The sequence below is a fragment of the Mytilus californianus genome, unplaced genomic scaffold, assembly GCF_021869535.1.
Source record: "Mytilus californianus isolate M0D057914Y unplaced genomic scaffold, xbMytCali1.0.p SCAF_5, whole genome shotgun sequence".
In the NCBI taxonomy this organism is placed as follows: Eukaryota; Metazoa; Mollusca; class Bivalvia; order Mytilida; family Mytilidae; genus Mytilus; species Mytilus californianus.
The window spans coordinates 68283476-68517349 of NW_026262701.1; the positions used below are offsets into that span (position 1 = coordinate 68283476).

Sequence of the window (233874 nt, forward strand, 5' to 3'; positions counted from 1 at the left end):
ACATTTATTCTTTTTTATTATTATTATTTCAAAAGGATCGTATTGAAGCTTACAGATTATTTATTTTGTTGTTTATTAAATACATCGGACAAGTCCCCGAGTTTATCCTCAGCTAAGTAGTCAGTACTTCGGTATTGACACGATTTATAACAAACCTTTCTAAATCTATTTACCTCCAAGGAGGACAGGGGAATAGAAATATGGTCACTTAAGTCTTCTTCCGACCGACCCTTGTCAAAGTGGGACGTCCGTTTGTTTGTGTGTGATGTTCAAGTCCTTTTGGTCATATAGCATAAAATTATAAAGTGTTGTTTTCATTTTTTATTAATATTCCATTCAACTCAAATGTTATTGTATTTTTTTATTGGGGGGGGGGGGGGGAGGGGCTCTGATTGTTTACTCCTTTTCCTTAGTTTTCTTGCTCCTTTGTTTTTTCGTCAGTCACTGTAATTTATATAGAATATAGTAATCTGTTTTTGTGGCTTATTAAGAATATATAATATTGTTCTTCGCTAAATTACAGTTACAAACTAGAAAAAGTCAGTTTTTAAGCCAAAAAATGTCTTCTTTCTTATTCACATTCTTAAAAAAAAAACCGGACTATCTGTTGAAAAACCCGGACGTTTTAAATGTTGCTCTCGAAAAAACACGGACAATATAAAACACTAGATTGTAAGTGAACTAAAAGGAAATTCTGCGTTGTTTGTGTTCAAAACATGTATAGCATTCAGAATAAGATGAACAGTCACGAATAAAACTATTATACTCGCGAAATAGCAGTAAATCGATTGATTGATCGCATGTAAATTCACTCGGAAAAGGTCGATTATAAATTTAAAAATTAAAGTTAAAGAAAACATTTTCATGACAATTTGCTGTGATGCATTTATCTTTATTCTACCTTCTTTCGATTCAAAAACTTAACAAATGACATAACTATAGTTAAATTGGTCTACGGCCTTAAAAGATAAAATTAATCCTTTTCCATTTTCCAACATATACTGTATATTCATTTGTTTGTTTTGAGAAATCACCCAGCATATACATTTTTATAATCAAGCTAAATAAGTTATCTACATAAGATACATATCTAGAATTCTATTAAAAAATGCTTTATACTAGTAATTACATAAACCAAATGTTTCTTATCTAAATATTGGCATCAATATTTTTGAATTGAAAAATGATGTAACAAATTATTTTCGCTTATATAAGATATTAGTTAAGATAAGTTTCAATAATCTGAATGAGCTTTTAATCGATTTTTATTACATACATGAATAAGAAAAAAGGACAACAACTGATAGAATAAAATACAACTTGATAATGAAAAAAAGACATAATTGCTTAAAATAAGGCAAAAAAAAAAGTACTTACTGGCTAATGACAACGAGTTTCTTTTAACTACAATTTCGTCCCCTTTCCCCCGAATGTGACCTACCGAATAAGACATATCATCGGGTTTGTACTTAAATGAGCAACACGACGGGTGCCACATGTGGAGTAGGATCTGCTTACCCTTCAAGAGCACCTGAGATCAACCCCAGTATTTGGTGGGGTTCGTGTTGCTCAGTCTTTGGTTTTCAATGTTGTTTTGTGTACTGTTGTTTGTCTGTTTTCTTTTTTAGCCATGGCGTTGTCAGTTTATTTTCGACTTATGAATTTGAGTGTCCCTTTGGTATCCTTCGCCTATCTTTTAAAAATACTATGCCATAACCAATTTTATTTGCTAATTGAAAATTAAGCTGAATAAAATCATTTAAGACAACAGGGAAGATAATTCTGTATTAATTGTTTATTACTGAGACTTAAATAAAGAGTGAGCTATTTATACTGTAAATTTATGATGTCTCTATACTGGTCAATGTGCCAGATTTGTCATACTTAATCAAACGATAAATTGTTGAAATTAGATAACATGTTTTCACGTGTAGAGAAATTTCACTAATGACCAGTGCATGATTGGATTACATCTTTCTTATTGGTCAATGATCTTGCGGGGTCAGCACGAGTTCACGTGTATGTGCGTTGTAGGCACTTCCTTTTATCATCAGCTCTTGACTTGTTAACTTGTAATTCTTATCAAACAATTTGTGAAAAATTCCCACCCGCATACCTCCCTTAAATTTATATTAGCAGTAGATATGTATATATGTTTATTAGTGGGGCAGATTTTTCTCCCCACCTTTGCTATTCTTTGTAATTTATTCAACTGATATTATTTTAGTTGATGTAATTTCGTATTAATTATGTATTATAATTTCATATTAATTATGAACTTTTATGTATTATAATTTCATATTAATTATGAACTTTTATGTATTATAATTTCATATTAATTATGAACTTTTATGTCAAATGTTTTATTTGCAAAATATATTTTTAGCATTTTATGATTTTGAATAAATGACCTTTTTTCGTCAATTTAGTTTTTATATCATATAGCAAAACAAGCTCAGACTCTGGCCTGTGTATACATTAGTATGTTTATGGTATCTAACTGTCTGTCTTAAAATGTTTTTTTTATAATGTTTCCTTTCTACCTCATAAAGTATTTGCTTTCGTATTTATTTTCTTGTTTCATATTAAGCTGTCCGATTTTGCGAAATCTGGTTTTTGATCTAGTGTTATAATCCCTTTATGATAATAATATGTTAACACGGTTGCTATTGTACTGTTAATGAGTTTCGTTAACTGCAGTTGAATTAGTTTGGACACTCTTACATTGTATTTGATAAATCATCCGCCAAATATATATGAACGGGATTATGATGTTGCAAAAATACAATTCGTCATTTTGAATCTTTACAATTCTTTTGAATTACATCTAAATAGTCCACCAATACATTGTCATTGATTCATAAAGTCCCATGCAACATAAATATAATAAATGACGACATTTGATTTTCATTTTCATTGATGTACGAGCGATGAAATCATCTATCATCATAAAGTCAAAGTATTTTTCTCCATACTTAGTAAAAAAAAAGTTTGACAAATATATGTTTAACCATTACGTCACACCGTAGTTCACATTTTGCCCTAGTTCATATCCATTCTGATGTCACTAATTCTTAAAACATGAAGATTTTTTATGAATAAATATTTTATATATAAACATATTTATCAATTCAAGTTTACCAGGTTATAATTTTCATTTATGAAATGAAAAAAAAAGTTACGTTGTGCATGGACGGAATATCTTTGGGACTTTTTAAACGAATCATTTAACAATCTATATTTTATCCTTATCCTGGTCTTCTTCCCCATCTTTGAACAGGCCTATGTATGTTTCTGGCATGATTGTGGCTATGTTGATGTCTTGGACCACCTATAAAAGAAAATAATCTGTAATCCACTTGTTTCTTTGAAATTTAATCATAAAAAAATTTGTTCATAAAAATTTCGTCATTTTATACGACAGTCAAAAACCACGTGGCGTTTTAAAGTAAAGTGTTATTTCCCAATAGAGAAAAGCTGCTTTATACTTGAAATTATTCTGGCCAACAGTATAGGCGCTCAGGGAATGAACCCCTTTTTCTATAATTTTTGTTTGTTTTTTGTTGTTTATTTTCTTAGTAATTTTTTTAGCTTATTTTTACTTATTTCATGCGTTCTTACTCTTATCCATACCATATAGGAATAACCTTACTTTATATAGGATGCCCCTCTATTATTTAAAATAGACGGATATTACATATAAACTACTGTTATTGTAATATTGCATGGACGCATTAAATTAGTGAATATAAGTCAAAATATCAAAGAATGTTTTACAAAAAAAAATATATATATATATATATATAAGAAATATATAGATAAAGGGGGTCCATTAAGAATTATATAGATATATAGATTCTAAAATATCAACCCGATATTTTATCCTCTTGAGATAGTTTAAAATGCGAGGTTTATCGGGAATTTTAAAATTTGAACTCAACTATCGTAGGTGGAAAAATATTTCACTCAACAGGGAAGAGTGGTAGGATAACATGTTTCTCTAGTGATTAAATATCGAATTGTAAGTTCCGCATTGCGGTTAATCAAATGAGACAAACTATATCAATGTGTGGGTTATATAATGAATATACCATAATGCCTCCCCAACCACCACCTCCACCACAAACACCACCACCAACTACGTTGATATTTATCCATATCGAGATTTTCAAACTTTAAAATGCGAATATTGTCGAGTATATAAAAATAACATATTTAACTATCAAGATGGATACATATTGTAGTCAACGCGGGAAAACTCATCAAAGATATATTAAATATATATTTTATTTTATTTTCAACTTATCCAAAGGCTTTTCTAATCTCTATACAGACGGAAAACGAAAAAATTGCTTGATAAATTAGATCATATATTTCAATTTGAGTTAAGCAGGTACTTTTAACTACATGTACTTAATACATTTAAATTTTTAATGTATTAGACGAATTGCAAAATAAAACGCATAATGTTTTCATAAATCATGTCGTACGATCCTGACAAGGACATTTTTTTTTTCACTCTGTTTCTTTTAAATGATAAATAAATCACATTAAATATCCACTACAAACGTAGTCAAAACGAAAATACGTTTCTATATTAATTGAAAGGAAAATACCGAGTGCAATGTTCCGAATGGATATGGAGGCAAATTAAAAGAGAAAAATTTAAACAACAAGTGGTTTCTAAAAAATTTTGAACTAGTCAGAACCGTAAATTCATACAGAATTACAGAACAAATATTTTCCAACGTCGATGAACCGCTTCAAATGCATACAGAATATGATAAATGTTTTAAACATATGGAAAAGAAATGGTCAGCTAGAAATCATTTTGTTCTCAAATGGAATGTTGAATATTATTTTAAATTTCAAACGAGTAGTATCTTAAATCGGTAAAATATTGAAAAATGAGTAGAAGGGATACTAAAATTCCAAATATTCCTGATATTTTGTTCTATTGACGAATAAAGTGTAATTTGTTCACCTTGATGTGTGGTAATCATGATAATCGTTGGAACCATAAATTTTAAAACGATTCTTACGGCACTATTCATTGAAAAAATATCATAAAAAACAATTTATTATGACAGTGAAAATCAAAAATTTCAACATCTCAAGATTATAGCTATTGTAGCCTGTCAAGTAATTTTATCTAATCTTTTTTTAACTTATTGACAAAATATCTTCTGTGAATAAAAATTACAACTTCGAGTTCATGAGTTCTAAGCGGATTTTGTCAATAACAATATAAATGCCTCATGATGAATTATATATAGTCACTTTCGGATTTTATCATCGGATAATTAAATTGTTGTTACACTTTCTATATCGTGATTCTCGCCTTGTTAAATATATTTCTTTTTAAGGTGAACAACGAATAAAAACGTGTGGTAAAGGTTCATTTAATGTCGTAGCTTGTTGTGACGTTAGTACAGTGAAAAAGACAATAGTTTATTGAACTTTGTACAATAAGCCAGAGGACATCAGGCATCCTTGTTGAAAACCTTCTTGCATTGAGTGACGTCAATAGTGATTTATGACGATATTTCCTTGTTATCATTCAACGGCTCCCGCTATGTGGTATTGACCACGCCATATGCATTTTACATTCTATTTTCATATTTGACATTTATATCACTATTATAAGTATATTTGAAATTTTAATAGAGACAGTACAATAAAAAAAGCATACGTATTAATCATTTACTGTCTTGATGTCTAGCTTATGTTTCAAGAATCATATTGAAGACAGATTGTAATAACCTTTTTTTAACTGTAAATCATTTTGTAGCAGACTACAGCCTTTGTTAGTTTAAAATGATTAACAACCTATTCTACATTTAGAACAAAGTGTCAAGAGATATAGGTAAAAACAACCAGAACTAATTACTTGTAATTTATAGTGTAAAAACAAAAACAAAAAATAGAAGAGTACCGAGGCGACCGCGCTACAAAAATGTAAAAAAACATGAGGACAATACAAGACTATTATTAAGTGCACAATATTTGAACATTTATTGAAATGTTGGAATGATTCGTTTTACACGTAACAAATTATTAAGCAAAGAGAAAAAATTGCCTTTAAAATAATTAAGATATGTCTGCAAAACAACAAGTTTAGTTTAAGTTGTACAAATTGAGTTAAATCAGCTGGGAACAATTTCGTACAGTCAAAGGTTAAAAGTGTGTCACCAGTCGAGAACTCCGCTGTATATTTCACATAAAAACACATCTTTTAATAAAAGTGTCAAAAACTTACTTCAGGCCTATTTTGGTGAAATTTTTATTGTTAAACTCATCAACATGTTGTGATTTTTTAAACATTTTAATGCCGTGTCATTACTGAGAAATGATTATTCAAATACAAATATTGAAATTCAGGTGGTATGGGAGTATAAACATTAAATGTAAATATAAAATTTAGCTGACTTAATTGAAAATCTAAACCAATTGCTATTTCACAATCCAAGATGGCGGAAGACTCCCGTACTTCCTTATGTGTAATGATTATCAACATTACCATATATTATTTATCGTGCAGAAATTCAGATTTGTCATTACAGTTATTTTCTTAAAGCTATAAATAAAACAAATATTTCTAAAGTATTGCACACATTGCAAATCGGACAAGGGATAACTTAAGAAGAATTTTTTTTTCACTTCATTTTAAGAAATGAATGCTTCTTTTTGTAATTTCATTGGGGTGTAAAGGTGTTGACCGAAGCACATTTTGTATGAAGCGCCTAAAAATGTGTGCACGATCAACACTTTTACACCCCAATAAAATTACAAAAAGAAGCATTCATTTCTTATAATTACATTTTTGTGCTAATAAGACCATGAAAAAAAGTTTTATCAAGTTTTCTTTTATTTACCTGTGCACTTTTTTTGTGAAAGCACGTGTCATCACGAATGTAACATTTCATTTTGATATGAAGGTTAGTTTTTGAATGACGCGCGATTGTTGTTAACCAATCAAACTAACGGATTCTCGTGAAACATACATGTTATGTAATTATATGAATACGTAACGGAAAATTCAAGTGATGAAACACTTTTGACCTCCGACTGTAGTTGATATTAAATGTGATGTATATCATTTTTAAAGAAACAGAGTTGAAACATAAAAATAACGCCTAAAGTCAGGATTATTGTACGATATGATTAATTACATTTTTTAAAGTTTTATTTTGCAATTCATCTTATAAAGTCATAATACACTATTATAAGGTACATGTAGTTAAATGCACATGTTTAACCCACATATAGATATATGGTCTAATTTCCGAAGTAATCTTTTCATTTTCCGTATGTTTAAGGGACTAAAAATTCTTTGGAGAATAAGTTGAAAATGAAATCAAACCTATCAGATTTAAAGTTCATGAAGAGTTTTTTTCTGCTTGAATCATCGCGTATAATTGTTTGAAATTTAAGAATATATTGTCATGAAGAGAAATGTGGTTAACGTGATAAAAAGAAATTGTAGGAACCCGTCATTGAGAATCCATTACAAAGGCTCTTTTAAACCCAGAAATAAACTCATCATAAATACCAGGATCAAAACTTAGTACGCGTCTGCGCTTTTTGTCTACAAAAGACTCATCAGTGATGACCGAATTAAAAAATTTAAAAAGGCCAAATAAAGTACGAAGTTGAAGAGCTTTGAGGACCTAAAATTCCGATAGGTTTTGCCAAATACATATAAGGAAATCTATTCCTAGGGTAGAAAATCGATAGTATTTCGAAAATACATCTATATGTCGCAAATACTTTGTGTTCAGTAAAGTTGGCTATGTATTAAGATTTCTTTGTTGGATATCATCGTAAATTAATATGTTAATAGATATAAGAAGATGTGGTATGAGTGCCAATGAGTCAACCCTCCATCCAAGTCAAAATTTATAAAGGTAAACCATTATAGGTCAAAGTACGTGTCTTAAGTCTATATTTACTGTTTCTCTATTCAAAGAACCTATTCTATCCCATTCATCTATATATCTTAAAAAGCATTTCAAATTCAAGGTCATACATTTTATTGAGAATTAACAATATAAAACTTGTAAAAACATTTATTATATAAAACACATTAAAATAAATAAGTATTTACATTATTGCACATTGTCCAAAGAGACATTTTATTTGTATAGTTTTTGTGGTTTACAGAACTACCATTTACATATAACGTCTAATACATTGAGAACTGACATACCACTGAAAAGTTTGGGTAGAGAAAATATTCTCTGGATGCCAGACAACACCTCGATATTATTACGTAGCATGTTCCTCGCTTGACAATTGCTTTGCCTTGTTAATTGCCCTTCCGGAGCACCTGAGATCACCCCCAGTTTTGGTGGGGTTCGTGTTGCTTATTCTTTAGTTTTCTGTGTTGTGTCATCTGTGCTATTATTTGTCTGTTTGTCTTTTTATTTTTGGCCATGGCGTTGTCAGTTTGTTTTCGATCTATGAGTATGACTGTCCCTCTGGTATCTTTCGTCCCTCTCTTTTGCAATACATGCGTAGCAAAAAAATCAAAAACCGATCTCTTTTTTGTTGTTGAGCACATGGGTTTATGAAATAACTTTGGTGTACTACATTCATATTAGGACTATTTTTGTACTTTTCATAATCATTCACATATAAAATAAAAAAATCATGATGAAACTAACAGAAGATTTGAGGTGCAAGATATTTATAAATGCTTAAAACGCTAACAGTATACTTTTTTTATCTTTTGTATCCGAGTAAAATGCATAACTACATTGTTTCGAACACTATACAAACATCATAACCATGCGTTTAAAACAAACATTTTCAAAAAGGGTTATCCTCATTACGACATTCGACTTAAGGATTTCTCTTGATATTTTGTTACATTGAATCAACATTTTAAGTAGCTGGATAACCCTTTTTGCATTATCACAAATAAAATAAAAACAAGTTAATAAATACACATGCAAACAATCAGCATTCCAATTTGTTAGCTTTGTCACATAAGGATTTGCTAAAAGATAGAATATATTTGATCATAAAAACTTTTTTGATTTGTGCAAACTACTGACAATTTGATCAAAATTTCAAATCATGGTTCAATCCATTTCTATTAAAACAAAATTTACACCACTTTGTGAGATAAGAGGTCGATCGCCAAATTAGCCTTGCAAAACTCATATATGAAAAATGCAAAATGTAACTGAAAATGTTGTTCACATTTGTGATAAATTCTAGACATTTTTTAAATATTGATCAAATAACTGGAACAACGTTATTCTAATGGCTAAGTTTGCATTCTTGCTCTTGTAGTGGACCTGAGATGATAAAAACAACGCAAAAAATGTATTCTCAAAGACTCTCTTGGATTTTATACCAAATTAGTAATGATTTTGCTTTATATGATCATATATATCATTCATGTGTGTTAATTCTCCAAACTACCCTGAAAATCTGCCTCTATTACCCCTATTATATTCTTCGTCTGTACAGTGGCCTTTTCCACGTTGACATTTTCCATTTGTAATATCATAATGTCCATAACTACAAGTCTGTATATAATATTTCTTGTAAAAACATCGTGCAAATGTGTTGCATTTGTTAACACATGGATAATTGACCAAATTTTCACATGGTGCTCTACAATCATCACGTTCGATCATACATCCTCTTATTGCACATTCTGAAACAAAAACAAAATACCGATTAAAAACAATTTAAGAGTATGTGTAAATTTAGAAAGTTATATAAATATATTAAAATGCACGCCATGTGTTTTAGAAATAACTTTCTGCCGCTTGATAAACTTTGAGAAGGGGCGATTATATAAAATGTAGAGAACATCAGAACTCAAAGAAGTTAAAAAGAATAGATATTTCTGCATTGTATCGATCGGATGAGTTAATCCCTTTTCAACTGATTTTTATAGTTTGTTCTAATGTTGTACTGTTACACCACTGTCCTATGTTAGGGGGAGGGTTGGCGCGCCTTCGTATAAGTTTAACCCCGCCACATTCTGTATGTGCTTGCCCCAAGTCAGGAGCCTGTAATTCAGTGGTTGTCGTTTGTTGCCGTATATCATATTTGCTTTCCGTTCATTATTTTGTACATAAAGTTTTCTTGTTTGAATTGTTTTACATTTGTCATTTCAGGGCCTTTTATAGCTGACTATGCGGTATGGGTTTTACTCATTGTTGAAGGCCGTACGGTGACCTATAGCTGCTAATTTCTGTGTCATTTCGTATCTTGTGGAGAGTTGTCTCACTGGCAATCATATCACATCTTCTTATTTTTATAGATACAATGATATAAGGTTGACTGAAGCAGGGCTTATAAACTGAAAGTTTTGAATCGAACGAACCACATCAATACCGAGACAAAATAGTTTTAAAGTTTTCCGAGCGACATTACTGCTTAAAGTGATAAGATATTGTAAAAGTTTTGACCAATTAGTGATATCTTTATCTCTGCTGTTTTCAGTACTGAAAATATTATGTAATTGCAAATATTGCAAACAGTTGCATATCGAACCAACTTAGAAATGTACGTTACATAAGACGGAGCCAACGAAAACCATCATTAAGAAAAGAAAACTTATGGAAACAAAATTTATCCTGCATATTAATGGTATGCAGGAATTCCTTTATCATGGTCTTTAAACGAACTTCTGTCACTTTTAAATTTGGTTTAGTAAGCATGAGTTGAGGTGGATAAATCTTATTTGTTAATTTAGAAAAAAAATGTACTGTTTACAAAGAATGTATCGTCTAAATCTATGCAGGTATAGTAAGGTTTTATTTCACGTTTTCGCAGTTTCCATTGTACAAGAACTTGCGATTGCATTTTTTGTTCTTCTTTTTCACTACAGAAGGACTACACAGAGGTGTTCGATGATATTACTTGTCAATATAAATAGCGAAGTACTTACTTTGTTTTTGAGATGTTGGAGGCATTGTCAAGCTTGGTTCAGTTTGTTTATTTGCTATTCGTGGTCCATTTGGTTGATTGTTTACTGAGGGTCTTCTTTTTGGAGGAGGTGGAGGGAGGTTCTGTTTACGGGCATGTTCCCACGGCCACCTGTTACTGTAATCACAGAAAAAGGAGACATATATTTGATCAATGTTAAATTGTGGACATGCCGATGATGTGTAATTCCAAACGTTCAAAACAGAATTTCCAAAATTTCCACCATACATTTTTGGAAAACGTGGAATATCGGAAACTCTTAATGCACCAGAACACGGCCTGTAGTAATCAGTGCCAGGAATTAAACACGTAGCATGACAAACTCTTCCACATGAATCAAACGCCGAAATTACTACATCAGATGGGTCGTTGATTTCTGGCTTCTTCACTGCAACATATGCAACTGACATGGATATAGCTAAACGATGATCAATTACTGCATATTCTCTATATGTACCATCATAATTTAGTCCATCAGATTGTATGTACATTTCACCTGCACCGCTAGTAGAACTTTTACAATTCCCATAGTTTTCTGGTCGACCTGGTCTTATGTATTTGTTCATAGATGAATATCCAGATGGAGCATAAATATCTGATTTTGATGCCTGCTTTCCATTTCGAATAGGGTAAGATCCGTAATTCGTGAAATCTGGTGGCCGTTGATACGTTACTCTAATTGGTAAATATACCCATTCTCTTGTGTCACTTTTACCATTTACACAAAAGTTGTTTTGAACAGGTTTATGCAATGTAGGTTTTACTTTCGGTGGAACTGGTGGCTTTGGAGTTGGACAGCTTCCGCCTCCGGTGTTTCCTCCTCCGGTGTTTCCTCCTCCAGTATTTCCTCCACCAGTGTTTCCTCCTCCAGTATTTCCTCCACCAGTGTTTCCTCCTCCAGTATTTCCTCCACCAGTGTTTCCTCCTCCAGTATTTCCTCCACCTGTTGCCATGTCAGCCTCATATTCATCTAGTGTTTTTGACACACACCTAAATGCACCAGATACATCAACACACTTTAAATATTTAGAGCCACAGTTCTGATTATTTCTGCTACAAGTTGGTCGAGGAGCATACTCATATATGTCTCTTGTAAATTTGTCGTCCAGACCATCTTTCATTGTCATACTACCGATACCCATGGCCTCCTCTGGTGCGTGAAATATATCTCCAAAGAATTCAGCAGGATAATCTACTTGAGGGTCTACTCCATTCCGTCTTTGGTTGTCTCTAAATTTTTCCCATATAAGATCCACAAAGGAATGGTGCATAAAAAAGATAGGATCATGGGCTGCTGTCTCAATTATTCCCATCTGACCATCAATCCAAACATGAGGAGGTCCGTGTAAAAACTCCATGTCATGTTCTGGTAATGCTTCATCACCACAAATTTCTCCATATCTTGTCCTTGACGTCACATTTAAAAAGTCATCTTCGCTGTAAAGTTTTCCAGAAACTCCGATATTTCTTGTTAAAGGCCCAACAGCAGTATCCCAGTTTTTGAATGGACCTGTAGTAACTAATCCGTCTCCATTTCCCATAAATTTGTCAGTCCATAAGATAGATTGTGTAGCGTCTTCCATATAAAAGTCGAGAGTTGAATCCCAATAAGGAAGTGTAACTGTATCATCAACTTGCATCAAAGCCTGTTCATACCTAATAAACATCAGTAAGAAATATTTTATTTTTTACTTCAAATCAACATATAAACTGTCTTTTCAATCAGGGTAGTTATCACTTGAGGAGTTAGTATAGTTATATGTTATAAATATGAGCTTTATCACATTGATTGTTCAGTTGTCTGTAGTCATCGGCTTTTTTAGTTTTGGACAAATACTTGTACATCAAAATACTTTTACGTTTAAATTCTGTGATCTGAAGTATCTATTCATATGAGCTCAACTATGCATTTCAATTGAACAAATTTTTTTTCACGCCGTACTCATCGTACACTTCAAAACAATTATATTTCAAATCAATCGCCATACTTTCATATTAAATTGTACCAAGCTGAGTGTATCATAGTATTCAGTAAAGATTATTATACGTACATTATTAGATACGCTCTGTGCCACGGGCCAAATCCACATCCACCATGAGCACCTAACTGTTCACCAGAATGAAAAGCTGCTAACAAACCGAAACGACTGATTGATTCATTTCCGACTTGTTCCTAGAAAGATAATATAATGTTTTATCTTAAATTTAATTATATTCATATTATTTATATATATATATATTGTATGCGAATGATAAACCTAAACGTTTTAACAAACGATTTTTAAAGATAGAATGAGGGAAACAAGAATAATTCGATATACACTGTATAAAAAGAGGTGTGTTCACGCATCGTTGTCAATATAATGGAATTTGATGCGACTGTCATACAAGTGAGAGGTTCAGCTAGCTATAAAACTAGGTTCAATCCACCATTTTCTACATAAGAAAATGCCCGTACCAAGTCAGGAATATGACAGTTGTTATCCAGTCGTTTGATGTGTTTGAGCTTTTGATTTTGCCATTAGATTGGGGACTTTCCTTTTTGAATTTTCCTCGGAGTTCAGTATTTTGTGATTTTACTTTTTACATTTACTGGAGTTATTTAGTCGCCCAAACCGAACTGTGTTTGTCCAGATTCTTCTTTATTTTTTTATTATGGTTATTCTTAACCCTTATATTTTCCTACGGAATTCCTTGAAGCATTAAAGGATGAAAACTTTGAAATAGAAAAACAAAAGATATGGGATACTATCCATGACACAAAATCAGTACATGCATGGTATGATTCCTATGTGTGCATTTTGGTAATCATATCATATTTCCTTATTTTCATACGCTATGAGGATTATGAGATGTTTGTTTCAGATATTTTTTTTTATTTAGATAAAGGTTCCAGCTTCCTTTTTGACATTTGGGTTCGCATCCTAGCTCAGTATCGAAGAAAATGATGTTGATGCTGTTAGCTGAGTTCTAATTTTCTTTTTCTTAAGCACGCCATTGACTTTTAATCGCGTATAATTCTTTCGTTTTTCAGCATTTTCTTTGTTATGAACAGTCCATTAGTTCGCAAGGAAATGCGTTCATTGGTGACTAGATAAATCATAGTTTTATGCAAATAAAATTAAGCGTGACATTGTAAGGCAGTTGAGTCATGTGATAATAGTAGTTCTCATATCCTGAAGACGTGAGTTCTTAAAACAAAGTAAAATCCTTCAACTTTATAAATCATGACTACTTACTTCTGTGGTTTTCAATGTTGTAATTGCAGCTAAGTATTTTTCTCGTTCTTCATCTGTCATCATTCTTATTTCTTTTCTCTGTCTTCTGGGTTTCGGTGTTCCCTGACCTCCAGCTTGTCGCTTTGCTCTAATGTTAGATTCTACACTTTTCATATTTCCCTTAATATAAGCGTTATCCTTAAGACCAAGCAATTTTCCTTTGTATTTTCTCTCCGTTGATGTTTTAAGTCTGTATTCATGATAACAAGAAAAGTGGATACTGTATCCTACACTCCTGGATACCGAAGTTTTATTGTAGAAACCATTATAACAACGTGCTAATTTAACCGGATAGTCAATTTGTTCTACTTTAGAAAAAGCATATGGCAGCCATAAACATATACAAACACAGATTTCCTGTATATAGAATCGCATCTGAAATTGAATCAGGTTATATATTAGATGGTGTTTGGTGCTTTACATTACTTGTGTTAAATTCTCATTTTTATTTCTTTTTTATTTTATTCTATTTTCAATTCTATTTGTAGTTCATTTGTATTTTTATTTACTTTGAAAGGAGAAATGGTCAATAATTCCGTTTGAAAAATAGCTATATGGTCAATAATTTTCGTCTGAAAAACAGCTATATGTCTTTAGACAAAATAAAATCCCAAAACCACAATTTAATTTTCATTAGTCAAATAAATTATGAATTAAAATAATATAAAACTATACCTTTCGTTGGTTAATCCCGTTTTCTAAAATAATGCACACATTTGAACCTTTAAATATTTAAATGCAGAAGTATATATTATTATCAATTTCAACATATGGAAATATTCACAGACTGCTAGTATTTATTAAATGTGTCCTGTACAGGGAAATAACATCGGTCCAATGAAAAGTCTTATACCAATTACATAAAATGACAATCGTATTGTAACATATCTACGTAGATGTGACAAAATCTGACAATGAAAACTACAAACTTTTGATTGATGGACCCACGTTGTACATCCGTCTATTGTTTAATACACAAAAAAATCGTTCGTTTCAGTAAGATTTAAATCATTTCAGAACATCTGAGTTCTCCCCGCCCCTCCCGGATTTTTGATAGGGTTTGTGCTGTTCCATCTTAAGTTTTCTTTGTAGCGTTTTCTTATTATTGTTTGTCTTTTTGGCGTTTTCTATTCATTTATATTCTTGTCTGTTTTTTTTTTGCGCTTGAGTTTTTTTTATTGCAGCGTGGTATCTCCTCTTTCTATCTCCTTTTTTTATTATATATAAACGTTTATACTTTTATTTGATAATTAGAAATCAATATACAAGTTTGTACGTGAACTTTATTGCCGTTTTATTAAAGTTACAAATCACTACTTAGCGAATACCAGAGACATGTAAAGTAACTTTGTAAATTGATTATACAAAAAGATTTTCACAAAATTTTGTAGGTTTTTTAACTACTGTAAACTTGAATTGCTAGGGTTTCTTCACTTGCCTAAGGCAAATAAAATTTAATTAGGAACAGGAACATATAAATGTATTAAGCATCATTTTATGCGTTTGTGTTATTTGTTTTGTTAATATGTCATCAACCTCTCGGCGTACAAATGTGTAATAGGAATAAATTATTCTTGCATATAAGTTTTTTTAATAGTAATTTTTGTGTTTAGATGTGAAGTAATATCTTAGCATTATTTAAGCGAAAAATTAAAAAAAAATACATGGTGGGACAAACCTCCATATTGTCAATCCAATTTAAGAGGGTCTGGATTGGGGTTCTTCATTTCTTTATTCTTTACTGTTTAGACCATTATTCTCTAATCTTTAAATTGTTGGCCCATTATCCTCTATTCTTTATATTTTATCACCCCATTATTCTCTATTCTGTTAATTCTTTTTGTCCTTTTTTCTCTATTCTTTATTTTTTGGCCCTTCATTCTGCACTTTTTGCCCATTATTCTCTGTTCTGTAAACTTTATCCAGACCCTCTTTCAAACATGACTTGCCATGTCTATAGATTTCAATTTTCCCTGTTTTAAATCGCCCATTTTCACGAGTTGAGTATCAAATTTCAAGTATCATTTTACTTTACATACATATACAAAGGCCATATTTTGATCCCGTAGAAATCTGTGTTTATCTATATATTTTTAAATTGTTTGGAATTTTATCGTATGGTTAAATAGTAAATGTTATTGTCGGGTATATCATGAAACTGTAATTGAATCCTAAACCCAATCTGCTCTTCATTCATCAATCATTTTTACATCATGGTAATAAAGGTTATTTTTATATAAAGTTATAGAAATAGATATGTCAATCCATGTCATTGGCCCACAGTTTATTCAATATTTTTCTTCATTATTATTCAAAAGCGTTCTTGTCAATGCAAACTGAGTGTAGATAAAAAGTCATGTGTAAATTAAACAGCACATTGGACTTCCTTGTCGAATTGCATTGAATAATAATTAGTAGAGAAAAAATAAGTGCTCATTACCGAAAAATGTGCATGCAAAATTTTACATATTCGTGATGTGATCAGTTGATGGATGGCTGTCTACTAAATCTTAGTATTTAAAATAAAATTTCCTCAATATACGTGTTTCGCGATTTAAAGATAATAATAGATATAAGAAGATGTGGTATGAGTGCCAATGAGACAACTCTCCATCCAAGTCACAATTTGTAAAAGCCATGCAGGACTAGTTTACGGCGATTTAGAAATAGTTATGTGGCAGGTATGTAAATACTGAATTACAGTAATAAATCCGGATAATAGAATGAACTTTTTCTTCTATTTCTAAAATATATCTTCAATCTCCAGATCTATCTACTATTTAATATCATAATCTAGTTTCCCTATCAAAATCATGTATTGATCTTTTCAGTCCCATTAGAAAACCGACAAGCACTAAATCTAAATTTAGATTATATTTACGACCACAAAATAATCGTAAATGGGTTGAATATATATTTGTCCCTCTCTTACGTTTAAATTGACATATGACAGATACATGTTATTGAACAGGGTTATTTTGCTTGAGTTAAGTATGCATAAAAGGTCACGTATTCGTTTTTTAATCATTTAATCTTGTTTAGTTAAAAGTCTAAGTGAAAATTACACAGTTGTTACTGACTGTCGTGTAAGGTTCAATATTTACAGTAGATGTTTAATTCATACAAGTTAACTCCTGCGTCATTTGGTCTGTGGTGGAGAGTTGTCTCATTGGCAAGCATACCACGTCTTCTTATTTGTATAAATAAATATCTTTTATTGGATCAGAGACGAATATTTGGTTCCGTGATATGCTTTCATTTTGTATGAAAACAACACATGCTGTATAAAAGCAACACAAGATTATAGAATCAATAGCGCCACCAATCTAATAAATCAACACTATTTTCACATTGTTCGTGTACTTCATGCCTTTGAACATAAATGACAATACATCTTAAAATATGGATAATTGGTAAAAGTACATGTATATTACAATAAATTATCATCATATGATATACATGTACAATTATGATTGAAATTTGCCAAAAAATTTACGAGCTATCTAGTTGGAAATCGACATCTTCATATGACATGTGGTACTGTCTTCATCTCACAAGACAATTTCAGTCGAAGTTTTGTGTTTAGAGTTTTACTTTCAGACCCAAAAGAATACTAGTAACATGTATCTTTTTATCTAAATATTTGTAAATATATAATGAATGCTACGCTTTTTCTGTTTTTCTTGCTAAAAAAAATGTGATGTTCATGGTCACTTCCTTTCATTTCGTATAAATTTAAAAAAAAAACCAACAACATTCAATTCTATAATAATCTAGCGATGATTTAATGAAACTTTAAGATTTAGTTTTTTACTTTTGGGCAACTTTTCATACATTTTTGTTCAAGCTTATTATACCTTCCATTTTGATAGGGCTCTACGGTCATCATAGAATTAAAAAAAAAGTATGAAAATACTAAGGGAGCAATAATTTTAAACAGAAGTATTTGTCGTATTTTTTAAATTTACTTTATCACTCGATGATCAAGCAAACCTATTTAAAGAACCTATTTCTAAGCATATAAGTTTAAATGCTTAATAATAGGTTTCGAAATCATTAATATTAATTTGCATCGCCATTTCACGCCTTGCTTTTAAACAATAAATAATCATGATTGTGCAAAAATTAATTCCGGTTTATAAGAATAAGCAATGGGAAACGAGTGCAAGTGCACTTATTTTATATGGACCATCTTTTTTGACGTATTTGACGGTTTTTATTTATTTATTTATTTATTTATTTATTTATTTATTTATTTATTTATTTTAATGGGTGCGCGGGCAGAGTTTGTCCTTTTTTGTGGAGAAGTCTACATATTCTACCATCGTTTCAATGCTCCTTCTTCTTAAAAAAATCTGTAATATGAGAAGTTAATTCCCTTGAAAAATTATGAATCTTTTTATCAGAACTTTGTCACTTTTAGACGAAAGTGAGATTTTTGTTTAAATTAAATAGTAAGTCTCGGATTTTTTAAGTAGTTGCCTCACAAATGCGGTAAAAGACAGTTGCCTACACTTGAACATTTCTTTATGTTTGATTATGTGACTTCCTCAGCTAGAGAAGTTTTTTTTTCTGTTTAGATATAAGCTGCTTTTGCTTGAGAAGGTTCTTCGATATCTGTAACAAAAACTTACGTGTACAAAATCTGTTTACTCAATTTTTTATTCTATTGACTGATACCAATCTTTGAAGTAGCTTTATACTTACAATGCTTGGTTGCATTTTCAGTTTGTTATATAAAAATAAGGAAATGCGGTATATGTTTTCTTCTACACCTTAAGACTTCCAAGCTCCAATGTATTCATTCCTTATACATATTCAGACTACTTTTTTAAATTTCACTTTGATTTTTAACATAATTTTGTAGTTTTTAAACAATCCTTTGAAATAAAATTGAGAATGGAAATGGGGAATGTGTCAAAGAGACAACAACCCGACCATAGAACACACAACAGCAGAAGGTCACCAACAGGTCTTCAATGCAGCGAGAAATTCCCGCACCCGGAGGCGTCCTTCAGCTGGCCCCTAAACAAATATATATACTAGTTCAGTGATAATGAACGCCATACTAAACTCCAAATTGTACACAAGAAACTAAAATTAAAAATAATACAAGACTAACAAAGGCTAGAGGCTCCTGACTTGGGACAGGCGCAAAAATGCGGCGGGGTTAAACATGTTTATGAGATCTCAACCCTCCCCCTATACCTCTAGCCAATGTAGAAAAGTAAACGCATAACAATACGCACATTAAAATTCAGTTCAAGAGAAGTCCGAGTCTGATGTCAGAAGATGTAACCAAAGAAAATAAACAAAATGACAATAATACATAAATAACAACAGACTACTAGCAGTTAACTGACATGCCAGCTCCAGACTTCAATTAAACTGATTGAAAGATTATGTCTTCATCATATGAATATCAGGCACAATCCTTCCCGTTAGGGGTTTAGTATCATACCATCATAACATATATGAGAAGAACATAACCCGTGTCATGCCAACAACTGGTTTTTAAATAAATGTGTTTAGTTCCGATGCAAAGACCCTATAAGTGAATCAATATTAACGCCAAAATATGCAATCTTTAATGACCTGACAACAGTATCGTAACTATATCCCTTCTTAATAAGTCTATTTAAAGGTTTTGTTAGCTTCAGAGGTGAATACTGACATTTTTGTGCTTTATAAAGAATATTTCCATAAAAAATTGGATGTGAAATACCTGAACGTATAAGAAGTCTGCATGTTGAGCTATATTTACGAATGATGTCCTTATACCGATGATAAAATTTAGTAAATGTTTTGACTAGTTTGTGATATCGAAAACCCTGGTGTAATAATTTTTCAGTAATACATAAATTTCTCTCGTTAAAATCTAAAACATTGTTACATACACGAGCGAATCGAACAAGTTGAGATATATAAACACCGTAAGATGGTGACAAGGGAACGTCAGCATTTAAAAATGGATAATTTACAATAGGAAATGAAAAATCATCTCTTTTATCATATATTTTAGTATTAAGCTTTCCATTAATGATATAGATATCAAGATCAAGGAAAGGGCAGTGGTCATTGTTAGTATTAGCTTTATTTAAAGTAAGTTCAACAGGATAAATTTCTTTAGTATACATACTGAAGTCGTCATTATTGAGAGCCAAAATATCATCCAAATATCTAAAAGTATTATTGAATTTGTGTATCAGATGTTGTTTCGATGGGTCTTTGCTGATTTTTGTCATAAATTGTAACTCATAGCAATACAAAAAAAGGTCCGCAATAAGTGGTGCACAGTTAGTCCCCATTGGAATTCCGATAACCTGACGATATACGGAATCTCCAAAGCGAACAAAAATGTTATCTAGTAAAATTTCAAGGGCATATATAGTATCAAAGCATGTCCAATTGACATAGTTTTTTTGATTATTGCTACTAAAAAATGACCTAAAAGAGTTTGAACATATATATTCACATTCTGACTTTTTAAATGCCCATTTAATTAGGTGTGTGAATTTTTTCTTAATGAGAATGTGAGGCAATGTGGTATATAGGGTAGAAAAATCAAAACTTTGAACAGATTCAAAATCACCAATATATGCATGCAATTTATCAAGTACTTCCAACGAGTTCTTGACACTCCAAAAGTAATTAATTCCACTATTTTCGAAGGCCTTATTTGAACAATTTATTATCAGGTTTTTGATTGTACCAAGTGTACTGGTAAGAAGAATAGACAATTTAGTAGTGGAACAATGGCTTGAAGACGAAATGAATCTATATTTGTAAGGTGTTTTGTGTAGCTTCGGAAGCCAATACAAAGTTGGGACAAAGTTCGTTTTTAAACAGTAGAAAATGAATGCATATTCAAATACGTTATATGCAATTGATAGCACAGTCGGGAATAACGTAGTCTAAATTTGGTAAGTCCCAAGTACAAAAGGACTATAAAAGACTTTTTATAGTTCTTTGAAAAAAGCAAGCCGATATGCTAAAAATATTTCAAGCAAATCGACTCATCTCTTTTAGTTATTTATACAGGGGGATTGCTGTCTCTTTGAATTTCAACCCACCATTTTTTGTTATACTTTCCCTTTATCAAAACTTTAATTAAAATAACAAAAAATGTCTTGGTATTTTGAATTATATGAATTCTTTCTTTTATTAATATTTTGTAGAATAATGTTGAATATACCTGAGACTGGTAAATTTTCGACCACGTAATTCCCAAAAGTAAATGAAATTTAAAGTTTTTCAGATATTTTTTTTTATATATTTTTACAGAAACGAGACTATAACCTTATCCTCTTTCATAATTGATATGCTGTTGGTCTGTTTAGGTTCCCTCCATACAGACGATACAATATACCGTTCATGTAAATATGTGTATATCAAACCGCGGGTTTGCTCATTCACGATAGACAAAAGATTGACCATTTTAAAGGGGTTTTGTGATCCTTTACGACCTAGAATTTATCCTCTTTTTTTATTTTAACAATGTAAGGTTGATTAAAACCTTTTTAACAAACGTTGCTTAATTCTATGCATCTTCTGCATTTACGTCCGTCAGATTTTAGCGAATCTTATGATAAATAGAACAAAATATGGGTTAAACGCAAATCAAAATATTATCGTTAATTTACATAACAAGTATTTCCTTCTTCTCCTTAGAAATATTTAATACCTGTGTCATACAAAACTAACTTTTTTATTTATGACTTATGTAATTGGTGTTGAAGTATCACAAACAAATATAAGATAGTTTGTTTGCGTGGGGTTTTACATTTCCCTCCTGTTTAAAGACAAATGCAGTAAACAGCCTTTTCTCATTTGTGAATTAGTAAGATGCGTCAAATATACAAACATTGATATGTTTGAATACTAGTATACAAAAATACAAGAAACAAGCTTTGCAGCAAGTAATACACTAAGGTAGAAATAACACTTATACAATACAAACTTGCCTAGTTAACTGTTTTGTTCATTGCCAAGTAGTACGTAAGATAAGATCGGAGTTTCACAATAAAACAAAAAGTCCGATAGGAAATGGAAGATCATGGTGTACGAGTGTTGTTTAATACCTTTTGGATGATTTTAATACTGCACATGTCAATGACCCCCCCCCCCCCCTTCCCCCCCCCCCCCCCCCCCAAATAAAAAAAAAAACGCTAACCTACGGTCTTCAACACTAGACAAATGTAAACACAATTCATCAAGCTTTAATTAGCCTGATTTTTAGAAAAGTAAGGTTTTAAATTAGGCAGTGACTTTTAAAATTCTGCTATCAACAACAGCTTCACTTAGTGATAAAACACAAGCACTGACGGACGAGGTTCCTGACTTGAGACTGGTAAATGGCAGGTTTTTTTTAGGTAACAACCTAATTCAATGGAATAATAAAAGCTACATGACAGAGCGTACAGTAAAAGAAGTAAAAAGAAGCGCAAACAAACAAGTTCAAGCTCTTGTAATAATAATAAAAAATAACGTATATTAAACAAGATTTCATTGTCAATGGACATTTTCTCAATTTCATGAACTACAGGCATTTATTGTCTGTTTCCACTATAGATATATACCTATACAGACCACGTGATTTTTACTTTGACGTGAAAATACGTAAATCTTGTAACTTTGAAATATGTATCCAATTTCAACAAATTAATGAATAAATCTGATGATTAATACTCGCTACAAAGTTTCAATTTTAAACAGTATGATTGATTCATTTGAAATTGTGTCTCAAAAATTGCGGGACGTAGATACAGCATTAAAATTAATAATTCGATATCAGTAGAAAACCATTCACCAGATACGCTCAAGACCAAAAGATTGTAAGCATCAACACCGAATGACCCTAAATAGTACATTTTTAGACTTTCTAACGTCAACTTTACTTGAAAAAGATGCAACCTTAGTTTCAGTTCAACTACTTAATAGTTTAAATAATCTTTTTTATTACCAAGTCATCAAAGAAAGATAAAAGATACCAAAGGCACATCAAAACCCATTAGTCGAATTCTGCTCCACATGTGACACCCGTATATAATATACAATAATTTTGTAACAATGTATCGAAAAAAGCCTTCTTAATCATCTTTCTAAGGTAAAGTTTGAATCATTTTTTGCAAGGTGCCATGTGCAATATTTTGCCTATCCTGTTGCGATTTCCTTTGGCTATTAATTAAAGGTGAAGAAAAATTTTAACTTGTTTTTTTCATGAATAATACAGTGGTTTTTAATGTGGTTTTTAAGGAAATTTCTATGTATTTTCTTTCCGTGAATGTTGGGTCACCAAAACTGTGCAATATACAAGTAACTAATACACACCGACTTGATTGATCTATAACTGTTTTAACACATGACGTCAATTTACATGAAAATTTGCAGAGAATTTTTTCAAGCAAACATAATTTTATATGCAGAAGAAATGGTCAATCAACTTTACTGGGAAAGTTCTCTTGATTATAGAAAGGAAAATAAGTCTTTATGTAAAATGGTCTGCGTCATTTTTACAGTGTTTTTTGTGAATTTGGGCATAGTTGTAAATTGATCAGTTATATCGTAATATTATAAGGCAAGAGTCATTTGAAATGTGCAGTATACCTGAGGTATTTGAGAAGAGTTAATTCAAGATAACAAAGGAAAAAACTGAAAATAATTGCATGAACACCAAACTGGGTGCGTCGACAGGATGGACTTCACTTTCTATGCATGCATCACCCGCCATGCAACTATACACCCAGTCACAATCGGTAAAATTACAGATCAGTTATAAAGATCAAAGAACGCGAAAACAATTCGCTAAAATGTTCAGACACAGAAACATCGTATCGGTCAACCAATTCGTTATGGTGACAGTAAAACTTAAGTATGGTCAATTTAGTCGTTTTTCCTCATATATAACTCGGTTACCAGAATGTAAGTCGAAGAAACCATCCTTCATATTCAATTATTTTTTTTCTTTTTCTAATTTTTTTAAAACATTTTAGCCTAGGTTTCTTGCTCAACTTGTCAGTATAATTAACACAACATCAAATACTTTCCTTACGTACTGTTTAACCTTTATCATTATGTATTCTGTAACAGGAACGTACGTTTACGATTACAAAGAAAATGTGGTAACTTGAAAGACAATTAAAAAAAAAATTCAAATGAGGAGACATTGTATATATACATTCGTAGTTGTTAAATGTTTCGTTCCAAAAATTAATGAATTGAAAAGCAAGCAAAGTCAACTGTATGATGAAGTTTTCAATCGCGACTGAGTTACGAATTTAGAATGTCACAGTAAAAGTACTTCAAGTCTGGAAAGTCTTCAATTTTTCTGGTTTATGGTCTAGGTGTATCCACAGATATGACGAAAATAAGGTAGCGCTACCAAGCTGAAAGAATCATGGTTGTCAATATTTGATCCTGCCCATATGCAAGCACTTGGTACAATGTCCTATCTTTATCCATGTTTTAATATGCAAATAAAAGAAATGAGAAAGGTGTTATGTAAATAATAGCAAAAATCTATGGTGGCCGGAAGCGGCCATTTCACCTTTTCGCGTTTTCGCGTTTTCTCCTTTCACTTTGCAAACGCGAAATCGGGAAATCGGGAAATCGGGAAATCGGGAAATCGGGAAATCGGGAAATCGGGAAATTGAGAAAGCGAAATCGAGAAATTGAGAAATCGGGAAATCGGGAAATCGAGAAATCGAGAAAGCGAAAACGCGAAATCGAGAAATCAAGAAAGCAAAAACGCGAAAACGCGAAAGAAAGGAAAAAGATTTCTCGATTTCGCGTTTTCGCTTTTTCGATTTCCCGATTTCTAGATTTCTCGATTTCGCGTGAAAGTAAAATGAGAAAACGCGAAAACGCGAAAACGCGAAATGGCCGCATCCGGCCACCATAAAAATCACACGCCCTTGTAATTTTTCGAAAGACTAAGAATTTTATACTCTCAGGAATAGATAACCTTAGCTGTATTTGGCAACTTTGGGTCCCCAATGCTCTTCAAATTCGTACTTTATTTGGGCTTTTTGACTTTTTTTATTCGAGCATCACTGATGAGTCTTTTGAAGACAAAACGGGCGTCTGGCGTACAAAATTTTAATCCTGGTATCTATAATGAGTTTATTGTAAATGTTTTGATAATCTTAATAACATAAACGGTACAATTTTTTCTGCATCAGATGTGCATTTTGACAATCAATATCTCTTCAGTGATGCTCTGGTCAAAATATTTGAAAATCCAAAGCTTATTTATAAAAGATGAAGAGCTATAAACCAAAAACTTGAATGATGTCATCTTTTGTTGAAATAGAACTAGCGATATCAATAAATCAATACTAATACAGTGTAGTTTACCAGATCATTTTAGTAGTATAACATTTTACTCGATATTTGTTTCGTTCATTTATTAGAAATGTCTATCCTAAGTGTCCCTGATTTTCAGGTTACTAACCATTAAATCCACTGATTGTCAGGTTACTGATCATTGAGTCAAGTGATTGTCAGGTTACTGATCATTGAATCCACTGATTGTCAGGTTACTGGCCATTGAATCCACTGATTGTCAGGTTACTGACCATTTAAACCAAATTAAGTGGAAATAGTCAGATACATTTTTATACATTAATGACAATGAAAATATAAGATTGGTTAAACCCTTTATATTGTAATTTGCCATGTTTAAGTTCTGTCCTCTTAAAGTTGGTGTCTATGCTGGTACTTTTGAGTAGTATAGTATATGTTCCGTACTGTATAGTTATGTTTTTAAAGTTTGTATGCACTAGATATATTTATGACTTTGTATAAAATGGCCAATCATAAAAGTGACCAAATATAGTTATCTTTGTCTATCCTGTTACCTATAAGTAGTATAAAAAAATCACCAAATTTACGAGGCTAATAATTTTGTACGTAAGCCAAAACTACAAAAGAATCATTGTTGACAAAAAAGTTAAAAGGCCAAATAAAGTACGAAGTTGGAAAGCATTGAGGATTCAAAATTCCGAAAAGTTTTGCCAAATACAGTATATTACATATTGTGTGTGTTGCTGTAACCTTAAAATGAGTTCAAATAATGATTTTTTTTTCAATTTGAAGAAGTTTCAGACAAATATAGTATATCCTGTTACTTGGTATATATATTACTTTTTATATTTTAGTAACAGGATAGACGGTAATAGGATATACAATTACTATATCTAACGCTGGTGTTAAATAAAAAATCGTTTTTTGTCAGATGTTTTTCTTTTGTGATCTGAAAACGTTTTACACAATTTTACATTTATAATATTGTTTTCATTAATTAATGTTTAGGTAGCATCATAGACATGATAGATTGTTACGCGCTTATTTTTTCTGTTTTTTTTCCCTTATTAATCAATGTAATTTTCTTGGATTTACTTTTTCTACACCTTATGCAAGAAACTTGCCGTCTGCATTGTTCAAGATGTTGTTTTTTTTTTTTTTATATCATCAAAGAATAGTTCCATATCAATAGGGAGAGATAAATTCACGGTTGATCTAGTATCAGTAACAGGGTGGACATTTTATGTACTCCAATTCAATTTAAATTGTAGAGAAATATAACAAAGAATACTAACGAAATTGTGTTTTTTTTATGTAGAATTTGTAATTAACACATCGAAATAAAACCCTTTGCAGTAAAACGCATTTTGAAAGCAGAAAAACATAATATTAAAAACGACATTTTTCATTATTAGTAAAAAAAAAAAGGCATAGTTGTATCAAAATTTAGATTTTATTTAAATTACACACACACATATATATAAATATATCATCTTTTGTTAAAAGAGAACTAGCGATGTCAGTAAATCAATGCTAATACAGTGTAGTTTACCCGATCATATTATATATATATACATACTGAAAATTAAGAATATTATAATAATCAAATTATAGCAATACCAAAATACTACCTAGTGATGGACTGACAATCCATCACCAGTGGAACCGATACAGTAGTAGCAATACAAACTTTTAGTATATACTTAGTAGTAAATACAAGTAAATTGTATGTGTAATATACAGCTCAATGGCAATCGTTCTGTATCAACAAACTGTGATGATATCGATGTCAGTCGTTTTGCACGCGCTTTATCTTCGTTATATCGGTGCTTTTTGTTATTGCTTTTATGTTAGTTGTTTTTGTGCTTCATACCGATCTATCGACTTTAGCCTTTTACAACTGATTTGTACAGTTTGTTCTTATGTTGTGCAGTTATACCCCTGTCCCAGGTTAGGGGGAGGGTTGAGCTCTCACAAACATTTTTAACCCCTCTCATCCGTCATGTGCATGTCCCAAGTCTGGAGCCTGTAATTCAATGGTTGTCGTTAGTTCATGTCTGTCATATTTGTTTTTCGTAATTTGCATTGTTATAAAATAGGCCGTTAGTTTTCTCGTTTGAATTGTGTCACATTTTTCATGTCGGGGCCCTTTAAGGGTCACTATATGGTGTGGGTTTTTCAATTGACAATCATTCAAAATCTCCTAAATTTCATATATATCAAACCTCACCGAAAACCACGGGGATGATATCGATATTAGTTACGGATTGGTAACATCATATATAATGAAGTGAATATCATATGGGGGTTTCAATTTCACACACCGTATCAACCCTCAAACAATATATCTCTTCAATCAGAGCTCTCGGTTTATATTGGGTTGATACGGTTGTGATATTGAAACAGTCATTTAATATTATATGACTGTATATATATATATATATATATAATTATACGTTGGCTTTTCAGACTCGTATACAACCTTGTTCGTGACGTTGATAATGTGCTTTCGAATAGGTTTCGTGCTTTCACGTGTACAATTCTTGCCAGATCTTCATGATATTTATAAATAAGTTGTGTTACCGGTCTGCTTGCTGCGAACATGGACTCCAAAATTAGAGAATTATAGTCGTTCTATTTCATACATATTGTACTGCTCATAAACAGTTTAACTTTTCTATATGATCTATATGATGCACGTTAAGAACCCTTGCATCAACTCTTTGAGGGGTCTGTAGGTGGCTTGTTGCAAGGCAAACTTTATGTCCTTATCCTATATACCCTCATTTCCCGGTGAAAGTCCAAATTTCCCGACCTTCATCAAGGACGGCATCTATCACAGGGCCTACCAATTGTGTTTATTGTTCTCGTCCTGAACATGCATGAAATATTTGCCACTGGACACTAAGAAAAAAACCATCATTCAATCTATATCTTTAAGTCTTATTCGTCATCTGTTTACCTGTACAATTCTATTATTATATGCTTTAGCTTGGTTCTTAATCTTTTGTTACAGGTGCATTCGGGAGCGATACAATTTAATGGAATGTGTGTGTGTTCTATGGATCCGCAAAGGTATTTTCCAAACTAATGATAACAAAGTTTTAAGAAATATTAGGATTAACGCTTTTCCCTAAGTTATTGATGTTTAAGTAAGACCAATTTACTAACAAACTTTTCTTTAGAATCTTAAAGTCCTTCGGACTTTGGACATTTGATCATGTAAATGAATTAGTCTAGTCATTTTGAACTTTAGTTCTTTGATCAGTTTGTCGGACATGTCCTCGTTTGTGAGTGAATGGGTCTAGTTTACACAGCAATAATTTTCAAAATAATATTTCTTTTAACATTTAATTATTTTTATTGAAAAGATGAACAGAAAAATGTAACATTCTCTAGACACTTTGCTTCTTTTGATTATGAGCGAACGGTTCGTACCTACGGATGTTCCCGGTTTTGGAAGATAAATGAATTGGCTCATGTTTTATAATGCTTTTCTTGGGCAGTATTCAATCAACTGTACTCTTTATGAACGAAAGTTCTTTAAAACTGATTAGAGGGGAATGGCTAAAGCTTGTATAAATTCATACTTTCATATAACAGACTTATATTGTATATATCTTTGCAGACCAAAGAATAATGAGTATTCCCATTTTTTTTATTTGGAGTTTCTGTTCAAAAATCTGTATACTGCAGTCCCTGCTCAACGGTCAAAAGATAGAAAAACATGACATCCTCGTATCTATTATTTCCGTATCTTTTCATGCTAAAGTTTATCTAAGTTGTTTTCAGTATTTTTAACTAATCATTTGTGCACGTTTTTAATTTTATCATCGGAGGACTGAAGACTTTATCATAATACTATCAGTTTGACACACGGTATAACTTTCCACCTGTCAGACTATTGATGAGCACTTGTGAACAAAGATCATCCAAGTCGAGCTGGAAGAATAAAGATCATGATCTGTACATATTTGCCTGTATTCTTGCGTCTTTTGATATTGTCTGGTGAGTAATTTTTTGTCAAATATTCAAATATAACATTTCTTATTAAGTTTAAATAGAACTTTATCCTATGTTTTATAAATATAATTTAGATTAAAAAAATAACAAAAAAATATACAATTTAAATTGCACCCATAGTATTTTTGTTGGACTAAAATTAGATTAAGAAATTGTAATTACAAAAACGTGTGTCGTGGTTATAGTGTGCCTTCTTCGGCATTCAATTAAAAAAATATCACAACAACAAAACAAAACAAAACAAAACAAAAAAACCTGCAAAACAATAAACGAAACAAAAAGAAATGAAGAGAAAAGGGACATATAGAGGTCAACATACGATTTAAGCCAATGTACAAATGTCCATACCATCAGTGAAGCTCTAAATCGCCCACCGCTTTACAAATTACGAAAATATATTATTCTACCAAAGGTTAACAAAGATCTGCAAGCAACACACATTCCTAGAAGGAAAACACCATGATGAGAAAAAGACAATCAATAAGGTTCGTGACTTAAGAAACGGTCTTTTTGTGAGACAAAACCACAATGAAACAACACTAAAGTTCAACAGTTCGACAGGTGTTTGATGTTACTACAAACATGCACAACTTTACGTTAAACCTTAGAAATACAAACTACCACAAAGACACAAAACGGAAAAAGTCGTGTGTAACGGTTAACAGATCTAATTCAAATTACATTGTCACGTTTGCCTATAGATAAAAGCCAGAAATGAGTCATTCTCGTAAAGGGCGTTGGACGATTGAAGAATAGCTTGTAGGCACCCATTTTATATCGATCGACCAATTCAGGCTCAATATTGAGAGTTTCAGTAACATCAACAAAAAATGCGATGACCGTTTTCTGTAATAACGCTTGGTAAACTTGCTTTTAATTAAAAAGAAAAGGCTCATGTAATTGTTTATAGAAATTAAAGATGTTCTGTTGAGACCCTTGTTCGCAAATGATAGGATACACATTCAACAATTCAAACACATAATAGTGACCGAACAAAACATATAACAATGGTTGAATGTTTGAATCAACGAACCCCCTGATAACTGTCTTTCCTTTCCTATAACCAAATATATCAAACTTACTGATCCCATCATTGTTGCCTGAAGGTGTCACACCACCAATTCAAAATCCCATTATATTCAACCAAATGTTTTATTTTCACAGCTCACTAAATATTTTACCCTAGTTTAACTTCATAAAAATTATGCATATCCCGTATTATACGTGTTTGAACTTTCTACATGCCAATTTTCAACCTATGTTGAAACATGACATTCCGGAAATCGCATACAACAAAATATAGCACCCTGGTCTTTTTTGTAAATCTGAATTAGCATACTATTCAACACATATAAAAGTTAATTTGGGCTCAGAATGGTCAAAATATTTTTAGTCATGAAAATGTATTTACCAGTTTTAAAAAACCACAACAGCATAAAACACGATGTAAGGGTAGGGCTACTCTTACATATGTTTTAAATGTGATTGAGTGAAGTGGTGGTGTGACACCGAAAATTGAATGGAAGGGTTGAGAAGTCAAACATTTCGATAATACTTCAAATGGCACGATGTTTTAAAGCCTTTGTCGTTGTTTTACCTGATTTATGTTCATGCATTTTTTCTCTCAATACAATGCCATTATTACTGTGTATTTATTTTATCCATTCTTTTAGATGCATACCAATCAAAAAGATATTATGACCCCGACATACTTATGCATAACATGATGACAGGCCGATCTGGAGGCGATAAATATCAACGTCCAAGTGTGTTTGGAGCTCAGTGGGGATTTTTAATTCATAATCCTAATTCATATTCACAACAGTATGGAGAACACAATTATGAAAACAGTGGTGGCAGTTTAGTTAATAATCAAGCAACTACTGCCATAAAAATGAATACAATAAATGCAGATAACCTGAAAACAAACACAATGAAAAATTATAACATGTATGGAATCTCTTCGGTGGACGAGAATTCTGCAGCAAACACAAATAAGTATGTTTTCAACCCAAATACTCTTAATCAGCAGCTGATGCATATTCCACAGCATAATAATTATGATAGGTTAAAAGATTACATGCAAACAAATGTGGTCCATCAAACAAACCAAGCACCTAAGGAGGAAATCAAACAAAAAAATAACACTGAGCATACAGAGCCTTCCCGGCAAGGTACACCAGCTAGGAACAAAGGCATTTCAAATATTAATAGTATGTCAAAGGATAAGACTGAAAAGCAAATAGATAATGCATCTGGTGAAAATTCTAAAACTACATATAAAGCTATTAACAGGTTCGATGCAGACCAGCTAAACAAACATATGATGACAAATATGTTTTCTCCAAATAGTTTGAATGGGAATATGAATGGATTTCCCAAACATGGATCAGTTAATAGATTAGCGGACAAATCAAAACAATCAGCAAGACATGAAACATTCCATTTCGATGCCACAAATCTGAATTCCAAAATGTTTCATAACGTCGGGTATAATCCAGTATATGTAAATTCTGCCACAGGTTTGAATAGAAAACATAAAAGAAGTAGTAGCGATTTTAACCCAAACACCATTATGAGTAAATATATGGAGCTCAGAACAAATAGTAATTCGTTTGGATCTTATCACCCGAACGACTTGATAAACGAAATTACTTCATTGTCAACAGATAATGAGAACAGTCAGACACCATTAGAATTTGATCCAAATGGTCACAGCATGTTTCCTTCAACTCAGCATACTGATTGGGGATTCTCGATTTATAATCCTTTGCATTCATTGGAACAGTACAGTGGTAGCAATAACGGCAAGGGATCAGCAGGACCTAGTCAAAATACCGATTCAGAAGGATTCAACCCAAACAAACTAAACGACCACTTAATGGAAATTCTTAAACAAAAAATGACAGAGATTTCAAAACCACAAGATGCACACGTTGTTAATGGTTTTGATCCTGATACATTAAATAGTAAACTTTTCCAGAGTCTTGGATATAACCCTGGTACGGTTTCTATGAAAGCAAGTTTGCCAATGTTTCATGGGAATGTACCACTGCCCGTCACAACTAATTCAGAAAATGCAACTCATCGAAATGGGCTTCCTGGTATAGGCACTTCCGAAGTGTTTGTTGGAATAAAATCCTCTACTCAGTCACAAAATGGGTATGTTAAAAATACACATTCTCGTTATGAAAACGCAGGAACTATAAATCTAAGTGGAGTTCAACCAGAACAGGTTACTCCTAGTACATCTACAAGTCTCCAAAATAACCAAGGACAAACACAGATAACAAATAGCGTTGCTGGCATCAAAAATCATAATCTTAATTTTGGAGTCACAAACCAAAACAGTGCACAAGGAGTAAATACAATTTTCAATGGAAATATTATTTCACAAACTGGGGCTACTAATACAGCCAATGTGCAAGCAACTGGGGTAGGGTCCTTAAGTGGATCCGTCGAGACCAAGGGGAATGGCTACCACCAATCTATGTATCAACAAGGACCAACACAAGGCATGATAAACAATACCTCCGTGTTGACAGGAACAGGTGGTCTATTTAGTCAGACCCAGGCAGGGGGTCTGGGTAGCACGACTGTTCAACAAACTGGACTAGCCTCAGGTAATGGAAAAGGGCCAGGAACTGGAAATCAAAATGCTAACAACGTACAAACTGCTGCAGGTGGTTTAGGATCAACAACAATTCAGCAAATAGGTACAGGTAGTCTTGGGACACAGGGTACAATAACTGGAAACGGAAATGTTGTATCAACGCAAAATTCTCAGACGGCGGGAGGAAGTCTTGGTTCTACCAGTGTTATTCAGACAGGAGCTGGTTCCCTTGGAACAAATACCATTACACAGACCGCCAATGGAAACATTGGCGGAAATACAGCTACCCAAACAAATACTGGTGTTCTAGGGTCAAACACAGTATCACAGACAGCTGCTGGTTCTCTCGGCTCTTTAACGGGTATTGGGTCTTTGGGATCGAATACAGTATCACAAACTGCAACAGGTGGTCTTGGATCTACCAGTGTTGGTCAGACAGGTAGTGGATCCACTGGTTCAAATGTTATTGCGCAGACAAATGCTGGAGGCCTTGGATCTAATACTGTAGCACAATCAGCGGCAGGCAGTCTCGGATCTACAAGTGTTGGCAAAATTGGAAGCGGATCCTTAGGTTCAAATACAGTAGCTCAAACAAATAGCGGAGGTCTAGGTTCTAATACGGTATCTCAGACTGCAACAGGTAGCCTTGGATCCAATTCCGCTACACAAACTAATGCTGGAGGATTAGGATCTAAAACGGTGCAGCAAACAAATACTGGAGCCCTTGGATATACTTCTGTTTCTCAAACTAGCAATGGATCATTAGGATCCAATTCCGTAGCACAAACAGGTGTAGGAAGCTTAGGGACAAAAATTATTCAGCAAACTAATGGAGGGTCGATTGGGTCAAATACAGTTACTCAGACCGGAGTCGGAAGTCTTGGAAATAGTGGTTCTGTTGCTCAGACAGCAGCTGGATCCTTAGGTTCAAACAGTGTTAAACAGACATCAACTGGAAGTTTGGGAGTAAATAATGGATAAATAAATATAATCTTTTCTGATATTATTCGTGTTTATCACAGTTTTCATAAAAATGAAAATGAAAATAAGCCTGAAATATTTTTTTTTTAAATATACAGAGGTCTGGTTTGATTAATGTTTGATAATTTTTTTTATCATTTTGAAATATTGAAATTCGTGTTGCCCAGTCTTTAGTTTTCTAAGTTTTTTTTTGTGTACTGTTGTTTGTCTGTTGATATTTTTCTTTTTTAGACATGGCGTTGTCAGTTTATTTTCGACTTATGAGTTTGAATGTCCCTTTGGTATCTTTCGCCTCTCCTTTAGAAAGAGCACCAAATATATATATATATATATATATAAATGCGTTTTAGTATTACGATATTAAGATAAACATATTGCCTGCAAGATGCTAAAAGCAGATAAGTATTACTCAGATCAGTTGGTTTATTCATGGGACATGCGAAACACCAAGGTAACCCTTATCTCTGTGAGTTTGACTGTCCCTCTGGTATCTTTCGTCCCTCTTTTAAAGTATGTAATATGATGATCTCAAATGTATCGATCTATCGATGGCGTATCTACGTAAGACTAACTAATCGGACAATTTGAAAACTTAAAAAAAAGGAACGAAAGACTACAGTATTGCTTACGAAAATAACCTTCACGGTTCCATTTTAGGTGAAGATATTTTTTGGTTTTCTAGCAAAACCAAATAAGTGGTTGCCTTCAGATAGGTCAGCAACTCCCGATTCTTACCCCTTTCGATTTGTAAACTGTTAAACTTAAAAAATGGAAATGCAGTGGCTTACTTTTAATCACTGTGAGTTGCTCCCGGTGCCTTACCTTATTATAGATATTGACAACATTTTGTGAGATTTGATATTTCACCATGAAAGGCTAACTGTAGATATGTGCATTAGTACATCTGTATAAAGCTAAAGATTAAAATATCTGCATATATAGATCTCTAAGTAGTTAGTGTCGAATATTCAATTATGCAGTCGCTTCCAATGAGATTGGAGACTCTATATTTTTTCTTAAGCAGTGCATGGCTATTTTGCCTGCGCCAGCAAAATAGAAAATACGCTTTCTTGCCGACTCTAATAAAAATTGATGAATCCTAAATTTGTCTTTTTGGATACTGTAAAATGGTGTGCATTATCAATATATTTTATCATTTCAATTTGATAAACATAACATACACAATAAATAAAATACATAAAACATTTTAAAAACATTGCGGTGTCAAGCAAAAAACATATTGAAACTGAAAAGAAGTCACAATAAAAATGCTGAATTCGTAAAACAGGAATTTAAATTCACTTTAGAAACTTCAGTATGTGTGCTTTCGATTGTTGTGTTTTATTTCATTTTATTCTGTAAAAGTCACTTAAACTTGTTTTGAAAAAGATAAATATAGCATATAGTTGCTACTTTTACACCACTCAAAGATGGAAATCTGAAATAGCCTCACTATTTTGTTCTCTCTCACTTCTCAATGAGTCTTAACCTATAAGAGCAAATTCTGGTTATGTGGAATGATGATGCATCACAGACTTCACTTTATCATTGATACTTTAATTCTGTTGTGGGTTCGAATACCTAGATTTATTCCTTCCTTAAGTCCATCTACCCACCTACCCACTCATGTCTAATGGTGTGCCAGTTTTTTTTATTTTTTTTTTATCAAAGTATGAAATAACTGACTTTGGGGATTCTGTACACAACCTGACATACAAATTTTGATACTACTTTCCGGTTTTGCAGTAATCTATTTTCTGTAGCACTCCCAAAGTTTTTGTTTGTTTTCTCACCAATAGTTATCCCAAGTTTTTCAATTGATATTTCTCGTATGAAGACGTGAAACAGACACACTTGCTTTCCATTAAAAATCCAAACTTTTCTGATTTAGTTCCATTGATATATCCCCCAGAACTAGAAATCAAAGAAAAAACAGACACGGCTTCATCCGCCTCATAACTCGAATTTGATAACAGCGGTCATCTCAGTACTAGAATCTACGACAAACAAGACGATTTTAATTTTGAAATTATCAATTTCCCCTACCTTAGGATATACATTTCCCAACTCATTCGGTATTCAAGAGCTTGCAGCTACTACTCAGACTTTTTATAAAACGTCACCAGTGTCTGAACAGAAAGTTGATGAACCAGGAATTTGTCAAAAAACGTCTCGTCCTTTTTTCTGAAAAAGTTCATCGGAAGATACCAAGACCTTTTTGATAAATATTCCGTATCAACTTCACAAATAATACATGATGGTCTTTAAGTTTACTAGATTCTAGGTACTGACGTTGTTTATCATCTTAATTACGTGTTATAGTGTTCTTTTTATTTTTCTTTGTATATTGTTAACCTTTACGGTTTAGTCCATTTTTGGTAATATACTTTTGGCGTGGCTCGGTATTTATACATCCCGCCATTGTGTTATTGTGCTATGGTCATTTTTGTATTCTTGTCTTTCATTTTTGCTTATGTACTTTGTCTATATGCCATTTTGTTTTTCTTTGTTGAAATGGTTATTTGTTTTTATAGTGATTAAGATTATAACACAATGTTGACTGCTGTACTCCAATTTTGGACATTTTAACCTATTTATATGTTTGTTTGTTTTGCTCACACATTGTCAATATAATGGAATTCTATGCGACTGTCATACAAGTGAGAGGTTAAGCTAGCTATAAAACAATGTTTAATCCATCATTTCTACATAAGGAAGTACCTGTACCAAGTTAGAAATATGACAGTTGTTCCCCATTCGTTTGATGTGTTTGGGCTTTTGATTTTGCCATTTGATAAAGGATTTTGCGTTTTGAATTCTCCTTGGAGTTCGGTATTTTTTTGTTATTTTACTTTTTGCAACCTAGCTTGAGACATAGCCTTTCCTAATACATTTCTCTTACACGTGTCTTTATCGGTCAACATAACCCCTACATGTTCCCATTTTTTGTTTCTTGATATGAACAATTCTTTCACAGACAAAAGTGTATATTCATTTTCCAGAGTAAATAGAAACTGTGCAACTATTTTACTTTTATCTTCAACATTGACAATGAAATATAATGGCATTCTCAATGTTGTTTTTGTCTTGTATGTAGATTTTCTAGTATAACTCCTGGGTAATTATTAAACGGATTTCTCTTATTTCTGTTCTGGAATATATTTTCTTCAGTAGCATAACATACTCAACTATTATACATGTACCTGGGACATAATATATCAACTAAGTATAATAGTCCCAGACATAGAGTAAAGATTGCCCAAGGACATTTTGAGAACACCAATTTAATGAAATTCTGTATTAGAATGTAAATTTAAATCAATTGAAAAAAGATATTAAAATTTCAATAGAGCCGGCAAAATAGCAAATTTACTATTCTGCCAGCCCCTGCAAAATAGCCACTGACGTTGACAGTGTCTCTTCGACTAATTGGTTTGAATGTCCGCTTTGTATCTTCCGCCTCCATTTTACAACAGTTTATGATTAATGTATTTTAACATAACGACTCCATTATTTGTAGGGTACATTGGCAGTGAGTATGTTTTGTTGCTGTTACATTAACCAGACATGTACAATAGCACCACTGAGTTCAAGGCCCTAGACAACTTGGTCAACCAGGCTATTTAAGAATATAGTAATTCAGGTAAAATCTAAGGTTGCACAATGTACTGTAGTATGGAGATAACATATCAAAAAGGATGACAACACTACTGTAGGTGTAATTTTGTTTAGTTTTTTTCATTGTGTTTCATTGGCGTATTCATATAGCCATACATTTTTTGGTGTTTGAATATATACCTCTTTACTTAACAGTTCTATAATATATTTTATCCACTTGATAGCCGATGATAGATTCAATTTTAGATTTAACAACCTAAAACAACATACTGTTGTTGCTCGGTTAAAGATCTACCTATACCTTCATCGTTATTGAAACTGAAAGTTTTAATGTTTATTCAGGCATATTTTCTTGATTTTGTACATTTCAGTTTCAAACAGGAAACTCTTTACAAAAATTGAAAAAGATTTTTTTTCCTATTGCTAGTTGTTTTTCTTTGGAGTGTGATGTTCCTGAGGCTTTGTCTTATGGTTTGTATATTTCTATGGTGATGTTTTAATTTCAAATGAACATAATTGGAACCATACCACATCTCCTTTTATATATAATAACTTTGATCAAGGATTTCTCTCTTTACAAATCCTTGCTTTGATAGAAATTTTCAGCTGACAAAAAGATGTAAATTTGGTTGAATTTGAAGGTTATTCTGTTGATACATAGGTGTCTTTTTGCTTTTATTGTTGTACTTTTGTCAACTTTCTATTCAATATTTTGATAAGATAAATATTTCAGCTTTCTCAGAGTAAAACATAAACATTTCTACTAATGCAGAATTTTTGTCAATGCTATATCACCTACATTACATATTCGACTATATTTTTACAAACAATAAATAACTAAATACCATTCATTTTTTTAGGGGAATAATTCTAGGGCTTCCCATTGCAAAACATGGAATCTTCTATTTTCAAAAATAAAAAATGTTTAAACAAAAAAAATAAACTTTACATTCAGAAGATTGGATAGGGCAGTCTTTGAAAGAATTGCTTCATGAAATGGGAAGATATGTGAAAATTTTCTATTTCTTGAAAAAATAATACAAATGTTTGGGAAATAAGTCAAAATCAATCTTCAACTATTATCTGTTTAAACTTGAACACCATAAATCATCTGTTTGTACTTTCTCTCAGTATCTCCTTATTATACTTGCCTTTTCAATCTATCAGTTGAACAGTGAACAAAACTTGGATGTTTTGTATATTTTACTTGTAGCAAAAACTACCAAAATGACATATATTACTAAAAGCAAAATAATTCTGTACATACATAAATTATATTTTTCTTGCATGTGATGACAATTTAACAAAGTTAACTATTTTGAGTTGGGCTTTGAAGATGTTTAAAGCTTTACATGATAAAGGAAATGTAGGAAATTAAAATAGAAAGGTATATTTTGTCTGTGTCCAGATCAGTAGGTTTTCAAGGTGTTTTTGCACATCTGAACTTCAGAGAACCAGTGCGCTCTTATATGCAATTATGCATGTAGAATTTTTTAGGCCAAGCTAGGGTATTGTTTTGACATGAAATGTCGGTCACTTCATCTAAATTTAAGACAGAATGACTATAAATGCTGGAAATTGCAGAATTTAACATTGGACCAAATGAGGCCATGAATTAGTGGTTTTATTCCATTACCACTATCATTAACATTAATGAACTGAAGTGTAAAGATAATTTAACATTAGGAACTTCAAAGGAGTATGTTCAATAAGACCTCAATATGGCCATTATACCTAGCTTGATAAAGTAGGATTTTATAGTCATAACAATGTATCACAATGTATCATAGTTTTAACAATTGCTACCGGTAGTTAGGAAATAGGTATTTTTGTTTGAAACTTTACCTATCAGCTTTGTTTCTATGATGTCATCATTAGCATAAATATTTATTAAACACCAAATTTAATGAAAACATGCAAAATTTTATAGGCTTTTGAGACAGGAAACAAATAGTGCATGTGTCGACAAAAAAGATTATACAAAAATTATGTTTATTATAACATATGAACTACTTGACTTGAATATTCATTTTATCAAACCCTGCACTCTATTTCCCCTAGGATTACATGATGATTTTGAAGATTTTGTAAATTTACAACAAAATCCATATTTTCAACCATGGAGTGTAACCTAAGCACAATTACTTTGTAAGAAAACTCTACAAAAATTGGTTCGTTTCACTATCTCACAAATTTATGGATCAATTTGAAACATTTTTCATCTAGAAATCATTGACCTTTAATTTGGGGCTAAAAAGGCCATTACCTAACCAAACTTACTTCTTTTCCATAATTTTAAACAAGCACATCTCTTTTTGGCAAATTCATATGTATAAATGGAACTGAACACAAGTTATTTTCACTCTGAATTGTGAAAATTGTATCTCATAAAATTAGGATGTAATCAGTCAAAGGAAACAACAAAGTAACATCTTAACTGTTTATAACCTACATTATGAAAAAACAAGTTTTTGTGTCAGTGGCCTTTTGTCAACAAGCATTAAACATACTTGTAAAAAACTGATGTAATATTAATTCATATAAATAAACCATAAATATCATATAAAAATAAAAAAAGTTCTAATAGTCTTGAATGCAAATAAAAACAAAACTGATGTAATATTAATAACATGTTTATAAAACACAAAAAACTTTATACTTGTATGAAAATGTTAGTCTAATTGCTCGATATTAAACTTTCTGCCTGTTTGTCTAATAGACTGATATGTCTTCATGGGATTTTTCATCTTCATTTGTTTAAGGGTTTTACCATGCCTCCAGTTATGCACGCCAATAGAACACCTAAAAAATAAATGTTTTTTTATTTTATTACAGCTTGTATCTTTGAATATAAAAAGGTACAGAAACAATTGAGATTATTTCAATTAATGAAGAACAAAAGTGACTTTTTAGACTAGATTAAAAGGCTCTATGAAGTCTAAATCACTTGTAAAGCATCCATGCCAAATGACCTTCAAACCAATTTCAACCATTTTTTGGCCTCTTCAAAAAAGAAATGAAAATTGTATCTTAACTTTATCATTTCTTTTGAATGCACATATCAACTGTCTGTTTTTAAATTTTGTCACCAATTTCCCAACTAAATGGAAATATCTGTTAAAATTGAAAATAATGCATATATATGGAATTCAGGAGAAAAGTGGTTCTGTGTGGGAGGTAAACTGTAACAGCCATAAATATGTACATCTGTGAGTCTGGGAAATTTTATTACGCTGTTGCTTACAAAGCGAAAGCAGTATCTCGTTTTAAAATTTAAGTCATGGCATCCATTTGGGTTGTTTTGTAGTTCAAAGACTAAGATTCATTTATGTTATATTTGGTTAAAATTGGTTCAGCTGTTTGAGGTGGCATTTTTATCATATCATTTTAAAACAAAAATACAATTTTCATTTAAGGGCAATTACTCCAATAAACAGTAATTTCACGGTTTCTTTCATATTGGTATCTTTGAAAATAGTGTACAACTGAACATTATTGCTGAATCAGTCTATATATACTACTTTTAAAGAAAATAGGCAGAAATGATACAACTGGTCAACTGTAGATAGATCTGGAAATTATGAACATTTTGCCCTCAAGCTGTTGATCAGTAGTTTCAGAGAAGTCGTAATCCTTGAAAAGTTCAACAGACAACAGATGAATGACTGACAACAAATACCAACAAATACCAAGTAACAGCAAAAACTATTACAAGCCTTCATCCAGTTATCAGAGTTAAAAAGGTATATTTAGAAAGGCAGATATTAGCATCATGAAACTTAATCATTTTCATATATCTTCAATTAAATAGAAAGTTTAATATGGTCAACTGTATATTTTCTGTTGCAACCTACCCAGTACTTTGGTGTTCTTTCAGAGTTGGTTGGTTGAACTGTGATTTCAGTCCACAGCAATTCCAGTTCCCTTCAAGATCTATATATAAGCAAAAAAGATAAAAATAAGTAAATATTTCATTTTATAAATATAAAAATAATAGAAATGAGGTAAAGTCAATCTATCAGCAACTGGACAACAACAGAAACAAACAAAAAATATGTAATCTATTACCCATTCATAATAATTTCTATAAGAAATGCATCATAATCTTTGGTAATTACTTTTTTTTAGTTTCTTAACCTGTTTAAATATCTCTTTCAGAGAACATGACTAAATTATAAACAAAGCCTTTTTACAGTATTAATTTCAGTAAGCACTGACCTTCAACCAACCAAACTGCAAGAGAAAAGGAGTGTGTCAGTGTTTAAAGTCTTGTTTTCTATTTGATTGTAATTTTTTCAAGCTTAAAATGTATGAATCAATCAAGTCTTTATTTCAAGAACCTGACACTTATTATTTAAAAGTACTTTGTGTATTTCTTCCATAAATACAGAAGACGATATCACTATATGCATTTACACCTCATTAAACTGCATCTGAATATTGAAATAAATGGGAAAAATGTCCACGGGACACAGATGATGCCCCTGCTTGCATATAATGTTATAAAGGGACATAACTCAAGAACGGTAAAAGTGACGCTACCCAAATTTGTACTTGATCAGAGTTTTGTGGTAATAAGCATTGTGTATAAGTTTCATAACATTTGGTTGAGGCAAACTTAAGTTAAAGAATAGAAACGAAAAATTCAGTAATTTTTCGATTTGTAAAGGGGCATAACTCTAGAACAGTAAAAGTAACACCACCAAATTCAAACTTGGTCTGTGTTTTGTGGTAATAAGCATTGTGTATGAGATTCATAACATCTGGTTGAGGCAAACTAAAGTTAGAGAACAGAAACCAATTTCGCGACATACCGACGGACATACAGACGGACAAGGGTAAAACTTTATGCACCTTCCGCTAGGGCGGGGGCATTAAAATGATATTTGCAGCACACATTAATAATTGAAGAGATAAAATTGTGAAATAGGTCTATAAAAATTATAAATACATGTATATAGAATGTACTAATAAACTGCTTCGCTGAGCGCAGCTAGATACGCCCGCAGAGGTCCAACCCTGAACAGTTGGGGCAAAAATGGACACAATATTCAAGCTTGATTCAGGTCTGAATTTGGATTGTAATTAAATATTTGACATATTATAGGTTTCTGAATAAATGTAGTCAAAGATCTTGAAATTGGTTATATGAATTGAATTTATATTCAATTAAAGATTTCTTGCTGTTTTGCAATACTTAGTAAACCTGTTGTCAGACTATAACCAAATAAAGTTCAATTTATTCTCAATGTCATATTAGAAATTTATGAAAATGAAAAAGCAGCTTACATCAACAGATATAAACAATTCACCAAAGTTTCATGAGAATTGGTGACAGCATTTTTGAGTTATTGTCCGAAAACTGGAAAATCACCCCTTTTTTTAATGAATAAACCCCCATAACTCAGAAATGTAATATGTAAAATTTATAAAATTCAAAAGGGAGCTTACATCAATACATACAAACAATTCACCAAAGTTTCATAAGAATTGAGGAAAGCATTTTGGAGTTTTTGTCCGAAAACTGGAAAATCCCCCCTTTTTTTATGAATAAAACCCTGAAAAGTAAAATCTAAAATTTATAAAAATCGAAAGGAAGCTCATGTCAATAAATATAAACTATTCACCACAATTTCTTGCAAGTTGGTGAAAGCATTTCTGACTTATTGTCCGAAAACTGGAAAATCCCCCTGTTTTTAATGAATAAAACCCCTTAACTCGGAAACGTAAAATCTAAATTTTATAAACAATTCACCAAAGTTTTATGCAAATTGGTTACAGTGTTTTTGAGTTAATGTCCGACATGTTGACAACGGACAGACAGACGGACAGACGGACAGACAGACGGACGGATGGACAGACGGACAACGGTATACCATAATACGTTCCGTAAACGGGCGTATAAAAACTGAACAAAATGATTGTGAATTTGTGATAATATCATTTCATGATCCAAACCATTGATTCAAACTTGATCTCAATATAACTATCTAATATGTATTTACCTATGAATCCTGAATGATATTTGCAGACATCTGGATTTTTCAGTGTAACAAATTTATCAAGACAATTCATACAGTGACCATCCTTTAGTGATGCTCCTGGTGTTCTTGATTTGTTCCTGAAATTATCAGCAAAGTTAGATACTTGCAATTCTCACAAAGAGCAAATTTTGTGTACACCATTAAAGTGAAGGAATGCTGTCAAAATAGTATCTTTATTGTATTCAATTTTAAAGTAAAGTGAAATTGGCTGGCCACCTAAAAATCAGAGCAGGCTGAGAGGAAAATCTAAGATGATGTTCTTGAATTTGAAAATCTGAAATCATAAATTGTTACGTATATTGCAACCTTTTCAATTTTTTAATGTACAATATACTCAAAGCTAAAATGCTACAAAATAGTTAAGTCAGGCTGCCTACTATTTCAGCATAGTATACTTAGCATTTCTTGAACTGTAAAATGAATTTATTGCTTTTAAAAACATATGATTTTTAACTAAATGATAAAAATTCATAAAGTTTGTTAAATGGTTTGGTGTATATTAAAGATCTCTGTTAGAATCAGTTAATATTATATTCCTTCCATATTTGTTTACTTTTTCTTTCATCAAGGTCTTAGGGAGCAACCATTTAACTTCAAAAAGGGGGGGGGGGGGGGGGGGGGGGGGTTATGGTTTTTTGTCTGAGTTTAGTTTTTCGACGCTATCAATCAAATTATTTTTTTTTTCAAAATTTTAACACTATAAGGTACGGGGAAAATCTGGATTCAGAATATTTTTTTTTTTGTCATCTGCTTGACCACAATATTTTTTTTCATCAAATTGGGGATCAAAATATTTTTTTAGGAAAAAACCATAACCCCCCCCCCCCCCCCTCTTTGAAGTTAAATGGTCGTTCCCTTATCCCTTTGCACTTGTGTGAGCAAATTCCAATTCCTAACTAAAAATGTGTCATAGTTTAGGTCACTGCATACAGAAAAGATGTCCGTGAGTTAGAGTATAGAAAAATAATTCAACAGCAGTATATTTCTGAAGATTTTCAATAAAATAAATGATTTGCTTTAAAAGAAAGTCTTTGTGCACATGTTTTAAAGTAAAACTTAGCCATTTAAGTATATACAACACATTCATCTTTTTGTTAAATTTGAAGGATCATATGACTTTAACTTGAACAGTTTTATATTCTTTATGACTGATGGAAAGTCTAACCATCATTAAAAACTTTTAAAACAGTACACCTTTTTTTCGCTATGAACATGTATGCATTTGTCAATGGTAAAAAGGTCAAGACCTGAAATCATTTAAGAACATACCCAATTCTGTTTGCTTCACATCTTCTCTTGTATAAATCTGTCATTTCTTGTTTGTATTGCACTAAAATTAAAAGCATTGCTTTATCTTTATCTCGAACTAGCATCCAAATGATTTACAAAGAAACATCATGACCAAAAATTTCCTTCAATTTAAAGATCCTGATTTTTCAATTTCTATTTTACAGGTTTTCCATTTATCATCATTAGTCATGGGAACATTTCAGCCAGGTCTATGATAAAATATATAGTTTTATTTCATCATTATTTGATCAAATTGTATGTTTTGAAAGGAATATAACTTTTTTTTAATATACTTTACCTGACCTTGAAAAGATTTTAGTTATCATGGTTATAATGCCCAAGAATATATTTATAGATGTTTACAACCCCAAGCTAAAATAAAATGCTCTGCATGGTGCAGCTTGATACAACCGCAAAGGTTGAAATCATAACAGTTGGGCAAGTATGGACACAACATTCAAGCTTGATATAGCTCTGAATTTGAATTCTGCTTAAATATTTGACACAGCATAGGTTTCTGACACAGAATGAATGTGGTCTAAGAAATTGGACATTAACCTATTATGGATCAAAATCAAAAATCTAAATACATGTTTAGATTCAGCATATCAAAGAACAACAAGAATTTAATTTTTGTTGAAATCAAACTTGGATTAATTTTGGACCCTTCACATCTTAATGTGGACCAATTTAATAATGGAGCCCAAAATCCAAAATGTAAAAAAAAGGTTAGATTCAGTATATCAAAGAACCCCAAGAATTCATTTTTTGTTGAAATCAAACTAACTTTAATTTTGGACCCCAATTTGGACCAATTTAAAAATGGGGTCCAAACATTAATCTAAATACACAGTTAGATTCGGCATCAATGAACCCCAAAAATTCCCTTTGTGATGAAATCAAATAAAGTTTAATTTTGGACCCTTTGGATCTCAATACAGACCAATTTAAAAATGTGGCCCAAAATCCATAATCTTTTAAATACACGGTTAGATTCAGCATATTAAAGAACACCAAGAATTCAAGATTTTGAATAAATCCCCATTGAAATTGGTCAAGAAATAAGCAATTTCCCTCATAATCAATCCCAACCTTCTTTTTGAGGTATGGACCCTTGTTGTAAAATTTCATAGAGATCTATACACTGAAAGGAAGGTTGGGATTGATTATGAGGGTAATGGCCAATTACACCTATATACAAGTTATTGTCCTGAAACAAGAAATATGCTTGTTTCTGGTCCCCTTTTGGCCCCCAACTCCTAAACAGTTAAGACAATAACCCACAAAATCAATCCCAACCTTGTTTTTGTGGTATGGAACCTTGTGTTACAATTTCATAGAGATTCATTTATTTAAACTCATGTTATTGTCTGGAATCCAGATGTCTTTGGACGATGCTGACAAGTTGACAATGTCATAACATTATATGACCACAAAAATTTTGCGGTCAAAAATTTTGCGGTCGTATAAAAAAATCTGTACATCTAGTACATTCAGAACAATATCTGTATAAGTTCTCAATGTTTTGAAATTGTTTAAAACAGGTGTTATATATCTTAAAGCTATAACATCCAACTCATGTCATTATTCGTTACAAACCATAATAAAAAGTTGGTAATATGAATACATACATGATTCGTCTGTATTAATGAAGGCCTCATCAATATTAGAATCATAATCAATCCTTCTTTGCAGTCTAGCCATTTTCTTCTTTTGATAATTGTCCTAGTAAAATAAACTTCAAAATTATGTTTATATATATAAATCTAAACCATTTATATACTTAAACTCCGTCTTGTGAACCAGCGCCTGTGTGAATCCTTTCGGTAGAGTCCATGAAGTGGATACCTTGATATGCCGGGTTGTCAAATAATGCAAATGAATTTATATACTTGTTCATATAATCTTAGTTTAATTCCTGTATGATGTACTCTAATTGTTGAACAAGTAAAAGTTTTGGACTTGAAGCAGATATGCTAATATTGTATTAACTAAATGAACACAGCCAATACTTATTGTTTACGGCTGCACTAGGCTTGTTATGTATGCTGTTTATCAGATGATAGTTTGCAAAGGAGGCTCTGATAAGGCAATATAAAGAAGGGTAAGCAATCAAACTCTGACCAACACAAATGCTATTAAAAAACTCAATGTAATCTACAACAAACTCATAGATTCAAAAAAAGATTACTTACTGAACGCTTTTTATCTAGCATTCTCTGAATATCTTCCCCAATTCTATGTAGATGGTTTGCCATTTCATGGATTTCATCTTTTACCTTCCCTCCAAGTTTGACTTTTGTCTTTTTCAGATTTTTATCCATGAACTCACTGTTAGCTTTATTGTCTATTTTCACCACTATATCTTTGTGCTTTAACTGCAAGTTTTGAAATCGCTCATCATTCTGTAGTACCTTAGTGTTTCCAGCAAACATTGGAACTATGAATTCTATTTTGTGCAAACTGTTTTTCCACTTTTTATTTATCATATGATTATATTGCACAGGAGTCATTTTCTGTTCAGGTTTTCTAGAAACTACACCAGGTTCTTTCTTTTTTATTAAAGAATCTAATAGGCTATACGTTTGGCATTTAATAGCATTATATAAAGTCCAAACAAGCATACTTTGACTATATTGCTGTAGTCTCAAATCAAGTAACAATGGCTTGAGTAATGTAACAAGTGACACTGGCCATTTCTCAGTCTTTATACAGTTTCCCAAGAAAATTGCCATTTCTTGCAAATCTAATTGTCTGACTTCATCTGTTATCTTAAATTCTATAAAAAAAATTGAAATATAATTGTCAAATTCGTTTTAACATGAAGCACAAATAATCACATTTTATTAGAACAAAATGACACATCAAAAAACCCTTTTAAGCCTGTTATCCTAAAGGTAATGTAAAAATCTAATTATTAGTATAACATATATATTGAACAATCATGCTAAGAAGGGACCCAATAAAACAATAGTGAATGATATTGTAAGTAAATAGGCTGAATATCTTGATGAATTTGTAGGGGATAAAAAACAAGGAGATTAAATAAAAGCATAAATACTAGGAATCAAAATAAAAAAAAAAAATCAACAATTGGCAACCTTCTGCCAAAATTTATATGAAGACTGCCATCTACTTTAAATTAACAATTTTATAAATAAATTTCATTGAATTTGGAAATATTACAAAACAATTTATCATAGCAAATTTTTTTAAATTAAAACTGACAGCTGTCATCATTAATAATTTTTACAAAATTAATAAATATTGTGATATGCTTTATATTAAACAAATTCTAAACAAATCTGTAATGCAAGTGTTCTTTTATTCATTGCTAAAGAACAACAAATTAAAGCACTTAACTCGTTTGGTTATTTTTCTTCAGTAATATTACTGGCGTATTACTGGACATTCCAGCAACTGGAAATGATGAAGTGAGTGTACCCAAAATGGACCTTAAGACATATTTTCCCTCAGTGCTTCATGTTCTTTAACCATTGTGACTTTGCCCACTTTGAACACAGAGCATAATTGAGACAAGTGTTGAACATGAAACAGAAATATGCTTATATTTCGGTAATTGCCCAAGCTTTAGTTTTAAATACTGAGTTTGTATATGTCTTTTGTTGTCTATATATCTGCCTTGTTGCTTTTAATTTGTCACCTTTGTGTATTGTCCTCTTGAATTCGGTAACTCTTAATGCATAGCTGGGTCAATCAATCAACACCTTCTAGCTGTATAACCTTTACCTTTTCATATGGACTTTTTTTTACATTTTTCTTTTTTGCTTCTATTTATCTTTGCTGTTGTTTATTGATAGCATTGCAATTTGTAAGATTCCACTGGCATAAAAAAATGCAAAAATGCAAAAATGGATAAAAGACTTAGAATGCAAACAATTGGATTCCATAATCAAGACTTATATTACAGGACTATCTCATATATATACACCTTAATTTTTTTTAAAGTTCACTTACTGTTTTTCCTACATGAGCACACACACATTGCTAGCCTCTTAACATAATTCCTTGGTATAATCTTAGCTTTTTCTATGTCTCTTGTGACAATGTCAAAATGACATTTATCAGCATGATAGAGGCAGACCTCCATTTCTGAATATATTCCAAGCTGAGTTTTGTTGTGTCCACTCAAAATTCTATCTTGTAGGTCTCCTGAAACTGAAGTTGTTAGTGAATTAAAAATAAGCTCCTCTACTGAAAAGAAATTGAAAACATGCTAAAATAATATGTCTAGTACTGTGGCACAGATTGACAACAGCACAAATCTGATTTTCTTTATGATAGTGATATAAAACAGAGACAGGATGCTTAAGGGCTTAAAATTCTCCCTAAATACAAATGTTTTTCAAACTGTCTCTGATTTCCATAATAAAATATTGAATCTATGTAATTTAATAAAACATTGTATTTTTGTTATTAATATAACCTTTTAATGGGATTTACCGCTATAAACTATAAATTCAGTAAAATGGATCAGACTTGAGATGCATAACTTCAATGTGTGTACAATCTGTCTATGAAGTATCACAGGTCTTAGTTGAAGACAGGAGGTGGAATTGATTTCACAAAATTAGTACCTTCTTGTGAAGTTTTTCATGAAAAAAATGACAAAGCTCCCAAGTCTGGAAATTTTGGAACTTTTTATTTTTATTCCTCAAACAATTCAATAGCAGTAGGTGTACAACTTCAATATGTGTGCAATTTGTCTGTGAAGTTTCAAAGGTCTTGGTTGAAAGCTGTAAGAGATGATTACACATAATCATGATAATAGAAAACCAACTCGCCTGCCTAATTGCTCAAAAAGATATTGGCACAGAAAATTTATTCAGAGTCCCGAGTTTAATAGTTATTCACTTGCAAAACATTATCTTGTGCTCTATGTTAATTTATCCAAATAACCTAATTTTGCTAAAAACCTTCATTCCTTATGATGTCACAATTATCAAATCATAGATATAGACAGCTAAATTTATATTTGATATGGAGACTATCACATTTCATAGAGCAAATCATATTAATATTGTGTCTTCCTCACTGCGACGGTACACACTGTTTATATAGTGTTTTACAACCGTTTTTACTCAGTGAAATCTGTGTCAATGTCATGTTGATTTCAGGTGTTGATTCAAAACAAAAGGAAAACATATCATGTTATGTATAATTAATGATTGACAAAAAAATTATTGATGTAGTCTATTTATGCCATGTAATTATAAAATCAAGAGTATGAACTTAGATATTGCATGTATTATGAATATATTTTATTTTGGGGAAGTCAAAGAAAGTAAGTGTAATTCTAAGCACTAATTTCCCATATAAACTGTGGGAATTATGAAGATTTGTTCACCCTCGAAAATTTATATTTCCCGCTATGCCCATGGGAAATATAATTTTTTGGGGTGAACTGTGAATTTGTGTTGCTTCTGTCTGAAGTTTTCTGCGGACTGTTGTTTGCACGTCTGTTCACATTTTTTTTTCATTTTGGTCTTGCTGTTTATTACAGTCCGTCAAATACCAGACATAAACATGTTCACCTCTTTAATTAATTCATTGGAAATTATGTTATAGTTTGTTGTATAATCCTTTAATCGTGCATACAGTTTTTTTCTCGTGTAATTTGAATTGCATTATTGTATTGAAATAAAGAACATAAAATCAGTGGCTTAGTAGGAGTGGATTGAAAAGTGGGGTTAGGGGGGGGGTATAAAAAAAACTTTTATATTTTAATATATTATAGTAGTTAGTCAGTGTCCTCTATTATCGTTTTTCATTTTTTATTTAGAATTAAATAAAATACTTCGCTGAGCGCAGCCAGAAACGACCGCAGAGGTCTAACTCTGAACAGTTGGGGCAAGTTTGGACACAATATTAAAGCTTGATACTGTCTGAATTTGAATTGTGATCAAATTTTTGACATAATATAGGTTTCTGACACAAAATAAATGTGGTCAAAGATCTTAAAAATTTGAAATGGGACATTTAATTTACCTAGAATGGTCTGATATCCAAAATCTAACAACATGGTTAGATTCAGCATATAAAAAAAAACACCAAAAAATTTAATTTTAGTTGAAATCAAACAAAGTTTAATTTTAGACCCTTCAAACCTTAATATTGACTACTAGTAATTTGAAAACAGGGCCCAAAATAAAAAATCTAAATGCACAATAAGATTCGGCACATCATACAGCCGCAATAATTCAGTTTTTGATGAAATCAAACAAAGTTTAATTTTGGACCCTTTTGACCTCAATGTAGACCAATTAAAAAATACCGTAAATTGGGTTATTTTGGTTGTAGTTTTATTTTGGTTTATTTGGTGCCTCCAATGAAAGTGCCAAAATTAAACACATGAAAATAAAGCAAACACTAAAAATTGAAACGTCAAAATCGCATACCGGTACGACAATGTGTAATGCTAATTGTTGGGGGAAATATTTTATGTTATTATATCTTCCGTATATTTCCTACAATTCTATACATAGCCAAATCTGCAAATAAATACCTGGTATACTTTGACAACAACACTATACAAATTTTACTTTATTGCCAATTTTCTGAAATTGTTAAGAAAACACAATATGAATTTGCATTCACACATGTTATAAATATGCCAGGCTATTGCTGATTAGACGCCGTTATTGGTAATTAGAATATCAAAACTCCTTGTAATCCTTTATCTTCTATTAATTAACATGTACTGCCAGAGGGATAAGGATTAAAATTTAAATCCTTGATCGGCAAACGATTAAATTGTACTGCAATAGAGATAATTAAAATTTATTTCATATGATATTTGTAAAAAATAAATAATCTATTTAAAAAGTGATTTTCATATTTAAGATTTTATGTCATATTTTCTTTCAGCTTTGAAACTCGATATACAGAATTATTTGCAATTGCATCCGTATCCGATTCCTTCCTTAAATTCACTTTGTCGTGTTTCTAGTTTGAGAAATTCAATGATATTTTGTCAATAAAGGGTAAATAAAGGCAAATATGAATGAGCTTGCTCACTACTGTTGTTCTAAAATTAAACATATCAATTGGACAAAGCACCAAAATTACACACACCAAAATAAAAGACATGCCTTTCGAGAGAAAAACGCCAAAATATCCCGACGCCAATATTTCCCAATTTACGGTAGGGCCCAATATCCAAAAAAGTAATACAAGGTTAGAACCACCAAAAGACTTTAAATTAATCCCAATGAAATAGGTTAAAAGATTTGTATTTATTTCAATTGAAGATTTCTTGCTATTGCGCAATACTGTGCAATTGAAGATTTCTTGCTATTGCGCAATACTGTTTAATTGAAGATTTCTTGCTATTGTGCAATTGAAGATTTCTTGCTATTGCCCAATACTGTGCAATTGAAGATTTCTTGCTGTTGCGCAATACTGTGCTATTGCTCAATACTGTGCTATTGTGCAATACTGTGCTATTGTGCATTACTGTGCAATTGAAGATTTCTTACTATTGCGCAATACTGTGCAATTGAAGATTTCTAGCTGTTGCGCAATACTGTGCTATTGCTCAATACTGTGCTATTGTGTAATACTGTGCTATTGTGCATTACTGTGCAATTGAAGATTTTTTACTATTGCGCAATACTGTGCAATTGAAGATTTCTTGCTGTTGCGCAATACTGTGCTATTGCTCAATACTGTGCTATTGCGCAATACTGTGCTATTGTGCATTACTGTGCAATTGAAGATTTCTTACTGTTGCGCAATACTGTGCTATTGCTCAATACTGTGCTATTGTGCAATACTGTGCTATTGTGCATTACTGTGCAATTGAAGATTTCTTACTATCGCGCAATACTGTGCAATTGAAGATTTCTAGCTATTGTGCAATACTGTGCAATTGAAGATTTCTTGCTATTGCCCAATACTGTGCTATTGCGCAATACTGTGCAATTGAAGATTTCTTGCTATTGTGCAATACTGTGCAATCATTTGAAATTTCAAAAATTTTGAATAATAAAAAATATAAACCCCCCAAAAAAATTGGAAAAAAAAAATCCCTCCAAACTTTCTGAACCCCCTCCCCCTTGGAGACAGGAGTAATTACCCCCAAACTAATCCCAGCCTTTCCTTTGTGGTATGGAACCTTGTAGTACAATTTTAGAGAGATCCATACACTTAAGCATAAGTTATTGTCTGGAAACTAGAAAAATGCTTGTTTTTGGCCCTTTTTTGCCCCTAATTCCTGAACCATTGGGGCAATTACCCTTAAACTCAATCCCAACCTTCCCTTTGTGATATGGAATCTTGTGGTACAATTTCTGAGAGATCTATACACTAACACACAAGTTATTGTCCGGAAACTACAAACATGCTTGTTTTTGGCCCCTTTTTGACCCCCAATTCCTAAACTGTTGGTACCATAACCCCCAAAATCAATCCCAGCCTTCCTTTTGTAGTATTGAACCTTCTGGTTAAATTTCTTAGAGATCCATTTACTTTAACTCAAGTTATAGTCCGGAAACCAAATGTGTCTTCGGACGAACGAGTTAAGGGCCGAAAGGACCCGACACCTCGTCTGTCCTTCGTCAAGTTTTTTTTATTCCTTCCTTGCCCTTGGTGTATTTGTCGCTTTCTCTAAGTCTATGGTGAGGTTTTATCTCTAAAAATATTAACATATACTTATCGAAGTTTTTTTTTAAATGTAATATATATAAATGACAGTTAATTTATATTTTACCTTTGACTTTGTGTTCCAGGAATGGTTTAGAATCAACTCACTGTTTTTTTAGTGCGAATAAAGTATGCAAATAGTTTGATAATATGAAAAGTTCTCTATATATATGCCACTTTACACTGACACTGCATAGATCATTCTAGAGTTCCAATTTGGAAAACTCTGCATTGCAATATTGTGAAATCCAGACAAGGGAAGATAACTCAATTTAGCAAAGGCTACAAAGTTTATTCAGGGTACAAATGTGCATTTCAAATAAAAAAAAATAGTAAAAAACAGTTGCTACTAGTTTTAAACGCGTCTTCTCTCTGGTGAATGTTCCATAGATTTTTCCCAAGATGAAAATAACCGCAAATGTGAACTATATATATACTTAAATGTTGCTGTATATATATCATATTTTTTTTTCGTTCATCATTTTGTCATATAAAACAGGCCGTTATTTTTCTCGTTTAAATTGTTTTGCATTTGTCATTGCGAACCTTTTATAACTGACTATGCGATATGGGTTTTGCTCATTGTTGAAGGCCGTGTCTTTGTTTTCATGTCTGAAACGTGTTTAGCATGTAGTGCTCATGCATGAAGCTTGATCATACTCATCATGCTTTTTGACCGCAGTGCTTATAATGCTTTCACTTATCAAGGGCGGATCCAGCCATTTTTAAAAGGGGGTTCCAACCCAGGATAAAAGGGGGGGGGGGTTCCAACCATATGTCCCTATTCAAAAGCATTGCCCGCCACCAAAATGGGGGGTTCCAACCCCCGGAAAACACCCCTGGATCCGCGACTGCTTATGCTTCAATTCGTCGTAGTTGCGATACTGTTTTAGGCACGCATACTTGTAATACTGACTAACCTTATTGTTTACAAAATAGAGAATAATGGGCCAAATCTACAGAAAAAATAAAGGGCTAAAAAAAAAAAAAAAAAGAATAGAGTAAAATATGCCCAAAAATTAGAAACTAGAGAATAATGGGGTGCGAAGATTTAAAGAATAGAGAAAAAAATAACCTAAAAATTAAAGAATACAGAATTGAAGCACCACAGCCAGACCCTCCTTATTGTATATGTATTGTATCGTAATAATGCTACTTGTATGTACCGTACCTACTTTATTCAAATATGTAATAAAAATTTACCTTTATGTGCTAAATTTAGAGATAAATGGGGTCGAAATTTAAGACGTTTACTCAGTAAAATTTCGTTTTTTTTGACATTTCTATCCTTTGGAAAGACATATCTTACTTTTTTGTTCCAAAGGATAAATGCATGTCGATTTTTGTAAAAACATTTGGAATATCTTCTCTATATAAGTGTGCTTTGGTTTTGTGTAACAGTTCTTTCGAAATAATAAATGTTTATCACATTTTCATGATTTCAGTCAAAAAGCGGAATTTATTTATGTATATGCATCTATTAAAAAAAAAATCATCAGTGAAATGTTCATAAAAATTGGCACAAATAATCTTCACAAATAATCAAATCAAATGTCATTTCAAAAAAAGGAAACAACGAACTCGTTTTCAAGTTAAATCGGTCTAAATGATAAATATCAGTCGGAAAATGCATCTTTTCCCCGATATGTCACAGTCTGACGTCGCGAAAAATAACATTTAGCGACGTCATTACCTCCCCTGTAACTGTACGTGACCGCCACCCCCTCATGAATCCGCCCGTCATGACGATAAATAGATAATCAGTTTAATTCAGCAAATTCAATATTTATATGCTGAATTAAACTGATTGTCTATTTATCGTCATGACGGGCGGATTCATGAGGGGTGGGGGTCAGTCGCTTCGCCCAAAATGAACCATTGTGTCTCATAACCTTCACTCATTCGCCAAAAAGCTCGCGATGATTTTTACCTTTTTCTAATTCCCTGAAGTTCGTTATTATAGATTTTAAGTCAGCACGGCTTCTTATCTATAAATAAAAAGATGATTTTACTTTCTCAATTCAAGCATCAGCAGTACAGGTGCTATTGCATTTGGACCATGATATGTTTGGAAATCAATGATACCAGTACTATGATCATGCTCCTTCGTGATTTCATTAGATGCCCACAAACCTTTAAAAAAAGTCAGTATTTCCTTTAGACATAAAACTATTTGAAAACTATCGAAAACTCAAAATATATATTATTACTGGAGACTTTATAGAATTTGCATGTCTATGGTTTAACCATGGCTATTATGTTTATGGTTTAACCGTTGGAAATAAAAATAAAACAAAAAAAAATTAAAATTCTTTGGTTAGCTTGAGATAATCTTTAGAGCACGGCTTTACCTCCGACGTCACACATAAGCTTGGTTTGAATGACCTTTACACGTAATTATTATTAAAAAATCTATGAATGGGCATCAAATATAAAATTATGTCCGGTTACTCTGACGCCAAATATTGTATATAGATATCCTTTAAAAAATATTAAGTAATGATAAGTTATTTATATGTCAGTTTCTAAATCATCCTTAATGTAGGCTGCATTTCACATACAAGGATATATCGAAGAAAGTTATCTGACTGAAGTATTCAAGACGTGATCGTTATGACCATTAATAAATTTAATTCATCTTTCGTCACTTTGTATCCGGTGCTCCTTCAATGTAGTGACATGATAATGTTCAAAGAATCTTTAGTACCTTTATACATTGTGCACCTCCTTTTTATTGTTTTGTCCAAACAAGTCTTTGGTTTCCCATAAAACAAAACCTTCGGAAACTGGAGGTTTCCAATGAGGTTGTATCGCTCACCTTGTACTTTTCTGTATAATTCAAAAAAATATGTCTCCAGTAGTCCAGTCTAGCCCGCCACAAAAATGATTCTTATAATCCCTTTTTTCCAACATCATAAGGAACCAAACAAAATGGTACTTTTTGACCTGCATCATATTATTCCAGCCAAATCTTATTGGAATCGACCTCGAGTCCTTGAGAAAAAAAGTTGACGAAACACAGAGAATAGAAAATTTTAAAGGTTTCGCTGACCCTCCATATATTATTCTTGCCAAATGTGATTCACTTTGGCTAAGAAGGTATACAGAGAAAAGGTTGGAAAATAATTTCTCCAGTAAATTTCACTTGTAATGATATTCTGCATTACTCTACATTAATTGTTAATATTTGTCAACAGAATGATATTAAATGAGAATCATTTGTTGATGATACAAATTATCAATTCTGTTAAGTTGAGCATAGTCTTTAATTGTTCAATCATATCAAAGAATGTCACCGGGACCCATGTTTTTTTTAATCATATATATGAAATAGGAACCAAATGAGGTTTATTTGCAGATGACCTTCCATGGCATACATGTTATAATTTAAGTCAAGCTTCAATTGTTTTTTGTTTTATATCTGTGTGCAGTTAAATTCCTTCTTGCTGGTCTTGCTTGGAGGTTTTAAAAATTTGACTAACGCAAACAAATTAAGCAAACATACACAGACCTATACTAACTGACCAGAGACATGTATTATATGTCTCTGACTAAACGACAGGATAAACGGGATCATACGGGAAAGACTATACAAAATTTACGACACATAGGACTAATTTTCGTTCACTATTGTTAATTTTCCTTTTTGGAGGATGATATATAATGTTCATTTTGGTTTGCGGTGTATATATAACAAGTATAACCCAACTCGTATTTATTATTGTTTACGGGGAATATTCTATAAAATTTTAACCTAATTAATGTGTCTTTGCTCTTGTCCATACGATAGGTAGTTTATGATTCCCCAAGATCGTCTTTTTCAAATCATGTGACACTTTCGTTCTTCACTAGTGATAAAAATAACTAAATTTTAGTAATGCAGGATTGGGGCCATCTGTCAAAACAATGGAAGAAACTAGTAAAACTCTTGTCTTCAACCATATACTTTGTTTGATAGGACAATAAATAATTTTAATATTAGATTTGCATTCAAACCCATATATATTTCGCAATTCGCAATCATAATTTAACTACAGTTCAAGTTCAAAGGGTTAATATTTAGCGTGCCCTAGGCCATGTACATTTCATTCGTTGATCACAACAATAACACGTGTCATTGCAATGCGCACGCATTGTGGTTGCCATATCGGGCCTTATTAACCATCATAAATATTCATGATATTCCATATATGGTGAGAACAAAGAAAAATTAACCAATCAAAATCAATTTCAAAAACGTAAACACAGCTGCCTTGTGAACCAGTGAATGCGTTTGTGACTGGTGTTTGGGTTGAACAGCTGAGCAGAAGGTGACGCAGATACATTATTCAGATCCTGTACGTTTATTTGGATTATATTTCGACAATTCACCTAAATTATAACAAAACTTAGCGTAAGAAAGAATCGGTAAGTCATATTTAATGAAAAGAAGGGTTAAATTTGGAGAAATTTGCGTCGAAAGAGTTTGACAGTTGTGACCTTGTTTTCATAATGGCTTCGAGCAAAACTGACAACATTGAGAACTGAAAACATTCTTGCAAAATTCACTGTCTTTTTTTTATTAATAAGAAGTGAAGCTACATATTTATCTTATTGAAATGATGAAATTTTAAAACAAGCCATTTAATTTAAATTATTGCAAGTTTCAACATACCAAATGTCTTTGTTTATGTTGGATCGTTGGGGAACAATAGAGGGCGGTAACGCTTCTGCATTGATTTTTTTCAAAATGAAATAATAGAATTTTGCACATCCGCCTTGTGATTCTCTGAAAGGAAGCTAACAAAATGGGAAATCAGGACTGAGGTTATCATTAAAACAGCTGATCAATCACTTTAGAATATTGCCAAGGTCAGATCATGATATTTTTAAACAGAGTTCTAAATTTAGTAAATTATGTATTCGATATAATAAATATTCATGAACCATACATCAGCGATATAATATATACTTCTCATTTTAATCAATATATCTTTGTATATGCTAGCATCAATATTATTTGTTCTGCTTACAAACAGCTTTTATAATTTACAATTCATTACATTTTGAAGAAAAAATATTTGCAATTGATTTTTTCAATGCATGTATAAATATATCTGTGTATGTCTTCCAAACATTGCATAACTTGTAGCCAATCTTTACATGTTAAACAGTTAAGTGATTTCATCATAACCTGCAATAGATTTAAAATATGAAAATTATATGTGGTATGATTGCCATTTAGAAAAAATGACATAGAAGTTATAACTATAAAAGCCTCTATTTATCATTTTTCTCATCAGAAACAATGTTCAGCAGTGTAACAAGTTATTTCTTTGGTGGATCAACTGAGTCAGAGCAAAACGATGTTGATCTCCAGACAAAGCCAGCACCAGAGAAAGATCAAGACTGGATTCTTGTTGATTTACCAGGTATTTTGGAAAATAATAACTATAAAATAAATATATCAATAGCATACTGTAAATTCAGAAATTATTGCGATTTTTGAAAAATGGACAAAAATGCGAGATTAATTTTTGCAATTTCAGAAAAGAGGGACGAAAGATACCAGAGGGACAGTCAAACTCATAGATCGAAAACAAACTGACAACGGAAAAGCTGCATAATCATATAAGAATGCCAGTTCTTATTATTGCAATACTCACCAGGGCACATTATTCGCATCAATAAAAACCTCACAATAATTTGTGAATTTACAGTAACAAATTTTGTATACATGTAACATATGTTGCATGTTTCCAATTAAAAAAAATAAAAACTTACATATACATGTAGCAACAGTGTAATTTCTATTACAACAAGTTTATATTAGGTAAACAAACTATAAAAAAAAGCAGCAAACAAAAAAGATTTAAAATACATGTTTATATACTCCTCTTTTATCCAATGTGTAGATGGATATAGCATTTTGATCACTTCTTAAATGAGGTTAAGTCACAATAAATTAATAACACAATTCTACCAGCAAATCTTATGAAAAAAGAAAACACTTACAAATATTAACTATTACAAAAAGTTTATTTCATTATTGGCTAAATCAAATGAAACAGTTTAGGCTCGAAACAGATAATTTTTATTGATTTTTTTTTTTAAAGTTCAGTGTTGTAAATTCTTTTGCAAGCTATTGGTGTAAATAATTTTTGGTATCAAAATTAAACTGCACAGTATCATTGTTGATTGCAGAGAAATCACCTGTGCCTTCTATAATACATACACCAACATGTAGTGATAGTGAATCGGACAACCAACGAAGCTCAAACAATGGTTCTCCGTGTTCTCAGGGTTCACCTGTATCACGATACTGTTTACATTCTAAAAAAGGTTGTTATAATGAAAATTGGATAATCACACCTCCACCATGTTTTCTAGCAGGGGGAAGTAACTCATCAAATGTAGAGATGACACCAATGGAAAATTTATTAATAGAACATCCAAGTATGTCAGTCTACAACAGTCGATGTTCAGGCAGCACAGGTGATGCAAGTGACTTATCTGAATCATCCAACGATGATCAGTCGCCCTCGGCAACAAGAAAAATCCTTCCAAGAAAAGTCAAGACTGCAATGGCACGACAAGATCCAAGGAAACCAAACGCAGTGGCAGCTAGAGCAGGAATGGTAACACAGATCCAAATGGTCAAAAGTTCTCAAAGATCTCTGAAACAATCTGACAGCAAAAAACTTTCACGTCATAATCTACAGCGACTCAACAAATCCTTAAACCACCAGATTGGGGGTGGTAAACCCTACAACAAATCAGGACGCATTCATTGTCCAGCTGGACGTAGCAACTCTCAGATGAAGCACTGATTGAACTCTTCCAGAATTTTAGCAATAAATGTTAAATTTTAGTTTTTAAGGTGTAAGTAGATATTTTATTCCAATTTGTGTAAGTTATTTTATTATTGTTGACATACACTTTGATCCTGTTAGATAATGTTGTTATTTGTATCAAGTTTTTACAGTGTTATGAAATAACCTCAGTTTAAATGCATAACTTTAAAACTTTTGTGTAATCTGCAGTCTATAGTCATTAATTTTAATGCTTTTTGATCTGTATTAAATCTTGCAACTTAAGAATGTATTTTTATTTCATTGTCTTAGTATGTAATCATTAAATGTTCAAGTGGAAACACTTGCATTCATGTAAGGTTTATTATCAGTGAATTATTTTATTTCTTGATGTCAGATCAGTGACAATGTAACATAATTATGCTGCAAAGACATTTAATAAAAGGTATAATTGTTGTATATTGTACAGATGTATAAAATGAAAAGAAATATCTGCATTTGTTATTATTTTTTTTAAAGTATGTAATAATGAACAGAATGTACATGCATATTAAGGAACTCAATAAGAACATAATCTACATTTAATGTATTGATTTATACAATGCTAAGAAAAGATGATTGGAAATTTGCTTATGAAAATCATATTCAGTGTGAATGACAATTAAGTATAAGCTGTACATATATATCTTGAACTACGCGTGTAACAGATAATTTAAAACTAATTGAATTTGATGCTAAATGTGTGCAATAAATAGATTTTATTACAATTAAATTCTAATATATTTATATCTTATAAGGTAGAGTAGAATTTAAAATATGTTATCAGGAATATTTTTGATTTCAGAATGTTTTTTGTACAGATATCATTATAATTTAAGTGGTTAAAACCTCAGGACACCAACTAGATCAGACATGTATTCAGTAAATTAGATCAAGAGTTCAAACTGATTAAAATATATATCACCCACCAGCTAACCTTTTTCTTTATTCAAATTATTGAGTTAAGAAAATGTTTGAGAAATGAAAACTTGATCAGTGTAAAATTTCAAATCACTGTCTGAACTGGTAAATGTTATAGAAATAGAAGCTGACACGTTTTGAATTTTAAACCACCGCCAATTAACTTTTTTTATCCTTCTAATCTAAAAAATCATGTACAATTCTCCACACATTTTTTAACCATATGAATTTATGATGCCAATGTTTAATGACATCCCATTGTGAATAAAATATCATAATTTTGCCATCACACATGTAAATATAAATCATCTATGCAGCTTTACATTATCAGATTATAATTTGATCAAATCTGTGATATATGATATAAAATTCAGTCAAAATATTCTCCACAATGGGTAGTAATATATGCGGGTCCTATGTAAATAATTAGCTTAATTCTTGTAAATATTGATACTTGAAGATAACAAAGTCTCTACTAACATCAGAAGATATGAGACTCAGAGAGTTGAGAAATACATCTTTGTAAATACTGCTTTAAAGATTGGATAAAAATATAAGAAAGAAGAGATTTGTTCATTTGTAATAATAATTAAGGTGCTGTGTTGACTATTTATAGAACTTGGGTAAATTTTAATTTTTAAATTCATATATGTTCCAGAAAATATCCTGATTTAATATATCATCATTTGTACGTTTGGCACATGAAACAATATAGAGTAAACGAAAATAATACTTTGACATGATTCACTGAGATCTGTCAGTGGAAATCAAAAGGCACTTCTCAGATAAGTTTTGTAGTCTATGGAATTGACTAAGGTTTTAACACAGTCTAAAATATTTTTCTACGTTTGTCTTTTGTCAAAATTTCAAAAAGTGTAGGAATTCAGGATATTCATGCAATTGATTCACTGAATGGGTAAAGAAGTCCCAAAGGCGACCATAAAGGAAATGTTTCGGGCAAAAAATTCCAACCTGTCTTTCTTAACAAATTTGATGGTGTATTGACATTCTTCTTCAAAAAGGAATAAGACTTCTTCTAAAAAAGGCATATGATTTCATAAACAATATAGTGTTTAAGACTTTAAGTGGTTAAATTTAAAGATATTTTTATCCAATCTTTAAATCAGACTTTAGCTTCATCAACTTGGTAAAAGATCTCAGTCTTATTTGTTTGGTGCATACTTTTAGTGAGATCCAGAAATGTGAGAAATAGTTATGTGGTCAGGAAACGTCTGAGAGAATTCTGTTAAAATGTGAAAATGTAACATTGAGTGAATAATCTTAACATTAAACAAAACTTTAGCAAACCAACAGTCATTTTGAAATGTCCAAATTATGTAATGCAGATTTTTTTTTTACATTTTAAGAATATCATATATTCTATTATTGCATGTTCCATTTTTTAACACAAAAAAAAATCAAAAAAAGATATTAACAAAAACAAAAAATTAATTAAAATCAGAAACTAATGTGATAAAAAATGGAAAATAGTGAAATCGTATAAAAAAAAATGAGAAAAAAAAGTTAAAAATGTAATAAAAAGCCCAAAATATTGTCATAGAATTTAAACATATGTGTTTTTTTTTATATACATACACACTCACACTTCTGTCTACACCTTACAAGAAAGATATCATATTGGACTACCAATACTTCAATATGAGCAAACTGTTTAACAACTTTTACATGCTAAATTACTTTTTAGAGTAAATAAAAATTCCTTGTCTTGCCATAGATACCAAAATCACAGTCATATTTTATTTAACCATATTTTGTCAAATCATAGCCAAAACTTGTGTAAATCAATTCAACATTAAATTTAATATGATAATTTTTTTAATAACCACTGTCTAAGAGGGATTCTCCTTAGACCTTCATTTTTAGAAACACTAGGTTTTCTCTCAGATATATCAAAAATAAAATTCTCAGAATTATTTTGGATTAAAAAGATAATTATTTTTTATTATAGTTAAATTTGAAACAAATTTGTAGTCATGTATTGTTGGTTTTTTTTTTTCATTGAAAAAATGTAGTACTGTTATTTTGTCAGAATCTTCAAAAATGTCGGTCTTATCAAGTTTGAAAGTCTTAAACTGAATTTTGATCAGCAGTAGATTTTAGTCATTTCTATTGGGGCTAATTCTGTACCTCTTGATAAAGTGATGTTAATTTGTGTATGATGTTGTGAGAGAGATATTAGGAAATAACTAAATGTGTATTTTATTGTTAACACAACAATAAACTTGTTGCAGTTTATCTTTTGTTTTTATATTTATTAGTTTAATCGGCTTATTTACAAAACAGAGTGCAATCTAGCTATATCAGAAAAAAAATACAAATTATACATGCCTTCAGAAAAAATGACTACATGCATTTGAATATTATATGCCTCAAGTACTACCACAGTTGTAGTACTGTAATTTGGATTAGAAAAACATACAAATAAATGCACAATATTCCGAAACAGATGTTGTGTCTATATATTGGAAGTGTAAAAACAATGTTGAAATTTTTTGTTACTACAGATAAAACAAGGTTTGGAGTAAATGTCATTGAAGCAGCAAACCAACACCACATGGTAATCAACATATAATGTAGCGGTTACTATATTTTTATTGATGATATGGATATCCTACTCAAAGTGAAATTACCAGAGATCTAAATGTTAAAGATATATTCCATTAATAAATACATAACACCCAAAGGAAGTTCTAAAAAAGAGGCAAAATATACCAAAGGGACATTCAAACTCATTAGTCCAAAACAAACTGACATTGCCATGACAAAAAAACACACAAAAATGATCAAAAAAAGGGTTAAAATCGAAATACTTGTTGACAAACAACAGTGTACAAAACACAACATAGAAAACCAAAGACTGAGCAACACAAACCCCTCTAAAAATGGGGTGATCTCAGGTGGTCCAAAAGGGTGAGCAGATCCTGCTCCACATGTAGCACCCATGTAAGTCATTACCTACAGACCTTTAGAGGTATACTCGATTGACAAGACTAATGAAACCACTTAAAGCTTTGCAAAGAGAAATTAAGTGCAAAATACCCCAAACAATTAAAGGTAAAATTTACATCTGAAAGTGGTATTTTTGCACCTTTAACACCCCAACTCGTGCTATCAACAAGACCTACATCAATCTCCTGAAAAAATACTGAAGATCTTTTAAAGGAATTGAAAAGAAGGGTTACCATACTACATTTGTATCACCTACATATGTAATCTTAAAACACTAAGGGATCATTCAAGTCAAGTTTTGATTTGAGTCATTACAGGGTTTCAAAGGAAAAGCTTTGTATAGGATTCTTTTTGTATGGACAATACTATTATTTCAATAATACAGAGGAGGAACAAACATGTGGTAGTCATATAATATATGTATTTGCTACCTAACCATTTGAACCTTAAGATGCAGAAAAACACTAATGAAAGCCTCTAAGAAGATATTTTGTATATATGCCCAATATATATAGTATAGTCCTTTATTCTACCGTCACCTTTTTCATGAAATACAGAACAGTTGATGTTAACTAGGTCAAAAATTTGTAAACAAGAACAAAGCAAACTACACCAGTAACAACTCTTACAATTGAACCAAATATCAATTTAATATCTGCAGTTGAAAAAGAGAAAGGAATTCCAGTTCATTAAGTTTTCTAAGTTCAATCAAGGATAACATAGGGGAACGCTACTTAATATAGAGAAGTCACTTCTCCCTCTCCAAAATCCTAGATTAGGGCCTGCATAGCTACTTTATAATGATATGTGGTATGACTGCTTATGAGACAACAATCCACCTAAGATCAAAGGACAAAGAACAACTACAGGTCATGAAACATATCTAAATCCTTGGTTTAATATGAATATAGGTCAATGATACTGCATCCCAACTACAATGGGGTTAAACAAGTCAATATGGACAATAGCTAGTTCAAATGTAGATTAACCAGCTTTCAGTTGTGAATTCGAACTAAAGTATAACAAAATATCAAAATTCAGTTATGCAAGGACAGCTGATAATGAGAATACCATCATGAAAAGGAATATCTCAACAAAAATCCTTAAAATTAATAAATTGGTGTATAATGAGTAGTCTAAGAAAACATACCAGATGTGCTCCAGTTGAACTTCTTTGAATAAAGATCTATTAGACTTGAAAATTTCATTACATAATATTAATATGTGAAAGTTAAAATTAATCATGCATGAAATGTAGGTTATTTGGATGCAGATATAATATAATCGTTTTGCAGTTTATATGATTGATTGATTGGTGTATGCTTAACATCCAGCTGAAAATATTCTATGAGGTAATATACCAATTCTGAAATCATGTTGCATTATCAGAAGGTCACTGTTTCCAAATTCTAATTGATATGAACACATCAATCATGTGGACACTGAGACTGTGCAGTGATATTTAGGGAGCTACCATTTGATTTTTATGGGGGGGGGGGGGGCAGGATGAGCAACTTTGCACAAAAAAAAAAGGCAGGATGACAATTTATGTAAAAAAAAGTCAGAAAACACTAATAAAAAAAATGCAGGACAGAGATTACATCTAAAAAAAAAATGCAGGACAAAATTTTTCATCCAAGGCCCCCAATAAAGATCAAATGGTAGCTCCCTTACAAGGTTCTGGAATGCGTATTTAGTCAGTGAAGTATTATTGATAAATGCACAGCTTAGCCTTAAAGTCATATTCAAATGTCAAAGATAATTCATGGTGACCAAATGGCAAATGTTTGAATTGTGTATATTTTAAGAGGAAAAGTGCTAAAAATAATTTAGTATTATCTTTGACTTGTGAGAAATTCAAGATTTGTCTGACAGTTTGATGGATTTACAAAGATACCAACTGGTTACTGACCTTTTCAACAAGTACCCCAGTATTTCCATTTTAACACTTTATTCTAATTTAAGTCATGATGGCCATGATGGTTGATAGATCATAATATAATTCTTAAACTAAAATATGTATATAGGTTATATTGGCTTTCTTATTAGTTCTTGTAATGCTAATCAGTTTTGCTGTTTACATGTTCTGTTTTCAAGATATAAAAAAAATGTCTAAAAACTGAAATTGGTTAAAAAAATCAGCGGTCAATGAATGGTTTCAGTGTACTTGGCATTTTTGAAGACATGGTAATGCTGCTGAATTTCACTGTTACGGTTTCTGTATATTATAGTGACTTATATTTCATGTATATTCTGGACAAGGCAAATGTCTTCTGAAAATTTTGTGGAAATTACAGGAATATAGATCTTGACAATGTGAATATTTATATCCCAGTCAGATTTTCTGTACCTATTAGACATGTAGTTATCATGATATTAGACAAATACTTACACTTTACCTATATGTTCTATATTTAACCATGGTGGCCATGTTTGTTGATGGAGAGCAGTAAAATTATCATACTGTAATTTAGACACTAAGAATCAATATTTAAAGTTTTATTCAAGTCTGTTTAGTGGTTTTGGATAAGAAGATCTTTGAAAGAGTTAAGTGATGAAGGACAAGTGACAGAAACAAGAATGTGTCCATAGTACACGGATGCCCCACTAGCACTAGCTATCATTTTCTATCTTCAGTGGCCCGTGAAATTGGGGTAAAAACTTTAATTCGGCATTAAAATTATAAAGATTATATCATAGGGACATGTGGACATGTGTACTAAGTTTCAAGTTGATTGGACTTCAACTTCATCAAAAACTACCTTGACCAAAAACTTGAACCTGAAGCAGGACAGATGAACGAACGAACGGATGCACAGACCGAAAAACATAATGCCCCTCTACTATCGTAGGTGGGGCATAAAAACTTGTACTAGCCTTCAGCCAATAAAGTATAAATTATCAACTGACACAACATTTATTGTAAAAAATGTTAACATACACAGTAGACCCATACCAAGACTGCAATATTTTTTTTTTATTCAAAAAAATGTGAGGTAGGATTGCACTACAATTCTGGTTGATTTTGTCTTTCTCATTCGTCTTCATTATTTGTCATAAAGAATTTGCTCTCCTGAATCTGACCATATTCTTCATCTGACATTGCATCAAAATATTTAATACTAAATTAAATCAGATGTAGAGTAAATCGAGACTGCTACCACCTTACATGCAACCATACGTTTCCTGCATTATTTTCATACGTTCTTGTTCTTAATATAAAGGTAATATCTGCCACTGGACATAAAGCAACCAATGATCAATCAATCATACAACACAAATGATGAACCAACAGAAATATCATGTGCACTGCAAAGAGAAGACTTGTGAATTGTGAAAGTTCAATTGAAATACTTTTTTGTTTGTCAGTAGGAATACTAGACTGACTGTCCCTTTCTCAAAAATGTTTGTTTTATTATTGTAAATCTATAAACTCAATCTGATGAAATTATACAGAAGGAGGCACACAAATGGTTCATGCAATGCAGAAACTGGAAATCAAACCATCCACTCCTTTAAGGGGAAGTGTAGATGCACTATATGAGAAAAATGCCATTACACAACAACATATATACAAAGCTGTATGAAACAATCTGAATAACTGTGCCCCAAAACTTGCTTGATACCAAACATTAGAATGTGAACAATTGAAAGGAAGTGATTTAATCAAATTATCCCATTTCATCAAAATAATTTTATCAAAACCAGTTTACCTTACAAACTTATGACACCTCTGACTTTCAACAATAGGTCTAATTACCTTTCTTCTCTGTCAAAGATAATTCTCATTATACTTACTGTGAAAATTTATGTAATTTTCAATGGTGGTATACACAATATGTTAATTTTATGCTTACTGTAATAAAATTTGACACAATTAATTCTGATTATTCAATTTAATTATAGATAATAAGAAACTAAAAATAAAAACAACCCAATAAACTGACATTATCTGTTAATATCAGATAACAACTCAAAAACAATCTGTCAAATTTACATACAATGACATTTCACAATACATGTAAAAATTATTTGTCAAAAATCAATAATATTACATTTACATACATAATCTAATAAATCAACAATCAATTCACTGATAGCAACTCAAATTTAAAGGTCACAAAAACAGCTCTAAAAAATATTTTTGTCCTAGAATTAGGTTAAAAGGGACAAAATTGTATTTTTTGCTTTAAATAATGACAAGGGACTTACAAGGATGACAATACTCCTGTTGAAAATAAGGGGAACAAATATCAAGCTTCTATCAATTAAAACTTGTTTTTAAAAGACTTCATCCAGAAATTGTTCTTTTCAAATATTAAGAATTTGAAAAATTTCAAATTAATAAAATTTCTTCAAGTGACATTTAATTAAGGACAGAAGGACCTTTTCATGAATTAACGTTTGAGGTCGTTTAATCGTGGGAATTCAGGAAGAGCCAGTTAAATCGTTGGAAAAACAGGAATTTGTGATTTAATTATATCCTGATGCGGGCAGAGTCATATTATTTTCATGGGAATTCAGGATTTGGCATTTCTTTTCTTAGGAATTAGGAATTAGATCCCCTCCCCCCCATTTATCATGAGATCATATGGAATAAAGATTCAAATAATAAGAAGAAATTAAAATAAGAGGGACTTGTGATATATTTTTGAATTCTATCTTCTTGGAATGTTGGTTAATAGCATTCATAAATTTTGTTAAATAATCATTTATACTTATGTCAAGATGTACTGCATTATACAAATTTAATCTTTCCCCAATATCCATTATTTGCTTTTTTTCTAAAAGGCATATTAATCAAATATAAAACAGTGAAATTTATTATGAGAATATAAAACATTAAGGTTCGAAAACATTATTTAAAAAAAAAGAAAATAAGGTGACTTGAATTCAATAAATATTCATCTTTCAACGCAATTTTTATTTATTGATATTTTTTTTTACATTACTTAAGGAATGACTGTAATATTTTTTCTGTCTATGAAGAAATAACATAAAAAATGTGGTGCACACTGAATAACACACGTAGCGGGTTATTTAACAGTGTGCACCACATTTTTTCTGTTATTTCGAATAGACAAAAAAAATATTACAATCATTCCTTATAATTTAATTCTAAATTCCATTTTTAAGGAGTAAATCATGAAAAAAACGTTGATAACGTCACGGTCACATGACAAAATTATGTCTATGAGCTGATAACAAAATTCTCTCGTCCAATCAGAAGACGTGTTACATCCAAAATTAAATTATTAGCATATATTTGTATAAAAGTAAAAAAGTAAGAACATATGAAAATCTCTCATGTAAAGAAATAAACAATGCAGTACTTTTTTTTTATAGAATATATCATAATTTAGTATTGTAACATGGGAATACATTGTCATTTTTCAATTAAAAAATAAAATCTTCTAAGAAGTGTTATGCTTAGCAAACAATTTATCATTTTCTTTATTTAATACAAGATGAAATAAAGGAAGACAATTTATATAAACATGATAAATGAAAATTCCATCGCTGATAAACAGTAAAACACCCAAAAATGAAATGTTGTCCTTTTGACATTTCTACTTTTCAATAAAAAAAGCCTAAAAGATAAGCAAACCTAAAAGTTTGGTCTATAACAGTTTATATAACTTTTTTCTTCATAAAACTGTGAAACGAAATTGATAGTTTTTAAACAGAAATAAGAAAATGTAAGAATTACTGAAAACGAACAAATGACCATTTACTAAAAATGTACAAATTTAATTTATGAATGAAAAAGATTGGTTTATCAGGTCATCTACTACATGTACATGTAATTGTGTTGTAATATTACCTACAAAAATGTCATTGAACTCAATGACCAGGTACTAATACTTTTAATAATACGGTAAACGACTCAGTAAGTTATGTCTGCCAATTTTGCTACAGGGCAAAGGTCAAAAGTCATTCAGAATTTGTCAGACTACATTTATGTATGATAAAAGAAATTCTTCCTAGCATTACAATCATTACAAAACAAAATTGACAAATTAGGCTGGTAATGGAAATAACTAACAAAATAGATAGAAACTAGGACTAGAAAAATGCTCACAAACAATTCAAGTATGAGCAACAGTTTGACAACAAAATGTATTTGAGTAACATAATATATTAAGAAAATATATCTTGCAGCAAATATTTTGTTAGGTAAGACTGTAACTCATACCTATTAGTGAAACGTCTAAAGGAGAAAATTATAACATGTAGTCATTCTGTAGTTTGAGTGCAATGAAAACCTATAATTAGAAGAAATTATAAAATCTATATTATCATGGAGATCTAACAGATGTCTTGTGAAGGGTGATAATTATTGAGAGATTTATAACCATCTATATTTTGACTAGTTGTTGAGGGTTCCAGGAGCCATTGTAAATAAATTAGCATCATGGCATTATACCAGCTCAATCTGTTAAAAGGCAGTAGCAATAGATACAACTTTTAAAGTACTGTCAATTTAGAAATTATTGCGAGTTTTTTATTTTTGCAAATAATGCGACTGAGTGAGTATCGCAATAATAAGAACTCACATTCTGATATCTGCTATATATATATCTGTTTGCAGATATTTTGAAATCGAAATAATTAATCTCGTATTTTTGTTCATCATTCAAAAATCACATTAATAAATGCACGCAATAATTTCTGAATTTACAGTCGATAACCTTTAGAATAAATCAGGTCTGGTTTGGTTAATATAAACCAAATTGTTTTAAAGAAAATTATCCTTTAGTGTTTCGTCTTGTGTGGCCTTATATATTATGTATATACAAATATTTTCAGTGATGGCATTATCAGATGGAAAATGAGTCATTTGTCACAAATTCTAAATTTTTACTTTTTTTTCAAGAAATATAACAGCCAAACCCAGGTCAGAAACACATGTAGGTGAGATCAAATTGCTTTATATTTTAATACATATAGAAACAAAGGTCAGACTGATTTGATGATGAGAGCTTGGCAGCAAGGATGGAAATAAAATTAAACACTGTTAGGCTAAGCTGTGAACCTCTTAATAATATGTAAGATGCCATCTGCCAGATCTTACCATTGAAAATGACTAGAAACCCTAGAAATACAGGGGCACAAAGTACAGTCCCTGAAAAAATATAGGCAAGTTTTGGCCATTTTTGTTTAGTGATGTAGTTGTTGATTAAATATATGTATGTATCCTCTGTGAACCACAATTAAAACTCCTTGATTGATGATTGGAAATAAATGTGATCCAAATTTTTTTTTAAAAGGTGCACTACTTTATATTGATTACACTTCATGTAGAAGAGTTTAAGCTTGGTCCGTTTATGTATAGTCTAAGAGGACTTTAGAAAATAATATGTTATATATTTCTCGCATTTCGATTGGCTAATGACACATCATTAAAAAATTCAAATTTGATTTATTGTTGTTTCTCTGTCTCTAGATTAAAAACATGTTATATTTGACTACCTGTAGGGTTTCACCAAATCTACCTACACCCTGTGAAAATAATATGTCAAATTATCAAATTTCAATAAAACTTTTTTAAATGATAAAAAAGCTGCTTTCATGTTATATTTTGTTCAAGAATTTCCCTAAAAATCACTTGATTCGTACTTAGTCTGGGATTAAATTTATTATCTGCATTCATATCCGTAGATAACTTATATGATACACTGAAAAAAAACAAAACACAAAACAATTAATCCATGATAAAAAGTCTAAATAGGCGATGCACAACTGCACACAACAGTAAATTCTAACCCGTCTTTGTGTGTGTTGGATTGTTTTGATTCTTATGGACAATAAGTATTTCATGATCTTAGCTATATCAAATAAGATAACAAATAAATAATTAGCACTAATAATCAGATAAAAGACTTATGATTGAAAAAGATGATCTATTAATTGCTTCATAGTTCACCACCACATACCGTCCACTTATAGATCATTACAAAACTTCTTAAACTGACATGTTTTAACAGTCTAAATTTCAAAAATCAAATATAAAGAAATATTGAAACTCTTTGACAACAGTTTAGAACTTACAATTTCATTGATAAATGGGATTCAATATTCAAAGAAAATTTGTATCTAATGAAGATTTAGAAATGAATATCAATTTTACTGAATGCACATTTTCCATCTCTCAAAATATATAAAACATTAACAAATATAATAAACCGAGGAAGTATTCAAGTCACTTCAGAGGAGATTTGCATATTCTCATATAACATCAAATATTCCTGTATCAGTAATGACCTTTATTTGTCTAATCCAAAAAGTCTGTATTTTTTCTTCTGCAAAATGAATTGGGAGGACATAATTTGTCAAATAAAAAATAATTATTAATAATCAAATCTAATAAAATTGACATGATGAGAGCAATTTCAATTTACAAAAAAACAACAACCAAAAGATGCTAACCTATAAGAATACATTTCATTCAACTTCAGAAAAAGAGCAGTTTACTATAATTTTATCTTTTTTGAATGTATTTTTTCTCAAAATTCAGTTATCTATTTATACTGTTTTAACCTTTACTATAAACATTTCAGATCTTCAAACCAATTACCAAGAAATGCAAATTTCTTTATGAACTAACTAAAGACACAATAACTCTTGTGTTTTTGTACAAATACAGGAATCAATACTTTGATACCAAGGTCAATTTGACCTTGACTGTGAGTTTTTGACTACCTTGGATAATTTCATTTCCAATTCTTCTAAATATGAATTTTGAAATTAAGCTGCACTATTAAGAAAAGATAGTTATCATATTAGCATTGTATAACTGAATTTGAAAAAAAAAATAATGTTTACTATAAATCAAAATTTCAATGAGTTCATTAATTAATATAAAATCTTTGACAACAGACAGTAATGCAAGATTAATAAATGTAACATCTGTAGAGATATAGCATAAAAAACAGTGCAATTATGATACCAGTAATTATTTTTGATTTACTGCATTTTGATATCTTCAAATTATTATTTAGATACTTTTTAATTTTTTATGCATTCTGATTTTCAACCTTTTTAAGTCTTAATCAAACCTAAGAAAGATTATTCCTATAGAAAACAATGTTCATGTTTAAACAGAGAGCAGCAAGGTCATCTGTTCTGGCATGATTAACATGATTTAAATTGTTAATATTTAGTTAAATTATATAATTGTTTACACAACCATCAGGTAAAGTTGACCTTAGATAGTCTGGCTATTCTAGTTAGGCCCTTTCAGTTCATATGCTCCCAAATGTTTTACTATTTGGCTTCCCAATACATTTGGTTTTGAGCAAAGTGTTTCTTGTGTCTTGCATATTAAAACTGGTACCAAACATTTTATTACTCTGACTGAAAGATTTGATCTTAATAACTCTTTGATTGCAAAAGCCGAAAGCACAAATCATATTATATATATAAGTTTTTTTCCAGTCTTTTTTTTTTTTATCATAAGTGTATTTGTGCACAGGCAAAGTTTATCACAAGAAAAATAATGAGCTGAATAATGCCAAGCGACAAATAAAGTCTGGACTTATATCGTCGCATAGATCCAGGTAACCAGGTATTAATATATTAGTATGTATATCACAGTCTCTGTACAATCACATTCATTCTTATTACATCACATAACAAACATTGACCACAAACACAGACATGTTTGCTTAAACATTAACTTTACACAAGAAACATTCATTGCATTGGAACCATAGAACTGGTTATAAAAAAGGCATTTGCAAATAAAAATCTATAAAATGAAAAATAATAATAAAAATGTTTCAAAACAAATGGCAAAACAAAACCTTTATGGAGGTTGTGTACCCTTAATTCCTGAATTTGTTCAAAAACAAGTAAACAATTTGCTTCTATTTAAGAATGAAAAGAACTTTGGTGGTTTATTATCTTTCATTCTGCTAGAATGAGAGTCAAATTAAAAAAATAAAACTTTTATAGTAGCTTTTCACTGTGATAATTATCCTTGTGTGACACTCGTGCAATTATAACATATTGAATTATTATTCGATATTTTTTGAGATTCGTTGAGGTTTGTATAAATTCAGCACTAACTGAATATTAAGTAATATGACACATTTCTTCATTTACAAATTTGATCTCTCCTTCTAGAAGAGTTCTGAGTACAGCTTTGGTTATGTAGCTGGTTGTACCATGTTTAACATTTGGAGGAGTGTTAAAGAAAATTCTCATGTCATCTTGTTTTTCAGATCCATTTTCCCTGCTTGCATTTTTCTGGAAATCTTCAAAAGAGTCTTGAATTATCTGCAAAATAATTAAAAGAAAACCTTAATACTTTTCTGATCATGATTGTGCTTACAGTTTGAGCTCTATAACTAGGGGCTCTAAAGAGCCTGTGTCGCTCACCTTGGTTCTTTGTGCATATTCAACAAAGGACACTCTCCAACATTGTAGACAAGAATAGAATTCATGACAAAAATCTGTTTTGTTGATCTTGTATTGCTGATCATTTCATCTGTTTAGTTTCTCTCTATCTTCTTTAGTTTTTGCTCAAAACACAAAAGAGGGTTAAAAAAATCCTCATTTAAGGGCAATCACTCCTATAAAGAGTGACAGTCTACTAACTATATCAGCAAAATTTGACTTGTAAGTAGATCTTGACTTGCTGATCATTTTTGTGACTTAAAGTGTCTATTTATCTATTATACTTTTTTACCATATACTGCAAAATGCAAAAAAAATGGTGAAAATTGTCTTTAAAGGGCAATAACTCCAATAAGGAGTTGTCACAGGATTTCCTTCATTCAGTCTTAACTGTAGATCTTGTCTTACTGATCATTTTTGCTTATTTAAGTTTCTATCTATCTATTATAATTTTTTAGATATAAGGCAAAACAATTGGAAATAAATTGCTTTGCCGAGCGCAGCTGGATACGACCGCAGAGGTCCAACCCTGAACAGTTGGGGCAAAAATTGAAGCAATATTCGCGCTTGATACAGGTCTGAATTTGGATTGTAATTAAATATTTGACACATAAAAGGTTTCTGACACAGAATAACTGTAGTCAAAGAACTTAGAATTGGTTATATGATTTGAATTTATATTCAATTTTCGCTTTTGTGCAATACACTTTGTTGTTGCAAATTGACCCCACCCCTCCCCACAATAAAAATAAAAAATTAACCCCCCACACTCACACACTTTTTTTTTGCAAAAAAAATCATATTTGAAGAATTTTTCTTTTTAATTTCTGAAATATGAAATGAGAAAAAATTAACCCCCCACAATTTCTCCCCCCCCCCTCCTTTTTCCCCCCCAAAAATTCTTTCCCTCAAGAAATGGTCATAATCTCAATTCAAATTTCCAATGGAGTTTGCAACCATAATTACCCATTTAAACTTACCATAGTGCTAACTTAATCTATTTTATAATAGAATTCAAAATATGGTGTCAAATCTTTCATATGGATTTTTTTGTAAAAAAAAAAGATGCAACATTTGCAGATATTTTTACTGGTCTTCCTTTATAAATATGCATTTCTTTAAACATAATTTAAAAGCAGTGTAAGGGAGGTAATCAAAAAGTTGTATTTGGATTACCTCCCTTACACTGCTTTTAACTTGTCTTAATTGTTCATTAACCATTACTTTATTCATAATTCAAAAGTAGTGTAAGGGAGATAATTCAAATGATGTATTTGAATTACCTCCCTTACACTGCTTTAAATTATGTTTTGTACTGGAGTATTTGTCCATTAACCAGGACAACCTTGTTTTCCCCCCTTTTTTGCCCCTAATTCATAAACGATTTGAGCCATAACCCCCCAAAGCAAATCCTAACCATCCCTTTGTAGTATGGAAACTTGTGGTATAATTTCAGAGAGATCCATACACTGTTCCACAAGTTATTGTCTGGAAAAAAGAAAAATGCTTATTTTTGGCCCCTAATTCCTTAACTGTTGGTACCATAACCCCCAAAATCAATCCCAACCTTCCTTGTGGTATTGAACCTTATGGTAAAATTTCATACAGATCCATTCACTTAAACTAAAGTTATTGTGCGAAAACCAATGTGTCTTCGGACGACGACGACGCCACTGCCGCCAACGTCATACCAATATACGACAGCAAAAATTTTTTGTGGTCGTATAAAAATTGTCATCAAAGGGCAATAACTCTAATAAGGAGTCGACTGACGATTTCGACCATTAGACTTATTTGTAGAACTTGTCTTACTGATCATTTTTTTCAATTTAAGGGCAATAACTCCTATAAGTCATCTGAGAGTTTTGACGTATATAGACAATTGGTATAGCTCAACATTCTGAACATTTTTGCTCCAGTCAGATTTTATCTATTTATAACGGTTTTCAAAATAATAGACAAAATTTGCATTTTACCCCTATGTTCTATTTTTAGCCATGTCGGCCATCTTGGTTGGCAGGCGGGGTCATTGGACACATTTTTTTTTTGACTAGATACCCCAATGATGATTGTGGCCAAGTTTGGTTAAATTTGGCCCAGTAGTTTCAGAGGAAACGATTTTTGTAAAAGTTAACGGACGACGAAGCCGACTACCAGGTGAGCTAAAAATAAAGACTCTGACAAACATCTGACAGTTTAATCTTAAGACATTTTAATACTTTCAGTAAGTTGCAATGGTGACCTCTATGAGACTTTAGTGCATATGAATGTAGATATCAAATTGATAAAAGCTCTACCATTCTATTGTTAATGACTTTATGATTATTTAATGAAACAATTTGATGGAACAATGAATCTTAAATATTTTTTTTATCTTTCAAAAGACTTAAGTGAAGATTAAATACATGGTTTAATTGTTCCCTATTAAAGGTTTTTTACAGATAACTAGACTTTTAAAAAAAAAATTTATAATTTTTTTTTAAAAAATTTTTGTACTTTTTCTTTCTCTTTTTTTGTAGTTTTTTTTTTCTCTTTTTCATTTCATTTCTTCCTCAAGATTTTGGAGGGATGAAAAGGGGTGCGTATTATACACAACTTTGTACTATACATGGCTAAATATGGTAATAAGTGAATCAAACATCATAGCTAAGTTACTATAACCCAAATTGTGTACATATTTTCAGTATCCTACAGTTTACAGTTGCATATATTTGGAGAATGATTTGCTAATGTAATTTATAAAATAGTTTTACAATGACTGTTTCTTTATTAATACCTTATCCATATTAGCAGCGTGATCAAATGTAACTTCTGGGTTTCTCTTTAACATGGTCGACACAACCATAAATGCCTAAAATAAACAATACATCCATCTGTAGAAGCATAATATTTAACACAATATTAAATAGTACTTCAAGGGATATCATGAAAGTTGATATATAATCAATGCCAATCTCAAATATTATATACCAAATGATTCACAATAAATAGATGTAATTTTTTATTACAATTTATTTGATAAAGTTGTGTGTGCTTTTCTGGCCAAATTGATTCATATATGGCAATTATATAGAATAACATTCCAGTGAAGTTAGTAACATCTAGAACTTGCTGCAGGACATGAGTGCTAAACTCATCAATGAAAATCTTGTTTCCCTTTTCAAGATGTAGAACAGCGATAAAAGCTTTGATCTTTATTTATATCACCTGGAACACTGTTGTAAACTAATCTATGTTATTAACATTTTGAACTCTAGACCATACCCACGACATCGAGGGTGCGTGACTGAATTAAAGAACCTACGCCTTATTTTTTACTCAGTACTTTTAGCCTAGATTTTTAGAATTTGTATTGTCATTTGGTAAAGTCACGCTGATTATAACGTGCACAGTTATTCCCTGTTTAATGGCGAAGTTCATGTGTGATTATTACCCGTCTTTATAGCAAATCCTGAATACACCCTTTGGTTGTGCGTCTGACAGAGACCTGGAATGGTGTAATTTTTAATTATTATAAAGTTAGACTCTGAGGGCAGTATGTTGACTGACCAGTGCGAAAGCGTATAAGACACGGATCGATAACGGTCTCCAAATTTAGATATTTTCTAAAAAATTGGCGGTTTCTGTGGAAAAAAGATTGTTTCAAAGACAAATTTAGGAAGTACAAAACACTACATTTATACGTCATATCACAAATATTTCCGATTTTGTTTGGTTTCAGAGGAGTTGCGGCTCAATGAAATCGGTCTCTTCCTTTAGTAGTATAGATGATGTGTGTTATTCTTTATGTTTAATTCTACACCTTTGAAGCCAACTTCTTCATGATGACATGTATAGATTTATTTATTTAAATACATGTACTATTAAGTCATTTAATAACATATTTCTTTAAAAGTCTATTACTGTCTTAGAATTCGAATAGGATTTTGGTTAACTTGACTTAAAAAAAAATAAAACTCAGTTCTTTATTTTATCTCAGTTATATATTTTTTTCAAATTATAATTTTTTTCAAAATGCAACGAAACCACAAATCTACCTCTTAAAAAAGTAGTTGTATAATATTCAAAAATGAAATTTCAGTTCCTTTACATAAAGCTAAATAAAACAAATGACAATGGAATTATAATTATCTTCAAAACAACTACTTCCTTAACCATGAAAATTGCTAGCTACCAAAATTGAATGAATTAACATTAAAATAGCTGGGTCACCTTTGACCTAATTGTACTGAAAAAGGTACCTCTACTATAATCTGTCTGTAAGCAGGATCAGCTATCTTACTTAACATCTGTTCTACTAGTAAGGAAAAGTTCAATTCATACATCGTCATATCTGACAAGGTGGGTTGCTGAAAAATAAATCATTTTCAAAAATTTTGGAAAATTGTATTTGACATTGAGGCCATCTTGATCTTGTTGTGTGGTGTAATTCATCTTACTCATAGATGTAGACTTTTCAATAACCTTCAGGATGAGGAATAACTATAAAAGTGCTATTCACCTGGTATATTGTTATTTTGATGTGTACTTTGAGAATATTGACCCCATATCTTTTTCCCTAACCTTACAAGGGATGTTAGTCTTTATGTCACTGATACTGTCTAGACAAATAAATCACCAATATTAAGTCTGTTAATGCTGATTTGCTTTCAATATAAAAATGAGGAGATGCTGCTCACCAAACTTTCATAAAAACATATATTGTTACCGTTATCTATTTTGAGAATGTAAAAGTAATAATTTTCATTATTTTTCATAGCTGGATGTAGCCCCAGAGATTAGTATTCAAGAAATATTGTGAATTGTGGAAAATAATTTCCCAAGAACAATATGAGTATGACCATCACAGTGTTCTCCCCAGAATTTTTTTAAGGCGCAAAATTTCAAGGGCACGTAACTCTATTTTAGAGTGAACTATTGTGACCTGAAGCAATCGGTCATAAATCATTATATGCAATAATGCACGGTATTAATATACATGATAAAGAATAAGAATATATATATGAAATAAATTCATTTTAAACACAAAAAGCATTTATATCACAGTCAATTAAATAAGTCAAAATGTATATATAGTTCAAGAAAAATCCTCATGTTCTTCTGGGCCTTCCAATGCTGAACAGCTTCAGAAATATTTATTTCTTTACTCTCTGTTCCTTCTAGAGATATAGTAACAAGTCTGTTTGTAATTTTGTTGGACAGCCTGTTCCTCATTCTTTATCCTCTTTAGGGTTGAAAACATCATCTGCTTTTCGCTTAACCCATTTCTTCTTTGCAAAGAACATGTTGATTCAGCATTAAAATTGATTATGTTTAAGATGTTTGGTATACAACTTTTTAAAAACAAAAAAAATTGTAATGAACCAGCTAACCAGTGTCTGTAGTTTGACATTACGCTTCTGTGTGTATAATTGTCAAAACGTTTCTTTGGCAGGTAGATATAAACGAAACTTGATAAATTCGTCAAAGTTAAGACCAGTGAAATTCTTTACTAGCGACATTATACAAATGCTGCAGCGATTCCCTACATATATATCCCAATGGACTAATTAATGATCGATGTTAAAAAATGATTTTATTTCTACAACGTGACAGTTGACAGACATATTTTACTTGCAAGCAAAAATTGTTCACTTTCTAATAAAATAAATCACTCCTCGTTATCTTTAATAAAAGTTTATTTTACTTTTTTGACGTACAAATACTCTCATTCATAAATTTCATCGTAAATTAATTTAGTAATGTGTATTCAAATTTATCACATGTATTCATCATGTTCATTGGTCGTGTTAAAATAGATTCTTCTTCTCGACCAATGAATAAATTTGTTACTTAAATGGCCAAGTAATACACACAGAAGATGCGTAAATACAATGTATTTGCGATCTATTTCTTCAATTTTTGCACTGAATTTTTTAAAAACTTTTATTTTCTACTAAAAATATCTATCTTCTTGATGATCATTTACGCTATAACCTGATTACATGGTCTGATAAAGCTGGAACAGGTTAATCAGAGACTTTTGCTAGTTATCAGTTATTGCGCAACATTGACCGACCTCTCAGCAGTGATCAGCAACTTGACAATTTTAACCAACATTTATAATTAAAATGTGAAAATTAACACACTGCGGGATCAAGTTTTAAGGGACAGCGGCCAATTAAGGCGCTGCGGAATCAACGAAAATATTTTGAAGGCGCTGCGGGACCGCAGCATCATATTGGTCTGGGGAGAACACTGCATCAAAATGATGAAAACTGGATACCATTTCATCAAAACATTAACAGTACATCTAGTAAGATCATTGTAGGAAAACAGGCAAAAGTAGTATGCTATTATATATCAAATCTTTTCTTACCTGAGGTAAATGATATCCTGCTAATTTGATACCATTAGGTGTTTTTTCCAATATTTCCCAAACTCTATCATAAAAGTCTTTGGGGGTCCTGTTCAAGGCTCCATCAATTTGTCTTTGTTGTAAAGGAGTCCTACAATCTGTCTCATATATATTCTGCACCAGGACTTGAAGTATCATTTCTTTAATATCACTAGGTGATAGTGAGTGTATATCTATAGGGCCATCTTCTTCTTGCTCTTTCTCTATCTGTATAGCTCTGATAAACCAGCTGAAATTTATATACAAGAACCTTTATTAATTGAAAACTGTATGTTGACCATACTGTGCCTAATTTCTGACTGTTAAAAGTTTCATAACTCTGGAAAATCAAACCAGAACATTTTTAGAAATCAAAAGGGAACCTACATTCACCAATCCAAACAAAAGTGTAAAGTTTGTAGTTATTTGTTCCAAGTATACTAGAGCTAGACTGTGTGACTTTTACTTTTACCAATACCAACAATTGTGTTTCAAGTAAATCAATTCAACCACATTCAAGTTAGTGTACAACATGTGAAAAATTAATGGTGAAAATGTGAAACTTTAATATGACAGTTAAAGTAATGTAACTCTTAGAGACAAACCCAAACTTATTCAAAATCAAAAGGGAGTTTCTATTTATCAATCACAATAACAGAATAAAGTTTTGAGCAAATCAATTTAAGCATAATCTAGTAATTGTGCAATATGTGAAAAATTGCCTTCAATCTGACAAATAACATCTCATATCTCTGAAAAGACAAATAAAAAAAAATATCACTGATCTTTTAATCCTTTTACCCTATTCTAATCTTCAGTATACCATCAAACAATTCAGGTGAAGCAGCTATCAATTTCCCAATTCCTAGAATAAGTTCCTGTTGTAACACTGCCTGTAGTAAATCATACTGAGCACAACGACTATACAAAATGTTCTTCACTTCTCCTGGACTGATGGGTTTATCTATTACTTCTTCTTCATGACCGAACACTCCAACTGTTACCTAAAATATGATTTAAATATAAATGATGGAAGTATATCTTTAATGCAAATTATTTCATTGTCTTAAGTGATATTATTGAAGGCATATAATATGTCTTTTCCAGGTACCATGAAAACAGCTAAAATAAGTACATTGCATGAATTACTAATGTAAAATCCATGCATATTAAATTAAAATATTTGGTAAAGGCTGTGATTCTCAAGTGAATTAAATAGAAAATATTGCTATTTGCAACAACACTCAAAGCCATAAGGGCACTTAGGATAAAAATCATACATAATCAAAACATGTATTAAAAGTATTTCCTAACACTGTGTTGAAATCTAAAACGATATGTTATTACAATGCTCAATTCATTCAAAACAAACCTAAAATATTGACTAGTTTAAAAATATTCAAGGGGCACAACTCATACAAGATCCATGTAAATAAGATCAAGGTCAAATGAACCCTGCCAGATGGACAGATACACTTCACAATCATTCAATATGCCAAATGTAGTTGACCTATTGCTTATTGTATCTGAGAAACTGACCTAACTACCAAATATTAACCTAGACCAATGAACCATGAAAATGAGGTCATGGTTAAATTAACCCTGCCATATGGACATGTTCACCTAACAATCATTCCATACTCTAAATATAGTTGACCTATTGCTTATATTATCTGAGATTTGCACCACAAAACCTTAACCTTAATCACTGATCAATGAAATGAGTCAAAGGTCATGTGAACCCTGCCTGATGGAGTCTTGACCTCATTCTGAAATTTCAAATGACCCCCATGTAAATTAATAAATTGAAATCAAAACAAGTAGGAAGGAAGAAGGAGCATTCTTATCATAGTATAAAGTATGTCAAGAATGCACATGTATATTTTTAGTACTGTGGATTCATTTAATTTCATGGTCACCAATTTTTCGTGGATTGAGAAAAAAGTTGTATTTTCATTGATATTTGATTTCATGGTTTTGTCAAAGGTTGCCTACACGCCTATAGAAAATTTGTACCTCATTGAGCATTTAGATTTGTGGTTTACCATTACCCACGAAATCCATGAAAGTTGGTATCCCACTAATATCAATGAATTCACAGTACAGAGAAAACAACTAGAACTAACTGTGAGCTATTGCTCACTGCTGATACCATCACTTTAATCTATTTGATAAACAAGAAGTTGAAGAGTAATGGATATGAAAATGCACTACATGGTATTGCATGTTTACATGAAGCTTGATAATAAATTTCAGGCAGCTCTTATGTGTAATTCCCTACAAAAATGCAACAAAACTTTCATACATGGTCATTTTTTGTTGGAACATATAAGCATGTTCACATGAAGCCTTTTAAGAAATTTCAAGATGTTCTTATTTGTAGTTCCCCAGAAAAGTGTGATAAAAATGGCCATTGTGTGTTAGAAAATATATGTTTTTGGTAAACAGGAGTTGAGGAGAAATGAATCTGAAAACGCATCACACAATAAAGCATGTTCACATAAAGCCTGATACCAAAATTTTTGAAGCTCAGATTTGTAATTCATGATACAAATGTGACAGAAATTTCATGGGATGGACAGACAGACAGAGGTAAAACAGTGTAACCTCCCACCCCCTCCTTTGGAATCTGTATAAAAAAATAACATACATATACACTAACCTGCTTCCCTCTTACTAAAATAGTAGTAATAGAAGGTGCTAAACTATCCACTAATTTCCCAAGTAATGATGATAACAATCGAACAGCTCTCCATTCTTTATACACTCCTGCCTTATTAATAAGTTTATCTATTTTTTCAGTGATTTTTTGTTCATTGATGTAGAAATCCGGACCTTCTCGTTGATATAAAACCTTGAGTATTATACTTCTAGATTGTATTCCTGGTGTAAATTTATACTTCTCCACTAAATCCCAAGTGGCCTTGTATAGTATATCCTGCAAAGAAAAATATATACTAGTTATAATGAATTCACACATTTAATATCATTGATCTATCATATAAATTCAACAGACCTTATCCAAAAACTTTAAACTTGACAATAGAAATGCGAAAATCAGGTCAAGATTATCTATATTCCAAATGTTGTTGACCCTCAATGCAGTTACTGAGAAACAAACCTTTTCTAAATAAATGTGGATAGTGTCCACATGTGGACACAGATCATGCCCCCGCTTGCATATCATATAGTTATAAAGGGACATAACTGAAGAACAGTAAAAGTGACGCTACCCAAATTTGAACCTGAGTTTTGTGGTAATAAGCATTGTGTGTAAGTCTCATAACATTTGGTTGAGGCTAACTTAAGTAGAGAACAGAAACTAAAAATTCAGCAATTTTTCTATTTGTAAACACGCATAACTCTAGAATGATTGTGTATAAGTTTTATAACATTTGGTTGAGACAAACTAAAGTTAGAGAACGGAAACGAAAAAATCAGTAATTTTTATGTTTATAAATGGACATAACTCAAGAATGGTAAAAGTGTCGCCACCAAATTTCGTACTTGATCTGTATTATGTAGTAATAAGCATTGTGTATAAGTTTCATAACATTCAGTTGAGGCAAATTAAAGTTAGAAAACGGAAACAAAAAATTTGTACTTGATCTTAGTTTTGTGGTAATGAATATTGTGTATAGGTTTCATAATGTTTGGTTGGGGCAAACTTAAGTTACAGAATGGAAACTAAAAATTTTGCAATCTTTCGATTTCTAAAGGGGCATAACTCAATAATGGTTAAAGTGACACTACCCAAATTCAACTTGATCTGTGTTTTATCAGTGGAAGTCAAAATTAAACATTGCATTGTATAAAGCATTGATTGTAGTTGATTCAACTATAATCATGGACAAAGGAAGATAACTCCAATTTTAATAAAATGCTCCACTCGGGCGCAGCTTGATACGACCGCAGAGGTCGAACCCTGAACAGTTGGGGCAAGTATGGACACAACATTCAAGCTTGATACAGCACTGAATTTGGATTGTAATCAAATATTTGACACAGCATAGGTTTCTGACACAAAATGAAAGTGGTCTCAGAATTTAAAAATTTAATTTACCTATTCAAACCATATCATTATTATTTGCTTTTATATATAAATCAGAAATAACCAATTTAAAATGGAAATTTTAAAGAAAAAAAAGGGAAAAAAAATCCCCCCCTCCAAATTTTTTGAACCCCCTATGATTCATCACCCCCAAGCTCAATCCCAGCCTTCCCTTTGTGGTATGGTACCTTGCAGTACAATTTCAGAGAGATCCATACACTTGAACACAAGTTATTGTCTGGAAACTAGAAAAATGCTTGTTTTTTGGCCCCAAATTCCTAAACGTTTAGGGCAATTACCCCCAAACTCAAACCCAGCTTTCCCTTTATGATATGGAACCTTGCAGTACAATTTCATAAAGATCCATACACTTACACACAAGTTATTGTCCTGAAACTAGAAAAATGCTTGTTTTTTTGCCCTTTTATGGCCCCTAATTCCTAAAATTTTGAGGGAATTACCCCCAAAATCAATACCAGCCTTCCCTTTGTGGTATGGTACCTTGCAGTACAATTTCAGAGAGATCCATACACTTGAACACAAGTTATTGTCTTGAAACTAGAAAAATGCTTCTTTTTGGCCCCTTATTCCTAAACTTTTTGGGCAATTACCCCCAAACTCAATTCCAGCTTTCACTTTGTGATATGGAACCTTGTAGTACAATTTCATAAAGATCCATACACTTACACACAAGTTATTGTCATGAAACTAGAAAAATGCTTGTTTTTTGGCCCCTAATTCCTAAAATTTGGAGGCAATTACCCCCAAAATCAATCCCAGCATTCCCTTTGTGATATGGTACCTTGTGATACAATGTCAGAGAGATCCATACACTTACACACAAGTTATTGTCATGAAACTAGAAAAATTCTTGTTTTTTGCCCCTTTTTGGCCCCTAATTCCTAAAATTTGGAGGCAATTACCCCCAAAATCAATCCCAGCATTCCATTTGTGATATGGAACCTTGTGGTACAATGTCATAGAGATCCATACACTTACACACAAGTTATGTCTGGAAGTTAGGCCCCTTTTTGGCCCCTAATTCCTTAACTGTTGGTACCATAACCCCTAAATCAATCCCCACCTTCCTTTTGTGGTATTGAACCTTATGGTAAAATTTCATAGAGATCCATTCACTTAAACTAAAGTTAGAGTGTGAAAACTAATGTGTCTTTTCGGACAACGACAACGTCATACCAATATACCACCACAAAAATTTTTTTGCGGTCGTATAAAAATTAGTTGATATTAAGAAGAAAATAAAAATTTTAAAGGGGCATAACTCTAGAACGGTTTAAGTGACGCCACCAAAATTCAAACTTGATCTGTGTTTTGTGGTAATAAGCCTTGTGTTTAAGTTTCATAACATTTGGTTGAGGCAAACTTAAGTTAGAGAACGGAAACTAAAAAATTTGCAATTTTTCCATTTATAAAGGAGCATAACTCTAGAACGGTTAAAGTGACGCCACCAAAATTAAACTTGATCTGTGTTTTGTGGTAATAAGCATTGTGTATGAGTTTCATAACATTTGGTTGAGGCAAACTCAAGTTAGAGAACGAAAACCAATTTTGGGACGTACGGACGTACAGACCTACGTACGGACGGACAAGGGTAAAACTTAATGCCCCCACTGCTACAGCGGGGGCATAAAAAACATGAATGCCTCACTGAAACCAAAAATAAGCGTCCAGAGCAACTTCCCATATGCTAGTAAAACAAAGGATAAACTGTTGATATAAAATTCAGAAAAAGACAATCTGATGGACAGCAACATTGCTAATTAATTCAAAGTCGCTGAACCAACTTGTGGGTAGGGCCTTGAAATGGTTGACAAACTGAGATGTACAAACAGCAATGTCACTTTATAGAAAATATTGTCTATTGTAAGTAGTTCCTATCAAACTAACTTAATCATAAAACTTAACATTGAAAATTGTTATTTGATTGAAAGTCACTGGACCATGACCTAGGGGGCAGGCCCTTAAAATAGTTGTCAAACTGATATGCACTGATAGCAATGTAACTTCATACAAAATATCATTGATCTATCACAAGTAGTTCATATCAAACTAACTTAAGCAGAAAACTTATCAGTGAAAATTGCTAATTAATTGAAAGTCACTGAACCATGGCCTAGGGGGCAGGGCCTCAAACTAATCATCAAACTGATATGTTCTGATAGCAATGCAACTTCACACAAAATATCATTGATCTATCACCAGTAGTTCATATCAATCTAACTTGAGCAAAAAAATTAACATTTAAAATAGCTAATTAATTCAAAGTCACTGGACCATGGCCTAGGGGCAGGGCCTCAAAATTGTCGTCAAACTGATATGTACTGATAGTAATGCATCTTCATACAAAATATCAATGATCTATCACAAGTAGTTCCTATCAAACTAACTTAAGCAGAAAACTTAACAATTGTTGACACCATCATTTTTACATTATAGCTATTTGGTGTATATTTCCTTTGATCTTTTTTGTGATAATTTTTCATATCATGCTACTCGCTTGAGATGGAAAATTATCACTAGAAACTAAGGGAGCATGTGCCGTTGTCAATGTTAACATCACTGACGTCATAGGCAAAAAAGAGATAAACAGATTAGCAATGGTCTTTCAAACTCGAGGATGTTTCTCAGTCACATCTCATCTCAGGCCTAATCTTTTAAAACTATTTGATCAGCACTGATTTTCGAACTTGACTGAGACATTGCTGATATAAATCTTTGACATAAGTTTGTTAAAAATCCGGCAAGAACTGTACACATGAGAGCGCTAACAATGCAATTTTCCATATAATTAATATTTCCAAGGCCCATAACTCTTTTAAAAATAATTGATCCGCACTGATTTTCAAACTTGTCTGACACATTGCTGATATAAACATATGATATAAGTTTCATAAAATTCTGGCAAGAATTATACACATGAGAGCGATAACAAAGAAATTTTCCATATAATTAATATTTCCAAAGGGCATAACTCTTTTAAAAATAGTTGATCAGCACTGATTTTCAAACTTGTCTGAGACATTGCTGATATAAACCTATGATATAAGTTTTATAAAAAATCTGGCAAGAATTGTACACATGAGAGATCTAGCAAGACCGGAAGGACAGAGGCTTGGTATTTCTATGTCCCCCACAAAGCGCAAAATCAACATAATTAATGATCAATAGCAACGGTAACAAGTCCAAGTTAACCCCAAAAGACAGTTACACACACCTTACAATGATTCTGTAGACCAAATGTACTTGATATGTGAATTCAACTCTCATTTGAGGAACCATTCTCCATTTTGAGGGGTGTACACACACTTTTATTTATTAGTATAAACTGATCTAATGACCAAAAATTAAAAAAAAATTAAAATGATAATTTAAGGGCAACAACTCGATAATTTGATAATTTTGATTTGTATTAACTTATTTGTAAATCTTATCCTGCTGATTATTTTTGCTGTTGATAGTTTTTCTCAATCTATTATAATTCTCAAGAAAATTGGTACCTGGTAAACATTGTCATTAAAGGACACTAACTCCTAAGAGAAGTTGATTGATAATTTTGGTGGGAAAGGAAAGTACGTATAGCATTTTTACCTTTGTCAAATTTCCTTTTTATCTATTACAGTTTTCAACATATTAGACAATTACTTGCATTTTACCCATATTTTCTATTATTCATCCCAGTCATGTTGGTTGATTGGCTTGAACAAAAAAGCACATTTCATACTAGATATCCTATGGATATCCTAACAGTCAAAGTTTGGTTGAAATTGGTTCTGTGGTTTCAGAGGTTAAAGAAGAAGATTTTTGAGAAAGTTTATGATGACTGGTGCTTAGTGATGGCTATAGCTCACATGGCCCATGAGCCAGGTGAGCTTAAATCATCTGTTAAGTTACTAAATTGCTTCGCTGAGCGCAGCTGGAAAGGACCGCAGAGGTCCAACCCTGAACAGTTGGGGCAAAAATGGACACAATATTCACGCTTGATACAGGTTTGAATTTGGATTGTAATTAAATATTTGACACATAATAGGTTTCTGACGCTGAATAACTGTAGTCAAAGAACTTAGAATTGGTTATATGATTTGAATTTATATTCAATTTTTTGCTTTTGTGCAATACACTATGCTGTTGCGAATTGACCTCCCCCCCCCCCCCCCCAAAAAAAAGAATTTGGTACCCCCCCCCTTTTCTTTTTCAAAACATTTTTTGTTTTTTCTCACTTTTTTGCCTCTAATTCCTAAACGGTTTGAGCCAAAACCCCCCAAAGCCAACCCTAACCATCCCTTTGTGGTATGGAAATTTGTGGTATAATTTCAAAGAGATCCATACACCGTTCCACAAGTTATTGTCTGAAAACTAGAAAAATACTTATTTGGGCCCCTTTTTGGCCCCTAATTCCTAAACTGTTAGGACTATAACCCCCAAAATCAATCCCAAACTTCATTTTGTGGTTATAAACCTTGTGTTTAAATTTCATAGATTTCTATTTACATTTACTAAAGTTATTGTCCGGAAACCAAATGTCTTCGGACGACGTGGACGACGTGATACCAATATACGACCGGTCGTATAAAAACTATATATTCTCAAAATAAATATTTATAATACCTCTTCACGGACTACTTCTCCATCATCTAAAATTTCTGGAAGTTTCGGAATTTCTGTCAAGGTTTTAAAGCTCTGAGTGACTGCTTTTTCCTCAAACCTTTGAAAGACTTCATCCCCTACTGTTTCTAAGAAATCTAGATGTTCTGTACATGCTGAAGATATCATTGACTGAAAAGAAAGACCGAAATAATGACCATTTTGCAACATTTTTTACAGGTTTAAACTATATTCCCAACTCTTTTTCTTTAATATAAGAATTTTTTTACAATTTCAATAATGAATTTGGTATTGATGAATGATCTTTTTGATGTTATCTGTTGAATTCATTTATAACTGTAGTCTAGACCGGAGCAATTAAGATCTAGACAATTGGTATAGACACTTGTCTCTCATTAAAGAACATATAAAAATAAGGGATGTGGTATGATTACAAAGGGATGTGGGATGTATGTCAATGACTGACCCCTACCAAACCAATGACATATGGATACTAACATCCAATTTTATTGAATATATTTTTACAGCACTGATAGATATGTAATCCGGATTACATATATACTAGAATGAGATGTTCATACTACCACTCTCTATGTATACGACTTCACCCTTGTTGTGACGTTACCTACTTCAGAGTTCCAATACAAGTATCATTGCAAGCAGACGTTCTTATTACTCAGCCTTAATTTGTGTCCGATACAACCACTCTACCATATTGATGCCTAGACCAGGATGAATCTGAAGCTGCGTTTGATACGAGCAAGTAACAAAAGTGCAGTTTCCAGACTGCTAAAGAAATTTGAAGACATTCAACAGGAAGAAAATGAAAGCATGGACATGGAGGATTTGTCAAACATATTGGATAGTCTGAAACGGAAGCAGGAACTTTTATGCAAATTAGATAAGGAGATAGTGCAGGAACTGGTTGACGATGATATCGAAACGGAAATCGTTGAAGCAGATGAGTATGCTTTTAACTTATAGGGTAAAATTCCTCAAGTGAACACACTTATCTTGGTAAAAACTACATCTTTAAATACACATGCAGAAAGTTTTACTCTACACTTAGAAACTACACACCCCGTTCATACAGTACAGTCTTCTAATATAGAATATCAGAACAACCCAAACTACCGTTTGTCAGATTTCCGCCCATATTTTAGCTCAACAAGTGAATACAACAAACTACCCAAGTTGAATCTCCCTTTTTTTGATGGAGATATACTTCAATGGCAGTGATTTTGAGACAGCTGTACATGTAAACCCAACCTTAAGCAATGTCCAAAAATTCAACTATTTAAAATAGTTACTTCACGATGAAGCTCTGAATCAGTGAAGGGTTTTGTGCTCACTAATGCGAACTATGAAAAGGCAATTTCCCTATTACAAGAAAGATATGGTCAGCAACATAAAATTTCACAAAGATATATGCAGGCACTAAATTGATATTCCGTGGCCTAGATACACACTTTGCAGCGTCCTGCAATTTCATGATAACATTGAAATATACATAAGCGGTTTAGAAATTCGAAAAAACCTTGCAAGAAAATTTGGGTCTACTAACATACTCTTGGCCGACTTACGAAAAGGCATATTTAGTGAATTAAATATCCTGGAAGCCGGTAATTTAACAGACAGTCTTGAAAATCCCACAGCTACTGCAGCATTTTTGAAAAAAAATAAGTTCTGCCGTCAGACAACAACAAAGGAAGAATTATATTTTGGTTGAATTATCAAGGATACTATTTAATCTTTGGTGAATTCAAAAACAAGTAAACAATAGGTCCTAGTACTTTTTGGGGTAGAAATATATTTGTTCTTATTACTCAGCCTTAATTTGTGTCCGATACAACCACTCTACTATATTGATGACTAGACCAGGATGAATCTGAAGCTGCGTTTGATACGAGCAGGTAACAAAAGTGCAGTTTCCAGACTGCTAAAGAAATTTGAAGACATTCAACAGGAAGAAAATGAAAGCATGGACATGGAGGATTTGTCAAACATATTGGATAGTCTGAAACGGAAGCAGGAACTTTTATGCAAATTAGATAAGGAGATAGTACAGGAACTGGTTGACTAAGATATTGAAACGGAGATCGTTGAGGCAGATGAGTATGCTTTTAACTTATAGGGTAAAATTCCTCAAGTGAACACACTTATCTTGGTAAAAACTACATCTTTAAATACACATGCAGAAAGTTTTACTCTACACTTAGAAACTACACACCCCGTTCATACAGTACAGTCTTCTAATATAGAATATCAGAACAACTCAAACTACCATTTGTCAGATTTCCGCCCATATTTTAGCTCAACAAGTGAATACAACAAACTACCCAAGTTGAATCTCCCTTTTTTTGATGGAGATATACTTCAATGGCAGTGATTTTGAGACAGCTGTACATGCAAACCCAACCTTAAGCAATGTCCAAAAATTCAACTATTTAAAATAGTTACTTCAGGATGAAGCTCTGAAATCAGTGACGGGTTTTGTGCTCACTAATGCAAACTATGAAAAGGCAATTTCCCTATTACAAGAAAGATATGGTCAGCAACATAAAATTTCACAAAGATATATGCAGGCACTAATTGATATTCCGTGGCCTAGATACACACTTTGCAGCGTCCGACAATTTTATGATAACATTGAAATATACATAAGCGGTTTAGAAATTCGAAAAAACCTTGCAAGAAAATTTAGGTCTACTAACATACTCTTGGCCGACTTATGAAAAGGCATATTTAGTGAATTAAATATCCTGGAAGCCGGTAATTTAACAGACAGTCTTGAAAATCCCACAGCTACTGCAGCATTTTTGACAAACTAAACCACGAAACCAACAATCAAGTGACAACCACTCGATAATATGTTGATGTAGATTTCTTTTAAAATTCATTAATCAATAAGAAACATATCAAACTCAACTTTTTGACCATGTTTTTGGCTATATAGAAAATAACAAAGAGATCTAAGTTCTGATAACAAATTTATAAGTTTCCATATTGTATAGTTTTAAAATTTCAAAGTTCAAAGGTGCATAACCAGTACTCAGGAAATATTATCTTCATGTTTGGATCTTACAATGTACAAAGATTTATGAACATCTGATCAAGCTTGTAGGAGGAGTTGCACCCACATAGTCCATACTGAATAGTAACATAAAATTCTAAGTTACAAGGGGCATATATCTAGACTTTTGTCAACAGACAGGGATGCCCTACTAACATGTCAATCTTCATGTTAAGATATTACAACATACAAAGTTTCATAAACATCTGATGGATGAGGAGTTGGGTCCACAAAGTTAAGTGCATACTGAATAGTATCAAACCTTTTTTTAATTAATAGTATAGTTCTTCAAACACTCAATGGATAATACTGTGGATTCATTATTATTCGTGGTATGCCAATTTTTTCATGGATTTCATTGATAAAAGTGAATTCAAATGTTCAAAGAAGTACAGTTTTTCAATAGGCTTGTATGCAGACTTTGGCAAAACAATGAAATAAAATATCTATGAAAATATCAATGAAAATACATGCTATTCTCAATCCAAGAAAATTGGTACCAACAAAAATAAATGAATCCACAGTTAAAGAGAATAAAGAGGTGACACATCATACTCTGTTATTAAATAAAGAATTAATTTGAATTGGACACATGACTCAAATGTTACTTTGGACATTCAAGACAGGCTGATTTCTAAATATCCTCCTAACTTTGTTTTTAGGGAGAGTAATAAAAATCACTGCAAATCAGTCATAGAAAAGAATGTTCATATGTAAAGGTGTTTTCTCTACAATATATTATACCAATTTATATATGCATTCCGGTAGATTTTTTTCCCCTCTAGTTTCCGCAATATAGCTTTAGAGGACATCCAGATTTTACAGTTACTCACAGCTACTTCATGCAAAATGATATCCACAGAGTGTAATTACAATGGATCTCTTTATCCATTGGTATAACACTTTTTTTTTCCATTACTGGGTACTACACTAATCAGTTTTACTACCTTATCATTACCTGTAGCTTCCCTACTCTGACCCTCACACCATCCACATCACCTCTTTTAAACATGGATAATAAGTCTAAAAATTCTGAGAAGTTTGGACCTCTACAATAGAAAAATACAAGCATTCTGAGAGTATTGCATGGCAATACATAGTCCCCTACTGGGTAAAAATTCATTTTACTGGAACAAAATGCTAACTTGTTCTTTAACTTGTCATGGTGTAAACAAAAAGTAAATATCATGTCAATATCTTCAAGCATGACTAAAAACAGTGTGGAAAACTGATTATATGAGTGAAAAAAACATTAGATATGATTAATAGTTCTCTAAAATTAGATATGATGTAATACAGTGTATATCTATTTTCAAATTATAATCAAAAATAATTAATAGTTCCAAATATTTTTTCTTTCATTTGTCACAAACAAATATAGATTTGTAACTTATCTATTAAATGTCAACAACTTTTATCTACACAATGTAATGTATTGAAATATATACATTAATAAAAATAGATTATTATCTAGTTAAAGGATTTCTCTTCATAATTTTTTTTTATATCTATAGCATTCAGAAAATTAGCTTAAACTAAATAACAAACAAACCTGCCAAAAAATTCTTCAAATAATTTAACAAAGAATGTCTTTTAAAAAATGAGTTATCTCCCTTTGTACAGAAATATGGTTTAACATAGTACTCTAACATTAGATATGGTCCAGAGTTATGATCCATAACTCTTGACTAAATCATCAGACTGGAACAAAATTCGAACTATATCTATAACTTGTCATGATAAAACCATATACCAAATATCAAATCAACATCTTCAAGAACGAAGAAAAAAAGTGTGGAAAGCTGATTTGCCGGACTGACGGATGGACAGACGGACAGATGGACAGACGGAGTGCAAACCTAAAGTCCCCTTCGACTTCGTCGGTAGGAGACTTATAAACATCATCATCAATATACAGCCCTATTTACATTTTAACTAATATAGTAAAAGCTGTTTAAACCAAAACCCTAATGACTGAAGAATTTGTTCAGTTTAAACAGGTGTTCTGTTTATACAGGTTCAAAATATATTGATTTTTGTATAAAGGGACTTAAAAACAAGTTTGTTTTAGACAGGTTACTTGTATAGTCAAGGTTCTGTTTAGACAGGTCTCACTGTAGAAGGACACTAATTAAAAGACTATATATTGAAGCTCATCATTTTTTAAAATATTGATTGCAATTTTTTGTAATTGTTGTACTTTGGGGTTAACATAAGAGTCCAATTAAAACTGCTGATAAAACTTAAGTATATTTAATAGATATACCAGTGCATACATTTTGTGTTCAAAATTAAATATGAATGACACCCCATTATCTTTTTGTTATCATATTCAATTGTTAAAGTAACACAAATGTTAAAAAGCAGAGAGTATCTTCAATTTATGCTGAAAAACTATATATATGAATGAATTGTAAAGGAAAAAATAAGTTTTTTGAGAGGTTTACTACTTTCATGTATTTTCATTGCTATGCTACTGTTTTATACCATTTTATGTAACTGAAATTACATTTAATATGTTTGTGGAAAAGTATAATTATATTTGGGTTTCAGAATCATTCATGTCCCTACCCTTCATTACTCCATATTACAACATATTTTCTAAGTACTTTTCACAGCATTATCTTTAATCATTTCTTCCTAAAAATTACAGTTGCTACAAACATATTTCTTTATATGTTACTACACATTATAAAACATTGCCACGTTAATTTGTCAGTCCCAAGTCAAGAATCTTGTAAGTGGGTCTGTGTGTATCAATTGCTTTTGTTCTTGAAAGAATCTTGGTTGATGGCATATCTCTGATAGTCTCTACTGAATTTATTTACAATTTATTTAGACTCAGCCCCTACCTTATGTTATTCTCTCTAATTAACATACAAAATGTTGGCCTTCCAGCTAACTTCCAACAACTGGACAAAAATGCTAAATCATTCTGAAAAATAAAATGTAATTCAAAATCTAAATATACACTGCAATTCTGAATCAAACAAAAGGTATCATTCAACCAAAGATCTTATCTATTTAACTAGAGACTCCTAAATGTCTGAATCACACACCTGTCAAAAGTTGAAATAATAGGCAAAAAAAAAAAAAATATTAAAACATTATCATTTACAGGCAATAACTCCTTAAGGAGTCATTCAATGGCTACGAAAGGAGACAACTGTTTGCAACAGCACATGCAGATAATATGTGTTATGACGATTACTATGATGAATCCATGACAACTCGCCCCATTGCTAAGTTGCCCAAGACAAATTTGCCCTCACTGTTTACAAACTTGCCCCACTTTCTACTAAACCGCCCCATTCATGTTAACCAACTCGCCCCACATATGAAAAATAGTTTAATCCAGTTTAATTTGGACCTACCAAAATTGCCAACTTATAAAATGAAGTTTAATCCTGATAATTTTAGGCCTACCAATGCCCAACTATTGAAAAGAAGTTTAACACTGATGAATAAAGGTCTGCCAACTCGCTCAACTTATGAAAAAAATAATTAAATCCTAAGTATGCATAACAATAACATTTAAAACAAACATCCAATAAATCAACAAGCAATTCTATATGTGCCTGTCCTAAGTCAGGAGCCTGTAGTTCAGTGGTAGTCGTTGGGTCATGTCTGACATATTTGCTTTTCGTAAATTGTTTTGTTATTTATTAGGACGTTAGTTTTCTTAATTGAATTGTTTCATATTTTTCATGTTAGGCTCTTTCAAGTTGTAGCCGACTATACAGTATGGACTTTTCTCATTGTTGAAGGCCGTACTGTTGCCTATAATTGCTTACATCCACTTCATTTGAACTTTGGTGGATAGTTATCTCATTGACAATCATACCACATCTCTTATTTTTAAACTGGAGTGATTACACAAAATGCAGTACTAGATGAAATGTCAGCACTAGATACAAGAACATAAATACACAAAGATGGCATACTACATTGTCACTGAGTCTCACTTAAAACAATTCAGTAGCTTTCGGCTTCCACGACTGGACCGTTGACATGACCACACTGACTTAAGAGTCTAGTTGCAGAGATGCTGCCGGCAATGTAGTGAATGTACTGCTGTGTAGATTACACTACTTTCCATAGGTGGGGGCGAGTCGGCAGGATTAAATTTATCGAGATTTTACCCTTTTTCATAAGTGGGGCAAATTGGTGGAAAAATGGGGCTATTTGGCAGTGGGGCGAGTTGTCTTGCTTCAATGATTGTGTATAACATATGCAGATATGGGTAATGACAATTACCATGATTATGTATAACATATAGAGATATGGGTAATGACGATTACCATGACAACATATGTACAACATCTTCTCTTACCATCTATTAAGATAGAAATTGTTATAATCAAAGTAAATTGGTTGGTTATCTATATTTTATCATATCTTAGTTCAACAAACAATTCTGATAAGAGAAAAAAAGCATCCTAGCATTCTTGAAACATAAATTTTTTTCAAGCATTTTATGAAGTTTAAAATATTGATAATCAAAAGGTTAACTATAATTTAAATAAGCAATTACCGGTATGTCTTTGCATATTCAAAAATTCCTGTAATCAATAAATCATTTATAAATAAATGGAGAATGTGTCTATGGACCACAGAGTCCCCTGCTTGTAAATATGCATGAGTCAACTTCCACATGCAGATGTAGGATTTACGTAGTTAAGACAGTTTTATGATTATAGGCATTGTGTATAAGTTTCATAACATTTGGTTGAGGCAAACTAAAGCAATTTTTCCATTTATAAAGGGGCATAACTCAACAAGAGTGCACATGCTGAAATGTCTCGCCTTCTTTACTAATCATTGATATTATGTTGATAGTCCTAAATATAAAGCTTTATTACAACTGTCACATAAACTTAACATTAACCAAGTAAACTAAACATTGACCAATGAACCATGAAAATGAGGTCAAGGTCAGATGAACCATGCTAGGCAGGCATGTACAGCTAACAATTCTTCCATACAACAAATATAGTTGACCTATTGCTTATAGTTTAAGAAAAACAGACGAAAACACAAAAACTTAACACTGAGCAATGAACCTTGAAAATGAGGTCAAGGTCAAATAAAACCTGCGTGACTGACATATAGATCATAAAATATTTCCATACACCAAATATAGTTGAACTATTGCATATAGTATTAGAAAAAAAGACCAAAACTCAAAAACTTAACTTTGACCACTGAACCATGAAAATGAGGTCAAGGTCAGATGACACCTGCCAGCTAGACATGTACACCTTACAATCATTCCATACACCAAATATAGTAGACCTATTGCATACAGTATAAGAAAAACAGACCAAAACACAAAAACTTAACTATAACCACTGAACCATGAAAATGAGGTCAAGGTCAGATGACACCTGCCAGTTGGACATGTACACCTTACAGTCCTTCCATACACCGAATATACTAGACCTATTGCTTATAGTATCTGAGATATGGACTTGACCACGAAAACTTAACCTTGTTCACTGATCCATGAAATGAGGTCGAGGTCAAGTGAAAACTGTCTGACGGGCATGAGGACCTTGCAAGGTATGCACATACCAAATATAGTTATCCTATTACTTATAATAAGAGAGAATTTAACATTACAAAAAATCTGAACTTTTTTTTCAAGTAGTCACTGAACCATGAAAATGAGGTCAAGGACATTGGACATGTGACTGACGGAAACTTCGTAACATGAGGCATCCATATACAAAGTATGAAGCATCCAGGTCTTCCATCTTCTAAAATATAAAGCTTTTAAGAAGTTAGCTAACGCCGCCGCCGCCGCCGCCGCCGCCGGATCGCTATCCCTATGTCGAGCTTTCTGCGACAAAAGTCGCAGGCTCGACAAAAACTGTAAAAGTGACGCCACCCAATTTCAATCTTGATCTGTGTTTTGTGGTAATAAGCATTGTGTATGAGTTTTATAAAATTTGATTGAGGAAACGAAAAATTCAACAATTTTTATGTTTATAAAGAGGCATAACTCCTGAACGGTAAAAGTGACGCCACCCAATTTCGAACTTGATCTGTGTTTTGTGGTAATAAGCACAGTGAAACAGCATGTAAGTTTTAAAACATTTGGTTGAGGTGAACTAAAGTTAGAGACAAGAAACGAAAAAATTCAGCATTTTCCATGTTTATAAAGGGGCTTAACTCATGAACGGTAAAAGTGACGCCACACAATTTCGAACTTGATCTGTGTTTTGCCGTATTTTTATTATTTTACTTCTTTTTTTTTTCCAGCGTTAAACTTCAACATCAGACACTTTATAACTTTTTGTATGCTTCAGAGGGTAATAAAATTTTATAAAAATAAAATTTTAACGCATAAGTGTTTTGCATATTATGAAGAAATTACACATCTCCTTTGCCATGGAGGAAATTTACATTAATTTGACCTTTAAAAGTCATCAATGACCTAACATAAAGCCAATTGATATGCTGCAAATATTGTTTCACGATGCAATCAAATTAACGCATTTTGCCTATCACTTTTTTATATCAGACTCTGTGCAGTATGATATGAAAAATATCTCTTCATGAGAGAAATAGATAGCAGACGACAACCATTAGAGAATATATTTAACAAGATAACATACCTTTAAATCATCTAACACTACTGACATATCTTGTGCTAGGTAAAAATCACTGACTTCAAACAACAATGGATAACATAGAACCGTTTGACCGCAGACTCTGTATATCTGTAATATATGTATCAAAAGTAAGGTGATTCAAAATGTTTATTACATATTTTCAATTTTTAATTTTACATACATCATGAAAGTTGACCCAGGAACAGCCAATTTGAAGGTTTGGATTTGATTTACAATGCTGCATTAAGGTTGACCCAGGAACAACCAATTTGAAGGTTTGGATTTGATTTATCATGCTGCATGAAGGTTGACCCAGGAACAGCCAATTTGAAGGTTTGGATTTGATTTACAATGCTGCATGAAGGTTGACCCAGGAACAGCCAATTTGAAAGTTTGGATTTTGATTTACCATGCTGCATGAAGGTTGACCCAGGAACAACCAATTTGAAGGTTTGGATTTGATTTACCATGCTGCATGAAGGTTGACCCAGGAACAGCCAATTTGAAGGTTTGGATTTGATTTATCATGCTGCATGAAGGTTGACCCAGGAACAGCCAATTTGAAAATTTGGATTTGATTTACCATGCTGCATGAAGGTTGACCCAGGAACAGCCAATTTAAAGGTTTGACTTTGATTTACCATGCTGCTTCAATATGAATCAAACAATAAAAATGATTTTACATGTCTACTAAATTTTGATGAATGAAAAACAGTATTATAATTTTCTAAAAGAGAGGTGAAGGACACCAAAAGGAACATTCAAACTCATAAGCCGAAAAATATACTGACAAAGTCAAGGCCAAAAAAGAAAAAGACAAACAGACAAACCACAGTACATAAAACACAACATAGAAAACCAAAGACTAAGCAACATGAACCCCACCAAACACTGGGGGTGATTCTAACAATTCTATGATATTTAAACTTATTATAATTTTATTAAAAAAATTTAAAAGTATTTTCTTTTGAATTTAGTACACTATTTCACATTTACTTATTTCTATGACTGCTACTTGTACATTTTTGCTTATTTTCCCTAAAAAATCATCTACATCAGTCTTGAATATGCATTGTTTAAATAATTTTGGAATGCCTTTTGGTTTAAAAAAAGACGAACTTAATATTTATTCTCATGCAAGCCGTATGTTGAACACATCATCAACCTGAACCTATATTACAAATTGTCATGTATGCTTTTAAACCTTTATGGAGGCACATACCAAATTACATTTTAAATAAAAAGAACCTTAGTGAGCGCACTCACATACCCCACGTCCCAACATTGTCATTGGAGAAATAAATAAGTGTAAGAAAAAAAAATTGTATCAGAAAAAAAAATTGAATCATAATTTCCTGTCAATATGCACATCTACATAGTATGTCCTTATTATCTACACAGTTTCATTAAATTCTGTTGTGTGGTTTGAGAGGAGTTGTGATGACAAAAGGTTGCAGTAGTATATTGGGCAAATAAGTTCAAAGGGGCGTAACTCCTGGAAAAAAAATTGAATTGTAATTTCCTGTCGATATGCACATCTACGTAGTATGTCCTTATTATCTGAAAAGGTTTCATGAAATTCTGTTGTGTGGTTTAAGAGGAGTTGCGATGACAAAAGGTTGCAGTAGTATATTGGGCAAATAAGTTCAAAGGGGCGTAACTCCTGGAAAAAAAATTGAATTGTTATTTCCTGTCGACATGCACATGTACGTAGTATTTCCTTATTATCTGAAAAGGTTTCATAAAATTCTGTTTTGTGGTTTGAGAGGAGTTGCGATGACAAACTGTTGCAGTAGTACATTAAAGTAAATAAGTTCAAAGGGGCGTAACTCCTAGAAAAAGAATTGAATCGTAATTTCCTGTCGATATGCACAACTACATAGTATGTCCTTATTATCTAAAAAGGTTTCGTGAAATTCTGTTGTGTGGTTTGAGAGGAGTTGCGATGACAAGAAACACAACTGACGGACGGACGGACAGACAAACGGACGGACGGACAGACGGGTCAAAAACATTATACCCTCCGCAACATGTTGCGTGGGGTATAATTACTTGAAATATAAACATTGTATAAACATCACTACTGGTATTGGAGATCAAAATGTGGGTCAATATGCAAGCTTATTTCCTTACTCCAGGAAATGAACAAGAGGCTGTCAGAGTGACAGCAAACCAGATTTTCCTGCAGAGGTCAAATCCTGAACAGTTGAGCAAGTATGGACACAACATTAAAGCTCTGGATTTGGATTGTGATTGAATATTTAATACAGCATGGGTTTGTGACACAAAATAAATGTGGTCAAAGAACTGAAAAATTTGAAATTGAACATTTACCTATTATGGTCCAATATCCAAATGCTAAGTACATTGCTAGAATCAGCATATCAAAGAACCTCAAGAACTCAATTTTTGATGAAATACTTCTTAGTTAAACCATTTCTGTTTAAATGGAAATAACTTAAACTTTATTTCCATGAACTAATCATGTTAATATGATTTAACCATAGACTCTAAAATTAGATATGATGTAAAGAGATATGATGTTATATTTATTTTTGAATTATAATCAAATATAAATAATAGTTTTCTAATAAATCTGTCACTCCAATTATAATTGGGTGATTGCATTGAAAATTACCAGATGTGACTGTTATCTTATCACTTAGTGTATAAATCAAAATCAAACTTTATATATATAGTTGATAGTTCCCAATATTTTTTCTTTCATCTGTAACATACTAATATAGATCTGCAACTTATCTTATCTTAATTTTAACTTTTTAACTTATAAATAATAGATTATCTAATGAATCATGCTTGCAAATTGAAAGGTCATTTCCCCTTGAACAGAACTATGGTTTAACCTTTTAACAAAGTACTCTAACATTAGGTATATAATTATTAGTAATGTAATTAACTTCAAAATGTCTATCTCTTAAAAACCTATAAAACTTATCTGCAATTATCTTCAAAGTGTCTAATAATGAACAGTAAATTTCAACCTTCATTTATACAGTCCTACTAGTAAATTTCAAACTTTATATATACAGTCCTACAGATCTTATCAGGAAACAGAAAATTTTCAAATAAATCTGTCACTCCAATTATAATTGTGAGATAAGACTTTTACCATATGCTTTACCTTAGTCATAATATGATGACAAGAGAGAAAAAATTTTAAAATACCAATTTTGGATATTAAAAATGGCAATAACTCAAAAAGGAGAAATATAAAATCTTGAAAATTGAACTAGACCTTCATTAAGTCCCAGGAAACAACATATTTAAATTTGAAAAAAAATTGTTAAAGCGTTTTCATGTTATGGTGGAGACACTGTTTGGCAGCCGCCCGCCGTACATCCCCAATTTAATAACCAATATTTCCTTCGAAAATCCGGTCAAAAAAGTATGGACATGCAAGAAATGACTTCAGGGAGTTTATTAAACTAAAAATATGCTTGTGCTGTGTCAAAACTGCAAAGGAATAACTCCTATCAGAAATCTTAATTATGCTCATTCCTGTGAATCATATCATGACACCATTTTTATAGACAAGCCAAGGAGTAGATGACTGGTTGGCTGGAAGAATTGAAGAAATGTTTTCCTTAAGCCTAGTCTTGTAAAAATTGTTCTTCCCATCTGTTATGACATATGATTTCTATGGAAAAAAGGATATAGCTTGAAAACAAGAATTTTATGATTTCCCCTATATGTTCTTTTTTTTTAACATCATGCTAGAAGTTAAAAAAAAACAGCTCAAAAACTGGTTACCCTCAATATTCAATTCAATTTCTGGTGTATTTTTTTCAAGCACTATTAATAGGCTAAATTAAAAAAAAAATCTTTTGAGTTGTTTATTTACTACATTTCACATATATAAAGTCAAATTCATAATGAACATTAAGTTTCAAGTTGATGTGATCACACTAGTTTTAGCCAAAATTTTACCTACCTAAAAACAAAACAGACTAATGAACGTATGAATGCACAGACGGAAAACATAATGCCTTTCTTATATGTTAGGTGGAGCATAAAAAATAATTGAGGCTTTAACAAATATATACACCAAATTATTACCTTGGAAGTACTGAGAACACCAAATGGTCTTTTTGGCCTTCCTGTCAACTTTAATTTCTTATTGATCCCTAAATATTCATAAGCTTTAGATAACTCTTTAGGAGACCAGATCTGTATAGGCTCTACTTGGTGAGGAGTCTGTGTCTGTATACCATAGGTTGCAAGTAACTGCTGCAGACGTGCACTTTCTGCTATCAACACAACCTGTGTGACTAAATCAGGGGGAGTGACCTGAAAAGTGAAAAGTGTTTGATACTGAACAAAAACTGACATGGAGGAAGGTTGTTTGTAGTACTTACAAAATTTGTCTTTCTTAACCACAAAATTTAATCTTTTTTATAATTATCTCTTAGTTGTAATGTTGCATACACCTTTATGTTCATATTATACATTTTTCTTGTGTACCATTGTCATTTCCCGGCTATCCAATGCCTCAGGTTGCTGGTTGGTTTTTTTTTTCTTGAGACTCTTATGTATATCAATATATATGCTGATTCAGCCTAATTATGTATCTTGCTCAGAACATGACTGTTTCAAGGCAACAATTGTTCTTTCTTTCAGCTTGAAAGCATTCATATAAATTCTCTAATCTAACAAGCAGTATTTTGATTTAAAAGTAACTTAATTGAAAAATAACAGTCTTAGGTATCTTTTAAAATAGTTACTAATTCTATTCCAATTTAGATTTCAAAACAAAAATGTCCTGTTCATGAGAGTCAACATTTCTTTTTATATAACAAGAGTGCACACACTGAAATGTCTCGCCTGCTTTACTGACCATTGATTTTATGTTTGAAGTCTAAAAAATAAAGATGTTACTACAAGTATCACATAAACATATCATTTTTAAATATCCATGACAATGAGGTCATGGTCAGATAAATCCTGTCTGACAGACATATATGCATGTACACCTTACAATCATTCCATACACCAAATATAGTTGACCAATTGCTTATAGTCCAAAACACAAAAACTTAAGAATTGACCAATGAACAATGAAAATGAGGTTAAATTTATACCTTCTAGACAGACATGTACACCTTACAATCATTCCATACACCAAATATAGTTGACCTACTGCCTTTACTATTTGAAAAACAGACCAAAACACAAACACTTAACATTTACCAATGAACCATGAAAATGAGGTTAAGGTCAGATGAAACCTGATAGACTGACATGCACCCTTTACAATCATTCCATACACTACATAATAGTTGACCTAATGCTGATAGTGTCTGAGAAACGGACCAAATTATGTTACTTTAACCTTGATCACTGATCCAGCTAGATGAGCTAAACATGATTGGTTTGAAGGTTTCTTTATACCTTGCTGGATATCTTTTTTTTTAACTCTTGAGACAAAAACAAAGCTGTTTTTTCTTTTAAATATTGCATATTGTGTAAACAACAGCAAACAATTTTTTTCATATTTTCCAAAAACACATGCTTTCTCATGGTCCTAAGTTTAGAGAACCCCAACACATCAATTGGAACCATAACTTCAAAATAATTATGGATTCCATTGAGGACTATGCCAGAGCATGGGCTAAACGAGAAGAAGTTGAACTGGACGGGTCAAAACAATCAGGTCTCTGATAAAACGTCGCATTCATAAGTTGAAAAACTGTGTGAATGATCAACCAAAGTCGGTTTTCAGAGACAAAGAGGCTGTGAAATGTCTATCATCTCTTCATGATAAGTATGTTGTTGTTCCTGCGGACAAAGCTTCAAATAATATTGTCTTTGTTTGTAAATCGTATTACTACGAGTGTCATATAAAAGAATTGGGAATAAATGAGCACTCAGGTAATCCCACATACAAAAACATATCATTTGACAAGGATGAGATTTTGGCGAAACATTGCATTGAACAACAAATCAGAGGACTTCCTTTGTTTGTATTGGATACCTAAACTTCACAAAATTCCGTACAAACAACGGTACATTGCCCGCTCATCTGCATGTTCCACTAAAGAATTGTCCATTAGATTGACTAAAATTCTGTACGCAGTGAAAGAGGGTCTTCAGAAATACTGTGAAACTGTTTACTCACGTAGTGGTATTAACCATATGTGGATTCTTAAAAACTCTAAAGAACTTCTGAATAATTTTAAATCTCGGTTTTTTTCTGAAATCAGTTCTATCAAAACTTTTGATTTTTCAACCTTGTATACCACCATTCCCCATGTGAAATTGAAAAATGTGTCTAAAAGAAATATCCACAACGCTTTTCAACATAAAAATGGTAGCATACGCTAAAAATTTATTACTTTGGGATACCATAAGGCATATTTTGTAAATACAATGTAGTGAACAAAAGGGTAAAAAATGCTACACAGAGGAACAAGTGATCAGTATGCTGGAGTTTCTTATTGACAACATATTTGTTGAATTTGGAGGTAGACTTTTTCAACAAATTGTCGGCATTCCTATGGGAACGAACTGTGCGCGTCTCCTTGCCGACCTCTTCTTATTTTCATATGAATCGGAGTTCCTTCAGACACTTGTCAAAAACAAGAAGATCAAAGAAGCCAGGTTATTAAATTTCACTTTCAGATATATTGATGATGTTCTTTCCATTAACAATCCGAACTTTTTTGATTGGGTTCAATTAATATATCCCCCAGAACTAGAAATTAAAGAAACAATAGACACGGCTCCTCCTCTTCATTTTAAGACTTATACCTCGAATTTGACATACACAGTCATCTCAGTACCAGAATCTATGACAAACGAGACGATTTTAATTTTGGAAGTATCAATTTCCCCCACCTTAGTAGCAATATACCAATTTCACCTGCATATGGGATATACATTTCCCAACTTATTCGGTATTCGAGAGCTTGCAGCTCCTACTCAACCTTTGTAAAATGTTATCAGTGTCTGAGCAAAAAGTTGATGAACCAGGGGTATGTCAAAGAACGTCTCCTCCTTGTTCTAAAAAAGTTCATCGGAAGGTGCCAAGACCTTGTTGATAAATATTCCGTATCAACTTCACAAATAATACACGATGGTCTTGAAGTATTACTTTTACTGTTAAGTCTGTTTTTTGTGATATCCATTTGACGTGACTCTGTACTTATGTATCCCGTCATACTTTGAACGACAAAAATTATTTTATATCTACCTGTGTGACGTCAAATGCGCGATTCTACGCCAGTACTTAAAACCTTCCATACTTTATGGGTGGATTTTACATAGATAAATAAAATCGTATAATAAAAAAGCAAAATGAGGATGTTAAATTTGATGTATGCCTTTTTGTGCTTCTTTGTTACATTTGTTTTTTATAGTGATTAAGATGATAACACAATGTTGACTGCTGTACCCCTATTTTTGACATTTTTACCTATTGTGTCTTTTTGTTTTGTTCATGCATCGTTGTCAATATAATGGAATTTGATGCAACTGTCATACAAGTGAGAGGTTTAGCTAACTATAAAACCAGGTTCAATCCACCATTTTCTACATAAGAAAATGCCTGTACCAAGTCAGGAATATGACAGTTGTTATCCATTCGTTTGATGTGTTTGAGCTTTTGATTTTGCCATTTGATTAGGGACTTTCCTTTTTGAATTTTCCTTGGGAGTTCAGTATTTTTGTGATTTTACTTTTTTTTCTCAAACAGATGTATGTGGCAATAACCAAAGCTCATAATAAGATATCAGTATAAAGGTCAACAATATCATATTTGACTTACTTGAAATGTAGAGTATCTAGTATTTATCATTGACTTTGGTCTTTCAGATGCTGGTAAATGTCGTAAAATAGGATCAAGATCTCCAGGCTTTAATAAATCATTAACTAAAACAGAATGAATTTAAATATTACACAAAAAACTCCAATTATATCTTGTTATCGCTAGTGAAAACTGTGGCAATCAAACAAAATGCCAAAGGTTTGGCCATGAGAAGAAAGTATAGTATAGTGTGCTAAATTTTTATGTATATGTGTACTACAGGCTTTAAGGTGAAATACCATTCAAGATTCAAGATCTTTTTATCCAATCATGGGCCCTCAAGGGGCATATACACAAAATACAACAATTTTACAATGATTATCTATGTCATTTGTTCTCTGGTGGATAGTTGGCTCATTGTCAATCATACCACATTTCCTTATTTTATACAGATACCAGAGATTATCTATCACATATAACTTATGAATAACACGGCCTTTACAGGGTATGAGATCTTGTGAATTAGAGGTGTTAATTGACAAAGAGATGGACAGAGTTCCATTACTACAAATTCTGTTTTACTAAAATAGATTGGCTGATAGCTGTTTGTTTAACTTGCAGTGGGGAATATTTTTTGCATAAAAATGAGAATGCAAAAAATATACTTCTAATTACAACTGATTTGTTTGGTTTTCAATAACTTTGGCATGCACAATATCTGATAAATCTAAATACTGCTATAGAAACAATTATGAGTTACTGTGGATTCATTTATTTTCGTGGGTATCAATTTTCGTGGATCGAGGAAAACTTTCATTTTCGTGGAGATTTGATTTCGTGGTTTTACGAATCTCTGCATACAAAGCCCATAGAAAATTTGTATTTCGTTGAATATTTGAATTCGTGGTTCACCTGTAACCACGAAACCCACGAAAATTGGTATCCAACGAATAATAATGAATCCACAGTATGTCAAACAATACTAATGAAATGAAAGAGTAAGTCTGTTGGATTCACTTTTTTATATAAAAAATTTGAATAATTTTCCAGAATCATCCTTCAATCATAATCAACCATTGAATGACGTTTACATTGTTACAATTTTCTCAAATGTTTCACTAACTGCCTGTGTGGTCTAATGGTAGCGTGCTTGTATCGAGTGTAGGAGGTTGTTAGTTTGATTCCTGGCCGAGCCAATCCAAAGACTTTAAAGTTGGTATTTACTTCTTCTCCTCTAAGAGCCTGCATTAAGGGGTAAGAGCAAAGATTGGTCATCTCGGAGTCAAAATTATAGTCCAGGTAGAGTGATATGTCTTTGTGCCGTCGGTAACCTTGTAAACTAGCACATTATAAATCAGGCTATGCATGTTGGTCTAGTAAAAACCATGGTTCATATCTATATTGCATTAACATGTTCTTGTCCTGACTATGCATTTAATTTGCCACTGGATGTTAAACAGACATTCATCACCATCATAATCATCCTTCAAATATCATTAGACATTACACTCTGTGACATGAGTGTTTATATGTTAAATTTTTGGTTGGGCATTTGTTTTTATCCCTGAAATATAGTGATTTTAAAGTTTAACTAGATGTGTAGAAATGACACAAATGGTCCCTCTCGCAAAAAAAAGCTTGAAGGACTTTTAGGAATGGAAATTTTGATAATGAAATGTTGATAATTTTCACAAAAATCAAAATGGTTGGAAGAAATGCAAATCCAAAGCCCATAATTTTGCCAAAAATCAGTGGGGCGGAACCAAATGTAAATTAGATCTGTAACTCATCTTAGTAGACTCACATACTAAAAATCAGCTCAATATGTGAAGGCGTTAAGAAAATATTCATAAGGGGGTACTGCGGAACCCTGTGTCTCACCTGCAATTGCTGCTGTCAGTGTTAAAGTGTAATGTTGACTTAAAAAGTGAGTCCATTTGTCAGTAAGATACAGAATTTAAAAAAAAAATTCAAAGTCTTTTCTTTAGATGGTATTTCATGGACTTGAAGATTAGCTTCTGTCCAAGTTTCATAACAATCCATGATTATTTACAAATTTATTATGTCAAAAAAGTTAATCCCAGACTGTCTGTAAATGTTAACTGTAAAAAAACTAAGTCCATCTACCAGGAAAATACTGAAAATGAAAAAAAATGTATTTTCAAAAGTTTGCTTCAGACATTATCTCTTAATCATAAATATACGGAGAATGTGTCCATGGGACACAGATGATGCCCCCTCTTGCATATTACTTTATAAAGGGACATAACTCAAGAACGGTAAAAGTGATGCCACCCAAATTTGAACTTGATCTGAGTTTTGTGGTAATAAGCATTGTGTTTCATAACATTTGGCTGAAGCAAACTTAAGTAAGAGAACGGAAATGAAAAATTCAGCAATTTTTCCATTTGTAAAGGGGCATTATTCTAGAACAGTAAAAGTGACGCCACCAAAATTCGAACTTGATCTGTGTTTTGAAGGTTTGACAAAGTTGTTGATGTCTAAAAAAACTTTAACCACAGAGACAGAACCTAAATGTTGACGCTGCCAACGGAATCTAGGATCACTATGTCTCACTTTTGTGACATAAATGTTGCAGGCTTGACAAAAATTTCATATAGCTGATCGTTGTGGAATGACAGAATGACATACAAGGGTAAAACAATATGGCCCCGACCACTTAGTGGTGGGGCCATAAAATTTAGAGTTTAAATGCGACTTCTTGTGACTGATAACTGTTCAATAATATGTGGACCTAAAAATGTTCAGGGAAGGGGTAATAATACTTTTTCCAGAAGTTTTTATACCCAATGCCAGTTAAGAAAAAAGTATTTCATAAAATAATAAGATTGGTACTCAATTACAATTCTTGCTTTATATGTTTTATTGTGATAACATGAAGGCAATTACTTACTTAATAGCTGAGAGATGAAATATAAAGCCTGACCCCACAAGATAACACGAGCACAATTACTTACTTTTAAATAGCTGAGAGATGAAATATAAAGCCTGACCCTACAAGATAACATGAGCACAATTACTTACTTTAAAATAGCTGGGAGATGAATTATAAAGCCTTATTCCAGTAGATAACAATGAACACATTTTACTTACTTAATAGCTGAGAGATGAAATATAAAGCCTGACCCCACAAGAAAACACCATCAGTGTTTCCTTCTGCACTTGGATGCTTGTGTAAATCAGTGGTGTTTCTGAGTACAAGATCTTCCTTCCTCACATAGTACAACATTGGTACCAGTACACCTATTTCAAGAGAAAACCTATAATGAAAATCTTTTCAATTCTAAAAAAATACTGCATTGTATTTGAATGAATACTTTCAGGCAATGTGTAAGTGATTCTGCTGTAATTAGTGTCTGTTCAGTCAAAGACAGAAAAAGTCAAGTATTCATTCTGGTTTTAAAGCAAAGGTCATAAGTTGACAGATATATTTATTTTTTAATTAGCCATAATGTCTATAGTTGTGTTGGATATTGTAATAAGTAAATTGTGAAATTAACCAATAAATCTTGACAAAGAAAACAAATTCTAAAAAAAAACTGTATTGTATTTGAATGAATACTTTCAGGCAATGTGCAAGTGATTCTGTAATTAGTGTCTGTTCAGTCAAAGACAGAAAAAGTCAAGTATTCATTCTGGTTTTAAAGCAAAGGTCATAAGTTGACAGATATATTTATTTTTTAATTAGCCATAATGTCTATAGTCGTGTTGGATGTTGTAATAGGTAAATTGTGAAATTAACAAATAAATCTTGACAAAGAAAACAAAATTACATAAGCATGATAAGTATGAATATTGTTAATTATATTAAGAAGTATATAGTATACTTTTCAAATTCATTAAATGTAAATTGAAAAAAATTCTTTAGTTATAATGAGTCAAAAAATAGCACAATCTCTTATTAATATGTCTGAACAAGCAAAATTTTGATTCATTTTGAAAATTAAATTGCTCCACACAATATGAAGCCTTTTTTAACTTGTTGGCTGCCTTCATTCAACAAAAATCTTTGTATTTGGTTTATATCATTGTATTTTTATTTCATTTATTAAAGACATATCATTTGTGGTCTTTGTGTAAAGTCATGGCAATCTAAAGCACTTGTCCTTTGTTGCAGACTGTATATTGTTTAGAGGTCTTTTTATTTTTAGTTTTAAGTGAGTATGCTGTGTATTTAACAAATACAACACATTTTCTCCTTTTACCTTTTTTCATATTACATGTACAATTACACAATATCTCCTTACTTTTTATCTTTTAAAATAAAACAAGAATTTTAAACATAATACTAAAGAAAGCAGTAGCTACCTAGTTGATAGTTGTCTTTTATGAGCAATGGTTCAAGTTCTTCCTGATATTTTTTTGCACGCTTCTTATCACCTTGAATAATACCTGCAAACAGAAAAATATGTTACTCGATCTATTTCATATTCTTACTTTATGACTTACCGGTAAAATAATCTTGCATATTGCATATTGCTACATGGGATATTTGTAGTGAAATGACTTTTATGTAGAAAAAAATATATAAAAAGATTAAAAGGTTAGTATTACTTATTTCATTACCAACTGATATACATTAAGAAAAAATAATTTTGCATCACAATCTACGAAAAAAATAATTTACCAGTTACTGGCTTTTATGTTCAAACCATAAGCCTTTTTACTTATTTGAAATTTTGAATACAATTTTGTGCCTTGAAACCTTTTCCTTTATTTAAATGTTTCAGTGCTTCATAGATAAGTAAGTGACAATGGCTATTAAGTCATAGCATTAGTATCTGAAGAGTCAGACTTATATAGTCTTAGCTTATGATAGTCTACTGAATGACAAGATCAAGTGTTGGTCATACAGCTCTGCAACTGTTTCAGTTCTTATACATCCTTGGCTTTCAAATATTCAGCTTTGAGGGTTCATGATGAAGGTAAATCCAGAAAAGCACTTTAGACACATGAAATTTATAAAGTGTTGTTTTCATTTTTGTTCTGTAAGCATGTATAATCCATAATTGCTACAGATTGGTGCTGATGATTTTGCATGCAATGTGGGAAGAGACATAAGAAATCTTATTGGTTGTTATTGTTTGGAAAAAAATCACTTATGGCTCTGCTTACATTTTCTGCAAACAATTATTTAAATACATTGGACAGTCAAAGATGAATATTATCATCTACTTGAGCTGTGTTGCAATTCATGCCTTTAAACTGCTGTCATTTTTTTTTTATTAAATTGCTACTTTTGTGATGTACTAAAATGTCTGCAACATTTTCTTCTTTTTTTAATGGACTTTTGGAAATACTTTCTAAAGTATTTTTTTTCTAGAAAATGTTGTTATTGCTCAAAATATACAAAAAGTTTAGTAAATTCTGGTTATATGTTGTATGTAATGGTATTCTATTAGACTTTCTATGCTCCAACATATCTTTTTTTGTCCAACTTCAATCTTGTTTAACTGTTTTACTCCTGTTTTTCTTTTGTTTCCATGACTACCCTAAACACATTTATCTTTTTTTTTCAATCTTATTCTGTGGCCATGGTTACTTTCATATATAAAATTTGTTTTGGTTGCTGAAAGGTCTTTAACAATTAACCAAAGAGCTCATGCCTCAATAATGTTCATATCTGCTGTAGGAAAATCTAAAACTTTTGAGAGGGAATGACAGACTGAAGAAGAGACAAGTCAAAACAGAAGGTCTTCCAATACATAATATGATGAAGCTATATATATTCATATCTTTTGTTGGGGTTTTTAAAAATTGCCTCATGACCCTGTCACACATTTAAACTCAGCATATATCTTCCATCTCCCTACATGTATAAATTTCATTACTTTTTCAAGTAAGATTTTGAAATGATACCATTGCAGGATAAGTTCAAAAACATTTTGCAGTTGGTAACATGCATATTTAAAAGCAAGAATATGTGTCCAAATGATACCATGCTCTGCTTGTGAATATCATTGTCCTTGTTCAGTGAACCGTGAAATCTGGTTCAAACACATTATAATGAACATTTGACATAAGTTTCAAGTTGATCTGACCACAACTTACTGATAAACTACCTTAACCAAAAAGTTGGTGAACTGTAAAATTGAGGTCAAAACTGTAATCTGTCATATAATTTAGAAAGTTCACATCATAATGTACATGTGTACTAAGTTTCAAGTTAATATGACTACAACATTATCATAAACTACCTTGACCAAAAACTTTAACCTGGTACGGGATGGACAATCAGACCAACAGAATAATGGTCAGACAGTTGCACAGACAAGAAAACATAATGCCCCTCAATAATCAGAGGATCTTAAAAATAAGTAAACATAAGGTGCTTCTACCAGCCCCTTCTGCACACTGTTTATAAGAGCAACAGTCCTATAATTTTGTAGACTATTACAAGGCAGAATACTTAAATTAAGCATGAAAAAGGTCATCTAAGAATTCAGTTGTGGTGGCAGTTAAAACTAATTAAGCCAAAGTTTGCTAGGTTAATACAAATGAAAATAAAGGATCAAAACGAACAAAAATTCTGACAGTATTGAAGTCAAGGTCATAATGCACCAACAATAAAAATATTCTTTTATCTGTATAAAAATCCCAAATAAAATGTATGCTATGGAATCATTACAGACTTATCATTCAGTTCTATTTTCAAAAAAAGTTCTCTTTATTATACATGTTTTTCACTAAAGGACCCCAAGGTCAATTGTGTTCAAGGCTCTAGTATAAATGAGCTATATAAGAGTTTGAACAGCTAGTACCAGTTTGATTTTTTATAACAAAATTATGGCCTGTAAATACATCTTTAATTGGTGAGGATTTATTTTCATTGACATTGTTGGTAGAGATTCATTTATCGTGGTAGAGAATGTGAAAGTATTGCATACTTATAATTACATTTCATACCTACTTGTAATTATAATATATATGTAGAACATGGGCCACTCACATTCAATACCATCAAATGTCTGAAATGTAAATACAAATAAATAAAAGCAGGTTATCAAACAAATGTACAGTGATTCATAAGTGTCAATAGACCATGACTCAGAGGGGGTCGCTGCCAAAAAATCTGCATGGAAATTAGATGTGCCTATGCTTAAAAGTAAAATAACAAAAATACTGAACTTTAAGGAAAATTCAAATGGCAAAATCAAAAGCTCAAACACATCAAACGAATGGAAAACAAATGTCATATTTCTGACTTGGTACAGGCATTTCCTTAAGTAGAAAATGTAGGATTAAACATGGTTTTATAGCTAGCTAAACCTCTCACTTGATAATACACTTGCATACTAAATATCATTGACATACCACTAGTGTTTCCACATAGACTGACCTAATCACAAACTAATACATTGTTGACACGGCCGACGAGGAAAACAGCACGCCTAAGTCTCACTTTTTACTACTTCTTCAAAGCGAGACAAAAGTTGTGCTGAATAAAGGAAATAAAATGAAATGAAATATTACTTATATATCATTATGAATCTTCAGAAATGAAGGTAAAAAAATTCTTAAAGAAAAAAAAAAGTATGGGGTCACCGTGCTATTTTTGAAGCTACAAGTCGTGCAAAAATGCCCAAATTTGCATAGATCGTTCATGAAAAAACACTTTTTTGTAAATAAAAAGATATTTATGAGATAGAATTTTGAAATGAAATATGAGAAGATAGGTTTTAAAATATGCTTTAAGAAAATAAAAAGAAAAAAATAACTTGTTTTCTTGCTACAAGTAAAAATTGAAAAGTTCTCTTTAAAAATTTTACTATTTGAGTTATCTCCCCTTAAATAGCTCAGGTGACAATTTGATTCGACAAACACAAGTATTTGGTATTTGATAAATCAGTCTGAATAGTGCAATGAATCACTGATTTTCCTTTATTCTAATTAAAGTCTAACCCATTAATTGCCAACCTGTCTCAAAATTTGTAGATTTAAGCAAAGAACTAGACCTATTGTGAACTGCTATTTTACAATCCAAGATGGCGGTATACAGTTAATCCTTAAGCATTATTATTATTATCAAACACTTACTTTTATTTCAGCTGGTCTGTAAAATGATCTAGTTTTATCCTCTAGTACAGTTCTGTATCCATCTCTCAGAAATCGTTTGATTCCAAACTTGCCTTTCAATCTTCTCAAGACCTTATCTTCTGTTCTGTCTGTAATATGTTTTTCATGTATAGCAAAGGAGGGCCAGAAAATAGTTGGTAATAATGATGCATCTGTGTTCTGAAAGATAAATTATATATTCTATTGGATTTTACACTATAAAGACTACAACTTTGACCATGATTTTTACCATGTGTTCAATTCATGTTAATGACGACACCCAATTTAGGAATGAAAAACTGTGCAAAAAAAAAAAGGGTTGTGAATAATTCAGTGTTTAAAACGTACTTACTTAATAATAGATGATAATAACTTTGTCTTTTTGCCACAATATTTATCGAGAGAATTTTTCACAAAAATTGACATATGGGTTTAATCTGAGAGTTCAATCATGTTCTCCACTTTTTTACCATCATTTTTTTATAACACTCTGACTAATTCTTCCATCTATTTTCTCTCTCTTCTTTCCAAGATATCACATAGTTTCTTTAAAAATTGTTTAGTCATATATGATACCCACATACATTTACAAAGAATAGTAAATCTAAAAAACAAAAAGTTCTGATCTGCACAAAACTTTGAAATGGCACAACTGTTGTGAGGTAATTCTGTTCAGTTCTATTCCATTCAAATGTAAAGCCATATTAATCATGATGGAAACTGCAAGTAAATTTGTGAAGACACACATCATCATATTGTAGAAATGGTGAAGTTTTTGCCAGGGAAAACCCATAAAGAAGACACACTGATAAATAACAAGAGGTACTGTGATCAAAGCTCACAAAATGATTCCCCCATCTCCACATAAGGCTAAAGCAATGGCAATGTCAATGATATGCTTAAAGAATCCTCAAAATTGTAATAAAAAAACAAAATATAAGGTGGTGCATAATAACATTATATGTTAAACATTCTGATAACATCTCAATAAATTCTAATTAGGGGTGGGTACACAATGGTACAACACCCATCTCTAAGATAAAGTAATACATGTAGCAAAGTCTATGTTCTGCAAAAGGAAATTCAAAAAATAATTAGGATAGCAACAAAAAATGAGGTGCATAATGTCATTATATGTTGATGGTTCTAAGAAAGTTTCATTAAATTCTAATTAGAGGATAAGGAAGAGAAGTGAATAAAATGTAGTGTGCAGATATGACAAAGTCCATGTCATGCCGAAGTAAACCTAAAAAAAATATTCTGATAAAGAATCTAATATCTGGACTTTGAATGTTTATTTCATACCTTAGAATTTGATTCTCTGGGTAAAATACTTTCAAAAATAGTCCTGTTCCTGTTGTGAGCATCAATATCAACATATATCACAGACCATGAAGCTCCTTGATCTCCAAACAAGTTTACACCATTAATGGCTTCTAATGCTGCTTTGGCTATTCCAATTGAACTGTGAAAGAATTGATTAATTTTATTATCTATACTTTAGCATAATCTAAGATTAAATATTACAGTTTAAATATACAACCATTGGTCTATTAACCATATAGGAATTAGCCTGAATATACCAAGGGAGACAATAAGAAACCAAATATCGAAGAAAGACAGACCTTTATAAGAAAAATATCTAGCAGTATAAACAACCAATCGTTAAGAAAACAAAACCTATATACTTAACACTGCACCAAAACAAATCCTCTACAAAATCCTTTGAACACATGGTCAATACATAACAACTAACATTCCTCCATTAAGATTCCAACTGCTTCAGCAGTTTTTGAAATTTTTTATTCTAAATTTTAAATCTCTGTTGACTACCATATAAGTTGTTAGGTTTGCAAAAAAATAACAACGCCAACAAAGTATATTTCTGCAATAAGATTAAAATGTTTCCCATACGGTCTAATATTAAACTACTGGTAAGTCTCTTTAAATCATTAATACAAGAGGGACCATACTTTCTTTTTACCACCATACTTGTTTTCTATTATTACAGTAGTTCACATGAAAATCCAGGAGGAAAGTTTTAAAATTCTTCTTTTAAAAAAATCCTTCATTATAGATTATAAAGAATTCAGAGAAAGACTTCATTTCATTACACTATATCATTTGTTTCCCATTGAAATTATGGAATGATCTAAAATAAAACAATAATTTTAATTGTCCATCATCTGACACTACAACAAACCTTGCATGGACTTCAGTAGATCCATTGTAATATTTACTTCCTCTCTCCCACATTCCATAATCTGGTGTCCTGTAGGCTCTCTCAACGTAAAATACTAAGTTCTGTATAAAGTTTACTTCATCTGTTGTGTACACAATCTGTAAGAATGCATGAACATTCAAACCTGCTTACAAGGTCATTTCTTTTAAGTGAAAACCTGTCATGGGCAGGTCAACCTCTTGTTGTCCTGTTGTAGTAATACCTATGCATTTTAAACCCTGATTCAAAGGTAACCTCTCTTATAAAGTCACTTTTCTCTTTTCCAAAGAGTGACCTTTCAATACAGGTTTGACTGTATTTTTAATAATAACGTAGTCTACAGATATGTTGTTTTATTTTTCAGTAAGAGAAACATAAGAAATTAAAAAACAGTCAATTTAATACAGCCTCATTTACATTTTGATGATAGTGACATCTATATTTAATGTTTAAACACTACAAAAATGATGTTTTTCCTCATTTCACAAAATGTATGAAGTACTTTACAATCATTGACTTTTATATCATCTTCTCTGGCAGTTGCAAACTTTTATAAGTTGAAATATCCAATAGAATTTACTAAAAACAAAAATAACACTGAAAAAAAGAAGACAAACAACAAGAATTTGCATGACGTCATAAACCTATGTTGCCTAGATAAATTACATTCTAGCTGTTCTAAATCTTATATCAACCTCTCATGATTTTTCTCGTGGTGAAGTAAATGTTTTACAAATGAAGATTCCCTATGCTTTTAGCTAATGAGAAGAAAGAATTCTTAAAGTCATGTACAACTAACACTATTTGTAAGATTACCTTTAAACCAGATGCAATCATTTGCACTAGAAACAGCAAATATAGTCCAACCACATCAATCTGAAAAAAAAAAATTTGGTGAAGCAACATTTCAAACTGGTTATTTTCTTATAATTCAGGGAGTACCGATATATGTGAATTTATTACACCGAAATATATCTAAGAAAGAACGTTAACTATATCTGTTCATTTTTATTTGTTCAGTATTTGAAATAACTATTTAGAACACAACAACATATTGGACTGCTATCTAAAGTACTTTGAAATAAAAATAGTCTATCTATAAGTGCTTGTGAGCACTGATGGGAAAAGATGGCTTTCATTTTACAGCATGAACTTAACATTGTATTGCAATGGAATACATTTAGGTTTAATTAGAGTTATCTTTCTTTGACCATAATTGTAGTTACTTGAACTTTTAAAAAAATTAACAGATAAATTCACACCATGCACAACTTACATATATAATTTTTTAATTAAATATTTCTCTTGACAAGGAAGGTTACACACATACACATCATTTCATAACTTGAATATCTGAGTATATATTTGTTATCAATAGTTTGACACAGGCATAGATATGATCTAATGAATGTTCACCTCACTACACTTTGTTACCAACAAGGGTAGAGATGAGGCTTGGAAGATATAGGTATCAAGCCAGTGGCATAAGGGTAGAGATGAGGCTTGGAAGATATAGGTATCAAGCCAGTGACATAAGGGTAGAGATGAGTCTTGGAAGATATAGGTATCAAGCCAGTGACATAAGGGTTTTGATTGAATTTCCTGCAATCTTTACCTTCCCCCTCCTAAAAATACTACTTTTCTTACTTGTAAGTGAGGATAATCCTGATCTCCATACACTGGATCTCCTGTCACCATGTCAAATGATGAATGTAATGCAAAGTCAGGACTCTGATTTAATTTAAACTTTTCTACCTATAAATAAAAGGACTTAACTTGATATTGGTTTTTCCATAAATATTACTGAGATTATCAAAGATCAGCCAACATTACCAGTTTCCCAAAATGACAAAATATGTTGATATAAACAAAAAACAACCACTGTAAAAGTGTAAAGGTTCTTGACTTGTGACAAGCACAGTCATGTACGATACATGTGGCTTTTAATTAAAAAGCATAAATAAACAATCCATTTTTTTTAAAAGAGTAAGGTAAGAGTTATTTTCCTTTTTACGCAGGGTATTTTTATACATATATATAGTTTGTAGTAATTTTTGACATTTATCTTTTTCAAATTATTTTTCTCAAAACCCACTTATATTTGGAAATTTCATCTGATTCATAATACTCCTCATTAAAATTATTTGTCTTTGTTTAGAAATTAATCTAGGACTTAAATGGAATATAATATGCAAATTCCTTATAATGAATTGACATAAAAATATGTTTACCAAAAGAGACAGCTGCAGTGAATTAAACAAATTCAATATTTGCAAAAATATTTAAATATTGATCATTTTTTTGTAAGTGAAACTTATGCTAAAGGTATAATGCAATTACTTTTGATGAGTTTTTAAAACAAAAACTTTTTTCTACGTCATATATAATTTTGTGTGTGTGCCATTTCATGTTATCAATAAAAATAATCACATGAACTCTCTCTGATATTCAAATTATTTCTCTGAGGTCACAGTAAGGACTGTTCCATTAGTACATACAAGACCATTGGAATGCTGAGCTGATAAGTGTCAAAAACTATTCAGAGTGGATTTTGAATTTCTTACAATTGTTTCTACAGGTAATTAACCTATTTTCAAGTGCCATCTCAAGGAACATATGAATAAAAGGAAATAAGACAGCAACTTAACCAAAAAAGGATAGAAATGACATCTAGAGGTCTCTCATATGTTGTACTGTTACACCACTGTCCCAGGTTAGGGGGAGGGTTGGCGCCTTCAAACGAGTTGTCTCATAGGCAATCATACCAAATCTTCTTATTTTCATATCCAAGACATAAAATATATATAAACTTTTTTATTATATGCACTTACAATTTTCTTCATTACTTTACTGCTTTTATCATGATTATGCAAACCATTATTTTTTTTTAAAATAAGAGTAAGATTCTTTACAAAAAATATATTATGATATTGAGTTACCTTATCAGCTTGTCTGAACCAACAAAACAGTATACCTCTCATGCATTTTACTGCTGTCTGAGCAAGTTCAACAGTTTTTCCTTGATCATCATCAATTTTCCTCAAATGGTAAACATTTTTTTATTAGTTAAAAATCAGTCAATTACAGATACATTTATGTTTATGAGAGCTGACATGTATTTCTGAGATGTGGACATACATGGCTAATATATGCAAAATATATACTGATTTCATTTCAAAGCCTTTTATAGCTACCAGTAACTATCTGATATGGGTTTTGTTTATTGTTGAAGGCTGTAAGGTGATCTTTAATATCTGCACTATGTTGGATAGTTGCCTTATTGGCAATCATACCACATCTCTGTATTTTATATTCATACAAGAACAAAATATATCAGTAATTCATACCAGATTGTTACTGAATTAAGTAAGAGATGTATGTTCAAAGGGGATTCTAGAAAATATTATTGATATACTGTTTTTTTTTAAATGACCTCAAAGGAAATGTAGGTGGTTAGGAGAAACAAAATGGAACATAAAAAGAATAGAAGATCAAATCAATTCAATGGGCATTTGTATTGGTGAAAGAAGATGTGTTTTATCATCATGTTTTCATATAAAATAGATAGACTTAAAAGTACCAAAATCTGGACAGGTAGATATATAGAGTGACAGACTAGTATATATAAAGATGCCTAAGTCTATATATATTATATGTCTTGAAGACGCATTATAATATTTGCTTTCAAACTGTTTAAAGTTCAAAATTATTTACATGATCATGTTCACTTTAACAATCTATTTAAGATTCACATGAATAAAACATGTGGGAAAACCAAATTTTGGTCCACCATATGCATTGACATTTGGCATTCAATTTTTTCAATTGTAGATATTTCTGATGAAAAACAACAAACGCACAAATTTAAATCAAGTGTCTCTGATTTAAGTAAAGTAAAAAAAACATAAATACTGCTGCACTATAGTAACATCCCAAAATAATCTGATAAAAATCAAAGTCAATCTGTCAGAATCCAGTGCTATATTAATATGACAATATTTACTCCAAATAAAAAGTTTCAAGAAAACCTACTTTGGTTTCATTTATTTTCCTGCGTACCAATTTTCTTGGATTGAGGAAAACTTTTGGTGGATAATTGATTTCATGGTTTTGCTAAATATAATAAAATGCTCCGCAGGGCGCAGCTTGATACGACCGCAGAGGTCGAACCCTGAACAGTTGGGGGAAGTATGGACACAACATTCAAGCTTGATACAGCTTTGGATTTGGATTGTGATTAAATATTTGACACAGCATAGGTTTCTAACACAGATTGAATGTGGTCTAAGAACTTAAAAATTTTAAATTGGACATTCACCTATTATGGTCCAATATTCAAAATCTAAATACATGGTTAGATTCAGCATATCAAAGAACCCCAAGAAATCAATTTTTGATGAAATCAATTTTTGATGAAATCAAACAAAGTTTAATTTTGGACCCTTTTGACCTCAATGTGGACAAAGTTGATAACGGGGCCCAAAAATAAAAAATCTAAATACATGGTTAGATTCAGCATATCAAAGAACCCCATATATTCAATTTTTGTTGAAATCAAACAAAGTTTAATTTTGGACCCCGATTTGGACCAACTTAAAAACTGGGCCCATAATCAAAAATCTAAATACATGTTTAGATTCAGCATATCAAAGAACCCTAAGAATTCAATTTTTGTTAAAATCAAACTAAGTTTAATTTTGGACCCTTTGGACCTTAATGTAGACCAATTTGAAAACGGAACCAAAAATTAAGAATCTAAATACACGGTTAGATTCAGCATATCAAAGAACCCCAATAATTTAATTTTTGATGAAATCAAACAAAGTTTAATTTTGGACCCTTTTGACCTCAATGTGGACAAAGTTGATAACGGGGCCCAAAAATAAAAAATCTAAATACATGGTTAGATTCAGCATATCAAAGAACCCCATATATTCAATTTTTGTTGAAATCAAACAAAGTTTAATTTTGGACCCCGATTTGGACCAACTTGAAAACTGGGCCCATAATCAAAAATCTAAATACATGTTTAGATTCAGCATATCAAAGAACCCTAAGAATTCAATTTTTGTTAAAATCAAACTAAGTTTAATTTTGGACCCTTTGGACCTTAATGTAGACCAATTTGAAAACGGAACCAAAATTTAAGAATCTAAATACACAGTTAGATTCGGCATATCAAAGAACCCCAATAATTCAATTTTTGATGAAATCAAACAAAGTTTAATTTTGGACCCTTTGGACCTCAATGTGGACCAATTTAAAAACGGGGCCCAAAATCCAAAAACTAAATACACGGTTAGATTCAGCATATTAAAGAACCCCATGAAATCAAGAATAAAACCCCATTGAAATTGGTCAAGAAATAAGCAATTTATAGGAAGTATCTTCTTTTGCACAATCCTGTGCTATTAAATATTTCTTGCTATTGCACAATACTGTACAATTGACAATTTCTTGCTATTGTGCAATATTGTGCTATTGGATATTTCTTGCTATTGCGCAATACTGTGCAATTGAAGATTTCTTGCTATTGCGCAATACTGTGCAATTGAAGATTTCTTGCTATTGTGCAATACTGTGCAATTGAAAATTTCTTGCTATTGCACAATACTTATTATATAGTGTGTATCTCCTACCATATCATTATTATTTGATTTTAAATATAAATCAGAAATAACCAACTTAAAATGGAAAATTTTAAAAGAAACAAAAAAGGAAAAAAAGAAAAAAAAAGGAAAAAAAAAATAAATCCCCCCCCAAAATTTTTTGAACCCCCATTATGATTCATCACCCCCAAACTCAATCCCAGCCTTCCCTTTGTGGTATGGTACCTTGCAGTACAATTTCAGAGAGATCCATACACTTGAACACAAGTTATTGTCTGGAAACTAGAAAAAAATGTGTTTTTTGGCCCCTTTTTGGCCCCAAATTCCTAAACGTTTAGGGCAATTACCCCCAAACTCAAACCCAGCTTTCCCTTTGTGATATGGAACCTTGTAGTACAATTTCAGAAAGATCCATACACTTACACACAAGTTATTGTCATGAAACTAGAAAAATGCTTGTTTTTTGCCCCTTTTTTGGCCCCTAATTCCTAAAATTTGGAGGCAATTACCCCCAAAATCAATCCCAGCATTCCTTTAGTGATATGGAACCTTGTGGTACAATGTCAGAGAGATCCATACACTAACACACAAGTTATGTCTGGAAGTTACAAAAATGCTTATTTTTGGCCCCTTTTTGGCCCCTAATTCCTTTACTGTTATTACCATAACCCCCAAAATCAATCCCAACCTTCCTTTTGTGGTATTGAACCTTGTGGTAAAATTTCATAAAGATCCATTCACTTAAACTAAAGTTAGAGTGCGAAAACCAATGTGTCTTTGGACGAAGACGACGACGACGACGCCGACGACGCCATCGTCATACCAATATACGACCACAAAAATTTTTTTGCGGTCGTATAAAAATAAGAAGATGTGGTATGATTGCCAATGAGACAACTCTCCACAAGAGACCAAATGACATAGAAGTTAACAACTATAGTACGGCCTTCAACAATGAGCAAAACTCATACCGCATAGTCAGCTATAAAAGGCCCCGAAATGACAAATGTAAAGTCTGCATTCATTCCTACAGAAAGTTTGTAATTCATTGAACATTTAAATTTGTGGTTCCCCTATACCCATTAAATCTATGAAAATTGGTATCCAACGCACAATAACGAATCCACAGTAATTAATGGAAAATAAATGGAGAATGTGTCCCCATGGACACAGATGATGCCCCCGCTTGCATACATTATAAAGGGACAGAACTCAAGAACAATAAAAGTGACGCTACCCAAATTTGTACTTAATCTGAGTTTTGTGGTAATAAGTATTGTGTAAAGGTTTCATAATGTTTGGTTGGGGCAAACTTAAGCTACAGAACGGAAACTAAAAATTTTGCAATTTTTCCATTTATAAAGGGGCATAACTCGATAACGATTAAAGTGACGCTACCAAAACTCAACTTGATCTGTGTTTTGTGGTAAAAAGCATTGTGTATAAGTTTCATAACATTTGGTTGAGGCAACTTAAGTTAGAGAACAGAAACTAAAAATTTTGCATTTTTTTTTCATTTATAAAGGTGCATTAACTCGAGAATGGTTAAAGTGACCCCACCAAAATTCAAACTTGATCTTTATTTTGTGGTAATAAGCATTGTGTATAAGATTCATAACATTTGGTTGAGGCAAATTTAAGTTAGAGAACGGAAACTAAACATTTTGCAATTTTTCCATTTATAAAGGACATAACTCTAGAACGGTTAAAGTGACGCTACCAAAATTCAAACTTGATCTGTATTTTGTGGTAATAAGCATTGTGTATAAGTTTCATAATATTTGGTTGAGACAAACTTAAGTTAAAGAACAGAAACTAAAAATTTTGCAATTTTTCCATTTATAAAGGGCATAACTCTAGAACAGTTAAAGTGACGCCACTAAAATTCAAATTTGATCTGTGTTTTGTGATATTAAGCATTGAGTATAAGTTTCATAACATTTGGTTGCGGCAAACTTAAGTTAGAGAAAGGAAACTAAAAATTTTGTAATTTTTCCATTTATAAAGGGGCATAACTCTAGAACAGTTAGAGTCTGTATTTTGTGGTAATAAGCATTGTGTATAAGTTTCATAACATTTGTTTGAGGCAAACTCAAGTTAGAGAACGGAAACCAATTTTGGGACGTACGTACGAACAGACGGACAAGGGTAAAACTTAATGCCCCCTCCGCCAGGGCGGGGGCATAAAAATAATGTTTTGTTTGTATGTTCAAACAATACATTGAAAAGGAGGCCTTTTATAGCCGACTATGCAGTATGGGTTTTGCTCATTTTTGAAGGCCGTACAGTGACCTATAGTTTCATTATATGTCATTTGGTCTCTGGTGGAGGGTTGTCTCGTTGCAATTATACCACATCTTCTTATCTTTATATTCAACCTTTCACTCAATATCTAATTTCTTGTTTCTGAGATCTAAACATGCCATCATTTCAACTTTTTAACCATATGGAGGTGTATACCTGTATGCTTGTGATAGTGCCCAAGCTGCGACAGCACAATAGATACTTTCTCTGACTCTTGCTATATTGGATGGCTTCTGATCATTACCAATGCTGGGAAACATTCCTAAAGTACTGCTCTGGTAACATAGTATCTGACGCTTTACTGAAAAGAAATCTATAGATATAAGAAGATGTGGTATGAGTGCCAATGAGACAATTCTCCAACAAAGTCACAATTTGTAAAAGTAAAACCATTAAAGGTCAAAGAACGGCCTTCGACACGGAGCCTACATGTATTAGCCCTAAGAGAATGACATGTAAACCTCCTGAATATTTAATATGTAATACACGGACAAAGTCACAAGATAATAGAGATAGCTTTAGTGGTAAGAATAAGTCAGACTCTCAAGATAAGTATTAATGTAAGGAGCCTGTATTGCTCACCTGGCATTTTTACATTAAATGATACACTGAAACAAAAATATAAATTGTAATTTTCTCCTATGAGCATGTTATAGGTATGTACTGTTTTAGAGATTAGGATTGAGGACTGTTGAATCAAATCTGCCAGTTTTGTCAATGAAAGTGACCAGTATCTGTAATCTTCTTTTTGTCTCAACGATATTTTCACCATCTAGTCTGGTAAGTAGAGGTACCGTATTTAGGTGTGTATAGTACGCACTTTTTTACCCCCAAAGGGAAGTTGGTAGAGGGGGTGCATATTATACACCAATATTGACTATTTTTGATTTTTTTTTCTTTTTTACTATAAGTGTTTTTTCTTCATTGTTGTATATGCTCAAGACGTTTTTTATTTTATTTTTTTATTTGCAATTTAAAAAAGTTTGTTTTCCTTCTTTATTGAATACACATTACTGGTGTGACATCCTGCATGAGTGAGCTTAAATGTAATTAAGGATTAAGTATGGGTGTGTAGCAATTGAATAATCATGTCAACTTTTGACAGGTGTTCAATATAATAACCTCAGGCAGTGCTCTAAATCAACATGATCAATGAAAAAGAAATATCGGATTAAAGAGTCATCAAATTTCAATTACTGCTTATCAACTTTCAAAATGTTTGAGGTCTAATTTCTTTTGTTCCATAACATTCTAATTATTACTTTTATAATATTTGAACAGAGCATCAGCTTGGACAAGCTTAGACAAACATTGATTTCAAAAGGGATCTTTAATTAATAACTTTACTTTTATAAAATTAATAAATGTTAATAACATGATAAAAGCTCTACCATTTAATTGTTTGTGACTTTAAAATAATTTGATTGAACAATGAATCTTATTATTTTTATCTTTCAATAGACTTAAATGAAGATTAAGTACATGGTTTAATTGTTCCCTATTAAAGGCTTTTTACAGTGAACTAGACTTTATAAAAAAAAAAAAAAAAAAAATAATTTTATTTACTTTTTTTTTTAAATTTAAATTTTCTTTTTTTACTTTTTTCATTTTTTCTATTTTTTTCCATTTTTTTTTAATATTTTATGATGAAAAAGGGGTGCCTATTATATATAACTGCATACTATACATGGCTAAATGCGGTAATTAATTTATGTTTCGAATCTCGATCTTGTTTGTAATTTGAGGCAACATATTTTTCCATTCATCTCCATAGCAGGGACACATCAAGATAAGGTGGTGAGGTGTTTAAGATGCTCCACAATTACATCTCATCAGCATTGGTTTGGCCTACCCGATTCTTGTAATTTAGTGGATTTCACTATATCCCATTCTCAGTTGGGCAAATATCTTAATGGTTTTTTCTGTTGGAAAATCACAGAAGTTTGAGTGAATTATATTATCTTTTCATATAAGTCCGTAAAGTACAATGTACTTTAACATGTCTTTTAAGCTGCTCTTTTGCTTCCTGTGCTGCTGTAGTTGCAAGGATGTTACAACCCCCGAATTACCAGTTGTATTGGCATGCCCTGGTTATTTCCCTTTGAACTGCCCTCTTTGAAGAAATAAGCATATACATACATGAGTATACATGGTATATGCATGAACGGTTCAAAAGGAAGTTTTGCTGTCCAGGATATGATTACTGATAAGCCTTTTTGCTTGGTACATTTGTATCAAGTCATTCTGGCCCCAATCCTATCAGACCCCAAGTCGATTCGACCCAAGTCTTTCCGGCACAAAGTTGATCAAGGCCCATAATAAAATAATGAACAATAACTATAAAAATTGGAGGGTTTTGAGACACATGACGATGTGATTCATGGTAAGCGGAATTTGCACATGAAAAATTTGTGTAAATTTTGCACAAGGTACGTATGAGAATTATTTTTAGGAAACAGTATTGATGATTAATGACATTCAGCAAATCAAACTTCATTTCTCAATTTAAATACTTTTTATAACTTTGAAATAAATGTCTGAAAGTCTAATGAAAATTATATACTTGAATATGCATCAAAAGCACAATTTTTGATCGTCCACCTTTGGTTTTATTTATAAATAAAATTCATTAATATTTATATAATTATGAACTACAAGTCAAATATATATAATTTTTATCCCTCGTAAAATAAAATTAAATTGGGGATGGAAAGACATGAACATGATGAAAGATTTTTGCTTTGGATGCTCTATATTCTGTTTGGGGTCCAGGTAAGTGTGAGGAATTCCATAGTACTTTAACTGTTTGAGTAATTCTAAACATTTTTATGGCATTGTACAGGTTTAAGTTATGCATTCAAGGACTATTAAAATTGCTATTAGTTCTGTTAGTAGTATGGATCTTTTTTCCATCCACAGTTTTCTGCAGATTTGAGTGTTTAGTTTAAATTATTGCTGCTGCTCCACAAAGGTCATGGGTTCCCTCAGCAGGATCCATCAGTGAACAATACTGTTTGCCCTTGTTTGCAATACTATTTCATAATTTGATCTGACATATAAAACATTTGTACTTAAATGAACAATGAACAGAGTCTGGTGGCCTAAAATTGTTATATTTGTGTAAATAACAATAAAATTTTGTTTTTAATGTATTATTTTATAAATTTGAATCTTTATACATGTAAGTTAATTTTTAACGGTGAAATCAGTTTTACAATACATACATGACATGTACATGTATCATACCTGCCAACTTTTAAAAATCTCCATGGGGGATTTTAAGCGCAATATGACATAATGCTCCTCTTAAATTGTTATATCTATTTTTAATCTACTACTATAGTGTTTGAATGAGTATATATGTGCTTAAATACGCTTCCTACTCATTTGAATGCCTGTTTTGAGGTGTTCAGTTTATATAATAAAGATTTTCAAAATTCAGGCTAACACCTTTCATGGGGGATATCCCCCGTAAATCGGCGGAAACACAATTTCCCAAGGATTGCAAGAACAAATGAATATCCCAAGGACAAATTGATTTGTCCCGAAAACATGATTTTACATGGTGTTATACTACTTTAAACAATATTAAAGAATATTATTTTAAGATATTATCGTTTTTACCCAATAAAAGTGCAATTTCACTTCAAGAAATCGATTAGTAGGTCTTGTATGCAAATTCCTTGTTGAAAACAATATGGCGGACATAACTTTTCAAAAAGAAGACAACTTAAAAAAAATAAAAGTATTAAAAGTACTGAAATGAAAAAATTCTTTAAAAAACTTGAAATGATGAAAAGTTGATACAGTTATCATACATGTCATAACTTTTTTCGGGTATTTAAGCTTATCAAATACAGTACTTTGCTTTCAAGTCGAGTTATCTACCTTATGAATAATTACGTCCGCCATATTGTTTTCAACAAGGAATTTGCATACAAGACATGCAAATCGATTTTCTGAAGATAACTTGTACTTTTATTGAGTATAAACGACTACAACGTCTTAAACCTTATAGTTGTATGCTGTTACACAAATTTAAGCAGTAAAACTCCATGTAAAATCATGTTTTCGGGACAAATCAATTTGTCCTCGGGATATTAATTTGTTCTTGCAATCCTCGGGAAATCGTGGTACCCATAAATCGGGATAGTTGGCAGGTCTGATGGTAACAAGACATTTCGGCACCCAGACAAATCGGCACCCAAGTCCGAAGACATTTCGGCATCCATTTTGGACAGTTCGGGATCCGGACATTTCGGGACCAAGACAATTCGGCACCTTATTTTTTTAAATATATATATTAGGAAAAATAAAAGAATTGTTACCGTAATATTATAATCCGTTGATAAAATATGCAATAACAAAATTTGAAATCATCATTTAATTAAATCCTAAATGATTGTGTATGAATAGTAAAACATCATTTAATTAAATCATAATTGATTGTTAGATTTGACGGTGTTTGAATAAACATCATTTAATTAAATCATAATTAATTGTAGTTATGCATTAATCAGTATTTTATGTATAAATCTGATAATTTCTCAATAGAGACAAATGAGAGATCAAAAGTGTATAGCTTGTGTTTCAGCTTGTGTTCCTGTTTGATCCTTACATCTGTAAAGACAACACAATACCTGAAAACTATATTTTATTGTTTTAATATAAACCCATAAACATAAAAGCGCGTGCAAGCCATAATGAGTAAAAACCCAGAAACATATGTAACACTCCCAAACGTGTCCGATTCCCCCAAACGTGTCTATTCTCCCCAAACGTGTCCGTAATATTCAATATGGCCCAAACGTGTTCGATTTCAAAACCCCCAAACGTGTCCGATAATTGTTATTCGCCAAAACGTGTCCACTGTTAAACGCCAGAACGTCTCACGTCTTTTAGCGCCAATACACGTATGTCCTAAATAAAATCAATAACGTTTACGGCAATTCTATGATGGGGAAACAGTTGATGAGGTAGTAATTTATTAGCATTAGTTTGTTCAATGCCGGTTGTTAATGATTATCATAATTGCAAATTTAATATGTAACATATGAATTAACTTTTAACTGAATTTGCTTATTGTCCAGTTGCAAGTATTTCATGCTCATTAAGAGCGAACATACATATTATCCATTTTTAGATGGTGACGTTCCCTTGTCACCATCTTACGGTGTTTATATATCTCAACTTGTACGATTCGCTCGTGTATGTAACAATGTTTTAGATTTTAACGAGAGAAATTTATGTATTACTGAAAAATTATTACACCAGGGTTTTCGATATCACAAACTAGTCAAAACATTTACTAAATTTTATCATCGGTATAAGGACATCATTCGTAAATATAGCTCAACATGCAGACTTCTTATACGTTCAGGTATTTCACATCCAATTTTTTATGGAAATATTCTTTATAAAGCACAAAAATGTCAGTATTCACCTCTGAAGCTAACAAAACCTTTAAATAGACTTATTAAGAAGGGATATAGTTACGATACTGTTGTCAGGTCATTAAAGATTGCATATTTTGGCGTTAATATTGATTCACTTATAGGGTCTTTGCATCGGCACTAAACACGATTATTTAAAAACCAGTTGTTGGCATGACACGGGTTATGCAATCTCCGTTATGTAATAGAGGCCGTTTTAAATAAAAGTTGCCGAAATTTAAAAAAAATGTTGCCTTCCAAAATACAACTGATGGCACCATGAAAGAATGAATTGCTACATTCTCATTTTTTTTTTTTTTTTTTATTATGATCTTAAATGCTGATAAAGAGAAATTTTGAACAGCAAAAATGGCCAGCAAGTTGAGATCTACAACTAAGTTGACTAAGTTAACTGACCGAAATTGTAAATTTATCCCTTATAAGAGTTATTGGCTTGAAAGGCATTTTTTTTAAATTAAATTTTCAAGTTTTTTTTAAGAAAGTATAATAGATGAAGGGAAACTTTAAGTGACAAAAATGTTCAACAACATTAGATCTACGAATAAGTTGACAAGACAGCTATCCAAATGACTAAGCTGCAATACAGTCTTCACAAATAATAAAAACAAAAAGAATAAGATACTTCTTCGAAGATACCATATACAATATTGACAATAATGTCATAAATAGTGCAGGAATTAAATTGGTAATTTGTAAAAACAGTCAAACATAATCGCTATATTAACACTAAACTTGTAAATTGAGTTCATACCCACATACATATATCAGTGCCAGGTAACTTTAATGTTTGGTTCACTATATTTTGATCAAGGATAAAATAATTGATTTTATCTTTATAAGGTGCCGATTTGTCTATGTTAGATGCCGATTTGTCTAGGTGCCGATTTGTCTGGGTGCCGAAGTGTCTTTCTCGGGTGCCGATTTGTCCGGATGCCGATTTGTCTGGGTACCGAACTGTCTAGAATTCAGGTCTGATGTATACCATTGAACATCTGCCTTCATGATCTCCAGTAATCTGTGCTGGCATAATAATAAGGGCTAACCAGAATATGAGCGAACATGTAAACAAAACTTTTTGCTCATCTTGAAGGCGGTACGGTTAAATGGGTGAACTTGTTAGTAGGCGAAGAGACCCAGATTCAGAAAAACCCAGGCTAACAAGACGACCTGAATTTGTCCTGTTCAGCGGTGACTATTATTGTATTAGTAATTCACATACATGTTGCATAATTGATGTTCAACTTTCTAAGCGCTTCCTCTTGGGCTTCTGCGTTAATATTCACTGTAGCACTAGTTGGGATATAAGAGTAAACCCCAGATAATGATCGGCTGTCCATTCTTGAAAGACGCCTTGAAATCATGTCTGACGAAGAAGTCCTGCGCCCTGTTGTTGTTGTTCCTCTTCTAATGTCACCCATTGTAGACTTACGGTGGACAGAGAAGGGCTATATTAAAAAAATATTAAGGGTCTTCAATCATTTTCACTTTTCAATTATCATAAGCGGCTAACAGGAAGTATAGCAGCTAAACTTAACACACGATCGGTATTCTGAATCTGGAAGTCTTTAAATATACAAATATCACCTTTCCCAACCCCTGAACAAAAATCTGGATGCTAGTATGTACAGAAAGAATAATATAGTTTATCTGTTGTTATAATTGATATCAAGTATTAAATGAAACGCCAAATTTGAAATCGGAAAAAATCCGGGTTTGTTCTATGCTTATTTTTTCGCGGAAAATTTTCAATGTTGTAAGCGACTAAACGAAAGCAAAAAAAAAATGAATCGCCAAAATTTAGAACGGTTGAAACAAGAACAGGAAATAGCGTTAGAAGAAACGACGGCAAACATTAAGCAGTGGTAATAGTCTTTTTTAATTCATTCACACTAACCTTAACTGCCAATTAGCCTGGCAGTATGTAAATGTTGTAGTCCAAATAATTATGACGTCTTGTAAGGCTATTTTTTTTTATTTTTTGCAGTGACACCTTCCTTGCATAAATGCTAACACTTCTAGTCGTATTTCTACATTTCATGATAAAATTTGGTCTTAAACTTGAGATTTTGCTTTAAAAGTACAGCCGAAAAAAATGTCTGGCTTTTTGAGGTCGTCGCATGCGTCACAGCTTGACTTCAAAATGATTTGCACTTGTACAAATAATTTTTGTATAGACCTTATGAAAAAAGAGAATGTGGTATGATTGCTAATGAGACAAAAGACCAAATAATATATAAGGTAGCAACTATAGGTCACCATACAGCTTTCAACAGTGAGAAAAACCAATACCACAATGCAAGCTCTAAAACTAAAAGTTTAAAGTATGTGCCCAACATGAGAAATGTAATACAATTCAAGCTTGTAAACTAATTATCTTTTGTGAACAAAACAATAGAAGAATAACAAATATGATCAGAGCTCCAGATAAGCTGCGTATTGGCGTTATTATGCAATAAAAACAATTGTAAACCCAATTCAATTGACGATTGCAGCGTTTAAAAACCCAATTAATCCAAAGGAAAACCCAATTAAATGTTGAAACTATGCGTTCTCAACCCTTCTATTCACTAGCTTGTGTGTTATTTACTCTTTTTGATAAATTGTTGTTGCATAAATCTATTTTTGTAACATTAGGAATGCTACTTTCGATATAAAAATGGCAGAGTGTTACCTTAAATAGCTGATCTGAGTCCCGTGTGGAATTTTCCCTAGCCCAAAGCTGTATCCCTGGTAAACATAAGGGACCAGTTTATACAATTTTCTTTGGCAGACCATGAGTCGTAGAGGCAGAAAATAAGCACCGCTAGAACACAATGTAGAAACAAAGTTGTATAGCCTGTTGAACTTTATCACAACATACCACCATGCAAAAGCAGAGAAGTAGTATAAGCAAGTCACATAATAAATTTCTTAGTGGAGAAGGCGACAACTCCGTTCATATGTGATATTTTAGATGCAATCATCGACTGTGTCGTTTCTTTCTCTCATGAAAATACTACTGTGGATTCATTTATTTTCGTGGGTATCAATTTTCGTGGATAGAGAAAAAAAGACGTTTCGTGGTATACGTAAATTCGTGGATCGCTGATTACAAAAAAAATAAATAAATCAGATACGTAATTCGTTGATTTCTTTTTGATTTAGGAGATCATATAACCTCCTTGGTTTGATCAATAATAAAACAAACAAAAAAGAAGGAATTCATTGAAAAAGTTTTGAATTGTCAAAATCCTCGCTTGGTCATTCTAGGTTAAAGTGTTCATTGAAAACTTCTATTACGATAATGGACGGAGACAACTAATTATTTGTTTGTTTTACAATTTATAAATTGTTGTCGGAATTTTATAAGGCATTCAAAACTCTATGATTGAAAGCTCATTTTCCTAATCACGATATAATAAACAGTCATAAAAATTATAATTAGTAAAAGGTGTGAAAATAAATGTTCCTGTCTTAAACAATATTACCTACGGGCAATATCCCCGTACTTAATACACCTAATCTCTATTTATTCGATTCCGGATAAGTTCTAAAATTACACAACTTTTCATCCAGTTGAAGCTATCTGGGGCCCTGTTTAAACAATGCACCATCCATGATACTTTTTAATGAGATCTGTTTAAAACATCGTAAATACTTCAAACAAAATATTTTTTGACTATAATTTGATTTTCGAAAAAGTGGATCATAATCTATCAAAGTTTCGTATTGATCGCTTTCTAAATTTTTCCCTCCCTCAGCTCGTTACTGATTACCTTTGTTGTTTACCTGTTCAAGGCCTGTTGACCCAAACAGGAAGTTGCCTAAATGACTGTTTTTTCCGGATTGGACTAAATAGCGATAAGGTGTATCCTATTGAGTTTTAATCACCAGTAAACCAAACTATGACACGGTAATTAACAACTTGCAGTTATTTTCCATGAACAGTTTTAATCAATTTTAAAAAGTAAATTATCAGTGATATTCGATATATTTATTATTGATTTAATCAAAATACTTGTATCTTCTTTCATTAAAAACACGTGTTATGTTACAATGTTTATCGCTAGTCAACACTATACTAGAACTGCATAACATAACCGGAAATAAACATCGAACTCCATACACATTTCTCGGGATTATTCTTCGTTGAATTCTTAAATTCGTGGTTCGCTGTGACCCACGAAACCCACGAAAATTGGTATACCACGAATAAAAATGAATCCACAGTACTTAAATTAATGAAAGACACATAGTGACAGATAAGACATTCTTTGCCTGGAAAGGAAAGTATCCATGGCTAAATAAAATCGATAAAATTGGAGTCTCATATATATATAATATATTCTGTATTAGATATCTAGTATTTGTTCAATTATCTTAAATCCACTAATTAGCAGTAAACAATCATTAACAAAGGTGATAAAACTGCCAAAGCATTAGGTATTTAATGTAATCCCATTGTCAGTTAATTAGTGTTACACAATCAGGTAACAATTTTACTGGAAACACCGGTAGGCATGAAATTTGGAAATTTTATTTTTTTGAAAAGGGCAGAGGGGTGCATTCTTTTACTTTAGAGGGCAGAAAGGGGGGTAAGGGCACCAAGGGTGGGCGGGAACACTGTATATCAGACATGGCGAATTACATTGCAATATCATGCATTACATTACAATTACTTTGTCAAAACCAGCATTATATTATAATTACAAGTACATGTATTTTGGAAAGTAATGCATTACATTAAACATTACTTTACCAAAGTAATGCATTATATTACACATTACATTAGACCAAAATGTCAACAGTCAAACAAATGTTATCAGCTTTCTGAAGGTTGTCATACAGTTTTTGATGTTCATCCTTGGCCTTATTCTGTATCAGTTTAGATGAGAGATGTTTCCATCTCAGAATTTGAAATTTTGGGTTATGCTTTTCTAAAAAGTTCTTAAAGTTTTGACTTTCAACTGTTGAAAATGGGAGTAAATCACCAGCAATATACTCAGTAAGTGAATCTATAGCTTCTTTTTACTTTGTGTCATTTAATTGATATTTCTGACTACCAGATGGTTTTAAAAACTTTGACAAGGTTGATTGTTCTTCTGTGGCAGGCTTTTTATTGTTAAAGTAAACATCTCTGTGTTTTCTTTAAAAAGGAAACAGAGATGTTGTAAGGAATTTATTCTACCATAATGTTTTTGTCCCCTGCTAAATGCGTTGCTGGGGACATGGAAATACTGGGCTTATTAGCGCTCTCAGATGTACAGTTCTTGCCAGATTTTTGTGAAACTTATATCATAGGTTTATATCAGCAATGTCTTGGACGAGATCGAAAATCAGTGACGATCAATTATTTTTAAAAGAGTTATACCGCTTAGAAACATTAATTATATGGAAAATTGCATCGTTAGTGCTCTCACGTGTACAATTCTTACCAGATTTTTATGAAACTTATATCATAGGTTTATATTAGCAATGTCTTGGATAAGTTTGAAAATATGTGCCGATCAATTATTTTTAAAAGAGTTATGCCCCTTGGAAATTTTGATTATATGGAAAATTGCATTGTTAGAGCTCTCATGTGTACAATTCTTGCCAGAATTTTATGAAACTTATATCATAGGTTTATATCAGCAATGTCTTTGATGAGTTCGAAAATCAGTGCAAATCAATTATTTTTAATAGAGTTATGCCCTTGGAAATATTAATTGTATGGAAAATTGCCTTATGAGCGCTCTTATGTGTACAATTCTTGCCAGATTATTATGAAATTTATATTATAGGTTTATATCATCAATTTCTCAGACAAATTTGAAAATAGGTGCTGATCAATTATTTTTAAAAGAGTTATGTCCCTTGGAAATATTGATTATATGGAAAATTGCATCATTAGCGCTCTCATGTGTACAATTCTTGCCAGAGTTTTATGAAGGTTTTATCATAGAGGTGGTATTCATCGAAAACAGATCAGCTATGACCGAAAAAACGATATTCTTACGATAATAACTACAGACGCACTTATGGCACAGCTGACAGAAGAATAATGATCGAAAAAGTGAATATTATGCATTCCACACGCATTAACAGACTTTCGGTTAGATCTTCTTGCTAAATGTATATTTTCCCATGTAAATGCATTGTTTCAATTCATTGATTAAAGTTGCTTATCTTTTAATTGAGAAACAATGAATTTCATAAACTTGATAAACAGAGTAGTTTTTATACAACCGCAATTGGTATGATGTTGGAGTCGTCGTCATCGTCCGAAGACACATTGGTTTTCGCACTCTAACTTTAGTTTAAGTGAATGGATCTCTTTGAAATTTTACCATATTGTTCAATACCACAAAAGGAAGGTGGGGATTGATTTTGGGGGTTATGGTACCAACAGTTAAGGAATAAGGGGCCAAAAATAAGCATTTTCTAGTTTCCAGACAATAACTGTGGAACGGTGTATGGATCTCTCTGAAATTATACTGCAAGTTTCCATACCACAAAGGGATGGTTAGGATTTGCTTTGGGGGGTTATGGCTCAAACCGTTTAGGAATTGTGGGCAAAAAAGGGGGAAAACAAGGTTGTCCTGGTTAATGGACAAATACTTTAGTACAAAACATAATTTAAAGCAGTGTAAGGGAGATAAATCAAATACATCATTGAAATTATCTCCCTTACACTGCTTTTAAATTATGTATAAAGTAATGGTTAATGAACAATTAAGATAATTTAAAACAGTGTAAGGGAGGTAATCAAAATACAACGTTTTGGTTACTTCCCTTACACTGCTTTAAATTATGTTTAAAGAAATGCATATTTATAAAGGAAGACCAGTAAAAATATCTGCAAATGTTGCATCTTTTTTTTTTACAAAAAAATCCATATGAAAGATTTGACACTATATTTTAAATTCTATTATAAAATAGATTAAGTTAGCACTATGGTAAATTTAAATGGGTAATTATGGTTGCAAACTCCATTGGAAATTTGAATTGAGATTATGACCATATCTTGAGGGAAAGACTTTTTTTGGGGAAAAAAGGGGGGGGGGGGTTTAAAAAGAAATTGTGGGGGGTCAATTTTTTCTCATTTCAGATTTCAGAAATTAAAAAGAATTATTCTTCAAATATTTTTTTTTTTTCAAATTTCAAATATTGAAAAATTTCAAGAAGTAATCTTTAATTGCACAGTAAATACATGGTAAGATTCAGCATATCAAACTATGCGCCATGCATTAGATTTGTAAAATCTTTGACCACATATATTTATTTGTTATGCCGAATCTAACCGTGTATTTAGATTTTTAATTTTGGGTCCAGTTTTCAAATTGGTCTACATTAAGGTCCAAAGGGTCCAAAATTAAACTTTGTTTGATTTTAACAAAAATTGAATATATGGGGTTCTTTGATATGCTGAATCTAAACATGTATTTAGATTTTTGATTTTTGGCCCAGTTTTCAAGTTGGTCCAAATTGGGGTCCAAAATTAAACTTTGTTTGATTTCAACAAAAATTTAATTATTGGGGTTCTTTGATATGCCAAATCTAACCGTGTATTTAGATTTTTAATTTTGGGTCCTGTTTTTTAAATTGGTCTACATTAAGGTCCAAAGGGTCCAAAATTAAACTTAGTTTGATTTTAACAAAAATTGAATATTTGGGGTTCTTTGATATGCTGAATCTAAACATGTGTTTAGATTTTTGATTATGGGCCCAGTTTTCAAGTTGGTCCAAGTTGGGGTCCAAAATTAAACTTTGTTTGATTTCAACAAAAATTGAATATATGGGGTTCTTTGATATGCTGAATCTAAACATGTATTTAGATTTTAGATTTTTGGCCCAGTTTTCAAGTTGGTCCAAATTGGGGTCCAAAATTAAACTTTGTTTGATTTCAACAAAAATTGAATATATGGGGTTCTTTGATATGCTGAATCTTACCATGTATTTAGATTTTTTATTTGTGGGCCCGCTATCAAATTGGTTCATATTGAGGTCAAAAGGGTCCAAAATTAAACTTTGTTTGATTTCATCAAAAATTGAATTATTGGGGTTCTTTGATATGCCAAATCTAGCCGTGTTTTTAGATTTTTAATTTTGGGTCCCGTTTTTTAAATTGGTCTACAGTAAGGTCCAAAGGGTCCAAAATAAAACTTAGTTTGATTTTAACAAAAATTGAATTCTTGGGGTACTTTGATATGCTGAATCTAAACATGTGTTTAGATTTTTGATTATGGGACCAGTTTTCAAGTTTGTCCAAGTTGGGGTCCAAAATTAAACTTTGTTTGATTTCAACAAAAATTGAATATATGGGGTTCTTTGATATGCTGAATCTAACCATGTATTTTGATTTTGGACATTGGACCATAATAGGTAAATTAAAAAAATTGAAGTTCTTAGACCACATTCTTTCTGTGTCAGAAACCTATGCTGTGTCAAATATTTAATCACAATCCAAATTCAGAGCTGTATCAAGCTTGAATGTTGTGTCCATACTTGCCCCAACTGTTCAGGGTTCGACCTCTGCGGTCGTATCAAGCTGCGCCCAGCGAAGCATTTTATTTATATTACAAAAAGTTCTTTTTAGTGCTATATTTATTTGATAGTTTCTGAAAGATGGAAAAATATAATTGTAACTATAAATGATTATTTAAGACATAAACTGAAACAACTGTTACATTAATTGTATTCTCGGGTAAGAATTTAACAATATAATGAATAAAATAAATAGGATACATATGGCCCTTTATAATATTGTAAAAACCAAACATTGTTTAATGTTAAGTACATTTACATAGAATTTGAAAATCACTATCTACATATATACATCCACTCACTGATCCATACAGAAATCTGGTGTCAGAATTTGTGATCGAGAAGTTGTATTTCAGTAATTACTTAACAACATAACAAAGGCATAAAATGATCAAAATATAGATTGACAAGAAGTACACATTAACATATCTGACACTTGAAATAAAAATCCAAATTAATTGAAGCTACTGTTTGCCTGGGTTAACATAACAGCAGTGGAAGCACAGTCAATTTTGATGAAATTTAAAAATCAAGAATTACTTAAAAGTGGCCATACATTAATTAAATAAAATTGAGAATGGAAATGGGGAATTTGTCAAAGAGACAACAACCCGACCAAAGAGCAGAAACAGCCGAAGGCCACCAATGGGTCTTCAACACAGCGAGAAAAATCACACACCCAGAGGCAGGCTTCGGCTGGCCCATAAAAATATATGTGTACTAGTTCAGTGAAAATGGACGTCATAATAAACTCCAAAACATATAAATGAACTAAAATTAAAAAAACATACAAGACTAACAAAGGCCAGAGGCTCCTGACTTGGGACAGGCGCAAAAATGCGGCGGGGTTAAACATGTTTTGTGAGATCTCAACCCTCCCCCTATACCTCTAGCCAATGTAGATCGAATAAACAAACACACAGCAATATGCACAGTAAAACTCAGTTTAAAAAAAGTCCGAGTCCGATGTCAGAATAGGTAACAAAAGAAACTAAGCCAAATGACAATGATACATAAATTAACCAAGGACTACTAGCAGTTACTGACATGCCAGCTCCAGACTTCAATTAAAAGTGATTGAAAGATTATGTCTTCATCATATGAAAATCAAGCACAATCCCTCCCGTTAGGGGTTAAGTATCATACCATCATAAAATATATGAGAAGAACATAACCCGTATCATGCCAACAACTGGTTTTAGAACAAATGTGTTTATTTCCAATGCAAAGACCCTATGAGTGAATCAATATTAATACCAAAATATGCCATCTTCAATGACCTGCCAACAGTATCGTAACTATATCCCTTCTGTTTAAAGGTTTGGTTAGCTTTTGAGGTGAATGCCGACATTTTTGTGCTTTGTAAAGAATATTACCATAAAAGATTGGATGTGAAATACCTGAACGTATAAGATGTCTGCATGTTGATTTATATTTACGAATAATGTCCTTGTACCGATGATAAAATTTAGTAAATGTTTATTTAGTTTGTGATATCGAAAACCCTGGTGTAAAAATTTTTCAGTAATACAGAGATTTCTTTCATTAAAATCAAATACGGTGTTACATACATGAGCAAATCGAACAAATTGAGATATATAAACACCATAAGATGGTGACAAGGGAACACCACCATCTAAAAATGGATAATTAACAATAAGAAATGAAAAATCATCTCTTTTATCATAAATTTTGGCATCAAGCTTCCCGTTAAAGATATAGATATCAAGATCCAGGAAAGGGCAGTGTTCATTGTTAGTATTAGCTCTATTTTAAAGTCAGTTCAGCAGGATAAATCTCTTTACATACTGAAGTTGTCATTATTGAGAGCCAATATATCATCCAAATATCTAAAAGTGTTGTTAAATTTTTGTATTAGATGTTGTTTCGATGGGTCTTTGCTGATTTTAGTCATAAATTGTAACTCATAACAATACAGAAACAGGTCCGCAATAAGTGTATGGCTTAAAAAAAACAATAATAAAAACAACAAATCCAAGAAAACAGTAAGGATCTGTTAGTTACTGCCTTGAATCCTTCTTTTCCCATTCATTTGCCCTTTCTCTATTTTCTTTTTGCAGCAATTCAAGAACTCACAAAATGATGAATTTTAAAGGGAAACTTATCCAATCTATCAAGTTCTAAATAACAATTTCTATAATTCTAAATTTCCATTACTATATTTTTTCCTAACCATTCTATCATCATATCAGTTTTCAACTTCCTAAGGTAATATTGCTTCTCAACAATTTCATAGTACTAGCAAATGGGTTTATATCAAATAAGAATACGTGCTTGCCTATATTATCACTGACATGATACCGGTAGTACATTTAGAAAAAGATCTGTATTCTAATGAAAAGTTATTTAACTGCTTTTAACAAACTTTACTATTATCAGTTAACTTTAATACCAGTGCTTATGTGTCTTTTCAGGGAGAAATTTAGAACAGATTACAAAGCATTAAAATCTAGACTGAAGACATTACCAGACAAAGTAACTCATGATGTTATGGTAAGTTTAGTTTAGTAGATACACATATAGGTGATTGACACAGGCTTTTACATATGTTTAGGAGGCTTCAGTTTAAGATTCCCATACCAAAATATGCATATATGCATGTATATCTATTTATGAATCCAAAACTCAAAAAATTTAAAAACAGAATGTATGGAATTCAATCAAACTTTCTTACATGTCATGGGAATATAACATGAACTTAGCCATTTCTGTCTATATCAGCTTAAGAGAGTCCTTTGAAAACTGATATTAATGTTATTTTAAACCATTGTCTTGATGTCAGTCTATTCATTTACCGTGGATTCTTTTTCTAGAATCAACTCTTCTTAATCTATTGCTGAAATGGACTCGCAAAATTATATTCAATTGTTTCCTTTGTGTGCAAAAGTTCATTAAGTTTGAATTAGCTAATTTACTGGTTTCTGTTCACTAATGGAAATTAATTAAAAAATTATCTTAAAATTTTGTAATTTTGATATGCCTTCACTGGGAATTGAACCTTTTCTTGAAATCTGTTGTGTGTGACTGATATCAACACCGTGACGAAACCTCTCGGCTACCAATTCAATGGTTTACAACTTATATGTCTATTTTATATATATAAATGAACATATGATACATATCAGTACAACGGACACACAGGGCTTGTACCTTTATATATACATAACAGACAAACGTATAGTATAAGTTGGTAGCCAAGAGGTGACAACGATCAATGAGTTATAGAGTCGAGTTAGTAGATACTTGTCGGTTTAGGTTTGAATCCCTGTTTTCTCTTTGTTGTCCCTATTCTTTAGTTTTTCTGTTTTTCTTAGATTGTATGTTATTGTGGATATTTTTGTAATAATAGCGGGTTTTCCCGTTTATTTTTGGATCATTATTGGCTATTTCAGGTATTTTAAAAGAAACTGATTACATTCAATTTGTCCATTTTTGTTTTTGTTTCGCCTGCAACGAAAGTCGCAGTATGCGAGACATAGGTATTACTATCCGACGGCGGTGTTGGCGCGGCAGCGGTGTAAACTATTTGTATAAAGCTTTATATTTCAGAAGGTAGAAGTCCTGGATGCTTCAATACTTGTATGGAGATACCTTATGTTACAAAGTTTTCGTCAATCATATGTCCATTGTCCTTGATCTCATTTTCATGGTTCAGCAACTGCTTGAAAAAAAATTAGAGTTTTTTGTCATGTGAATTTCTCACTTATTATGAGTAATAGGATAACTATATTTGGTATATGGGTTCCTTGCAACGTATACATGTCAGTCAGACAGAGTTCACCTGACCTCAACCTCATTTAATGGATCAGTGATCAAGGTTAAAAGTACGTGATTAGGTCTGTTTCTCAAATACTATAAGCAGTAGGTCAACTATATTTGGTGTATGGAATGATTGTAATGGGTACATGTCAGTCTGACAGGTTTCATCAAACCTTGACCTCATTTACTTGGTTCATTGGTCAATGTTAAGTTTTTGTGTTCTGGTCTGTTTTTCAAGTACTATAAGCAATAGGTCAATTATATTGGTGTATGGAATGATTGCAAGGTGTACATGTCTGTCTGGCAGGCATCATCTGACCTTGACCTCATATTTATGGTTCATTGGTCAATGTTAAGTTTTTGTGTTTTGGTCTGTTTTTATACGCCCGTTTATGGGACGTATTATGGTATACAGTTGACCGTCCGTCCGTCTGTCCGATTCAGATTTTCCGTTTCCGAGTTTTGGGGTTTTATTCATTAAAAAAGGGGGGATTTTCCAGTTTTCCGACATTAACTCAAGAATGCTTTCACCAACTTGCAAGGAATTTTGGTGAATTGTTTATATCTTTTGACATGAGCTCCCTTTTGATTTTTATAAATTTTAGATTTGACGTTTCCGTGTTACAGGGTTTTTTATTCATAAAAAAAGGGGGATTTTCCAGTTTTTTGACAATAACTAAAAAATGCTTTCAGCAGTTCTCATGGAACTTTGGTGAATTGTTTATATCTGTTGATGTAAGCTCCCTTTAGAATTTTATAAATTTTAGATTTTACATTTCTGAGTTATGGGGTTTTATTCATTAAAAAAGGGGGGATTTTCCAGTTTTTGGACAATAACTCAAAAATGCTTTCAGCAGTTCTCATGAAACTTTGGTGAATTATTTATAGCTATTGATGTAATCTCCCTATTGATTTTCATAAATTTCAAATAAATATGACATTGAGAAGAAATTGAACTTTATTTGTTTATAGTCTGACAACAGATTTACTAAGTATTGCACAACAGCAAGAAATCTTTAATTGAATATAAATTCAATTCATATAACCAATTTCAAGTTCTTTGTCTACATTTATTCAGAAACCTATAATTTGTCAAATATTTAATTACAATCCAAATTCAGACCTGTATCAAGCTTGAATATTATGTCCATTTTTGCCCCAACTGTTCAGGGTTGGACCTCTGCAGGCGTATACAGCTGCGCTCAGCGAAGCAGTTTATTCAATTAGCATACGAAATAGAACAACTATATTTGGTGTATAAAAAGTTGTAAGGTGTATATGTCTGTCTGGAAGGTATCATCTGACCTTGGCCTAATTTTTATGGTTCATTGTTCAATGTTAAGTTTTTTGTGTTTTTGTCTGTTTTTCAAGTACTATAAGCAAAAGGTCAGCTATATTTGGTGTATGGAATCATTGTAAGGTGCACATGTCTGTCTGGCAGGCATCAACTGACCTTGACCTCATATTTATGGTTCATTGGTCAATGTTAAGTTTTTGTGTTTTGGTATGTTTTTCAATTAGCATACGCAATAGGTCAACTATATTTGGTGTATAAAAAGTTGTAAGGTGTGTATGTCTGTCTGACACAATTTATCTGACCTTGACCTCATTGTCATAGATTTTTAAAAATGTCAAATTTTTTTAATGCTTTTAGTAAAACCTTTAATTATCTTTAAGACTTTCAACATAAAATCAATGGTCAGTAAAGCAGGCGAGACATTTCAGCGTGTTCACAATTGTATAAATATAGTATGATTTCATCTGTTTTACGACATATCTTTACAAATGTATATTCCCAAATCCCTATGCGAGTTAATCGTGATGTGCCTCGGATAAGTTTCTTGCTAGAAATTTAGGTAACATACTTGTTATATATACTTAGTCTGAGTTAGAAATAAGTTCAAATATGTCTTATTTTGTAAATTATGGATAATATTCAGATGCATAATAATTTAAGGAAAGACATGTTGTGTTATATTTGTATTTCTCTAACCAATTAATTGTGAACTTTGATTTATTAATGCATAATTGAACATGATAACAGGGTTTTGCAAACTCACTTACAATGACTTCTAATTTAGAAAAGGCTTAAATTGTGAAAAGACATCAACACAATAGTTTAAGTAAGAGACACAATGGCTAAGCGGTGATTCATGAAAAACAAACCATTCGCCCTTTGGGCTCATGGTTACTTTTTCAAGAATCAACGCTTAACCATTGTATCTATAATACAGAAATACCAGCATTCTAAATTTACCTTGTGTTTATTTTGACTATCTACTCTTGAACATTGTTCAGTTTTATTTTAGAAAAAAGTATTTTTGCAGTTTATTATTTGAGTGTCTTTAATACAAAAATATTGAATCAACTTTGGGTAAAAACGTGATGTTATTACTACATGTTGGTCATTTATTGTACTGCCGGTAAAGGTCTGATTTCCTTTTAAGGCTAGCTTCTAGCTACCACTGTAGTTTTAAACTCTGTTTTTGAAATAACATCTTATTAAAACCTTAAGAAGTGTGTTACTTGTTAGTTTCTTTGCTTACTTATCCTTTTCATCCCAAAAAGGACATAAGGCTACCAATTTCTATGCAGTTTTGTCTTATCCCTCATCTCTAGGTCTATTTTCTCATATTTATTTTATGTTAGGACAATATATGTCTTTCATGGTTTTAGAAATTGAAATCTTCTGCATTTATTTGATTTATAGAATTTCTACTCTTTTTCTTTAAAATGATGCTATATTTTTCCACAAAAATTGTGGAGGAAATTATAAGAAGTACATGTAGTAACAAAGCACTTATGTGTATGGAGTTTGAACTTGTTGTAAAAAATCTTATTTCCTGTGTGGTAGAATAAACATACCTTTTTTTGTGTCTAAACTTAGTGATCAAACTTTTTTCTGCCTCTTTCTACTGTTGCAAAATTATTTAGTTTGAATCGCATAATATTTACTGTATTCTACTGGAAAAGTTGATAAGCAGGTATGAACAAAGTTTATCAGTTAATTAAGTCTCCCAAACGAAGTTTGGGAAGACTTATTGTTTTTGCTCAGTTCTTATTATTATTCTTCTTCTTCTTCTTCTTCTTCTTCTTCTTCTTCTTCTTCTTCTTCTTCTTCTTCTTCTTCCTCTTCCGCCGCTTTTAAATTTGAACTTGTCCGCACCCGTTCTCCAAAACCGCTTGTCAGATTAACTTAGGGTTTCACAATATGTTAGACTAACATGTCTAGTGGTGCAATCAGGGTTTTGTTTGTGCAATGGGGTTTATAAAGGGGTACTGTAAATTCTGAAATTATTGCGATGTTTTTATTATTGCGAAAAATGCGACAGGGTTATAATCGCAATAATTTAAACTCGCATTTTGAAATTTTTTATATGAATTAAACAGGATTTTTCTCAATATCGCAAAAATTTAAATCGCATTTTAGTCTAAAATGACAAAATCGCAATAATAAATGCACGCAATAATTTCTGAATTTACAGTACTTTGAAGGGCAAACAGAAAAGAGGGTTTTACTATAGAACCCTATGGGATTTTATTTTTTAAAATTTTCAAATGATTATAAATTGAAAACCGTTTGTGATAGACACAATCTTTTTAATTGAAAATGTTCTAAATGATAAAGCCCATTAAATGAAATACAGGGTTAGTCCCCAGGGGCCACCCCCACCCCCTGCCATTTAAGAAAGTTCTAATACCTTGTAAGTGGTCAAGATCCCCACCCCTAAACCATATATATTTTGGTTTGTTATGTTAAGATGGTTTGAATGATATACAGGGTTAGTCCCCAGGGGTCATCCCGACCCCCTGCCATTTGAGAAAGTTCTAATATCTTGTAAATGGTCAAGATCCCCACCCCTAAACCATATATATTCTGGTTTGTCATGATAAAGCACATCAAATGTAATACAGGGTTAGTCCCCAGGGGTCACCCCCACCCCCTGCCATTTAAGAAAGTTCTAATATCTTCTAAGTGGTCAAGATCCCCACCCCTAAACCATATATATTCTGGTTTGTCATGCTAAGATGGTTTGAATGATATTGTTGAGAATACCGCGGGAGTTAAGACGTCGCGTTTTACCAATTGTATCTAGGGTTGACGTCAATGCGGGACGTAGCCTTAGCAGCTCGTATATATATGAAGTAAACGTTAAACTGTATGGTTGTGTTCTTTCTGTATAACAATAGTTGAGTTAGCCCCGACATTTATGGTGCCGTAACCAAAGGATTACATCGAAGATGGAGAAGTTAAAGAATATTAGGACTGGAAATAGAAGTGCAGTGACGAGACTTTTCCGAAAATTCGAGGAGGCGAAGGAAAACACGGACTTCGACAGAGATGAACTACTTGCAACATACGATAATCTTACGCAAAAGAAGAAATTGTTGGAAAAACTGAACGAACAGATATTGGAAGCAACGGATTCAGACAACGTTGAAAGTGAAATAGTAGATACAGATGAGTATTCAAATAATTTAGACACTAAACTTAGACATTTTCGTAATTTTATACAAATTGGTCAAAACCGTACACCAAGTTCCAATGTAACACAATCTTCATATCAAGTACTCAATGTAGAAAGCCCTCCTTTCCGCCCGGCAAATGTTGATAACTTTCAAAACGCAACACCATTCTATGCTTCATCCGCCGCTCAACCACAGACAAGCTACAATGGCTATGATACAGGTCATATTGCTCCACAAAATATAGCTAGTACTAGTAACCATCGTTTACCCAAGTTATCACTACCGAAGTTTAATGGCAACATTTTAGATTGGCAAACGTTTTGGGACTCGTACAAATCTGCTGTACATTTTAATCCTACTTTGACAAACATTGAGAAATTTAATTATCTGAAATCGCAACTTGAAAGCAAGGCATTAAATACGATAACTGGATTTGCGCTTACAAATGGTAATTACATGGAGGCTATAAATGTACTCAAGGAACGGTTCAGACAAACACACAGAATTACGGAAGCCTACTTACAGGCACTTTTAGATATTGCCCAACCACGATACACCTTGTCAAGCTTAAGATTATTTTATGACCAATGTGAAGCCTACGTAAGAGGTTTAGATTCGCTCGGACAACCTGAGACGTCATATGGAACTTTACTGGTACCGATTATCATGAGAAAGTTACCAAGTGAAATCAGACAACACTTAGCAAGAGAACATGGACCGTCCAGTTGGAATTTGAAAGATCTGAGAAGGAGCATATTGAATGAAATTCAAATCATGGAGGCAGGACAAAATACAGGTACATATCTCGAGTCTTTAGACCGTCAGTTCGCAACTGCATCTACATGTACATTTCATACAGGAACAGAATCACCGCGAGAAAACACATCACACAACGCGAAGAGCCAACCCCGGAATATTACAGAAAGACCATGTGTTTTTTGTAAAGAGATACATGCACCAGCACACTGTACCAATGTTAGTAATCATAAAGCTCGCATGTCTATCGTAAAACGTGATAATTTATGCTTTAATTGTTTAGGTAATCATCATGCTAATGAGTGTCAATCGAAACGAACGTGTCGACACTGCAACCAGAGACATCATTCCAGCCTATGTAGTGCAAGTAGCAATGTTAACAGCGAAGGTTTAGCATTCATTACAAGCAATACAAATAAACAGATTCAATCTACACCCGTCAATCTTATAAATGACACTGAAAACGAGGAAGATACTAAAGTTTTGCATTCATAGACACAGATGCGTACAAATGTGCTACTGAAAACGGCTGTAGCTCCTGTATGGTCAGGTAATATATGTATGGATACGAATGTTTTATTTGATGAGGGTGCACAAAGATCTTTTTTAACAGATGATCTAGCGAAGAAATTGAATTTGAAAACTGAAGGAGCTGAAGTTGTAAACCTATCGGCATTTGGAAAGGACAACACAAGCACGAGAGAACTACGCAAAACCACCGTATTTGTCGAAACCGAAAATAGTCGTAAATTTCCTATTGAAGTCCTTATTGTTCCTACTATAGCAGTTCCAATTCATAATCATATGCGGTATATGGATTATCTCAAAGGATTAAGACTCGCTCATCCAGTTACTCAGGACAATTCTTTTGAGATATCGTTACTTATTGGTGCCGACTACTATTGGAACTTTATCGAAGATGAAGTAATAAGAGGAGACGGACCGATCGCGGTTAAGTCAAAGCTTGGATACTTATTATCAGGACCCTTACAACCAGGAAGGGTACGTTCGTCTACGACATCTAGCATATTGAACGTACTGGTTTCGAATAAATCAGAGGAATTTAGCTTAAAAGAAATTATAAAGGAACAGACACGTCGCGGATTTATCGAGAGAGATGAGGAAGCAGAACCGACAGGGAAAATATTAAAAGATGGACTGAATGATACGTATCTAATGAACTGTTGTGACTTATTATGGACTGTTACGAAAATGTTTGATTTATTGACTTACTTTCAAAAACCTATAATATGATACTATTTCATTGAAAGAAGGAACAGGTGCACGGAAAATATAGACATACTGTGATTTGTGTATACGAGATAGACTCATTGTGATTTAATTCGAAGATAACTAATCTGGAAGTTAATGACTGTGCTAAAGTTATTAAGTTAAAGTCAAGTTTAGATTTGATAGACAGTAATTTTCATTCATTTTTACTTTATTGTAATTTAATTTTAATATTTACTTTTAGCGGCCCGGAGAATGTTGAGAATACCGCGGGAGTTAAGACGTCGCGTTTTACCAATTGTATCTAGGGTTGACGTCAATGCAAGACGTAGCCTTAGCAGCTCGAATATATATGAAGTAAACGTTAAACTGTATGGTTGTGTTCTTTCTGTATAACAATAGTTGAGTTAGCCCCGACAGATATACAGGGTTAGTCCCCAGGGGTCATCCCGACCCCCTGCCATTTGATTGATTGATTGTTGGTTGCTTAACGTCCAGTGGCTCCCTGCCATTTGAGAAAGTTCTAATATCTTGTAAATGGTCGAGATCCCCACCCCTAAACCATATATATTCTGGTTTGTCATGATAAAGCACATCACATGAAATACAGGGTTAGTCCCCAGGGGTCACCCCCACCCCCTGCCATTTAAGAAAGTTCTAATATCTTGTAAGTGGTCAAGATCCCCACCCCTAAACCATATATATTCTGGTTTGTCATGCTAAGATGGTTTGATTGATATACAGGGTTAGTCCCCAGGGGTCATCCCGACGCCTGCCATTTGAGAAAGTTCTAATATCTTGTAAATGGTCGAGATCCCCACCCCTAAACCATATATATTCTGGTTTGTCATGATAAAGCACATCAAATGAAAAACAGGGTTAGTCCCCAGGGGTCACCCCCACCCCCTGCCATTTAAGAAAGTTCTAATATCTTGTAAGTGGTCAAGATCCCCACCCCTAAACCATATATATTCTGGTTTGTCATGCGAAGATGGTTTGAATGATATACAGGGTTAGTCCCCAGGGGTCATCCCGACCCCCTGCCATTTGAGAAAGTTCTAATATCTTGTAAATGGTTGAGATCCCCACCCCTAAACCATATATATTCCTGTTCGTCATGTAATGAACATTTGAATGACGTATAGGGTCGGTCCCCAGGGGTTCCTCCCCACCCCCAATGTTCTAGTATCTTGTAAATGGTTGAGATCCCCACCCCTAAACCATATATAATCCTGTTCGTCATGTAATGAACATTTGAATGACGTATAGGGTCGGTCCCCAGGGGTTCCTCCCCACCCCCAATGTTCTAGTATCTTGTAAATGGTCGAGATCCCCACCCCTAAATCATATATATTCTGGTTTGTCATGCCAAGATGATTTGAATGATATACAAGGTTAGTCCCCAGGCATCACTAATGCATATAACTTTACTGGACCAAACCAATTTTCACTGGATGTTGCCCAATGTCAGGCGACCCTGGGAATTACGAATTATGGGAGCTTCGTTTGGGAGACTTCGTAACAGCATCCTGTTACAATCATTTCTTGTTAAAGCAGAGTAGCACTGCTATTTTGTTTGACTTACAACTTTCATTTATTACAGGTTCCATTTGGTCCTCTGGCTTTCATGCCTGGAAAGTTAGTCCATACCAATGAAATTCTTGTCCTTCTAGGAGACAATTGGTTTGTTGAAAGATCAGCAAAACAAGCATGTGGAATTATTGACAGAAGAGCCAAATGTAAGTTGAACTGCACTGAATTGCTTCAAAATGATAATTGTTCTCTTGCTTCTTGTTAAGATTTTTTTGAATTTCAGTTAAATTTATAGAAAAAGGTTATTAGGTCTCTTACTTTTGTAGTTTTCTGTATGATTTTTACTTGTAAGGCAAAAACAAATTCTTTTGCAAAGAAAAATTTCAATTTGTAAATAAGCGGATTTAAACTTAATTGGAAAGCCTGAAGATGTTATTTTTTTTTTTTTAACATTTTGTGAATAAATTGGACTTCATTTAATCACTGATGATGGTTTATTACATATGAAGTCCTTTCTTTTACACCCAGAAATATAAATATTTGCTCCCTATTACCCTTCTGTTTTGACTTTTTCCAATCAAAGTACTTTTTTTATATTTAGTAAACAACAATCATTCATAATTTAGTAAACGATATTGATGCTGTAAAAAAGACCTTGATTTGAATTAGAGTTATCTCTCTTTCCATTGTGCATTATCCATATTATTATGTAAGTGAGTTGGATAGAGATACAAAAATATATGAATGTGGTTATACTATTATATGAATAAAAGAGGTATACCTCAATGAGACAGAAGTCATAATTTAGTAAAATTTAATATTGATGTTTTCAAAAAAAAAATTGATTTGAATTAGAGCTATCTCTCTTTACATTGTACATTATCCATATCATTCTGTAAGTGAGGTGAATGGAGATACAAAAATGTATGAATGTGGTTAAACTATTATACGAATAAAAGATCATTCTATGTATACTTCAATGAGACACCAATCATAATTTAGTAAATTTAATATTGATGCTATAAAAAAAACCTTGATTTGAATTAGAGTTATCTCTCTTTACATTGTACATTATCCTTATCATTATGTAAGCGGGTTGAATGGAGATACAAAAATATATGAATGTGGTTATACTATTATATGAATAAAAGGACATTTTGTGTATATGTCAACGAGACAGCAACTCTACAACACAAAAAACTTAACAGAATAAACATATTGTCTGCAGTCTGTTTTCATGGTCCTCATTTTTAAAACAATTTGAGAATAAAATCAAATTAAGATTGTGTCTCAACATTAGAGAGTGTGTCCCAAATAAATTCAGATAGATTCTGATGACAAAATGTTTAAGTGATTACTGTTGATAGTTATAGGGAATAAAAGATATGATTTAACTTCTGTTATGTATTTTAAAGATCTATATTTGGCCATTTTCATTGGACAGTGGGTTTTTGAAAAAGAAAGAAGAGTTATTTCCCTTCTAATAGAAATACAACAATTTGAACCAATAACATTGAAATGAAGAAAAAAACATATGCAAAGGTTATAATAAACTACAAACTTAATTTACATTAATTGGACTGAAAGAGAAAAAAAAACATTTGTAGAAAATTTGAAAGTTTCCAATCTGTAAGATTACATTCATACTAATTTGTTAAAAAAGTTAAACATGCTTCCCTTTGCCTATAAAATATTTTATGTGAATGCTTGTAATTATCAGATTCTTCCTATTTTATTTAAGCAATTCACAAGGAGATAGAAAATTTACAGAAACAAAAGGAGTTACTTCAGCCAAGACTTGATGCTGTCAAAGGACAATTTTCAAAGGTATTTTAACTATTGATATTTTAAAGTATTAATTAGTATCTTTAGGAAATCTTGGATGTAATGGAACTCTATATCTTAAATTTTGACTTTGATAAAACTAAATTCAATATCTGATAATAATTCCTACATGATGAAGTTAGGAAATAACAGCAGGCCAAGTCTAAGGTTTTTATAAACCTTATTGATTTTCCTGATAGACCCATTAGAAAAAGTGAACAAAAATGTTTGATGAATCTTCTTCATATTATCAGCAGGAAATATAAAATGTTGTTTATTTGCACATTTCCTAAAAACTTATAAGAGATTTTATATTGTTTATTTATGCATGTACCGAAATTTGGGTTTTCACCAAGATTTCCAATTCACTGATCACGGAAAAGCGATTGTGAAAGTGGGGCATTGTGTCTCATGGAAACATATTCTTGTTTTTTTTGTTAGTTTAGTTTGTTTCTTTTGTTTCTTCTTGCAGTAAATATAACTAATTTGTCCACTTGCAGGAAACAGATACATTTGATATAGTTGAGGAATACAATGAAGAAAAAGAAGAAAAGTGGAAAGGTGAATTTGTTATATATTTGAGTCTTATGTAAATGTTTCTTTATGAGCTAACAAAAACAGAACTAATTCAAGGTTTCATGTTTTTGCTCATCCCTCAGTTTTTATGACTACAATTTCTGTATTATTTGTAAATATCAAGAGTTTACTGTAAATTCAGAAATTATTGCATGCATTTATTATTGCGATTTTGTCATTTTAGACTAGAATGCTATTTTAATTTTTGCGATATTAAGAAAAATCCTGTTTAATTCATATAAAAAATTTCAAAATGCGAGTTTGAATTATTGAGATTATAACCATGTCGCATTTTTCGCAATAATAAAAACATTGCAATAATTTCTGAATTTACAGTATATAAAAATACTTAGATATGGTATGCTTTGCAATGAGACAACTATCCACAAAAGACCAAAGTTTGGTGTAGTCATTTGTGTTTAGCATTTTTCTCAAGCATTAACTTTTTTCTATATCATTTTTGAGTGACTGCTGAGCAACTGTCATTATTTCAGTAGCAAAATATAAAATATATATACTGAAGTATTGCTCTAATTTATATGTAATTTATTTTTTTCTCAACAACTGAATCATGTTAAATCCGTCAGAGGTATAAAGCAATGGTAGTTAGGTCTGAGCATGGAAGTAATATTGAAAGGAATAACATCGTCGTCACTTCAAAGGTTTCATCTGCGTTACCGCCCATCTTTCGATAACTCGTTAATTGGTTAAATATATGGCATGGTAATTGACTCTCGACATGTGATAGATCAAATCACTGACACTTTTCGGTCATTTTCGTGTTCCCGGAAAATTACGAATAGACCAGTTGTTGTCGTATGTACGTACGAAGTAACCCGAATAGTTCACTCGTTACATTCCGCTGCTGTACGCTACCGAATAGAGTCAGTCATTCAATGTTGATTTTAGTCTATTTTTCCTATTTATGTCTTTTTCGATCTTAATAGTTTAGGCCGACAGTTATCACATATTGAATTTAAGAAAAAGGGTGGATCATTTTCAATTTTAATACTTAAAACCATGCAGTTAATTAAGAAGACATTTCGGAAAGTTAAGAAGATGATTGTACAAAAAATATGTTTCGACCCCCTTTTATTAAATACGAATAATCCAAGTCTTCCGTGTATACCAGGCAAATTAAATATTCACAATTTTAAACGTTTCTATTCTTTAATTTGTACATAAACAAATTCATATAAAATAAATTTGCGGTTAGACAGATAGCGTCAAGCTCGTATGGTTGATTTTCTTTTTGCTGTAACGTGCTACATTAATATTAGTATTCAATTGTAAACACTTTTTTAAAATAGATATAAATTTAACATGTTTACGAACTTTTGATCCCGATTTTCATTGTCCAGTTTCAATAACGTAATCAATTACTTGAACTTGAAAGTAAATATTTTTATAAATCTCGATAAACTTGGCACATTTCAACAGTAAAATATTCTATGTCTACATCTGTCTACATTATTTTGTTCAACATCATGTGAAACCTGATCGATTCATCGGTATTTAACTGTTTTACTCGGGATCCGCTTTTAACCGGAAAATACTTTTAGAACAGTTTAAAACAAACGGTAAAAAGCAAAAATATGCTAAATTAAAAACAATTTTCCAAGCTAAACTGTTGTAGGTTGAACAATTCTCGTCCGTTTTTCAAGTTTTTTACATCATACGACTTCTTTCTGAAGGTAGAGGTTTTATATGATACAGCGCCACCTTCTTATTAATAAACCTCGGATTTCACACAGGTGCTTTATAATTACCGGACTCGATAAAATCACGTGACTGATAAGAAATTCCAGATGCCATTTTACAACCGCGGTATCACAGATAGTAACCAAAGGGGTCTTGCCGCTGAGACTATAATTGGATAAAATCATATGACTTTAGTACCGAGCTCTGCAGGCTGTTAATACATGCTAATTAGTCGTTGTTATTCCTTTTAAATATTACTTCCATGGTCTGAGTAAAGATAATTTGAGACCCATCTGCTCCCCCTAGTATTGTTGTCATAATTGGTCCAAAGTGTGACCATGTTTAAAGTTGTTTTGGTTATTTTCAACAATATTTGAACATAGAAATACTAAGGTAAATATTTACTGCAGTCCAAATAATTCCATTAGTTTTATTTATATATTTATCTGTAAATCCTTTTAACTTTATTTGTTTGTTTGTAAGTCATTGTATTTGTTAAGGCATATTGTTTTGACAATTATGTAAAAAATCTGATTTTTCCTTTTCCAAATATTTACAGTACAAGTGTAAACATTCTGACAATTTTATATCTGTAATTGAACATATTTTAAAAGCACCTGTGTGAATTAATTAAGAGATAATATGATAATTGCTGTGGTTACAATCATAATGCATGCTTCTTTGTAACACCATTTTAATCTGTAAGTAAATGTTGCTAATTGGATAAGTCATTTTTAATGGGCAGATAATCTTTTCGTCAAAGATATTTTTCAATCAGGTTGTTGGGTCTATGATAACTTAGGTCAATTGAAAAAATAATTATTGGTTGATTAATACCTCAAAGAATTCATGAAATGCATGTCAAATTGAAGAAGTGGGATTTCAGTGTTTTGTGTGAAAATTTCTTAACCTAGATTTGAAATAAAAACTTTCTTTGATATAAATCCCAAATGAGTTTAGACTGAAAGGAGAAGGTCTGGTTAGGGCTTATTTTGGCCTAAAATTTGAAGTACATCTGATGAAAGATTTTTGACATTTTTTAAACACTTACGTGTCTTCTTCATTCAATTCAATTAGTTTATGTAAAAGATTTGAACTGATTTGGTCATTAAAGACACCTAAATTCAAGCTTAAATATGAAAAATCTATCAAATATGCCACAAAACGTCACTTTTCAGATGGTTTTTGTCAAAAATGGAAGTGGCCACATTCGTGTTCAGTCTCAACCTTTATATATGTTATGTATCATCATCAAATACAACATATATTTAAATATTAAGACTGAACACAAGTGCGGCTACTTCCATTATAGACAAAAACCGTCTAAAAATAAGCACAAATGCTAAAATTGTGAAGATTTCAGTAATTTTGCATGAATTAATGATGTTAGTATCTGACGCATGTGCATTGTATTGTCAAAAACAGCCCATATTTTATGTAACAAAAGTATTCAACTATCCGATAAATAGCTAAAAGCTTACATTTTTAACAAATTTTTGAAATGCTACATTTTGGGGCCAAAAAGGGGTCCTACCGGGCCTACCCCTTTTTAAGTAAACCTTAATTTGGCAATGCTATATTTTGGGGCCAAAAAGGCATCCTACCGGGCCTACCCGTTTTAAGTAAACCTTAATTTGGCAATGAATCAAATTGCTGAATAATGCAAACCTAGATAATGATAACGTTTTCTGCTATAGATTTGAACATTATTTCAGAACTAAATACAGTGTATTATGATAAAAGAAGGCAAAAATAAATAAATCTTTTTTCTGCATAAAGAGAGCAAAAACAGAGTTTCAGTTTTTCTGAACTCTCCTTCATGTTCATATTTCACCAAAAAAATGTTGAAAAAAAGACACTTCTGTTTAACCCATAGTTGGAAAAATGAGTTCTTATTTGAATCTATTTGCTCACAGAAGTTTATTTATTTTGACCCCCCCCCCCCCCCTCCCTAAAAAAAAATAACTGATTTGTGTCCTTAAGAAACACATTACAGAAGTGGTATTGTGAATAATGTTATTTAATAGGTTTTTGTTACTGAATGCTTACTTAAATTGACTTTTTACAACAGCACAACATAAGAAAAATGTCAAGGATTACAAAAAAAGTGTTAAAGAGAAGACAGATGAATCTTCAGAAATAGTCACGCCTATGACAGATAAAGAATTATGGGATAGACTAGATGAGTTAGAGAGAATAGAATCAGAGAGAAGAGAAATGCACAAGTATGATCATAGAATAAATCTGTATATTTGACACTTAAATGGTTTCTGTTAGCTGATGTAAATATTGATCATATTCTTAAATAGTAATTCCAATATGATGCTGTTCTTTCACTTTGTAAACAAAGTCATGTTCCTATTCCAAAAGAACATTGGGTGCATGTGCTTGACGTCACAATTAAAATTGCTAAGTTGGTTGTATTTGGAACAACACAAGAAATTGATACATGTATTAACAATTTTGTTGATGTTGCCTGCTAGGTAATTAAAATCATTCTAAAAAGTAAAATAACAATAATACCAAACTCCAAGGAAAATTCAAAATGGAAAGTCCTTTATAAGATGGCAAAATCAAAAGCTCAAACACATCAAACGAATGGAAAACAACTGTCATATTCCTGACTTGTAACAGGCATTTCCTCATGTAGAAAATGATGATTAAACCTGGTTTTATAGCTAGCTAAACCTCTCACTTGTAAAAGTAAGTTTACATGTATCTGTTCATCTGTTCAAATTGTGAAACAATTGGTTTTCCAGAACATCATTTCTGCCTTTCAAACGTGTCTTATAGGTCTGCTTAAAGGTACAAAAGTTCAGAATTTTCTATTAGGTTATTCTTGTTTATTTCTGATGCATTCACATCCCACACAGATCAAATTTTATATAAAATTTGAAAAAGGGCATTTTAATTTCTCACCTTTTATTTTGCCATATTAAAGTGGACATTTTCATTTCAATCTGTGGGATATTTAATTTTTTTTTTCTTTGGAAGTATAAAATTTCCATTTATTATTATTTTAGATATTTATGTGCAGTTCAACATGCTCTGGTTGCTGTAAAAGTTAATAAAATAGAGATTACAAATTTATGTACATTTTTGTCCTAGTTATCTTAGTTAATGGGGAAAAATGTAAAATTAGTACATTATAACGAACTTTTGAAAAGTTATCTTGTCACTATATCTTCCTAGGGTAACAAGTGATGAAATACTATTACACAAAAGTTATGATAGTGATGATAGCATTCTCAGTATTGACACTGGAAGTGGATCAGATTCCAGTGATAACGACACCAATGACGCACAGGCTCAGGAATCGTCATCAGAAATTGCAGAATCAGATGATGAAGGAAGTGAACCAGTATCCACGACAAAAATAATCAAGTTTACACATACCTCAACAAAACAGGTAAATAAATGGCTTTTTCTAAATCATTGATATATTGTTTACTTTTTCATTCTTTCCATTTACCTGAAAGAAGGACCAGTTGGTTGTGAAATTTAACTTATACAGGTAGGTAAAACAGATTTATCAAGAAAAACATGCTAGTATTTGCTGTGATGTTAGACCAAAGAGGTCATCAGGATTTTATTCCCTAAAATGACTTGACATTTGACCTTTATCGAGTGTCACTCCTTAATCTATATTTCTTTTGGTTCACTATACATTGAAATTTGGAGCTAGACAACTTATTTAGATCAAAACATCCTGTGACTATCTTCTTAAACATCTTTTAATGTTTTTTTTATGGTCATTTAACTTGTGATATTTCAGTTGTGGGATCCAAATATTCTGAGGTCAAGGACTGAACACTATTTTGGATCTAAGATGCAATGATTTTAACCAGTGACCTTTGGACCACCAATTTGAGGAAAACAGGCTTTAGCATAGAAAATCAACTTATACTAAACTTCTGTACTACCCCTCCCTTCTCTTTGTGTCTTCCTCCGAATTCAATTTGTCCACTATCCACATTTATATATACTAGTAACATTCCAAAGTTGTGTCTCTACAAGATGAAGCATAAAGATCATATCTGAGAACCAGTAGGTAAAAAAAATAATATCTATGAATATTAAATTTCTCCCCAAAAGAGGCGTGAATTGTGAAACAGTTGAATTTACAAAGTGCAACCTTTTAAATTTAAAGAAAGTGTTGGTTTAAGAGAATACTTACTCCAAAAAAAAAAAATTATTTGGTCTGTATGGACAATTGGTGTGTGGAGTCACATGATACTCAGCCTAAGGGATTACCAGAACATGTTTGAAAGACTGGAAAACTTAAATTTCAGTTTTTCTTTGGCTTTATAGTACATGTAACAGATTATATTGAAATTTTTGTTACTGTATTATTGAGGACAAAAAATGAACTGATAAAATGATTCAATATCTAGACAAGAAAAAATGGAGTCCTCATAAATGCTACAACACAATCATTAAAAGGAAGAAGCTTTGGCTAATTGCTGGAGATGAATTTAAAAAATATAATATCCAACTTTTCTTTTTCAGACTGCTTCTCGAGTGGATAATACAGATGATGATGATGATGACACTGAGACAAATGAGATTGATATAAAATCTCCAGCCGACATATACTCCCAGTTCTATCCTACATCAGGACCAAGGTCTATACTTAAGGATGATGGCGAGAAACTTAAAACAAAGAAAAATGTGAGATTGATGCCCAATGATACTAAAGATGCAGTACCTGTTCCTGTGGTAAGTTTTTTTTAAATGCTCCAAGTTTGCAACATGGGTCCAGAAATGTTTACCAGCCAATAAGGACATTTTTCAAAACTTGCCATTGGCTCACTCATAAGTCAAAACAGACACCAGTGTCAATGATTCTGCAATATTTTCGAAGTAATTCAATATCTACAAGAGTATACGAATTTCTTGCATTATTAATTGTTTGTTATTTTAATGCCCAGTAAAATTTTATTCTTGACATAAAAAATAACACTGGATGCATAAATTGGTTTCAAAATTAGTACAATTTCTGTCTTCAAATACAGGTTGTCATCATGATGGCAAATGAAATGATTCATATTAATTTTATGTTACAGGCGTTTTCAGATTCTGTTGTTGAGCGGTCAACTCAAATGACATCTTCCAGTAACACTGATGTTGGAATCTCGCAAGACAAACCAGCAAGAATGTCAAGGTTTAAAGCCAGACAACAAGGTTTAGATCAAACATAACAGTCACAGAACATCATTTTTATATTAAAATAAAATAAAATAACATTTTATTTGGTGTTCATATTTGGAAAGTGTTGTCATTTGTGGTCTGTGCATGCAGAGAACATATTTTTTTTCATCAAATACCAAGATATACATACTTTAAGTCACAATTCTAGAAATGCTAGATAATTAGGTCATTGTTATAAATAAAAATAAAGCTTTCATAGAACAGTGAAGTTTTGAGGTATTCAATGTAACTTTTATTGTGTCAACATGTATAATAAACATAATAAAAATTACCTTGCGAAGTGGTTAAGTGAAGGTTTTTACACTGTAAATTCAGAAGTTATTGTGAATTTGACATGACAATCCAAGATTTGAGAATAAGTATTGCGATTTTAGGAAAAGTTGTATACATATATATGTATCAGATATCAGATTGTGAGTTCTTATTATTGCTGTACCCATTCCCATTAATAAAAACCTGGCAATGATTTCTGAATTTCAGTACTTATTTTGGGGACAGCAACAGATTTTGTTAGTCTACACACAAACATATTTATTCATAAACATCATTTATTAAGTCAAGTCAGGTTATTTAGTTTGGTAAGTCAAATATCAGGACAAACAGAATTAGCAGCCAGGTTTTTACTTCTGGGTTTGTTTGAACTGTATTCAAATAATGTATAGAACACGAGATGAGGCGCTATTGCCATATAGTGTAGAAAGGGTATTTTTGACTGGTTCAACTTATAAAATGATCATAACAAAAGATTTAGCAACAATATTGTACTGGAGAACATCTTACTTTATGTTTAAGGTGTAGTTTTCAACCTTCTCCTGTGGTTCTTGGTGGATACTTGTTTTTTTCTCAATGGCAACCAAACAACATCTCCTTATTTTTATATTGTATAATCATATCAGACTCCTATCCCCCTTTTTTTTATCAATTCCTAAAAAAGAATAATTTGCCATTCATAGGTTATACAATTTAGATATGACATACATGTGTATTTTAAGATGATGATGTTACATTTTATGCCCCCGCCACAGCGGACAAGTTAAGCACATTTATGACTTGATATAACATTTGTTGGTTTTGATTTATTCCCCCTTGATATGCATTTTAAATTAACAAAAGGCTTGTTTTGCTGAGCCAAATTTATTTGGGAAGTGACATCTATTTACATATACACATCTGTCTTGATTACAATTAATACTTGCTGCATAACGTCGACAATTTCCAAGATAAATGACCAACTTATTTCCACAGGGATAAAATTGTTGGTAGTTGCAGATTTCCCTGTTCCTTAAGCTGGATAAGAATCGAAAGAAAAATTACTTTTTTGGGGTAAAGATTGCATGAAATGCAATCAAAACTAAAATGGTACTGAATTGATATCTATATCTTCCAAGTTTATCACTACCTTTGATAGTTCAAACAAAATAGTGCAGTGAATTGATCATTCTTTATATCCTATCTAGTCAATGTCATGCAATTTATTAATGTATAAAGTTACAATATGGTGTGTATTTGAATTCCTATACTTGTCCAGAAAATTACCTAAGTAATGCATGGTGTATAAATCTGTTATATAATAAATTCAACTACAAATGTACAATCATTAAAAAAGGACGATTACTCCAAATCAACTTTATAATTTACCTTAGAGCTCTAAATGCAATTCAAGAGGGTTGTAATGGGGGTACCTTCATGACGTATAACGGTAAAAAATCTTGCCAAATGACGTTAACGGTAATTTTTGGTGAATGACAATAAAATGTATACTTTCTTCATGATGATAAAAAAATTGACTGTTTTTGACGAATCACGTTAATTTTTTTTCAAAAATAACGGTAACGGATAATTATTTGAGACATCTGATGAATCACGATAAGGATATTTTGACAAATCATGATAAAATTTTAACCAATTTGACGCTAACAGTAGCCGAAAATGACTGTTTGACGCCTGACGGTAAAGGGCATTCCTACCCTCATTCAATATCACAAACTTGCAAAATGAATGCAATCTTTACCCTCCAGTGCTTAGAAGCACTTTGATTTCTGTCTTTTACCAGTTAGAATCAAACTTAGCCACAATCATAGATCGATTTAAGATTCAAAATTAAATCTGATAATGCCAGCAATCAACCATCGAGGCTTCCATTACTATATAGAAAACTAAGGTGGAAAATTTTTGTTTGTATTTATGTAACTAAGTTGTTACAGATGCTTTATAGGTTTCTATATGGTTAACCTACTTATGACCTAGTAAAGGCAAGATAGTTTTACAATGTTCAGGTTATGCTGGAAGGGGTCAATCCATTAATTTTTAATTTTCCAATATTGCTAATTGTGTTTCTTATAAGTTTTTAAAGTGAAAAAAGAGGCAAATGAAAATGAATAAAGCTGTAGTAAAGCATGCTAAAAATGTTCTTTCAGTCAGATTTTGTTCATATAACCTCCTTGTTCAAATCAAGAATATAGCAAATAGCTACTGATATTATGGAAGACAGGTTAATGGTTTGAGAAATTATCTATTATTCTGAAATTTTTCAAATATAACTATTCAAAGTATAAAGACAAGATAGCTTAACTACCTGCATGGATGCCATTTCAGTATTACATTAATAGAAAAGAGAAAGGATATGAGGTATCCATCCATGACACACAAAAAAAGTATATGCACAACAAAACACACAAAAAGCAAAGGAACAGCGCCTTAGTATAAACAGTGATAAATCATTTGAAATCAATTATAGAAGAACATTCCTATTACTACTTTAAATGGTCAAAACCTGACATTTTATTTTCAATTTGTTACTCTTTTGCGTTGGGTGAAACCTGAGACTACTATAACACATGTGTTATAGTAGTCTCAGGTGAAACTAAATGGAAACAATGCACTTTAAACGTTTAAAGAACAGCAAGGCCGGGAATTCTAAGGCTTTGCTTCACGTCAGAGAGTAAATACTGGCAATGTTGTAAAACCAGTGCGCGCGACAGCGTTGTCCTTTAGGCATATAAAAAATGACAATATCGATTTTTGCCACTTAATTTTGAAATCACGCAAATCATGTAGCGTATGACACAAACGTCTCCGCCCCCTTGGGAGATTCCTGGACAGCCGTACAATTGTTTCCATCACTTAACACGCAATAAATCATTTAATAACTATGGTAGTATTGAGAAGTTAATTAAATTAACAAATAGCCCCTGTTGACTCTTTAGATTTATGACATCCGTTTCAAATTGTCATAAATTTGATAATTAATTTATTTTCACAATCGTTGATTGTAGATGATTGATTTTCATGGTGCAGCTCCACGTAGAATGTTCACTTAGCATCGACATGTTAATTATTGAGCTGTACGAAAGTTTGATAATGTTATCAAATTGTAATTTTGTTCGAAATTTCGAGTGGCACCGTCACATTGGCATGTTTGACCCATCCTTTGCTGTATGAATATAAAAAAAAAACATTTATGTAGTATATTAGAATCAAACAAATATTTTAGCATAAATAATGGTATTATATTGTCTCTTTTCGAATTTTTGAAAGAAGGTTACAGAATTATTTAAAGTTAACACTCTTCTCCAAAAGCATAATAGAAAGTTTGGTTTTGATTGTCTTTCTATTTCTTTTATGGTTTTGATTGTCTTTCTATTTCTTTTATGGTTTTGTTTATGACATTGCAACCTTTGTGGAATCATATTCATGTATTTCGAGGTAAAACAATTCAAAATAAACAAATTGTTTTACAGTAAATAGGTATACAATAGTTAGGCTAGTAGATGAAAGTACAACCGCATCTTATGCATACTTCAAATATGTAAGGTTTTAATTTTTTTTTTATTTTAGTAAATGATATCTGTTTGCCTATTCCTAACAGGGTAATTGAACACACCTCAACTTATCCACTGAGAATACGAGCTCGAGGATAATAGCATCAATGTCATTATGTCAGTTGTCGGAAATGTCTATATTACACGTGTGAAATATTGGCTCTGATGCAACACAGGGATCAATATTGTTATATCATATTTAATAATAGTAGAAAATCTACCACACCTATGATAATCATGTTATATCCATGTTTGTTTGTGGTGCTTATAGGATTATTTTACCTGAGATTTTCTACACTTTCAACCACAGTTTCCTACTTAATTGTTAGGACCAGCTACCCAGATCATATAGAGAGATGTTTATAAACACAAATCCCTGGGGTTTCTTTTAAGCATAGACGTTTTGTTCAGCAAAAAAAAATATATCATTTACATGTACAGTACTAGTCTAACCCCATATTTTCACGACTTGCACTTTTGGTTACTACTGGTAACATTTAATCTTGAGGTTATTTAAATCGAATCATGCGACAAGAAAGCATCTTTACTTAGCTTATGGAGGTAAAATTATTGATGTACTTCAATACTGGGATCAAGTATGTCTAATGCACATATCTTTGAATGTTGACTAGTTTACAAATGTAACTATTACAAGTCTTATATAATTTTTTTTCCATGTGTTCATTTATTATAGAATTGTTATTTCTTTGCTATATTATGTTTGTTTTTGCTTTTGTCACAAACTAAATATGTTTATATGACAATAAAGATATTTTTATTAAACTTTTCTAGTCCCTGATTTTACTGTTAAAACAGAGAATGAAACGTTGAAACTACAGGGGAATAAAAGAGTTTATCTCTACCTAAAATATCTATTTTCGCCTGAAAAAGAAAATTAAACCAGTCTTAATTAAGGAAGATATAAATTTAGAAGGTAATAAAGCTGTTATCTCATAATCTAATCACAAAACTAGTCGCGTGGGACCCTCGGGATATTTTTCAAAGTAGTCGAACTACCAAATCGGACACTTTTAAGAAAAGGTGGATAATTATATCAAACTGATAACGATAACTACACGTTTTTTATAGCCTTGAGATTAATTTGCAAACTTTTGGGGTGAGGAGAAAGTTCAAACATCAATTCAACCCTTATGTTATACTATTTTATATTAAAGCTGATTATTTTATTTTGACGAAATAAAATTACAAATGCCTACAACCAAGGTGTCAAATACTCAAATACACATAGCTGAAAAGTTGTGACGGAACATGCTTTTAGGTGCATCTACGGTTGTTTGTGTAACAGGGGGACAGGGAAGTGAGTGCAGATGACTGTATGTGAAAAACAGAAAGGAGTCCAAATGTGGTAGAGGGATCCCCTCCTACATGCTTTTGAAGTAATTTCATTAGTCAGGAACACTGCCATTCGAGTTTGAATGAACAAAGCACAACATCGTTTACCTTGGACATGGATTACCACAGTTTATCTGCATGATTGGACCAGACCATGGAAGTATTATCTAATACTTCCATGATTGGACCATGGTTAAAACTATTGAGTCGACGTTTCAAAATAAATACAAATTAGCACCCTCTGAAGTCTATTTTCTGAAAGGTTTGAAAAGAATATCACTATATATAGACATTTTATGTAATGCTGCTTTAATTTTGATTGTCTTGTACATTTTTATTTTTTCCAGTCATGCTGAACATCTACGCAGTAATCCGACAGGGGGCCCTGGCAATTAACAGAAGCATGGCCATTAGTGATGACACGTATCAATATCACCTTTATCGCCAGACATAACCTATCTATGTTTACTTAGTATTTTAGATATATTTAGCGGCAATGTGACAAAGAATGGTATCGGAAATATTTTCTTAATAGTGTCCTGTCTATATTTATCATCCTTTGTCTACTTAGACAAATATTTGTATTTATTTAGCATTTATTTGCTGGTTTAAAAAACAATAAAATAATCTTTTTTTGATATACTGTCAATATACACAAATAGTTTATATAAAGCAACGCTTTACTGATCATGTTTATCGATCTGCCGAAAATTCAGATCTACCTTCATCGACATAAAAGTGCCGACATTTGGCAACCCTGGCGTATACGGTACAATACATCTGTATTTCAAAGTCCGTAGGATAATTGATGAATGTATTTAAATTTTGTTGCATAAGGACACCAAGAACCCTTAACCTGTTGGCAATAATATTAAATGAAAAATGATGCAACTTATTATCATTTAGAAAACAAGATCAAAGAGTTTAAACAGGTTTTATCTTTATTGTTAACATTGTATGCTGTCCGATGAAACGCTTTGATAGCACTAATCTTTGATTGACCGATTAATCTGACTGTAGATCATGTCATGTGGAAGTTAATTTCAATAGTTTCAAGGATTAAGGTATTGAAATCGTTCTTTTTTATGATGTCTATCAATGAATTAAATCTAAAGCGAAAGAACACCATTATCTCATTCCACACACACACACACATAAACATACAACTTTCATATCGATATAAATAAAACAATTTGATCATGATGCATATGAACAAATAAACAAATCTTTATTTACAAGGGAAAGCCTACTTTGCCTTATAGTGTTGACATGTGCGGTTTCCTTAATATCACACTTATTATTAATGTTATTTTGTAAGAAGCTTTTTTCTAAAGGAATTTAGCCAAAGCTTTTGTGATTATTGTCCAAATAATACTTCCATGGTCTGGTCAATTTCCGTATCAGTTGTCCTGGACGAAAGAAATTGACACAGAAACAAGTTGTAAAACAAACGGTTTTGACTACAAAATATACTTCCATAACAGCCGACGAATCTGAGATTGTACATACATATAAGTATAAACATGGAAGTAGTTCGTTGTCAGTAGTGTTCGCCCATGGTATAACCAAGATGGTTTTTATCTAAAAAAAAAACTTTAAATAAAATTGCATTTTCCAGAGTAATTGCAATTAGTATATATATAACTGTTGCATGGCATGTTACGTTCCAAAGACGGGTTTTATTCAGAGAATAATGAAACCTTGTTAGTTGTAGTTGTTTAATTGTCACGATTGTCTTGTGACCCTGCGTCGAAAACCCTAACCTATATTGGGTTTGAGCCAATTGGTGTGATAAAGTTATAGGGTCAATGTAGCAGCTGTTGACATGATCTGTTGTGTTAGCTGGAAGGTCTGTGTCAAATCCAAACTTAAATCTTTTAAACCACAGATCTACCTAGAAACCACATGTGGAACATTGTATAATCTAATTCATAATATGTAATTAGTCTTCCGATTAAGTCTAAGACAGCTTGGTGTGTTATATTAAACACTTATTGAAAATTAATGTGCAAACATCCCCCTTCTTTACACCTTAAAACAAACGTCATTTTAATCGGCTATTTTTTACGATTACCGAAGAAAAAAAAATGAATACATCATCATCTCTAAATGTTTAATTATGAAAAAGAATATTGAGACCATTGACAGTTGACAGATTTTCCCAGATTTTCCCAGATTATAATAACCTGTATACAACTTTGATAATAAAAGGGAAAGTTAATCGGATTTTCGGTTGCATAATATGAGCGGTTATATTTTCCTTTTCATGCCGACATTGTCCGGGTTTATAATCAAGTGAACGATATCTTGACACAACAGAAGGGTAGCTGGTCTCCGTCAAGAGCTTAAACTGGCAGCTTATACCACCACTCATCACCCTCTTAGACTGTCTAGATTATTAGAAATACACATGAACATGTTATCTTATGTCTTGGCAGGGTGAGAAGACTGAAATAAAATTGTGTAATTTCATACATTCTGACCTAATTCATTTAGATTATTCATTAAAATTTAATAAAAATGTAATGGTTTACGTCTTAAACGTTATTTATGATAAGTAATATGAACTTGGAAAATCACAAACTAACTGTCAAACGGTCGTAAACAGAACCGCAAATGTCTCAAGAACAATTTCATCTAAGTATCATATCGGTAATGTTATGTTATGTTATAAATATGAAGAATGGCATTTGCCAATCTTCTTATGACCTTAAGTAGGTTCACTTATGTTTACTCGACTATAGTGTAAAATGGCCATACTACCGGTATCTTCTTGTCCATTCGCTCATCAAAAGCATTCATTTTTCTATTTCTTTAAATTTCGTGCAAAATTTCCTACTGGTGCTCATCGATTTTCTATGTCTATACTCGTTTTATTTTAATAATGGTGTCCGTTGGATGTCAACGGTTGATAGCATTCCCTGGCTGTTAACGATTTAAGCCTTTTTCGAGAAACAACTTTTGGGAATTTTTTGTTATTAATACCAGAGACATGTCTCTGTTAATGCTCTTCAACTTTGTATTTGATTTGACTTTCCAATTGTTTTGATTCGATAAGTTATAAGTTATATAGTAGTCTCAGGCCTAAATGCTTCCTTTTTTTAAGTCAAGTAACGAAAAGGGTCCTGTTTTATTCAAAAGAGAATTAACTTAAGCAAACTTATGATTATTCATAATTCATTTACATCTAAATGAAATGTACAATTTTTGCTGCGTTTAATGTAAATTTCTAAATCTCCTTTCATCAGATTGTTCAGAACTTGTATATATCTCAGACTATAGTTATAAACTACTTTGAAATCTATGGTATTAGACATTACTAAGAAACATATTTATAAAGAACTATATTAATTAAATTGAATTTGTGCGACAACTAGGCATCACGAATCAGTGTAGTTTTCAGAAAGGAGACCACGCAATCAAGCAAAAAAATTATACCCACACCTGTCTGTGGTTGAAGACTTGCACGCCTTTTTTGTGTCATTGGGTTGCCATTGACGTATATATAAATAAGAAGATGTGACATGCGTGCTAATGAGACAACTCTCCATCCAAGTCACAAAGTATAAAAAGTTAGCAATTATAGTTCAAAGTACGGCCTTCGGCTCACACCGAACAGCAAGCTATAAAGGACCCCAAAATGACTAGTGTAAAACATAGGAACTTGGGGAAGGGACAATTTTTGTTTAACCCTCCCCCTTTTTTCCAAAATCCGATATTTTTTTTATTTTCTATTCATTTCAATTATTTTCGCGTTTTTCTGTATACTATGAACATAAACATACTATAAATAACTTGTATTTGCTATTTACAATCAATTCCAAGTTTACTATCCACGGCGGTCACTGATATATTATATAGAGAAAAGTTATATCAGTGACCGCCGTGCAGAGTAAACTTGGAATTGATAGTAATTATCAAATACGCGAAAATAATTGAAATGAATAGAAAAATAAAAAAATAACGGATTTTGGAAAAGAGGGGGAGGGCTAAACAAAAATTGTCCTTTCCCCAAGTACCTATGTTTTACACTAGTCAATTTGGGGTCCTTTATAGCTTGCTGTTCGGTGTCACCAATTCACAATAATCTATATAAAAAACTAGAAACGAGAAACACCTATGAACCACACCAACAAACGATCGACAACTACTGAACAATATGCTCCCGATACTAGTACCCCATATTTCGTTTTATTCATACGAACATTATACTATAGCAAGATAATTGATGATAAAATTGAGAATGGAAATGGGGAATGTGTCAAAGAGACAACAACCCGACCATAGAGCAGACAACAGCCGAAGGCCACCAATGGGTCTTCAATGCAGCGAGAAACTCCCGCACCTGGAGGCGTCCTTCAGCTAGGATAGGTCATTTAATATCTTTTAAAGAAAGAAAGCACAGAATGTAAGTCAAAGTGACCTATTTTTAAAGATTGACCTTTTGCTATCGGCTATTATCATAATGGTAACTTACCGAAAGAAGCCCAAGAAAACAAACTTAATGCAAAAATTAAAGTAAAAAGCCTCCAGTGTATTGAAAAATGATCTTTGATGAGCCTCCTCATGGGGTTTTTGATTTTGTGATTACTTGGCCGTTTTTATAGTGATATTTTGATTACCAGACCAAATATTTCATGATTATTTGATTATTTGATAATCTAGGACTATTTTTCACATTATTCGATTATCTTGTTTAAAAAATTAATTGATGATTATGTGATTATATTGGCAAAAAATTTATGATTATGTGATTACTTGGACACCCCCATGAGGGGTCTCTTTGATTGGAAGATACAGCCAAACCTGCTTAAGACTACCTGCATTAAGCAAAAACCTGTGTCATAAAACTATTAAATGTAGTTTCTTCTATAGTGCATTTCATATAGATTGAACCTTTATTAAAAGACCACTTTTTTGCTCTCCCGTAAACATGTTTCACTGTATATAGGTATAACAATGATAAAAGACACAGGTAGATTGCACTAGGTCATATCTTCCTGTACTGTTTATGACATTTCTGTCTCATTGACTTGAATCCACATCCCCTTTTATTCATCTGCATGGAAATTATTCTTCGGTAGTCACCAATATTTAACTTCATGTAAAGTACTTTGAGCTTGCTCTCTGACACAGTGGTTTATTATTGTTTTCTATTGTACCATTAAGTACTATTCCTGTACTGATTATTTTTTTAATAAAGGTGGGAGTGTCAAGATCTAAAATTATAGTTTAACCCTGCTACATGTTCATGGTTCCATGTAAGGAGCTTATTCTTTAGTTGTCTTTTGTCATATCTTTGTTTCTTATAATTTGGTGTTATTCATTTGTAAATCTTTTTACTCTTTTTAATACATGTACTCAAAGGCAAATTAGAGCTTCATATGTTGAACAGTTCAAGAGTATATGTTGACCTCTAGACGTCTTTGGTTATCTGCGACTTGGGTTGCATAAAGAGGTTTACACCACCTCTCTTTTTAGAAATATTAATAGAATTCCTAAATTAATTGACACATGATTAACTAATTGATTGGTGTTTAACACCAATTTCAGGAATGTTGGCTATTTCGTGGCTGCCAGTTTCTATTGGTGGAGGAAGCCAGAGTGCTTGTAGAGACCCATTGACCTTTGGTAGGAAAACTGACAATCCTAGTCAACTAAGATTGGAATCGAATGCACAACCTCAGTGTTGACAGGCTAGTGATTCAGTTGTTGTACTCCTTAGACCACTCGTCCACCGAGGCCCCTCATGGATTATTTTAAAAGCAACTATAATTTGGGACTGCTTTATATGCAACCAAATGCTAAGTGACATAATGAATTTTCTGCGGAAAGTGAAACATGCATTTTCAGCTTTATCATAATGATGAGATGTAAAATTGCCCTGTTTTGTACTACAAAGACACGCACAGCCATTTGTTTAATAAGTTAGCTCACAAGGTTATTTACAGCTGACCCATTTTCTTGGTCAAATTCTGAATGCTGGGTAGAGTAGCAGCTAAAAAAAAATTTGAAAGAATTTATAAATTGACAAAACCAATGATCTTACACCCGGCTGCACCGAAGATAGCACTCTACAAAGGGAAACAATGAGCAAACCTACAATCCACTAAATAGATACCTTGTCTCAATATTGATTTTTTTGTGGTGACTATATAACACCAATAAACAAAATAGGTTCTAACTAAAAGGTCCAAATAAATACTGAAAGGAAAGCATGAAACAAAAGAAATATTCTGGATTTACAACATTTATTAGTAATGTGTATATATTACAATACTCTAAAAATAAGTTTTTTTTAAGATTTTAAAACTTAACATTACATTTAACAACTGACAAATGTTCAAGTCCTGGCTACATGGTGACTGTATACAATGTATCATATGTCTTGAAGAAATCCATTTTCCTTATCAAAAAAAAAAAACATAACATTTTTTTTCCTATAAAAAACACAAATATTTTCCACATAACATACTAACAAGTATTTTTGCCTGTATTATTTAATGGATAATAATGTATATAGTATTAACTTTAAAAAAAGTAAATCTGAAAAGATGTATGCCATACAATATATATGACAACAGCGTACCTTTACTTCACATTTCTAACAAATGTCATCTTCAAATTTCATATTGGTTAATTCTATTTTTCTAGATTTTATTTCATCGTTTTTTTTGTTTTTTTTTTCTATTTTACATACAGATATACAATTATTTAGACAAATGTCACAATAATTTTAATATTCAAATTTGATTAAATAAGTACAAAAATATTTTTTGAATATAATATTTGTTGTAATTTTATATATTCAATGGTGTATAAAAAAATAACTTAACATGAATTGAAAGTTTTTTAACCTTCCTCAAGGCAAAATTAAAAAAAAAAGTAAGGTTTGCTTTAAGCAATAAATGAAATGAAAACAATTTTTCCAAATAAAATCTGACAGGTTTAAAATAAAGAAAAAAATAAAGAATACTTGAATCTAAGGATAACCCACTGAGATGTATTTTTTGTTTTGTAATTTCTATCACAATAAAATTTCACAACCAGGTAGTCAGGCTATTACTTCCATATAATGGCATATTGATTTTTAGATAAAAGAAAGATTTTTTTTTTTAGTTACCACCCTTACATCATAAATTTTCAAAAATGTTTCATTATTGACCCGGTGATGGGAGCAACTGCAACATCATTTCAGAAAGTTTCCAAATTATATAAAATTGAGGTTTTTTTCTCTCAATAAAACAGCAAAGCAAACAGTAAAATTAAATTGTGATAGAAATGTAAACAATTATAAAAATATTCTCAACACTCAAGCTTCAAATGATATGTTAAAACCCAGTCAATAACTTCATAAATAAAAATAAATAAAATACTTTAAAACACTTTGTACAAGACACAGAATTGTTCTCCTTTTAAATATTTTTTAAATTAATTAAAATAAATGTTCACAAATTCATTAAAAATAAATAAAAAATGAGAAATAGATTAAGGAGAAAGTGTATGTTTCAAACCATCTTTCTGGCTGTTACAAAATACAGTATCCTTCTACAAATATGAAAACATAAGTATTCATAGAATACATTTGAATTTCAATGAAGTGGATTAATTAGATTTTATGAACACTTCCAAGTTTGTCCACATTAAGTAACCACAAATCTACAAGCAGTTTGTGAAAAATCTTCTTGCTTGTTTATTCTTTTTTTTTTTTTTACACATAAATTTTAAGATGGAAAAGTAAAGATGTAAAACTGTTCATCTACTTCAAGCCCCTCTCAAGCACTGTCCATTCAAAGATTGCTTAAAAAGGACACCAGTGTTTTGTAACAGCCAGTTGTATATTACAATTGATTGGGAACACCTCCCTATTCATATTATATTATTGTACACTAAGGAACTAATTTTTATAGAAGGCACATTCTATATTTTCATCTTTGCTACCCACTTTGTTGTATTTTTACAAACGAGTTTTGCCATAAAAAAAAAGTTATGTATACTTTCTTTATATTTGCATCATTAACAAAGATAAAGTTTTATACAAGAAGTCAACATTGAAGTCAAAAACACAGGACAAGAATTAATATTCAAAGTTATTTTTCAGTTTCAAAAGAATCTGGGAAGGTATTCTTTTAAGATTCTGCCAACTTTACTTATAAGACGAGAGGACAAAAAAAAAAAAATATTATAAAATAGCTTAAGAAAAGTAAGGTACCTTTTATATACAGTACTATGTAAGCCATTCTGCCTTCAACAGACAACCATAGAAGATTCAAGACTAGAGACAATTCATTAAATTATTGAGATAAGTCATTCTATTAATATCAATGTTTTTAGGACTAGTAGACATGTTTCCATTAGAAGTGAGAAGGATAGCATAAGGAAATATAGTAAAATATAATGTGAAAATTTTGGACACACACCTTCAATCCAAACTTAAGTTTCTTTCATTTACTAAACACTTAATACAATTTCCCTGTTATCTTTCTTTTTTTTAAATCCTTACTTTTATTTACAAGTTGCACTTCAGCTTTTAGAATACATCAATCAAGATAGTGAATAATGCTCATGTCCTTCGAAGGAAATGTCCTTACAGAGTATTTATTTCATGGAAAAACAGATTAGAGAATAATGTTTAAAATTACAAAATTTTACATAAGAGTATTAAGAGTTATCTTAAGTAGAAATGTATGGACTTACTAAATCTAGATTTCCTGTATGGGATTTGATTCTGATGGTAGTGACAAATTTCAAAATACTATACTGAACACTTAATGGTATAAACAAATATTTAATCACCTGAATTTAAATAACAAGCAATGCCATTCATTGCAGTTTAACAGTAAACAATCAAATTTCACCAAGTTTCAACCAAAGTCAACAAGTCTTTCAACCATCAAATTTAACAATACTTTTACAACCAGATTACACATTACACAATCGTATAACAGTAATATTCATAAAATATTTAACTGCTTTTCCACTCAAAAAACATACAGAACCCATTTATTCCCACAAAAACACAGCAAACCTGCCCTATTACCATGTGATTTAACAAATTAATAAAATCCACACTGCACTAAAGATTAATATACCAAACTTATAACAAACTGAAGATGGGAAATATCACTAAAAGTTACAAAAATATAGTATAAGTATAATAGCTATTCACCATTTTAAGTGCTTTTTCTGTACTTTTTTATCAATGGAACTATAATACCCTTCCTTAAATTCCTGTTACACAAATTATTTCTTGTGAAAAACTAAAAGCCCTATCTTTATTCCTAACAATACTTTGGAAAAAAAATTGGTTTAAAGTTGATAATGTATCCCAACATTTCATTCACACTTTACATGATGAATACCTGTAAAACTATGGCTATTGAAATGCATTTTAAGTATGTGCATTCAGTTATGATTAACTAATGATATATGTTATAAACTTATGATCTATAGGATTTGAAAACAAGACCAGTACATATCATCTAATAAAGCTACAAAAGGTCCTTTACGATTTTTTTTAAGAAAAGGAGACAGCCACATATTTTTTCATTCTGCTTCATAAAGGCAAAAAGAACGAAGTATGTGTGTTTTAGTGTTTCTTGACAATGAATTATAAAGTATGGCGTTTTTTTTCCCCAAATCACTTGCCGTGAAATATTGTGATTTACAAACCTTGGTTCCTGTATTGTTCATATTATTTTACAGAAAGTTTGCAATTTGTAATCTGTCAATGAACATCATAATGATGACAATATATGGTTTTAATAATGTTATGTTGTGTAGTTGAATAAGTTCAATAGCTGTTAGTTACATCTGATTGGGGATACAGTTGGTGAAAAGTTTTATGGTTATGGGTTAAGGCTGGAAAGGTAACACTAAACACACATTGTTTCTATTTTTGCCTAAACGTAACTGAACAGCCTCATAATAACCTTTGAGTTATGTCTTGTCTTATTACAAAGAAACCCTCTTTTTACTTAACTTTTCAACTAGTACTGTGCAGACATCTTTTGATAACAAGACTATCATGACCATGCTTGCACAACTACAGTAAAAATACCAATAGTAATACATAAGCTGTCTGAAACTGCAAATTTAATTTCATATTGTAAAGAAATGAGAGCAAAACTCATCCTTTGTTTTGCTTTTCTATTGGATTTGAAAAATCAAGAATTGTTCCGCAACTAAGTTTTGAAAGATTGAGGTCCTTCTAAGACTAGATATTACATTTTTGGCATGGCATATGATTATAGTGATATGTACCAGTCTGTTCTAAACTACAAAGCGATCTATAATGTACTTAATAAATGTACTGGTTTCAAACATTTATCAAATAAATGGCATTTTTTTACTAAGTAACTTTAGTTACCTAAACATTATCATAACACATTTTTAAGGCATTTTTGAAGTTTTTTATTATTTTTTTTACTTGCTTTGTGGTTTAAAAATATACATTTTGAAACATAAAAACAGCATCATCTCTTTTAAAATTCATAAATAGTGGACGAACATACACATACTTTCTGCTTTCAATTAATCAAAATGCAATCATCCATTCACATAATGAACACAATGTGGTATAATGTCAACAAATTGAACACATTTGGTGAGTAAACAAAAAGGTATATTTCATGAACACATTTTGATTTGATCTTTGGCAAAGTTCTAACTGACTTAACCCTAAAAGTAATAAAACTTTACTGTAAACATGTTAAGCAGCAACACTTCCCATTAGATTGTGGCACATTGGATAAATATTTCCACGATAAAACTGTTTACTCAAATCAATATCTCAGACACAAAACACTATTTAACAGGCTTGTACACATGTCAAACATTTCATTCTATGTTTACTTCTAAATTATACATTTAATACAAACAACAAAAATAAAAGCACTATTAGCCCTGTTTGGCTATGGGAATTGTTCTTGAAAGAACAAAGTCATCTGTGTATTGCACATTATAATGTCTATAAATAAATATGCAATTTAACTCAACACTTCCAACACATATATTACTTTTATAAGACTTAAATAATATATTATCGCAAACATTCAATTCATTCATTAGTGACGCCATTTACTCCACTTCATTCAATCATTACTCTATAGAGAACAGCCATTGAACGTCGATTTCTTTCTCTGGTCAACTCCGACCTTGGCACAGAAGAAATTAGGTTGCATTAACAGATTGACCTCACGTCACAGTTGGATGTTGATAATCTACATCAGTTGAGGTCTGTTCTTTATTTTCTTTGTCTTCTGAAACAATACTGTTGCCCTTTTTATTACTACTAGGTGGTGTCAACTGTGTTATTACTTGAGCTTGAATATCTGGACTTGAAGATCTATGTAATGTCATCAATTGTTCCTGTATTTCTTGAGCTCTCTCCTGTAACAAAAATAAATTTTTTTAAGAAAATCTACATATTGTATATTGGTTAATTCTTTAGCTAGCATGAAAAATATAGAATTTCTTTTTCACCCGATATATGAATAAAAGTAGATGTGCATAAGTAAACGAGAAAGCAACCTAAAGGCACACATAACAAATATGAACTAGTTATATAAATATACATACATATTTATACATAATTGAGAATGGTGAATTAGCCTAGCATATTAAACTCCAGCAATGCAGTTTCCTTATCAATTTAAATGACCTTATAAAGAATTTGAGTTCCTAATCTATTTAGTTTGGTTTAAAAAAGTAAGGTAAAAATAGAAAATTTCATAATTATGTAAAAAAGTTCTGCCAACTCAAATTGTTCTGGTCCTTTCCGATTTTTCTCAGTGGCGGATCCAGAAATTTTCATAAGTGGGGGCCCACTGACTGCTTAAGAGGGGGCCCAATCCAGTCATGCTTCAGAGATTCTCTATATAATCAACCAAATTTTTTCCCAAAAAAGGGTTTGTGAAAACACAATATTTTTGTTTTTGCCTTGTAAGCTAAAATCAACTTTTACTTACCAAAAGATTAATATCTATTTCATGTGTCTGTATGTTATGACAGTCTTCTGTTGCCACATTACTAAAGAACTTGACCTCCACATGACCTTTCTCTCTTGTGGTTTGTGCAAAAGGTGTCATCCAGTTAACACACGGTAAAATATCCTGCCATTTGTACCCTGCGTAAATTGAATTTCTATTTTAATAATACATTTTTGAATAACTATCATAAATACATGCATACTGTATATATAAAACTGGTAATTTCCAAGTAATTTTCACAGATGAGAAAAACTGATCCAGATGGTTTTATCAACAAACTATGTTTATTGAATTTTTATTGATACACGAGCAGCCTCTTCTATAAAGTTTAATACGAAAAGATATAAGATGTGGTATGAGTGCCAATGAGACAACCTTCCATCAAAGTCACAATGTATAAAAATATAACAATTATAGGTCAAGGTACGGCCTTCAACACTGAGCCTTGGCTCACACCAAACAGCAAGCTATAAAGGGCCTCAAAATGACTAGTGTAAAACAATTCAAACAGGAAAACTAACGGTCTAATCTATATAAAAAACAAGAAACGAGAAACACTTATGAACCACACCAACAAACGACAACCACTGAATAACAGGCGCCTTTTTAAAATCCATAGGTTTACTCGCTATTGATTTTATCATGATAAATAAAAAGATCCCATTTTTCACTTGATAAACTGATGATTGTTAGAAATGAATGCAAGATCAAGATTAATTTACCTGAGACAGATAATGCTACATCTTCATCGGTGAGGTGATATAAAGCAGCAGCAGCTATAGCACTATACGTAAACGCTAAACAGCCAATATCTAATGTACACAAATCTATCAACTGAAAAAGAAAAACACAAAAAAATAGTAAAATTGAATATCAATTTCAGTGAATACATGTGCAGTGGTTTACATGTACACAGACATTAGGAATCAGTTGAAATTCAGTACCCCTCCCCAAATAAATCTACAAGTGAAAAAATATAATAACTAAATATCCCTTCTTCCTAAAAAAAATTAAAGGAATGTAACTCAAGTAAAAAAGTTCTATAGGAGTAATCCTTTCTTAAATTGTGTTTTTGTTAACCAAGTTTACTACTACTTCATTTTTTAAAACTGAGGTCAAAAGACATAATACTTGGTTAAATTAAAACATACAATTCTTACCTGAGCAATTTGGACAAAGGCATGTGATGAGTATTGAGGAAAGACAAAGCCATGTTCAGTATCTGTTATATACTCTATATTAGCTACTTGGAGGTAGACATTTAACCAACCATTAGCAGTGACAGGAGACAGATCCCAGTTCAAAGCCTGAAACAGAACACAAGGTTCATTTTAAAATAATGATTACATTATGCTAGACCAATAACTATGCAAATTTTTATATTTCTAAAATGCACTTGTTCCGTTATTCAAAGATTTCTGATTTTGAGTACTGATCACTAAGCAAATTTTTCAAAATGTGTTCAAATTACTATTGTTTTTTTCTTACATCTTGTATATCATATATAATTCACATCAGTTTATCATTGAAAGTTTAAATATATCACTCCTTTTTTTCACATTTATAGAATTGAGAATGGAAACGAGGAATGTGCCAAATAGACAACAACCTGACCAAGGAGCAGAAAGCAGCCCAAGGCCAAAGTGAGGAAAATCATGCATCCAGAAGTGGCTTCAGCTGGCCCATAAACAATAATAATTACTAGTTCAGCAAAATTCACGCCACACTAAACTTACATTTATTACAACAAATATGATTCTGTTTTAAATAAACTCTATTTACCTTGATTATAACAAGTTCTTGATCCATGATCTCATCCTCTGTACAAGCACCATCAGTAACATAAGCAAATTCAGCAAGTTTGGGCGGATAAATTTCCTGAAAAAAAGATAAAAATGTTAAACAGCAAATAACAATGCAAGTGTGTAAAAATGAGAATGGAACAAGTCATATAAGTTTTAATTTTTAAGGTTTACTTCAATGAAATATATAGGACAATCTTTGTACTTGTTTGCATTAAAAAAAACTAAGATCTCAAATGAAAATAGCTCCTTTAACCTTGCTATATGTTCATGAGCCTCTATAAAGCCAAGAACTTCTTTAATGCTTGTCTCTAGTTAAAATATCTGAATATTTTTAGCCATTTAAGGAATTTAATGGAAGATATCGAATAGTCCGTCTTAAATTATTCACAGATTTTATAGACTTGGTTATTTTTAAACTTGACAAATATATACAGATTAACTACTTGGTCGAATTAAGGTTAGAATAAGTGCAGGTTACATGTACTTTGTGAATGGTATTTTTAACGATGGTTTTAAGATTTACCTCTAATTTTGCACCAATAAACAAACACGTAATACCAACTAACTGTAGTTGGTGTTTCTGTGCATTGTGTGAGGAACAAAGGAATCGATCCAAAAAATCTGTAGTGAGGTAGAATGTTTCTCTATGTAACCTGTATACTTCACACACCTAAAAATACAAAAAATTATAATGAACAAAAATGTATTCATTTTTCATTTTAAAGCAAAAAACTAATCTCTGATTTCTTGGAAATGTCTCATCTATTTTTTCTACATTTCCCAGTTTAATCAATTCACCTTTCAACTTTTCACAAATTAAAGCCTGATCTTCTAGTTTTCACGTCAAGAAAACTTCCAAAGTCAAAGTTGATTGAAGACACAGTTATCTTTAAGTTCCGATGAAAAATCTTTCAAAAATATTAAAAATAATGTTTGTCAATCATATTTTTGAATAAAAAAAATATATAAAGACAGTTTAAAACTTTTGACAGTTTACCTCGATCAACCAATCTAAAAGAATTGTTCTCATTCTTGGTTGTAGCATCGGATGTTTGTCGAACACATTCGGGTTTCTTGCATAGTGTTGTTCTTTGGTCATCATATTTTGCCATACTTCTCTGGAGTCAGCCCAACTAAATCTTGGCAGAGGAGAATGTCGAGAGACTGTTGGTGTAAAGTAATTACGAAATCGGAACTTTGAGCCTAATGTCAGGTCTGGTGATGAACTTCTATCAGAGACAGGAGATAAAGGTTCACTGGTAGGAACCAAAGTACATGTTGTTATCGAACTCTCATTTGAAATAGGAATCCAGGTGTTCTGAAGAAAAAAAAAATGAAAAAGCATGTTACTTCTAATTCATAATCTCCAGGATCAAATTAAAGTGTAAATTTTATATAAACAGTTTTGTAGATTTCCCATAAATTAACATCAAACCCCACTTAACATATTTCTCAAATGATAAAGTTTTTCTATATGATTTGTTGACACAAAGATATGTCTTGCCTGTAAATAATTTTGATAGTACAAATGCAAATGTTTAAATAGAAATAGCAATACTTTAACATTTAATACTCATATATGTCAATAAACCATGACCGAAGGAATAAGGCCAAATAATTTTTGAGATTACAAGATATGCCTGTGTTAATACAACTGCATACTACATGTAAATATCATTAAATAAAATTAGTGGTTCCCCTTTAAACTGACCTTATTACACTTTTAACATGTAAACAATGCAAAAGTTTCCAGGTCAATAGACCATGACTTAATGTGGGGCAAAACAATCTGCATGAATCTGAGATGTGCCATTTACAACTGTATATCAATACTTTTAATGGACCTAATCACAAACTTAAAAAAAAATTGTTGAAGACACTTTCAAAGCTGCTGGTTGAAACCGTTTTGCTTTATGACTCCTTCAAGAGGAGATTAAAATCTCCACTCACTCACAAAAATATACATAATTAAAAAAACAACAATTAGTTCACCATGACATTATCATTGTTTTTTAAAAAAATACAATGGTCCATATCTAATATGGCAAAGTTTTTAATGCACACATAATATTATCAAAAATGAATTCAATTGTTATAGCTACATATATTCTTGACAATCAGCTGTTCACCAAAATGTCATGTAGCCCCCCCCCCCCCCCCCCTTTTTTCTTCTTAAAAAAAAAATCAAATGAGTCAATTGTTCATACATTTGACCTCAGAAAAAAAAAAACATAAAAATTTACCAAAAAAATAAGCTTTAAAAAACAATCAAATCAGGAAAAATACATTGAGTGTGGCTAAATTTCATCAAAAAGTCAAAATTGTTAAAAATTTAAATATTTTTATCTGATTATGTTAAGAGATATTTCATATCTACAATGTTCTGATAATTAAATGAACTTAATTTCCCCCTTTCCTAATCTTGCAAAAACACTGCTATAAAAGGGGGAAATTTTTCTTCTTCGATAAAATGGTTTTTCATTTTTGCTGAAAATATTCTTAATCTATAAAGTTGTTCAAAAAAACCATTTACCACAAGTTGTTTTTTTAAGATAAAATAGATCAGGCTTGTGTCTTATGTAATATATTGTATTATTTATAAGAACAAAGCTTGTGTTTGGAGCTAAATCAACATTCTTGGTCAATTCAATTAAATCAGAGCTTGGACATTGTTTGTTTAACAATCAAATTATGAACAATAAAATTAACTTTGTAATTCATTGGCAAGATGTAGTTTATATAAGCGAAAACTATTAGTTTCATATTTTAAAACTTGTTGTCTTCCAATCCAATTAATTGCAGATAAAATAAATGTCAATAATAAAAAGTAATGAATGCTTTCTAAAATTAGTCTTGTTTTAATATGGAGGCTTGTTATGTAGGTCAAGAAATAAAATAACAACAAAAAATTAATAAAAAATAGTTAAAAATAAAATAACTTCATAAATTCAAAGTCCAGTTCAGGAAGGAAACTAAAGCTTTAATTTGCCATACAACATTTTTACATGACCAATGTCCTAAATGTTATTTTTTGTAAATTCCTTCACATCACAAGGGGAACTTTCATCACATAATCCTTCATAGAAAATACAACTTTGCAAATAAAATATACCTCAATACGATAGTTCCTACTCCTTTTACTTCCAATCATTTCATCTTCTAAATCCTGTAATGGAAAACAAATTTGTTCGATTGTTACATAAAGTTATTCAATACGAATTCCGATGCTCGCGTCCAAATGAATGAACAAAGAAATTGACATTTAGATTTGCCGCGAGGTTTTTTCGAATGCTTACCTCTTCTGCCTTTCTTTTTCGATTCACAGTAGAAACTGCAATGGATGATGAAGAACTTTCAATGCTAACTCTTGACTGCAATCGAGCACTGAAACAAAGAAATAATTTGTTTATTTTTCGTTCCCACCAAAAGGGGTCAATGACTGATTGATCTTTGTCAAGATGGCGCGGGACGAAATCTCAATGGTACAAGAAATAAACTAACCTTTTCCTTGACATTCTCGTCGCAGATTCCTTTATCCTTCTCTGCCTGCAATGAAAAATGATAAATGTTTATAAAAACATCCGATTCAACACCATTTATTCATTTTATGCTATGATATGACCTCCAAATGGAAGCACACTGGCCATCGGGAGTTGGCACACGGATGTCCGCTATAATATCCGAAATTGCAAAAATATGTCAGAAAACGCAATGTATAATATTGGGAGAATGATTTATCTCCAATATCCCTCCAAATGTTTGTCAGAATTCACTGGATTTCATTCAATTGAGCAATATTTTTCCAATCATCTTTCACCTGCCAACGCGCCAAACGAACTTTCCACAATTGACTGTAATTTTCCTCAATATTCAACAATGCATTAATAAAAACATTTAATCTAGGCGTCAGTTATTAGATTCTTACTTTACTTATTACATTCATTGGCTATTTTCTCTATTTTTTGTTAATCCATTGCAATACCCGTGTTCATCCTTCGACGTTCAATGGCCAACTGAACTGTGAAGAAATGCCCCCTATGTTCGCGACATCCCGCCAAGGGGGATTTAGCACTAAACAAACATATCAAATAAACAAATATCGCAATTCTTTTTAGTTATATAAGACCGGTCAATAAAATGCGATCCATTGGACGATCATTTTTATTTTCTAATTCAAAAGAAATACATTACTGTAGATGAAACTTCCTTTTCAGCGTAACGCGCGAAACACAAAATCAAAGAACAAGTTTAATTACAAAAAACTTAAAAAACAACATCTTAGAAATTAAGTCAACAATGAATTTGATTCTGGCTTGATGGGTTTTTAATATAATTTCTTTATGTTCGTCTTTCATTTCTTTTTCCAACATTTTCTTCATGAAGTCAGAAAAAAAATGTGATAGTGGCTTTAGAAATACCACATTAAAAATATTTTCACTGAAATTTACCGCAAAAGCTGCATACCAAAATATTCAGGAAAGATTCGTTTAATTATTGACACATATAAGTAGTAAATGCGGTATTAAAATAACAAAAATATACCCTTATTAAAAAACGTAAACAAAGAAACATTTACCGCCATGTGGAATACACAAAGTGCATGCACTTTACCCTTTGATCCCAGAGTAGAGAGATTTGATTGGATAATACTAGTTTGGAAAATCCCGCCCCTTTAATATTACATTTCCGGTCACAACAACATGGACTGTTTTAGAAAAATCTTTTCTGCTAACAATCTGAATGTTTTTGGAATGGTACATATTCAAGCTTTGCCAGGTTAAATAATGTAGTCGAGTACTTTTTCTGTTTAATGTCTGTCTAAACTATCGATTTGGACTAGAATTTCAATTAAATTTTTAACGTATACAATTTCAAAAGTATAATTTCTACTTTTAATTTTTATCATGTTTATGCTGTTGAGCTGAGCTTGCCAGATTACTAAGTACAAGATTCAAACATTGTGCAATAGTACTACCAAGGACGTATATTTAGTTATCCTTGGTACTATTATTAAAATCATTGTTTCAATTGATCGTATCTAAAAAAAAATAATTTAATAATGTAGATGCTTGTATCTGGGAACAGTAGATCTAATATGTCAATATATATGTTCCTGCTTGTATTCATTAAAATAGAATGAACGTCCTCTGTATAATAGGAAGCTACTGACATACATGTGCAAAACTCTTGTCTAAAGTGATCAATTGGAAAAACAAAACAAGAAAAAAATCCCTGATAGTTTTCTTAACACAGTATTAAGTTAGCCAACATATATAGTATGTCTCTTTCCATCTTAGGAGTGATGTCTTTTAAGTATGCACCTTTATCCCTCCTCTGCTGTTACAATGTATATTTACAAATGAAATAAATATATATATATATACATGATATACCTGGGTAGCATTCTTTTATCCTTGAATAGTACAAACCCAAGATGTGTACAGAATATAACTATATCATATTTAGTTTGGATATGTATTATATATACCATAGGAATTTTTTTAATTGGTTAAACAGTTATCATGCCATCAGTTATTAAAATTTAATTAAAAGATAATTTTGTTTCCTATGCATTCATTGTTAGCCTTAAGATGATAAAATATAACTTCATTATTTCTAGATGCCCTTGGGTTTTGGGAGTTATCATAGAAATTGCATATTAAAAAAACAAGTAATAATAAAATGAAAATAACAATAACAAAAGATTATTTAAATCTGGGCAGAGGAAAAAAGTGGAATATTTTATTCAATGTCCAGGACTGAAAGTTACATGACCTGTATTTTCTAGTTTAATGGTTAACTGTGATGTGTGTCCAAGTTGAAATTGTCTAGTATGAAGTTCTCTTGTGCTAAAAAAATAATGCACACTTAATGTAACTTTGTGTTGGAATGAATTAAGAAATCATTGATAAACAGCTTTTGACCAAAATATACATTAAAAGTCTTTTAAACTTAACTAAATCATTTCTTTGTCAAAGTTTTTTGTCAGTGTTCAGTTCTGTTATGAGTACAAATACACTGTATGATAACTGTTTAAAGAAAAAAGTCAATTTTAAAATGCCATTGATAATCAAATTAAATGTGAATATTAACATCATCCAAATCATAAAGTTATTCATGTGAAAAGGGTTCCTTTACTTACATGACTTAGTTATTCAGTACTGTAGAGCAACAACACTCTTGTGTAAATTTTGAATCTTTTCCCTCTGTGTTAACTAAAAAACTTCACTCTTTTTACATTTTATAATATAATATATATACTTCAGACATACATGTGTAACATGATTTTTTTTTTAAATCAGTGGATTTGCTCAGGACTAGATTAGTAGATAATTTGTTAAAGTGATAAAAATGTCACTTCTGAAGATTTTGTTGTGATTTTATTTTTATTTCAGTCTTTAAGTTTTGTCCTAAAATAAAAACAATGGTCACAGAATAATAAACATTGACACTGTTGTTTTGGCTAGAAGGAAAATATGTCTTCCTGTCTGTTTGTTGAGGTGATATGCTTGTCAACTTGTTGTCCTTTAGATAAGATCATGTGCTTCTGGTTTGGTCAGTCTTGTGATAATCTTTATCTTATTCATTTTATCCTAAGACAATGGTACAAAGTCTTTAAACAGATAACTAAAAAGAGTCAAACCTGTTACATTGTTTTAAAAGTATTTGACCAAAATTAAAGAGTTCTTGAGAGAAAGAAAAAAATGTAATATTGATTTCGAAATGAAATATAATAAATCAAAAAGATAGTTTGTATCTTTATTATACATGTTTTGTGTATAGATGAATTTTGCCATATATATGAACTTCGATGACCTTTATTCAGCTTTTTTTTCAACATACATGTATTTGTTTATTTTCTGGCACAAGTTTGTAAACTTTTTCATATAAATTAATTTTTCAACTGACCATTTCCATTTTCAAGGTATGATTAGGAAAAATTATAAAGCCAAGAATAGGAAAAACATTGATTGTTTTAGGAATGAAATCACCTTTTTATATAACTACTTGTGAGCCTAATATGTAAAATTTGTTTGCCCACATGATTTGTCAGTAGTCATACTAGTGCACTATTGAATTAATCAAAAGCAACTTTCCTTCTGAATGTGCTTTAATTTTAGGACTTTGTATATGGAAAGTAAAAACCCATTCCTTTAATAAGGTCTTGTATTTCTTTAACATGCTAATTAGTACTTTGTCCCAGTAAGAAAAATTGAAATGTTTTACCTGAATCAGCTGATGATGCAGCTTTATTTGTTATATACAACATTGTCAATTTGTAATTTATATTCCATTTTGTATCACTTTTAAAAGAAAATACCCTAGGTAACTAAAAAATTACTTCATGTGACACTTAAGTTAGTCCATGCATTAGACAATGCACATTTTTACTAGTGATACTTTTCATTGCTTCAGATGGATTCAAAATGTTTGTATGAATTTATGAAAGGGAGATTTGGTTTCATACATCAATGAGACAGTTACCCAACAATACAAAAAATAAAAGCCATGAGTACTTTTAACAAGGGACTTTCTAACAAGAGTCTATAAAATATTATAGAAAAATATGAAGATGTGGTATGATTACAAATGAGACAACTCTCCACAAGAGGCCAAATAACACAGAAATTAACAACTATAGGTCCCCGTTCAACAATGAGCAAAACTCATACTGCATAGTCAGCTATAAAATGCCCCACAATAAGGTATGTAAAACAATTCAAAAGATTAAACGAACTGCCTGATTTATGTTCAAAATAATGAACAAAAAACAAATATGACATACAGCAACAAATGAAAACCACTGAACTACAGGCTCCTGGCTTGGGACAGGCACACACAGATTGTGGTGGGGTTAAACTAGTTTGAAGGCGCCAACCCTCCCCTAACCTGGGACAGTAGTGTAACAGTACAACATAAAAACAACCTATAAAAATCAGTTGAAAATCAGTAAGAAGCAGAAACACATCTAACAAAAACACAGACCAGAAGTGGCAGGGTTCTTATGCATCCCCACAACAAAAAAGAAGACACAAAGTATAGATCTGAGAGTACTCACAGTTACTGACAGCTAGTTGAAACAAGCTAATAACTAAGAAAAAAATTCATGCATCTAAGACTGAAATATCAATCAGCACACATCCAAAATCCAATGGATTTAGTATAAAGATATCATTAACAGTCAGAGAAAAACATGATCTTGTGCAATGCTTATGTTTGCTTTATTGGATATTTTCAACATTGCCTTGTATGATCAAAGTCAATTTCCATACTTGAATTTTATCAATTTTTTACCAAAATATTCTTATCTTTTTCAGGAACACCAAGAAATAAACTATCAGTACCAGAAATTCTGGATAAAGCATTAACAGAAGTGAAGATTTACAAAGACAATCATGTGGTATTCTTATTTACTTCTGTACATTCAAGCATGCTTTTAATGCAAATATGGAATACCTTTAAAATGTTTTGGAAATTTTATAGTTCACTATACCATTGGAATCCGGGTCCGTTCGCGCCCAATCACGTTCGCCCCATGCACGTTCGCCCCCTTTCACTTTCGCACCCTACACGTTCGCACCCAAAGTCTGTTCGCTCCCATTTTTTATTGGTTTTGTTTTTAATAATTTGTAAACGAGTTTTGGTAAGTGTATTGCTATAAATATATATTTTTTCATTGTTTCTAAATAAAGTGAGATTCTGACAAGGTTTTTTTTGTGTCATGGTAAATATATTGCTATAAACATTTTTTTTCATTGTTTTTAAATAAGTGAGATTCTGACGACCAGTATTTTATTTTTGTGTTGAATAATTTTTAATCATGTTTGGATAGTGTATTGCTATAAATAGTTTTTTTCATTGTTTATGAATAAAGTGAGATTCTGACACACATGAGATCAAAGGAGCCAAGCAGTTAAAAACAATTATCTTTCATGTTTTTTATTTAAAATCTTCAAAGTTTTACTTATACCAAGCTAAATACATGCAGTATTTACATCAACGCAAGTTAAAACAACCATGACAACAATCATGATTTTCAAACACTCAACAATAACACCAAATTAGGCTGTGAATAAATACCAATTAGCAGTAATCATACATAATTAACATTTAATAATTAATCATCAAATCAATTTAAAACTATATTTCATTTAAAAATTCCCGAATTTTTATTTATGAAAATAAAAATATTTTGATATAAACATCTACAAAACATCTAAACATTTATCAGGTTTTTGAATAAAAAAAAAGGGTGCGAACGGACCTAGGGGGCGAACGTGTGGGGTGCGAACGTGTAGGGTGCGAATGTGTATTGGGCGCGAACGGACCCGATACCATACCATTGTTTATCAATTGTCATGACAATTATTAAAATTTTTAATTTTTAGTTTCCATATTATGAATAAAACTTCAAATTTTCAGAAAAGTTAATTTTGTACGATTTGACAATTGTATTGAAAGTAGATATCTTCATTTTAAATGGGACAAGAAAAGAAGGGTATAAAGGGTATCTGTAATCCATACATCATTTTACTTAAAATTATAATATTGCCTGAAATGTATACATTCATTTACCAGTATTGCAGTAAAAAAACAACACAATACTGGAATAAGATTTTCTACCAGTATTGTGATCACCAAGTTCAGGTGATCCAAATTATATTCTTATGCTCCTGTACGTCTTCCAATTTATAACTTAAGTACTGTCTCATACATTTTATGGCATACTAAGAATATATAACCCACTTTATATATAAGCTAACAAACACATTCAAAATATTACAGCACAACAGGTCTCACTATTTCTTTAGTAAATCTATCCTGAAATCTTTTGATAAAAAAAATCATTAAAAAACTAACCTTGTTATTGTCTTGGTCTCACACAGTTTGATAACAGACATGTTGGTTTCAGGTATTTTATATTAAAGGTGACAGATGACAATATGTGATTGTTTTTACTTTCTGACAAATGAACCCAAGCTCAGTGTCATAGAACAGGTTGAGAAAGTTGGTTATACAAGTGATTAGTACTTGATTATGTCAGTATCAAACATATGCTAACATTTAATATTAATTAGTTAATTAGTCAGATTTTGAGCACGGAAGAAAATTTTATTAAAAAAGTTTGAGAAAAATTAATTTGTTTAAAAAAAACGTATTAAGATTGCACTAGAATTTTAAGCTATTAATAAAAATCCTATGGAAATTGGTCAGTCTGTAATCTTCTTAAACGACACAGGTCTTGAATCCTTGAATGTTTTTGTTTGCTAATGAAGTAGTTTTCACAAAATCATTTTTTTCCAATTTTTTTTATAAAAAAACACTTAATTTACAGTCTTGAAACAGTATGTAGAAGCTAAGACTAATATATTGATATATGCGTAGTGTAGTAGTCCAAGGTAGAAGGTATTTCGAAAATGACATTTTCTACAAATTTTGCTCAAAACCATCATTTTTTAGAATTTATCATTTCATTTAGTATGTTTAAGGATGGATATTATAATTTAAGAATAAGAAAAAAATCAAAATTCAATGTGATACATACATATAGAATTCCTGTGTTACTGTGGATTAATTTATTTTCGTGTGTACCAATTTTCATGGATTTACAAAAATTTGCATTTTCTGAGATATTTGATGTCATGGTTTTTTGCATATAGTCCCAGGCACTCTGGCTTCCGCCTCCAATGAAAACTGACCACCATGAAATAGCACAATAGTGCTGAACATGGCGTTTACCACCAATCAATCAATATGCATATATTCCTATAAAACATGTAGATTTGTGGTTTCCCTGTACCCATGATAAATCAAGAAAATTGGTATCCAATAATAAGGAATCCAATCCAGTAAAAAGGCCAGTTTGACCTGAAGGGACCAGAGTAAGTTTGTACCATTACTTTGATTTTTGGTCTCTTATCAAATCCATGATATTCTTGGATGGAAACACTTCTTTTAGTGTATTGTATAGTTATTTTTCGGTTCTTTAATTATTTACATTTACAGCTGCTGTTGAAAGCAAAAAAAAAACATATTTTCAATCCCTTGACATTGGATTCATGTTCTAAGGTATTTAGGAAGAATGTAGGACAGAAAGTCACAGGACAAAAAGTCGCAGACAAAAAGTCACAATTCAGTTTTGAGATCGTTTTTCTTTGAATAAGAACACACTTATTTTTAAAAACATTTTTGTATTTTTTCTTGAACTATTATATGTAAAACAACTTTGTTAACAAAATGTATTCTAAAAAAAAATCAATAACAATCAAATAATTGTTAAGAAAACAATTTGTCAAAGTGGCTTGGTTCTTAAATATCTTCATGGTGCCAAGAAATATATCCTTTGCTTGATTAAAATTTGATAGATCTTCATTTATCAAAGCTTATGAACAATTTTCTTAACTGTTAAATGAATATATGTAATAAAGAAACTATTTCAAGAACTTTCTATTATGTATTCAAACTATTTTAAACAAATAATTTGTGACTTTGTCCTAACAAATTTGTGACTTTTTGTTCTAACAAATTTGTGACTTTTTGTTCTAACAAATTTGTGACTTTTTGTTCTAACAAATTTGTGACTTTTTGCCTGCTTACCTTTGGGGAATGGCCTTTTTAAAAACTATTTTGGGGAAAAGATACCATTTAGTTATTAAAGTTAGGAATGGATAATTTTAGGAATTCTACATGACTTTAAAATTAATCATAGATCTATTGGAGTGGTTCCTAAACAAACAGTGAGAAATGGCTGAAAAGTCCATCATATTATATAACATTTCTATTGAATCTCATAATTTTGACACCTACACTGGACAAAGCTCCTGTAAACTTCCCTTTAATTTTTTACAAAGATTAACAACACAATTATGTTAATCTTTGAGTAATTGTGATTTTAATTACTCCATAAAAGATATAATAAATCAGATAAGTAATCCATAGACAGGTGTTGTCATAGGTATGATAAGTTCTGATAGGTAAATTAGTGAGATAATTAATCTTTGAAGTCATGAGTCATCACTATTACATCAAGGGCCAATGCCCTGCATGTTTTTTTTGTATTTCCAATTTCTTGAAGTATACAGGTATAACATGTCCTTGTGAAAATTACCCAGTAAAGCTAGATAAGGATTAAATAACAGAAAAGAAGGGATTAGTTTATTATGTCATGACTCAGAATCCCTACATGCACTAGATAAAATCAAAAGCAAAGAAATAGTGCATTTGTTGCTGTTCTCCATCCGATTGTTTTTTGTTGTTTTTTTTATCATTTAGGGAATTTGCATTTAGTGACAGATGTAAAATTTATTCCAAAATTTTCTAGGCACAGGACCATTTAGAGCTTTTAACAATGTATAGACACTTATCTAAAGACTTTATGTTGACCGCAATGTCTTTTCATAAGTTGTTAGGTTGCTGTCTCATTGACATTCACCCACAAGTTCCTTTTATTATTGAATTTAAAATTCACTTAAAATTTGTACCATGGATGTACTATATTGACAAGATATTACTTCCATGCATGCTACTTATTGTGCATGTACAGTAAAAAGACCATGACAAGGAGAAAAATGCAAGCCCTGTAATTGGGAGATCCCTCTATCACCTGTGTAGACAAAGTGTTCGGTTCTAGAACTATGTTACCTGTAATCAAATTTAGAATCAAGAGCAGAATGTATTATAAAATTTTGCCTTTTGAATGAAATATAGATCCTGTATCCATACTTTGCTTTCCAACTTCTGACAACATTTTCTTTTACTTTCTGTTTTTAAGACCTTGTTGGATCCTCTTGTTTTGTTGGTAATGATACACACCACCTTAAAAAATGTGGCTGCATTATTGGTCTTTCCACTATTTGTGGCAGATTTAATGCTGACACATATTTTTTTTTTTTTTTTTAATTTTCAAATGATATGTATGAGGTAATAGTCAAGACTTTGTTTTGTTGTTACACAAATTTTTTTTTCTCACAATTAGTCAACCAATAAGCCAGTTTTTAAGCCAAAGAAAAAAGTTATCAGTCTTGAAAAGGTCAATTGATGGACCAACCGGACACCAACGCCTTAATATTATTTAATAAAATGGTATGGAAGATGCATTAATATTTTTTGATAATGCAGTGTTTCTTGGACTTATTATTCATGGTTCTCAGATTGTTTTGATAAATCAACTGTCCCTTTTCCAAGGTACATTACATCGAGTCTCTGTAAAATGATTACTTCAGTTTCAAAGAAAACTAAAGTGTAAACACATAAATAATATTGTACTTACCTTTAAAGATTTTAAATAACTTTAAAAGAATTTCTTGGAAATAAACGCTTCAGCTATTTTGAGTTGAATGATATCTCATAAGGATAAAACTTTTACAGTATTATTAAATGGATGAACTGTTTTCTGATATCAAGAAATATGTCATATATAAAGACCTTTCAAAAAGATGTGGGCAGTAAGCACCTTAAAGTTATCTCTCTCTCTGGCTTGTCTTTCTATTTTAATTTTTGGACAATCCTTCAAAACTGTGTTTTTTATGGGGTTGAAGGGGTGCATATTTTCATCAGAGAATGCCATAGAATGCCCAAGATATACCTTAAAACAGCCACTTTATACATCAAGATAGATAATTATTGTTGTTTTCATCTTTTATTCCTTAGATTTGGTATATTTTGTAATTTTTTGTTCAGTCCAATTAATTGTTGAAATATTTAATACAAGTAGACTGGGCATGTAGAGTTCCTGAATTGAAAGTCTTACTGGTAGAAAATATAAAATGATTTTAGTGACATTTCACTGAAAAAGACAGTTTTGAAATTTGAGCTTGTGATATTAGATTTATACATTTTTGTACTGATACATGTAAAGCTGTTAGAGGAAGAATTATCATCAATATGTGGATATCAAAGTATGATGTAGACATTGTGCTTGGTGAAATGCGCTGTATTAAATCTGAGGAGGATAAACATTTGTTGAATAATTTTAGTCTCATAAAAATACATTAATCAGTCTAATAAAAAACCACATGGATGTCAAATATTGCGATATAAGGTCATCTTAAATCTAAAGGAGTATCAGCATTAACATCCTATACAGCCTTCATTTTATGTTTGTATGAAGTTTCAGCTCAATTTTATGTTTTAACTTAAACATGTTGTACTTTTTTATTTGCATATAAATATGATTATGAAATTTTGACAAATATAGAGAAATATAACTATGAACATGTACTTAAAATATAGGAAAATATTGGAGTATAGGATCTCTTAACACCCTCTAGGCAAAATAATAGGAGACATCTTGTTTGCCATGTCATTGCCATTTTTAATCCTTAATGAAAAGACGAGGTAAATTTACAGTCAAAGGGGGACAACTCAATTTTTACACAATTTGCAAAGAATCCTTTCTCTTGTAAACATGGTCTTAAGTCTGTAGAAATTGGAATCAAATTGAATAAATATGTCACTGTTTAGGTCCATTACTTGGAAATTGCAATCAAGAAAGGTTTAAGTTTACATTAAAACGGAAATTAGATATTTATTATATTATTATTTTCAAGAACATACGGAGTTGAAAGACATAAAACCATGCAATAATGTTCTTAAGAAGGCACATAACAAATGTTGTTACTTTTGTTGTAAGTTATTGTAAAGTCCAAATGTGGTGAAAAGAGTCATAAATGTGGTCACATTGGTCAAAATTTCAATCATCTTTTAAAAAAATGCTTTATTTAACCAAATTTGACAGATATTAGTCTTAACAAGTGTTATATTTTGGTACTGTTTAAAAAAAAATATAAATAGCTGTCATAAGAGGTTTAAGTTTTATATTGTTGAATTATATTTTGATTTTATTGTTGTGAGTTGTGACCAGATTTTAGTGAAATGAAATAAAACTGTGCAGGAATGTTCTTATATGGTAATTACTGAGAGAGGTTGCATTACTGACAATACCAATATGTCTCGTATAAACTCAAAGGGGGTCAGATTGTTTACCAATGAAGCAATTGAAACCACATTTAGTGATATATTTTATAAGGGTCCTTAATAAGAGTTGATACCTTTCACTATATCCGATAGGATATTCAAAATGGCTTCCATACTCTGGTGATTGAACACTAAGTCTTCTGTTTATAAAGTAGTCTGTTGTATTACACATTTATGCATGTCAGTTTCATGCAAATTACAAGAATCACCTTTTTACTTGTGCTGTAGTAATTTCTGAATTTATTTTATACCGGTATGTATTGTCCAAGTTATAAGTTTCCTTATTTGGATTTTTATGAAAATCTTATTTTACAAAAGATCATTGATGTTTCTATTTCATACTAAACAAGTAATTATTTGAATCTGAAATAATTTTGAATTCTGGAAAATTAATAAGAAATGTATGATGAAAATTAACCCAACATTAGTGGGTTATCCATGTGCACATGGCTAAGGTTCAAGTTACTTTCACTGATATTTCAGTATGAACTAACTAACCCCCCTTAGCCATGCATGCATTGCTAACCCTCATTAATTGGGTTAGTTTTCATTATACATTTCTTATCAATTTTCCAGAATTCAAAATTATTCCAGATTCAAATAATTCTGTGTTTTACATTATTATATGCATTTCAGTACAAGCAGAATATAATGCTCTGCTCCATAGCCATGCTTTAGTGACTTTAAATAAGTTTGCCTTTAAAAAAGCATCCATGCAGAGTATGAGGCTCTACTGTCGTAGTTTCGTTTCATTGACTGTTGAGGTTTTACAGTGCTAAAATGTTAAGTTTTCTGTGAAGATATATTTATGAAAAAGTTCTTACACAAATGAAAGGTAATTGATATTTGGTGTTCTGTTGTGGTATCATTCATGCATCTGAGTAAATAGTAATGCATTATAAGTTATAAGTATTAATTTAGATCCTATCACTCTGTCATATTCTGTATTCTCGAAATGATTTCTGATAGAGTATGATAGACCATTGGTAATTAAAAGATATTATGTTAGCATATTGATATCTAAGTTAATATCGTATTATCATGAAGAATCCGACACCCACCTCTCCATTTGCAATGAATTTGAAGCCATTTTCTCATTGTTCAATTTCAATTTGGATGATCATATGAGTTTTAAAAAAAACTCTCTGCGTGATATCACTTCAAAAACCATGCTGTAATATGACAAACAAATTGCTGTTTTTAGTTTAGCTGCAAAGTAAGTATGATAGGACCTTTTAATGACATCTGCTGAATGACAAAAAGTCTATTTTTCTTTTGATAGGAATTTGAAAAAAAAGGTAATTAAGCATTACTTTGTGTATAATTTATTTGAATGTCCTTTTTAACCTAGTTTTGGCAGTTTAGATATATATTCTCTTTTGAAACAACAAAACCAATTTTAGTTTAAAATAGGTCTGAACCATCTGAAGTATTTTTTCAATCATGTTTATTTGTTGGTGTTTAAATGCCACTATCAGTGGACCTTGGCTATATAATAGCAGCTAGTTTTTATATAAGTAAAGAAAGTCAGAGTTTCCAGAGAGAACCATCAACCTTCGGCAGGAAAACTGTCAATCATTGTCAATCCTTGTCAGTTGAAATCGAACACAACTCACCATGAGAGTGGTTAGAACTCACAACCTCAGACTTTACAGGCTATTGATCTGACAATGTAGATGAACTACTTAGACCACTTTGCCACTGAGGTTCCCTCCAAATATGTGGTTTGCCACTAAATAACAGTTTTTCATTAGTGAGTCTATATTATTTAAAAATGTCAGATAAAAAAACCATCTCTTTTGATCCCATAGTTAAATACAATTTAGTGGCTTGTAATTTTTATGCCTAGTCTATAATAGAAGGGGGAATTACCAGTAGGTTTTCTAGTCTGTCTGTTTGTATACATGTCTGTCTCTAAGTCCACTCATCCCCAAGGGTGACTGGGGAATAGAAATATGGTCACTACAGGTCTTCTTCCGACCGGCATTAAAACCCTTTCCAAAGTTGGGCTGTGTGGGATCTATCAAGTACGCAGCCACATCCGGTCAGAATGGGGACATTAAATCTGATGCCTCGTGTAGAGAGAGTGCCATGCTCTCTGCAAGTTAAGAGCCCTTGCAACAACTCTTTGAGAGGTCCGTATGTGGCCTGTTGCAAGGCTAAATTTCTGCCCCTATCCATTTTACCTTCATTTTCCATTGGCAGTCCAAATTTACCCCGACCTTCATTCCAAACAGCCTCTATTACAGGACCTACCTATTGTATTTACCAGGTATTGTTAATTTGTTCTCTTCTTGAACATTCATGAAATATTTGCCACTGGACATTAAGCAACCAACCAAAAATCATCCAAGTTCACTCTTCTGTCACATATCAGTTTAAAGTTTTGGTTTAAGGTAATTACCATGTGGTCAAATCAACTTGAAATTTAGTACATTAATTTATTATGATGTGAACCATTTTTAAAATACATTTGAACCAGATTTCATGGACATGGAAATTTGATAATGTGAACTGGGCATGGTGTGCTATGGTTGCATATTCTTGTTTTATTTATTTTTCTGTTAGAAAGCTGAATAATTTTGAGATTAAAATGAACCTTTATCTGATGTAAAAAAAAGTAAGGAGATACTTAGGGAGCAATAAAAATCGAAATTGAGGAGGCACAGACAACTCCAAGGTCAAAAGAAAAAGAAAGGAATAGACAAACAAAGCCCAAAACTAACTATTGGTCACATCATCCCATAAATCCTTTGGAGAAGGTGTGGATGGGGGTTTAAAGAATAGAGAATAATGGACAAAAAGTAGAAATAATAGACAAAAATGGCCTAAAAATATAAAGAATACAGAAATGAAGGACCCCCATCCAGACCCGCCTTGGAAGTGCTCAAGAAGTGTTAAAGATAAACAGTTTTCAAAGGATTGCTATTTCAAATCAATAATGATAGCTGATGTTTCCTCAATTCTTAGTTTAGTTTGGAATCAATTCTTTAACGTTGAGTGTTGCAAGCTTCTCAGCTAGAGTCTTTAATATTTTCAACTAAGTTGACAAATATATATCAGAATAATGAGTTTAGAGCATCTTACTGCCAAGATGTAAAATTTAAGGGAGCTAACATTATTACTCGAAAAGACATATGGTTTCAGATGGACCTAGTGTGTTATCAATGTATTGAGAGTTGAGACTATTGATTAAATTAATAATTAGGATGTAGTTTATTCTCTTAAATTATTTGAATTACACTTATTGATTGTTAAACAGGAAATTGTCATTTATAATAAACTGGTACATTTGATATCCAGGAAACATTTTTTTTACATTATCATTTGACAAAAAAAAATGTTTGAAGAGCACTGAAGTGATTGACAGGATGTCCATTAGAGTTACTTCCCTTAGCATACAAATCTTATGATGAACTTCTACTTATTTGGTATTCTCATTCAATGAATAAAGATGACACAGATTAAGATAGAAAAAAGTGGATAATGCAAAATCATCAATATCATATTAGTATATTTTAATTTTGAATTAGAAATTATTTGTTTTCATTTTGTTTTTAAGGTAGAAATTTTATTTTATTTTATAAATTGACAAATTTTGGGTTGTAGTTACTTCCCTTTTCATTCAGATCATATTTTAGTCTAATAATTTTTGTTGTGGTTACTTCCCTTTTGCCCCAGGTTTATAGTTCTGTTGTAAATAGTTATAGATTTGACTGATTCAGGCTTGATAAACTAATTTAGTTGTTATTTGTATATTTGCAGGATGGTCTGATTATAGAGAATATGCATGACATACCTTATGTGCATACAGATAAAGTTGGACCAGAAATTACTGCCAGTATGGCTGTAATATGCCATCAGATCAAAAAAATCTTCACATCTGGTCCTGTTGGAGTCCAGATATTAGCTGGTGCTAATAAACAAGCTTTATCTGTTGCCAAGGCTGCAGGTGTGGTATGTTTCATGGCTGTACCTGTAGGTTGTATTTTCTGTATTAGCAGCTCTGAAACTAAATGCTCCATAGGGTATCACTATGAATAGACAATATAGGAATACAGCAGGCATAGAGAAATTCTACCTGTAAATACTTGAACGTCTGAAGATAACCAAGCTTAAAGTGCCATATTTTATCTAGCATGTTCCATAAGTTGTTGTATTTCAGAATTGTATATAGGTTCACAAGTGCATCATAAATGTAAATATAAACATATATTATGTTTTGAAAAAAATAAGCAAATCTACAAAAGAAAAGAAAACATTCTAAATTTTAGTTTGGGAGTACATTAAATAAATATGACTGCCGCATCTTACAATAACTAAATGTTGAGGTAGATTGGATGAAAACTGAAGAACATTTTATTAGATCCTTAAAGAAAATCTCTTTTTAGCTCACCTGGCCCAAAGGGCCAAGTGAGCTTTTCTCATCACTTGGCGTCCGTCGTCCGTCGTCGTTAGCTTTTTACAAAAATCTTCTCCTCTGGAACCACTGGGCCAAATTTAACCAAACTTGGCCACAATCATCATTAGGGTATCTTGTTTAAAAAATGTGTCCGATGACCCCGCCAACCAACCAAGATGGCCGCCATGGCTAAAAATAGAACATAGGGGTAAAATGTAGATTTTGGCTTATATCTCTGAAACCAAAGCATTTAGAGTAAATCTGACATAGGGTAAAACTGATTATCAGGTCAAGATCTATCTTCCCTCAAATTTTCAGACAAATCTGACAACCTGTTGTTGGGTGCTGCCCCTGAATTGGTAATTTTAAGGAAATTTTGCAGTTTTTGGTTATTATCTTGAATATTATTATAGATAGAGATAAACTGTAAACAGCAATAATGTTCAGCAAAGTAAGATCTACAAATAAGTTGTCATGACCAAAATTGTCAGTCGACCCCTTTAGGAGTTATTGCCCTTAATAGTCAATTTTTAACAATTTTTTGTAAATTTTTGTAATCTTTTACAAAAATCTTCTTCTCTGAAACTACTGAGACAAATTTAACCATACTTGGCCATAATCATTATTAGGGTATTTAGTTTAAAAAAATTTGTCCGATGACCCCGCCTTCCAACCATCATGGCCGACTTGGTTAAAAATAGAACATAGGGGTAAAATGCAGTTTTTGGTTTATATCTCTGAAGGTGTAATACCACCATTGATTTTCCCCTATTAGTCTTTGTTAAATTTGCACTTTTCAAAAAATTGTGCAGAATTTATCTTTGTTTCAAATAAAGAAATACTTGGCATGAGTAAAGTTTTATCCTGTCCAGTACTATAGAAAAAATTTCACATAACATTTCATTGCATATAAGAAAATAACCATCACTGGAAGTTAACCAATCAAATTTTCCCCCTTTTTTAACCTGTGTACAAGCTTTAGTAACCATGTAACCTCAAGTTTCCAAAATATTCTATAGAAACCCCAAATAAAGAAATAATGGTGCTTTGAAATACCCAAGATATATGTTTATGACTCAGAAATGTTTTACTGCAATGAAATGTAGGATCAATTACCTACAACTGTCAAATTCAAGGGAATATTTTTTTTCGACCTATTTTCGTATGCAACCGGATGTGACGTACTATGATTTGGTGGTATTACACCTAAAGAAGACTTTTTTGTTGAATAAACTGAATGTGACTTTTTTCCTTTGTAATACTGGTTATTTCAAGCATTCCTGTCAAGTTTTGTCATAATCAGTTCAATAGTTTGAGAAAAATCTAGTATAATGTAAGACGACATCTACAGCGATTCGAGCAAAATTTCTTCGAAAAATTCAAACCAAGCCGCATCATGATAGAATATAGTGTGGACCAATAAATGATCAAATATTTATCTCATCTGCCTACAAACAGTTGAATATGATACAAAAGATGACTTTAGGATGATAAATACTACTAATGGACCTCTTATTCTTCCTTATAAAGTCTCTTTTGGTCCATTTATACCTCTCATTTCCTCAAAATTTCTACTTTTTAGGCCAATAAATAAAAATTTTGGGGTAACTTTCACTCATTTATGATAGAAATGTTATTATAAATGATTAATTGAAGTATTCAAGCTGCTTGAACTATCCGTATAAAAGTTTACTGTCTCCAAGGAGGTTTCAATAAGTCCTTGCGTAAAACTTAAATTTACGCCGTGTTCCAGAGAGAGACATAAAAAACTTCTCTTTTGGTGAATAATTTGTTGTTACTGCTTTAAAAATAATTTCATTTACTTAAAACTATATATTTATTAAAGTATTTCTTAGGAAAAATTTTCTAGTATAGCAGAATATAAGAAATAAGGAGAAAAAGCTCCCCAAGACTCTAAGTATGGCTTGTTCTGTCATCTAATATTCATGGTAAAGTCCTATTTCAAGGAAATTTTCTCATAAAATGTATTTTGGAGACTCCATCCACTCAGAATATTTCATTATTTGTAATATTTCACTTAAATAGCAAGAAATTTTAACACATGAGAGTACTCACAAGGTCAAAGGTGCATGTACAGCTTCCCATATTAGGTGTAATACCACCATTGATTTTCCCCTATTAGTCTTTGTTAAATTTGCACTTTTCAAAAAATTGTGCAGAATTTATCTTTGTTTCAAATAAAGAAATACTTGGCATGAGTAAAGTTTTATCCTGTCCAGTACTATAGAAAAAATTTCACATAACATTTCATTGCATATAAGAAAATAACCATCACTGGAAGTTAACCAATCAAATTTTCCCCCTTTTTTAACCTGTGTACAAGCTTTAGTAACCATGTAACCTCAAGTTTCCAAAATATTCTATAGAAACCCCAAATAAAGAAATAATGGTGCTTTGAAATACCCAAGATATATGTTTATGACTCAGAAATGTTTTACTGCAATGAAATGTAGGATCAATTACCTACAACTGTTAAATTCAAGGGAATATTTTTTTTCGACCTATTTTCGTATGCAACCGGATGTGACGTACTATGATTTGGTGGTATTACACCTGAAACTAAAGCATTTAGAGCAAATCTGACAAGTGGCAAAAATGTTCATCAGATTTAGATTCATCTGCCCTGAAATTTTCAGACGAATCCGACAATCCGTTGTTTGGTTGCTGCCCCTGAGTTAGTAATTTTACAAAAATTTTGCAGTTTTTTGTTATTATCTTAGATATCATTATACTATCTAATATCTAATACTATTAATTATGATTTTAACCTTATTTTACATGATTTCCAAAGCATCAGTAAATTCAGGTGAGCGACACAGGCTCTTGAGAGCCTCTAGTTTATGATATTAGACAAGATCCTAATTTTTGTTCTAATTAATATTTCCAAATTAATATGTTTTAGGTCTAGATTTCATCAGAGCAGAAGGTTTTGTGTTTTCCCATGTAGCAGATGAGGGTATTATGAATGCATGTGCTGGTGACCTGTTAAGATATAGGAAACAGATAGGTGCTGAAGACATTCTTGTTTTTACTGACATAAAAAAGAAGCACAGGTAATTAATCTGACAATGAATGGAAATTTTGAGTCAGATTTCTGCATGGATTCATTTTTGGCTCATTTTTATCCCAAATGAGCAAAAACAAATTTGCTGTTTACAGATTCTGTCTTGGCTCATTATCCTAAATGGCATTTTGCTATGTATTAACACTAGGTGCCTTATGTTATCCATTTTTCTGTTTCAAACTTTTTAAATCTTATTTTTAAAAACAACAGCGCCAGTTTAAATCTCATTTTTTCACAGTTGCCTAATTATTTCATTACCATATACAAGTATCTTACTATATAAATCCTTGTCATATACATATGACAGACATTTGAGACATTAACTGTAGATTTCTTTACTTTCAGGAAGCATTAGTTTTTTCCTAAATACTTTAAACATAATCATACAAGTTTATCATCTCATCATTTCTTTAAATAATGAATTCAATTAAAGTTAAAGGGAAAATTCACGATTTTTTACTTATCATCTTATTATGTTCATAATACCATAAAAAACATATTCCCCAAGTTTTATTTGGATATGAACATTAGTAAAGAAGAAAATTGGGAATTATTATTTTTATTTATTCGAACTTCCTGACTTCTGTGACGTAGTTTAAGTCTTTTTGCATGCTGGGAGTGGTTTAATCTCATTTTAAGTCTTGTTCGTTAATCATATAATAACGCGATTTAAAGGGCATCGACGACTTTTGGCGTAGCTATTAACCAACTAATAATTCAGAAAGAAAAGGGATCAGCCGTGCATCTTTTAAAATTAAAATGTACGATTTATATTTTAAGGATTTCTGATATGATTATAGTAATAAAATTAAATCATACAATAGAATGTTTTTATGATTTTTTTCCAATGGATATGCCGAACAAACATATATAACTGATAGTGTAATAGAAATGCATGTTTGTATTCTCACCTATTACTTCAGTCGAGGGTGTCTTACTATACAAATCCATGCTTCAGTCTAGAACTGTGTAAATACAATGCATGTGTATTATACTGACACCACCTGGTAAAGGCATGGTTAAATTCACGATAATTAAAAGATTAGCATTATGTAATTTTAATATTGTAACATCGAAATTCTGAATTACTTTAAATTTAATATTTTTATAAATAAAAATGGCCCACGAAAACAAGCGTATAAATCAAAACTGTACTATTTTAAATTATCATCGGTAACCTTGAATATTTAAATGTGCAGATAAAATTACCAGTTACATTAATATAGTTTGGTCCGTCCAAAGCGATCTATGGGTCATCTACATTGACCTAAACGGGAATGCCCTTATCAAAATATTCTAAATCTCACAATGTAGAAATTCTTTAGTTATTTGACCAACGATGTTCAAAATTTTTTACAAAATCAACTTTCCTTTTTTGAATGGAGACAGACTGGCAGAATTAATTTTTAATATGCTTTTATCTTGTACCTTTGCACTGAGACTAGTCTCAGCTTTGCAAGACTTATCATTCATTCATAAACCCACTCTAAACCAGAGACACATATACATCTTTTTTAACTGACAAGATACTCCCAAAGCAGACAAGCAGTATATTCTTTAAATTTTTGTGATTTAATACCAAGAAAGGAAAAAATCCCGAAATTAATTTGATACTTTGATACTCAATATTTTTCCTGGAAAATATGCACATCCTCATTCGGTCTGAAAAAAAGATAAGAATTTGGTATACAGAACATGCAGAACTGTGAATGTCATAAAACCTAATTGTTATATCAGAAACCATTATAAATGTGAACCTGTATACGTAAGACCTCATGGGACTTCACCTAACCACATTCAGGTAATATACAAGTAGCTCTGTAATACCCGGAACTACTGATAAAGAATGTAGCAATGCAAAGAAAATTCTGACGATTGTGAAGTCTGACCATTCATGATTTTAAAGGCGTCTTAAGCGGGATATTGCCGGAACAATTTAAATTCTTACTAGGTTTTTTTCTCAATTTAAATCACTGAACTGGAAAAAAAAAAGAAAACTACGTCCAAGAACAGAATTCTTCTTGTAAATTCATAAATACAACGTTCTTATTTTGTAACTTTCGATAGACTTGACCTCCTAGAGATGTATACATGTCTCTGTTCACTTATAAAAATAACAGGAAAGTATAAAATAAACTTGAAAAGGATTTTTGATGAATACTATGCAACCGGGACACCCCTTTTGATCACAGCGTACATGCATGTATTTAAATGACTGTCCGTTATTTCAATTAAGAATTGCAATCATACGCAAAATCCTATTATAGTTCATGGTGAGACTTTTTCTACCAGATACGCGACTTTTCGTATTTATATTTTCTCTTGTATTACTCTCATTTAATATTTTATGCATAAGTGCAATATTAGGAATGGTTTATCCCCCCCTTTTTTTAAGCTAACTAAATAAATTAATCAACCCTCTAGCTGACCAGACGTTAATACAACTACTATCAGTCTATTCAGAGTGAAGTTTCTTTATTTCTTCAAATAAGCTTTTTGGGGATCATTAGTGTACGTCCAGTGGCATATATATTACATGCATGTCGGAACAGGAAAATTGACATGAGGTACTACCGGTATTAGAACCATGTTCACATTATTATACATAATACATAACCATTGAGATGATGATGACTTTTTAAACTGTTCAAAATAATCTAATTGAAATAAAAATCTGTGATTTTACTATGTGCATAACTTCGATGAACCAAAGCAAGTTAGATATCGACCTGTATTTAAATCAGATTGGTTTTGGATGTTTCTCTCGTATATTCAGTATACATGTATATATTCTAAATTGCGACTATCTATAGTTCCGTAACCTTCTATCTAGGTGTATAAGCCAATGATCGACAAGTGCGTACATTTTGAAAAATCAATATTTGTATGTTTCAAAATGTCCATAATTATTGACAACGAGTAATTACTTACATTTTCCCTAATTTACGTTTGGAAAATATGTAAATATATTTTTATTTTATCAAATCTTTTTTGGGAATTATTTAGATTTTCATAAATATTCTTTACACCATAAATGTTATTTATAAACCAGCGTATGAGACAATCAGATTTTAGTCATATGGCTATTATATCTATGGTTAAGTAAAGACTAGTATATCATTATCGGACACGCAAGACAAAGATGTATATTCACCTGATAGTTTCAAAATGGTGTTACACGTTATCGGCCGTGTACACTTCTCAATACCCTCAGAGGTGAAGTGATGCACGAACTTGCTTTATATAATTGTGTAATAAGAGTTTTAAAGCCCGACAGGAAATCACTTGAATACCTGGACGTGTCAAATTACAATACCTCTGGGAACAATTCCTTTAGCCATGCTGGTGATCAGATAAGGGAGGGTCCGAATTTATTTAAATAAGATTATTACATAAAAGAATTATGAACACACTAGATTTTCGAAAACAATTTTACATGGAACACTTATTTATCACTTTGAACTTTTTAACTAATTTCCATTTAAATTTCTTGTTTCAAAAACTTAGTAAAAAAAAAAACAGTTTCAAAACGACAGACCATAGTATTAGTTATTAAAAATATTATATATAATTAAATTTTCCGTATCAAGTTAGTTAGGAAAGGTTGCATGCACAACCATGTCTATTATAATCTTTTTTTCTGTTTATGCTTTCCTTGTCGGGTAAAACAACCGTACGCTTGACAAGATATCGACACTCAATTACGGCTACGTTAGGTTACTGCTTTTTTGGGTCCTTTGTGGTTTATAGATATATCGTGGTTTCTATTCGGGGATGATGTCAAAATGGCTGCACGCGGAGAAGTGATACTCTAAATTTAAAATCGATGGTGATCTCTTATCTAGCAGAATTAAACTTTAATATTTATGAATTTGTGCTTTTTTATACATAATCAACATAATATCAATTTTTCATTTTTTTGCGAAGTATCCCTTTAAGGTAAGTCATTATAACATAGATAATGGATGGCAATCTACAATTCACAAAATTTAGATGTGATAATTATGGTTTTTCTTGATGTAATGCTAGTCTAAGATGCACCTCGACTATTACAATCATTGAGTTTGTGCAAATGTACTGCTTTTATCATGATATATATTCTTGGGCATATGTATCAAATAAAACATGTAGGTATTGACATTCATATTAATTTAAATCCTAATACATGTATTCTTCAAGGTTTTTTTTTAATCATGAATTTTACATTAGCTTTTGTCTGCAATATCCATTTTCAATACACAAATTCAATATAAGCTTATTTGATAAATTTCTAACATTTTCTGCTAATTGCCAAAACATGTTAGTGTTAAAACATCAGCTTTTCCTACTATATGACCAGTTTGGTGGTACTGCATGAATATTAATGTATATGTAATGGACATTTTCAAACTTGCAACACTGTATGCATTGAACTCCATCTAGCACACAAATAAAACTGTCAAAATTACTACTGAATGGTCAATACAAGAAAATGAGTATGGCAAATGTTATGCCATTTCAGTCTACAAATAAGACAGACACATTTTGTTATCATAGCTATCTACTATTGATGAAAACATCACTATTTTATGGATTTCTGCCATTTTGGAGACTGTATTATAGTTAAAGCAAGTTTCCCTTTTCCTAAGAGACTTGCATTGAATTTACTGTTCTCTTACATCAGGCATATGAAGTTGTTTTTGACAACAAAACAACCGAATAAGTTTATCAAACATTAGTAAATACTCTTTTATTTCCCAGGTGACAGATTGCACAAAATTATTGTTCATATCTCTTATTAATATTGGCATGAAGATAATTCTTAACATGGAACTTTTCAAAATTTGTTATCAATTTCAGCTTCAGAAGTTACGATGCGAAATGTAGTCTTAAGTGTTTTTTTGTGTTACTTGCAATGTGAGTTGGAGAATACAAGACAGGGATGCTTATCTCTAATTAACAAGCAATGACAGGTTTAACTATTTGTATAATTTTATTATATTTTAGAAGGTAGAAGACTTAGATGCTTCATACCTTGTATACAGATGCCTTATGTTACTAAGTTTCCTGCTGGCATATGTTCATTGTTCAAGGTGTACATGTTCCTTTTGTAGGGTTCATCTTACCTTGACCTCATTTTCATGGTCCATTGTTCAATGTTAAGTTTTTGTGATAAGGACCTTTGCTCACATACTTTTCGCAGTAGGTCAGCTATATTTGGTAATTCTGTGTATGGTATGATTGTTAGGTGTATATGTCTCACAGTCTGGCAGGTACTCAGACTTTGACTTCAGTTTCATGGTTCATTGATCAATGTTAAGGTTACGTGATTAGATTCAGTTCTCATACCCCGTTCACACTATGCCTTTTTAAATTTAGGTAGTGTGAAGGCCTTAACCCGGGGCGAACTCGGATTAAAATTACCCCTCATTTGAGGTGGAGTTAATGTGTGGCGAACCTGGGTTAACTACCTCACTTCTAAATGTGAACACAAAGTGAAGTTAATGTGAGGTTGTTGCTATAGTGACATATGACGTTTGCTTAAATAAGCCTTCAATGTGTCGTAACTATTACATGACGTCATATATCGAATGACATCATATCTTGACAGATGTCCAGCTACCGTATTTACTCAGGGTCACAAATTATATAACCCATTTTAAATTAGCGGCAGCAAAAGGGATATAAGTGTATTAATCTATGTTGAAATTTTCTTGAAAAACCTGCATAATGACAAACGATGAAACCTATATTATTTCGGTTGCTTTTTTGGGCAAAAAAAGGGTGCAATTTGGATAAAGGGACGTTATTTGAAAACATGGAAAGTGGTTGATGGTGATTGAACTCCTCCAAAGCGGCCAGGAGTGCTGTAAAAAATTTCAGACTTTAAATAATGCATCTGTGATGAAAAAAAAAATGTAAATATGTACAGTGGACAGATGCGGGTTACAATTTTGGCGCTAACATTTCTATTTTTGTTGAGAGGGAAAATCCCAAACTGGGTTAATTTTTATCAAGTATGAGGGGCCTGATGGGTTATTTTCGTTCTTCGTGATCGGCTCATTTTCGCTATCGTGATCCGTTTTTCTACAGATTTTTTTTTTTTTATAATTTCGTGATCCGTGATCATGGAAATTTATTTTCTGTGAATCGTGATTGACAAAAAAATCAACTCGTGAATCGTGATGAGACCCCCCCATCATGCCCCTCAAGTATGAACTGGGGTAATTAATTCGGGTTAATAAACCCGGGTTCAACCCGGTGCAGATTTTATAGTGTGAACACGGTATCAGATACCATAAGCAGTAGATCAACTGTATTTGGTGTATGGAATGATTGTAAGGTGTAAATGTCAATCTGACAGGATCCACTGACCTTGACCTCATTTTCATGGTTCTTTGATCAATAAAATTGAGAATGGAAATAAAATTAAAATTGAGAATGGAAATGGGGAATGTGTCAAAGAGACAACGACCCAACAATAGAGCAGACAACAGCCGAAGGCCACCAATGTTTAGTTTTCATGATTAGGTGGATTTCTCAGATACTATAAGCAGTAGGTCAATTGCATTATGTGTAATGAAATTTTATAAGGTGTACAGGTCTATCTGACAGTATTCATCTGACCATGATAGGTTCTTTGGTCAATATTAAGTTTTTGTGGTTACACATGTATCTCAGATACTGTAAGCAATATTTCAACCAAATACTGAGTATGGAAATATTGTAAGGTGTATATGACTGTGAAGAAGGGTTCACACGACCTTGACCTTATTTTCATTGATCTTGATAATGTTTATGTGATATCTGTAGTAAAACCTTGACTTTCAACATTAAATTCAAACATGATCAATGAAGCAGGAGAGACATGTCAGCATGTGCACTTTTGTTAAGATTATACCATTGAAAGTTGGTATTCCGATGCATTAACATCCATGTCTTTCAGTTTCTGGGAAATAATGAGATTCAGCCCCTTAAGTCATGTTTTGAAAACTTACATTGTTCATATATTAAAGGTTTTCTGATTGAGAATATTTATACTTGACCATTGATAAATTGTTTTTTTTGCAGAAGTATCCATGCTTGCTCTCTTAGACATGTTCCAGTTAATTTTGAATTTATGAAAAGGTCAAATTTAAGTATCCTGAATAGATGTGTTTGTAAAGAAGTACTTTAACTGAGCAATCCTATTTTATTTTCTGTTCACAAGGATCTTTTCATTTCAGTTTTAAGTGGAATACAAGGCTCTGTCCTTTATTCAAGCTTTAGTGACTATGGTATTTTTACTTTGTTCAGATGAATTTTAATTCTTAGGTTATTGTGATGCTTAATTTTATAGTCTTGATGAAATGAATTTGATGTAAAGCTTTCTACTGGGGATATATGTTCCGAAGTACATGCAGAATATTACTCTTTATTAAATTACTTTATTTTATTTTGCCTTAGTCTACCTAAGGTTAGACTTTTTCTCTGTAAATAGTTTTAAGGTCAGGACAACCATGTCTTACACACTTATAATCTAGTTTGTATCCGTTTAACAGTCATAATGCTTTCCTTTCTCCTATAAAGGTCTTTAAAATACAGAATATTGATAATTCAATGGTTACAAATTTTCCACTCTTCCAACATTAACAGAGCTTTATCAACAGTTTGAATCAAACATGCCTATTTTGTAATAATTGTTATCAATTATTGTTTAATCAATAATAGATTGAATTAAAGATTGTATCTACTAAACATTGCATTCCAGGAACAAATAAATAACTAGCAATTTCTTGTTGAAATCTGATAATTGACGGAAATTGGAACTGATTTTCACCTGGATAGTCATAATGAAGAGATATGTGTGACTAATAATGTTTAGAATCGTGTACAAGTTAAGATCAAAGGTTCTGATTAAAGAACATGGACAGTGCCATAATTATGTCTGTTTGTAATTAACTTATGACTAAAATGACATTTTCTGTTTTTAAAAATGAATTGTTTTTTTGCACTTTTATATTTGCAATAGAATAATTTATTTTGTCATTTAAGTTTAAGAGAAGGCGTTTTAAAATAGCAGTGGTTATTGATTTAGTTTCTGTTTTAATTTTCTTAATTAAGTTTTATTGTTTAATGATCTTCATCTGAATATGATATCGGGAGATTTTTTTGTATTCATACAAATAGTAAAACAAACTTTGGTAGAATCGCCATACAAATCTAATTAAACAGTGTTGACAATTCCAATTCTTCTACCAGTATATTGGTTTTGAGTGAAAACCCCATATTCAATATTTAGCATTGATCTGTGTATGTTTGTAGTTGACAGTTTAATTGAATCAGTTTCCATAAATTAGGTTAAGACTTAGGATACTTAGAAAACACTCGTAAATGGACATCCTTTTCCATTTTCAACATAGAGTGGGAAAATATTATGTTTATACAACAAATCTTTTGCTTAATGTTAAAATGCATTATTGTTGGAAATGGAAACATTTGTAAACAAGGAATGTTGCCATTACAGCATGAAAAACAGGAATATTTTACCTTGAAAGTAAATATATATTGCATGAACTGGAAATTTGAAAAATGAGAATTTGCTTATTAATTATTTAATTTACTTGGCCTAAAGGGAATATTATTAAATTATCTATTGATGATAAAGTTACTGAGGGCTGATAATAAATCAACTCCCTTACCGCTGAAAAAAGAAAGTTAAAGCTGTGTTGTGTAACTTGGTCAAGATAAGTGTCATTGTATCTATACACAGATACTATAGGTACAAGAGAAAAACTAAATAGCACATTTTTGTTTAGGGGCCAGCTGAAAATATTATGTTCATGCAACAAATCTTTGCTTAATGTTAGAATGCATTAATGTTGGAAATGGAAACATTTGTAAACAAGGAATGTTTCCTTTACAGCCTTCAGGTGCGGGATTTTCTCGCTGTGTTGAAGACCCGTTGGTAGCCTTGGGCTGTTTTCTGCTCTTTGGTCGAGTTGTTGTCTCTTTGACACAATCCCCATTTACATTCTCAATTTTATTAGCAATAAAAGAAAAAAAGTAATCTTTACTAAGTACCAACACAAACATACACACATGAGAAAAAAATTGAAGAGCAACGAGAGAAAAATTGAGGTACCAAATTTATCACTTAGTACAAAATATTACTGTAAGACAATAGGAGATATTATTGAATTGCATGGTATAAACAGAAACATGATATGCCAATCAAAAAAAAGGTTTTATTAACTGAGGATTCAATATCATTCGTGGGATACTAATTTTCATGGACTTCATGCCATGAGTAAAATTTCCAATGAAGTAAAAATTTTCTATAGGCTTGCATGCAGACTTTGGCAAAACCAGGAAATCAAATATCCTTGTAAATACAATTTCTCATCCATCCACGAAAAATTAATACCAACAAAAATAAATGAATCCACTGAGTTCCATCAAATTGCTTCAAAAATGTGGAGATTCCCTAAAAGGATGGTATGCAGTCCTTATTACTTTGTACTTGATTGTCTGAGAATCTAAAGATAATCTTGTGAAAAATGTTCTTTGGCAAGTTTTCTGACAATTCATTGTTTTATTATACAAAATGCCATATTTGTATCTAAACAGATCAGCATTGATTGATTGTCAGTTATAAGATATAGATGATGTTTTCATATGATAGATTTTGCTTGAACTTCTTTAAATAGACTTTCATCTTTCTGCTTCATAAAATGTACAGAAAATTTGAAAAACATTCCTGAAAATCCTTAAAAGATTCAATCATTGCTGTTTAATTAAGAATTTTAGAAATTGATGAGAAATTTCTGGTCAAACATCGGCACCAATTTAATTAAGATCTGAGCGATTCTGCAGATTATTTATAGCTTCTTAAAGAATGATTACAGTCAGTGATTTTCATTATGATAGCCTTTTATATTATCAATTTTCTCTTAAAGGCAAAATTATTGATAAAACATTCTCATTATGGAGAGTCAACAAAAAAGGGAGAAAATAATTTACTGAAAAGACAAGTTTGATCAAATATGACGGCTTATAACGGATTTGCCCATGATTCCACTGTCAGTCAGGTGATGAGTACGGCTTAATGCATGACATCATGGTACTCAGGCTCTGATGGGGTTTTACACCCGGAAGGTTATATAAACACTCCGGCATTAGTTGGGAAATATGAAAAATCTGACAGCAAATGAATATAGATATTTTTATAATGATTGATTATCAGATGATGGGACACCATTTGATGGTTGAACTAAGAACTGCACATTATCGTCCAAAGAAATGTCAATAATTTTGACAAGTTAAGTTCCCTGTGGTATTTAGTTTTGTGTATGAATATAAATGAAGAAAGGAATTAGTTTTATTAGTTTTTGCATAAATATTGATTATGTGATCATAGCATTTTTCTCTATCTCTGGGCTGTTTATATAATTTTGCTTTGTGATGTTCTGAAAAATTGATGATGATAAGGTAATTATGGGATGTTTTGTTCTGTTCTTAATTAATTGAGATAAATGGAGATTCAGGAAAATTACAGTATTACAGTAAAACCTCATCAGGGTTTATATGAAAGCCAAATATTTTTACTTTAAACAGTTTTAACCTTAATTTTGGAATGCCTTAAAAAGCTTAGGATTAGACAAATGTTTGAAAAAACAATTTTGGCTAATGGCTCAGGCTGAAGGGGGACAAGTTAAATTGATAAAGACATATCCCAAAAGTCTCTTCCTTTAAGTTCTACAATAAATGCAGGAGCTACAATAAATGCTCCTGCTTCTTCCACCAATAAAAATGGCTGCCAAGATGTAGCACAGAGTTCTGAAAATGGTGATAAACACCAATAAGCAATCAATCAAACTTTTAAGGTTGGAATGGCAACCTCCAGTACAGTCAACATGGCTGCCACCATTGAAGGCCCTAAATGCTATCAAACTCTTAAAAAATTATCTTCTTCATGAATTATAAATGACAACCCAGCCATCAATAAAATTCGCCTGATACTTTATTGTAATTACATAAAGCTTGATACATTATGCAGATAGATACTCATGTGGGTAGGATGTTCCAATCCATTGAGTTTATCTTAATTTATTCCCCTCTGAATGTGTGAAGAAATAATGTTCCATTTCCTTTTATTTTTTATGCCTCTGAAATTGTTCACTGAAAGAAAATTGATTCAAACATTTGGATTAAAGGCAGATATTTGGGACTCTCTTTTTATTCACAATTTTTCTATACCTAGGGCAGTTAAGTACTTAACATATGTGATGAACACTTATCTATTGAAAGATTATATTATATTTGACCTGCAAATGTTTAATTAGGTTTATTTGTGTTGTTGGGTTAATGTTTCATTGACAGATTTATCTAGTCTCGTTAATAGTCATATATATATCATTAAAATGTTTAAACCCGCTGCAATTGTTTGCACCTGTCCTAAGTCAGGAATCTGATGTTCAGTAGTTGTTGTTTGTTGATGTGGTTCATAAGTGTTTCTCGTTTTTCGTTTTTTATATAGATTTGACTGTTGGTTTTCCCGTTTGAATGGTTTTACACTAGTAATTTTTGGGGCCCTTTATAGCTTGCTGTTCGGTGTGAGCCAAGGCTCCGTGTTGAAAACCGTACTTTGACCTATATTGGTTTACTTTTATAAATTTTGATTTGGGTGGAGAGTTGTCTCATTGGCACTCATACCACATCTTCTTATATCTACATATGAACCTGTATATTTAAATTTTTAAGTTTGTCTATTTTATATATGACCCCAGCTGATCAATCAACAGAGGGAATCTAGTATATCTGCTTGTCCATCCATGTATGGGTCTAAGAATTTTTGACATACTTGATAAGATGGTTAAAACCAATATGTGTAGTTGACCATATTGTACTGTCATTTTGATTCTTCAATTTTTAGGGGATTTATAGGACTTTGACCTATTTTTGGACTTTTGTACCACAATGACATTTGTAAATGCTATTCCGCTGTGACAGTTTAAAAAAAACTTGTATACTTTGTAGGATTGTTTGCCGTCATATGTATTTGACCTTATTGAATAGTCATTTTGATTGTACCATATTTGAGGGATTAATGGGACTTTGACTGTCTTTTTTTTTACCATTGTACCACAATGACCCTTAGGAACGCAATTCCTCTGAGACCATTCTTAGTAAGATTGTTAGCAATCATGTGTTGTTGACCCTATTGTATTGTCATTTTGATCAGACCATTTTTATGGGAGTTATGTGACTTTTATCAAAATTTACTTATTTACATGCAATGAGCCTTCTGATGGCTACAATCACATTCCTCTAGTTTTTTGGTGATTTCTAGAGTTTGTCTTTAGAAGAATCAGCAGTTCTTTAATTGACAGTACCAGTACAAGGAATAGAAAAATTAAAAAACGAAAACAGAGAGATTGTGAGAACAGTTTGAATTAAAACAGAAAAAAAAATGAATTTTTCCCCAAATGGAATATTAATTTCTGGAAAACAAGGAAATATCAAACACTAATGGGGAATCCTCTAAATGCATTCCAATGTAACTCATGTCAAAGGATTCTTTTGATATAGAAGCCTATTGTCTGCTTTCATTAGATGAGCAGCAAAGTATTTGCTAAAAGGCTAAAACTCGTTTTAAGTATGAGATGCTTTAAGCTGAACAGTACCGTTATGATAAAACATTGATTTTGTTTCCAATGGGATTACACGAAGAGATGCTGGATTATAAAGATACATGATAAAGTAATTATATTTTAGAAACACATTTAATGTAACTTGGTATCTTTAATGTACATCTGTTGGGGAACTTTTAATCCTCTTACAAATCAATATGCTAATCGGATGAGGCTTGACATTTATTTGCAAATAATCTTCACCACTTTTTGTATATTAAAATGCCATATTCCATTACCGGTAGATGATATTTTCCCAGATAATAATGACTAATTTATATTTGGTAGAAAAGGCAAAATGGAAAATGGTTTATTACAGAAGTTCGTCCTTAAAATAGTTTATCTACTTAAAATCATTCAGATGATTCTCATGTTTTATTGAAAACAAATATAAAAATTCAAATAATTTAGGACTAGTTCTCAGTCTTCTTTACTTCAATACAAAAAAAAATTAAAACAGGTCTACACATATTATTGAATTTGAGTATAAGGAGATGGTGGATATGTGTGAATGTGATATCAACCTGAAGACTCTAAAAACCAAAAGACATCTATAGGTCAACATTAGCTCTTCAGCAATAGATAGATGTATCTACAATATTTCGAGATCTTAACAGCACCAAGTCAAAGAAAATTAAGTGAATAAATTTAAGAGGAACTCTCAAAGATCCTCTGTCAAGGCAAAGTTCTCAAAATTTCAAAAATCATTAAGATATCTTCACAGTATTTTTATTCAATTTGTATATGCCCATTGAAGACAGGATGTATTACGGTATACCAATGTCCGTCAGTCCATTCGTAGATCGATCTATCCTTCCATTAACACTTCATAAGAGAACTCAAATTTGCTTTAACCAATTCTTTCATAACTTTAACACAACATTAGAATTGACAGAAGGTGGCTCCCCCTTTTTCTTTGCTTTGTCATTCCAGAGCTATGGGAATTTTACCATTAGATTTAAGGCAATTTTCTACAAATCACACACTCCAGTATTCCTGAATTGATTTCCTCTAAAGTTTACCTTATGAGAGGGAATTGATGAAAGGAAGCTCACTTGTGATTTTTTTTATTTTCTGGTTTGTTGTTCCAGAGTTACAAAACTTCAACTTTAACATTGAAGACATTTTTTAGCAAATCCTGCACTAACTCCAGTATTCCTGAATTGATTTCCTCCAAACCTTAAGTTATTGTGTGAGAATTGATGAAAGGAAGCTCCTTTGTGACGAAACTTAAACTTTACCCTTTACATTTAAGGCATTTTTTCACAAATTGTGCACTAACTCCAGTATTCCTGGATTGATTTCCTCCATACTTTATATTAATGTGGGGATTGATGAAAGGAAGCTGCATTTTGATTTTTTTAATTTTCCAGTTTGTCGCTCCAGAGTTACGGGACTTTATTTGACAGATTTTAGTGAATTTTTCACATATTGTACCATAACTTGAGTTTGTTTGGATTGTTTTAGTGGAAACTTTACATATTTGTTGGAATTGGTGAACATAACAAACTGTTATATTTAAAAACCGGTACCCTCAGGTATGTTTTTTTATAGAGCCTTTTATTTAGCGTATGCTTAAATGTCTTCGAAATATCCTATTTTATTCTTGCATCAGTTTCAATATGAACAATAAGGGTGTATCATGTGCTCTTGGCGCAGCTGTAAATTGATTTTTATGTTTTATGAAAACCAGTGGTTTATGGCCACTTGAAGTTGGGTTCTGGCATTACTCATGTTTTAGTTGACCAATACAGGTATTGTAATAAGCAATAGGTCTGCCATGTTTGCATTACTTCTCACTCTGGTATTTATACCACATACTTTTGAATTGAGGTTGGAAGAGCAATTCAAAGGAGAAGCCTTGTCTATAGAAAAGTCTGTCAAAGGAAGAAAAATATATAAAGTCTTTTTTCTGTCTTGTTTTCTGTACAACTACAAATTATTGCTTCTAAGTTTTATATAGGTCAACCAAATTTCCTTCAACATCATTCCCATGTATGACACAAACGCAGGTAGTCATTTTTATCATTAAATGCTCCTCCTGAATATCCCAAATATAACTTTATCAAAATGCCTACTGAAAAGTGAGGCAAACCCTACAACTTACAAAACTTACAAATCTTTCTTTCTGTTGGTTTGTTTGTCTGTGCTCACGTTCATTATTATGTGGACTATCTAAAATATATTAAAAATTAAGATTTTGACCCCGAGTGTGGTTTGATGTAAGCAGTCAAAATGTATACATTATATATATCTCTTAATTATTTGATTTTTGTATATTTATAGTGCCCATGCAATAACTTCAGATGTTGACATTGCTGACACAGCTAAAGCAGCAGAATTTTTCCTGAGTGATGGCGTCATAGTAACAGGAATTCAGACTGGTCAGGCTGCAGATGTATCGGAATTAATAGGTGAGACAAGCAGACATCAGAGGCAGATCACAGGAGTGTGTTACCGGGTGCACGAAACCTGCCAACTTCAGGGGGTGTCATGTGCACCAAACCTGCCAACCTCAGGGGGTGTCATGTGCACCCTGTTGAGGTTAGCAAAAATGGTGCACCAAATTGAGAACATTTTGATTAATTTACCTATTAATCTATCACTACTGATATACTTGTCTATTTATTTCCAAAACATAGAACTTTGACAAGTATGTTTAAATATAAACAAATTGTAAATATTGACCGCTAATTACTAATTTGGTTCCTATGATAAAGAGGTATGAAAATAATGGGACAATACTCAATTCCAAATGTTTTTCAATCAATAAAGTTATTTATTTATATTTGAAATGTTTAGACATTACTTCCAAATTTTCCCGAACTTTAATCGTTAGAATGCCAAAATCCAAATGATTGGTCACAAGATCTAATTATAATCAGCACCCTAAATTCTTTACCCCAACATTTATAAATTTCCTTAAAACTTTTTTTTACATGTTTTGAATTTTTACCACCATTCCTCCAGGAAAAACCACAAATCAGCCCAAACTAAGTAAGAAACAAACTCTAATGGACCTAGCATGTAATGGCTCGAAAAGCTAAAACTGTCTAGATTTTTATAACTTCAGCTTGTTTAGTCAAAATGGGCTTTCTTCCAAAGTAAAAAATATTGTTGTATTTCTGGCAAATTACTAGAGAGACATTGCTAAAGTCAACAATTAAAAACATTAAGAAAAGAAACATGTTTAACCATCCAAACATCTTTGGCATTGTCACCCTACCCGTGCACATAATTTTGACTCTTATCCTTTGTTTTGTTACTTCCTTAGTGACATAAATTATTATTATTATTAAAATTGTTATATTTGAATGTTTGTTTTGGGGACCCCTCCCCTGAAAAAATTTCTCGATCTGCCCCTGGACATGCATGTTTATACATCATCTTAAAGATTATAACTTCATGGCATGTGTGCTATTATTACCATTATCTTATGTCAATAGTCATTTCACATTTTGATCATCTCCTTCGAAACAATAAGTCAAACTGCAACAAAGCTTTGCAGAAATAGTACATATAAAATAAACCTTTGTGATTTCATTATTTCCATAGACAATCCTTGATAATGTCTGATGGATTTTCAATTTTTTTCTCTATAATGTCTTGAAACTTTACAAGATCTTTTGACAAAATTGTCCTTTAGTTATAATCAGATGGTCGATATTATCTGTATCACAGTGCACTAGTTAAATATATTGTGGATTAATTTTAATTTGTGGGATGCTAATAACCGTGGATTTAGTGGGTATGGGTTAACCACAAATATAAATGTTCAACGAAGAACATATTTTCTATATATAAAAATAAGAATGTGGTATGATTGCCAATGAGACAACTCTCCACAAGAGACCAAATGACACAGACATTAACAACTATAGGTCACCCTATGTCCTTCAAAAATGAGTAAAACCCATACCACATAGTCATATAATAGGCCCCGAAATGACAAATGTAAAACAATGCAAACATGAATACTAACGGCCTGATTTATGTACAAAATAATGAACGAAAAACAAATATGATATACAGGAACAAACGACAACCTCTGAATTACAGGCTCCTGACTTGGAACAGGCAGATATAGAATCTGGCGGGGTTAAAGTAGTTTGAAGGCGCCAAGAGCAAACTATCAAAATCTATAATATATGCAGACTTTGAAAAAACCATGAAATCAAATATCTACGAAAATGCAAGTTGTCCTCAACGAAAAATGGGTTTACAAAAAAATAAATAAATACACAGTTTATGAAATCATTTTTTAGTATCCTTTTTAACCTGGTTGACAAAATACAAAAATATATAGTGAAACTTATAAAAGTATATAAGTTATAGATAAAATAAAAAAAAAAACATGACAGTAAAAGCCTTCATAGTCTGATATTTACTTGAGTCATTTATTTATAGTATTTAATTTCTGAATCATGAAATAATGTTTTTAGTCTATACAATATTTTTCAAAGATTAATATACTTAATATTCATTTATGACTTATTTTTTGTCTGGGCTTTATACCAAATTAATTGCAATAAAAACAAAGTGTATGTTAATATCATATTTGTCTGTTTCCAAACCATAAGATTAAATATTTATATGTCTGAAAAAATAAAAGACTCCTCTTTGAAGGTATTATGAGTATTAAATGGCTTTATAATTAATCTAGTCATTCATTTGAAATCAGCTTGGCTGTAATTGATGATGCCTTTACTTTTCAGATGTCCAGAAGGCAGTTGACATACCAGTTTTGATTGGATCAGGTGTAACCAATGATAATGTAGAACAGTATAAATCAGCCCATGGATTGATAGTAGGCTCATATTTCAAGAAGGATGGACACTGGAACAATGAATTGGATACTGATAGACTTAAATCTTTTATGGAAAGTGTTAAATCACTTAGAACAGTTAATTAAAAATATGAAAATTATGGTCTTTCTTTTTTTCTAGAATCTAGTCTTATGAAATCCTTTCTTATGGTAATATATTTGCAATACATAACGAAAAGTAACTGGGTATGATAAAAAACCTTTCTAGCCATACACAAATTTTTAAATGAATTTTTCAACTTGCAACATGCAATTTGCTATTACCATCCTGTTTTATAGTACTGGTAAAGAAGAAGGTAGTACGATCTCAGCAAGATTGGCCATCAAATTTTAAGGATTTCAAATCACCTCGTCACAGAATTAAATTTGACTTCACTAATTTAATAAGACATTGTTATTTTGTTTAAAATATTGCCTTTCATGTATTACACACTTATTAAAAGTCATTTTTTGATGCACATATGCTGAGTAATTATAATGAGAGCTCAATAATGGCCCAGAAAGTAATTCACACATCAGGAAATGTATTTTGTGTTTTTCTATTTGCTACAAAATATAATTTTGGGCAATGTTTGTTCTCTAATTTTCCCAAACTTTCACATTTATATGTGACAAACAACAAAACACTACAACAAAAGCTAATAATTGATAAACACAAATCCCACCAACTCAGGTGATCTGGAAGTCTCCAGAGGTGTGGAAATATTTGTTGTGAGCACTTGTCGTGGCAAGTAACACTGTAAATTTTACTTGTCCAGAAAAAAAGTTACTTGCCCTGAAAGTCCCAATAAATATTGGAAGTATTTTACTGTAAGCTTGTATGATTCTTAGCACTGTTTTGTATCACAATATAAATGATGATTGTGATATTTGTTTATGTGTATAGATAAAAGGAGGTAATGGGTTAACACCAATGGAACAGAAACCAAACAGCAAACCAACCAAAATGACATCTAAAGGACAATTTTGCAGAGTTTATTAAAAAATTCTAGCCTGTAGGTACACATACTCAATTTTGGGGGCAGTGAGTGAAGTAATGAAAACTAAATAATAGATTTACTATTGAATGTTAATCGTTATTTTTTTTATAATTAATAAAATGCTATTTGAAATAAAACAACCCGTTTTATTGAATAAACTAAAATATCAAAGAAATTTCTATTTTGTTTCTCAAAGAGTCATGAAAGTTCAAAGCTTTTTCACATCAATCTACACTGATCTGATCCAGACTGTTCATTAGCCATTTCTTTTAGTTTTGCTCGTGCAGCTTCTTCTCCACCAAGTGACTTAACTAAGTCCTACTAAAGTGGCCTAACATTTGTAACATCTCTATCCTTAGGGTGACTAGCAACAGCTGTTTTAACAGGCTGTTTGTGAGTTATATGTCTGTTACCTGATTTTAACCAGTAAATGACTGAAGGTCTAAGGTCAAATTCCTCTACACTGACACCATTTACTACAATTTGCATTTGATTTTGGAGATTTTCCTGAGTTAATTTGCTTTTTAGAGGACTTTTGATAATGTTCATTTGAGAAAAACTCTTTCACATGCTGCTGATGAGGAAGATATGGTCAGCATTATTTCAAAAAGAACTTTAATACTTTTAAGGGAGTCATCTTGGTGACTTTTCAAAAGGTCAAAAAACATAATGAGTGGATTGATTGTTATCGGAAATGAAACCTGTACTTTTAATGTTTGCCATTCTTCTTGTGCCTTTTTGATTCATCCTCAGATATTGCACAACTGAAAAGTTGATATAGATCTTTGATGTCTGAATTCCCAAATGAACTGAGATCTGTCAATCTGTGAGGCCATGCCCAAAAATCAAAAACTTAAAAATGGGATAAAGGGGGATATCAAAATCAGAAAATCTTTTCAGAACATAATTTCCTATTTTTTCAAAAAGTGTGGAAACATTTTTGTCATCTTTGAAAGGAATCAGGTTCCCCTCAAGTGCAAGTCTGCCATCAAACATTTTAGTTTCACCATCATATTCTCGTAAAATGCAGAAAGATTTTTCCTCAGGTTCCTGTCTCATAGCATGAATCTTGGTGAATAGAGTATCCATAGCTGCCTTTACTTCAAAAATCATCAAATCTTTCACCTGAAACAACTTTGATGTTTGAGATACTGCACCCAAAACATCAAGCATTGAGATTAATATATTTGACAAATTTAACCTGTGTCAGGTCACAAAGAATAGCCTTTGCCTGCCTAACTTCATCAGCTGGTTTGGATTTATTTAAAATTTCCTCCACTTGTGAGGCTGTAATATGCAAATCTTGGCAAACAGCTTTCTGACAGCTTTTAATTCTGTATGCATCAACAATTCTGTTTGGCAACACCACTTTTAGCTCCAATATTTACAGCTGTACCATCCATGTTAACACAGACAACTTCTGGCTGACCTTCAACCTCATTATTACCCAAAGTTATGCCACACTTTAACACACCTGACTTTATTGCAGCATATGCAGCATCTGCAGTTGCACTTTCCAGATTTTCAATACTAGCAAGTGTAGTAACTGGTTCGTGTGTCTCAGGGTGAACATATCTGATAAGAACACTTTCTTGTTCTGTTACTGATGAATCTGGACTGCCATCTGACACAACGGATATGAATCTTCTTTTGTTATTTTGTTTTGTCTGAAAGAAATCCAGATATGGCTTTTGAGAAATCAATACAGGCATCCCATCCAAGATGGTCTTTGCCTAGTTGCATCCCATTTTTTATTTGAATGTCACATCTGCAGTTGCACTTTCCAGATTTTCAATACTAGCAAGTGTAGTAACTGGTTCGTGTGTCTCAGGGTGAACATATTTCTGATAAGAACACTTTCTTGTTCTGTTACTGATGAATCTGTACTGCCGTCTGACAAAACGGATATGAATCTTCTTTTGTTCTTTTGTTTTGTCTGAAAGAAATCCAGATATGGCTTTTGAGAAATCAATACAGGCATCCCATCCAAGATGGTCTTTGCCTAGCTGCATCACATTTTTTATTTGAATGTCACATCTGCAGTCGCACTTTCCAGATTTTCAATACTAGCAAGTGTAGTAACTGGTTCGTGTGTCTCAGGGTGAACATATCTGATAAGAACACTTTCTTTTTCTGTTACTGATGAATCTGTACTGCCGTCTGACAAAACGGATATGAATCTTCTTTTGTTCTTTTGTTTTGTCTGAAAGAAATCCAGATATGACTTTTGAGAAATCAATACAGGCATGCCTACCAAGATGGTCTTTGCCTAGTTGCATCCCATTTTTTATTTGAATGTCACATATAAAACTATAGTCAGAGAATTCGAATGGTGGATTGTTTTTGACAACTGCATATGCTGTATTAAATAGTTTTTCATACCTATCAACCTCAGACTGATTGACCTTAGCCAAAGCCTTGTCCCTTTCCCAAGAAACCTGTTTTATTTGACTGGTTTCTTTCAACTGACAGGCTTGATGTTTTACTGAAAGTTGATGGGCCACCAAAGTGTCCCTTCTATCTACCACTTTGCCAACAAATAAGGTTGACTTTAGATTGGCAGGGTTGGATGTTGTCTACAGATTATGCAAAAATTAAATTTATATTCTGTATTTTCTTTCCTAGAGAGCCAGGGGAAATCTGATATCCACGATGTCTGAAATTTTTTGGTTTTTTTAATACTCCTTGTCCTTCTCCGTCTGCATTTTACGTTTTCTACTCGACTCGTTGTTCTTTTTGTCTTGATAGCCTGGTGTTTTTATTAAGGGCGAGTCAGGCATAGCCTTTCCTCACCCCCTGGGAATGGGTAAGCAGTTCCTCCTCTACCAGTTATTTTGCTTCTGTTTAATTCAGATAGATTTAAATTTAGTTATGAGGTCTCTTGCCATAGCAGATTGTTATATATTTCTTGTGTAACCCTAAGATTTTACCAAATTATAATAATGGTATTTCTGTCAATAACTATATTTTGGCATCGACAAGGTCATGTTTTTCTCTGACTGTTAATGACGTCTTTACACTAAATCCATTGGAAGTTGGATGTATATTGATTGATATATAGTCTTAGATACATGATTTTTTTATTAGTTGTTATTGGCTTTGAACTAGCTTTCAGTAACTGCGAGTTCTCTCAGATCTGTACTTTGTGTCGTTTGTGTTTTTATACGGTCGTATATTGGTATGACGTTGGCATTGTCGTCGTCGTCGTCGTCCGGCGTCGTCGTCGTCCAAAGACACATTGGTTTTCGCACAATAACTTTAGTTTAAGTGAATGGATCTCTATGAAATTTTATCATAAGGTTCAATACCACAAAAGGAAGGTTGGGATTGATTTTGGGGGTTATGGTACCAACAGTTAAGGAATTAGGGGCCAAAAAAGGGCCAAAAATAAGCATTTTTGTAACTTCCAGACAATAACTTGTGTGTTAGTGTATGGATCTCTCTGACATTGTACCACAAGGTTCCATATCACAAAGGGAATGCTGGGATTGATTTTGGGGGTAATTGCCTCAAAATTTTTGGAATTAGGGGCCAAAAAAGGGGCAAAAAACAAACATTTTTCTAGTTTCATGACAATAAATTGTGTGTAAGTGTATGGATCTTTCTGAAATTGTACTACAAGGAACCATATCACAAAGGGAAAGCTGGAATTGAGTTTGGGGGTAATTTCTCAAAATGTTTAGGAATAAGGATTGTGTGTAAGTGTTTGGATCTTTCTGAAATTGTACTACAAGGAACCATATCACAAAGGGAAAACTGGAATTGAGTTTGGGGGTAATTTCTCAAAATGTTTAGGAATAAGGAGCCAAAAAGGGGCTAAAATAAGCATTTTTCTAGTTTCCAGACAATAATTTGTGTTCAAGTGTATGGATCTCTCTGAAATTGTACTGCAAGGTACCATACCACAAAGGGAAGGCTGGGATTGATTTGGGGGGTAATTGCCTCAAAATATTAGGAATTAGGGGCAAAAAAGGGGCAAAAAACAAGCCTTTTTCTAGTTTCAGGACAATAACTTGTGTGTAAGTGTATGGATCTTTATGAAATTGTACTACAAGGTTCCATATCACAAAGGGAAAGCTGGGTTTGAGTTTGGGGGAATTGCCCTAAACGTTTAGGAATTTGGGGCCAAAAAGGGGCAAAAAAACAAGCAATTTTACAGTTTCCAGACAATAACTTGTGTTCAAGTGTATGGATCTCCTGAAATTGTACTGCAAGGTACCAACCATACCACAAAGGGAAGGCTGGGATTGAGTTTGGGGGTGATGAATCATAAGGGGGTTCAAATAATTGGGGGGTTGGGGTTCCTTTTTTTCCTTTTTTTTTCTTTCTTTAAAATTTTCCATTTCAAGTTGGTTATTTTTTACTTATATATAAAAGCAAATAATAATGGTATGGTTTGATTTCAACAAAAATTGAAATATTGGGGTTCTTTGATATGCTGAATTTTTCCGTGTATTTAGATTCTTAATTTTTGGTCCCGTTTTCAAATCGGTCTACATTAAGGTCCAAAGTGTCCAAAATTAAACTTAGTTTGATTTTAACAAAAATTGAATTCTTGGGGTTCTTTGATATGCTGAATCTAACTGTGTATATATTTAGATTTTGGATATTGGACCATAATAGGTAAATTAAAATTTTCTAAGTTCTTACACCACATTCATTCTGTGTCAGAAACCTATGCTGTGTCAAATATTTAATCACAATCCAAATTCAGAGCTGTATCAAGCTTGAATGTTGTGTCCATACTTGCCCCAACTGTTCAGGGTTCGACCTCTCCGGTCGTATCAAGCTGCGCCCAGTGGAGCGTTTTATTGTGCTTTGAAATGATCTATTGAGTTAAGCCCTTTTCAACTGATTTTTTTAGTTTGTTGAAATAAACAAGTGTTGAATTGGTAACCTTTTAGAATAAGTTTAAAAGGGTTGAAAGATTACCTGGATAGTATATCTTTTTTTTTTTTTTTGTAGCAATAATTATATGCAAAGAAAAGGCAAAAACACTACTAGAATGGGAACCAATCAGTGAAAGAACAGCAAGATTTAACTCCGACTACAGTAAGCTTTCTATCATACAGTGTTACGCACCAACAAATGATGCAGAAGATGAGACCAAGGATGATTTTTACGAACAGCTGCAGACTGCCATTTCTAAAGTACCTCAACACGACATGCTGGTAATAATGGGAGATCTTAATGCAAAAGACAACACTGATGTTGAAAATGTCATGGGCAGGCATGGTTGCGGGGTGAAAAATGAGAATGGTGAACGTGCTATCGATCTTTGTCTTTGCAATAAACTGGTGATAGGAGGGACCATCTTTCCACATAAAAACATCCATAAACTAACATGGAAATCACCTGATGGAAGAGCAGTAAACCAGATTGACCACATATTGGCGAACAACAAGTGGCGTAGATCATTAAGAGATGTACGAGTACTCAGGGGTGCAGATCTAAACAGTGGTCACTATCTACTGAAAGCCACCATCAAATTAAAACTAAGAAAGGCACCTACCGAAAACCAGAACAGAAAGAGACTAGACACAGCAATGTTGAAGTCACCAAATGTTAAGAAAGCTTTTTGCTTAGAATTGAAAAATCGGTTTAGTGTGCTAGACAACTCTGATGATGGAGAAGGCAGTGTTCAAGAGAAGTGGGATAACATCAAAGATATTTATGTAAAGACGGCAGAAAAGACAGTTGGTCACAAGACAAAAAAGAACAAAGATTGGTTAACATCGGAAACCTGGCAAAAAATTGAAGAAAGAAAAACTATTAAACAGAAATCAGTAAATGCAAAATCCAAAAGGTTACAAGATCAACTACAAGTAACATACAGAGCAAAAGACAAAGAAGTTAAAAGAAGTGCTAGAAAAGATAAAAGACAATATCTGGAGGACCTAGCAAAAGAAGCAGAAAAGGCAGCCATTCTGGGAGAGTTGAGTACAGTTTACAAAATCACCAAACAACTCTGTGGAACATCAAATGCCCAGACAGCACATGTAAACGACAAAAATGGCAAATCATTGAAAACAGAAAGGGAACAAGCAGAAAGGTGGGTCCAACATTTTAAAGAGGTATTAAACTGCCCTGAGCCTGATATCATAGCTAACCCTGAACCATCAGATGATTTAAACATCAACACAGAACCACCAACTATAGAAGAAGTAAGAAATGCCATTAAATCATTGAAAACAGGGAAGGCACCAGGCATTGATTCCATCCACGCAGAGATGTTAAAGGCAGATATAGATACATCATCCAAAGTACTCCACAATCTTTTCCTTGTCATCTGGAAAGAAGGGGACATTCCATCAGACTGGAGCAAAGGCTTGATTGTGAAATTACCAAAGAAAGGCAATCTACGCAACTGTGACAACTGGAGAGGGATTACATTACTCTATGTCCCTAGTAAGGTATTTTGCGAAATTCTTCTAAAAAGAATTTATAAAATTGTGGATGAAAAGCTTAGAGAAGAACAAGCAGGCTTTAAAAGAGGCAGAGGATGCATTGACCAAATTTTCACTCTGAGGAACATCATTGAGCAATGCATTGAATGGAACACACCACTTTTCATTAATTTCATCGACTTCAAAAAGGCCTTTGACAGTATACATAGAGAAACTCTTTGGAAAATTGTTAAATCATATGGAATTCCAACTAAAATTTTGATGCTAATAAAAGCCTTCTATAACAGTTTTGAATGCAGTGTCATCCTTGATAGCTCTATCTCAGACTCATTTGAAGTTAAATCTGGTGTAAGACAGGGATGTATTAAGTCACCAATCCTATTTTTATTGGCCATCGACTGGATACAAAGACATACAACATCAGACAAGAAAAGGGGTATCCAGTGGACCATGTTTAACCAGCTAGAAGACCTTGATTTTGCTGATGACATTGCCATATTATCAACAACAAGTGAACACCTCCAAGAGAAGACCAACATACTTAACAACTATGCAAAGCAAACTGGTCTGAATGTTAATGCCAAGAAGACCAAGATAATGTCAATAAACACTAGAAATACAACACCAATAACAATCAATGAGCTGCCAGTGGACAGTGTTGAAGATTTCACTTACTAGTACCTTCGAAGCATCATAAGTAAAGATAATGGGACAGGGAAGGATAAAAAGGCAAGACTATCTAAGGCACGTGCAACATTTGCAAGACTTCATACAATCTGGAAGTCCAACCAGTACAGTTTAAGGATCAAACTGCGAATTTACAACAGCAATGTAAAATCTGTCCTACTGTATGGTTCAGAAACTTGGCGTGGTTTAGTTAGTGACCTTCAAAAAGTAGATGCATTCCATACTAGCTGCCTAAGAAAGATCAACAGAATATTCTGGCCAAATAAGATCAGCAACAAGAGCCTTTTGGAGAAATGTAATGATAAGAGCATAACAGCAGAAATCAAACAACGAAGATTTAGATGGTTAGGCTATGTACTGAGAATGCCACAACACCGCACACCTAAAACAGCTTTATATTGGACACCACCAGGAAAAAGGAAACCAGGGAGACCTAGAATCACCTGGCGAAGAACTGTAACAGCAGAATTGGAAGCAATGGGTTACACCTGGGGCCAAGCCCAGTACATGGCTAAGGACAGAGAGAAGTGGAGGCAGTTTGTTGTGGCCTTATGTCCCACATGAAGATGAAGAGGATAAGTAAATAAAGTTTTTTTTTATAGTTTTGTACATAAATCAGACTGTTAGTTTTCTCATTTGAATGGTTTAACATTTGTCATTTCGGAGCCTTTTATAGCTTGGTATGAGGTATGGGTTTCGCTCATTGTTGAAGGCCCTACAGGGACCTTTAGTTGCTAACCTTCAAAATCATTTAGTCTGGTGGAGAGTTGTCTCATTTGCAATCATACCACATCTTCTTTTTTTATATTACCATGACCTTTTTCATGTGACCTTGGATCATTTCAACATTTGAAATTTTAAGGTCATGACATACCCTTTGATAACCAAGCAGTATAAATACCAGTGGGATATGTATCTTAATGTTTTTTTGTGGAAAACATTTATATTACATGTACATTATATTCATATATTTAGGAATTACTTACTCAATATTACAGGAATGTTCACTATTCCTGCCAAATGTTTCTTCCGTTTCAATGTGCAAGTTAGTACTGCTTTCTGTTGGACCTTTCATTGTTCAGAATTGACTTCCTTTGAGATTAGGAGATTACCATAACTTTACCCTACTTACTTCATATCAAATGACTGATCTGTGAGGGTTATATATATTCAACTTAACAGATATCATTACTACAAAAGTTTATTGTTTCCATCAAGAAATGGTCAGTATTTTCACGTTGTTTTCTTACAAGTGTGTCAAAAAGGTCTTTAGATATGTTTCCCAAATTAAAGTGCTTAATATTCTTCTACTGCTTTTGGCTTATTACCCTGGCTTTAACCTCCAGGAAATAATATACATCTGGGTCATGAAGGGAGTTTGTATTGCCCATAGTTTAACATTACATGTTGGCTGTAGATATCTTTTCTTATTTATTTGTAAACATCTCTCACTGCTTTTGAATTGTACATGTATTGTCATTCTGATTGTTGACTTGCATTTTCACATTGTCGGTTCAGTATCTCCTCCTTTTATTCAAATAATTCCAACAGATACACAGTGAAATAAGCTGCCATACTATGACACTATTTTTGAGATTTCTTTGCCATTTTAATATGAAATTAGTGGATATTTTCTCACATCTGTGTTCTTTAATATGCAGATGAAGCGGTATGGACATCCAATCTAGAATTGACTCAAACTTGGGAGGGAATTTTGACTCACATTTTAGTGCAAGCTTTGCCCTGTGTTGCAGTCACCAATTTTTCCTGAAAAAGAACAGCATTAAAAACATTGTTCCTCGGGTTTATATTTTGTCAAGTGCTACAGGTTTTGCGTCATGAATTAATGCACCATATCCCTTCTTTTTAATCTTATTAAAAATCTTAAACTTTTCAATCTATTTTTTAATTCTTTCCTGCAATATAGCGGTGAAGTTGATCAAGTCCATACTTATAGAACCTCCATTAAATCCTATAACATGGTACACTGCTCTGTCAAGTAATGATATTATTTCATTTTGATCACATCTAGATATAGTTGCCAGTCTCTCATACAGGATTAATCTACCACATGACAGAAAGGTCACATGATCTTCTGTGGAATGACATGTGTCCAGCTTGACAAATTACTTGATCCAACTTTGATAGTATTTATTGGAAAAAATAATTACATTGTCCAATTTTGGTGCAAAGGTTATACTGTATAAACATAGGAAATATATTAAGAAAGTCTGCAGTGCCAACAGGGAATTAAATCACGCCAACAAAAATAGTTTATTTGATATTGTATTAATTTAACGCATGATTTTCGGAAACCTAAGCCTGAATGTTGTTCAACAAAGGTTGACTTGAAACAAATTTTATTCTAATATCTTATTTATACAGATAAGACCATTTGTGATTTGTCTGATGCATGTGATTTTTAATCTGAAGCTTGTTCGAATGAAAAATAATTTCCTGGTTCAAAAGATAAACTAATTACAAAAAGATGTGGAGATAAAATTGAGAATGGAAATGGGGAATATGTCAAAGAGACAACAACCCGACCAAAGAGCAGACAACAGCCGAAGGCCACCAATGGGTCTTCAATGCAGCAAGAAAATCCCACACCCGGAGGTGGTCCTCAGCTGGCCGCTAAATAAAATTGTGTGCTAGTTCAGTGAAAATGGACATCACACTAAACTCCAAAACATATAAATGAAATAAAATTAAAAAACATACAAGACTAACAAAAACAAGAGGCTCCTGACTTGGGACAGGCGCAAAAATGCGGCGGGGTTAAACATGTTTTGTGAGATATCAACCCTCCACCTATACCTCTAGTCAATGTAGAAAAAAGAAACACATAGCAATACGCACAGTAAAACTCAGTTTAAAAGCAGTCCGAGTCCGATGTCAGAATAGGTAACAAAAGAAACTAAGCAAAATGACAATGATACATATAAATGAACAAAGGATTGCTAGCAGTTACTGACATGCCAGCTCCAAACCTCAATTAAACTGATTGAAAGATTATGTCTTCATCATATGAAAATCAAGCACAATCCCTCCCGTTAGGGGTTTAGTATCATACCATCATAAAATATATGAGAAGAACATAACCCGTATCATGCCAACAACTGGTTTTAGAATAAATGTGTTTATTTCCGATGCAAAGACCCTACGAGTGAATTAATATTAATACCAAAATATGCAATCCTTAATGACTTGACAACAGTATCGTAACTATATTCTTTCCGATTAAGTCTGTTTAAGGGTTTGGTTCGCTTTTGAGGTGAATGCCGACATTTTTGTGCGTTGTAAAGAATATTACCATAAAATATTGGATGTGAAATACCTGAACGTATAAGATGTCTGCATGTGAGTATCCTTTGCAAATACTTTTCTATCTGTAGGCAATAAGATACCTAAAATAACTTATGGCTCTTTCTAAGAATACCCTTAAGAGAACAGTCTTTCACAATTGTTATGTTGTAAACCTGACACTTCTAAAACACTTGTGTTTTTGTAGTTCAGTATGAATCTTTTTCTGATAAAATTGAGAATGGAAATGGGGAATGTGTCAAAGCGACAATGACCCGACCATAGAGCAGACAACAGCCGAAGGCCACCAATGGGTCTTCAATGCAGCGAGAAACTCCCGCACCCGGAGGTGTCCTTCAGCTGGCCCCTAAACAAATATGTATACTAGTTCAGTGATAATGGATGTCATACTAAACTCTGATACATAGTAGTCTCAGTATAAACCTTTTTCTGAATGTATCAAATCAGCATCACAAGCCTTCTTTTACAGAAACTTTCCACTTGTTGCTATTGTCTCAAAGTCAGCAGGTTTTAAAAATCATTCATCAAGGGAACAGTTATTCATAACTGTTATGTTGTAACTTGTCCAAAAGGAAACAGTCATATATAACTATTTTTTATAAACTTTTTCTGAAATATTTCACCGTCACATGCATTCTTCTGTCTATTGCTACATCATCATAGTGCTGACTATAAGACACTACCATGTACCAATAAACGTAACATTTTTCTCTAAACAAGGCCTCTTGGGTTTAAACATTTGGAACAAACTTAAAAACCTGACAAGAAATTGTAATTTGTAATACTCTACTCAAAATTGTCAAGGTAAATTTTATAAAATATTATGATGGTGATGAATAAAAATCATGATACATGATTTTCCTTTTGTTGAATATGTCCTTCAAAAACTTGGTTGATCAAGCCATTCCCAGTCAGGTAACTATGGGTAAGTGGCATCAACATTGAGGGTAATGGTGAAAAAAAGAGGTCTTTTATAGCTTGCTTTGCTGTATGGGTTTTGCTCATTGTTGTATAGGCCTTATAGTGACCTTTAGTTGCTTACTTCTACATAATTTGGACTCTGGTGGAGAGTTGTCTAATAGGCAATCATACCACATCTTCTTAATTTTATAGGTACTGGTTGTTTTATATAGTACGTGATATTTCTGCAGATTTGTGTCGGTCCTGTCCAGTGACAACAGAATAACATTTTTCATTTATGTTTATTTTTGTAAAGACACATACTTAAGCAAAACACTTTTATTTGTACATTTCATATCTTAAAATTTTAACAACAATTATAAAAAAAAAAAAAAACAAATAAATTTATTGAACAACGAGAAATAATCATAAAAATACAGATAAATAAATATAAACTAATATAGCTTTATCACAGGCAAATGATAATAAAAAATTGATTTACAAAAGGAGCACTGAGTGTTATATATGCAATAGCATTTAGACATATACTCATATGCTTTTTCTAAAAGCTCATAAGCTAAATATTTGAGGTTATTTTAGTGTTGCAATGATTATTTCAGAAGGTTGATAATCTCTTTTTGAAAGGTAATTGATGCTAAATATTGATTATCTTTTCAATAATTAATTGTGATCTGTTGTATTCATTTTAACTAGATAACTTGATTTAGTAATAGGAATATGTCTTAATATTTTGGACTTCAAAGATGCTATTGTTCTCTGTCGATTTCAAACATTGTCCATTGAAACAGGAAGGTGGCAAAATATATTAAGAGAGAACTGTTTTTGCCACCAACGTAACAATTGTCATATTGGAGATGAATATCATTATATATTTGAATGTAATGTTTTCCATCAAAAACAAATAGAGTATTTAACTTAATATTTTGTAAAATGTCACAATACAGTTAAATTTTCTTAACTCATATTGAGTACACAAAAACCAGTGCGGTAGAAGCTTTTTAAAAAAAAACATTAATACTTGTTTTTGTCCTCCTGTGACTTTTGTTATCTCTCTTTCTTGTTTTGTATATATTGTAAATAGTTGTTGTTCACTCTGTACCAATGTTATGCATTGGTTTTATGAGAATAAAGATATCAATAATTTGAACATTGAAAATTAATTTATTTAGTCAAATATGAGTAATTTGAACTTTTAATTTGTATTTTTGTCATAATCTGTTGTATTTAGTCATCTAAAAAATATAATTTAAAAATTGATTTAGTAATAGGAAAACAAATGAAGAGAACACAATATGGTTTTTCTTCATTCTTCTTTGCTATCAAAATAATTTAAACCTTCCCTTTAAAAAAAGGTGATAGTAATTTAAAAGATTTTTTGCTCCCCAGGTAAAAAAACATATATTTGGCCAAGACAACAGAGGAAAAAATGAAAACGACCTTTTCTGTTTCGCTTAAATATTAAATTTATTTCAAATGACATTTGTTACAACTGGATTTAAATAGTTAAAAGAAATTTATAACACTCTGCCTACTATGGAACATATATGACATCATTTGAGGATCTTTTGTGTACCGTCATATATGTTCTTAAATATATCTTTTTAATAAATATATCTTTTCAAATGTTTTTATCCCACAAAATATTGTACGAAAAAGTCTGATTAATTTTCAGGAAAATAAAAAGCTGCATGAAACCTTTATACATAACTATAAAATTGTAAGAAGTACACAAACAGTTTTTTATAGTTATTTTTGTAGAAAGTGGTATAAATAATACTAAATGAATAGTAACCATTGGAAGAGACAATTTTTTCAAACTTTTTGAGAAATAGAATAAATTTCTATCATGTCTATAGTACCATGTAAAATATTGTTTTATCATTTAGAGAGTAGAATATCTGAAATTAAAAAAAAAATAACAATAAACACAAAAAGATCATAGGCATTTGTACAAAAAGCAAAATATATTGCATCCATTGTATGGACAAATGTTACATTTAATGAAAT

The 233874-nt window shown here is 31.8% G+C and overlaps 8 protein-coding genes across 10 annotated transcripts; 4 read left to right on the plus strand and 4 right to left on the minus strand.

Moving 5' to 3' along the window:
* Positions 1-1247: 1247 nt before the first annotated feature.
* On the minus strand, positions 1248-15054 carry LOC127701276 (uncharacterized). The gene is made up of 6 exons (XM_052205122.1): positions 14907-15054; positions 14193-14606; positions 13005-13126; positions 10916-12609; positions 9455-9670; positions 1248-3331 (listed from the first exon to the last, which is right to left on the minus strand). The coding sequence occupies exons 2-6, from the start codon at positions 14604-14606 to the stop codon at positions 3249-3251; spliced, it is 2529 nt and encodes an 842-aa protein (XP_052061082.1). The 5' UTR covers positions 14907-15054; the 3' UTR covers positions 1248-3248.
* Positions 15055-33048: 17994 nt separating this feature from the next.
* Positions 33049-34152, plus strand: LOC127702741 (uncharacterized PE-PGRS family protein PE_PGRS24-like). Its single transcript, XM_052207046.1, has one exon. It carries the CDS (start codon positions 33049-33051, stop codon positions 34150-34152), a length of 1104 nt encoding a protein of 367 aa, XP_052063006.1.
* Positions 34153-38955: 4803 nt separating this feature from the next.
* Positions 38956-54032, minus strand: LOC127701318 (uncharacterized). Of its 2 annotated transcripts, none has more exons than XM_052205202.1 (8): positions 53836-54032; positions 49083-49283; positions 47300-47883; positions 46736-46829; positions 45084-45144; positions 43776-43891; positions 41625-41703; positions 38956-40572 (listed from the first exon to the last, which is right to left on the minus strand). In XM_052205202.1, exons 2-8 carry the CDS (start codon positions 49213-49215, stop codon positions 40443-40445), a joined length of 1197 nt encoding a protein of 398 aa, XP_052061162.1. In that variant the 5' UTR covers positions 49216-49283; positions 53836-54032; the 3' UTR covers positions 38956-40442. The 2 variants fall into 2 exon arrangements, with proteins under 2 accessions (XP_052061162.1, XP_052061163.1); XM_052205203.1 differs by lacking the exon at positions 53836-54032 and adding an exon at positions 49703-49862.
* A 3985-nt stretch (positions 54033-58017) lies between these two features.
* LOC127701347 (tumor protein p53-inducible nuclear protein 1-like) lies at positions 58018-63775 on the plus strand. 2 transcript variants are annotated; one of them, XM_052205239.1, is made up of 3 exons: positions 58018-58175; positions 59048-59179; positions 59952-63775. In XM_052205239.1, the coding sequence occupies exons 2-3, from the start codon at positions 59056-59058 to the stop codon at positions 60575-60577; spliced, it is 750 nt and encodes a 249-aa protein (XP_052061199.1). In that variant the 5' UTR covers positions 58018-58175; positions 59048-59055; the 3' UTR covers positions 60578-63775. The 2 variants fall into 2 exon arrangements, with proteins under 2 accessions (XP_052061199.1, XP_052061198.1); XM_052205238.1 differs by having other exon boundaries at positions 59051-59179.
* A 4595-nt stretch (positions 63776-68370) lies between these two features.
* LOC127701269 (phosphorylase b kinase regulatory subunit beta-like) lies at positions 68371-132560 on the minus strand. The gene is made up of 23 exons (XM_052205103.1): positions 132275-132560; positions 125759-125903; positions 120629-120728; positions 119337-119444; positions 118506-118565; positions 117672-117808; positions 116774-116933; positions 115451-115648; positions 114324-114381; positions 111722-111805; positions 110507-110656; positions 107414-107517; positions 103708-103938; positions 99634-99738; positions 95866-95948; positions 93972-94062; positions 89944-90111; positions 83929-84204; positions 82068-82270; positions 81249-81516; positions 79132-79239; positions 77667-77741; positions 68371-74770 (listed from the first exon to the last, which is right to left on the minus strand). The coding sequence occupies exons 1-23, from the start codon at positions 132471-132473 to the stop codon at positions 74567-74569; spliced, it is 3315 nt and encodes a 1104-aa protein (XP_052061063.1). The 5' UTR covers positions 132474-132560; the 3' UTR covers positions 68371-74566.
* Positions 132561-132778: 218 nt separating this feature from the next.
* On the plus strand, positions 132779-160681 carry LOC127701322 (unconventional prefoldin RPB5 interactor 1-like). The gene is made up of 9 exons (XM_052205207.1): positions 132779-132917; positions 141996-142074; positions 151400-151535; positions 153071-153156; positions 153654-153714; positions 157502-157655; positions 158623-158839; positions 159940-160149; positions 160497-160681. Exons 1-9 carry the CDS (start codon positions 132838-132840, stop codon positions 160629-160631), a joined length of 1158 nt encoding a protein of 385 aa, XP_052061167.1. The 5' UTR covers positions 132779-132837; the 3' UTR covers positions 160632-160681.
* An 11368-nt stretch (positions 160682-172049) lies between these two features.
* Positions 172050-183629, minus strand: LOC127701308 (G1/S-specific cyclin-E-like). The gene is made up of 11 exons (XM_052205192.1): positions 183536-183629; positions 183112-183156; positions 182907-182994; positions 182723-182776; positions 180608-180928; positions 180134-180280; positions 179588-179683; positions 178966-179112; positions 178528-178639; positions 177785-177942; positions 172050-177206 (listed from the first exon to the last, which is right to left on the minus strand). Exons 2-11 carry the CDS (start codon positions 183123-183125, stop codon positions 177012-177014), a joined length of 1332 nt encoding a protein of 443 aa, XP_052061152.1. The 5' UTR covers positions 183126-183156; positions 183536-183629; the 3' UTR covers positions 172050-177011.
* Positions 183630-184294: 665 nt separating this feature from the next.
* On the plus strand, positions 184295-219649 carry LOC127701344 (uncharacterized protein F13E9.13, mitochondrial-like). The gene is made up of 6 exons (XM_052205235.1): positions 184295-184386; positions 187929-188011; positions 198352-198538; positions 201912-202062; positions 217010-217137; positions 219439-219649. The coding sequence occupies exons 1-6, from the start codon at positions 184311-184313 to the stop codon at positions 219633-219635; spliced, it is 822 nt and encodes a 273-aa protein (XP_052061195.1). The 5' UTR covers positions 184295-184310; the 3' UTR covers positions 219636-219649.
* The last annotated feature ends 14225 nt before the right edge of the window (positions 219650-233874 follow it).

Bases quoted from the DNA above. Each gene is read 5' to 3' on its own strand.
- LOC127701276 (XM_052205122.1), bottom strand. From the start codon at position 14,606: ATGCGATTCTATATACAGGAAATCTGTGTTTGTATATGTTTATGGCTG. The intron at 13,127-14,192 runs GTAAGTAGTCAT...TTATCTTTCTAG, and splicing joins CAACATTGAAAACCACAGAA to GAACAAGTCGGAAATGAATC. The intron at 12,610-13,004 runs GTACGTATAATA...GATGTTTATTAG, and splicing joins CACAGAGCGTATCTAATAAT to GTATGAACAGGCTTTGATGC.
- LOC127702741 (XM_052207046.1), top strand. From the start codon at position 33,049: ATGTATCAACAAGGACCAACACAAGGCATGATAAACAATACCTCCGTG.
- LOC127701318 (XM_052205202.1), bottom strand. From the start codon at position 49,215: ATGGAGGTCTGCCTCTATCATGCTGATAAATGTCATTTTGACATTGTC. The intron at 41,704-43,775 runs GTAAATACATAT...GCTTATATATAG, and splicing joins ATATCATTCAGGATTCATAG to ATCTTGAAGGGAACTGGAAT. The intron at 40,573-41,624 runs GTAGGTTGCAAC...TTTATTTTTTAG, and splicing joins AAAGAACACCAAAGTACTGG to GTGTTCTATTGGCGTGCATA.
- LOC127701347 (XM_052205239.1), top strand. From the start codon at position 59,056: ATGTTCAGCAGTGTAACAAGTTATTTCTTTGGTGGATCAACTGAGTCA. The intron at 59,180-59,951 runs GTATTTTGGAAA...TGTTGATTGCAG, and splicing joins GATTCTTGTTGATTTACCAG to AGAAATCACCTGTGCCTTCT.
- LOC127701269 (XM_052205103.1), bottom strand. From the start codon at position 132,473: ATGGGTGACATTAGAAGAGGAACAACAACAACAGGGCGCAGGACTTCT. The intron at 119,445-120,628 runs GTAACTCAATAT...TTTTATTTATAG, and splicing joins GGTTCAGACAAGCTGATAAG to GTAGAAAAGTTTAAATTAAA. The intron at 118,566-119,336 runs GTAAGAAAAGTA...TTTTTTTTTCAG, and splicing joins AGGATTATCCTCACTTACAA to ATTGATGTGGTTGGACTATA.
- LOC127701322 (XM_052205207.1), top strand. From the start codon at position 132,838: ATGAATCGCCAAAATTTAGAACGGTTGAAACAAGAACAGGAAATAGCG. The intron at 157,656-158,622 runs GTATGATCATAG...ATATCTTCCTAG, and splicing joins GAGAGAAGAGAAATGCACAA to GGTAACAAGTGATGAAATAC. The intron at 158,840-159,939 runs GTAAATAAATGG...TTTCTTTTTCAG, and splicing joins CACATACCTCAACAAAACAG to ACTGCTTCTCGAGTGGATAA.
- LOC127701308 (XM_052205192.1), bottom strand. The intron at 182,777-182,906 runs GTAAGCATTCGA...TTTCCATTACAG, and splicing joins GAAAAAGAAAGGCAGAAGAG to GATTTAGAAGATGAAATGAT. The intron at 177,943-178,527 runs GTAAATTAATCT...CAATTTACGCAG, and splicing joins TGTAGCATTATCTGTCTCAG to GGTACAAATGGCAGGATATT.
- LOC127701344 (XM_052205235.1), top strand. From the start codon at position 184,311: ATGGACTGTTTTAGAAAAATCTTTTCTGCTAACAATCTGAATGTTTTT. The intron at 188,012-198,351 runs GTATTCTTATTT...GTATATTTGCAG, and splicing joins TTTACAAAGACAATCATGTG to GATGGTCTGATTATAGAGAA. The intron at 198,539-201,911 runs GTGTGGTATGTT...AATATGTTTTAG, and splicing joins ATCTGTTGCCAAGGCTGCAG to GTCTAGATTTCATCAGAGCA.